Genomic DNA, 288,358 nt, shown 5'->3' with positions numbered 1-288,358 from the left:
AGCTGCTGCAGGAAAGTCTAGCTACCTCGAGACCACTAGCTATTTAGAAGCTGAGCCACATAAAGAAGCAAAGAGCAGGTGCACACTCTCCCTCACCTTTCTTTCCCTACAGGCATGCATCACCTAAACTCTCAGTATCCCCACGAGACTTGCAACTGGGGAGCAATGGGCAGCGGCAGCTTTTCCCAGGTGAAGCCCCTAAGCCTGACTCCAAGGCCCCCTTTTCTCTGACTTCCCAGGGAGCTAAGGCAGCCCTGCCTAGGCTCTCTCACGTTGCTTCTTCTATCCTAAGCCCTTCCTTGTTTCACTGTCTGCAGCTCAATAAACCTACTCTCAAAATTAAAAAAAAAAAAACAAAACAAAAACCAACAACACCAACTACAGGTGCTCCTGTCAGCCATCCTAGTCTTGACTAGCCCAGCCCAAGGGATGAGGCCTAAGACCTCAAAGAGGAGAGATTAACCATCCCTGCTCTGCCAGTCTGAATCCCTGACCCACAGAACTTGTGAGCACAAAATAATTGTTTCAAGATGAGAGATTTGGGTCAATGTATTATGTAGCAGTAGAAACTGCAATGAACTATGAGGATCAAAAACCTATCAACATGAATGGATAGATTCATTATTCAAAAATATTCCAATCATCTGCAGAATGGAAGTTTACAATATTTTTAGATTATATTTTATTAGTTATGCTATTATAGTTGTCCTGATCTTTCCTCCTTTGCCATTCTCCACCCAGCACCCTCCCTTCCCTCAGGCAATCCCCACACCTTTGTTTGTGTCATTGGTCATGGCTATTCTGTAACTACCAATTTGTACTTCTTAATCCCCTCACCTCTTCCCTCATTCCCCCAAACACCCCTCCCACCTGGCAACCATCAAAATGCTGTCTGTATCCATGATTCTGTCTCTGTTCTTCTTGTTTGCTTAGTTTGTTTTAGATTCAATTGTTGATAGATATGTATTTATTGCCATTTTATTGTTCATACTTTTGATCTTTTTCTTCAATAAGTCCCTTTAACATCTCTTATAATAATGGTTTGATGATGATTAACTCCTTTGTTTTTTTATCTGGGAAGCTCCTTATCTGCCCTTTGATTCTAAATGGTATCTTTGCTGGGTAGAGCAATCTTGGCTGTAGGTCCCTGCTTCTCATTACTTTAAATATTTCTTGCCAATCCCTTCTAGCCTGCAGTTTCTTTTGAGAAATCAGCTGATAGTTTTATGGAAACTCCCCTGTAGGTAACTAACTTCTTTTCTCTTGCCTTTAAGATTCTCTCTTAACCACTCACCTTTGGCATTTTAATTATGATGTGTCTTGGAGTGGGCCTTTTTGCATCCATGTTGTTTGGGACTCTTTGTGCTTCCTGGACTTGCATGTCTATTTCCTTCACCAAATTAGAGAAGTTTTCTCTCATTATTTTTTCAAATAGATTTCCAATTTCTTGCTTTTTCTTTTCTCCTTCTGACACCCATATGATGCAAATGTTGAAATGCTTGAAGTTGTCCCAGAGTCTGCTTCTACTATCTTCATTTTTTTAAATTATTTTTTCTTGTTGTTGTTCTGATTAGTTGTTTTTTGCTTCTTATGTTCCAAATCATTGATTTGATTCTCGGCTTCATCCACTCTATTGTTGTTTTCTTGTGAATTGTTCTTTATTTCAATTAGTGTATCCTTCATTTCTGACTACATCTTTTTTATGCTGTTGAGGTCCTCGCTAAGTTCATTGAGCATCCTTATAACCAGTGTTTTGAATTCTGCATCTGATAGATTGCTTATTTCCACTTTCTGGAGTTTATCTCTTTTTCTGGAGTTTTGATCTGTCCTTTCATTTCGGCCATATTTTTTTGCCTCCTAATTTTGGCAGCCTCCCTGTGTTTGTTTCTATGTATTAGGTAGAGCTGCAATGACTCCTTGTTTTAGTAGTGTGGTCTAATGTAGTAAGTGTCCTTTAGTAGTGTAGGTCACAGTGGCACAGCCTCCCCTATCACCCAAGCTGGGTATTACCCATCCTTTGTGTAGGCTGAGTACATCCTCCTCTTGTGGTTGAGACTTGAGCTGTTGGCAGATCAATTGGAGGGATTTACCCAGGCCAGTCAGCTGTAAGGACTGGCTGTGACCACTGACCACGAAACTCCACCCTCCGTGAAGGATCAGCTGTGCAAAGGCAGGGTGGTGGTACTCGACAGGGTCTTAGCTGTCCACCGGGTGTGCAGGTTCTGGGGGTTCCTGGGTGGTGCCAGCCAGTATCAACCCCTACCTGTGTTCTGCCTGGGGCCACCCTGCATGAGCTTATAACAATCGGAGATGGCTGATACTTGTACTGGGCTTGGAAGTTCCCAGGAGAAGCCAAGCTGCAAACATAGGCTGCCTGCTGCTAGTGCTGTGGCCTGGGGCCAAGCAAGAGGTATGGGGGTTGGGGGCTTGCTGAGGAGGGGGCTTGCTGAGGAAAGCGCTTGCTTGTTTGAGAGAATTTAGGAAGTTGTGAAACATGAGCTAAGAATAGCCACTCATATTGGAAAGCCACAGTTAACAGCTAGGATGACTCACAAGTTGGGTGGGGCAGAGCCTCAGGGAATCTCCAGGATGGGACAAACAGTGTTAGTTAGCCAGGTTGATGGGTCAAAGATATGGCTCCCACCTTCCAGCTCTGTGGCTCTATGGGGGGAGGCTTCAGAAAAGGAACAGTGGTCTCTGCTCCTGGATCTATGTAAGAGAAAGCCATCCCGCAGCTCTCACCTTGATGCCAGATACTTCAGTTCCTCCCTATATGCCACTGGTGCCTTTCAAGCTGCTACTCTGGTGCTGGAGCTCAGAGGGAGTGAATGTGAGTAAGTCCATGTGCAAGCCCTTTCAGGCACTTCTTGGAAATGCCTTAAAGTAGGTCCTTTCACTGACTCAAACCCCACTGGTTTTTGTAGCCAGAAGTTATGGGGATTTATCTTCCTGGCACTGGAACCCTGGGCTAGGGGGCCTGGTGTGGAGGTGGGACCCCATTGCCAAGATATCCCTCCTGAATTTTTATCCACCACACATGGGTTTGCAACCAGCTTGTTCCACATCTCCACATCTTCACCCCTCCTACCAGTCTGGATGGATGTGCTTTCTTTAATTCCACAGTTGTCAGACTTCCATTCCACTCGATTTCTGAAGGTTGTGAGTGATGGCTGATCTATAGCTTAGTTGCAACTTTGATGTGGTTGTGTGAGGAGGGGAGCTGTGTTTACTTACACCTCCATCTAGACCAGAAGTCCTCCACAGTGTTTTGGAATAAAAGTTTTTCCAAATAATCTGAACTAATCTTTGCAGTCGTGTATTGTCCCACTTGAGGTTTTGTGTTATAGCTTCAGAGCAGTGAAACATATAAAGCCTGTTAACTAGCCTTGCTAATTCTTTCCATTCAAATTGCTTAATTGTGAGAGCCTCCAGAGTTATTTTAAGATAGAAGAGTTAAAGTTAGCAAACATTGCTTTTTGAGCCTCCATTGCAAATTTTATCCCATGAATGCACGTGTTAGTAAAATGTATTTTTAAGCTTCCCAACAAGAGAACTGATTAGCACAACTTTTCTGGTGGTGACTTTATGTCATGTCTATGTGTTTAGCAGTTCTAGCAGTAAAAATGTCAACATGATTGCTGACATTTTAAAGACTAACAAAATCATTATTTTTGTTTTTATTATAAAGCCACAAAAATAATACTAACTCCCACAATGCTTCTGTTTTTGTTTTGTGTAATTTGTCCTCAAAACACTGTATATGGTAAGGATAATAATAAAATCCGATAAATAGACAAAATGCTCCTCAGACTATGCAAACTTTGTGTTTTACCACACAGGGGATCCAGGTTCTCAACTTTATGATAAGATGTAATATACCCGTATATATATATTTTTTCTTTTCTTCCTTTTTTCTTCTCTCTTTTTTTTCTTAGATGTTTCCTCCATGGTTTATCTCCTCAGTCATTGTTCATGAGCTTCTGAGAAGCTGTAGGAATATGCAGGTGCAGACTCAAGGCCTGCTTTCTCTCCAGTGTTGTAGATAGGCCAGAGCTCTAAGCTCCCCTACGCCCCCTGGACTGAGCCTGGGGAGAGTGGAGTAAGGTATAAAATGTAAAAGTCAATCACTAGCATTTTTTTGAAAGGTAGAAGGCAGAATTTTTTGGAAAAAAAAAAAAGAATGTTATAGAATCACTGCTTCTGTGAATTGTAGACTTCATGGTAGACTTATAACATCACAACATTACACAAACATTATCAGAATGATTCACCCTAACATAAATGTTTGGATTGAAGATCATACAGTGTACCATTTTTTTCTGTTTTTACTATCCAGCTGTCAAATGTCATTAAAATGAACAATTTGCCCTGGCTGAGTGGCTTGGTTGGAGTGTCGTCCCAATGCACCACGGTTGTGGGTTCAGTCCCAGGTCAGGGCACATACAAGAATCAGCCGATGAATGCATAAATAAGTAGAACAATACATTAACCTCTCTTTCTCTCCCCACTCCCTTCCTCTCTTTCTAAAAAAATCAATAAATTTAAAAAAATGTAATTGAAGTTAAATGAACAATTTTTTTCTTTTTTCCTCCAGCTTTACTGAGATATAGTTGGCATATAACATAAGTTTAAAGTGCACTGTGTGATTATTTAACATGCATATTCTACAAAACATTTACCACATTAAGGGTAGTTAACACATCCCTTACATAACTACCATCTTATTGTTGGTGTTATGTTGAAAACATTTAAGCTCTCTTTTTGGGAAAGCTGGATAGCCACATGCAGAAAAATGTTACAGCACTCACAAAAATGAGCTGGAGATGGATTAAGACTTAAACCCTTGACACTGTAGGACTCCTAGAAAAAAAACATGGCACAGAAGCTCCTTGATATTGGTCTTGGAAGCAATTTTCTGGATAGAACAACAAACCACAGGCAACAAAAGCAAAAATCAGTAAGCAGAACTACATCAAATGAAAAAGCTTCTACACAGCAAAGAAACAATCAACAAAATTAAAAGGCAACCTATGAAATGGGAGAAAATATTTGCAAATCATATATCTGAAAAGGGGTTAACTTCCAAATATATAAAGAACTCCTACAACTCAGTGGCAAACTAAATAAATAAATAAAGTCAAAAATGATCAGAGGACCTGAATAGATATTTTTCCAAACAGGGCATACAAATGGCCTACAGGCACATGAAAAGGTGCTTCACATCACCAGTCAACAAGAAAATGTAAATCAAAACCACAGTAAAATATCACCAAAAATACAAGGAATTAAGTGTTTGTGGGGTATGAATAAAAGCCAACACCTGTGCACTACTGGTGGTAATGCAAATTGACACAAGCTACTATGGAAAACAGTGTAGAGGTTCCTCAGAACAATTAGAAACATAACTACCATATGATCCAACAATCCCAATTTGGGGTATAATCCAAAGAAATTGAAATCAGGCTCTCACAGAGATATCTGCACCCCCGTGTTCTTTGCAGCATTATTCACAGCAGCCAAGACATGGGAACAACCTACGTGTCCATCGAAGGACAAACAGATAAAGTGTGACATATACATCCATACCCCCAATCCCCAAAGAAGGGAATTCTGCAGTTTTTGACAACTTAGATGAAACTTGGGGGTATTATGCTAAGTGAAGTCAGTCAGACAGAGAAAGACCATACTCAATTATCTCACTTACATGTGGAATGTAAAAACCCCAAACTCAGAGAAACAGACAATAGAGTGGAGGTTGCCAGGAGCCGGGGGAGGTGGAGGAAATGGGGAGTTACTTGTCAAAGAGTACAAACTTCCAGTTATAGGATTAACAAATTCTGGGGGTCTGATGTTCAGTGTGGTGACTGTAGCTAGTAATGCTGTATTATATATTTGAATACTGCTACGAGAGTAGATCTTAAATGTTCCCACTACAAAAAAGAAATGGTAATCATGTGACAGGTTGGAGGTGGCACCTAATGCTATGGTGGTAATTATTTTGCCATATATGTGTCTCAAATCAGCACCCTTACGCTCATACATTGTGATTTGTTATTACATCTCAAGAAACCTGTAGGGAAAAAAGCAACTGTCAAGTATACAATACAGTATTGTTATCTACAGTCGCCACACTGTGCATTAGATCCCCGGAACTTATTCGTCTTAGAACTAAGTTTGTACCGTTTAACCAACCTCCCGCACCCCACCCCATCCCCTGGTAATCCCTATTCTACTATCTGGGCCTGTGAGTTTGGTTTTTTCCAGATTCCACATATAAGTCAGATTACAGAGTATTTGTCTTTGTCTTATTTCACTTAATGTAATGCCCTCAAGTTTCCAGTTATTTTTAAATTATGAAATTCAGAACAGTGTATCGTCTTTCAAAATCAGGAATTACAACATAAACCAAACTTCAAGAGTACCTTCAAACACTTTAGCAAAATACCAAACATATTCCAAGTCAATTTCTGCAAGTTACTGTTTACCAAGCAGCATAAGAAACACAAAAGGGATGAAGTGGTGTAAAGAGAGCATACTTCGGTCAGTTGGTATTAGTATGTTTTAGTGAATTCTGTTATCCATTTAAAATTAGACATTAACTTATTATTACTAAACATGTTCACTCAGACACTGGGGAATTGGAAATAGAAGCAGAATCTCTGCCTCCTTGGAGGTTTCTGTTAGGCAACTGACTTATGTTCTGTGCTTTATGTCCCCAAGTGCAACAAGAATAACATCCAGTGGCAGAACTGGCAACCGGTGCCACCACATTGAGAAGCTTACGGGGTAGCTTTATAGCTTGGAAACACTGATATTTTATTATTTCACAGATAGAATCCCTGCAATTACTTCTTGTTGCAGCTCCAGATTTATTGCATGAAAGACCAATATCATCTGAGGAAATGATGTAGGTTCTTGAGTTTTATAGAACCAACAGCTATGCTGTTATTTTGAATTGTTTTGCATCAGAGTTTATAAATATTTTTTCCATTCTAAACAGTTCACCACACACTCTTCTACCTCTCCTTATCTTCACTATTCACTCACACACACACACACACACACACACGCACACACACACGTGCTTTCACTGAGCAACTATGTAAGCAGAAAGCAGCTTTCACTAGAGGAAATTTTGTATCTATCACTATGAACACCCCCTCCCAACAAACCTTAAAAAAAACAAAAAACAAAAACTATTATGGAAAATAAACTTTTAAAATTACTCTATTTCCCTTTATGGTCATTTGTGGGAGAGACATTTAAAGGAAAGGAAGTTTCGACTGGTTCAACTATCAAGAAAACACAAAGTTAAAGAAACAGATAAAGTAAGGGGGAGGGGCAGGCACGACAAGTAGAGAACTCAGGAAGGGAACCAAAATCACGGAAATGGGGAGCGGAGGGGAAGGGAGGGAGGAACCAGGACGGGAGCAACACATGCCCAGGCCCAGGCCCAGGCCCAGCCTGCTCCAAAGACCGCCTTAGTCAAGCTCGCCCGGCTGAAGCACTGGCAAGGGGGATGGGGTGGCCTGCGCTCCACCCCTCTTGGGCAAGTCACAGCAATCTTTGAAACTATTTCATTATCTGTAAAGCGTAAACAAAACCTTCGCCCTTTGTTAGTGTAATTCTTATTTCTAATACACCTTGATTTTCATCTGGGCTTGAAATAGCTTAAAAAACGATCGCTCCTCGAAGCTCTTTAAGTGCTTTCAATAGGCATCCTTTCAAGACGCCTCTCCTGGACAATTCAAACAAAAACTACATTTAAATTAAATTAAAAATTACATTAATTTCGTGGAGCCAGAGTAGATACTGCTTATCCCAGCCTTCACATACAAAGTTGCCATTTTATGGATGCCGCTCTTCCAGTTTGCACACTAAGAGAACACATAAAAACAAGCACAAGCTTTCAAATAATACTGAGTAATGACACATTTTGCAATGTACTTTGAACAAAACTCTCAGCTTGGAAGGAAATGAGCTAGGGGAGGGTTGCCCTCGTTTTCACCCTTATTTGGAAATGGGCAGAGTTCAAAGCCTTCAGTTTAAGTCTTAGGAAATTACAAAAAGGCGTTTCCTTTACAAAGGACGTTTAGACAGCCAGGAGGCAGAAAACTCGCCCATCCTGTCCGCCCCATGATAAGTATCAGAGCGGGACTAGGTGGGAGGGTCCCGTTGTGATGTCACAGAGGCTGGCACCGCGGGACAGAGGGAGTGAGCTGGCAACGTCACCGGCGGCGCCAAGTCTGTGGGTCGGAGACCGAGAAAGCCCGCGAGGTAGATCCGGCCGCTGGCGGAGGGAGCCGCTCGACCTCAGCCACTAGCCGGCCAGCGCACTGCGCGTGCGCGAATGGCCTTGACTGGCAGCTCCTCTGGCTTGTGAGCGGCTCTTCCCGGCAGCCCCTGCGTCCTGGTAGGCTCGAGGCTTTCCGGAAATGTCGAAGACTCGGTGCTCCTCCCTTTTGGCCATTGCGCAATCATTTCGACCCCTACAGACCAGGGCTTCCCAGCCGCCTCTGGCCGACGTTCTCTGGCAGAGAGGAAGGTCATTGCCCCCCGGCCCAGTTTCGTGGGGCTTGGCGGGGTCACCCGGGCCTGGGGAGTACACGCAGGTGACTTTGACTGGGTGTGGGCGCCAGCCTGTCGCCGGCGAGGTGGTTGAAAGGGGAAAAGGACTCCCCCGCTGACCAGCCCCCGCAGTCACTCCCCCCGCAGTGTGGCTAGCCTTCGGGGAAGCCTGCCTCTGAATCTGTGATGGCCCTGTGGCGGCTTGGGTGACTGAGGTCTCGCCAGAGTCCTTATGTAAAAGTTGTAAATGTCATAATACCTGTTTAACTAAACCGCACAAAGCAAGCACAATGTTCACGAGGTGAGTTATTGAGAAGGTGCGGGGCGAACAAAATACCAAAGACACTGCGGCCTTAACATTTAAAAGTAGTTTCTGAAACTACCGAGAGGGTAAAACTCAGCTTCTCCAGCTTTTGTCTTCCCTGCAACCATTCATTTCTCCCTGAATTTGCTCGGCCCAGGGAAGAAACCAGGTTGGGCTTCAAGTGTCAACAGATCAAAAGAAATCACGATTCACCCAAATGATGCCCCAAATAGCTCACCTGCAGACCCAGCTTTTAATTTTGAAGCTGTGATAGTCCCGCTAGGACACAATGAATATAAACTGAATTTATATTAGATGTAGGGCTGTTCGCCTTATTTTTCTACTCTGAAAATTAGGTATACACTAGATACTAAATCTAAAGGCAAAAAAATTAGTAATCCAGCTGACACCTCTTACTTAAGGAGAAACTGGACTGTTTTTGAGACTCAGGTGAGGCATACAAAAACATTGTACACTATAAAGGGATTAGTATCCTGCAAGTAGGTTACTCTCGGGAAGTAGGAGTTAAGATACCTCTGGAATGTTTCTGTATTTGTGAATAGAAAATCTTGTCCCGGGGTAGCTTTAAGGTGTGGCAGATGAGTAATATCCGGTTATGTAGTGTGTGTCACCAGCACTGTGAGGACACCTTTCCCTGGGGCAAAAGTGACTAGATTGGATCTCCAGTGAGTTTAATGTCACAATGTACATAGTTTAAATCAATCCAAGTAAAATTTCCTCTAAAGTACCTTATGGTGGGGCTGGAAAAGTTTGTTCTTTTAGAGACATAGTGAGATACTATGGATTGTTTCCACCAGTGACAGATGTTACACTGTATCCTGGAGAACCAGCATTGCCTTTCCATACTGTCATGGAAGGAATACTGGACTGGGCATCAGAAAGAGTCCTGATCTCACCCCTGCTGCTCCAAAATCTTGGTCAGGTCATTTCATATCTCTCAACTTCCCTTTCCTAACATTTAGTGTGGTTTTTGTGACTCTCCTGAATTCTCCTGTGATATTTTGCCCTTTGTTTTAGCATTTGACGTACTCTGTTTGCAGGTCCATCTTCATCACTTTGGTCTTTTTTTTCTTCTTTTCAGATGTTTCTTTCTAATGGATTGACCATTACATTTCCTAAGTTCTGAAATGGCCAACAGACCACCAAAAGACTTTTCTTTAGGCTCCTATCACTTTCATTTTAACACCTAGCATGACACTGTTTAGTGGATACCGACCTCGAGGTTTGTTTAAACACCTCCTCCCTTCTCTGTGGACATTCATTATGAACGATTTTTCTTCTTTGAAACAATGTGTGTAAGATGCTGGGCCAGGTCCCCAGTTGTGTGCTTAGGAGAGGCAATGGCTCACACATCAATGTTTCTCTCCCTCTCTCTCTCCCTCCCTCCCCTCCCCTCTCTCTCTAAAAATAACTAAAATCTTTAAAAAAGAAAAAAAGCTATTTATTGTCAAAGTCATCCCACAGATTACTTATTAGTTAGAGGGGTAAAGGGAGCTTTACAATAGATAAATCTGGTGGGCCCCACAGTAACCAAATAATCAAAATTTACCAAAAATTGGACAATAATTGGACATCATGTGCCCCTTGAAGGTTGGAGAAGGATAAAACATCGTCCATGGAGTATTCCTAAAAATGTTTAAACTGAATCTAATTGTAATGACACAACCAGACAAATCCAAATTAGGGAACATGCTGCCAAACAGTTGGCCAGAAATCATGAAAAATATCATAAAAGACAAAAACCCTAGAGAATTGTTGTAGATTGAAGAGACATGACAACTCTATGCAGGGACTTTGTTTCATAATGTTCAAAATGGCTAATGTGATCCTAAGATTCCCTGAGTTACTTCCTGTTCCCACTGAGAAAACTAATTAAATGTGTAGGGAGCTTCAGAAAAGCTGATTCTTACTATTCCTTCCGTTTCTGCACTGAAAATCTGCTTGCATTGAATTTTTATTGTAAATGAAAAGAGTACTAAGCAGGGTCAGCTCTTCATTATTCTAAATGAAGTTAACTTTGAATCCTTAAAAGGAAAATGGAATCATTTTTTTAAATGTTATTTTCAGGAACCTGCTCATCTTTCTACTTTTAATTGCCTAGAGGGAAACAAAGAATAACAAAAATGAAACCACTAGAAAAGCCTGAGGAAGTTAATGTTCTTAATATTAGAGTTTCTGATTTATAGCTCTTGATTTTTTTGTTGAGGTAATCATTGCTTTACACCCTCCAGAGCTCCTGGGAGCCTCCAGAAATGAGGGCCTGTTTCTCAGCCGTTCATATTCTAGCCCCTGCCCACTTCTACAGCCTCATTGCACACTCAATATTTTATCACATCATAATATTCCTTATGTAAGTCTTTCAGTTAAGTGGGTTTAAGAGTAAATGAATAAACAGGAAGTTATTGGGTTTGCCAAAAAATTTCATTTAGTTTTTTCCATAAAATAAAAATCACATTTTTCATTTCACCAATAACTTTATTTGATTTGGATATTTTGAGTATGTTGGCAGTCTGCGTGGTATAACATTGATTGTTCTCGATTAATGTCTCGATTTGATCCCTATCAACTGCAACTGGTCTACCTGACTGTGAAGCATCGTTGTCCAGCAGAAATCTCCTGCACGAAACTTCTCAAACCACTTCTGACATGTTTGGTCAGTCACAGCACCTGTTCCACACACTGCCCAAATCTTTTTATGTGGCTAGTTGCATTTTTACCTTTCTTGAAATAATAGAGTATAATACGCTGAACATGCTTTTTCCATTTTTAATATTAAAATGGCTGCACAAAAATTCACCAATTTTGATACTTTTTAAAAATGCATGCTGATATGACGAGTGTCACAATACAATCTAAAAAAATGTTTTGAATGCAGTTAAAGACATCTAAGCACTACTAGGGCCATTTTATGGAGAGAACGAAATGAACTTTTTGACCAATCCTGTATTTGTTTATGAAACTGAAAATCCCAGGGATAGAATGTAGGGTGTGGCCACATGCAGGGCCATAAATGAAGTCACCGGACAGGGTTTCCATCTCTGGTCTCTGCTTTTCTTCTCTCCTGGCTCCCTTCTCAAACCGCTCCTCTCCTCCAGTGTTAAGAGGGCAGTGTGTAACCCAGAGCTTACATCCTCCACTCAGTAATTACGGCGGCAGCAAGCACTTCCCTACCCCTGGCCAAGGTTCCAGCAAAAGTCCTGGACTTGATTGCCCTTCTGAACTAATTAATCACTGGAAGGAAGTGAAGGGGGATGGGAGGTGCTGATTAGTTCCTGAGCTGGGGAAGAGGTCAGCCCCGCCCAAACCACCTACACAGAGAATAGGGAAGTTAAGGGTCACCAAGGTAAACCCGGAGGGCGATGGAATACTGAGCAAGCTAAAACAACAGCTGTCTTCCCTGCCCTGGCTCCTGTTTCCACATGCCTAAAGTGCCCTTCCACATCTTCTGACAAACGCCTGCAGAGCCTTTAAAACCCAGATCACATTATCACCTCCTTTTTGCCACCTTGTTTGCTTGCTTGTAAATTAACCCATCCTAGAAACCACTTTTGAACCTTGAATCTATTTCTATTATCATCAGTGAATTGGAAATTTAAAAAAATAATTGCAGTTGTACAACTAATATATGATCATTATAAAAAAATTCTAGGAGTAATACCACTCAGAGTGGCCCACAGACTAGCTCCCAACTCTGAACTGTTTGTTATGGGTCCTCAGTGAGGTAAGTACAGAGATTGAGAGTAAATATCGAGAAATTGTTATGGCAATTTGACACTATAACTTTGTTAAATCTAATACTAAGCAATTTAGGCTTGCATTTGCAATGTATTTGACATTTTCATTTCAGCAACAATTTATCTTTATTGGATTTTATAAAAGTACCATTCTACACCATGTTGGATATGTATAGGGCGCTCCCTTTATATGAAATTAATAATTTGTATATATTATATAGAGATAAGTGTATATCTGAAGGATGGACATCATGCTATTACCTCTGGGGAAGGTAATTAGATCATTTTGATGAAAGATTGGGGCTTTTACCTTTTATTATGTGTAGTTCTCCACTGTTCTCTTCTCAAACTAGTTGGTTAATTTCTGATATTCAATATCGTAGAGAATGAATCCATCCAAGGACTGGCTTGACTGGATCATTTGCAATCAGCTAATATTGAGTATCTACTATTTGCAGCCTCCTCTTTGGACTTTAGTCTCCTTCTATGAGAAAGAAGAGGGGAATAGATACTAACTTTAAGCTAGTTTCCAAAGCAAACCTGTGGTTTTGTTGGTTTTATAGTTTAGCTTACTAAATTGACACTGGTCTTAACTCTTAGTCACACATGCCCAATTTCTGGACACACCTCCAAAAACTGTCCTAGAGCCTACATCCACATTTAGACACCCAACTACTTCATGGTATGGCTTTTTGTGAACTCCCATTCCCCTACAACTCTCTACTTAGTAGCAATTCCCACAGACCTCCTGTTCTACAAAACAGACATTGTGGGCTATTTACTTAAATTAACCCACTGTAAGAAGGATACAGAATAGTGCAGAAATGGATACATGGCTGATCTGCTACGGAGTGCTGCAAAGAGAACAGGCTAAATGGGGACCTGGAGCTCTCTATTAGGGAGAGAGGGCTGTGGTGGTAGGACAGACACAGGATGAACTGGCTCCTGGACAGAAAGGAAAAGGCAACACCAGGCTGCCTATGCAAGACGAGAGGAGAAAAACATGCAATTCAGTGCACAAGTTTTGATTAAGTACCATATACATAGTGTCTACCAGATTCTGGGGAGAACAGACACAAAAAATGATACTGTTTTTAAAAAGTCAAGACACACCCAAGAAGTGCTTAAATAACAATGCATAATAGTATGGAATCATGTGTCAAAATGTATACTAGAAGTCATAAGCACTCTGAGAAAATCCAAAGGTGAGGGAAAATAATGAAAGCTAGATTGGGTGGGGAAGGCTTCTGGAAAGAGGTAGAACTTCATCTGGATCTCAAAAAATGGTAGGATTTGATTAGTAGAGAGTAGAAGAACGTTGCAGGCTTGAGACATAGAATGAGGGGAAGTCCGGAAGTAAATGGCATGCTAGTGAGGAGACAGGTCTGGCTGGTCTTGGTTCAGGCAGACACCTGAGGGGGAGGGAGCAGGATAAGGCAAGGTGGTAATGAAATAAGGAAAAGGATGACAAGGTAAATCTGGATTGTGGAAAGCCTCAACTGTCAATAGGTGTTTGAGCTTTATCTTTTATCTCCAGAGTTTTTAATTTGAGTGAGGTAAAGAAATTGATATTTCAGTATTTATGGGTTTCCCCAAATGAGGGAGGGATGGGAGAGAAGGGAAGCAAGATCATTTAGGAAACTACTGCAACAGCCCAGGCATGAGGTAATAGCAGATGTGGCAGAACAGACAGAACAGACAGATTCAAGAAAAATTCCCTTGGTAACTAAAATAGAATAAAGAAGAAATAAGAACCAAAGATTCAAGATATCTGGCTGACCAGAATCCAAGAATTTTAGACCCACGAGGGGTCGAGTAAGACTCCCTCACTTCGAGAAATGGTGAAACTGGTTGTTTCCAGTCTCAGAACTAGCTCTCAGCAGAGCCAGCAGCAGGATGCCCAGGCCAGTGCAATCATGTGACTTTTCCAAGCAGTATATGCCAAGTACTAATTACATGTAATCATTTTTAGAATGACTAGTTCTAATGACAAGAGGAATCAGACCAGAATGTGATGTCATAATAACTGCCAAAGGACATGAAAAAAAAAGTCATGTAACCACATGAATAGTTCATGAAAAAGTCAGCTACTGTATGATTTCTGCTGTAAACAGACTAGCAGTTTCTCAGGGCTGTAAACTCTCCCCGATGACATTAACCATGACGACTTATCCCTTTCTACCTGTTCTTTTGCACTTACCACCAGTCACCTTGACGTTCACCTTTGTGTGTGTCATTCTCTTTATTAATTTGAGGACTTACACTTCATTGCCCTTAGTCAAGTTTATGGTGTTATTAAATGCTGCTGGTCTACTGATGAATAACTGATTGCTAAGAAATTAATGAAATTATATTGATTGTGAGTTTACTTAATCTGAAAGTTTAAGTAATGTTAAACATGCTTTCCAGAGAGGCTACAGAGACTAATGGAGTGAGAATTGATTTAAACATCAGGAATCTGATTCTTTAGTAGTCCCAGTGAGGTCACTGATAATTCTGTTTGCCTCTTGAGCCATTATCTGAAGCCTGCAGGTCTTAAAATAGTAGAAACACAACTTTAGCTGTCATCACTGATTTCCTTTTAGACTTGGGTCAACTAAGGGCCTATTAGCAGGACCTGTTTGTTGAGAAAGACTATATAAAACATAGACTGATCATTTCACTTTTTCTTTGAGTGACAAAGAATTCAATCACTCACCTTCTTACTGGAAGAGTCTCACTTGCCTGAACTCATTTCTACTAATGTTTTTATAAAATTAAAATATATGCTTAACTCTTACCAGTTTTGGATCCTTTGTAACTCTGAATAGGTCTTGGTATTTATTTCCCCATTTTAAAGTTGATGTTTAGAAGTAGGTACATGGAAAAACAACTTCCTTCATAACTTAGAGACAATGTAATGACTCTTCCAAAGAATGATTTTCTTTAAAAAAAAATTTAAGCCTGAAAAGGATGAGATACAGTAACACAAAAAAATTTAACCCCTGTACTTAAGCAACCTTGTGAAGTGGAGCCACTACACCCATTGCTTCCCATCCTCTGGATTAGTCATAGGTTTTTTTTTTTTTAAAGATATTCAAATTAGAAGTAACAGTTAATGCTTAGCACTAACTCATCAAACAAAATGTTTTTTTTACCTCCTCCACCACGTATGTTGAAGCTGAAAGGAGAAACAGTGAAAAGAGTCCTATCTATTGGATATAATTTGGGGTGCACTCAGAAGGGAGTCAGGAATGGACACAAACTTGTATAATAGTCTAGGTGGTTCTGCTCTTCTAAAATGATTGCCAGACACTGGAGGTGGAGGAAAACAACCTCTCCCCTTTCTAGAAATTCACTCTGTGAGCTTTTGGGGATTAACTATGGACCTAAAAGGTAAAAATATATTATATATCAAGACATCACCAAAGTCAATTTATTGGAGAGTCATGGTGGACGACCCTCTAAACAGGAGAAATTTTCCATTAAAATAGTCTTAAAAATAAGTTAAATTACTCTCAAACCTTTACAAATATAGGCAGTGATTTCAATGAAACTCAGTGTTCAATGAAGCATATTAACTATTAGTTTTTTGGCCTTGGCTGGGTGGCTCAGTTGGTCAGAGCATCGTCTAGATGCACCAAGGTCACGGGTTTGATCCCTGGTCAGGGCACATACAAGAAGCAACCAATGAATGCATAAATAAGCGCAACAATAAATCGATGTTTCTCTCTTCCCACTCTTCTCTAAAATCGATCAATACATTTTAAAAAGAAAAAAAGCATTTTTTTTTTACTTATTTTAAAATAATTAAAGACTCACAAGAAGTCACAAAAGTAGCACAGAGTTCCTGTGTACCATTCACCCAGCTTTCTCCAAGGATACTATCTTATACAACCAAAGCAGTTTATCAGAACCAGGAAAAAAGCATATTATCAATTGGTCTTTAAAGATTTCAACAGTTGTTATAGTATTTTAAATCTCTTCTGAATATTGGGGATGGACATTTCCTCAGCAGCAGCCTAGGAGAAAGAGGAAGGAAGTGACATGCAGAGATTAAGTGCTTTGGCTAGTACCAAAATTACACTCTCTGGAAGTAATGTTTCTCAGCCCTGGATGAACCCTGGGATCACTGGAGGATGGACAAAATCACCAGCTGGGGCCCACCCCAAATCAGTCCCATCAGCCTCTTTAGGTAAGGCTCAGCCATCGGTATGCTTTAAAGACTCCTCAGAAATTCTAATGGGCAGCCAGGGATCAGAACTACTGATGTCAGTCTTTACTAAATAGGGTAGATTTAATGCTTTTCAAAAGTGAAGTTTTTGAGTATGTTTTGCCTTAGTGATGTTTGTGGAAAGGGGACCTGGCCCTGAGTCGGTCTGCCTAGAGCTGGCTGGTAGTGTGTAGGTTCTTGACGTTGTACAAGAAAGATTTCACATGAGTCCAGGTGATGTGGAAAGTGTATTTATTACAGCTGGGGACAGTGAAACATGAAGGGCCTAGGATAGAAGAAGCAGGTGGGGGCCAAGGCAGGGCTGTTTTGGCTCACTGGGAAGTCAGAGGAGAGAAGAAACAGGATGACGTGGCCAGGTATCTCAGCTAGTTAGAGCATCATCCAGACACTCCACGGTTGCAGGCTCAATCCCTGGTCAGGGGGCATACAGAAAGCAACCAGTGAATGCATAAATAATAGGAAAAACAAACCGATGTTTCTCTCAGTAAAGTGAATAAATACAAATAAATACAAATTTTTTTAAAAAAGAAGCAACAGGAGAGGGCCTAGGTGGGGCTGCTTTGGCTCATGGAGAAGTCAGTGGAAAGAGTGCCTTGGAGACAGGTTCAGGGGGTTAGCCAAGGAAAAGCTGCTGCCGCCCATTGCTCACCTGGTTCCAAGTCTCCAGGGAATGTGTGCAGCCTGTGGGGGGAGAGGGGAAAGGGAAAGGAGCAGTGTGCTTCTGGGAAGGACGGCATGCGCTGGGGCCTTCGTTTTGACAGTTTTTAAAGTCTGGGAGGTCTTAGGGGGAGATCTCAATAGAACATTCATCAGCTTTTCCAGGTGTGAACTTTCAGGGTCATGGTCGTCACTTATTAGTCAATGCCAGGGCAGGGGGTCATTAGTCATTGCAGCTGGCCTTGGCATCGCCCACCTGGTTTTGCCGCTTTTCTGGGCCTGCAGCTGACATACACCTGAGGCCTAGACGTTATCTCCAGGGAGGGTACCTTCTGTATCTGGTGGTAAATTGCTGGGTCAGTTTGTTTACTGTCTGTTTCATTTTCCCCATGCCACTGACCAAAGAATCTTCCTAGCTTACTACCCTGTCTCAGTGACATCACTGCCCAAAAAGAAATGTATTCAAACTCCCTTTACCCCACAGATCAAAGTTTCAATGCTCTTTTCAGAATTAAACAAATTAAGCCTTACAAAGGAACTATGTAATAGAAAAGTAATGGGGCATCTCATCACCGGACAATCTCTAAGAAACTCAAGGGTGGGATAGAAAGATGGTTAAAGTAAACCAAGATAGTTGAAGTCTTTTTTCTCTAACTGTGGACTCCAGTAGTTTCAGTCAGTATCATTGTTTTTACTTCACATTTCAGGAAATTTTGGGAATTGGTAGCTAATATCACAGGGAAAAATGTAAATCAGATCGATTTCTCCTATTTGCACTAACCACGACTCTTGGGCATAATCAGATTACCTCTGTAAGGTTCTTATCCTAAAGCTATTTTTAGAAACTAGGGATTTTCCAGATTACTGGAAACTCTGGCACTGTCAGTGTTGCAAGCCAAGCAGTGAGAACCGTCCTCCCACTCATTAGATCTTGCCCTTGTTAGAAAACGCTCATCCACAAGATTTTTAGAGAACATTCCTGTTCTCTAAAAATACAGTGAAACAGTCCTTTCCAGATTCCGAGTGGGTCACTTTAAGTTACAAGTTCGTCCGTCCATACACGGCAGCAGGGTTACTGCTTACACCCGTCAAAGGGGGCGAAGGTCAGCCCTGGGCTTCCCTGTGCACACATTGAACCTGCGCCTCCTAAATTCGAAAAGTTAGGAGAGGGCGAAAGAAGGGAGCAAAAGGATACACATTCTAGACAAATTAACAAAATCGCGCAGGGGTTACAGCAAATTTTGCCAACTCTTAACATCGGGAGAAGTTACCTCGTAAAACTCCCTGATTATTCTTGTGACTAAAAAATATTACAAAGCGGCTTGGGTCTATTTTAGCTAAAAAGATCTTAGGGCCTCCTAGACCACTCTGGGGCCCCAGCAGGTCACCAGGTCACCCGAGGGTCCCACACACCAGCTACAGCTCCCAACACTACCAGAGGAGGCACCGTGGGCGGCGGCAAGGCTCGATGGGACTAGTTGGCGCCGGCCGGCAAAGCGTGGTGACGTCAGAGCGGAAGCGTACGCTGCGTGAAGCGGTCCAGAACGCGGCAGTCACGGGAATATCCGTCGCGCCGAGGACGCTGCTTAGTTTCGCTCCGGGTTCCGGCTGCGTTGGGCGTGCGTGCAGCTCGCTGAGACCATGGCGTCCGGGCCTCACCCGACAGCTACCGCTGCCACCGCAGCCTCATCGGCCGCCCCGAGCGCGGGCGGCTCCAGCTCCGGGACGACGACCACGACTACAACTACATCGGGAGGGATTTTGATCGGAGACCGCCTCTACTCGGAAGTTTCGCTCACCATCGACCACTCGCTGATTCCGGAGGAGCGGCTCTCACCCACCCCGTCCATGCAGGACGGGCTCGATCTGCCCAGCGAGACGGACTTACGCATCCTGGGCTGCGAGCTCATCCAATCCGCTGGCATTCTTCTCCGGCTGCCGCAGGTCAGTGCTTCGGTCCCGGGCCGCCGGGCGCGCCTCTACTCCCCGCCATACCCCCTTCTCCACTGTATTTCCATACCGCCCTGTCCCAGTAGGGTGGAAGGTCTCCTCTGGCTTTCCAGCCGCGGGTCCCAGCCGGAGCCGGAGCATACCGTGGGTGGGAGCGCGGGAGGCGAAGCTCACTAGCTGTTCGTGGTGGGGAAGGAAGGGGAGCGAGTGGCGGCACAAAATGGCGGCGACGCCTGGTGCGGGCCCGCCTGACCCTGCGCTTCCGTTCTTCTCTTGTCTGCAGGTGGCGATGGCAACGGGGCAGGTGTTGTTTCATCGTTTTTTCTACTCCAAGTCTTTCGTCAAACACAGTTTCGAGGTAAGCAGAGCGGGGGCGGGTGTAAAAGGATTTCTTCATCCGGAAATAGGAAGGAGGGGGGTAGTGTTAGCAGCCAGCTTTTCCAGAAAGGAAGCGGTTAGTTTAGGCCTTTGTACCTACTTTTCACCCACCAGGAAGTGCGGGCTTTTGGAATTGCGTGCTGTTTTAGAAACTAGAAAATGGATCCAGACACCTCAAGTCAGTAATTAGAATTTTTAGCCAAATGAGAAATTCCTTTGAGACAGCTTGACTCTGGATTCAGAGTTGAGGAATTAAGCAATAAAAATAAGTCATAGCACTTACATAGCTGGTAAGCTTATGGTTTGAAAGTGTCGATTGTAATTTTATTTCACCAAAGGGTGTTCCAGTTGCGTGCTAAAGTTGCTTAGTCAAATTTAAGTTCATCGGGTTTTGAGAGGGGCACTTTTTCCTAACTACATATGATAGTGCTGAAATATTGTTTTTATTGGATCATTGATTCTTTCAGATTGTTGCCATGGCTTGTATTAATCTTGCATCAAAAATCGAAGAAGCGCCTAGAAGAATAAGAGACGTGATTAATGTATTTCACCACCTACGCCAGTTAAGAGGAAAAAGGTAAGATTGGCATTAATGAACACAGCATCTCTTGATACTACTGTACTGTGCACCAATCATCAAAACATTCTTTTTTCTCAAGTTAAAACCCATGCACAGGAAAACTTACTTAGGTGTTGAAAATCACATAGGAGCACACTGATAACTCAATGAAAGAAACCACAATTAACCAGCTATCTAAAGTTTATAGAGGCAGTTGCATTTATGGACAATCCTAACAGTGCTGGGAAGCAGTCCTGTGGCTTAAGATTAAACAAGGGAATGCGTTTGGCTCAAGTGTGAGTGTATTCTGTAAGTTGTTTTTCCCCACCCCTCTCTGGAAAACTGAAGGCTGGAAGTTTAAACGCTGCAGTTCAAGTTCATATTGTGGCAAAGTTTTGTGTAGATTGTTTCTCTACTTGGAAGTTCCAGTTAACTCTTTATCAATTGAGGTTGGCTGTTGTTAGAGTACCTCTCAACATTGAACTACGATATATCGCATAATACCGGATCTGAAAGGACTGCAGGATGATAAAGTTTGAAGTCAAAGGGATTAAACAGGTATTTTGTTTTGGTCAGATACAGTCTCAGTGAATGGGTTAGAAAAATAATCAATTGGGTTCCGTTTAGATAAGGCCTGTTTTTTAGAGAGCAAAATAGTGTCTTACAGGTGTTGTGGCTATGTCATAATACTTTATGTGGACTTACGTGTTCAAGTGAGGCTGTACCAAAAATTCTAGTTGCAGCACCTCTGTGTCTGCAGGTGACTTACAGTATGTGCTGCAGAAGTTGGTATAGACTAGTTCTTTTCACTTATTAAGTAATTGCGATGACGATGACGTTAGACAAATCTGTACTGAGTTTGACAGGAAGTTATAAAAGGATTTTAAGTTGTTTGGGGGTTGGGTGTTGGTTAGTGCCAATTTAGTATCTATCCTACATGAGTGGTTTTTATAGGCTGAATCTGTAAGTTGGCATAATAGAACTATTCAGTGACAAGCAAATAGTAAAGTAACCTTGAAAAGATTAATCTAGTTATAAAGCCTGAAACATTGCTACTCAGATAGCTGTCACAACACTTTTCAGTTTTCTTACATATTTTTTTTCTGCCATCTCTTCTCACTCATCCTAACCATATCCAGGGATAGACTAATTTTTTATTTCACTTTAAAATACCTTTTAGCTGCTTGGTGAGGAATTCCTGGAAATTGGGAAGATTTCAATTTGGTATTTAGTGTTGTCTGAGCTAAAATTTATTTAGGTAACTAGCTGATTCTTTAGGGTGTTTAAAACAAAATGATGAAAAAGCTCTAGTCAAAGGATTCTGTGTTTGCTTAAAGGAAGTAGTTTTCTATTTGAACCATTGAGCTAACTCTTCTTACATTATCACTTACAATGATTATCTACTTTGAAATTTCTCTGAGAGAGTATTCTTCCTTGATGTTAGAGTAGGTCTTAACTGTAAAAACCTTGAGATTTAAAAACATCTCACCTGACAGTTGTGTCTGATTAACAGTCTTTTTTGGGGGGTTCATTACAGAGAGACTGATTTTTGTCTCAATCTTAGAAGTGACTAGCATGAAATTTAAAAGGAGTTGTTAATTGCATGGAAGCCGCTTTTTAAAAAGCAGGATGTAAAAGTGTTTCTGTGCATATAACAAGTTTACTCAGACACGTAACTTGTATATGTTATTAACTTCAACTCTTTTTTCCCTTGCAACCGACTATACAGCGACCAGCTACATTTACCAAAGCCTGGGTGATGTGGAGTGGTACATAGAGATGAAGCTGTCGTCATGGCAACAGTGAGTGAAGTATGGAAAATCCCCAAGGAGAAGCCAGTGCTCTGAGAATAGGTCACTGGAATCGGGGACTAACAGGTTGGCCACTGCTGAACCATTTAGAAAAACTCCTGTTTCTTGTTATAAGCTTTAGTCTTTGCTGTCCAAGTTATTAGAATTGTAATTTAGCATTTTCTTTGTATAATGTCATTAGAAAGTATTAGTAGTAGTATACTTTAGTTAGGTACAACATCAGTTTATTAAAAATTTCTTTACTGATTGACTTTAAAAAGAGAGAGGAGGTGGGGGAGAGAGAGAAACATCAATTTGTTGTCCATTTATTTATACATTCATTAGTTGATTGTCATATGTGCCCTGACCAGGGAGGGATCAAACCCACAACCTTGGTGTATTGATTGGGATGACGCTGAAATTCACTGAACTCTGGCCAGGGCTTACCAGTTTATTTTAATGTTACTTATTTTAATGTAGTTTAAATCTTTAAATTATAGTGTGAACTTGGAAAATTGCAAAGGAGGCATCATTTTTTAGTGTTCAGGTTATTGTTCTGTCCTGCCTACATTAGTACCAATGCTCAAGCGACATCTTGGATTTTTCGACTTATTTCCCCTTTGTTTTGTTTTGTATTTTTGGTAGTTTGGTAATTCTTCTAAGCTCAGAATAAAGAATAAATGGCTGAATTTAAAGGGAGGTTACTTTTCCATTTTAATAGTTTCCAATTACTTGCTTTTGGGATGCAACACATTCCCAGCAAATAAAGGGTTTTCTGTAGTTTTAAGGAGCCCACATTCATACTGTAAGACTTGTTTTTCTGAAGAAGAAAAGTTTTCAGACTGGTGTAACCACTCATTGGTACACATGGCGAGGTATTTTCACCATGTACATAGATCACGGGTGAAAGTTGGAAAAGTCTTATGTGATCTTGTCATTTAGTTAAATCTCCCTTTGGAGCTTATTTTGGTGCCTCTTAAGGTGGCCCTCAGTTTGTTTGATACCGCTTTAAAAAAAAAAAAAGTCCTTTGAAAGTAGCATTGCAAATTTCTGGGTATTGAGCAGCAATCTGCCTCCCTCTAAAGGACTCATCTCATTTTAGTATAGTTCCTTGAAGAACTAGTTCCAAATTTTCTCAGTCTTTATACTCCATGAGTGAAATTTAACCATGTCTTGGCCTCCTAATCCTAATGTTTTTTTTTTCAAGGTGTATTTCAACTAAATCATGGTAAAGGAAAAAAGTAGCTTTTCCTACTTTTCCTTTACCATGATTTAGGGGCCGGATAATAAACCTTCCAATGGCCAAAGGCCAAGATTTCCTATTAAGACTGAAATTTGGGATTGTTGTTTTATATAAATTAATTTGAAAAATCTGACAAACTTAAAAACTGGGGAGATAGAGTCAGGTTTGGTTGTTTGTTGATAATGAATATTTTTTCTCTCCAAATAGATGGTTTCTTTTTAAGTTGAGATTTAAAACACCACCTCTTCAAACTTTTATTGGAAAGGAAAGTATACCTAATTGGAAAGGAAGACATTCTAGCAAACCTTAATTCAATTTAATGTGCTTATTGCTACGGAAAGTACTAACTGATACATTGTTAATATAAATAAACCACTTGACTTAGGCAGTTTTCCTGAACCTTTTCTTGCTGATTTATCTGGACAATGTGTTTTTCTTCTACAGAATCTTTATAAGGTACATTACATGTTCATTGAGCCTTCCTTGATTTGTGAGGTGAAACCTACTCTGAACAAATGAAGGTCTTAGATTATGCCCTCATAAAGTTAATTCCAAAAACTGCATTTAGTAGTAGGCCTAAACAAGAAGTTGAGTATGTAGTTGAATTAATCGTGGATAATGGGTTTGGTTTTCTTAATCATTTGATGTTAATGGGATGTTGAAACAAAAAAAGGTTTAGTAAAGATAGTGGCCGAGTAAATGGAAAATATCAATTCGTTTAAGCAGGGTTAATGAATAATTAAGCCTGATTGGGCACCAGGTAGTAGTCGTAATTCAAATGTGTAGCTGGTTGATTACAAGAAAAATGAATTTTAACAGTTTGCAGGCAGCTCTTAAAGCAAGCTTGCTCTGTCTTAATGGGGTAAATGGGGTAAAAATGAGACAAAACTGCTTTTATAAGATTTTATTTTTATACAGATTCTAATGGTGCCGTTTTGCTGTCTGAATTGCAGTGGGTTAAGAGTTAAAGTGGTGTGCACCAAGGGTGTTCCTCTACTAACACCTGGTGAAGGAGGACATTGGGTAGCTAATCATCAGTAAGAGTCTGAGGTGGACTTATTTCCAAATTTCCTGTTGTGATGAAACCTGAAAACTCATAAACCTTAATATCTTTGGGATATGTTTTTATATATACATTTATTGCTCTCATGTGAGTTAAATTTGATTTTTCCCTCCAAAGAGCAGTTAACTTCTGGCTTATTGTCCTGATAAAAATGGGTTCATTGTGATACTATACTAGAAATCAACCTCCTCTCCAATTGGTGGCCTCATTTCTCACACCCTTTCGTATCTGTAATAGGAATTGATCTGAGTGAAGGCCATTTTCAGCATTGTTAACCTAAGTGACAACTATTTTCCATTTTGTCAACTTTTGTTTAATATAATTTTATAAAAAAATAGAATAACTTGAAATAGTCTAGTAAGCATTCTAGTTTTCATTTAAATGTGAGAAAATAAGGAAATGATTTGTACTTTGATAACATGTCAGTACAGGAGTAGTTAATTCAGCTTATTTCAGATTGTGTGTTCTAATCTTCAAGTGGATGTATTTAAATTGGTTTTTGATTTTGAAGTATGAGCTTACATTTTTCTGAATTGCTGTGAACGGTAAAAGGAGTTGTGAGTTGGGGTAATATTAGAATGACTCTTAAAAATAGATGCTATGTTCTGCCCAGGGCAGAAATTCTTGAATCTTTTGACTGAAAATGAATTGAGTATGGGAAAGGTATTTAAATGTTCTATACATATACACACCATGTGTATATACATATATATCTTAACAAAAATGTATTTTTTGTTGGTTGGATCTGAAAATGTATCAAATGAAGGACATGAGAACATGTTATGGGCTTTTACATGAAAGTCCAAGTCCTGATCAAAATTCTCAGTGAGAAGCCACTTTTGAACATTAAAGTTCAAATAAAAGTAAGAAACCAGTTTTTAATTTCAAGATTTAAATAAGATAGCCTTTTAATTGAATGTGCTATTTCTAAAGCATTGAACTTGAACCACTGATATAGCCTCTGCATAATAACTTTGGAAGCTGTCAAAATTTAATCTGTCACAGAGACCTTGAGTGTGGTTCTGGTGCCCTCTTTACGGTCTGGGCCGTGCATTGCGTGCTGAGCATACTGCCTGATAAGTGCAGCGCGACCGAATTCAGGCGTGCTTTCTATTGATCGCTTTGCGTTTTTGAATCTGACAGAAGTTTACAACTTGATAATTGGACTAAATCTTTAGTTTGCAGATTTTCTTAACAGAGATAGCTTCTTAGCTATCACAAATTGCCCATTTTGGGGGAATCCAGATTAACTACCCACCGTTTTTTCACCTAATTTTAATTTTGGACGTAAGTAACCAAGAGTTGATATTTTATACAACAAGTGAAATAATTTCAAGAGTTGATATTTTATACAAGTAAAATAATTTTTAATCTTATGAGGTCTTAGAGTAAATCTTTTCAAGAGCACATTTGTTTTTTGTCACTTGAAAGAGGAGACTAATGGGATTTGTGATAATCAAGCTGTCACTTAAGTTAAGCTGTGTACTCATATATATCTCCCCATAATATCCATATGAGAGCCCAACAAGGATAAATCCAAGAGAATTAAGAGTGAATTCTTTTCATTGCAGGGTGGAGTTAGTCTCTATAGGAATTTAGAAAGGAATGTAGTTAATTAGCATAACTTGGACAGCACAAGATTAATGCCTTAACTTGTTTGCAGGAGTTTAAAAAGCTGGTTTCTGTTGCCAATAGTTGGTTGGAAGGGAAAACGGAGATGCCACAAATAAAATTTTTTGGATGTGCAAAACATTTTTGATTTTATTTCTTACAAACTATAGGACTCCAAGCCCCCTGATCCTTGATCAGAACTACATTAACACCAAAAATCAAGTTATCAAGGCAGAGAGGAGGGTGCTAAAGGAGTTGGGATTTTGTGTTCATGTCAAGCATCCCCATAAGGTGAGTTGTAGGATACAGAAATTATATTCGTAAGTATTAGGGTTTTATTAAAATTTATTTTATATGAATTTACGTTTATATTTGAGAGTTTAACCATGACTTTTAAAAGCATCCTTTTGGATATTGAAATTTTTCAGAAAAATGGGAGTCAGAAAGATCTGGGTTCAAATCTTCACTCTATTGTGTAGGAATAGATAAGTTCTTTTTGCCTCTGGTTAACCCAGTTTTCCCTACCTAGAAACAGATGATGATAAATAACTAATTCCAAGGAACAGATTGCGTTTGTGTGTGTATGCACAAAAGAACCTGGCGTGCTACCTGTTGCGTACTAAAATGTTCAAAGCGTGGCTGCTCACTGTTACTGAATGTCCATAGGTTTCTCTGGCACCTCTCGGCTTGAATGTGGTCAACAAAGTAACAGCTCCCTCTGAGGGCGGGACTGTCTGCAACAGAAACTTGTCTCTGCCATTAGTGTGTGACTTTGGCAGATAACCCTGTTCTTAGATTTCACATCTCTAGTATTGTAAAATGGGCATGATGTAATGAGGTCCTGAAATACCTCATCTGAACTGTGGTAAAGCTAGTTGTATGTAGTGTGATGAGCTTCATTGTAGAAATAGTTAGTGTTTAATTACTAAAATAATGCCCACTCGGAGTTATTATATGATAGTTACCGTACCCATTGTATAACCCTAAAAACATACAGTCTCTAGGGTTGTGGGACATGCAGATTTGTACCTTGGGAAATTAAATGCTGGGATCTTTTAGCTTTAATTTGTTTGCAGGACACAGTGCCTACCACATAGCATTTATGAAAAAATAGGTATTTTCATTGTATTAACTAACTCAGTGTTTTCTGTACAATCTTGAAACATTTTTAAATAGTTTTTGTGAAACCTAGTAGCATAATAACCCACATTGACTCAGATACATTTTAGGTTGGTCTGTATTATTTATGCAGTTTATAGAAGAATTAAAGCTTGGACCTAACATTTTCAGTTACTTATATTCATTGAACTATGTACTCTGAAAGAACCAACGATGTGCTAAATTGAGGTTTTTTTCCCTCCTTGTCCTTCAGATCATTGTTATGTATTTACAAGTCTTAGAATGTGAACGTAATCAAACCCTGGTTCAAACTGCCTGGTAAGTTGCTTTATTTACATTTCTTTCTTAGCCAGGAAAACAGAAGCAGAAATAAAGTAAGTTTCATTTTCCCTTTCCAAAATAATGAGATGAGTTTCTTTTCATGCTTTTTGTTTTTTTGTTTTTTAATCAAAAGGTAAATAAAGCTTATTTCTGCTTCCTGTTTTCTTGGCTTGACTAATTACTTTTAATGGAGAACTCAATTTAACTTTGTTCTTTTTTCTACTCTTTAATTAAAGGGTAGTCCATGATGGTAAGTCATAGAACTCTGCCCTCTGCACTTCAGCCCATGACCTCAGGATGGCCTGATTGGCTGCCCTGCTCTCCAGCCAATCCAGTGCAAGCTCTCATCCGAGATTCACTGAAGTGGTCCATATCCATCTGGCAGCATCTTCTAGTTCTGTCGGGGTGTCAAAAGGATTTGTATATTTGCTTCTAGAAGTAACTATTCAACATGCCTATGTATTTAATATGTACCTGTAACTATCAAAATGAATAGCTCATTTTTTGATAGATTTGTTATCCAGCCTTTATGAATTAAGTAAATTTTTTGTGAAGAGTTTGACTAGATTTCTATTTTCAGTATGTATAGCATGATTTTACCAAAGGAAACTACAGCTTGTAGCTTAAAATGGGCACCATTTCCATATTGGTTGAATTTATAGCTGCTGGGCTATTGCAGACAATAACAGAATTAAGAAGTGCTTTTATATTTTTAAGATTTTACTTATTTACTTTTAGAGGGGAAGGTGGGGAAAAAGGGAGAAAAACATCACTGTGGTTGCTTCTCATGCACCCCCTACTGGGGACCTGGCCCACAACCCAGGCCTGTGCCCTCACTGGGAATCGAACTGGGGAATGTTTGATTCACAGGCTGGCACTCGGTCCATTGAGCCACACCAGCCAGAGCAGGAGTACTTGATTTTTAAAAGAGCTATTAACGTAAGCTCTTTAGAACTTGGACTTCAGAGATGCAGATGTGCGATTTGGAATGCCGGCTTATTTAAAGGTAAAGTAAAACAAGGAGTTTGTGGTCCAGGCACAACTATTATCTCAAGACAGATGTTCTGCAGGACTTAATTTTTATGCTCTGGACATATGACTGCCATGCTTCTTTTGGATTCAGTAAATATTATTAATAGAAAAGTCGTTTTTATAAAATGCATGACATTTTTAATATATGTTCTATAAAACAGATTGTAGCTTTTAAGAAACAGTCCTTTAACCTTTTAAACAATTTGTAAATTTTCTTCAATACTTCAGGAATGTTGTGGGGAGGGTTCACCACTTTAAAAGTTGAGCAGTTTATTAACTGAAGTAGTTTATTGCTTTTATTTTTACTTAGTCACATGGTTGTTTTATATATTGATTGCTCTTCACATCCCTATGTAGATTTTTTGAAGTAGCTTAGCTTTCTTAATGTAACTCAGTGAGTGCTTACCTTTTTACCCCTGTCACAGTACTTTTGAGTTTTTTAAAGAACTTGGTTGACAATTGATTTTCATTGTGGATAAAGGAGAGATGGTCAATAATGAATGGCTTGAAGTATTGTTGGAGTGGTTTATCATTTCTGAAACCAGTCATTTCAGAATTTACTTTCAAAGCATTGCTTTTCAGAGAAATATATTCTTAAAACTTTAGAAGTAAGTTCTATGTGGAATAATAACAATTACTTTGGTCATTATATTGGAAAGCTGAGAATTGTTCTAGTGTCAAATTCTTATCTCATTGACTTTTGAGTTAAGAATTGTTATATGCTAGAATGTGACGATATGAATATAACTATGAGAAGAAAAAAGAATAAAGTAGATTGAGTCTCCAATTTTATGTAAACATTAGAACTGGTTTATGTGCAGAGCTTATGATTAAAATATTTTTCAGGAATTACATGAATGACAGTCTTCGAACCAATGTCTTTGTTCGATTTCAACCAGAGACCATAGCATGTGCTTGCATCTACCTTGCAGCTAGAGCTCTTCAGGTAGGTATATATAGCCTGTTTTGTCCTACAGATAAATCAGGCATCCTAATGAACAGGGAAAATTTAATTAAACCATTCTGTTTTTATGGTTAGATTCCATTGCCGACGCGTCCCCACTGGTTCCTTCTTTTCGGCACTACAGAAGAGGAGATCCAGGATATCTGCATAGAAACCCTTAGGCTTTATACTAGAAAAAAGGTAATTCCGTTTGTTCGAGTTTGCGCTAATACTTTTCTCAGGGTTAAGACTGTAAACTGCTGTGAAAGTAACCTTATTTTCCTCCAACAGCCAAACTATGAATTGTTGGAAAAAGAAGTAGAAAAAAGAAAAGTAGCCTTACAGGAAGCCAAATTAAAAGCAAAGGGATTGAATCCTGATGGAACTCCAGCCCTTTCAACCCTTGGTGGATTTTCTCCAGCCTCTAAACCATGTAAGATTTATTCAGAATTGAAATGAGTTTGACACTGAAGGTGTGTGGTTATTAAAAAGCTTTAGCATGTAACAGTTGCAAGGAAACAATAACGTTAAGCTGTTACTGTTTACTCTTCACAGTCAACTACTAAAGACATACTTAAAAGCATGATAAGTTGAGTTATATTTACAAACAACTTTTGATCCTCTGTTAAATCCAGTAATCAGCATGTCTTTATTATGGGTTTTTTTGTTTGTTTCTTAAGCATCACCAAGAGAAGTAAAAGCTGAAGAGAAGTCACCAGTCTCGGTTAATGTGAAGATGGTCAAAAAAGAACCTGAGGACAGACAGCAGGCTTCCAAAAGCCCCTACAATGGGTGAGTGTACTTGAGTTAGAAAACTGGTCTGAGGAGTCTGTTACGTGGTTAATTTATAAAACACTAACTAAAATACTAAGGGTATTTTCTTGTTTTTGAAGTGTAAGAAAAGATAGCAAGAGGAGTAGAAATAGCAGAAGTGCAAGTCGATCAAGGTCAAGAACACGATCACATTCTAGATCACATACTCCAAGGAGACAGTAAGTATAAGTAAAGATTCTCTTAGGAAAACAATCCTAAGTTACTGTTTTAAAATTTTATTTATTGATCCTAGAGAAAGAAAGAGGAAGGGGGAGAAACATCGGTTTGTTGTTCTACTTATTTATGCATTCATTGGTTGATTTTGTATCAAACTCACAATGCAACCTTGACATAGGGGAACAGCTCTTTAACCAACTGAGCTACCCAGCCAGGGCTAAAAGTTACCCTTTTTAAAATAAACAATTGAACAAGTTAGGCTAGATTTAGGCATTTCACATAAGGGTAGCTATGAAAAATGAGTTTTGTAGTATGATCTGCATGTCTGGGGCTCTGTTTGTTTTGTATATCTTATTGGCATTGTTTTTGCCAAAAAAAAAAAAAAAAAAAAGGGTGGGATGGGGGGATTTTGAGAAGTATAGGGACTGGCCAAAGTGCTATGGAGGTGCATGATGTGAAAACATTGTCTTTCTGTCTGGTTTCAGTTAGAGTATGTGACCGTTTCATTAACCACTTACTAACCAATAAGTTGACCGTAGCCAAAGAATCTTCTGATTAACTTCTGATTAATTAGATTGCTAGCTATTTGTGGCTATTTTGAGCATATGGGAGATACTCAGTAAAAAGCGTAGCTATCTACAACATTCTGTAAAACTTACTAATTACTCTTCTTGGAATACAGATTTATAGTACACTTGTTTTAAGATTTGTGTAATACAGGCTGGAGGGGAGGGAGTGAGGGGGAGAAATTTAGTAAGTCTTCTGTCTTGCCTGTTGTCAACAGGCCTGATAGTAGTTTTGTTTTGAACCTGTTATGAACACCACCGCAGTAAATCTGTCCAGTAGAAATCAAATCTAAACCTCAAATTTTTTATTATCTAAGTTACAATAATAGGCGGAGTCGATCTGGAACATACAGCTCAAGATCAAGAAGCAGGTCCCACAGTCACAGTGAAAGCCCAAGAAGACATCATAATCATGGTTCTCCTCACCTTAAGGCCAAGCATACCAGAGATGACTTAAAAAGTTCAAATAGACATGGTCACAAAAGGAAAAAGTCTCGTTCTCGATCTCAGAGCAAGTCTCGGGATCACTCAGATGCTGCCAAGAAACACAGGCATGAAAGGGGACATCATAGGGACAGGCGCGAAAGATCTCGCTCCTTTGAGAGGTCCCATAAAGGCAAGCACCATGGTGGCAGCCGCTCAGGACATGGCAGACACAGGCGCTGACTTTCTTCTGTTGAGCCTGCATCGATTCCTGGTTTTGCCTATCTTCAGTGTGATGTATGGACTCATAATCAGAACATTAAAGACAAACTGATTAGGATTTGATTTCTTAAAACCCTCTAGGTCTCTAGAAACACTGAGGACATTTTCTCTTGAAAAGAAGTATGTTAATTTTTTTTTTTTTTTTTTTTTTGCACATTAAAATGCCCTAGCAGTATCTAATTGAAAACCATGGTCAGGTTCAATTGTACTTATAGTTGTGTATTGTTTATTGCTATAAGAACTGGAGTGTGAATTCTATAAAAATGTATCTTATTTTTATACAGAAAAAATTGCAGACACTGTTATATTTAAGTGGTTATTTGTTTAAATGATGGTGAATACTTTCTTAACACTGGTTTGTCTGCATGTGTAAAGATTTTTACAAGGAAATAAAATACAAATCTTGTTTTTCTAAACTGCTTCTCCAAAATACCTTATTTAAATAAATTATTAAAAGGAGCAAAATTTTAATAGTAAAATGGCTGTGCTGATTTTCTGACAAATTTATTCTTTCCTCTATTAGCTAGAGTTTGAGATGATTGAAGTAACAATTCTAACCTGCAGTGGGAGCTATTGTAAAAGTCTTCCCTATATACGAGGGGGAACCCTCAAAAAACAATTTATTAAAAATTGTGTTTTCTGGTATGTTTAAATTCAGTCACCTTCAGATACTCTCCATTCTATGCAATACATCTATCGAGACATTTTTTTCCACTGCTCATAACAGTCTTTGAACTAGTCAATTTTGTTGCTTTTAGTGCAATTATGATGCCTTTTAGTGCTTCTGCTGTTTTTTGTTTCACCTCTTCCCCATCAGCAAAATGTTTCCCTTTGAGGACTTTTTTCATCAGGGGAGACAAAGTTTTTGCTTAGGGCAAAATCAGGTGAATAGGGAGGTTGGGGCATGTAGTGGGGGGAGCTGTGTTTTCTTGGCGAAAAACTGCTGAACAGTGTGGTATGGGCAGGTGCACTTGTAAATCACTCATTTTGAGGTGGGCAAATGCTGCATTGAAAGAATTCAAAGAAAATTCAGGGAAGCCAAGCACAGCCTCTCACAGCAACACCATCTGGCGCACTGGCACACATGGGTTCCTGGAACACTCACCTAGTGGGGGGAGGCTGCACTGCAGCCGCAGAGCCCAGTAGTGTAACAAACGTTAAGTCAGTTTCGAGTGCTATTTTTAAAGTAAGCCACCCACACGAACAAAGCAGAACTTTTAAATTAACATGATGGTAAATCAGATCCAACTATGGAGCTTTAAAATTTTTAAATTTAGATAGGTAGTGACTTTTTAAATCTAGGTTAGAACTCAGTAATGAGGTGAGGTTCCTGGAACCTGGATGACTGATAGGTAAAATCTGGCCACAAGGAAAATGAAGTTTTATTTAAAAAGCTATTGTGCATCCAAATGAACATTTTTCTTACTGAGTTATTTTCCCAATATTTTGTAAGTGAACTGAGAGATTTTAAAAAGTCATAATAAAATATTTTAGTACTTTATAGTTACATTAAGTTTTCCATTTAATCTTTTCACCCACCTTGTCTACTACTAGACTTGGCTCCAATTTGTTGCTGTTTCAAAAAGTCAAATACTCCCAGTTGTTTCTATATGTTCTCTCATATCTCTGTTTTAATGATTCTTCATACAATTCCTTTTTATGTTATGGAAGAAGATAATTCTGGGGTATGTTTTTTCGTGTGTGTCCCCTTGTGTATGGGGAAAGGAAATGTGAGCAGAGCCCAATAGTGTAACATTAAATGATGGGTCAGTTTTAAGTACAATTTCTAAAGTAAGCTGCCCACATGAACAAACCAGAACTTGCAACATGATGGTAAATCGGATCCATCTATTGAGCAAAGATAACAAACAACCTTTGTCCTTTTCAGTTGGTATCCTAATCCTGTAGAAAGACCAGTGAAATTCTTAACATGCCTCCTGATTGAGGTTCTAAGTTTTGCTTCGTAATTCTAAATGTCACTGTTACCATCAGGTATTAACCCCATTTAATGCCCACAACCTGCACAGAACGTGTTGTTTAACAATTTAAAGTTAGCTTTCAGGAAAGTTCTCAAAATAAGGTAATATAATAACAAATATTTGTTGTCCTAAGAGCTATTTCTTAATTCATCTTGGGCTGTAAAAGATAACTGAAGGTTGAGGACTTTTTTTTAAACCAGGTTTTTAAGAATCATGTTAAATGCCTAGGCATGTTGGAAGCATAGTTTAGCTGGAGAAACAGCGTATGTGGGGTTTGGTAAGGAAAATCATCACTTATCCCACTGGGAAAACTGGAAGGAGAATCAGCATTCATTGTGTGGGCCTTGATCCCTTAGATTCCCTGCAGAGTACCTGTGTGTGGCTGGAAGTCACATCTTGACTTCATTTGTAACCATTTGAACTTGGTCTGTTTCTGGGATTAAAAAAAATAATGGACTTTCATGTCACTTGAGGTCCTTCCTCTAAGGTAATTTAGCAAGTCTAATTAATCTCTTGGCTGCAGACTGACCCTTACCTCACAGCAGTTTGTATAGTACATGTGTTAGACAAGTACAAGGGGGTTCTATTTTTACTCCTGCAATCCAAACCCTATTAGAAAACATCCAGCTACTTAAATTGTTTCCTATGGACACAATTCTAAATACAGCTGTTTCACAATGCTGCTTCCCTGAGATTGGATATGATTTCTGAACAGCACGAGATTTTCATGAAGTCTGACGACACTGGGCACTTTGATTCCAGGTGTCCTCTTGACCTTGTGCTTCTGTCACCTCTGCTCTGCATAATTCTAACCCACTTCTAACTACAGAAGAATTCCTACCCTGCCTGGAGTCCTTTGCCACAATTCTTCAAACAGTAGCTAATGATCTCTTAAAGCATTGATCACATGTTGTTCTAATACATAAACCTAATGGTTTCCCATGTCATTGCATAAAATACAAACCCCTGACTGCTGTATGTGAGCTTACCCTTGCCAGCGTCTTCCATGAGCCAACCTCTCCTCTCTCCCTCAGGTACACACATCTCTTCCTGAGCACTGGCTGTCCTCCCTGGTTGGGATGCTCTCCTCCTGGAATAGTGATAGGCTTTGCATTCTTACGCATTAGAGTAGCTTTCAAGAGAACAGCAGGAATGCAGTTTATGCGTTACGCACGCCCCTCACCTGATCTCACAACAGTGCTTTGGCTGTTTGAGGGTATGCAATAAATACTGAGGAGTGAATTTTACATACCACTAATTTTTTGAAACTTTGAAGCCCTTTCAAGTGGGAACGTGTGTTCTTTATCTGACCGCCATTCTAGGTACCTGGAGCTCACAGCCTGAGGGGGTAGATAGACACGTAAACAACAGCCCAGCACGAATAAACCGGTGAGCTGTGGGCCACATCCTCTCTTGCATACGTATTTGGTTTGTGCAATGTTTGTTCTAAATGGACTGGCTAACATTCTTTTTCTTTTTAATTGGAAGTAGTCATGAGATCTACAATCAGTCAGTCCCTCAAGGCAGCAACGGACTGACAGCAGGTAGCCCACGGGTTGGGGTGTGCATGCTCCAGTGCGTTACGCTCCCTTGTACTCCCTCTCAATCGACACCCTGAAGGCAAGTGTCCATTGGCATTTATCAGTGTGCTGGCAATGGTATTGTTCTAGAGTAGTGCTCCTTTTGCTCATTGATGTTCCCTGCCTGCCCGGCCCTCGCAGCAGACCCCTGACATCTCCGAGAACAATCTAAAACTTCCACAAACACCTCGCCTGTGAATGCAGCACTGTCTGTGTAGCCTCCTGGGTCCGTTGATAATCGAACTGTTTACTGCACTCCGCATCTCCTAGTTCACCACAGTGCAATACAGTTAACCTTTTCAAACCAGCATTTCTCCCTTGAGCAGCTCTTGCGTGGCCAGGGCACTTGTAGGAAAATTCCACAAACGGATTTTTCCTGTTTTTCTATAGAGCATATGACATGCCAGATCTTTGTATGGAGACCAAGGCACATCATAAATCTAAGCCACTGTGAAGTTCAATATTTTACTCTAAGCTACAAAACTAATTTTCTGCTCCAAATGTGTTATTTTCTTGGATTGTATCAGACAAAACAGGTTTTACTCACTTGGTAATTACTGCAACATAGAGTACAATGACATGGTGAAATTGGTTTGCCAGTCTCTCAGTTCTTAGTTGACCATGTTTTATACACAATTCATATTAAGAGTCAGCAAATTAACTTTTGACTTACTCAAAAGTAGTTAAATTGCCGATGTTGGTTAAGTGTCTGCTATCATTGCACGTAAGCTGATGTGGGCTGTCAGGTATCTGCCTAGAGAAAATAAGGGTAGGGAGAGTCTCGCCGTCTAGATATGTATGTGGTAAATACCTACGTATAACTAATACCTGCTTGCAGGATACTTGCTATTTAGTTGGAGGCAAACATATTTTTTTAAAGCCAAATAACATCCAAAGTAATCCTGAGGTTATTTTATCACCAAGCAAGCAGTACAATGAGGGCTGAGTTTAGAGAAGGAAGAGGGACTGCTGGGGCCGGGTGGGTGTGGGGGTGACCTGAAAAGTCTCCCTAGAGGGTAGGGAGCAGAGCCTGGGCCCAGGATGGGAAGGATTTGAAAGCACAAGAGGGAAGAATTTATGTAATATTGAGGCCGGGTTTGAGGTGTGGATTCAGGGCAGCTGGGGTGTGTGCTGGGAGACACTGGCCTGTTTGCTTTGGTCAGGGGAGCTTGTGTGTGGACTAGCGAACTAATAGCGGAGCAGAGATGGTGTAGCTCAGGATTCAGACTGCCTGGAATCAATGCTTAGCTTCTCAGGTTATTTGCTATTCAATCTCGTACATGCTTCTTAACCACTCTAAGCTTCCCTTTCCCATCTGTAGAATTAGCCATTGAACCTGCTATATTCAGATGTTAGAAGATTAAAAGAAACAACGTATATAATGCACTTAGTGCAGTGTTAGTCCTATAGTAAATGTTCGGTAAATGGTATTATCATCATTAGCATCATCAGAGGCTTGTGGGTGTGGGACTAAGGTGTTTTGTAGACCAGAGTGCCGTTGTTGTAAGCAGGTGGGTGACTGCTTACAACACATTTTTCTGTCACAGTTCTTGAAGCCAGAAGTCTGAAAGCATGGTGTTGGCAGGACCCTGCTCCCTTTGAATGTTCTAGGAAAGAATTCTTTCTTCATTGTTCCTAGCTTCTGGTGGCTTCCAGCAATCCTTGGCGTTCCTTGGCTTGTAGCGGTGACACTGCCTTCTCTATTTCCGTCTTCATGTGCCCTTTTCCTCTGTGTGTGTGTCTCCTTATAAGGCCACCAGTCATTGGATTTAGGGACTACCCTAGTCTGCTGTGACCTCATCTTAATTACATCTGCAAAGACACTATGTCCAGATAAGGTCACATTCTGAGGTTCTATGTGGACATGAATTTTGGAGGGACACTACTCAACTCACTAGAGTGACATAAAAATAACGTTGAAAGACACTGGAGTGATTGTTTTTAAAAAACTTGAGATAATTTCAGACATAAAAAAGTTGCAAAAGTAGTGCAAAGAATTCCTATATATTCTACACCCAGATTCCCCAAATGCAATCATCTGACCACACCTGCTTCATCGCCCTCTCTCTCCATCTGCCTGTGTAGGTGTGCCTAATGGTTCTCTGATAATGTTCGAGAGTACGCTGTCGTCCTGACGTCCTGTTACCTATAAGTATGTCAGTGAACACCCAAAAACAAAGACATTTGTGTTACAGACCCACAATGTCATCATCAAAGTCAGGGAATGAGCATAATGGCCAAAACTGTGGATCTTTTTCAAGTACCGCCAATTTTCCTGCTCATACCACTTTTCTGGCTCAGGATTCGATCTAGAATCGCATGTTGCGTTTAGTTTCCTTTCATCCGAAATAGTTCTTCAGTCTGTCTTTGACATTTTTGTTTTGGGGAAATTTATCTTTTCGATATTATAGTTTGGTAAATTTCAAATCTAATGAAATTGCAAGACTAGCACAACCAATATCCTTATATTCATTACCTAAGATTCATTTACAGTTAATATTTTGCTTCATATCTCCCTCTCTCTATATATATATACACACACACATATATATGGACACATTTTTATTTTTGTTTCTTTTTTGAACCATTTGAGTTACTTTCCCCTAAATACTTAGCATGTATCACCAAAGATCAAATACATTTGCCTAAGAGCTGCAATACAATTGTCATCACATGCAAGAAATTGTACATAGATAGTTACGTAATCAGTGTTACATATCACAGCGTATATTTGAATTTCCAGGCTGTTGTAGGGGGATATTCTTTATAACTGTGGATTGATTGTTCGATCTAGGATTCAGCCAAAGATTATGCATTGGATTTAGTCGAATATCTCTCAGGCCTTGTTAAACTTCCCTATGATTAGAGTCACGTGAAGCATTTTTGGTAGGCATGGATGATATGTTCTCAGCGTATCCCAAAGAGGGCACATATCAAATTTTCCCCTTATCAGTGACATTAAGTTTGATAATTTGACTAAAATAGTGTTCAACTGATTTCTCCATTGTAAAGGTATCTTTTTAAAAAAATTAACTTTATTGGGGTGATAAATTCATTGGGGTTACTAAAATTATATAGATTTCAGGTGTACAGTTCTGTAATCATTGTATTGTGTGCTCACCAAAGGCATCTTTAATCTGTACTCTGAGGGGTTGGACATGAAAACTGAATGCAGTTCCTTTACTTGTCACCAGTTGCTTTACCGTCCATTAGTGGTTTTGCCTGAATCAAGTTTTATTATTTTTAAATAGTAGTTAGAAAATGGTGGGTTTTTTTCTATTTCTAGCTGGCTTAAACATTTATTGGTTGACATTTTTCTGTAAAGAAGAACTTTCCCTTCTCTAGCAGTTTTTATTTTTTTTTTAAAAGTATCTATGGACTCATAGATTTTTAAAAATTCGATGTGATAACTCATTCCTTTTTTTTTTTTTCATTATGATGCTTAAATCATTTCAAATTAGGCCAGCAGAAGCTCCTGTAAGCCAGCTCCCTTGACCTTTCAATATGTCCCCATTAGTTGGGGGGCATTATGTTACTTTCTTGTACAACGAGATAATCCAGGCTTACCTTGTGCTGTCTCAGCTTCAACTCTGGAACAAGCCATTCCTCCAAGTACATGCTCCTTTTAGTGAGGGATCAAGTTCTGGCATTGTGTCAGCTCAATGGTACTGGGTGTCATTCATTCCTTTCATTTGAAACCTCTGATGCCGATCCATCACTACGAGGTTCTTTCCCTCCTGTCCCACAGTGTAAGCTGGTGGTTTTGTAGAATGTGCCTTAACTGGGATTTATCCAATTTGTCCTCGTGATCAGATTCAGGTTTTGTGTTTTTGGTTGGGTCCTAAGTGTATCATAATAGGAGGCACATGATTTATCCCATTACTGATGGTGTTACTTTGATCTTAACTTTGGATAAGGTGGTGTCTGCGGGTGTTCTCTACTTAAATGTTGCTATTTTTACCTTTGCGACTAAGTATTTCATGGGGGAGATACTTTTAGATAGTGTTTTTTTTTTTAAATTATAATTCTAGCAATAATTTTGGCATCCATGGATGATTTTTGCCTGAAACACTTACTGAAAATGATTTTCTAATTCTAACATTCCTTCTATATTTATTAGTTGGAATCCCACTGTAAGGAAGAGCTTCCCTTTCTTCATTTGTTCATTTGTTCATTTGTTTATGTATATCAGTAGGGACTCATTTCATGGTTTATAACCCATTGCTATCATTTACTTTGTTGCTCAAATTATGCCAGATGGAGCCAATGGGAATCCCTTTAAGCTATGTCCTATCTCCTTTGAGATGAACATTTTTGAGGCTCTTCCTCTTCCCATGGCTGTAGTTTCTTTTTGGTCCAGGACAATGAGTTATCGGTTCCCATGCTCCTACTATCTGTTCTTTCCTAACAATAGGCTTTTAGTTTGCAGTACAAGATTGTAATAAGTATTAGTGCCACTAGAGGTCACTGTTCAGCTACATGTGATAGAAGATCTCTCACTAAATTGTGCATCACCTGACCTGCAAGCCTAATTCACAATAAGGATTTATCCAAAGGACCACTAGCATCTTTAGACATGTCCGCTTAAGCCTCATTTAGGTCCTTAATCCAGGCCTGAACCTTTGATAATAACTGTAGTCTGTTGACGGAAGACTACAGACAGCAACCCCACCATAACATAAGCACTATATTCCAGGTACCATTCTGTTTCATATATATTAACTCATTTAACATTTTTCAAAAATGCTATGGTGGGGGAATCCATGAGGAGGTGATTTCACACAGGTATGAAGTGGGGGAGCCGGGATTCAAACCCAGAGTCCACCTCCTGAACACAGTGTATCCACAAGCACGGCAGTGCTCAAGTCCCATTTGAAAGGCTTCCATATCCAAGCCTGGGATTCCTGGCATCTTTATAAATGTCCTCATGATGAGACTTGCAATCCTCTGAGGTCTTTGGAGCTTGGCAGTGGGTGCTGCTCAGCAGCTGTGTGCCATGGGGAGCTTGTCCGGTGGTCCTGCCGATGCCCCTCCTCCGCCCAGCCTGCCCACTGGGCTTGCATGCGGGCCAGGTCCGGGGATCCATCCCAGTAACCCCGCGACTCCACCGCTATCCTGGTCAGTGTTGTGCTCAGAGAACCTGCGTCCACCAGCTTTGCCCTGCTGGGCCCTTTCTTCCTAGAGACCTCTCCTCCTTGGTGAGGCCTGGTGCAAGAGGCATGGGTTCTGGCGTTACAGTGACCTGCTGTAGGAGCCTGGTCTTCCCGCTCAGTGCTGTGTGGCTCTGGGCAGAATTGCTTAACTCCTCTGAGCCCAAGTTTCCTCATCTGTGGGCAGACAATGATAACACTTCCCTGGCATGAGTGTTGTGATAACTAGTGATATCCATAAAGGGTAGGAGGTACGTGATAGAATTTATTATATATTGTTTCCTTAAAAGCACAACCCCATTTCCACCAATCAGAAAAGCTGGCCCTATGTCACATGCTCAGTGCTTCGATCCTTTTCCCCAAAAGCCAGTGCCTCTTACTGCCTGTGTTATTCCTGGAGCAATGAAAACACATCATTGTAGGCTGGCAAGTGTCCTCTCTTAGGCCTGGCCTAATTCTCTAGGCCCTGATCAGAACGGAGACTGTTCTTTATACAAACTCTTTGTATCCCTGTCTTAACCAGGGACCCAAAACTAAGTGCTCAGTGAATGACTGTTGATGACAAAAGACTTATCTGAATCCAGTTCACAAGTGTATTTACCAAGTGTCAAGCACTGGGCGAGGCTCTAAGAATAGCTAGGTGATTAAAACCCAGCTCCCCGCTTAAGGAGCTTCTCCTCCAGCTAAAAGTTTCTACAAAGGCCCGAACAGTCATGCTCCTTTCCAGGCATCCAGTTCCCAGGGCTGACTTCGGTGAGGCAGTCTGCTTCACTGTGTCTCAAACAGAAGACAAAGGCCAAGTCCACAGAGCCATTTCGCCCCAGAGAGACATAACAGGGCATTTAGTGCCCCCAGACCTGGGGCCATGCAGGCCCTCACAAGCTGTTCACACCACCTGCTCAAGACCAGCCTGGTAGACCCTCCTCTCGTAGGGGGGGAGAGATGGTGAGCATGGGAGCCGGCCCACGCTGTCCTTCCCACGAGGGGACAGCACAAGACTGCGGGTGACAGAACTCGGTCAGTGACAGATCCCTTGTGACTCACTTGAGTAGTGCAGTATCTGAATGATTTGTTCTTGGGTGGAGTGGATGAAAGAGGGGAGAACGGGTTGGAAAAAATGAAACCATCTGTTGAATTCACAAGTTGCCACAAGTCATGAGTTCAACCGATGTTCAAATGACTAAGTATTTTTAGTGCAAAGAAATAAGGTAATTTGAGGGTTTCAGAAAACTCTGCAAACCCAAATGACAACTGAAGAAATACTATACATTAGCAAAAGTTTTACTCTTTCATTTGCAAAAACAGCATGACTTTTTTTTTCAGGAAAAGGAAGGTTTTCAAAAGTTAAAAAAAAAAAAAAACCCTCAGTTTACAGACTAAGCCTCCTCTGAAACAGAATAAAGAAACTTTCCTCTTATCTGGGTTCAGAACTGGCAAGCAACTTGGGTGTGGGCACTTCATAAATATTCATTGTCGATGCAAATGTCGAAGATGCAAAGAAACCATTTTGTCATTTCCAGAACCCTTCAGAAATGAAGTAGGATCTTGACTGTCCTTTGCAGACCTTGAACAAGAAAAGCCCAGTCCGGCGTGTCACGTGGAATGGAACGAGAACAGTGGATTGATCTGTCCTGGAGTCTTGTGTGCTGACAGTGCTTACAAGGAACAGAGCGAACTGAGCAGTGGGTAGAATTTTTATTTTTAATTTTTATTTCTTTTCTTTTTAGGTTTTTTGTCTCTCTTTTCATTTCTCTCTCTCTCTTTCTTTCTTTCTTTCTTTCTTTTTTTTTTTTTTTTGTTATTCTGAGAAGGATTTTTAAGCCTCTACTCCCAAAAGATCTAAGCAATTGGGAATCAGAGACTTCCCTGTGCAGGGAAAGTGGGAAATGGCCGTGTCTCACCTTGCCTTGCATATGCAGGCTGTGCTGTAAACTGAAATGCAGTCAGAGCAGGAACAGCAGTCCATTTTACTCATCTCACTGTCCTGATCACGATGTATCAATTGAGCTGAGGGACATTCAGAAAGAACATGCTGAAACCAGTGCCTCAGTATGTTGCCCAGTCAAGGTCTGCTTGTTTTGGCCTGTGTACACCTGACCTTGGCCCGTATAGTCTCGATAAACATAAATGAATGGACCTTAGTAACCACTGCCCAGACAGCCTGTGTTGTCGAAGCTGGGTTCTGGCTGAAATGTGCCGGGTTGACTTGAGACTGTCCACCAAGGGAGCTGTGCTCTTCGTGTCCCTATGGAAACCTCTTTCTGGGTTCTAAGAAACACATTCCATTCGCCAGTGGCTGACTCTGGCCAGAGCAGGGATGGGACCTCCACCACTTGGGTATGGGCCTGGGCTATACCAGACCTGGAACAGGGCACCCCTATCTCCTCACACCGGCCCCCGCACCACACCCACCACCCCACACTGCCAGCCCCAGTGAGCAACCTCAGTCCTTTCTCAGCACTAGAGTGCTGGGGGCTGTAGGGGGGAGGTACCTCCTCCTCTCCAGTGGCTTCCCAGTCACCTGGGGCTCCCAGGCCTTTAGGTGAGCTCCGAGGCTAACTCTGATACAAGGGGCAGTAGCCACTGAAGTCCCTATCACAAAACCAGAGCCCCAGTCAGCAAAGTGGCTCCTGAGCATGCAGGGCTGGCTCCAGTGGTTCAGCCCTCCAACCTGGGCCTCGCATACACATCTCGATTCCTAGTGCGCCCCTCCCTCCTGCCCCCCAGCTTACCACAATCTGCCCTTTCATCCATCCCTAAGATGCTGGCTGAGCAACTGTATGTACAACACAGACCTTGGCTGAGAGAGGTAGGCTGTGACTCTCTCCTCCTAAATGTAAAAGGCCAGGGAGGGAGAAGCATTAATTGAGTCCTCGCTTTGTGCCAGGAGCTTTAGATGGATGGCCTCTCTCAATCCTGCCCTCATACCTAAGAGGAAGGCTTCATTATCCCCCTAAGAACCAGAACAGTATAGAGGTCAAGAGCAGGGACATTGCCACCTGTCTGCTGAGTTCAAAGTTCAGCTTTGCTACTCATACTCTATACAGCCTTGGGCACGTGATTGACCTACATGCCCACCTCACTGGGAAAATGGGCATCGAGCTATTGTGGGCATTTAAATGAGTTAATTTATGTAAAAGGTGCATTGAGCAGCCCTACAGAACTGTCAGCTGTCCATGTATGCTATTATCTATTACTATATGTTAAAGATGAGGAAACAGAGGCCACGAGACCATGTGCAAAGCCTGGGTCCTAGAGGGCTCCACAAGGTGTTCTTCCCTATTGCACTCTGCTGCTTTCCAACGCTGTCGAGTGTTGTCCCCTCCCAGGGACGGTTACCTTTGGCTCATGGCCATGGCCTTCAAAGTGAGTTTTAGACCAGTGCGTGGGAGAGGATTGGGGGAATAGGAGCCACCTAAGTCTTGTTTGGGACCCTGAAAATGTGTCCCGTGAGCTGAGAGTTGCCAGTTATCAACAGCAGCCTGTTCCTCATCTCCGGGCAGGAAGGCGCTGGCCCTGGCCCCTGCCCTGCTCCACTCAGACGCAGGCCGAGACCACAGCATTCTGACTCGACCCTCCTCACCCCCATCCCCGTCCTAGAGTCTGGGTGGTTTTTCCTGAAACTATGGCAGAGCTGGGATTTAAACCCAAGCCCATGTTTTCTCCGTTCTTATCTTGGTCAATAGCCCCAGAGCTGCCCAGATGCCTGTGGCAGACAGACAAATGAGGCCACAGGGACTGACACAGTCATGACTTGGCCTTCCTGTGTGGTGGAGGAAGGGGACAGGAAACTGGGACGAAGGCCAACAGTGAGTGCAGGCACACGTATGCACAACCAAGTTATGCGATTACTCAATGTGTAAATCCAGTCAGTGGGAAGATCAGATGCGCTCGAGAGCAGAGAAGTATCCAGAGGTGTCTTGGGTCAGGTAAACTGCAGTCTCCGGGGTGCGGTGCTTTCTGGAACTCAGGGTTCCAGTTTATCATGCAGTGAATCGATACTCTCCTCGTTGGCTTTGTGATCTCGGCCAAATCTCTCAGCTCCTCTGAGCTTCAACTTACTAATATGTGAAGCAGGGCAAATAAGCCCAACCTCACTGGGTGCTCCCCGTGGTTAAACACGATGCCGTGTGCAAACATGCCAGGGGCTCGCACCCAGGGGATGTTGGTAAAATGCCAGTTTCCCCACTTGGTGTAAGAGCCCGAGCACAATCTCACTTAGCTCCGCCCCAGAGATGGAAGACCTGGGAGAAGGCTCTCCGCACACAGGCTGGCGTGTTCCAGCCGCACAGGGCGCGAGCCTGTGGGTCCCTTCACTTCCCCGTGGGTGTCAGGAGCCCTTCTCAGGAGCCACGCCCCTGGAACCAGCAGTGCCAGTGGTGGGTTATGGCCTGTCTTCCTGGGTCCTCGTAGGCCTCTGTGACACACTGTCCCCCTGCTCCTCCACTGCCGGACCCTCCAACCTTTTCAGTGTTGCACTCACTGGTTTCCTCAAGGCAGGGCGATTCCTGTCACCAAGAGGACAAAGTTTTTCTCAGTTCTGCAGTGGGTCTCCAGATGCCCACCATCCTGCCTGCCCAGGAAGGGCACAGCGAGGGCACAGAGCTTAGGAGGGGACATGCAGGGAAACTTCCCGAAGTCTGGCAACCTTTCATCCCAGGCCTAGCACCAGGAAGCCAAGTGTAAAAGGAAGCTCCTCAGCGCCGTGAGGGGAGCGAAGGGGGTGTCTGCAACGCCCAGTGCTCGGCAGGACTCCCTGTCAGATGGAAAGGGAAACGGAAAATGGCTGCCCGGGTCAAAGAGCAGGAGTTCGCAGCTGATTATTCATCATGACTAGAGATTGACTGGGGACTAGATTATTCATTTCACTGGAATGGAGGGACGGGCTTGTCAATTTTTTTTTTTTTTTAAAGTGTTTTCCTCCCCAGCACTCAGATTGTTATCATTCTGCGTTCTTAATCAGCAGGGTTGATGGCATTTCACTCCAAGCACTCTGGGACGAGAGGAGTGGTTCGAAGCCAGATTACCTGGGTGCAAGCTGTTCCCCTCTCACCAGCATGTGACCTCTTGACCCCCCAATTCCTCCTCTGAAAATAGGGACAGTTGCTGTGGCGAGCAGCCTGGAAGAACATGTATGTGTGAGGAGGCCTCTCATACAGAGGGAACTCAGCAGTTACGGGTCACTTGTTTTTAATAGGCAGGAACTCTAATTTCTCTCCAGGCCAACTGGCGCTGTCAGTACCAGCAAAGAGAAAGATAGCTCTTTGGCATTTTGTGATCTTTGGGAATCTTAAAAGGTTCTAGAAGGCTGAAGAAGAGCAGTTAAGTGCTTTGGTTTCTCACCTGTTCTTCCATCCTGTCCCCATCATCTCAGGGGAAATACCAGCCATTCTAGGGAAGCCTTAGCAAGTGCCACCCTCCGGCCGCAGACAGGCCGTCTGCAGGAGCAGCCTGAAGCAGGCTAGCTGGCTGGGGAAGGGCGGGCTGGGAGGCACTTCCCACTGTGGGTCCAGGACTGCATTATATACTTCTCCTTTTGTGGGCCACTTCCTCTATTAAAAATATATATTTAAAATTATAGTTTATGATTGTATTGCTATAAAAATAGATACAATCCAGGCTAAGTTCATTATTACATATTCATCATTATTCATTTTTCTTAGGGTTGTAATAGAAATGAATTATGAGGAGCTGTTTGGCCGCTAAGGGGCAGCACCAGCTCACTAAATGCTCACAGGAAATAGGTGGAGGGGTGGCGGGTGGTGGGTAGCTGGGTGGGAAAGAGCAACCGCTGACTCACAAAGGGCTTGTGCTTCTCACAGCATTTCCTCCGTGACTACTGTGTTTGCTCCTGACAACATCAGCCCCGCCCACCAGGCAGGCAGGGCAGCAGTTATTGCCCCACTCGGGGCAAGATGAGAGGCTCACCCTGGGAGGTACAGTGTCCTGTGGGTCTGGGTTACACAGTGGCAGGGGCGGGCCGACCAGAATGTCCTGGCTCTACCTGCTGTTCTCCTTCCTCCCTCAGAGCCTCAGCCTGGCTGGATCCTCCGAGCAGACAAGGTCAGGACCCTGTGGCCAGACCTGCCCTTGACACTGTGGGCGGCTCAGTCCTGCCTTGCAGCCTTCCACATCCTGAGAGAGGGGACCCTGCATTCCAGACTGGGCCCACCCCCAGCCTCCCTGGGGCCAGGCATGCCTTTGTTCACTTGCCTGCGAGACCCCGCCTGCAGGTGGGGGACATGTTCATCCCCTCCCTGGAGACCTGAGCAAGGACATCAAAGCCTCACAAAAGGCATTCACTGAGCAGGGCAAAAGGAAGTAAGTACTCCACCTGCGTGGAGTGCCTGGACAAGTGGATGCAGAGACGTGAGAAAGACCCGAAGCAACACAGAGCATGAGATGGTGCGTCTTGGAGGTGGCTTTTCTGGTCCCAAGGGGAACACCCAGCATGCTGCCTGGTATTCCCGGCGGGAACAATGGGCCTGTCTCTTCTTCTCCACGTGCTCAGGAGGAATGGTGCTTCTTAAGGAGACCAAGTCTGAGCTGGGCCTTATGGGCAGCTAGTACACACAGTTTCCTCCTGAAGCGATGAGAATGGTGCATAGACCCACGTGAGAAAGGAAAGGCAGGCTTGTCCTTGCTGGATGAGCAAAAAAAAAAAAGATTGTTCATTTTTTTAGGGAAAATGTGAGTTGTCAATTGACTCTGACGTGGATGTGGCAAAAAGCAATGCTCAGTGCTGGCTCTTTCAGAGAGCACCTTCGTGGTTCGAAGGAGCCAAGCAGCTCCTGGGAATAAGCAATCCTTGGCAAAGTACGGCCAGGCCCGAGAGAGAGCACGTTGTTACACAGAAGCCCTGGAGCAGTGGGATGGGTGGGCGGGGCCCTGGCTGCTCCAGACACTGTGGGGACAAAGGTGACATCCACCTACTGAGCAGCGTCTGTCCTCAGAGTCACCAACAGGCCAGAATATCTCTCCACTCACACACAGAGTGACCCAGGGCTGGTCTGGTTAGGCAGGCCCAACTGAAGGGGGAATGATAGGCCTGTCACATGGATGAAGAATCAGAGTCACAGTTCAGTTTCTGGGTCCCACCCCTGACCAGTCAGGAGACTGGTGAGCAGAGCTGACAGTCTAGTCTAGGTTGGGAGTGGAGGGACTGAGAAACCTGTTTTGGAAAGGAAAGGAGCCCTCAGCAGAATGCCTGGGCCTTCCTGAGGCTATGGATGCAGTGCCTTCCTGGGAGGACAGACATGGTGGTCGCAAGCCATAGGAAAAAGCTAATCCAGGGAAGGCTTTCCCCAGGCTGACCCAGAGCTACATATGCAGGAGGTCTGTGACAGAGGAAGATGATCCCTTCGTGTTGGCACTGGAAGGGAGTTTGGGGGAAATAGAGTCAAACCCCAGTGTTGCCCAAAGCATGGTGTGACTCGCCGAATGCCCCTAGCTGCTCAGAGGACAGGAACGGGAAGTCCTCACTGATGGTCGAGAGCTCTTGCTGGTAGATGATACCACCTCCAAAATGGAAGGAGAGAGCGACCTAGAGGAGTCCTGAGGAGCCAGGTGTTTCTCTTAGGCACAGGGGGCTGAGGGTGCAAAGTGTACCTTACTTCTAAAGCCAGACCAGAGAGGGAAGTAGGCCACCAAAGCAGTGCGATTTATCAGAATAGCTGGAAAAACAAAACACAACCAGCTCAAGATCACGTGATGATGGGAAGGACATCTGTGACATGGTGTCTGAGTTTCCTTCCATCTCGTGTTATGTGACCAGCTGTTCTAAGAGCCTGGTGCTCCAGGGAGGCCAGAGGGAGTCCACCCCGACCTGAGAAGAGCAGGCCCTGCAGGGAAGTTACTCATTCCACTGGGACTTCCTTGGACGCTGAAGCAGTGCTGAGTCAGTAGCAATTTCTGAGATTGGCAGCATCGCCCAAAGCCTTCAATTGTGATTCAGCAGAAAACAATAGGACAACGCATTGCCCTTGGGTGGAGAGACCTCTCACTTCGAACCACCCACCTGTGCCTTTGGGAGAGCAGAGGCTGCTTGCTTTCCCCTGACAGTGGGACAGTGTGGGCTGGCAGAGCCTCCTTGGCTCAGGGCTGGGCTGGGGGCTGGCCATGTGCACTGAAGCATCAGTTTGATTTCTTGAGTCAAGCAGCCAGATTTCTTCAAATGTTTGTTTTGCCAAAGAGAAAAAGAGCATAGGGTTTAGATTTGGAAGGCACTTTAGAGAACAGCTAATTCTATAATTTCACAGATGAAGAACCAAGTATGAATAGATTTCCCCAGGATTCTACAGAACCTCTTTCCTCAAGGCCTCCGTTACACCTGGCTAACCAGTGAGCAAGGGTGGGGGGTTCTCTGAGTGGCGAACACACATCTGGCAGGTAGAAATATGCCACACACACCCCTCCTGCTACCCTCCCCCTAATTCCCGGAACCCGTGAATGTATCACTGTACACGGCAAAGAGGACTCTGCAGATAAACTGAGGATTGTGAGGTTAAAAAGATTACTGTGGGTTATCTGGGTGAGGCTTATGCAGTCGCAGGGATCCTTGTAAGTGGAAGACAAGAGCAGGAGAGGCGGAGTCAGAGAGAGAGATTGGGAGATGCTCTGCCGCTGGCTTTGAACATGGGGAAGGGGCTTTGATCCAAGGGCCGCGGCAGGGCTGTAGCAGCTGGAAAAGAAGGAAACACATCTCTCCCTAGAGCCTCCAGAAGGAACAAAGCCCCACTGACACCGTGATTTTAGCCCAGTGAAACCCATTTCGAACTTCTGATCTCCAGAGCTGTAAGATAATAAACTTGTGTTGTTTTAAGCCAATAAATTTGTGGTAATTCATTATGGTAGCACTAGGTAACTAATACATGTCACCTCACCTCTCCATCCCACTGCTATGTAATTTGTGGTCGTAAAGTATGTGCTTGAAAACCAATTTGCCAGCCCTTGATTGACACTTAATGAGATATAAAAACAAATACTTTTGAAAGTCACAGTAAAAGTACCACGTCCCTTTCATCCAGTAATGGAAGCTGTAGATACTGAGCAAGGTGGATGCAGCTGGATATAAAAACTAAACAGCTCAATTTTTCTCTCATCAGCAACCTCTTAAGCCCCCTCTGTTGAATTATTCTTCCACTTTCATAGGTAAAGTGCTAGGCTATCCTACAACTTTTCTGGTCACTTTTGGGTATTAATAAGCATCTCATTTTTAGGTGTGGGAAGTCCAGTCTAGTCACACAGCAAAGCTTTAATCTCTTGTTGAATACAGAGCTTTCCCACCCTCGTTTGGGCCCGAATAGGGCTCTGAGCCGTGCAGAAGTGCAGAGGGTGTGCCGGGGAGAAAGATAGTCAGCTTCTTGACTAGTTTCCTGCGTGATTCCTCCACTCCTCCGCCACTCACTTTGAGGGCTTGGGCTCCTTCAAGGTGGGAAAGGAGGGGCAGGCGGGACCCACTCAGAGTGTGGCAGATGTCCCAATGATAGCTCCTGACTTGTGGAGGATTTGGGAGACCTCCAGACACACAGTTCTGTCCCAAGGTGTCCCAGCCACTGGCTGCCTCTGCAGAGCATTTCCCCCAGCTCCTCCACAACAGTGCATCCCGTGAAACCAACTTTCTGTTTGGAGCACCTCACTCTGTCTTCTTGGGTAGGGTCTCTTTCACGGTGACACCTTGCACAGCCTCTGTCTGAGCCGCAATGAAGGCACCTCTTTGCTTTGCAAAGCACTGCCCCCGCCCAGCCTCGTCTCTCACCGGTCCCAGGCAGCTCCAGCCAGAGTCCCACCTTTGGATTTTCCCAGGTAAGCTTCAGCGTTACAGACCATCGTAGTCCAATACTGCCATTGGATTGTTTGTGGGAGGCAATAGAAGCTGCCAATGTGTAGAAGCAGGTGAGTGTGTCCTTCACAACCCCTGGATCTGTCTTTGCACAAACAAGTCATCTGAGGGAAGCATTATAGCATCATAAACATAAGATTCAAATAAACTATATGGTTAGCATCAGACGACCAGGGTCCTTGGAGCCAATTGCTGGCTATGGGACCATTGAGGGCTCAAGCCTCTGGTATCTTAAAGGGTGCAGGCTACAGGGCCTTAGATCTATGTCTGCTCAAGTCTATCCAAGTGTGAGAGTCTCGAATATTTGGTCACATTTAATACCTGTCTGAGTAGCTCCTCAGCTTAGGTGTTCTAATCTCTGGATGGTCTGTCCTTCTGCCTCCTCCTCTCTCCCTCCCTGTGGCCCACTCTCTTCCCTCTTCTGCTTTCCTCCCCGTGCACTTGCTGCTGTTCTGTTGTTCTTTTCCCTTGCTTCGATGATTGCGTTCACTTGCTTAAAGCTGAGATGAAGTTATCGAGAAGTGAATGTATTGTTTTAAACAATTGTGAAGTTTTACTGTGCGCATCCCAGGGGATGGTTACATGAGGCATAAGGAAAGCATGAGTGCTTTTCTTGTGTGAAGTTACAATGCCAAATGCACACAGATGGCATCTGTTTCACTAGAAGTTACTGTGGTATTTCTCTTTAATCAGATCATGAAAGATAAAGTATATGACATTGGAGAAACAGCTGATCACAAGTTCCACAGAAGTGGGAGAAACATTGAACGCAGAAGTTTAAAGCAAACATTTCTTCTTTCCAGAAGAGACTAATGACGGCTAAAGGAGCAGGAACAAGACACAGTGCTGAAGAATTTCAGCGCTCTGGAGAGCTGCTCTATCAGAAAAAGAGGGAAACAGCCACCCATGTCTCTGAGAGTGTCAGAGTGTCCCATCAGGGCTCAGAGCCCAGTTAGGCAGTCCCTAGAAGGGACAGAGTGGCTCTGTGGCCTGTAAGATCCAACTAAAACGTCCTGGAAGTGCATCAACAAGAGCAAGACTGGCGATTATGGGACAGGGGGCAAGTTGGGGGAGCAGAAAAAGAGGAGAGTAACTAAGGCAACGCACAGTCGCATCCTCCCTGCGGTGCCTGGGAGAGGAGGGCAGGGGCAGTGCCCATGGGCCGGTGGCAGGGCCGCTCCAAGTGGAGAGATGCCGGTGGGCTGGCAGCCAAGGGGTCTGGGTAACATGGTCTCAGAGGCATTTAATACCAGTATTTTGGGTCGGTGGCTCTATGATCTGCATCATGAAATATACAAATTGGGCTATCTAAGCTTGATGTCCTTCTACGTTTGATACACAGACTTAGGAGGATCTGCCTTTCCTGGCCTGAGAGAGGATGGGCTAATGGAGTCACAACACACTATGGCCCGAGGAGGCTAGCACACTTGAGTTCACTGCTCAGCGTAGGCGAACAGATGAGTGCTCCAGTCAGCCTCCGTCATCCAGCCGTGTACTTAGGATGAGGCAGTGGTTGCTCTTAGAGCAATGGTTCTTAGACATCGTGGGCATCAGTTCACCCAGAGGATTTATTTTCCTGAGCTGTGTATCTGATTCAGCAGGGCCAGGTGGGGCAAGCTCTGTGGTTATGCTGAGATGTGGTCCAGGGACCACACCTTGAGATCTACTAAGAGTCCCTCCCCATCCTGCCTAAGCTACTCCCCAAGTCACTTGAATCAGAATCTCTATGGGTGGGACACAGGCATCGATATATTTTTTAAAAAAATTCCCTGGGAGGTTCCAAAGGTGACCCGACTCTCAGGTCTGCCATTCTAAGTGGTAGGCATTAAAATACTATCATCTGGGCAAGAAAGAAGCATTTCCTGTCCTGCAACCAAACAGCACTGGGGTATACCTGGAGAATGGTAGTTACCACTTGCCGTGTGCCGATATCATGCCAGGATGAACTAGTTTGCTCCTTACAGCTCTCCCCAGTGTATAGATGCACGGGACAGGCACCTAGTGAAGTTAAGTAAGGTCATAGACCTAGTGACAGGACTGGGGTTTGAATCCAGGAGCCCTGGTCTCCGAGTCTCTGCACGGGGCCTCCACTGTAGAGCCCTGTGCACTCAGTCTGTGGGAGTTTGGTAACAGCTTTGCCCTCGGTGAGCAGCATTTATAGTGGCCGTGCAATGAGTCCCACCCACCACCAAAGTGGGGTAGAATCCAGAATCCACCATTGCACAGTAATTTAACTTGAGCAAGTTAAATTGGGACTTTAGTCCTCCTGAGCCCATTTTCTCCTCTGGAAGATGGGTGTCAATGTGCCTACCCAGATGCCTGCTGGGAAGGCCTGAAAAAAATTAGGCAAGTACTTGGTCCAGTGCCTGACTCAAAGCTGAGGGTCAAGAAATATTCTGTCAGAGTGGGGGTGGTGGGTGGAGAAAGGAGAAAGAAAAAGAAAAAGAGAAAAAAATGCCCACTCTGTTCCCTTTCTCCCTCAACCTTTCCTCTCATGGTCCTCAGAACCCAAAAGAGTTTTCCCCAGTTGCTTCTTGAGTGACTTTGCAGACTCTCTTTTCCTCACAAGTGGCAGCCTCCTTGGACTACACAAATACATTCTGGGGAGACGAGAAAGTTTTCCTGCTCTGTGGCAGGAAGCACAGATGTTAAGCTTTGTTGAACAATGAGGTGAACATTCGGGACACTTGAAATGAAGGGCACCTGTGCTTCAGCTCGGGGGAAGCTCAGGCATGATTCACAGGCTGTGGTGTCCCAGCACATCCCAGAGCAGCTGCACAGCAGCAGGGGCGGGCTGCTGGGTGGGGCGCCCACAGCTGCAAGGCAGTTGTTGCTAATGAGACCAGTACTGAAGCGTGTGAGTGACTCACTCACCACAGTAAAACATTAGACTAGATGTGCTCTCATGAGGGGACCGAGCAGGGCAGAGTCCAGCTCACTGTGACCGTCCACAATTCTGGGGTAGGCCTCTGGGAGGCTTGCAAGGGAAAATCACCCAAACAGATTGCATATGCTGTTTAAGGCAGATTGAAAGGACATTTTTAGGGTATCTAGAATAACAAACTGTTATACCTACACACTTCTGGGAAGTTTTGAGGGGGATCATAAAAGAAGATGCAGGCTCCTTAAACAAAGATGGGATAAGTAAATCAGAGAGAGAGAAGTCTGGCGTGGCCAGGGGCAACAAGGGTTAAAGAATGAGAACTAACCCAGAGAATCTAGGCTGGGCAGGACGCCTGACACCCAGCAGAAAATTAGGCTTTGAGGCCCCTGGCAGGGAAGGCAAAAAGAACTGCACATGCATCCTGTGACTTGCTTTTCTTTTTCTTTCCACTGATTAAAATTTAAAAAAAAAGAAGAGAAAAGCGTAGCCAAACTTTGCCCAAGCACTGAAGTCCAAGTGCAAGTTATCAGCAAGGTTTTTGTTTTGGTTTGTTTTTTAAAATGATCAACATAATGAATGTCTATGGCACTTTTACAGAGAATTTAAAGTTGTTCTTCACCTAATTATTTCTTAAAATGACACAGGATAAATGATCTGAGAACACATCTTTATTGAATCCCGGAGTGAGCTTATCCTGAAGAGAATGTTGAGGTCCAGACAAGGGAAATTTAGTTCCTTGCAGGTTACCACTTCTGATTGTTTGGGCAACGTCTAACCGCCCCCCACTCCACACCAATGCGAAGATAAACATTATTTAATAGCTCTTTAATAAGAGTACATTTACAGGGAACAGTTTCCTGCGTATGCAGGCTATCTAAAATGCAGCCTGTGGAAGGAAAGAGAAATACGATTTTGTGCTTCTTTTTGGACCAGAGGGTTGAAGTGAAAGGCGGTGTGCAAATTCCAAGATTTTCAAATCTAGAAGAACAAAACCTCAATTGTGGATTAAGCTGTACTTCGAACAAAAGCTGGAATAGCCTGCTTTGCTTTCTGAAGTTAACAACAGCCGAAAGGGAACCTGTGTTTTGAATTTAAAAGAAGCAGGGTGAGATTAAAGTTAAGAACAGAGGAAGCAACATAGTCTTCCTAAATATATTATCTTCATTAAATGTATTAGCTTTTGGATGGTCAGAATTTACAACCTAGTCACTGAATTGTGGCCCAGTGCACCCTTTATTATCAAACTTGGCCTCAAGAAGCTTTAGGAGCCTTCAGCCCAAGTCACCGGCATGCTGGAGGGACTCCTGGATCTCCTGTCTTTCGAAATGCACAGCCTCCTACCCACCCACAGCCTGGAGACCACCTGCAATCTTCCCTTTGCTGTTCGGATCGTTGAGCAAACACTGTTGTTTGCAAAAGCACAAGGTTCAAGTTGTGAGAAAGACAGGGAACACCAAACACCCGAGCACAGGTGCACAGGCACTAGGCTGGCGCCTGCTGGGACTGTGGCGCTTAAGGTCTCTCTGCATGCACCAGGGTGGAGAGGCCCCATGCGACTCAAGGCAAAGGGAGGGAGGGCCTTGGCCACGGGCACAGAGGTCATCCAGCACCCAGTGGACCACAGACAAGGAACGGGAACGTGTCCCTGAAAGGAACTGCCACATGTGCTGCGACTGCTAAACACATATGTGCGCTGGTTCCTGGGTTGCAGGGTCCTGGACTGTGTGGTCTGCCCCCGGCATGGACGGTCTGCTAACCCCTAAGCACACCTGGCCAGCAGAGGCACCGCCTTGTCCCAAGCTGCCACCTCCAGTCTTGGCCCAGCAGTGTCAGGAAAGAAGGGGGCATTGGGCCTTGGCCACGCTCAGCTGCAGCCATTACGCAAGTCAGTCACGCCACCTGCCTGAGGCTCATTCCACACCTGCGAAACGGACTGATCCCAACACTGAGCTTCCTACCCACCTGCGAGTGTTATGAGGACCCTGTGAGGCAACGAATACGAAATACTTTGAAAACGGCAACCTTGCTTGCCATAAATTAATTCATTTGTGAATCCCATTTCCTTCTTGACGCCTTGCTGGACTGAAGTAGAGTTGATTTTGGCCATTGGGTTTTCTTCGTTTCTTTTTCTATATTTGACTCTAAAATTAAATTTGTCTTTGCCTCCAACACCTAAAACCTGTGGTTTCGTGTCTCTACTCTGCTGTTTGTAAGTCGTCTGTCTGTTCAGGCTCAGAGGCCCGGGGGCAGAGAGAAAATTCCTCTGGCTGGGGTCTGCTTCAGGACCACTTTTATATTCGGCTCTTCAAACATTTAGAATCAGGTTGATGGTAAAACTAATTTGTGATATTTTAATTTTTGCATACTAGTATTTTTATTCTTTTTTCTATGTATAAAAATAAGGACATGGCTGAGATTACTCAACTCTATGTCACTGAACTCATAGACTACTCTATGTCATTGTGTACCCTACACTTTTTCAGCATTATAACATGTGCTAATATTTTTCCACAGCATTTAAAAGTGTATGTAAGTATCATTTGTAATGGCCATTTCTCCATTTAGTAGGCTATACCATATTTTACTGAATCATTTCCCTACCTTTAAACATATGAGTGGTTTCCAATTTTCCACTACGATAAATAATAATGCAGTGAACTTTTTTTTTCAGAAAGCTTTTTCTGCTTTCTGTTTGCTTCCTTAGAATAAATTTCTGTAAGCAGAATTCTGGGTCAAAGGTTATAAAGATTTCAGAAGACTTTTTGATGTCATGATGTAGAGGGTAGCACTAGAATAGTTTGGAGCGGTGAGGATTTTACCTAAAAACTATGATTGACCTGAAAAGATGACAGAGAGAGAAAGATGGCATGGGGAATCTCTTAGAACTGGAGGGCCTTGTTCTAAATGTATATATTAATTTTCATAACTATATGAGACACTTGTCTGCTTCAGAGCCTTTCCCCTGCGCGTCTCACCAGGCTCACTGACAGCCTGCACTCAGGCAGAAGGTTGGGAGAGTATCTGGCAGTGGGGGTGACAACTGCTTCCTCCACATGCAGACTGGGGCTTCTCAAGTGGCCCCACACTACTGCCATGGTTCCGGTGACGACAGAAGTAGAAAGGACCTACTTTCTACTTCTTGAGGCCAAGAAGTAGAAGTAGAGACGTCCATCTAAACTCCTCACTTTGTCGTCAGCGGAAAATTGGACTCTTCCATGGGATTTCAAAGAAAGCATTGCACACGCACAGGGATTGGTGATGTGGCAGGGTTTATTTGGGAGGAAATCTGCCCCTTGGTTTCCAGTGTCTCATCTGCTTCCGTCCCACCATGGGAAAAGTCCTCAGCAAGGCCAAAACAAAGGCCAGTGTCCAGAGTTCTGTTTCATATTAAAGCTTAGTCCTTTGGAGCCCAAGCACTCTGCCACAGGCCCTGATTGCTGCTAGAGCCACACGGCTGCGTGCATTCCTGGGTGAGACAGCACATGGACAAATGGGGAGAGTGCAGGTCACTGAGAGGGCGGGCTTTTTTGTTCCCCTGGGATTAGATTAGCTTGGGTTTGGGACAGACCAAGTGCTTTTTCTTTTTTAAAGATTTTATTTATTTATTTTTAGAGAAAGGGGCAAGGAAGGAGAAAGAGAGGGAGAGAAACATCGATGTGTGGTTGCTTCTCATGCACCTCCCACTGGGAACTTGGCTGGCAACCCAGGCTTGTGCCCTGACTGGGAATCAAACCGGCGACCCTCTGGTTCGCAGGTCTGCGCTCAGTCCACTGAGCCACACCTGCCAGGGCCCAAGTGCTTTTTTCAAAATAACCAATCAACTAATCAACTTCCCAAGCTTTCATGGGCTTTTGATAGGTCCACCCCCTAGTTAGACTGACAGGCCTCTATGGTTAAGCACCTGCCCCTGCATCTCTTAGCATGTGCTCCTGGGGCATTTCCTGCGCTCCTAGGATTAAGTCCCCTCAGCCAGTCCCCGGGAGTGTGTGAATGAGTCTGTAAATGCTATAGCTTCCTGGCTAAGCAAGCAGGCTTATGCACCTCAGTTAATTAAACTCAATGTCTAATTCCCTCTTTTCTATTTCTTATTAGTAACTAGTTAACTGTCTGTGGCACAGGTGGCAAACACAAGGCCCATGGGCCGAATCCGGCCCTCCACCTTGTTTCTACCCAGCAGCAGTGCTGAGCTCCTTGCCTCTAGTTAAGGAGTAGTTACATTTATACAGTCCTAAAATTACATTTGGCCCTTTGAAAGCAACTGTGAGGTTGATGTGGCCCCCAGTGAAAATGAGTTTGACATCCTGATCTATGGTAACAATTTTTTAAAATTATTTTTTTAATTCTCACCTGAGGATGTGCTTATTGATTTTAGAGAGAGGGAAAGGGAGGGAGAAAGAAGGAGAAAAACATCCATGTGAGAGAGGAACATTGATTGGCTGCCTCTCCTAGGCACTCCAATCAGGGACCAAACCCACAACCTAGGCGTGTACCCTGACTGGGTATTGAACCTGCAACCTTCTGGTTTATAGGATGATGCTCAACCAACTCAGCCATACCAGCCAGGGCACTACAGTTGAAGAACCTGAAGCTTAGCTTTCCCAGGACAGTGGCTCTTCACCCTGGTTGATATTCTGATATTCTGATATCATTGGCCTGAGGAGGGGCCGAGGTCTCAGTATTATACAAAAGCTCTTTAGGTAATACTAACATGACCTAAGATCGAGAAGTTCTGGTATAGCAGGCAAAGTATGGACTTTAGAATCACTAATATCTGGGTCAAATACCAGCTTTGTCATTTATTAGCTGTGTGATTTTGAGTAGATTAAGAGTAGATTAAAAATGAGAGTCCTCATTTTTACACCATGAGATTGTCATGAGGATTAATGAAATTTCATGTGTAGAGTATATTTTGAGGTTCCTGGCACATGGTTGGCATTCAAAAATACCGGGTCCTTTAGCGGGTACCGAAGGTCCTCTAGCTAGTTAACGGCAGAACTACAAGACCAGTCAGAACCATGCTGTGTACCCAGTAGGCACTCAACGAATACTTGTTGGAGTTCTTTTTATAGGATGATCTTTGAACATGAATATGCATGTTACTGAGATGTTCGAATTGCATTTTGAGTTGATATTAGTCAGAACAATGAGAGATTTATCTTATTTGCTAGGCATCAATTTGCATCTTATTTTTAGTTCCTCAGCTACAAAGGAACCCAGTTTAATTCTGATAAAACAATTGATTTTGACTGAACTCTTGCTAGAAAAAAGTTATATTTTTATAATTCCATAAATGTAAGAGAATGTTTATGTAACTCGTGTAGTAAGCTAAGGACAGTTAAAATGTCCTAAAAAAATTGACATGAAAATTGTAAGAAAGACCCCTCAAGCGATGGTCTAATACTACCTCCTGTTTCACTGACGTCAGCCCATGGGTCTGTAGTATAATATTTTCTGTCTCCATTCTGGGCGGATGGATAGGTGGACAGGTAAGGCAGGATCTTGTTTGAAAAGACATGCAATTGAGGCCTGGCTCTGTCATTCATGGTGTGTAAACATTTGGTGTCATTTTTCTTTGCCCTTTTGCCTTTTCTTGAATAAAGTGAGGACTTTCATGCCACGACCTTTCGCACAAAGTGAGTCTAGAATTGTGGCGCTGATCAGTAGGACACAGTTATTAAACATTTATTAAGCACCTGCCATGTGCCCGCACTATGGTAGGAAGCCCTGTGGGAATGACAAAGCCCTGGGCCTTTATGGGGAGTCCAGCTAGTAGAGAAAAATCCCACAACTGCGGAACCAATTTCCACCTAAGAGCTATGATAAGTCCGGCCCAAGTGACTCATGCGAGAAATAAATGGGAACATTTAACAGATGACAATCACGGGAGACACGTAAAAGAGGCTGAAATTCAATTTCCTGCCTCTTAGCACTTTATTTTTCTTCAGTCTCTGACACAAAGTCCTGTATGGTAATAAGCTGAAACGAAACTGTTTTAAGCTGGTTGGAGCCAGGCATTTGCCTAAGAGCACATTCCCTTGGTCTGCATTCTACATCCCCGTTACTTTGCCTGGTCCCCAGCGGCCTTCGCGAGCCCGGGCTGGCCCCCGCCCCTGGGCAGAGCTCGGGCGCCTCCTGCAGCTCTGGACAGAGCCCGTACTGTGCAGAGGATACACAAAGGGGGCACAGAATGCAAAGAGCCGCGGAGGAGGGGTGGCAGAAGGAATGTTTGAGCTGTGCCATCTCACAGATGGCCACTGGGAGGGCAAGGCCCGAGCTGTGAGTCACCACCCTTTGGCAGGGCTGAGCGGCTGATGAGACGGGTGGGCATTTTTGCCTGACCCCATTCCAAGCAACTCCCCAAGTCCTTCAATTACCCATTTGTAACAGTCTCTTCCCGCAGCCAGGAGAAAACAACAGTGGCAGCCTATATATCGAACCTCAAAAGGAAAGCCGTCTGGATTATGAAGATAGAAGGGGAAGTTCGAGAGACTCACAATGAAAGGGTTTCACAAGAGCTGACTGTGCGAGTGTGGATTTGGGAACTCTCGGAGCATTGGAAATGATTTCCTTAACAACGGAAGGAAAATTGACCAGGGGCATGAGTGTTTCATTCATCTTTCAGATCAGCACTGCGGCATTGCCAACAGAAGAGAATATAGCCCGGGTTTTAGGCCTCCGTGCAGCCAGGGGCTCCCTGTGTGTTCCTGCGCAAACCCTGTCCTCTCCCCGGGTCTCATTTTATCCATCTGTAAAAACAACAGGCTGATCCAGGTTAAGTTGTACGGTCCTTCCTGACTGGAACATCCTGATTCAGTGCAAGCCATTTGAGGGTTGCTAAATTATTCATTGCTTCACGCAGAGAGATCTAACTTTGTGCAAGAGATGAATAAAGCATACTCATTGACTTTCTGACTAAGTGGGGCCGGCTGGGGCGCCTCGGAGCGGCTGTGCCTCCTATGCGTGCTGCGCTGCACAGGGATGACGAGCCTCCACCCGCCCTGGGGAAGAGAGCTATTTTGAGGCAGGGCTGGCTAGAGATAAGGTGTCTCCTTTCTTCACAGGGCTCTGGCCCTGACTCACCCGAAGTTCCTGGGTTTAAAGCTTAACCCTTGATGAATGGATGTAAGCTAACCCCTCTGCTTGCCTAAGTAAATGGCTCCCAGAACACTGTTTCCTGAGCCCCAGCTTTATCAGGGTGCCTAAAGAACATTCTTTGACCTCAGCTTGCTTAGAGAGCTTCTCTGAAGTCCAGTCCTAGCTTGTAACCTCTCTCCTTGACATCTCTTGTTTGCTCCTTCCTGTTACTCCCAGTCTTCTGGATTATATAAAGCGAACGGCTCAGTAATCCTTTTAACAGCAAAGAAATCTGGCCTCCTCGGTTAGGTTGGGGGATGGAAGTGTCTCAAGATTCTTGAAAGAGGCACTGGACAGAGCTGCAAATGTTTTGCATGAAAAAGCCCAGGATATGAACGACACAAGAGACCTTTCGAATTATGCTGCTTTGAGTGACAATGAAATTAAACTATAAGGCCCAGTGACTCTAACATTTTAATTTAAAAGCTTTTTATTAAACCAACAGATACTTAGTATTACAAGAGCTTGAGATATTTTTCCCTATTTATTTACACTCTTGGTGTGTTATTTTTAATTGATTTTTTTTGGCTTGGGAACGTTGAAAGCACCCTGTGGCACTTGACATGACAGGACTGGGGGCTGCGGCCTGGGCTGCGCCTGACTTTACTCAGTCACTTCGCTCCTGGCAAGCTGGATGCAGATGGAAATGTTAAAAAGTGACTCATATTTCAGAGACACTTGAAAGAGTTCGCCTCCTTGAAAAAAATGTGCACCAAAATCCTTTCTCATGAAAATAATCACTTTTCTGTTTGTTTTTAAAATTAAGGTGTTTGAATTTTAAGTTCTCTTGACATAAGGGAGATGACCCTGTGAGGAAAGCACTGTCCTGGAGAGAGCTGTGGAGTTGCAATGACCCATGGGAAAACCATAGTCACCGCTTCCAAATGCTCTTTCTTTACCTGGGGATGTGGGGTTGCGGGCACGTGTTGGACTCACAGACACAGAGTTGGGCGGTATACCGAAAAGAGGCCAGACCAGGCTCCAGAGCCCGCGTTCCTGCTTAGGTTCTGTCCCAAGTGGTGTGGCCTTGGAAAGGTCACGTTTCCTTCCTGTACCTTGGTTTCCTCTCTATAACATGAGAGGGTTGTACAAATTGGACTCAAAGTTCCTCTCAGTTTTGATATTTTAGGATTTGGACAATTTATTGTTTGGTAGCAGCGACAAAAAAAAGTTGGTAGTATTGATTTCAATGCAAGTTATGAAGCAGTCTGGGCGCCTGTGCCATCTTGGTGCTTTGCGTACGATAGGAGATAACATTCAAGCATTCCTTTGTTCAACAAACACTTATGCACACCTACTGTGTGCTAGGCACTGTGCTAAGGGACAGGGATACAGATGTGAATAAAAGCTAGCCCCTGTGGGGAGCTCTCAGTTACACAGAGGAAGTGGACATGGCAAAACTCACTTTAAAAAACAAATTATTTATATATTTAATCCATTAAACTCTCAGATTTTTTTTTTTACGTTTTTATTCAATTTATTGTGGTGCCATTGGTTAATAAAATTATACGGGTTTCAGGTACACAATTCTATAACACATCATCTGTGTATTGTATTATGTGTTCACCACCCCAAGTCAAGTCTCCTTCCACCACCATCTATCCCCCTTTCACCCTCTTCTACCTCTGCCGCCCCCTTCCCTCCTGGTAATCACCATGCTGTTCATACTGTCATCTGTGTCTGAGGTTGTTTTTCTCTTTTCTTCCCTTTACCTTCTCACTCAGCCCCACAAACCCCCTCCCCTCTGACAGCTGTCGGTCTGGTCTCTGTATCTGTGAGTCTGTTTCTATTTTGTTTGTTAGTTTATTTTGTTCCTTAGGTTCCCTATCTCAGTGAAATTATACAGTATCTGTCTTTTTCTGACTGACTTATTTCATTTAGCATAATACTCTCCAGGTCCACCCATGCTGTTGCAAAGGGTAAGATTTCCTTCTTTTTTACATCCAAGTAGTATTCCATTGTGTAAAGGGACCACAGCATTTTTACCCACTCATCTACTGATGGGCACCCGTGCTCCCGAATCTTGGTTATTGCAACACTGCAACAAACACATGGGTGTGCATATTTTTTTGAATTAGTCTTTGGGGTTTCTTCAGATATACACCCAGAAGTGGAATCACTGGGTCAGTTACAGTTTTAATGTTTTGAGAAACCTCCATACTGTTTTCCACAGTGGCTGCACCAGTCTGCATTCCCAGCAACAGTGTATGGGGGCTCCCTTTTCCCCACATCCTTGCCACCACTTATTGTTGGTCGATTTATTGCTGGTGGCCATTCTGACAGGTGTGAGGTGATATCTCATTGTGGTTTTAATTTACTTTTCTCTGATGATTAGTGACATTGAGCATCTTTTCATATGCTTATTGGCCTTCTATATGTCCTCTTTGGAGAAGTGTCTACTCAGGTCCTTTGCCCATTCTCAGATTCTTAATTACAAAATTATGTACCAAAGAAACATTTTCACCCTACCCTTCAGCTTTTACTTCATGCCTCAGAATCACTGGGTTGAGGTAAAGTCAGGGCTCTGTAGTGATTTTTTAAAAAAAATTTTATCATGGAAATTTTAAGTATGAGTCAGAGAGAGAGAGAGGGAGAGAGAGAGGGAAGAAATAAATAGAACCCTATGTAAGCATTACTCAGCTTCAATAATTATCAATTTGTGGACAGAATTGTTTAATGTGCATCTCAGCCCTTGTGCACTGTTGGTGGGAATGCAGATTGGTGCAGCCACTATGGAAAACAGTATGGAAGTTTCTCAAAAAATTAAATATGGAACTGCCTTATGACCCAGTGATTCCACTTCTGGATATATATCTGAAGAAACCTCAAACACTAGTTCAAAATAATATATACACCCCTATGTCCATTGCAGTGTTATTTATAATATCCGGGCTATGGAAGTAGCCCAAGTGCCCATCAATAGAGTGCATAAAAAAAAGCTGTGGTATATGTATAAGGGAATATTACTCGGCCATGAAAAAGAACAAAAACTTACCACCACTTACCGAAAGGGAGTGAGCGTGGCCTCAGAGGGTGCAGCCTGTGGTAAAGCTCTTAGACGTTTGCAACAGGGGAAGGTCCTTAGGACTAGCTAGGGACCCTACATGACTGGGTAGGAGAGGTGAAGGATTGTCCTGTCTGCCACAGAAGGGCTGGCCGGGGTGCCTAGCACCCTCAGAGCAGCTCTGAGGTGGCACCCTTTAGAGCCAGGCCCAGGCCACATGGGTGACTCCAAGCCCCCCAGTGCGCACAGCCTGTGCACACCGGTGGCCATCCTGAGTGATGAGTGAAGAGGCAAGAAAATGAATCTTTCTTTGTCACTGAGTCATTTTCCCTCAGATGCTTCTATGTGCTCTATAATTTTTGTCTGGAATCCTTGGAAAGGCTCTCTTCTTGTCTCAGAAGCTCTGTGTTTCTGAAACAGTCAAGTAACTTACACCTCCCCAGCCACCACCAACACCATCCCACCCTTGGATTTTACAGCCACTGCTCCTGCTCACAGGGTGGAGGCAGCTCCCTAAATCTCCTTTCCTCTCTGCTCTCCAAGAATCCCTCAAGGCCCACCACCTCTGCTTGGGGCTGCCCTGCGGCCCCACTCCGCAGCTGACCCTCTGGTATCAGCGCCCTCAATATGGCTGCTGTCGGGGCCAAACCAGTCCCCTCCCCCTCCAGGGTAGTCAAGAAGATCAATGGGGATGATAAAAGCAATTCACTTACTGCCTAAGCAAGCCTCAAACAGGGTATTCAACTTGCAAATTAAAAAAAAAAAATTCTGTTGCAGGAAATTTTAACATCTGCGAAGGAGAAGAGCATCATTGAGTTTCACGCATTCATCACACAGCTCCACCAGTTATCAACTCATGGCCATTCTTCTTTCACCTGCATCTCCCTCCTCTCCTCCTGCTCCTGCCCCCACCCACTCTCCTTCATCACCGGATTATTTTGAAGGTAATCTCAGGGCATGCATTTTAATTTTTAAAAGTTGAGTTCTTTCTGAATAGGTAATATTTACCCGATTCGAATGCAAAAAGTACAAAGGGCTAAAAAGAGAAAAAACTCTCCCTCCTGCCGCTGTCCTGCCATATGGCAGATGAAAACCAATGACCACTGTACACTGAAGCTCCTCCCATTAAAAACCGTAGCTTATTTCTCTACCTTGAATTTGCCCTTGCTAGTGTGAATTGCTTTGGCCAAAGGGACTTCACCAAACATCATGCAAGTGAAGGCTGAAAAGTGTGCATCCCTGGGTTTGTTATCCTGCTGCTGGGGACCTGACAAGACCATGTGAAAACCCCCCCGTCCATCCAGCCAAACCACAGAAACATGAGCTGGATAAAATGGTGCCTGTTTCAAACGACTAAGTTTGGGCCGGGGTGGTATATAGCACAAGTCAACTGATACCCACCCAGCTCCCACACCCAGCGAGTACATTCCCTCCCAGGGGAATACAATATTACCAGCTTGTGAATCCTTCCCAAGACAATCCTCCTTTCCCAACTCCTTGTTTTTTAAATGAATGACAACACACAATTCTGAACCTAGCTGTGTTTGATGCAACAATGTATTTTGGAGATCACTTCCTAGCAGTGTATGAAGAACTTCCTTCACAGAGTGCCATTGGACACACAAATGATTTAATAGTTTAAAATGATTTAATAGACACACAGACTGCAAATGATTTAATAGTGTTTTATTGACAGCACTTAGGCTGTCTGCAGGCTTCTGCTACTCCCAGCCACGCTGCTGCAGTGAACAAGCTCCAGCTCCGTCCGGATTTCTGCAGGGTGAATCCTGGCTGTGGCACACGGGGTAAGAGTGTGGTGACGTCACACACAGAATGAAACCAGTAGGGAAGGAAATGCTTCCTGTTCCTCAGGCTCTCCCTTTTCGCTGGGCCACGGTGGTCTCTTTTGTGGACAGGAGTGAAGCCACCGGTCCTGGCATGAGCCCCCTCAGGTTGGCCTTCACCACCCCAGGACCGGCCCAGAGCTCCGTGAGCTCCACAGGGGTGGGATGCTCCAACCCCTGCCTCCCTTCCAAGCCCTATGTGTATAAAAACACTGATGTGTGAAGCTTCTAGGATTTGCACACCTGTGATTCTGGGACAGTTCTAGTGAGTTATCATTCACTGACAGACACTCACAAGGCCAGTGAAGGCAAGAGTCCCTCCCATCTAGGGAGTGGCAGGAGCAGCAAGACAAAAGGGCCCGTGTGGCATGGGTCCTAACTGAACACACACCCACACCTTGTCCCGGACCATTCGCCCCAGGGATCACTCTGGCTGGCAAACCTGAACAGACCAAAACAGCAGCTGAAATGCAGTGTCTCCGCCCACTTATGGAAGAGGGGTTGACACACAGCAGCACCTGTGCCAGGTGCCCCGGAGCAAAGGCCAGGCCCCCTCCCCTGTTCCCAGCCAGCTCCCTCACAGTCTGTTTCAGTCAGTGCCAGACCCACTTCTCAAAAGACTGTGCTCTGCTAGATCTCTGGGCTCCGAGGGAGGAAAACAAGTTCCCAGGGGAGACCGAATCCTCATCGTGACCTGCTGTCCTTTGCTGTGTCCCCTGGAGGACCCAAGCTGGGGAGCTGCTGTCTTTCTCTGGCACTCTCCTCCCTCTCTCCTGCCTGGCCCAGATCAGCGTCTGCTCTGTTCCTCCTTAACACTTACGTAAACCTCTCGCTTCCTCCCTGATTCTGGGCCATATGGCTGCGCTTGCAGCCCCCCAGGCCTGTGGTCACTCCAGATTTGGCAGGTGACCGCCATGCTCAGTCCCAGAGGTGCCTGGCCCTCCTCCACCCGGGTATGGGGAGGATCCTGGGCTTGGAGCTCCCAGAGCAAGGAGACGATTCTGTCCACACCTGATAAGACTGACGCCGAGGTGAGGTCAGAGTCTGGTGAGGAGGCGGCCAGGCCCGGGGGACAGATAACCTGAGGATGCTCTGGGCCCTCGGTGACTCTCAGGACAGCAAATACCTGCATGAGCGAGAAAGCAAACTCATGGGAAGGGAGAGAAAAGAACAAGGTGTGGAGATGAAGCCTGTGACGGGGCCCTATAAGGTGGCCTTGGGGTCTTGGCCGGGGGTCTCTTCAGGGCCTCTGTCTGCCCACACTCATGGCCTTTATCTCCAAAGTGGCAGACACCAGGGGCATTTTATCTCTCACTCCCCGTATCTCGGATGCTTGAGCTGTTGGAGCGTTGCACAGTGCCGTGGAGTCTATTTACTCCCTGCCCAAGTCCTCATTCCTACAAGGGGCGGAAAAGGTTTCTCTCAATCTTCCTGCTTAAAAATAGATCTTTAATAACTATGCGTGAGTTCATGGCTTAAAAAATCACGACTCCACTGCTTGGGTGGAATTTAGTTTGGACAACGATAAATGGCTACTACGAACTGAACATCATTATACTTCTGTTACCCAGCTGAACCTCTCTGCAGGGTAGGGAAAACCTCCAGTTAGTGGGGGAGAAAATGAAGGCTTGGAGAGGCTTGCCTAAGCTCACACAGCTGGCAGGGGTTGGGTCAGGGTTTGAACCCAGTCTGGAGGACTCCAGAATTCTGGCTCCTTTCCCTCAGCACCCAAATGCTGCTTTGAGGTTGAGTGGGGAAAGGATAGAGGTCAGAAGCAAAACAGTGCCGGGGACCACAACTTGCTCTCCTCTCTTGGTAGTGGGTTGTGATGTGCATCCAGGGCCATCTCTAGGCGCTGTGCGGCCGGCAGGCACCTACAGACCACTAACAGCTAGTACAGAGTGGGGACCCGTTGACATTTGGTTTTGCACATACCAGCCTCCCCCCAGAGGCTCACTGGTGGGACAGTAAACGAGTGCAAACCTCTCTCCTACTCCCTTGATTTAAGCTGAAGCACCTAGCGCCTCCTGGACTTGTGTGCGACTGATGAATACTAGTGATTTTTTGAGGTAGTCTTTATAGTTAAGAATGAGGATGTACCTCATTTTTTAAAAAAAGCATTACCTCCACTTAAACTCCTGTTAAGAGAGCCCGCAATGTGCTGCAGGACCCGCAGGGACTTGTGGCATTGGAATTAATAATAACGATCTGTTAATTCTCTGCCTTTGCCCCGGCTGCCTTCCAAGACTTGATGTGGCATCCTGCTGTTTTGCTCCAGATAAATCAATGATAATCTTCCACCCAGCGAGGGGCAAGTCGTGGGGACGTACTCCAGTGTCAACGGTACTGCTAAAATCAGATTTCTTGGAACCCATTTATGAGAGGCTTTGCATTCGCCAGATTGCTTGCTGAGCCTAAAACCCTGCGCACATGTGGTGACCTTGACGTGGCTGTTTCCATGAATCCTCTTTTCCCTTAAGCCATGGCCGTGTGACATTTCCAAGTCACACGGCAGGGATCCGGCTTCAGTCTCTGTCTTTCCACTAAGGACCACTGTCCAGGTCTGGCCCATGCTCTGTGCCCCCCTCTCTCGCTGGCATTGATTGTGCTCTGAGGAGAGCAGAGGGGGCTGAGCAGGGGAGGAGGAAGTAGGCCGAGCGTGCCTGCCTCTGAGGGCTGATGCTTTCGCTTCTCTACTTGGCTCCTCCTGTAGGGCAAGCTTGGGGTAGGAGAACTTTTTCTCCGCCTCTGTCCACTCATCCATTTGTTTATTCCTTTGTTTATTCATCCACTTATTGGCAATACGGGAACTGAGTCCTTGAGAATGGGAAGCATTGTGTGGCTGAGAGAATCCACAGAGAGGAGGTGAGATTTGGATTCGGCCTTTGAACAGCCAAATGCCGGCAGAGGAAAGAGAACCCCCCAATGCCAACAGTGATTATTGCCAGGTGGCAGAGTTAAGAGTGGTTTTTATTTTCTTCTCTGTGGGTGTTTGTTTCTAATTTTTTCTTCAGTGGGCATCTATTAGTGTTTGTGTAATAAAAGTTATTTAGAAGAGGAATACACGGTTAAACAGTAGCTGGGTGCACAAGGGAGATGCGGGTGAGAACACGTGGAGAGCAGAGAGGAGGGAAGTGTTTTCTGCCATCACTCAGAAGGTCACTGCTGAGCTGGACCCTGCAGTGGGAGGGAGGCCTGCCAGGGGACGTGTCTGTGGGATGGTCGGCCCAGCGCTCCTCGCCTCTCTCAGACTCCCTCTCCTGTCTTCGGCCGCAAGGAGCCTCCTGGGGATCTTGTTGCTCCTTAAGAAAGGTCCTCATCTGAAAGCTTGGAAGGGCTCATCTTGGAAGGGAGCAGGAAAGCTACAGGCACAGATTTCAGAGGTGAGGTGAGAGCCCCCTGCCCCTGCCCCTCTCTCCCTTTCATTCTGTAGATGCCCCAAGTAATACAAGGAGCCGCAGCCAGAACCCAGGCTTTTGACAATGTCAGCCTTGTCACATACTGACACTTGGCACATGCAGGTAATTTCCATCCCTCATCCTTTGCTCCGTTCATCCCACCCCGCCTTCAACATCATATCTGCCTGGGAAGGGTGTTCAGAGAATACTGACTGCCACACAGCTCAGGCATTTCTCCTCAGGGGGCCCTGACCCCACAACACACACTCAGCCAGAATCAATCAGCCTGGCTATGGCTCTCCGGCAGAGATGGGGATTGTCTGGCCATGTGGGTAGAGACAGCAAGACCACGTGGGCTGTTTCTGTTTTATGCTCATGCAGTTACCTTAGCAACAGAAAACAAGGGGAGGCAAAGCACCACCTAAACACAGGCTCGATCCATCCAGAGGCAGAGGCATGGGGAGTGGCCTGAGGAAGCACCAGTCTGGAAGTCAGGAGGCCAGGCTCCTGCCTGGGTTCTGCTGGCCCCTGGCTGGCTGCTCCCCACAGGTTGCCCCCTCCCTGGGCCTGCTCTAGACAGAAGGGCAGCTGAGGGCTCTCTGGACCTTTGAAGGACGGTGTGGAGGAGCCCAGTCCTTGGGGAGAAGACCCTACTGTTTCTGCTCTCGGAGCAACTGTTTGCCAGCCAGTCTCCTGGGACTTAACTTGTCCCTCGCCACTTGTGATGCAGAAATGTTTGAGGACTAAGCAGATGGTTGAGCTCCAAGGAGGCTGGCACTTGGCAGGTGTGCCTGGACGGGTATTCCTTTAGCTGGGGTAGGAGGTAAACCTGGCACATGAGCGTGTAGAGAAAGAGAGATTGAGGACGTCAAACATAAATATGAGCAGTTCAGCTCTACAAGTATCTGTAATAGTAAAAATAATACCCAAAATACCTTCAGCATGACCTTTAAAATTTCCAGTGACCTTTCACACCCATTTGCACGCCATGTTCCCACAGCCATCCAGTGAGGCGGGCAGAGTGGGCAGCATGGCCTTCCCGTCGCCAGGAAGACACAGAGGCGCAGGGAGGTTGAAGATCCTGGGGTCTCGGGCTGTGGTGGAGCTGGGCCCGGACCTCTGTCCTCTGCCTCTTGGCCTTGGAACTGATGGACAGGACTGATGAGAGCTATTATAAAGCAGAAGAATTTGCCAGCCTTATTTGTGGCCATGATTCTTGGACTTAACACATGTCAGACACCTTTCTGAAAAAGAAAGAAAACCAAACTTTATTCATTTAACCAATAATTTTATTGAGCACCTACTATTTGCCAAGCTTTGGGTGGGGCACCGAGGATTCAAAAGTGAAGGATGTGGTCTCTACTCCTGAGCAGCTCCATCTCTTAGACACTTACTCTTGCTTAATTATATTTCCCAGGTTGACTTTAGATAGAATCACCAACCATGAGTTCCCCAAAGTGACACCCTCCTCCCTGCAACCATTTTTGTATCCCAACAGAATTCCACCAGGCTGCATCCATGGTAGGAAAAGATATACTTCTAAAATTCGTGAGGGAATAATCAGAAACAGGGAGCAAAGACGAAAAGACTTAAGCAAGTGTTAAAGCCTGGGTTGCAGGGAGACAAGCGAGGCCCCCTTGGCTTGATGCAAAAGTGCTTCCAGGAAAGCAGCTGGGGGCAGCCTTCCAGATAAAGGCTGGGGCCTGACAGGAGAGTCAGAGGGGCAGCCTTGAGTGTGGCAGCTGCAAATGGATGTTGAAAGACAACCTGAAGCTCCTTCTGTGAACACACACAGCCATTAAGTTCCCCTTTCCACAGATGGGGACTTGGGGGCCACACCCCATCTGCAGCAAATCATTTTCTGAATTGATGTACAGAATCTGAAAGCCAGAGGCCTAAAGGTCCAATCCAGCTTGACAATTGAGAATCCGTGACTAAAGCCCCAGGAAAATATTTCAGCATTTTACCTCTTTCCCTACACTGGCCCAACTGTGCCTTGTTCTATGAACAGAAAAAGTATTCAGCAGCCTTTTAGATTCTCTTAAAGCAGCTCTTATCTGCTCAGTGAAATGACAGCAAGGGGACAAATTTCCACTTGAAGAACCTAAACTTTCCAGGCCCAAATAAGGTTCCAGGGATACACTCTTAACTCATAGCAAATAGCTTCTCACTTAGATTTCTGCCTTTCTCTGCAGAATTTGTAGCCCAAACATGTACTGTGGGCTAAACTCAGCAGACCTGAAGACTCAAGTGGAAGGGCCCCAACACTGCTCCCCTCACCCCCCGCCCCCGCCGGTGATGGAGGTCATGATACAAACGGGAACATCAGAAGGCCAATTAAGGCCCACATGGTTTTAGTTTTAACATACAGGGACACTGCCCACAACACAGGAAAGGAAGTTTCTTGCTTTATTTTGTTTTGCTGATTAAGACCACTTTCACATGAGCTCATCTTTAAAACAGCAAAGAAATGCTTTAAGAGCTAGACCGTGGGTGCAAGTGACAAGCGGAGTTGAATTATCCTTATGTTATAAACATGGAATATTAGGCTTGGAAATTGGAAGAGGCCTTAGAAATCATCTAATTCACTGAGTTTATTTTTCCAGGAAGAATCTGAATTCTCTGTTATAAAGATAATATATACAGTTAGCTAGCATTCCGAGTGTCCCACGTGGGATCTGGTACGTGTGGAGGGAACTTGCATTCGTTTGCTAGGGTGGCGGTAGACGTTTGTCTCCTCATTCTGAGGTCAGAAGCTCAAGATAAAGGTGTGGTCAGGGTTGGTTCCTTCTGAAGGCTGGGCGAGAGGACCGGTTCTGGGCCCCTCTCCTAACTCCTGGTGCTTTGCCGGCCATCTGGGTGTCCCCTGGCTCGTAGGTGCTGCACCTGTTCTCTGCCTTCATCTCCACGTGGCGCTCTCCCCAGGTGCATGTTTGTCCCTGTGTCCAAACTTCTTTCTTCAATAAGGACACTAGTAATCATATTGAATTAGGGCCCATCCTAATGAGCTCATCTTAATCTAACTAATTGAATGTGCAATGACCCTATTTCCATATAAAGTTGTATTCTGAGGTGCTGGGTACTTCAACATATGAACGGGTCGGGCAGCACACAATTCAACCCTTAACAGAACTCTAACTACACTGCACCGGGTCCTAGCAAGGCTGCAAGCTTTGTGTGATTCACATTCTATGGCTGGGTCAGGGCCCAAGAGGGGGGCAGTACAGAGGGGCCTCCCCAGGTGGATGTGAAGTCTCCAGAGCCAGGCTGCCTGGCTTGGTAGCCCTGCCCCCTCATCTATGAGTGAATGAATGTGAGTACATTGTTTAACCTCCCTGTGCCTCAGTTTCTTCATCTGTAAAACAGGGTAAGTGTAGGTCTACAATTTTAAAATCTTAAAAGCTCAAAATACCAAAACATTGTATTTATAACTCATCTGGTTGCACAAGCCGACCTGAAATAAACTCATTTGGTACAAAAGCTGTCTTGAGTCGACACAGGCTGCTACGGTCTTCACTGTGCCACGGCCACACCGTGACTGGAGGGCACAGTTGCGACACTGCAGGGCGTTGTGCAGTCTGCAGGACATGCTCTGTATCATCGCTGATAAAATCCCCCAGTTCCAACACGCCAACCACGGCTGGCCCCAAAGGTCTTCATTGGGGGAGATGGACCTGCGGCAGAGAAATATCACATGTTGTAATGAGGTCGTGCAGTGGTTAGAATATTACCTGGCACACAGTAAGCACTATGAAGATATTTGCTAAGTAAAATAATAATAATAATAATAATAATAATTGTCTTGTCTAAAGTCACTCAGGTGGTAAGCCAGGAAAGAACGTTCTGGTCTCTTCATGCAGGCATGTCTGCGGTCTGACGTGCAAGCCGTGTTTTGAGTAGGCTGAGCCACCTCCGAGACTCCAGGGCTGAGGGTCATGTCCTTTGCTTCGTAACCCAGCCTTGTTTATACAATCTATTGAAACCGTCTCCACCTCCTGAGATGGTTATCGAGCGAAATCAGGTTCCTATTTGTAGTAATCTGCGAGGGCTGTCATAATAAAGTATCACAGACTGGGGGGCTTAAACAACAGGAATTTATTTGCTCCAAGTTCTTGAGGTTGAAAGTCCAAGATCAAGGTGTCTGCATGTTGTTTTCTGCGGCCCCTGTCGTTGGCTTGCAGACGGCTGTCTTCTCACTGTGTCTTCACGTGGTCGTCCCTCTGTGCGTGTCTGTGTCCTAGTCTCCTCTTCTTATAAGGACACCAGTCAGGTAGGATTAGGGCCCACCCTGATGACCTTATTTTCACTTAGTTATCTCTTTAAAGGCTCTATCTCCAAATGTAGTCACATCTGGAGGTGCTGGCAGTTGGGACTTCCACATATGAGTTTGGGGTGTAGGACACAATTCAGCCCATAAGAAACTACTTCAAGAAACAAAATGAATTACTACTCATACCAGATGTATCCCATACGATTACCAGCTAATTTCTGACCCAGTAGTTCTCAAAGTGTGATCCAGGGTCCTCCGCAACTGATTCTCCTGGAACCTTTAAAGAACAAGCCTGCCCAAGCCTCTGAGTCAGAATCTGGGGGAGGAGCCACAGGGCCCAAGCATGGAGCTTGGTTGTTTTTTATATTAACTTGCAGGTGTAGCTTGGTTAAGGGGATTTAGGCAGATAGCAAAGTAACCTCCTCAACCCCCTCACCGCTGACACAACCCTGTAGCTACTACAGCCCCCCAGGCGAGGGCCGGGGAAGGAGGAGCAGGAAAGTGGAAGAGGGCCCTGCGGGAAGTCCGAGCAGGAAGGGAGCTCGGGGCATCCCACAGCTCCTCCAGGGTGTTTTCCTCTGGGGGTGGCAGTGGACAGTACTTTCCTGCTTGGAGCCAGCGTCCTGGCAGCGCTGAGTGCCCTGCTTCAGTGCAGATACGCAGAGTTCTGCAGCGTAGACACCAGCCGAGGAGGCTGTCCTCCCAGGCAATGCCAGGCTGCAGAAGGCAGCCTGGAACAATGGGTTCCAGTCATTTCCCAGGGGCAGCCTACCGGCCTCCCTCCCCAGCTTCTGGCAGACCTTGATGTTCCCCTGCCTCTTAGAATGGCATAAGACCCCAGCCTTGAATCATGATTAAGAGACTGGTGATGGGGGCATTTTCCATGGCCAGATGCTGAACCAGGGAGCAGAGGTTGAGGCGGTTCTGGAAGTGATGGCTCTGCTCCAAAACTTCCAGTGACGTCATGGCAGGTGGGTGACTGGCAGGGTCAGGCCGGCTCCCTGCAAGCTGATCTAGAGCGAACAGGTCTGCCATCCACATGAGTTAACAGCCTTTTAGCCACCACCCAAACCATCAACGGGAGCCCTCTAGGGTGGGTGTCTGTGTGTGCCACACCTGCATCGGGGCGGCCACTGGCCTCCCGGTCAAAAACTCGAGCAAAGCACTGCAGATGACTTTCCCGGCACTGCGACAACAGGCACCATCAAAGCTGCTGTCAATAACCCATCCTTCACCTTTCTCTGCCTGTTCTGGCTTAGATTTCTCCTGTCTTAAAATATTTTCCTGGCTGACAATGTGGTGACTCACCTGGACTGGCACTGAACAGAACAGGCAGGAGGTGCTGCCTTCGGAAGAACTGTCAAAACCCAGCACAGCACCTGTTTGTGGCGCCCATTGCTCCTGTCAAGGGAGGCACGTATTTCTTGCTCTCTTGTCAAAACCGGGGTTGCCAGAGAAAGGAAAGCACACAGGATGTGTCCCACGTGGGCGCTTGTACTGAACGGAGCTTGAGGGAATCAGCCAGGTTCGCCTGGGAATGTCCTCCACCTCCCCTTTACAGTGCAGGATGGGCTCCGTATTCGATGGGGCAAGTCCGTGGGCAGAATCACTCGGCTCCACGCTGGGTCCTCTGGCAGCACCTCGGTGGAAATCCAGTGGTCACTGTCAGGACCCCATGGGTCCTGACTGCGGCAAAGGTCCAAGAGCTCCTTTGAGGCTGGTAACTTGGAAACTGCATGGTTTGTAAACTTGAATCAGTAAAAATTGGAGCCAATCATTTTGCTGTCAATTAAACTATGTTTATTGGTCCTCTCAATTTCATCTGAATTCCACAAATTATAAATAGTGCACTATGACATCAGACCTGGGTTCAAATCCTAAGTTTGCTAATTATTCCTTGCGTGGGTTTGACCAAGTTACTTTACCTCTCTGAACGTCTCTTTCCTGACCTGCCAACGTGGAACTGATATCATCTTCCATGTTCCAGTGTAGTGGGTGTCCAAAGAGATCATGGATGTGAAAAGTGCCGGCATAGAATGTCACCCATAAAAGTTCATTTCTTTTCCTGTCTTTTCTGGTTTTTCTTCCCTCTGCAATTTGAAATGAGCACCGTTCCTGGCTAACAAATGTTGGCACATTTCAGTATGTGGCTGTGTGTACTTTCAGAATGTCATAAATAATTCTCCAAGAGGAATTAGAAATGACTGGGACACAGACCCTGAGACCAGTGGTCACCGAAGTCAGGAGCCGGAACAGGTACGGCCTAAAAGGCAATAGGAGCAAAGCCTCTGTTGTGACTTTCAGATGCTGGGGGGAAGTGAGTTGCATTTTCTTTTCAAAGGGCCCACAAATATGCTCTGAAATGTGACAAGCCTGGGCAGCTCCAGGGGCACAGGCAAGAGACCTGGGAAGCTCGCCATCCCCACGTGTTGCCTCCTTTCTGCCACCCTGGCACCAGCTCCCCATCCTCTGGTTAGATTCAGCTGCAGGCCCAGATGACCTCTCCCGGCCGTCTTCTTCTCTGGCTCTTCTCGCCGGAAACTCAGGTTTCAGAATTTGTTGGGGTCCCCCTCACTCTTTCATTTGTCTGGTCGTAGCTTCCCACCAATGACAGAGAACAAGTTTGCGTCCAGCTTCAGCCTTATTGGTTGCAATATTACGGATAAGTTGTTTAACCACTTTGAAACTCAATCTTCTCATCTATAAATGGGTCCTCCACATTTATTAGGTTTTGTAAAGCTAATGTGAATAAAATGAATATCAAAGTATTTGTAAACTATAAAGTACTGAGAAAGAAAATAATTCAAATCTCTCTTAGCACATACACCTTACTAACAGATAGTAAGGGTGCAAAGACATGTGTCAGGCTATTTTTGGATTAAAAATCTTTGCCATGAGGATGCTGTTCAATCCCCAAAACACACCAGGGCATGTCCTGAACAGTCCTGCAGGGGCTCCAGTGGGTTCCCCAGTTGGCTTCTGAGGGGAATCAGACACTTACCAGGTACTTGCTACGTCCAGGCTCGTGCCTGGGACATCTCGTCTGATCCCATTGGACTGGCATTGACCAAAATTCCATGACTTGTGAGGAGCAAATGAAGCCATGTCAAAACTAATCACCCAAATGTTACTTTGTTACCATCATCTCTCCAGAGAACTTAATCCTAGCAAAGCACCTCTCCCTCTGCACTTTTGGGGAGCCCTGGGGTGTCTTACATGAATTCACCCAAACCACTGCCAAGGCGCCAGCCACTGCCCCTCTCCCTGCTCCGCCATCTTGCACTGGCAAAGCTGCCCTGTGCAGAATGAGCCTTTCTCTCCTGTTATGCTCATTTATGGTGACCCTGTAACAAAGTGTCTTATTGAGTATTTTGGCAAACAACCCTGTTAGCTTTCAGTGACAGCCCTGCCCGGGAATGGATCCAACATGGGGGAGGGCCAAGGACAGATTAGCCACAGTGTACTCGGAACAACTCCTTTCTCTGACACAGACACTTTGCCACTTGGTGAGCTCACTGTGCTTGGCTGCTTGCAGATCCTCAGGCAAGGCAGGTTCCCCGCCCCTGGGGGTTCCCCGCTAGCTCACCAGACATGACTGCATCCCAGCCCCGACTCCAGCTTGTGCCCTCCCACTATACGGATGAAGAAATGAAGGCACAGAGGATCAAGTAGCTTACCCAAGGTCACACAGCCAACAGGTGGCAGAGACAAGAGCCAAGCCCAGAGCGAAGTCCAAAACCCAAGTTCTTTCTGATCCAAATCCCATGATCAAAGCGGTAACATGACATGTTGTTCTGACCCTGGCGTTCACACAGAAGGGCACACTGTGCTGGTCACTGTTTACCGTGTGTACTTTCCTCCTCCCCAGCAGCTTAAGTTACTTTCTGCTCGGATTCCACTGGGAATTATGCTGTAGCCATAAAAAACTGGGGATTCTTTGCCATTTCACCATCCCTAGCTGCCCTCCCAAGAGACCTACACTTTACTCAGTGTCATCTGGCTCATGGTTAAAAGCACCATGGTGCTTATACAGATGACACAACAAGCAAGTCTTCGCTACAGCACAAAGCCAAGAGCCACCTTAGCCAATGTTAGTAGACCAGTTCCCAAAGCCCCTACAACCTGATCACCCTACACCAACCCTCTGCTCCAGCCTAAAGATCCTGACCCTGAGTTCTTTTCTGTCCTCCCCACCCCATCTGTAGCCTGGTGCCCAGTAGGGTGGGGTCTGTGCCCCCATGTACCCACCCTGATACAGCTGTCTCTCCCAGCCCACTTCAGTGACCTGGCCTCTGCTCCCTTCCTGATTGATATTCTAGTTTCCAGGGGGGCCCACACCCAGTCCTGGACCCCGCTCTCCTGACCAAGGCCTTGACCTTCTATCTTGGCCTTGACAAAGCTCTCCATGGTGACCTGAATAGCCTTCTCTCCCAGATGCTGCCAGGAGACCTGACTATATCTAAACAAACCTTCCCCTCACCTCCAGAATAAATGACCCCATTTTCTCCCCAGGCACGAGCTCCCAGGCTCTGGCTGTACTAGCTTCACTCAGCAGATGACAAAACTCTCTAGGGAGGGGGAAGGCACACCAGCCTGCCTTGGCCTCAGCCAACCGTGTCCCAGGAACCCTGGGGTCAGATGCCCTGTGCTTTCTTTGGCAGGCTCCTAATACCAGTTCCTGCACCAGCTGAGATTCCCAGGTGCTCAGGAACTGGGGAAGGTGAATCTTCAAGCTGGATTTCTTAAAGACCCTATTTTATGCCATATAACCCACCCCCAACTCCATATTACCTGTCTTCTCATTTTTTGCTTTCTTTTTTTCCATAGCACTTATTGCCACTTTGATATAGTGATACAGTCCCCAAGAGTTTAGTCTGCTTTGCTGGAGCGGCGTCTGGCCCATGGTTGGTGCTCAATAACTATCTGTTCCATGAATGACTGGAAGGCCCAGGGCCTTGGCAGGCAGTGCCAGAGCATACACACCGAGGTGCCGGGAAAACCAGGAGTTCTCATTTCCCAGCTGTTGCAGAGCCCAGTTGCCTCAGGGCTGCCAAAGAGGGTTTCCAAACTCTTCTTCTTAGCCAGGGCAATAAAATGTCTACAAGTGCTTCCCCAGCACAGCTCTGGGCACTGTGAGAAGTGCCAAGCCTGCAGGCAGCTTATTATTCTGGCTCGTCTCTGAGCCATCCACCCCACTGAGAAATTGCCAGTTCCTGCTGCAAGCCCCCAGCATGCCCGCACCCCTCAGTGCCTCTCTGCCACCCACCTGCCTCCTTCCTTCCCAGACAGGAGTCTGCCTTACTCACCTTCACGTCCCCGGTGCCCAGCACAGTGCAGAGAAGCTACACAGTGTGTGAAAAATACGTGGTGACTGAATGAATGCCTGGATTCCACATGCAGAGAAAACCAGCCCTTGCTGAATGACTGTGTGACTCAAGCTCCAGGGTGTGATGAGTTTATTTCTTATTGTGACTAATGACTTTTTTCTTCCAAAGAGTCTTTCAATTCTGAGATTCAAGTTTTATATACTATAAATTTCAAGGTATCCTTATGGAATGATACTATTTACAAAAATACACAGCATAACACTTAGAGTAAAACTGATGATTATGTCTCCTTTCCCAAGACCTTAAATATCTGTTTTTACAGAAGGGCTGACTTAAAAATAAAAGTTATGTGGAGTGTTTTATGACATTGAAAATAAAAGTCTATGAAGAAAAGCTGATGCTGCCTTTACCATTTCTCCTGCAATAAACTTTTTACTTATTACAAAAAGGTGTTTTTACAGGCAAAAACTGATTACCCAGTTTCTCTTGGATTTTGGGGAGGGTGGTTTACTTTTAAAAAAGGAAATAATACACAGAGAAAAAGTAAAACATTTGTCTTCACACTCACAAGAGCAGAGACCGAGCATTTTCTAAATGAAAGTATTTGTGGGTTGCACTAAGCTGTAAACCGGACTGGACATGAAGTTGAGCATATTCCTCAGATTCAATTATTAACATTAATTTAATCACTGTGATGAGACCATTAAAAAGGAGAAAAATTCTGCTTTGATTTATGATTTTAAAACATTGTTTATCTATACCGATTGACTTATGGATAAATGCTCAGGTGCAAGTTCACTTTAGGCAGATGAACACCTTGAGGAGACTAAACTCACATACTTTGAAAGGTAAAAGAGAAAAACACATTGAAAATTCTGGCTTCTGCTCAAGATGGCAGAGTAAGTAAACATGGTTCTTGCCTCTTCCCACAACCACATCAAAATTACAACTAAACTACAGAAAAACCATCATTTAAAACTGCCTGAATCTGGCTGAAAGGAAGTCCGACAACTAGGGAATTAAAGAAGAAGCGACACTGAGACTGGTAGGAAGGGTGGAGATGCGGAACAGGCTGGTCCCACAGCCACTGGTGGAGGTAAAAATCAGGAGGGATATCTCAGCTGCAGAGGTTGAGAAGTAAGGGGTCTCAGCCTCAAACCAGGCTTTCCAGACCAGGGTTCCAGTGCAAAGAAGAGAAGTCCCTATAACTTCTTGCTATAAAAACCAGTGGGGATTGAGACGGAAGCTTCTGGAGGCCTAGGCATTTCCTCTTAAAGGGTTTGCACACAATTACTCAGACTCACTTCTTCTGAGCTCCATCACTGGGGCAGTAGCTTGAAAGTCATCAAAAATATATGGGGAGTCTGGTATCAGGGCATGAGCTGGAAAGACAGCTTTCTCCCAGACAGAAGTGCTGGCAGAGACCATTATTCCTTTGATGAGCCCTCCCCCAACAGAGCCAGCAGGCAGACACCATATTTAAGACTCCATCAATCTGGCTTACATTGTTTGCCCTGCCCTTGTGATTCCGTGAGGTCCCCCACCCCCAACCTGCAGTGCCAAACAAGTTGTTTCCAGTGACTTTTCCATACAAATAGCCTGTCTTGGCTCATGCTTCAGATTTTCCTAAATTCTCTCAAACAAGTAGTATCTGGCCTTAGTGTTCACCATACCTTTCACAAAGTGGCCCAGACCTGGCACTAGCAGCAGCTGACCTTGGTTCACAGCTTGGCCTTGCCTGGGTACCTCCAACCCCAGCACAAGCATTAGCAATCAACAGTTCATTTTGTAGCTCATGCCAGCTAGACCCATGCAGAACACAGGTGGTGGCTGACCTTGGCCTGTACCTCCCTGGAGGCCCCAGAGCCAGTTCACCCAGTGGGCAGCTTCAGAACATGTTGAAGCACCACCACCCAACGACCTGCACAAGTGATACACTTAAGGAGTGGACTCAGTGGGCAACGGAGCCCCAATGAATATAAGTCCTGCTCTGTGGGGCAGACCCCTCCACAGCTGATTCTCCTCCGTGGTGTCCAGAGGTAAGTGGTTCGTGACTGGAGACAGTCCTTGAAGCTGATTGGCCTGGGGGTAAATACCTCCCATTGATGTGCCAACAGCAATCAAGTCTCAAGTGCAATGGAATGGTGTACACAGCCCACATTGGGGTGCACCTTGAGTACCCAAGCTTGGGTGATCAGAGAGGCTGTGCCATTGGACCCTACAGAACACCTACTACATAAGGTCACTTTACCATGCCCGTGAGCTATAGTAGTTCTATCTAATACATAGGAACAAACACAGGGACGCTGCCAAAATGAGGACACAAAGAAACATGCCCCAAATGAAAGAACAGAACAAAACTCCAGAAAAAGAACTAAACAAAATGGAGACAAGCAATCTACTAGATGCAGAGTGGAAAACACTGGTTATAAGGATGCTCAGTGAACTGAGGGGCAGAGTAGATGAACTTAGTGAGAACTTTAACAAAGAGATAGGAAACATAAAAACAGAACTACAAAACATAAAAAAGAACCAGCCAGAAATGAAGACTACATTAACTGAAATGAAGAATACATTACAGGGAATCAACAGTGGAGTACATGAAGCAGAGGATCAATTCAGAGATTGGGAAGATAAGGAAGTAGAAAATGCCCAATCAGAACAGCAAAAATAAAAAAGAATCCAAAAAAAAAGGAATCAGTGTAAGAGTCCGCTGGGATAACTTCAAGCATACCAACATTTGCATCATGGGGATGCCAGAAGGAGAAGAGAGTGAGCAAGAAATTGAAACCATGTATTAAAATATAATGACAGAACACTTACCTAACTTGGTGAAGGAAATATACATACAAGTTCAAAAAATACATAAAGTCCCAAATAGGATGAGCCCAAAGAGGCCTACAACAAGACACATCATAATTAAAATACCAAAGCTTAAAGACAAAGAATCTTAAAAAAAAAAAAAAGATTTTATTTATTTATTTTTAGAGAGAGAGGAAGGGAGATAAAAAGAGAGTGAGAGAAATATCAATGTGTGGTTGCCTCTTACATGCCCTCTACTGGGGACTTGGCCCACAACCCAGGCATGTGCCCTGACTGGGAATCAAACCAGCGACCCTTTGCTTTGCAGGCTGACACTCAGTCCACTGAGCCACACCAGCCAGGGCAAGACAAAGAATCTTAAGAGTAACAAGAGAAAAGCAGTTACTTACCTGCAAGGGAGTAGCCATAACACTATCTATCAGCTGATTTCTCAACAGAAACTTTGCAGGCCAGAAAGGATTAGCAAGAAATATTCAAAGTGATGAAAAGGAGAGACCTACAGCCAAGGTTATTTTACCCAGCAAAGCTATCGTTGGTAATAGAAGCATTAAGATCTTCCCAAATAAGAAAAAACTAAAGGAGTTAATCACCACCAAACCAGTATTACATGAAATGTTAAAAGGTCTTCTTTAAGAAGAAGAAAAAAATATATAAACAACAAAATGGAACCAAGTACCTATCTGTCAACAATTGAATCTAAAGAAACAAAATGAGTGAACAGACAGAAACAGCCTCATAGATAAAGAGAACAATTTGATGATTGCCAGATGGGAAGGGGTTTGGGAGGACGAGTGGAAAGGTGAAGGGATTAAGAAGTATAAATTGGTTGTTACAGAATAGTCATAGGGATGTAAAGTACAGCACAGGGAATATAGTCAGTAATAGTCTAATAACTTTGTATGGTGTCAGATGGGTGCAAGATTTATCAGGACGATCGTTTACTAAGTTACGTAATGTCTAATCACTGGGGTGTACACCTGAAACTAATACAATAATGTATGTCAACTGTAATTGAAAAATATAAATTAAAAAAAGAAATGTCAAAATATTATCCCTATTATTCCCGACAACATCTTTTAAGTGTCTGAAATCTAACCGTGCCTAAAGCCAGTCTACCCAGTTTAGCAAACCAGTGGATTCTATTTTTGGTTTGGCTGGTTACAGCTGGCTTTTAGTGACTTGCTATGTGGAGTCCAGACTGACATGACAATGACAACATCTATTTTATGTTATTTGTGTGGCATGGGCACAGCTCCACATGCAAATGGGGCTGATTAAAGGTATGTGATGGGCAGACTGCTGCGGTGGCTAGATCCCGACACCAGTTGCAAAGCTTGTTTTGGAGAGCTTCCCAAGTCCACTGCTAAACCTTAAAGTGCATTGCCTCCTCTCACATGGTAGAAGTTAAAAGAAGGAAGGAAGAATCTTTCCTTAAGGTTATCTGGAGTCAGAATGCCCTCTCTTTCCATTCACCCCTTTGGAGATTATACTGAGACCCCACCTTATTTCTCCCTGTTAACCCTTCCTGCTTCTCTTTAAGTACGTTTCAGTTTCCCATCGTAAAAGAGACTGAGAAAAAACCAGCCTCTCAGCTGTAACTTCCCCTTCCCTGCCCAACCAACTCTTCTGAAGCAGTGGCCTATGCCCTCTACCCCTGCTGCTCATCTTCCTGAACTCTATTTACTTCTAATCCAGTGTGACTTGGTTTCTGCTCTCATGTCCCCATCGAAACTGGGGTTACAGGAGTCATCAATAACTTCCTTATTGTCAAATTCAATGGGCACATTCCAGTGCTGGTTTGCTGGACATTTCTGTGGCATTTTTCACTCCCAACCACTTCCTTACCCTAGAGATCTCTTCATTTGGATTGCTTCACGCCACTTCTTTTTTCCTGGTTTTCTTCCCACTTCTGTGCCCACTCCTTAAGATCCCTATTTGATCCTTAGAGCTGGTCTCTATTGGGGTTAGGTTCTCATCCATTCCATGATCTTCTCACTCTGCCTGCTCTCTCTGGGCCATCTCAGCCCACCCCAGCTTCAGTGATTACCTCTATTTTGACCATTCCCCAAGGGCACCTCCAGGCCTTTCTCCCACCCTTAGCACCCATGTTCCTAACTGCCTCCTGGAGCTCTTCCCTGGAAGTCCCACAGGCACATAAAGGATTTGTTCAAACATGCCATCTCCCTCTCAGACCAGTTTCTATTCCTTGAATTGCTCTCACAGTAGATGTTATCATCATCCATGAACCTGCACAAAGAACCTGGGAGTCCTCCTGGATTCCCATTTTCCTTTCCCCACTCCCTGCTTACTGACACAGAACCTTGTACCTGGCGGTACGTAATGTATCACCCAAGGCAGTGTGAGTGGATGGATGGATGAAACATGGGAACACACAAAACCGGGGCTTTAACTTGAGTCTAACTAACACTTGATGACATTTTACCTTTTGCAGTTTTTCACTTCTTCATTAACATGAGGGATCATCTTCGTCCCAGATGATCTTCAGCTCTGATGATCTGTGATTCCAGACTACTCCAGCCTGACACCTTAAGCATTTAACCCCCATTCCTTCTGATCGACTGAAACCTGTCGCTCCCTTTTTGAGCCTGTCCTGCCTAGAAAAAAAGGCAAGAGGACCCAGTGATAACATAGGCAATAAAACATAAATTATACCACCTTGCAGAACACATTTCACCCTGATAAGAAGTCCCCATGTATCTTTGCAGCCACCATGAGTCACAGTGAGAGTTGGGAGGGGAGGAAGGGGAGAGGGAGGGGAAAGGGTGGGAGCAGCTGAAGAAAAGATAAACAGAGGCCATTTCCTCCTTTCCCTGTCTTGCCAGGTCATGCAACCCCGTGTGAGTATCTCCAAGTGCTGCACACGGGAAAGTACCTTCCCTCTCCTTCCGCATGACTTCTGTCTGGTAATGAGTACCGTGATTGTCTCATGAACGGCTATGTGCTTAGCACTTTCTACTTCTCAAAACATTGAATGAATATTTGAGTGACCTCCACCTGCAGGCATCGTGTTAAAGCAATGTGCACTTTACCTCATTTAAGCCCAGAGACCCGAGCAAGTAGGTCTTATTTTTATTTTCTGCTTGCAGATCAGGAAATAGGGTGTAGGTTAGTTGCCTCATTAAGCCATCCAGCTAGTAGTGTAGTGCGGAAAATCATCCAATCAAACCTAGGTCCGTCTCGGCGGCCATCGTTACACGACTGATGTATTCGTGGTTATCTTTCGTGCCCTACATAACATTTGGTACATAGTATCCAGGTGCTTGATAAATGTGTACTGAAGGAGTGGCTGAACCATGCTAATACAAGCCACATCTGATCCTATGCCAGAATCCAGAAATGCAGCATTGGTTATTTCCTATTGCTTTTTTTGGACCTCCGTTTCCTCATCTGTAAAATGGAGGGATAAAGCAGGAATCCTCTGATGAGTCGACACCTTTAGCATTCTGTGACCCTCTTCCAATAGTGCAGTGTCCCCAACGCGCTGCTAGGAAACCAAACAGAGAGGAGAGCTAAGAGCCTAGGTCCTCAGCTGGCAGCCCCACAGCTTCAGGGCTGACGCATGCGCAATGACTGCAGCCCAGCGAGGAAGCCCGGAGCGGCCGCGGCCCCTCTCTGCGCTTGCGCAAGTCTGCTCCCTGGAATGCCTGCGCTGGGTGGGGATGGGACTCCCTACCCCGACTCTGGGGATATCAGTACCGCTGCTAGGGATGTGGTAATCATGCCACAAACGAAACGGGCCCCACGCGGGAGGAGCCTGGGCCTCTCTGGGAAAGGCCAGAGTCTTTCCCAAGGTCCCTGGGAAAAGCTGTTCCCAGTGCGGTAGCGCGTGTTCCAGCCTCGCAGTGCGCGGGACGTGCGGGGGAGCACGGCGGGCAGTGCCTTCCCAGCACAGGGGAGGGAACCGCGCCCCGGGCGCTGCGGCCTGCAGGGGGGCGGGGAGGGGGGCCCGCCCCGCGACCCTGGCTCGGAAAGCCGGGATTTTCCTCTCAGAACGATACTGATGATTAAAGTAAAAACTTCTGAGGTCACTGGGGGCATTTGACCCACGAGTGGAGGGGAATGCGAGGTCTGAGGCGTCACCTGATAGTGTGAGCTGCTAAAAAGCAGTGAGCACTGCAGGGAGGCCCACGCTTCACTGCTGCTTCGGCAGAAATAAAACCTGGGCAGCTATTTTTACCCTGGGTGAAACACGGAGTGCCTGTGTGTTGGGGAGGGGGTCACGGGGAGGGGTCACGGGGAGAGAGCACGTGCAGCCTTTTCCCTACTCATCCTATGATCTTACTCCTCTTCCCGCTGTGGAGTCCCTCCCCAGATCTCAAGGTTAATTTTTTCGTAAATCAGGGAAGGAAAAAGGATGTTAATCAAAAAGTTTCCTAAATGATAAAAATAACTGAGATATGGGCATTCTGATCTGCCCGTTGATCGCCTCAGTCCTTTGCCATCTGCTGAATGTCCCAGTCAGAGGTTAGTGATCTGAGTTCTCTGTGCCCTACTCAGGGAACCTGGAACACCCTCCAGGAAGTGCGGATCAGGGGCCTGGAGGAGACGGGGGAAGGGAAATTCCTTCTACCAAGGTGCCATTCGGGTTATTACTTTTGGTCGTTTGACCCTGTCCTGTGAGGCCCTCAAGTCCTGATTCTGCAAACGGGTTTGTTTCTGCCCCAGGAGGCGGTGAGAAGGCAGAAAGCTGTCCAGAAAGGGTGGTGGTTTTGAGTTTTTAGCTGACCTGGGCCAACCAGAGCCTGTGCCAGTCCTTCCCCCTGTCGGAATAAAGGTAGCGCCAAACTCCCCACTCCCAGGAGATGGGGCATGAGAGACAGCTGCTCCAGGAATCGTTGCTGACAGCAATTCATTTCAGATCACTCAATTTTCTTTGATTTCACTTAACTTTATTTCCTTTTCTTCTCAAGCCCTAAGAAGTCTGGAAAAGGTGACAATGAAAATAATTTTAAAAATTAAAGAAGGCATGAAGTAACCCCTAAAATTAAAGAGAAGTTGTAGAGATTCACCATTTTAAGTATTTGCTTAGATGGCCTTTTAGCAGTTTCCCTTTTGAACTAAGATTCACCAGATCAGAGTAAGGATATAGGGTGGGAATGTGTGGGATGGGGGCGGGGGGCAGGGGGGCGGAGAGGTTAAAAGTGCTGCTTCTCTGACTAAAGTCTCCAACACTGAGAAGAAAGTAAGCTCTGCCGTCTGCAAAGGGCAGTTGGAAATTGGAGTTGTGGTGGAGCATCCTGTCCCAGAAGCCACCACAACCTCCTAGGGCTCTGGTACAGCTGGACTCTTAGGTATTCATCCACTTCTCCCCAAGGCAAGCCAAAGAAGATGGTGTTTTAATGAGGAGATAACAATTCAGGGGCACTTTCATAGAAGAAAACCCCCGAACATCCTCATTTCTGTATGCCAGTTCCTTCTTAGCCAAGTTTGAGGTGAGGCCCCACCAAATTATCCTTACTGTTTTTTGTTTTCACATGTTTGTTTTGCTTTTAAAAACATAGCAGAACTTCTGTGTCTCAATGGATGCCGACTCTGATCACTTTCCGACCACTAAAAAGGGTGGGAGCAGAGCCATCCACGTACATCCTGGAGGACAGTTCTGTGCCAGCCACCTTTCTGTCACCCCCAACAGATCAGATGATCGGTCCACAGGGCACACTTCAAATGTAGGCAAGTGGCCCTCCCCACCCCAGCTGCAGTCACTTTTACCAGCCTGTCACTCTACATCCATAGCAACTAACCCAAGTCTGAAAGTCAGAAAGACAGGTCCCTGAAGAGATTAGATCTCACAAGATATTAGCATCGACAAGCTGCCCTTGTGGATCTATCAGAGATCACATTTATTCATAAGAAAAGAAGTCTAAACTTTAAGAGTTCAAAAATCACTTTCCTTTTTGTAATATAGTACAAGAGAAAAGGGTTCCGGAAGTGGTAACTTCATTTGTATCCAATTTCGGAAAAATAATTGCAGACTGCTTCCAGCTTGAATGAGCAGCATGGTATAGCTCCCAGTAGTTGCTTATTTTAGTAGCTCCCCCTCAGGATGAATGCTAGCTATTTTCAGTTGCACGTGGGAAAACCAAGGGCACTGCCTAGCTGTGGCAAGTTGGCATCGCGTGTATGAGCTGTCAACCGTGATGCTTAGTTCCACTCAGATTCGTTTCTCATTTTTAGTTAGCGTGTGACCTTTTTCTTTATTCAGTTTGGGGTCCTGATTACTTCCTTTCTCTGCCTCCCTACCTTCCTACCTATGTCTACCCACACAAGGAGCTTCTTGCTGAATCCATCTAAAAATAATAGCATGAGTGCCAAGTGGGTTGTATAAAATCTTTTGGGAGAGATGTGAAATGAAGCACACTGTTCTGCAGGACTCTTAGGGACCAGAGTGTACCTGTCCACAAAAACAAACTAATACGCAGTGAAATTATACGTCTTTCTATATAATTTATGCAGAATGGGATAATGCCAAGATTGTGACTTAAATAGCTCTGGTATTTGTGGTAAGCCATCTTTAAAGTGACCCCAGTGGTCTCCATCTGCTAGTATCACACCCTGTGTAAACCCCCTTTACATGTGGGCTGAACCTAGTGACTCTCTTATCAAATAGAATGTAACACAAGTGATGGGTGTCACTTCTGGTGTTCAGTTACAAAAGACTAGGCCATTCTCATTCATGTTTCTCTCCCTCTCTCCCCCTTTTTCTCTCACTCTTTCCTTTCTGTCTCTGCCACATGCCATTTTGTGAGCTGCCCTATGGAGAGCCCCATGTGAAAAGGAACTGACTTCAGAAACCTGCCAACAGCCACATGAGTGAGCATGGAGGTGACCTGCCCTCAGCAACCCTGGTGATGAGGGCCCCGGCTGAACTGTGCTGCCAGCCTGTGAGACCCTGAGCCAGAGGACCACTCAGTGAGTTCCGGGGTCACGATCCACAGAAACCATGAGAGAATAGTTGTTTTACACACCTAAGCTTTAGGGTAATTTTTTATACTGCAAAAGAAGTACTAATTAATACTAATATTCCCTGAAGCAGGGTGTTGAGAACCTCCAGTGACCCCGCCAGAGCTCCGGCTATGGCCCCACCGTCTCCCCTGGGGCTACTTTCTGAGCACACCGTGCTCCTGTGTATCTTTGTGTCTTTGTATGTGCTGTTCCTCCTGCCTGAAACAACCAGTCTCCTGTTCTCCAGATAAATTCCTGCTTTCCCCTTGACACCTGCCTCAGATGGGCCCTCTGGAAAGCCTCCCAACTCAGCCGGGCACAGCTCCTGTCCCCTGCCCTGAGGTCCCCACAGCACTTCGCCTCCGCCTGTGCTGCAGCAGGTCACACTGTGCTGTCCTGACTGGTGAGGCTGCAGTTCCTGGAGGGCAGGAAACTTTTCTTCATCTTCCAAACCCTAGCGCCCAGCAGTAGAACACCATTCCTGGAATGGATCGATGACCTTTGTAGAAGTAAGGGCCGTAGGCAGGAGAAGGCATGTGGTAGCTGGTGTCAAGCCCAGCTGATGCAGGAATCCTACCACGGTATCCTCTAAACATGTGGTAGGAGAGTGCTTGTATTAATAGGACAATGCATGGATTTTTGAGCACTCGATCAGCAGATCCCACGTGGTAGCAGCCGGTAGTTTTGTGAAGCTCTGGTCCCCATTCCTCAGGCCTTCAGCTAAAGGTCATGGGAGCTTGGAAGTTGACAGTCTTGTCATTTGAGTCGTTATCATTACAACCCATGACCTTTGGCTTGATATGTTCCAGTCATCAAGACATTCTTTCCTTTCACTTTTAGAGAAAGCCAGAAAGAAGCCAAGAGGGCATCCTTTGGGACATCCCGAATGAGGGGAAAGTTTTCTTTGTATCTCAGATGGGACTCTAGCCCATGGAGGGAGGGACTCCTTTCAGGGGAGGTTGTTCGAAGGTCATGCGGGTGTGGAGTACATTGTGGGCCTACCTACTCATCACTGCGTACTGGTAACTGTCCCTCCTAGATAGGATCCCCCCCTTTCTCTCCTACACTGCTCTTCTTCTAGTCTCAAACTTGTCTGTAACGGCTTCCTAACCGGTCTCATGACATCCACTGTGACCCTTTCCAAGCTTCTGTCTACAGGGAGGCTGGAGCAATCTTTCTGAAATGCACATTTGATCATGTCGCCTATCTATTTAAACACGCCAGTGACTCTCTGTGCATGGGCTGCCCTGAGACCAGCCTTGCTGTGCCTCCTGCCCCTGTAGCTGCCTTAGCTTTCGTTGCACTTGCGTCTTCCACGGTCTTGAATGCACAGGCACCATCCCACCTCATTGATGCAAGGGCTGGCCTGCATCTTAATCCCCCTGTTCCTTCCGTTTTCATTTCACTCATCATTTCGTCAGAGATTTCCCTGACAGCCCTTATTAAATGAAATTAACATAACATTGCAGTCTTATGTTAATTTGTGTGGGTATTTGGTCAAGCCCATCTCCTTCTCTATTGTATAAGTTCCATGAAGGCAGAGGCCATGTTTGTTTTTGCTGACATTGTATTCTAGCTACATAATATGACCCTACAAAGAGCAGGCAGTCAATCCATATTTGCTGAGTGAATGAATGAACGAACAGCGGGTGCCACTGAGGGTGCATGGGGGAAAAACAAATACAGGAAGAATGAGAGTTTAATGGAACCCAAAGCTGGGACACAGGGAGATAATTTGAATGTACACTATTCTAAAATAAGATCTTGGAGTTCCCTAAGACTAATTACAGAATTTGCAGAGTGCTCATCATTTATAGTGATATGTAACTCCCCTTCCCCCCAGGCCACAAGAGCCTCAGGGAAAACCGAGGAGTTTGGATCAATTCCCAGAAGTTTTTGGCTCTGCCTTCCCACCCTTTCCACCCTATCCTCCCTCAGGCCAGCTCTCCTCTGTAGAGGGGGACTGGACGAGTGGGGGAAGAGCCTCCCAGGGTCTTTCTCAGGGGCTCTGTGTGTCTGTGTTGCTGCCACCGCAGCAGGGCCCTGCAGCCTTAGTCAGGCACTTTCTGGCACTTTCTACTTTCTCCCCCCTCTTCTGACACACCACTGTGGCAGCCCCTGCTCGTACCTCTGCCCCCCGCGGATTTGGAGTGACGAACCATGCACCGCTCCTCTCCCTTAGGTGATTCCCACTCTTCCTTAACCATCATCTTCTCTCAGTAGTTCTGTAGGCAGCAAATCATTTCCCCTTATTTGTTCAAGCATGTCAGGACGAGGGGTCTAGTGCCTGCCATTTGGTTTCATTTCCCAATCCCTGTTTCTCCCAGAGCTCAGGGGCCTGATGGGATTTGAGGTGGGAACCATTCATCCCGCAAACATCAGCTGCATCAGGGAGATAGATGAGCAGGATGCTGCCCTCACCCCAGGAACATAACATCTTCTGGGGTTCTTTCCGGGGACTTTCACCTTGGGAGGAGGTATTCAGCTGTCAAGCCAGATCTCAGAATGTGTCTTCCCTGCAGTAATTTTTGCCAAGAGCCAAGGAGTTTAGAAAAACATTAATCTGACTTTTTCAGCTTTTCCTACACAGATGACAACATTATTACCCTCAGCTTTTAATGTGCAAGTCTGTACACAAATCACAGCGACCAGGAGGGCTCCTGAGTCATTTGAGATAACTCCTTGTTTTTTCTTTCTTTCTAGGTCTTCCGTCCCTCTGAATCAGCGACGTGGAAAGCGGGGGCTTCAGAGAAATTAAGGGAGGCGTGAAATGAGCAAAGCAGAGCATAGTGTTGGCAGGAGCCGAGGGTGCCACACTGGGAAAATCATGCAGTGCGTCATCAAAGGGAGCGTGCAGTGATGTCTGGCTGCCCCCTCCGAGCAGCATGCGCACAGGCTGGGGCAGCCAGATCACTGTGACTTGGGCGGGGATGAAAATACCCAGCACAGCCAGGGTATTCTAGAGGCCTGTACTGTCAGGACGGCCTGTGCAAGCCTCGTTTAGTCTTCTGAGTCACAGCTGCTGAGCCAACCTCGTGGTGTCGGGAATCCACAGCAAATCCAACCGCCTCTTTCCGCATTGCGCTCGTTCCTGCAGCACAGCATTGGCTGATGTCTTCTGAACACCCTGGACCTCATCATATGGCAACTGATGGATGATTTGTCCCTTCTCTGGACTGGGAGCTCCTCCAGGTGGAACTGTTTCTTCTGCCTCTCCAGGATCTGGCATCTAGTAGGTTTCTGTGAATAAGTGGACAGTATAGGGACATACAGGAGGCAAAAGACTACTCCCATATGGAAATGTGCTCCATAGCGTAGTACTCTGTTGGTTCTCTACAGTTATAGGACCCAAAGAAGGAATAATTTGTCCTTTCCAGGAAAAGTATGCCTTGTGCAGGGAACTACACAAGGGAAGGTGCCTGAAAATTGGGAATCAGGGAAAGCAGGTAGACGAAGGCCCCAGAAAAATGACACAGGAAATGGAGGTGTTCATCCCCAGTAGACCCTACAGCATCTCAGGCAAAGCCCTAATTCTCCAGGAAATCCACAGACAGTGCCTAGGAACAGGGCGAGGGGAGGCCCACTCAAATCAGTCCCTTCAAAGACACCCCTCCCTTCCCCACCCCCCCACCCCCGGCCGACTCCCATGCTTTCCCGTAGCAGTCCACTAGGGGGCAGACGGAGGCAGGAGAAGAGGTGAGGCGGCAGGGAGCGCCCGGTACACCCAGGCTCGCATCCAGCACACTGGGTTGTTTGTATTAATCAGACAAGGCCAGGCCTCTCTTCCTGCCAGTCGTGGCCTCTTGTGATTTTATGTGGTGTGGCCTGTGACATCAGATACCACACGACCATGGTAACCAAACTAAAAGCTCAATGTGAATGTTAATAAACAGGGAAACATATGATCCCTGTTTTTCTTTACTTTACTCACCATTGTGGTTTTTCTTACTTTTTAAAATTTTTTTAAAAATTATTTTTCAATTACAGTTCACATTCGATATTATTTTATATTAGTCTCAAGTGTACAACAGAGTGGTTAGATAATCACATACTTTACACAGTGTTCCCCTGGTATTTCCGGCACCCAGCTGGCACCATACTATGGTTGCTCTATTTGTGCTCCATGGAACCTTTATTATCCCGAACAATCAAGGTGCACTTGAGTTCCACCACTTTTTAAATGAAAAGACAAATGGGAAAAATGTGCACTGGTCTCCTGTTCATCTAGCCTTGAAAATAGCAACTCATTTCCTCATGTTCAAGTTACCACCACTTCCTCTTGATATCCTGCCCACACATCATTTCAAGGGAAAATTATTTTCTTGATAATTCCCACACCTCTTGAAAAGTCATTTCCTCTTCAGAAACTCCAGCTGATGGGACCATGCAATTGGTTTAAATTTGTTCTAATCCTCAAGGATTCACAAAAACCAGCCCACTGCCCTCCTATACACATCACCCCTATGCAAATCATCGAGCCCGTAGGCCTGGGCCTAAAATGTACCAGACTGAGCATGAAGGAATAAACACTGTACCAGGCCAGACCACAGAAAGGAAAGTCTCTGTGTAGAAATGAGAGTTGCTTCCTACAAAATCAGAGAGTTTGAAAGTAGAGTTCTCTGGCTTGCTGAGAATGTCCAATTAGAAACCCATAAATGTTAGATAACATTAATAGAAAGCTTTGTCTGAATGAAGTTAAAGACTCTTTAATGAATTGCATCTTTAATTGGAATGAAAACAAACCAACCATATTACATCAACCAATGGGGAATGGCAAAGCCATCCTACAAGAAATAGGTTTCTAGTGGAATCAGACTACTTATGCAAACCTTTTCACGCTGCAGACTTTTTTGAATGCTACCCTTGATTTCATTGCAACAGCTGAGAAATATCTTTTAAAGGTACAGTATGATGTCAAGTTCCTTTAGTGGTTTGCAAAATGCTCTCAAGAGTTACCTAAAAATAAGCACTTTCAATGATACCCTGGATGAGTTCATCTAAAACGGTTTGATTTTCAATTAAAAACATAAACAGGCTTGGATATATTTGGACACAGATGTTGCTGGAGTTTCCAGATTCCTTTGTTTCAAGGTATCCCATAATATGACAAAAAGTGTTGAGAAGACATCCATCTGATTGGGTATTCAGGCTTACAAAGAAAGTAATTACAGGGCCAGAGACGGGGAGTCAGCCCTCATTCATCTAAATTCCCTTTCGCATATCAACACAGATTGACCTTGATTTTTTAGATGCAAGTAAAGGACATTGATGTAATTTGAATAAACCAGTTTTTCAAATACCCTGAGGAGTCTGGAATCAGAAATGACAGACTTGACAGAAGTTTGAAGGAGTAAGCAACTCTTAGGTAATTACAGTAGTTCTAAAAACAGTGTCTTTCCTTTTTATTGAACTAAATTTTCATCTCCTTTCTAGGGAATATTTGTCGGGTCCTTTGGAAAATACCCAAATGCCGGCCTCCCCCGCCACCCGCCCCTGCCCTTCTGCTTTTGAGCCTCTCCACCAGGCAGGCGGGCTGGCGGGCCCTCGGTGCCTCTTCTGTGGTCAGCGGCAACGGATCTGTGCTGCTAACGTGACCTCCAACCTTCCCTGCCTTTCTCTGAGGGCAGGGGCCTCGCTTCTCTTCCTGACAAAGCACTTTCAGTCAACTCTTGGATTTCTTCATGGCTGATTAAACTGTCTGTGTTTATTCAGGACCCTTCTCCTCTTTCTGTGTCCGGCCGCTGACCTTTCTGTGAGTTCACTGGAGGGGAGAAAGCTCACGGGGCCGTGCATCTGACTGCTTGCTCGCAGCTCTGGTGAAGATTTTTGTCCTGGTAAATGTTTAGGCTGTTAAAATATTAGCACATCTTCAAAGCACATGACTTTTTGCCTGGTTAGTTTTCTGAGTAGCTGTTACTGGGTGAGGCCAGAGGCACACGGAAGACGACAAGGCTAGATGGCCTGTAGTGACAGCCACTGGCCTGTCCCGTGAACTCACCGATGTCGATCATCTCGCCATGAAGCTTCACATAATCTGTGGACCTTTTTTTTCTTTTTCAACTCCAGTCGACATTCAGTGTTATTTTATATTAGTTTCAGGTGCACAGCATAGTGGTTAGACATTTATATTATTTACGAAGTAATATCCTCCCCCCCCCTTAAACCCAGGGCCCAGCTGGCACCACACATAGTTGTCACAATATTATTAACTCTAGTCCCTGTGCTGTGCTTCACCTCCCTGGGACTATTCTGTTACTACCAGTTCGTACTTTTCAATCTTTTTCCAATCTTTTACACCCAGTGCTCCCAAACCCCTCCCCTCTGGCAATTGTCAGCTTGTTCTCTATATTTCTGGGTCTGTTTCTGTTTTGTTTATTTTGTTCTTTAGATTCCACATATATGTGAAATCATATGGACCTTGTATTTCTCTTTCTTATTTCACTTAACATAGTACCTTCTATGTCCATCCATGTTGTTGGAAAAGGTAACATTTCACTCTTTTGTATGGCCTAGTAATATTCCATTGCATACGGGTACCACATCTTCCTTACCCGCTTGTCTACGGATGGGCTCTTGGGTTGTTTCCATACCTTGGCTATTGTAAATAATGCTGCAATAAACATAGGGGCACATAGATCATTTCAAACTACTGATTTGGATTTCTTCAGATACCCGGAAATAGAATTGCTGGATCATAAGGTAGTTCTATTTTTAATTTTTTGAGGAACCTCCACACTGTTTTCCACAGTGGCTGCACACAGTCCATGGGTCTTCATAAGAGTAGGTCTGGTCTCACTACTTGGAAAGGGGAAGGAGAGAAAAAATGAAGCACAGAAAGTTTTGCTGAGTGACCAAAAGACAAGCCAAGACAAATGCCTTAGACCAGAGCCCCCTTTACTGAGATTCCTGTTAGCCGACAGCTCACCTCTTGCCTGTAACATGGCCTGGGGCTTTTAGGCAAGCTCAGCTCCCCTCACAAGGTCCAGATAAAATGCAAGTTCCACCCCGCGCAGGCAATCATTCCTTTCACTGAACACTGTAACAAGTACTTGCTGTACCTCTCAAAATGACATTTTTGTAGTTTGCTTATTTGTGTATGAATCTTATCAGTCTGACTTGACTGTAAGTGCTTGGACCCGGGGACGGTGCCTTCCGTATCTTTGCATGCCTGGAAGCACGCAGCGCATATTTTAGTGAAAGTATGGATAAATGAGGTGCAGATGGACGCTCTCTCCAGGCCTCCTCTAACATTCCTTTAATGCCACCGTACTCACCTGTGACGACGCGATCCTCCCGCGATCCTCCCGCGCCCCCCTCAGAATATCTGCTGCTCCCACTTGCACAATTGGAATGGCCTTATGTTGCAGCTTTCTTATTTGTTCACCTCACCTTTATATCCCTGCTTCATCGTTGCTGACCATCTCATGTTGTAAACTCTCGGGGGGGCTGGGTTTCCACTGGGCTCCCTTTGCTTGTCATGCTCCACAGACTTCAGATGGTGGAGGGATGGGGAGAAAATGCAGACAACTGTAATTGAATAACAATAAACATTTTTTAAAAAATAAAAAAGCAAAAAAAAAAAAAAAGAATCTGATGCCATTGCCAGGGAAGTAAATCGCTGGAGCCGATCGATCGCCAGTCCTCGCACGATGCCTACGGACTGGCCCGGGACTTTGCGTGTGTGCTCAGTCAATACCGTGCCCTGTCGAATCCCCCATACGCGCCTCGTCTGGTTTAGCTGCAAGTGAGTTGGAGAGAGAGGAGGAGGGTCATTCTCCAAAGGCAAGGTTTTCAACAGCGTCACTTGGAGAGTGGGGGCTGCCCTGTGTGTTGTGGGATGTTTGTCAGCGTCCCTCATCTCTGCCCCACTAGATGCCATTGCTGTTGTTGTTGCTGCTGTTTTTCCTGTTACCAGCATGGTGTTCTGTCTTAGCCTGTCTGGGGACAGTCTCTCAAAATGCACTTAAACTGCATAGTGCTTCACCACTTGGCCCCTTTCCCCATAAGGGGCCATTTTTCTCGGCCATCACCAACAGACAGTGCTGTTTTCTATGGCTTGATCCCATGTTGTTTTAGGAACCCACTGGTTCTCAGGAAACTTGGAGGGGCACCCAACGAACCCATGGGAGAGGCATGTGGCCGGAGGCACCGGGCAGGGCTGCCTGTTGTCCCCAGGCCTAGACACTGTGTTGTGAGGACACTGTGTTTGGGGATCTGCTCCTCCACTTTGTGTATCCAGGAATGAGATTTCTCTCTCTTTTCTGCACATTAATAAACCATTGTGAGCCATAAGTCATACAAACTGGACTCACCAGAAACTAAGCTACAAACCAGAATGTGACAATATTGCTTTAAAACGTGTATGTCTGCACGGCTCTAAGCAGGGTTTGGAAGGCAGGGCGGGCAGCATGAAGTGTGCCCCAGAGTGCACGCAGGGCCCCAGGCCCGTGGGCTCCAGGCCTTGGCTGGGTGTCTGGCTCCGTCTGTCTGTCTCAGTGGCCAAGGGAGGGAGTGGCCCTTGTGGGGTGAAGGGAGAGAGAGGGGAGGCTGGGCTATGAGAGGCCAGTATGAGCGGAAAGATGTGCACAGTCTTTAGAAATCGTTCCCAGTTTCTGCTTCATGTAAATGTCAGTGTCCTGACGCCGAGTGCTGGCTGCCCCGCCCGAGGGGACACCTTCCCAGCATGGCCTTCCACCCTCGGGAAGCCTGGGAAAATGCCATAGCTGAGGCAGATGAGAAACCAGGTCAGAGGGAGTCAGGGACGCATGAGACACTCTCTCCAGGCTGTGGAAAAGCCTGACGAAACAGCCCTGCTTCTCAGGAAAGCTCACATCCCCAGGGATGGGAGCAGTCATGCAGCCCCGGGGAGATGCCCTCCCGGGAGGGGCCGAGCACCCCCGGCAGGCTGTGGTTCTCCCTCCCCTGTAGACCGCTCTCCCCTGCCATCACATGCTGGGCTCGAGGGTCTGGTCACCCACGTTCACTAACACCAAATCTCACAGGAGTGACCTTTGGCATTCTAGGCGCAGCTTGGAGAACCCAGCTGTCAGTAGGGATTTCTCCTGGAGCCGCAGCCTCAGGGTGGCCCTGAGCAGTAACCCCGGGTCAGATGTGTTCTCAGGCTTGTCACTTGGCCAGACCCCATGGGACGCCCTTTCTTAGGAGATGTCTTCTTGACTGTAGTCTCACTTTGATAGACAGTGAATGCCTTTGTCAAGTTTGTATTTTTCCTAATAGAGAGGCAGGGAAAAGGAAGGGACGCTGTGGCCTCCACATTTTCAAGCGATGAAGGCAGAAAGCCATCTCTCTTTCCATGCCGGCAGGGTGCCTGCCCTGCCTTCCAAGCCCTGCTCATCAGAGGCTGCCACCGGCTCAGGCCCTGGCTGGGACTTGCTGGGCCGGTGGCAGGCCCTCAGGGTGGGAGACGCATGGGCCCCACCTGCTTTCCTGTCACGAATCAAGTGGGTGCAATAAGCTAACCACACTGAGAAGGCCTTTTTGCCACTTGAGTCATTCTCATTCCCATTGCTGGGCCTTTGTCAGAGAGTCCTTTGTCACTTTTGAAAATGTTATTTCTGGGAAATAAAAGAACAGTATGGCCATGGTTAGAGTCACTGGTAAGTTCTATTACTTGAGGCACATTTACTGTAACAGAAAAATATGAATCTGATGAGCGTGTTACAAAGCCTATTACTACCACAACCATCATCTCTGTCCCCAAACACCACGGCACCTGCACTTCAAAAGCATGTTCTAAGAGCTTTTGTGTTGGGGAAATAGGATGAACAGTGCTTGTATGATGCTGGTTTCCTTTGAAAAGGAAAGAGAGGGGAGAAGGAAAAAGAGACACACAGTCCCTACAGGGGTCTCGGCAAGTGCTGCACCCACACCGGTCCGGTGCGTTGCCGATTGGGTGAGGCTTGCTCTGTGTTTTGTGTGTATTCCATTTGCATGGCTTCTTGTTCAGCCCTAAGTCAATGTCCTTCATGCTTGCTGAGGTTAAACATGACTTTTCCTCCTTGTGGGTGTCTCTGCATCTCGAGGCTTGCACACTGGGTGTGAAGAGCCTCCAAGGGCATGTGGGCAGAGGCTTGGCCTTGGGGTCCTGGGTGCTTAGCATCAACACAGAGCTGCTTTCTGAATCTCTAATTTTGCTCACACACTTTTGGGAAGTGTTTTTTTTTTATATTAAATAGTGATGTACCCATGGAGTTGAGTGCTCAATTGGCAGGACTTTTAAAGATAATGCACAAGGCTTCAAAAAACATCTTATGTTTATAGCAGATACCAGAAACCACCCCCTCAGACTCCTGAAGTGGGAGGCACTATGGGTCGGACTGTTTCCCCCCAAATAAGTGCAAGTCCTGACTGACCCTTGCACCTCAGATGTGAACTTGTTTGGAAATGGAGTCACTGCAGACATAATTAGTTTTGATGAAGCCATAGTGGAGTAGAGTGGGACTTGTAAAAAGAGAATACTTGGACACAGACATGCACAAAACAAGAATGCCATGTGATCACGTAGGCAGAGATGAGAGCGATGTGTCTACTAGCCATGAATGCCAAGGATCGCCAGCAAACCACTGGGAGCTGGGAGAGGCTGGGACAGACTCTCCCCCACTGCCTCAGAGGGAACCAACCCTGCTGATGCCTTGATCTCAGACTTCCGGCCTCCAGAACTGGGAGACAATACATTTCTGTTCTGTAAGCCACACAGTGAGTGGTACTTTGTTAGGTGAGCTCTGAGCAAAATCATCCTAGGAGTCAGTCTTTGTTCTTGCTGGTTTCACTGACAGAGTTGGAGAAGCACTTAACTGTGTCATGGAAAGAGCTCAATTTTAAGTCTGACAGACCAAGCTTTGGATTCTGGCCTTGCCACCTACAATGAGTCCGGCCCTGGGCACGGGTCCAGAGGATCCAATCCACTGTAAGGACCAAATGAGAGAGTGGGACCAGGCAACCTGGGGGTCCTCAGTAAGATGTTATTCATGTTTTCCCTTTGCCTTCTGACCTTCCTGTCCCCAGAGGCCTTTCTGTCTGAGGGATAAGGAGCTCAGGACCTGGAGAGGTGGGATGACTTGTCCTCAGTCACAGCATGAGCAGGTGCAAGGCTGGATATCAAATCCAGGCCACCCAACTCCACACCTGTGCTGTGATTCCCCTCAATGTTGTCTTGCCTGGCACTCCCCCTTTGCAAGAATCCTTAACACACTGTCTCCCACAAACAGTTGTAAAGGCAAATAAATGACCTTGTGAGAAGGGCCTGCTATGGCAACCTTCTTGCACTACCCAGAAATTGCTTACTTCATTCTTCTTTTTACATATTCTTAACATGTAATTGTTAGCATGAGGTAATTACTGCCTCATGAAAAGGTTGTATTTTATTCAAAAGTGTTTTGCCATCATCATTACACAGAAAAGAAGGCTTTCTTTTTTGGGCCTTTTCTGAAGGATCTAATTGGAGTCTGAGGGCCCAGTGAGGCTGGAACCGCAGCGGAGGCCTGTCCCGCGGGAGCGCAGACTGGTCCATGGTGATGAGGACTTGAGAAGGAAGGGATTAGAGCAACTTAGATGGTGGTGACTAATTCCTGGTGCAAAATGGCCCAAGTTCTTCCTGGTAGAACAAAGGCATTGGGGAGAAATCATGTTGCAGATTTAGGAAGGCTGCCTAAGTTTTGATTCAGGATCAGTGAAGATCAAGGGCTGAAGTCAAAACCACACAGGTCTGACGCACCCCAGTAAAGTCAGACACTCCTGGAGAAAGCTTCAGGTCGCTTCCCGTAATATGCCCCAATGCACCTTTTCACACGGAGTTGCTAATAATCACAGGGCTGCAGTTTCCTGTCTCCCATTCACTCTGCGGTCCCCCATCCCCAGGTTAAGAGCCAGTACCTTCTGCTTCAATGGCCCCTTAAAGGAAGGTGGACCACTTCTTTTCTAGTTAATGGCTAGAGCTCCCTTGAAAGAAATGATCTGTCCTGGAGTGAAGAATACCAACTGGTGCGTTGGTATTGGTGGGCGAAACGGAAAATCAAAGCTTACCGAGTGAAAAGCACAGTCAGAGTCGGGAAACCTGGTTGGGTTTTAAGCTGTCAGTGCACAGTCATGTGGCTTCGAGTCAGTCACTGAGACTGTGTCAGCCCCCTGTTTCCTGTGAGCCCCCGGCGGAAAGGACAGTGCTGCCCTCACAGGCCCCTGTGAGCGGTCAACAGTACAATATGCTGGATCTCAAATCCCTATGCAAGCTGTCACCTGACCAGAGAGTGCTGTTAACATAAAAAGTAAATGTAGTGACAAAAATACCTAAGTATTTATACGTTTACAAGTTTGTTTTGAATTTAAGGAATTTTAATACATGATAATAGAAAGTCATTCCATGGGAAAAAAAGGGGGGGATCCTGTTCTATCCTTTGTGTGAATTTTTATATCTAGTGGAAAACCTAACCTAGAAGTTGCAGACCAGCCCATAGACTTGTGCTATTTTGCCTGCAGTGTATTAAATAAGTTTTGTTTTCTTTGTTTTTTTAATCAATTACTAACATTTAAAACTAGAAGATTTCTGGGAGCGGGGTAGAGTGGAAGAGGGTATAAGGGGGATAAATGGTAATGGAAAAAAATACAATAAAAATAAATGGAAAACTAGAGCCTTGACTGGCGTGGCTCAGTGGGTTGGGTGTTGTCCTACAAACCCAAAGGTTGCGGGTTCAATTCCTGGTCAGGGCACAAACCTGGGTTGTGGGCCAGATCCCTGGTTGGAGACGTGTAAGAGGTGGCGATGTTTCTCTCCCTCTATTTCTCATTACCTTCCCTCTCTCTGAAAGTAAATAAATAAAATCTTTAAAAAAAAACCTAGAAGATTTCCCATAAACAACAACAAAAATCCCCCACCAAAACCTACATTTCAGCTTCTCTTGGGAAACTAGAAACAGAACTGCTTCTGCTGGCAGAGCTGGTTGGGATTTCTCCACTGCTCCCCATTCCTGGGTAGTTGCTCCCCCACGACAGCCACACCCAAGGCGCCCCAAGGTGTCACATTTCCACTGGGAGGCCTAGAGTTTCAAATAACAACTTTAGAGTTTCAGATAGCAACTTCCTTGATGGATGTTTAAACAGGGGTGTCTGGTCTCTTATCTGCAGCTGAGTCTGCCTGGTCCAGGTGTGGTGAATATGAAATTTTTTCTAATAAAATTAGCACAGGATCCTTGTGAGTTTTGAATTAGATGATATAAATATACACACACACGTATATAGACACATACATATGCAATATATATACATGTATATATATATGTGTGTGTATATATACATATGTGTATATATATAAACACCTTGCAAGAATCAGCCCTTGGTTGCAAACACATGGTAGCTCTCGACAGGAGCATTCCAGACCACTCAGGGCATCACAAAGATTCTGATGAATAATCCACAGTTCAAACTCTAGGAGTGATGGCCACATCACTGAGCTCCTCAGAGGATCAGGCTGAGGAAGAAGGTTCTCCCTGAGATCATGGTTTCTGAGAACAAGTTTGCAGCCCCCCAGACTCCCCCAAGAAGACCTGGAACCCAGGGTGGAAAGTGACCTTTAACATAACACAGATGCCCTTTGCCTTTGGTGAATCACTCCTCTGTCACCAGGAGTGTTAGGAAACTTGGCCCTTTGTTTTAAAAAGGTCACACATAGCAGATTTGATAAGTATCTGCATCTGCTCCAAAGAAACATTGCCGTGGGGCAGCCTGGCGCAAGTGCTTCAAGAGCTGGGCTCTGGTGCGAACACTCGCAGACTTCCTGCAGGCAGCCAGTGGCCAGGCACCTGAAGACCTGTAGGGCAGCCTTGACTTCTCTGGGCTGAGAGGGAGTCAGCTGCCGGGCATTGCTGTGACCCTGACGGGCATTATCTCCAAGGATATCACCAATCCCTAGAAGCCAAGCCCAGGAATAATCTCACCGCTTTCTTCTCCCTGCCAAGGATTCCACCCAAGACTGTTTTATAGGAAGTTGCCTTTCTTCTGAGCAGAAATGGACTGTCCTTGGGTCCAGTAAAAGATGAGTAAATGATTACTGGCTGCCGTTAAAGGATCTCATAAAACATGTATTTCGACCCACAAAAGCATCTGATTTTTACACATCTGTGTCTAGTTTATTTGTTGCAGGTAGAAGGTTGCCAAAGTCACTTAATGATTTCAGGGTAAGGCTTGCCTTAGGAACCGGGCTAGCGAAGGACTTGGGATTTCCCCACAGTTTCCTCTTTCATCTCATGACCTGAAAGAAGAAACTCTCCCAAGTCACAGGCACCCGGGCTTGTATTGAGGAAATAATCCACTTGCTATTAGAAACTAGGAAGGTCCCTTAAAAAGAAAACCAGGGCTCTTTCAGGGGTGGGCCCTGCTCTGGAGTGGGGCAAATGATGCAGTGATGAGCCCCATGCCGGGCACATTGAAATGAGAAGGGGTGTGTTTTTGCCAGGGAACTCGAGGTCATCTCAGTTCAAGCCAGAGCCAAGGCAGAGACTCTGAACCAGGGTGGGAGGGTCCCCAGGAAGCCTGGGTTCAGACATGTCTGGGTGGAGCACGTGAAAGTCTTGGTGACCACAGGCAGCCAGGGTCCCCGAGAGAGATCCCCACCACTCCCACCAAAGGGAAGCTGTCTGCTTTGCCAGGAGGCCCGAATTTCCTAAAATGGCTCCAATCTTCAAAGAGCCCCTGGACAGACACTCTATCCAGATGGACTTTGGTTTCTATTAACAGTCTTGACTTCGGTCCACATCTGCTTCTAGGAAATCTCACTGGCTCTGATCCCTCAATTAGTACAGAAATGAGGACATCCCACCCCATGAATCTTGAGCTTGGATGGCTTCCTATTTCCCTTTAGGCCTGCTCACACACACACACACACACACACAGAGCTAAGATTATCCCCTTTTTCTCTGGGCAATCAACTCTGGGAAGAACCACTTGGGCAATGGTTACTCACCCACCCCCAAATTTGGAGAACTGTACCCCTTAGCAAATGCCTTGATAAGAAGCATTCTGCCACTTAATACTGGCTCTTCTCTGCCTGAAATGTACAGAAATATGATTGTCTCATGTGCAAAATGGTGATAAGCAGAGCTTATCTGGCAAGACTAGACAAAAACTGAACCTAAGCATTTCTTGAAGTCTCCTCCATGCCTAGAATCCACGATTCTGAGATCCTTCCAAATATACAAAATGTGGCTCACACAAAATTACTATTGACTGAACTGAGTACAGAATCTTATTAAGTTCTGGCCCCAGGAGGAAAGTTATAATTTACTTTTTAGGTGAAAACTCTTTTCCCCCTTAAACACTGCATAAAAATGGCAAGATTCTCTACTGAATGTGAATGTTACCATGGCAAACAAAGGGGGAGACTGTGAGAATCTGAAATGAAAATATGTGGCCTGATATTTAAAGAAAGTCAGTGCAAGAAAAAGAAAAAGTCGGCCTCATCCTCCATTCTGATACAGTATGCAGCCCAAGGCCGGCCACTTAGCAAAGCCCTTCTGTGGTCCTTGGACCCTGGGCAGCCCTTGCCTGTGCTCAGTCCTCCCCAAGCGTCAGAACTCCCCCTACTCCCCACTACATACACTCTTTGCCAGCTGAGGTTTCCTCATCCAGAAAGTCTCCACAGTGCAAATCCTCCTTCTGGGAAACTCTTGGCAGCCAGAAAACTCCTTCTCTTCCTCTCAGGCTCCCAGCCCTTCCTATGCTGAGACAGCTCTCTGGCTTGTATTACACTGTGCAGTTTGTAATGCATCTGTCTCCACCGCTGGACTTACGCTTCTGGAAGGCAGAGATGCTCTCCTATCTGTCATCATTCCCCCATGGGCACTTACACAGGCTGGACACATCCTATACATTATTATGAGGTTTAAATGCATTGAAGAAGGGTGACAATTCCCCCAGTCCAGAAGTGTGGGTGTATGCCACAGATCACTTGGAATGTCGTATGATAGTGGGAGTGCCCTATTTGATGTCATCGGGGTTTCTCAACCTCGGCAGTGTTGACATTTGGGCTGGATCATTCCTGGTTGTGTGGGTCTGCCCTGTGCATTGTAAAATGTGGAACAGCATCCTACAGTGGATGCCGGTAGCATTCCCCACCTCCCAAGTTGTGACAACCAAAAATGTCACCTGACATTGTCAATGTCCCCTGAGGGCAGAACTGGCCCCAGTTGAGAACCACTGCTGTAGGTGAGACACTGAGAGGAAGCATCAGACACCTTGCCCAGTGAGGATCCTGCACAGACTTGCTCCTTACTCCAATAATCATTGTGCTAATGCATCAGTTTGCAGCAGCTACTTACACCTTCTGGCCAGATAGTTTGCCCTGACAGGCTGTTACAGTGCTGGTCAAACACTGGAATTTTCTGAAGTGTGGTGGGGGAAGACAGAACTGGGTAAGGCTCATCTCTTGGCAAATATGAATATCTTTTTGGGGGAGGTCATAGTGTTGGAGACAGCATAACAGCTACTAGGAGGTGTCTGAGGTCACACCAGAGAGACTACAAAGGCAAAAAAACAAAAACAACAGCTGAAATAAAAGACATATTTTTTCTTAGCAGGTTGTGGGGGACCATCACTGCTTAACAAATGAACACATACAAACCCAAGGAAGGTGCACCCCGATTTTGGCACAAGCCCTGGAGCTGTGGTGGTAGACGGTTTGAACATTTTGGTGTGCACGGAGGTAACCCCCATGTACTGTCACCAGCCTCTGGGGCCAGGGCCATCTGTCAGCTGTAGAGCAGCCTTCAGGCAGGCGGAGCTATCAAGAAGGGCATTTACTCAAACGTGGGAATTGGTGTTTGAACAAACCACTACCCCTGCTTTTCTTTGCAGCTATTACACTCTGTCATGTCAGCAAGCTGAGTCGAAGTGATGCCCAAGTGGCCGAAATAGACTCATGGTCCAGGGCCTGGGGGAGATTGGGATTGCTTTTTTCCTCATTGAGGCAGTAAAGATTGATTTTTGAGGCCGTGACTGAGGCATTACGCATTAATGACCACACAGGGACTTTCATTTCACGTATTGCGCACTGACGGTGGAAACTGGGCCTGTTATGTAAGGCGTTGGCTCCATGCCCTTCCATGCATGACTCCTTCCTCATCACATCATTTACCTGCCCAGAGGCCGAGGCTGTGGAGTCGTGGGAACGGCTGAGTCAGGGCCCGTGGTTTGGTGCAGAGCGTCTCAGGCTGAGATATGAAACGGACATGCAGCTGCCGAGATGAGGAGGCCTGCCTGCCTGCCGTGGCAACGGCCACCTGGCTGCTCTCACGTCTGACTCTGTGTTGGCTGCGTTGGGGAACCAGCTGGGGGCCTCTGATGAGAAAAATCAAAGATCAGAGCCAATAAGCAGGTTGTTGATACCCCATTCTCCTCTCTGACACCAGGAGAGAAACTCACTTAAGTCCTGGAAAGAGATGCAGCTGGGCCGTACAAAGCACTGTTTCATCAGAAGCTAAATGTCTCAGCAAGGGCGAGAATGACGAGAACGACAGTTTCTGCTCTGACGCACAGGTATTAACAGAGAAGGTATTTCCTGTGTTGATTTTGCAAGTCTGAGGCCAAATCTGCAAAATAGTTATCAAAATAGATAGGGGACCTGGGCAAGAAGCCACAGCAATCTGTCACTCAGAGAAGCCTGGAGGAGTCCCTCCTGACCAAGGTCTCCATCACCATAGCTGTGGCAGCTGCCTGGCAGCACGGTTGAAAGGACCAGTTTTAACAGCAGCGCTTAGCTCAGAGGCAATGTCTGGGCAGCTTTCCTGCCAGCTCTCAGGCCCCAGAATTAGCATGAGCTTTTGGTCTGCACGCGCTTACCTGCGTCTTTCCGGGGAGAGGGTCAGAGCTTTCACTGTGTTCTCAAAGAATACAGTTAAGAATACAGTTACTCTTCAAAGATTAAGAGCCACTGCTTTAGATAATGTGTGAGCGTGACAGATAACTAACTGTAAACACCCCCAAGTTAAGCTATTAGCAGCAAAGATTTCAGGGGGGGAAGGGGACAGAGGAGCACACTCCTCTGAGCACACTATCAGCCTACTCTATGTTCCAGGCTGCGCAGGACTCACGGAGACGCAGGAACACAGGATTCTTGGCCTCCTGGAGCATATGACAGACTTTTGGACATGAGACCAAGACAGGTCAAAAGTTGGAAGGAGAAGGGAACTATAGACAACATGGGGGGAGAGGCCAGAAGAATTCACATGCCCTCACCCCTTGAATTCAGACGTGGGGAACGGACTTCCATCAGTGAAGGCGGTGGGATTTAGGGCTGGGCTGGGCCCTCTGAGTGGGACTAAGGGTCCCCGGAGGAGAAGGAGGTTCCCAGAGTGATGGTCCATCCCGGGTGCCCCTTTAGACACTTCTTGGTCCTTCAGTTGTTGTCCCCCACAGGGGGCTGAGGGTTCCCCTGGGAAGCCCTGTGGGGGAAAGAGAGCCTGCCCAGGAAAGGATGACGCGCTTTTTCTGGTGAATACACCCCGGCCAGTGACTCCCAAGTTCAAGGCCGAAAGCCCTCGGCCTCTGGACTTAATTCTGCCTGTGACGTGACCCCAGGCTGCTTCCGCGCAGTTAGCGAAGTTCGTTTGTTCGGCCCTCATCCCAAAGCACACTAAGCAGACAAAACACTGGAAATCTGGAAATAATTTGATACTTCAGAAGAAATGATTGACGTGTTCATCATGGGGCAAGTCAGAACATTTTTATGCCTCTGCACTTACCCTGTGGCTGCAGTTTCCAAATTCTGCGTGGGGTGGCGCCACTGTAACCCATACTGCTCCGGATCCGCGCCCTGCTGTGGCCCTGGCCCCACTGACGACAGGGCCACCCTTCAGCACAGCAGGGTCCTCAAACAGTCGCCTCCCCATGCCTCTTCCAGGTGCTGGAAAGCCTTTCTCGGGAACTCTTGGGGTCTTGCCGCGGCCTGCAGAGGTAAAGATACCGTAGATTGTATCTATAATGTGCCCTTGATGGCAGCAGGCGCTAGTGCAGAACCACTTCTCCCCACCTTGTGCCCCAACACCTGCTTCCCAGCGGAGCAAACCTACCGTCCTGATCCACCTCTGGAAGGAATATTTTAATCAGTGCAATCCACCACGCCCTAAGATGATGCTCCAAGTATGGGAAGCAAGGGGATCTGAGACCCGGGCTGCTGGGCCCCTTTCCAGAGAGACCAGATTCTGCCATTCCCTCTTGTCCTCATGGACACTCGTCCTCTTTGTGACACCCTCCCACCCTAGGAACGCCTCCCTGACCCTGTGGTCTGTCATGTCCCCCAAGTGTAGTGAGGCTTGTGTGACCTTGCTTCTGTCCATGACATTTACCTGCCCCCCTTTTCATGGCGTCACTGCTTGGCTGAATGATGGTCCTATCAGAGGGGGGAATCTGGTCTCTTCTTCCTGTTCCTAAGTACCAGAGGGAACTTCAGGGCCCATGGCCTCATTTTCGTCCCCAGGATGAGGAGTGACTCCTATCAGCTGGCAGGGAAAGACAAGGCCGAGAGACCCCTAGGGAAAGCCAGCCTCCTGAACTCACCCCATGTCCTGACCTGTGTGCATTACCCCCTCAAATGAAACCAGGTGAGGAGAGTTTTTGGCTTCCGTCTACTGTATCATGCTCCCCAGGTGGAGGAGGGGACTCCAGCAGATCAGAAGGTGGCTGGTGGGGCCTGGCTCTGGATCTGCATCACCATGCTCCCTGGTTGCTTTTAATGAGTCAAGGCCAGAGTTGTAGATGAAAAAGAAAGGGAGAGGGAAAGAGGCTAAGACTCAGTTCAAGTTAAAGCAGAATTATCTATTTTAGTTATTCATACCTACTTCCAGCATGGTACCTCATCATTGGGGCTCATACTTAGTTTCTCATTCATCTCTCACCACAGCCTAAGAGTCCCTGGCTCTGGTATCATTTCCGCAGCAGCCTGCTCTGGTGGGGTGAGGTCGGGAGGCAGGGGCTTGGTGTGGCAAATGAACCTGGGCTCGGGTTAACAACAGTGGAGTAGTGGTGTACCTCCCCTGACAGGTAACATGTTGTGGTGTGGCAGACAGCTCTCGATTTGAGCTGGCTGTGCCCCGAGTTCCCCTAACACACGTGGGAAGCTGTTACAGTGCCTGCCTGACCCTGGCCCAAGGGCAGGCGTGCAGACCCCTCGAGGTCAGGCAGCTCCATCTTCCCTGCAATCTGAAATTGAGCAGAGTCATCCAAGGGCAGAACCCAACTGAGCTCGTTTGTTCACTTTTCTCAGTGATGTATCCAGGTGACCCTGGTGAAGAGCCCTGTCATAGACCCTCTATCTGTGCTGCTTCCTGTCCATGGACTTCCAGTTTCTGCCCGTTCTGTCCTGGTTTCCAAGCCTGGCGCCCAAGCCATTGAGAAATCAGCTGTTTTTCCAGTCAATTCCTTTTTGGTCTAGATTAGCCAGGGTTGGTTTCTGTTGCCTATCACCCAAGGAGCCCTAACTCACATCCACAAAGAACCTGTGTTTCTGAGTGTCCCTTAAGTGACACTTTGTTTCAGAATGTTGCCCAAAAGCTGTTCTAGAAGTCATCGAAGTCTTTCATTTACCCTGACTCTGTAGTAATTATTTCCTCGAATCCACCTCTTTGGTTGCCAAGCCCATGCTGGTCATTAGTTGATTGTGGTTTATAACTTGCCTTTTGGCTTCTTTCAGTATTTTTTAGTTCAATTCAGACTGGGCCAATTCTCTCCACCCTGTACCTGGGGAACAGGCTGGCTTCCCAAGTGCCCTGCACCTTGATGCTCCTGTGGAGATGCAAACTGGGACAGCATTTTTGCAAACCAAATTGGAAAACTATAATCAAGAGCTTCTAAAATGTTGTCTTTTTTCTGAATTGGTAACTCAACTAATTCAGGAATTTATCCTAAGAAAATTGTCAGACAAGTTTAAAGATGAGTAAGCATATTCTTACAGTATTATGTTGTGGCAGCAAAAATGTCGAGCAACTGGGAAACGATTGAATAATCGTCCTGTAGGGTCCAGTGGCATGGCCTCCCCTATCATCCAAGCTGAGTATTCAAGGTGCACCCTTCACGTCAGCTAAGTACACTCTCTTCTTATGGTTGAGTTTTGGTTGCTGTTGGCAGATCAATGGGAGGGATTTACTCAGGCCGGTCAGCTGCAAGGATTGGCTGTGACCACTTACCACAAACCTTTGCCTTCCATGGAGATTCGGCTGTGCAGGGACAGGGCGGTGGTGCTCCAGTGTTGTCTGTAGCTGTCCACTGGGTGTGCTGGTCCTGGGGTTTTCCGGGTGGTGTGGGACAAGGTCAACCCCGACCTGTGTTTTTCCCGGGGCACCCTGCCTGAGCTATAAAGGAATCTGAGATGGTTGCTCCTTGTGCTGGGCTTGGAGATTCCCAAGTGAAGCCAAGCTGTGAACCTAGGATGGTTGTGTTAGTGCCAGGCCTGGGGATCACTGAGGCCAGCTGTTGGTTGTTTGAAAGGACTTAGGAAGTTTTTCAGCATCAGCCATTCATATGGAAAAGCAGCTTGGGTGGGCTCATAAGTTGGTGGGGCAGAGGTTCTGGAGATATCCAAGGTGGCTCAGTGTTAGCTGGGTTGATGGATTCTTAAATATGGCACCAACTTGCCAGCTCTGTGACTCTGTATGGGGAGGGTTTAGAAAAGGGACAATGGCCTCTGCTTGCCTTGATGCCAGACACTTCAGTTTCTCCTTGGATGCCACTCGTGCCTTTCAAGATGCTACCATGGTTCTGGAGCTCAGTGGGAGTGCATCTGAGTAGGTGAATCCATGTGTGGGTTCTTTAAGAACTGCTGGGGGCTCCAGCAGTTTCTTCCACTGCCTCAATATCCACTGGTTTTTGTAGCCAGAAGTTGTGGGGACTTATCTTCCTGGCACTGGGTTCCTGGGCTGGGGTGCCTGGTATGGAGCTGGGACTCCTTGCTCCCAAAATAACCCTCCAAAATTTTTATCCACCACACATGAGTGTGGGATCAGCCTGTTCTGTGCCTGCACCCCTCTTACCAGTCTGGATGGATGTGGTTTCTTTAATTCTGTAGTTGTCAGACTTCCATTTAACTGGATTTCTGATGGTTTGAGTGATGGTATTTCTATACTTTAGCTGTAATTTTGATGTGGTTGTGTTAGGAGGCAAGCCATGTCTGCCTACACCACCATCTTGACTGGAAATCCATCCTCTCCTTTTAAATGGGACTGCTTCCACGAATTAGCATAGTGGAAATGATGCTATGTGATTTCTGAGGCTAGGTCATAGAAGGCTATGTGGTTTTCACTTCCTTTGCCAGGAGCATTGATATGGAAGCCCCGACATCCTTGTAGGAAGTCAACCACCCTGAGGCTGCTGTGCTGGAGAGGCCATCTGGAGGTGCTCAGGTTGACATTCCAGCTGAGCCTGTCCTTCACCCCACGTGTATGGCACATGAATGAAGAAGCCATCCGGAAGTGAATGCTTTCAGCCCCTTGCCCTTTGTTTCACTCCCAGCCACCTGGGGTTCAGACAGCATGGAGCAGAGACAAGCTGTCCTCAATGTGTCCCACCCAAATTCCTGATGCACAGACTCCCAGAGCAGTATAAATGGTGGTGACTCCATGCCACTGAGATGGGAGTGGTTTGTAGATGGCAGTAGTGACCCAAACAGTCTCACTTGAATTTCTCCTACTTTGTGAAACCTTCCCTGATCCTTCCTGTCCTTCCCACAACCCTAATCCCCAAATTAAAATTAGTCAATCTTATACCTATATCAGAGTCCTGACTAATTTTGTCTTTTTCCAGAAGATGACATTTCCTCAAGGGAAGCAACTCCATGAGTCATTTTTGCGTTCTCAGGGCACCAAGCACAGTAACCAGCACACTGAATCTAATCAATGGTCCTTCTTCCTTTTGCTATTAGCATAACACACAAGAGAGAAGAAAATTGACAGAGAAGGCAAATTTGGTGTGAACATCGCCTTTCATGGGGTTCTGGCTATCCATGTTCCTGGGCTGCAACTGAAGATCACAAAGGGATGGTTTCATACCTAAAAACCATCTGAATGCCTTAGTCTGCTTGAGCTGCCATAACGAGTTTAAGGTGTTGGCAGATTTGATTTCTCCTGAGGCTTCTCTCCTTGGCTTGCAGTAGGCAAGGCAAGTCTTGTCACTGTGTCTTCACAGGTTCTTTCCTCTGTGCACTCACATCTCTTGTGTCTCTTTCTTTTCTTACGCAGAGTGGCCTGGCCACAGTATCATTTCTTCTTCTCTCTCTCTCTCTCTTTCTTTTCTTTCTTTTCCTTTCCTCCCTCCCTCCCTCCCTCCCTTCCTCCCTCCCTCCCTCCCTTCCTTCCTTCCTTCTAATCCTCACCTGAGGATATATTTATTGATTTTTAGAGAGAAAGAAAGGTAGAGAGAAATATTGATGTGAGAGAGAAACATCAATCAGTTGCTTCCTGTACATGCCCCAACCGGGAATTGAAACCACACACTAGGTATACGCCCTGACTGGAAATCGAACACACAACGTTTTGGTGTATAGGACGATGCCCCCAACTAACTGAGCCACCCGGCCAGGGCTCTTCCTTTGCTTAGAAGGACACCAATCCTATTGGATTAGGGTCTCACCCTGAGGACCTCATTTATCTCTTTAAAGGTTGGCTCTCCAAACAGTGTCATATTAGGGATTAGGACTTGAACATTTGATTCTATGCCGTGGGAGACACAATTCAGTCCATAGCACCAAGGGACACAGTGAATTCTTAGTGATATTTACTCTCCCTGTACTTGTAGATGTCAGTAAAAAAACAAAAACAAAACAAACTAATGAATTCAGTGATCCAAATTGTATCTGAAACACTTTCCCAATTGTTAGTTCTGGGCTTCTGCTATTCTTGTTCTCATGCTTCTTTAAATAATGGTCTGCTTAAGTACCAGAAGTCTGTGGCAACTTGTCCTTCTCTACAGCCAATGACAAGATCTAATTTCAGGTAGGTTTTGTTTGCTTGCTTGCTTGCTTGCTTGCTTTTTGTTTGGTGCTCAAGGAAACCTCAAACAAATCTTCTTCAGTATCATTGTCAGCCACAACACAGCGATGATTGCAAAGTGACGCATGACACATTGCCGTGTACAGGCAGGCATTCATCCATCGCAACTGTCAGTTTCCTGAAGCTGAATAAAGTGCGTCGGTAAAGGAGCCTGGGAGAAAAATTGCTGTAAGCAGTCGGAGGATGATTTAAGAATATGCAGGAGTGCCGGGAGCCAGGGTGACTAGTAACTGCTCTTTATAATTTTCTTATCAAATTAATTCCTAGCAATTTCCTTTTCATCAATGTCTATTTTTATCATCTTATATCGTATACCAAACAATGAGGGAGAGAAAGAGAGAGAGAGAATCTTCTACTGAGTTGAATTGGACTGGGGGCTATTTTATGCCCATATCTGTGACCTCTAAGTGCTGAATAGGACATGGAGCAAATATTCAAGGTCACACGTTTACTCTTTGCAATTCAAACTGAAGTGCCCCTGTCTTACCCTTTTTGTGCCTTGTATTCAGCCGGTCATTGTATGCTACCTTATTGTCAAACCAGCCCCCTCCTCCCCCCTTTCCCCACCTTACCTTCACTACTTAAGGAATGAGAAGACATTTCTCGTTCTGATTCATGTGACACTAATGTGCACCCTGCACATCAGCCCTCATTTTCACATGACGTAGCACCATTACCACCGGCCTGTACGGAGTCCACCACGGAAAGTTCTTCAGGGGAAAATCCGTTCTGCGATACATTTTATCTGCCAGTTGAAACTGGTAAGAATTTTGTTCCAATCTGTAGGAAGGCTTTATCCCTGCTCAACTTTGTAAAGCCCTTAAGATTTCATCTTTCTCGAGTTGTCTAAAGGTAGGGAGAGATTCAGTTTGCTAGGAGTCCCTGTTTTTGACACAAAGACAAATACCCTCTCCTGGGCTGTACTTCACAAAGCAATGATTCACGTTAGAAACCTGTCGGGATCGTGAATTCTCCAGATAAAACGAATCCAAGTCTTGCTTTCTTCATTAATTTTCGTATGTTCTCTCTCTGCTGCTTCACTTCAGAAAAGAGGTATAATTACTATCTTCATGAGTCAGACTCATTGCCTTGCACCTGTTAGGAAATTAAAAAATATTTTCCCCACATCACATTTCAAAGGGAGGCCCATTGTTGTCGTGCCGGTGTTCCCTCATTTGACAAAGCGACTAGAGTGGAGGCTTTAAAAGCCAGAGTGATAATGAAGAACAATGACTAGAGACATTTCCAAATGCCGATACATAAAGATAGTAACTTGAACTTGATAAACCCTGATTTTTATTCTTTTTGAATTGTTCATAGATTAATAAAAGAGAGTCTGCTTCTCCCAGGCATGACAAAGCAGAAGAGGGAAGCAGTTTAGAATTGTTCTCTCAACACAGGCCCCAGGTAGTTACTTCGGCATCAGGCATGGAATTCAGCCAATGTCCATTACAGACGGAGATTCAATGTGTTTGAATATGTTATTGATATAAAGACTGAAGAATAATTGTAAGTATAACTGATGCCATGACTTAAAAACTATCCAGCTGAGGAAGGGGCATGGGAGATAAAAGTCTTTACCAAGTAATTTCTTGCCTAAATACTGTGTAAAGAGATAAAGGTCACCATACCACTGCTGTGCCAATGACAGATGCAGGGTTTGATCCTGATGCCAAACACAGGCAGCCTCAGAATGTCGGCTCTCTCAACCTTGCCATACTTTCCCAGTGACTTCAAAGGATGTTTCTGTACGAGACTTGGAATTCAATCTGAATTAGAAATACATGCTGCACAGTCACAGACTGTTTGGGGTACAGCAGGGAGAGTTCTGCTAACACTCACACCCAGTCCGGCTTACAGGTAACACTTACAGGCCTTCCATGTGCTCCAGGGGGACAGGCAAACAGAGTGGAGAGGTGGTACTTGCCCTTGGCCAATGGTGGCGGTATAAGTGAAACAGAGTGTGGAAATGCCTAGAAAATGAGGGATACTGATACAAGTTTTATCCTTTTAATCTGGGATTGTTTTTTAGCGAAGTTGTTTTTTCAATATTCTTCTCCTTTTCTAGAAGCCATGAATAGTACCGAATGAATTGTTGCAGAATTGACTCAACAGGCAAGATGTAACTTACATTCTTCATCTCTTATGGAAATGTTTGATTTCATTCAGTTCTTTGTGAAATGGTCATGAGTTCAACAGTTCATTGATGACATGGTCACTGGAGCTCCTGAGTTCATTTGAATGTGCTGGAGAATTGTTTAGGAAGGATTTGAAACCAGGCCTGCCAATGCTTTGTGGTCAAACAATGAATTTGTTATCTACACAAAAGCAGGGTTCTAGTATTTCTATCTAGAAATTTTCAAAGTATTTAATGCCAGGAATTATTTGGTAAGATGTTCCTTAAATTATTACCTCAGCGTGATAATTGGCACAGAGTACTTAATGTTTGTTGAATGAATAAGTGAATGAAGAGACAATGATATAAAGTTAAAAAGTATGGACAATCATTTTACTTAAAAATTACTTTTCAAGATTAAATTCTTTTATTTATTGACTTTTATGGCGAGAGAGGAAAGGATAGAGAGATATCGACGTGTTGTTCCACTTATTTATGCATTCATTGTCTCTCTCCACTATCCATTCTAAATTTCCCCGCCCTCCCTTATCACCTCTGCTGGTCTCGGTGGTTGCCAGTGTGGCAGCTCCTTTTCTCACCTACTGGTACCTGGGCACAGATAATACAAAGTGCCCTGGTCTCATTTGTAGCTTGTAATTCAGTGGGACTCTTGATGTGCTTCGGGTTAGATGCACCTACTCTGAGGACTGGGACTTCTTAAAAGGACACATTTTAACTCTGCAGAGCCCAGAGTTGTAGGGACAGGACTGAAAACGTACGCCAGTGGGTCACTGGAATCATGGTAAGTGGGGCTACTCCTGCTGTCTCCAATTGGCTCCCAGGCTTCTCCATTCTTCGGACACAGTGCTTATTGACGCCTGCGATTCAGTGCACACGCTGCATCCGAGAGGCTGGCATCCCATCTCCACGGAGTACTGCCCTCGGTTCGTTCAACTAGTAGGCTAAAAGAGTTACCCAAGGCAAACACCAAAAGGCTGGACAAAATAACAAAGAAAGCACTTGCAAAAGGCATCACTGAGATGACACAAAAGAAAAGAAATATGCAGAAATCAAAAACAAGACAAAAGTAGCAACTTTGGGAGAGAACCAAAGCCGGCTTTCTTAGTGTTTCTGCCCAAACCTGGAAACCTTGAACTTTGAAAAGCTTTTTTTGATAGTGGAGGACCGGGGACAAGACCTTGGGCCCACGCAAAATTGGAAGTCTTGTAGGAGACTCCCACATAAAGCTGGCCTCTCAAAGAACTTTACCTTCAGTTAGGTGAGTAAAACATAGACTGCTCCGCACAAGGGGACCCACCTGACTTGATCTTGACGCAGTGGTGGGAAATCTCACTGGAGAATTTGTAACAACCACCTGGTCCTCACGTGGCTTTTTGCATGAATTTATATCACCTTTACTTGAAAACTGGAAAGAGGAGAATCTTAAATACAGTGCCCCGAGAATGTTTTTGTCATCAACTGGGGGAAGCAAATGCAAATCTTTTCTGGGAAATGCAATCTCCACCCAGGTCTCAAAGAATTCCTGTAAAGATGTAAAAGTTCCAAGGAACATGAGTTCACATAAAAACACACATTGGCACACTCCACTCCCCCACCCCTTGCCACACACACACACACACACACACATACACACACGGAAATAAAGCTGAGTAAGGGCTGGCAAAAACAACAGGCAACAAAATCGGATCCATAAAGATGGTCAGACACAGAATATAAAATAAGCACGGTTGGTATAGTAAATAAATAAAAGCTTATGAGCAAGGAATGAGAAATTTAAAAAAGAACAAATCAAGCAGGCTGAAGACAAGTTGAATGGAACTTTTAGAAATAAAAAACTGCTTTATGCAGAAAGAGTATGAGGTCAAGTGGAGGAAGATTGGAGATGCAAGAAGACAGGGCGAGCAAAGAAACTGAAAAGTATGTTGGGTAAATCTAAATAAATGCTGACTACAAAATAATAATGATGTCTAATTCGTGAGGTCAAATAAGCAAGATACAATTCAAATACTGGTCACAATACAATATAAATTGGCATGGGGTGAAAATGGTGGTTAAAATGTTTTAAGCTTCTTGCATCATTTGGGTGGAGCATTAAGAAATTAAGCAAGCATGTGACAATGTCTAGGGTAACCCCTAAAAATAGGCATAGAGATCATTACTTCCAAAGGAGCAGAAATAAGGGGTGGGGAAGGAATAAGCAAAAGAAGAAAATAAAAAAGAACATTCGTTCAAAAGATGCCAAGAAAGTGGGGGAGGGGAGAGAAGCTAGAGAAATGGAAAGCACATAATAGGAAGGTGGAAATAAATCAAAGGAAGAGCAAAGGCAACCTTAGATCCTCTGTGCTCCCCAAACCAATGGGAGTTTGCCCACGCTCTAAAATGACCGGTGTTACTTTCATACTGATATGAAGAATGAAAAATGAGCATAATGACCTTTGAGAATAAAAGGCTTTATTCCACAAAAACAACTTTAGCTTTTGAAGACCAATGTTTCACAAATGAACTTTTATAAGGCAATTTCTAGGAGCACCCTTATGATTACTAAATTTAGAGCAGGTTTTTATTCTTGTAAATTTTGACCTTTGACTTTATCTGGAGAGCAGCATCATTTGTTATTTCTTTCTTCTTTTGTACCAGTCTTAATACCCCTTTTCTCCTTTGTCTGTATTTAGAAGGACCTGCTTTTTTAAGGCTACAGCTAGGGCACCATATTCTAGAAATATATCAGAAAGCGCAGGACCTAGAGACTTAATATAGAAAATGACACATTTTAGAAAAGGAATATGACACCTGTAATATTCTGCTTCTACAGGATGCCACACAGCTTCCTAAAATGTCCTTTTAAGATTCTGTAGTCAGTCCTTCACTTAGGTCTGTCTTGTTCTCCTGCGTGCTTTCTTTCCTTTGTTCTATCATGCTTCCCCATAGGTTCTAAGCTTGTGTTGTTGTTGTTCTTTATTTCCTTTTCCTTCATGGCTCATCCTCAAGTGAGGCCAGATCTTCCTGTCAGCTGACAGGATATAGGGACGTCTCTCAAGTTCGTTCTGGGGTGAGGGTCATATCCTTTCTCAGAGAGAAAACTGGGGAGCAAGGTGATGTGCCTGGTCCTCGGTCCGATTCCCAGCTAACAGTGTCTATTTGCTAATCCAGGCTTTGCCATTTATTACTTTACCACTTGATACTTTAAGCATCAAGTGTGACATTGGGTGAGTTGCTTAACCTCTCTGTTCCTCAGGTTTCTCACCTGTAAAACAAAAATAATAAATACACCAGTGTCACAGTTTCTTGGGAGGAGTAAATGAAACACTTTTAAAGCCCTCGGCACTGTGCGTTGCCTATCATCGTTCTTACTACTGCTACGTGATTGCTGTTACTGCTGTTATTACTATCAGTACCACTAGTACGCAGTGCACTTGCACCCTCTGGACAGGGCACACTGCGCTGCTGGCGCTGCCTGGGCACTGGAACGCACACTGCTGTACTTGAGAAAATTCCTCTTGCCAGAACATAACCCCCACTGCCCCGCTCTCCCTCCCCACCACCCCTCGCACAGCTCCTTCTTCAGCCTTTTTTTAGGGCCTGCCCCATCAGAATGTTCCCAGTAAAATGGCCTGGGTCTCCTGAAGGGCAGCACCCAAGTTACACAGCACTGGGGGGCCGGGTTATGGTTGTGACTTTGTTCCCCAAGTGCTACTACATGTGTGTGACTTCTCTTCCATCACGGGGTTTTTAATGGGGCATTGGAAGGGCCTGCACCAAGGCCTGTTAGCTGGATGCCAGGCCATTTTGCACCGGAAATCTAGTTCCTTCTCTTAAACTGGGCACACAAAGTGAGGGCATAAGCCCGGTGTCTATGAGGACCGCACACCCACCAGGCAAAGAGGATCCTCCCTTTGTCACCCACGCCTGTTTGGTAATAAAGGGATATCCCTCAGTCTGACACACAGTGAGACCCTGAGCCTACCCTGAGTTGGCTCAGGGAGTTATAAAGTCCCATTTTCACACACATTTAGATAAGTTAGAAGGTCTGAGGCTAAATTATCCCCTTAGGAGTGCTAAGACTAAATCCAAAGATGGTCAAGGAAAACTGCTGAGACAATACCTTTATCACGTTTCCAGGAAAATTCAGAACCTTTCTGAGAAGAACTGTGTACTGAAACCCATGGTATTACATTTGGACTAAGGTTTGTATTTAACCTTTAATGACTGAATTTCAATAGTGTGTGAATGCTTGGTTTCTTCATTAACACTTTGTCGGCTTTTATACTAAGGTAGGCCCCAAGAGGCATAAAGAATAAAAATAAACAAATGAATAGTTCATAAAGATTTTGTGGGTGAAAGTCATATGTCCTCGGACCCAGCTGCGCCCCTCCAAGTCCTGCGTTGCTCTAGGGGTGGGGATGGTCGCCGAGACTACGAGTGTCTGAGGGCCATGGGTAAGTAAGAGGGCACCTGTGAAGTCAGCGCTGGAAACGTTAGGGCATCAGTGACTGAAGGAAGCACAGTAGCATGGACTCCATACACACATGCTCCTGAAATGCATCACGACCGATTTAAAGTGTCAAATTAAAAATGGTTGACGAACATTTCCAAGAGCTTTAAATGCATGAGCAACACAAACTCTAATACCGGTTGTGTGGCCAGTACATTGGCAGGGAGAGATGGCCTGAGATACCGGAAAGAGTTATCTCAGTATTAATGGTATTATTAATGGTATTTTTAATGATATTAAAAATTTTTAATGGTATTATTTAATGACTCATGTATGGTCAGCAAAATCATCATCTCATTTCATTTCAAAATGGGTAACGTCTTCTACCTCCCGCTAATAAAAATTAAATAAGATCTCATGTACAGACCAATTATTTTTATTGTATCTACTTCTTTTTCACTAAGTGTAAAAAGAAACATTAAATATTGATTCATCTTATTAAGACATGCAATGTCAGTACAATTTTACTTTTATGCTTAATAATTATCAAATTTTATATTTGTTATAAATAGTATATTAATAATAACTAATAATAACCAAATACAGAAAAACTTTATAAAGTTATATACGTTTTTGTAGTAATTTAAAATAATAAGAGGAAGAATTCAAAGAAAGACCTGTAAACAGGATTTTGAACCATAGGTAAACAGGAAGAGGGTAGTCCAGAACCAGGGATGTGTGTGTGGAAGGAATATGAACAGACTGGAAGAGACCATCCTGGAAGGGCTTGTATTCCGTGCTGTGGAGGCCAGATCTTTATCCTTCGTAAATGGCAGCAAATGATATCCTGCTTAATTGAGTAGATACTCTCAGTTTGCATTTCCCTTCTATTTGTCACATTACTGTAATGAATAATTAAATAAAAGAGACCTATAAAAAGTCTACAATCATATAAATATCTTAAAGGAACAGTTTTATTTTTAAATATCCATCATTTATAATATACAGGTTATCTTCACAACATCCTTTGCAACTATTTACTTTACGATGAAATGTTTTAGTTGTCAACCTATGGATATGCAAGAAGTACGGAAAACTTCTTTTCAGGGTACATTGGCAAAAATATGACTTACAGTGCTGGAGGGAACACGTGGACCAAGTCCTTACCTAACAACTTATGAAATAAGGCAGAGAATTCTTTCCTCCCTAACCCCACTTGCTCTCACTAACCTCAGTTCCATTCTGAGTGCTGTGTACCCTTGGGAAAAATAAAAAAGAATCTAGTTTTGAGATCCTATGAAATCCCAGCTTAAACCCCAACCATTTTAAAAGTCCAGTAACAGAAATGTAGTAATAGAGAATGGAACCTTGGCTGCCCTGGTTTTTAAGAAATCCTCCTTTAAATCCCTGAAAACGGAGAAGCAAGATGGCGGCGTAGGTAGACACACTGCGCCTCCTCGCACAACCAGAACTGACAGAGAATCGAACAGCAAGGGGGACCAACACCAAGGAAATAGAAAATAAACATTCATCCAGACTGGTAGGAGGGGCGGAGACGGGCACCAGGGTGGAGAGGACTCGCTTGGCTGTGGCAGGACTGAGACTGGCGGAGTGTGGGACAAATGGCGCAGGCAGTCTGAGCACTAGCAGACCCTGCCTTCCCACATTTGCACAGATAAACCCAGAGGGCCGGACTCAGAGTGGCGGAGAACGGGGCAGGCAGAGCAGCGGGTAGCACCCCGCGGCACCACATTCGCCCACAGATAAACCGGAGGAACGGCGGGGAGCGAAGCAGACTGCAGACCGAGCAACCCAGGGCTCTAGCTCAGGGAAATAAAGCCTCAAACCTCTGATTGAAAGCGCCCCTGGGGGTTGGGGCGGCAGCAGGAGAGACTCCCAGCCTCACAGGAGAGGTCGTTGGAGAGACCCACAGGGGCCTAGAGTGTGCACAGGCCCACTTACTCCGGAACCAGCACCAGAGTGGCCCAGTTTGATTGTGGGTAGAGGAGTGAAAAATTGAAAGCCGGAGGAGAGTGAGGCGGGCGCCATTGCTCCCACTCGGCCCCTCCCCCACGTACAGCGTCACAGCACAGCGACCAGCGTTACCCCGCCCCGGTGAACACCTAAGGCTCCGCCCCTTAAAGTAACAGACGCGCCAAGACAAACAAACAACAAAAAAAATGGCCCAAATGACAGAACACTTCAAAGCTCCAGAAAAAATACAACTAAGCGAGGAAGAGATAGCCAACCTATCAGATGCACAGTTCAAAGCACTGGTTATCAATATGCTCACAGACTTGGTTGAATCTATTCGAAAAACAGATGAAAAAATGAAGCCTATGCTAAGAGAAACAAAGGAAAATGTACAGGGAACCAATAGTGATGAGAAGGAAACTGGGACTCAAATCAATGGTGTGGACCAGAAGGAAGAAACAAACATCCAACCAGAAAAGAATGAAGAAACAAGAACTTGGAAAAATGAGGAGAGGCTTAGGAACCTCCAGGACGCCTTGAAACATTCCAACATCCGAATTATAGGGGTGCCAGAAGGAGAAGAGGAAGAACAAAAAATTGAAAACTTATTTGAACAAATAATCAAGGAGAACTTCCCTCATCTGGCAAAGGAAATAGACTTCCGGGAAGTCCAGGAAACTCAGAGAGTCCCAAAGAAGCTGGACCCAAGGAGGAACATACCAAGGCACATCATAATTACATTACCCAAGACTAAACGCAAGGACCTACATCCAAGATTACTGTATCCAGCAAAGCTATCACTTAGAATGGAAGGGAAGACAAAGTGCTTCTCAGATAAGGTCAAGTTAAAGAAGTTCATCATCACCAAGCCCTTATTATATGAAATGTTAAAGGGAGTTACCTAAGAAAAAGAAGATCAAAAATAGGAACAGTAAAAATGACAGCAAACTCACAGTTATTAACGGCCACACATAAAACAAAAATGAGAGCAAACTAGGCGAACAACTAGAACATGAGGGTTGTCATTAAGGGAGTGGGAGGGGGAGAGGGGGCGAAAGGTACAGAGAATAAGTAGCATAGATGATAGGTGGAAAATAGACAGGGGGAGGGTAAAAATAGTGTAGGAAATGTAGACGCCAAAGAACTTATAAGTATGAACTATGGACATGAACTATAGGGGGGGAATGTGGGAGGGAGGGGGGTGGGCAGGATGGAGTTGAGTTGGGGGGGAAATGGGACAACTGTAATAGCATAATCAATAAATATATTAAACCCCCCCCCCCAAAAAAAAAAAAATCCCTGAAAACAAGAAGTCTCTTGAATCTTGGCAGTAACCTTAATTCCTTACATCTTTAAGGTTCCAGATAAAAATTTACAACTGTAGACTTTATTCACTTTCAAAAGACAGGAGGTGCTCTTTAGATTAATGTGTTAGACCATGCCAAGCTCGCTTGAAGAAAGGTGTGTATTACGGGCAATGGCATACAATGCAAAGCTAGATGTTCATATTTTTCAGGAAACAAACATATTTCCTGTATTAAATCTTATGAAAGCCTCTATTTAAAAATGTTTCAATATTCTAAATTATATCTCTAATTTGGGGGTTTAAATGATTATCTATGAGAAAAATTAATAGTTATGACAAATAACCATAGAAGCTAATTATCAGCAGTATGTTAATAAAAGGTATATGCAAAACCTTTTTAGTGACAAATGAATCAATTCCTTTAATAATTTTCTGACTCCAAAAAGTTTAAAGAATGTGGCCACCCTGTGGTATAATGAGATGAGCTGACTTGATGCTCATAGGCAAGTGAGCATAATGCCTCATTGTGTTAAATAAAGATTTTGAAATAGAGAAACCGAATCAAATTCTCATTCAATTGCTGTTGGTTCCACCTTTGAAAAAAATAAATCAATCTAGATGTAATACTGCAAGTTACAGTTTTGTATTTAAGTAATTAAGAACTACTTTTAGGAGAACTAATGGTACTCTAATATTTCCTTTATAATTCTAATAAGTTATCTAATTTTCTAAGTTTCACGGGCCTCAAAAGACAACCAGCATGATCAAATTTTCTCTAGGGAATCATATACCCAAAGATATACTATTATGAGATTAAAAGTTAAGATTATTCAATGAGGTGCAAATGATTGAAATGGATTTTAAAAAGAACAACAAATCTCCAATTCTTTGCAAGTTCAGAACCTTGGGTGAAAAATATAAGATATCATGAATATTAATTGAATATAGATTTCCTTGAATTCACTGGTTTCCTGGAGAACTGCCGGTTCACAATCAATAGGTGAAGAGACAGAGTCTGAGAGCATTGGAAGCTGAGGCATTGTGTGGGTCTGTGTGAGGGGGCGGGGCTGGCCTCAGAGCACCACCTTGCAGTTAGGCCCGAGAGAGGCTACTTCTATTCAACACCAGCGTGTAGCTCTTATCGGTGGAATACGCCAGGCCCAATGGCACTACTGTGAGCAGCGATGCGCATACTTTATTGTACACACAAATCACCTGTGGATCTCATTAAACTCGGATTTTATTCATCAGGTTTGGGTGTGAGGCCTGATATTCTGCATTTCTAACAAGCTCCTAGGAGACACTGATCCTGCTGGACCACTTGGAGTAGCGAAAATTTAGAGCACTGATACCGTTCTTCCAGTGTTGAAATGAGATGCATGACCAAGGGTTGGAGGCCCAGGCTCTCTCATTGAGTCTACTGTTAAGCAGCTATAAGAAGAGAAAATTACCCTCTAAGAGACCTATTATCGCCTGCAAAATTACAGGTCTGTACCAGGTAGTGTGTTAGGTCCCTTCAGAACTATATAGGATTCCTTTTTTTCATCTTAGCTGTTATCTTCTATATTTTCCCTCATAAATGGTTAGCAAAAATCCAAGTTTTATTGCATTGTATTACTCCCAAAGGTCACAGTTGTGCTTTGCATTCTTTGAGCTAAGATCATAGCTATTTTTATGTCACTTTCCACATTCTTTCTCCATAATTTTTAAATCAATATTCAGATTTGTATTTTTGTTTGACTTTAAGGAGACTTCTTATGAATACTGAGCCTGTAGGGTTAGTTATCTGTTGCCTGAATTAAAATGTCGTCCTTCTTATTTCGCATTTTTCAGAGAAGCTGTAATATTCTTAGAGGGTGATCCTTAATTGGAGCCAATCTCAGACACTGCTCCCCTGCTAAGGGCAATGGCTGGTAATGGTTTCAAACTGCATTTAACAAGGAACAAATTCTTTCCTTTCTCCAAATAGAATTTGAGTCAGCTGCTTCCTGTTTATTCCCATTATCAACACTTTATTCAGAATTTGATTAACTCTTGTCTGGACTACTGTTCTAATCTACCAACCGGTGTTTCTCCTCCAGCCTTTCAACTCTATAATGATTTCAACGAAATTTGGATTCCTGCCAGATCCACATTTCAACAAAGTGCATGCCACTTCCAGATCAAATCTTACACCGGGCCTATTCAACACCTTTATGCTATGGGGTCCTACCTTTCTTTCCCAGTTTCCCACTGCTTCCCATAACCATGTATTTTCTACACTTCCCATATCCATGACTGTTTACACACCTCCTCTCCCTGGTATACCTTCTTCTATAAAAACTTACTCCGCTCTTCAAGACCTATTATAAATTCCAATTCTTGCTTAAAGTGTTCCCTGATCCTTCCAGCAAGAAGATGAACTCATATGACACCGAGCTTTTGATTCTCTTCTCTACTCAACACTGACTTCCTATATTATAATCTCTTCACATCCTTCTTTGCTGCCATCCACTACACAATTCTTAGGCATCTGTAGTATGTTTTAATTATCTCTGTAGCTCTCACAGTGCTTTTTAAATTTGCATGTCTGTTGAAGAAATGAGTGAATGTATAATGTAGCTTCAGTATCAACCTAGAAATCAAATGTTTAGAAACTACAGAAGTTTAAAATTTATTTCTTAGTCTTATCTAGTATTTATTTGAGGCAAAATACTTAATCTCTGCGATCCATTATTCTCTCTCTATACATGTATTTTAGGGGGAGTTAGGGATATCTAGTAAAATGTTTTTACTCATTTAATGAATAATGCACTGTGCTGTATAAGTGCTGGAGAAGAGAGAAATCTTTTGACATTCTGGATCATGTAAATATTGTCATAGAATAAGTGTGTTTCAGATTCAACTACTGTGCTGTTAGGAAAATTTTGTATGTGAGTTCAGAATATATAAACATGATGTATTCATACTTAAGATTCTAAAGATTAAACACAATTACATTGGCTTTACGATTTATTACTATGCAGTGTTAATATTTCAAAAGGAAAAGTAGAATTTCTTCCTTAAGATAACATAGACACCACTTTAGGAATTGCCTATTATCGTCTCTCATGGTACGGGGACTACTAAAGGTGTCCTGTGCAAGGTACGGTGTACGATAATTATCTTCTTAAAACATGAAAGTAGAAAGGTTTTAAAAATCCATAATCATTAAATCACTTTAGGATTTGTGAGCCTTGAGCACACACCAGACTCACTTCCTGTGCTCCGGACACAACATGGTGACTAGGGATTTTCAGCTGCAGTGCGTTAACCTGCGTATTAGGATACTAGGTTGTTCTATCAGAGCAACACTGTAACAATCACAAGAACTTTAAAACTGAACCTTGAGAAAACCTGTTCCATAATCAAAGAAATCAGCTATAATTTAACTGTAATATTACAAAAACTTGTGGGACTAATGGAACCTTAAAAGATCTTAGTCTGTGATGGTTGCCGGAGGGGAGAGGGATTGGGGGGCTGGGTGAAAAAGGTAAAGGGATTGAAAAAGTACAAATGGGTTGTTATAAAATAGTCATGGGGATGTGAAGTACAGCATAGGGAATATAGTTAATAATATTGTAATTGCTACTTATGGTGCCTGGCGAGTACTGGAAATTTTGGAGGGATCACTTTGTAAAGTATATGATTGTCTAACCACTAGGCTGTATACCTGAAACTAACACAAAATAATACTGAAAGTAAACTGTAATTGAAAAATAAAATTTAAGTAACAAAAAGCTACTTGCAAAGCGAAAAGACAGAAGAGCAGAGAGCGGTGGGTATGGGAACCTATGAATCTGAACATTGTGTTACATCTTCGAGCAGCAAGCGAATCATTCACCAGCTTCGCTCCCAACGATGTAAACTACTGTACTTTCTTTTCAGTCTTGGTGTATCATTTTATTTGCTGCCAAAAGACTTGATTTCTTCCACCCACTTCTCTTTAGAGTGGCACTAGTTCTCAGTAATGACTGAAAAAAGAATTGCAGGAAATATATAGCCTTCACAACTCTGTCTTAGTAAACTACTTTAAATTGAACTGTGTAAGAAATAATGGAATTAACAAAAGAGACATTTCAAAGCATTGAAAAGTACAAAAATAATCTTAGTCTGACAAAATTTTTAATATTAATGTCTCTTCTAGTCAATTCCATTGCCTGAAAAAATAACTTTAAAGCAGTTCTGACTAACTATAAATATAGTAAGTCTATATTCAAGACTTTAAAAAATTGCTTGAGAAATCTGTAAGATTCTCCCATCTTTGCCCACCAATATCAGTTTAAGAGGAAAAACAAATAGGGTTATAAGTCTAAGAAATATTTTCTATGACATTCTTTGCCTTTGACCTATAAATCCTCCCACTGAGATCATTGAAAACATATGTCTATAGAGGAATTAAAACTATTAGACTTAATATCCATTATATGTATTTGAGAACCTTATTTTGCCATAATCACTACTTTCTTGATATTCTGATACTATTTCATGCCAGGAGTTTGTTCATCATGATGAGAAAACCAAGGAAAATTCTAATGTGTTCTTAACCCCCAGCTTACTTACTCTGACGCTCTTCAGTTTTCTATGAGTGTCTTTCTTTGGAAGATATACATATAGCTTAGACTGTACCATTGAAACTGCTAAGTTGAAATAAATGTAAATCTTGTCTCTGTTTATCTATGGAATTATCTCTCTGATGTACTCATGAAATATAACACAGTCTTACCTACTGCGATCATCTCTGCATTCTCAGAATGATTAGTTACAGAATCACTCGTGGTAAAAGCAAGCGAGTAACAACCAACCAACCAGGTTTCACACTTCTTTACCTTACTTTAGAAAAGCTTATGTGTGACCTTCTTTACAAATTTAAGTAAGTTAAAAATTTAGGGAAAATGTATCCTTATGGTTCCTGAAAAGAGAGCTATGATTGCAAACTGGAAAATCACGTATAATTGGATAACAAAGAGTGTGGTCCCAAATATTCTCTTACGCTTTTGCCAAAGCTCTCACCAGCTTTTGCCTTTTCCCCCGTGATGAGTAGTTGTAATGTAAACACACAAACAGCGGATCAGAAGCATTGAGGTTTAGTGCAGTGGTCTCCAGAATTGGCATGATTACTGCTGACATTATACAAGGTAATTTTAAAGGTATATTAATATATAGTATTTTAATAGATACACACTTATTTGAAGTATATTAGGGAAAAATCTAACTAGAAAATCAACCTCATTATTTTAAAGACATTCTTCCTTGGGTTTCCTTTTGACATAACTTTAAGTTAAAAATATGAGTGCAACTTCCAGTCAAGATGGAGGCATAGGTAGACATGCTTTCCCTCCGTGTGCAACCACAGAGGTAATTACAACTAAACCTCAAAACAAATAACACCCAGAACTGTCAGAAAATTGAACTGTACGGAAGTCCTACAACCAAGGATTTAAAGTAGCCATATCCATCCAGATAGGTAAGAGGGCAGAGATACAAGATGGGCGACGTGGTGAGGCACAGGAGGCGGCAGCAGAGGTGGAATGGATGATCCCACTTTCACATGTGGTAGATAAAAACCAAGAGGGTCACCTGGGGAGTGAGTGATCCCAGCCCCAGGCCAGACAGCATAGTCCAGGTTTCCAGCACCAGGAAGATAAATCCCCGTAAATTCTGGCTGTAAAAATCAGTGGGGGTTAGGGCAGTAGAAGAAACTGCCAGGTTTTCTAGAGACTCCACTTAAAGAGTTCTCGTGATCTTAGAAAATACACAAATCTATCCACTCTGGGATTCAGCACCAGGGCAACAGCTGGGAGGGTGCCAATTGCATACTGGGAGTGGGTGAAGTGACTGGAAACGAGGTGAGTGGCCAGCAAACCCCCAGAAGCCAGGCAGCAGCACTGTCCCCTCTCCAAGCCCTCCCGCCACACAGAGTCACAAAGTGGTGAAGTGGGTTGCTGCACCCTGGCGATTACCTAAGGCTCCACCACACACAATTTACAAGTGCTTTTTCTACTTGGGCCATGCTACTAAGACAGGGAGTCAAAGCAGCTTGACCTCATACACAGAAACAAACACAGGGAGGCTGCCAAATTGAGGATACAAAGAAATATGGCCCAAATAAAAGGACCAACAAAACCCCAGAAAAAGTACTAAACAAAACGGAGATAACCAACCTATAAGATGCAGAGTTCCAGAACACTGGTGATCAGGATGCTCAAAGAACTCACTGAGTACAGAAAAAAAATAAAGGAAGAAATGAAGGTTATAATAAGTGGAATAAAGAAAAATCTACAGGGAACCAATAGTGAAAGAGAAGAAGCTGGGATTTAAATCGATGATTTAGAACATAAAGAAGTAATAAGCATTCAATCAGACCAACAAGAAGAAACAGGAATTCAAAAAAATCTAGGATAGTGTAAGAGGCCGTTGGGACATCTGCAAATGTACCAACATCCAAATCATAGGGGTGCCAGAAGGAGAAGAGGAAGAGCAAGAAACAGAAAACTTATTTGAAAAAATAATGAGAAAAACTTCCCTAATTTGGCAAAGGAAATAGACATGCAAGTCCAGGAAGCACAGAGGCCCAAGAAAGTTGAATCCAAAGAGGACCACACCAAGACACATCATAATTACATTATCCAAGACTAAAGATAGGGAGAGAATCTTAAAACCAGCAAGACAAAAGGAGACAGTTACTTAAAAGGAGTTCCCAGGAGACTATCAGCTGATTTCTTAAAAGAAATCTTGCAGGCAAGAAGGGGCTGGGAAGAAGTATTCCAAGTCATGAAAGGCAAGGACCTACATCCAAGAATACTCTATCCAGCAAAGCTATCATTTAAAATGGGAGGGCAGATAAAGTGCTTCCCAGATAAGGTAAAGGTAAAGGAATTCATCATCACCAAGCTCTTATTATATGAAATGTTAAAGGGACTTATCTACGAAAAAGAAGATCAAAAATATGAACAGTAAAATGACAACAAACTCACAACTATCAACAACCGAACCTAAAAAACAAAAACAAAAACGAGCTAAGCAAACAACTAGAACAGGAACAGAATTACAGAAATGGAGATCACATGGAGGGTTATTAGTGGGGAGGGGGAGGGGACAGAAGGGGGGAAAAGGTACAGGGAATAAGAAGCATAAACGGTAGGTACAAAACAGACAGGTGAAGGTTAAGAATAGTATGGGAAATGGAGAAGCCATAGAATTTATATGTATGGATAATGGACATGAACTAAGGTGGGAGAATGGTGGTGGGAGGTGGGGTATAGGGAAGAAGGGAATAAAGAGGAGAAAAAAATAGGACAACTATAATAGTATAATCAATAAAATATATTTTAAAAAACTATGAACATTAAAATGGTAACAAATTCACAACTCTCAACAACTGAATCTAAAAAAAACAACTAAGCATACAACCATAACAGGAACAGAATTATAGCTATGGAGATCATTTGGAGGGTTATCAGGGGGGAGGGGAGGGTGGATAATGGGGGAAAAGGTACAGGGAATAAGAAGCATAAATGGTAGGTACAAAAACAGACAGGGGTATGTTAAGAATAGTATAGGAAATGGAGATGCCCAAGAAGTTATATGCATGACCCATGGACATGAACTGAGGTGGGGAGAACTGCAGGAAGGAAGGTGGGTACCAGGTGGAGGGGGGGAAAGGGAGAAAACTTGGGACAACTGTAATAGCATAATCAACAAAATATATTTTTAAAATGTGAATGCATTTAAAGAAAATATTAGGTAAATTTAGTGTAGGTGTTTCTGACAAAAGTCATGATGGAGGCCGGGGACTCTCTGGTGACTGGAAAAGTGAGGTGGGGAGGTTGGGATCAGGTAACAGTGGTTCTGGTTCCGGCTCGGTCACTGATAAGCAGGCCTCTCTGGGGTGTTCCTTACTGTAGAGAGGTTGTTCGGGTGGCCTCTAAGGTCTACCCCGGCACCATTATTCTATGATGTTAGGTTCTCTTGTCAAATGCCATTATAAGGAACACCAATCTCTGTAAAACAAAAATCAGCATTTAAGCCTTAACACAAGATGTGCTCATTTATACTAGTCAGGAAAATTAGTGGATCTAATGTGGAATTTTTCTGAGATTAAAATAAAAAAATATCTACTACTGGTCAATTTTGCTTAGTAACTTTAGTTTTTTTTGCCCAGGGGAGGGATTTCAAGTATGTTTGTGTTATCTTCTCAATATGATAGCCCAGTAACAGAGAGTTTTACCTGCCGTATTTCACATGTCTTATGTCATTCTAACTGGGGACTAAGAAGCCTGGATGTCCATGATGTAGTCAGAGGAAGGTTTAAGTAAAGCCAGTCTTGGAAGGAAAATGCACTTCTCTTAGATGGAGAAAAAGATAGATGAACACTAGCTTAAGACAAAGAGGTGTTTTTAGAAACAGGCAGAGCCTGAAACTTCATGATAACTTAAAATAGCTTGTCTGGTTTCTGGTTTTAATTTTTCACACTGGAAATAGAAAACATATTAACCGGTTGCCCATTTTCAGGTGTAATAAAATTGGAACCCCAAATTAGTGCTGTGTGTCTCTACTAAACTCTTGAATTAGTTCCTTTCTCAATGGCATGAGAATACAAGTTCAAGTCAAAACCTAACTCTGAGTGCCAAAAAGCATTCAATGTAGAAAATCTCTATGGAGTAATAATCTCAGGGCCAGCTTTCAGCTTTAGAAAGTTTTCAGCTTTCTAACACAATCTCTATAGTTTGAAAAGTAAACTACCTGTTTCTTGAATTGGAGTTGCTGGTCTCTTTTTGTTAGAAGATCCCCAGCCTCCCAGGGAAGAATGCCTTCCTAAAGGTTACCTATCATTTCTTCTGATCTAGCCTAAAGGGAAATCAGATTCGTCAGCTAGATTGTGAGGTGAAGAGGAGGTGATGCTGCTGCTGGTGGTGGTGGTAGTAATAAACTCTGAAAATCTGAACTAAGCAGGGTGGAAATTATCTAATTAAAGAGTAATGTACTTTTATTATCTATTTGGAATACTAATTACATCTATTTAACCTATTCAACTTAACAAACCAATGAAAAACACCAATGAAACCACTACAATCTATTTTTTGTGGAGTTATCTCTGCGTGTTAAAAAATATAGGAAAGATGTCATGGGTGAAAAATTTTACCTATGATCTCTGAAGGGGTATATTTAATAGAACATATCTAAACAGACGATCCATAAATATAGAAAGTGGAATCCCAATAATTCCATTATTTGTTGCAATTTGAAAGGCCTCTTGAAAATGTGGCTTCCCAATTTCCTAGCTTTTTCAACTCTTTTGTTAAATATCTATAGACATGCATTCGTGATCTGTGATACTAATTTGATTTCTGTCCTCCTCAGTTACAGCGAGTCTCTAGCACTGTGGGGACGACCAGGCACGCCGTGTGGATAAGCTCCGGACTTCGGGCCAATCACTGATGATTCAGTCTCCACAGAAGGGCAGCCAGTCTTTGTCTGGTCTTACTTACTGAAGATGCCCGGCCCCTGGGAGGGTGTGGTTGGAGAACAGTGGGCAAACCTGAGCTGTTGGCCCTCTTAGGCTGAGCTGATGGTGGAGAAAGGGTGGGTTTTGACACTGCGCGAAGGCTGGGGATTTTGATTCCTTTTTCGGAGTTCAGTCTCGAAGTGCTTCTCTCTCCCTGATTACTGACTGCTGCAGCAGAGGAGGTTAGGCTGCCCTGCCTGGGGAAACACGGTGACAATGGTACACTTCCACTGTGCTTCCTGAGCTCCAGGAGCTGTTCTCTGGCTTGACTCAAAGCCTCTGTCAGTTCAAAGCGTTCTTCACACTCTCTGCGCACTGTTTCCTGAAGAAAAGTGTTCTGAAATGAGAAAAGGGGTGGGGAAAGCACCCCTAGCTTTAACAGTGGATAGTTCTTGGCAATATAAATTGAGAACTGAACTGGAAATCGTAGGTCTGTGTTTTTTGACTTTGTGACTACTCTACCACGTGGGACAGAAAAGTCAAAACCACAAATGATTTGTAAAGCTAGAGAGGACAAGAGGACATTTGATTCAACCCTTGCAGTTTGCAGATGAGGAACCAAGAGCCAAGGTCACTTAGACGGGAGTCGTGGGGCTGGGACTGGACCCCAGAATTTCTAGTGCCTACTTCAATGGGGTCTCAACTTCTCTGTGCCTTGTGTCTCAGACACTATGTCCCACACATGTGATGTCTATGAGTTAATATCTATAGTGTCACTGAATATCTTATTTTATAATGAGGGTAAGCTGCAATCCATAAGACAAACGGGTAACAGTGTTGAATTTTAAGACTGAAAGAATAAAATATATCAGCTATGGCATTTAAACAATAAAATCAGTTACTTTGTATGATGCCTTCTCAATAGAACTTAAATATATTCATCATTTTCTATTCTGTAAGATATATATCAAAATAAAGAATAACATTTCCTGCTTTCAACTCCATCCAGCAATCATTTATAAAGTTACTAGAAGCTATAGTGGATGCAGTTCCTGTCCTCAAGAAGTTTGAAGCCTCATAATTGTGAGCAGAGTTGCTTTTATGTCCCCAAGAGAATTTGGAGCCAAGGGTGGAAGCTATGGGGTTTAAGTTAAGGAAGAACTTTTTAATAGCTTGAGCTCTCCAGAAGATACTCTGAAAGGCTGCATATCACTTGACTGGGAAGTATCAGAGTAAATTTAAGTTTCAGATGTGTGACTGGACTAGAGATCATTAAGGCCCCTTCAAATTCTGAGACTACATTTCTAGCTTAAGAGTTACCCATCTTTCATCTAGGCAATTCATCAAAATTACTTCAAGGTCCATGGTAAGAATTAGGTCTTGGATCTGCCTAATGTCCTGAATTATGTTTGTGGGTAGTCAAAAAGAGTCTGAAAAATAATAATTCAAAGTGGTATCTGAATAAGTAAACACAGTTAAAATGATGGGGAAGAAGATTCTTTGCGTAAAAATGAACTTCCATCAGGTTAGCTTGTTTGTAAAAACAGCTAAGACACGCCCAAGTCTAACTCTCAGGTAGAAAGCATCCTCCAAAGGGTTTACTTATTAATCTTCTGCCAGTGGAACAAAAAACAAAGCATCAGGGAAAGTAAGATCTTCCTGTATTTGAGTTTCTTGTGATTATGGTCAGAGCTCCCTTCAATTCCAAATTTAGTAATCAATATTGAGGAATGTGGAGGATTTCCAGATTAACAGTTGCACAGTCTTTTTCTATACAATCAGTGGCATGTCTGGGTCACACAAAGCCACATTGTTTACATATAGTATTAACATACATAGATGATTCATATATCCACATGTTTTTTAAAAATCATGAGGGTTAATAACTTGCTTATAGTTAATTTCTTTTTATTTTGTATTTATTTATTTATTTATTTATTTGAGAAACAAGAGACCAAGGATTGTGTTTGTGGCTTTATCATCTGGATCTCATTAACTCTAACTGAAATACTTGTTTAAAAAGCAAGGGAAGGAGGGTTAGAGAAGAAGATCAACAAGCTGCTACATTGGATGTCATCTCCTTCCCTGCTCCCAACAACTATATTTGACAAAAAAAGACAATAAAGCTCAGACCTGTTATGTACCTTGCCTCAAGTAACCCAGCTCTAAAGTGGTGGGGCCCTGCCTGCTTCCAAGCTGCATTTGCCTAAATTAATTGTCAAATTAATTATATCAAGCATGCATAAGCCATTTTCAACCAGGACACTGAAGCAATAAAAAACAGTAAGACATTTAATTTGGTTTTGCCCAAGTTTTCTAAACTTAATATAAACTTTCTTTTAAAAGGAAAAAATATTCATGCATTATATTTCCTGTCTGGAGTAGAGTAAGCTGCCAAAATGTGAAGTGATTAGATTTGCAAGGCATTCAATAAATTAGTATAACCTTGATTAAGAAAGCTATGAGAGACTTCCAGCCAAGATGGAGGTGTAGGTAGATACACTTTGCCTCCTCGCATAACAAAAAGAAGAACAACAAATTTAAAAACAAAAAACAACCAGAACTGCCAAAAAATCAAACTGTATGGAACTCTGACAACCAAGGAGTTAAAGAAGAAACACTCATCCAGACCTGTAGGAGGGGCGGAGACTGGCAGTTGGGCAGAGAGAACTCACGGCAAGGCAGCAGCAGGAAGACCAGAGCAGGTGAGGCAGCAGCTGGCAGAGCAGGTGGTACCACATTTGCATGTGGATAAACCGGGAGGAACAACTAGGGAGCGAGATAGACCGTGCAACACAGGGTTCCAGCATGGGGAAATGAAGCCTAAAAACCTCTGACTGAAAAAACGTGGGGGTTGAGGCAGTGGGAGAAACTCCCACCCTCACAGGAGAGTTTGTTGGAGTGACCCACAGCATCCTGGAATATACACAAAACCACCCACTTGGGAATCAGCACCAGAAGGGCCCAGTTTGCTTGTGGGTAGCAGAGGAAGTGACTGAAAGCAACCGAGAGCTCAGCAAGCGGCACTGTTCCCTCTCTGACCTCTTCCCCACATACAGTGCCACAATGCCGCAATGTGTGGTTACCCTGCCCTGGTAAAAAGCTGTCACCCCTTACTACATAACAGGTGCACTGAGACAAAAAAAATAGGGCCCAAATGAAAAAAACAGATCAAAGTTCCAGCAAAAATACAACTAAGCCATGAAGACATAACCAACATATCAGATGCACAGTTCAAAACACTGGTAATCAGGATGCTAACAGAAATGGTTGAGTATGGTTGCAAAATAGAGGAAAAAATGAAGGCTATGAAAAGTGAAATAAAGGAAAATGTACAGGGTACCATTGGTGACAGGAAGGAAACCAGGACTCAAATCAATGATTTGGAGCAAGAGGAAGAAATAAACATTCAACTAGAACAGAATGAAGAAACAAGAATTCAAAAAAATGAGGGGAGGTTTAGGAACCTCTGGAACAACTTTAAGTGCTTCAACATTTGAATCATAGAATGCCAGAAGGAGAAGAGGAAGAGCAAGAAACAGAAAACTTATTTGAAAAAATAATGAAAAAATATTCCCTAATTTGGCAAAGGAAATAGACATGCAAGTCCAGGAAGCACAGAGGCCCAAGAAAGTTGAATCCAAAGAGGACCACACCAAGACACATCATAATTACATTATCCAAGACTAAAGATAGGGAGAGAATCTTAAAACCAGCAAGACAAAAGGAGACAGTTACTTAAAAGGAGTTCCCAGGAGACTATCAGCTGATTTCTTAAAAGAAACCTTGCAGGCAAGAAGGGGCTGGGAAGAAGTATTCCAAGTCATGAAAGGCAAGGACCTACATCCAAGAATACTCTATCCAGCAAAGCTATCATTTAAAATGGGAGGGCAGATAAAGTGCTTCCCAGATAAGGTAAAGGTAAAGGAATTCATCATCACCAAGCTCTTATTATATGAAATGTTAAAGGGACTTATCTACGAAAAAGAAGAAGATCAAAAATATGAACAGTAAAATGACAACAAACTCACAACTATCAACAACCGAACCTAAAAAACAAAAACAAAAATGAGCTAAGCAAACAACTAGAACAGGAACAGAATCACAGAAATGGAGATCACATGGAGGGTTATTAGTGGGGAGGGGGAGGGGACAGAAGGGGGGAAAAGGTACAGGAAGTAAGAAGCATAAATGGTAGGTACAAAACAGACAGGGGGAGGTTAAGAATAGTATGGGAAATGGAGAAGCCATAGAATTTATTTGTATGAATCATGGACATGAACTAAGGTGGGGGAGGTACAGGGTGGAAGGGAATAAAGGGTAGAAAAGAATAGGACAACTGTAATAGCATAGTCAATAATATATATTAAAAAGTAAAGCTATGAGAAAGAGTTAACAAAGGGTCCAGTCAAAGAACATGTATAAAGGACCCATAGACATAGACAAAAGGGTGGGGATTGACTGAGGGAGTGGGGTTGGGCAGGGCAGGGGAGAGCAATGGAGGAAATATTGGGACAACTATAACTGAACAACAATTTAAAAAAAAAGAAAAAATTGAGTTAAAGATGGCGGCCAAGTAAGTGGAAGCTGAGTCTACTTGCTTTTGCCCCCAACTTGGACACTTAGCTGATCATCTGAAAAATAAACTGAACATTCAACAGAAGCTTAGCTGATTTGCAGTTTGGAAGCCAAGGAGTACAGAAGATGCTTCGCAACAGGCAGTAAGAAGATTTGATAGGTTGAAAGGGAAATACCCCATGCATGGTGCCTGCAGCCATGGAGAGCCTGGTCAGAGATGGAAGCTTTGCGGCTTCCTACCCTCACAGGGCAGGGAACCCTAGATCTTGGCTGGGAGTGACTTGGGTACACAAAGTCGGGTAGATCCAGGCCACACACACATAGCAAACAGCACACCAATAGCTGCAGTGGCAAATGCCAATCAGGAGAGTGCCAGAGAGAGGGAGGGATTCTATCTGCACCTGAGTCAGGCACAGACAGGCCATGGCCAGCTATGACTGTGAAAGACTCTTGGCTTTTTGGAGACATGTTGTGTATGGAAAGCTGGACAATAACTCAGTGCTGCAGCAGGAGTGCCCAGAGGAACTTTTTTTTAAAAGGGAAGCTGAGGCATGCTGGGCAGGCACCCCATGCACAGCTGCCCTGCCAGCAAGGGGAGAGGATGGAGGGTGCAGTTTGCTCCCACTCAGTGAAGCTGGGCAGAGAGATCAGAAAGGTGCACAACAAGGAGATTTCTCAGCCCCACCCCGGCGCAGCTGGCAGGGCAGAGGCTGTGCAGAATAGAGAGTTCAGGACTCTATCTGCTTTGAGGGCAGTGGGCTGGGAACTGAAGGGTGGGAGTTGAGCACCTGAGGTTATTTACAGCCAGACAGAGCCCCCTACCCTGGTGGAGATCAAACCTCTGGGAAAAGAAGGAGGCACCCAGGCCCCCAACTCCTGCAGGACAGAAAGCACCATCAACAGGGAAGATGGGCAAAACAGACAGGTCAGGCTCAAGAACTCCCTGCAGGGTGCATATCCACAAGAGAAAGACAGAAAGAAGAATGCCTAAAGGGCCCATTTTGAACTTCCCTCAGGAAGAAAAAATACACTGGTTCCTAGAGTCCTATTTCACTGAGGCCAGCAAAGCAGGGAGATCAGAAATCAGTGCAGAAAAGAGGGAATCAGGGCCCACCCAGGCTCAGCTCACACACAGAGCTGAGATGAACACCAAGCAGGAAAGAGCTCTTACACAGATTGGCCCCTCCCTTGAAATGGCAGTTGATTCATCAGAAGTTATATATTCTTGGAAATAAGCTGTGACAGACCAAGACGGGTGGTGTAGGAGCAGGGGAAACACAACCACAATTTTCCCAGAAGACTGAACAGTGCTTCCCTGGGGATACCCAGGGGTCCCACCCTCCCAATCACAACAGAAGCTCCCTCTAGAGGCAGGCGAAGGTGATAAAGGTATTGCTGCTGGAAGATGGATGCCCAAACCCAGGACCTTAAACTGATAAAAACCAGAGGTGGATCCAGAAAGAGAAGTCAGAAGGCAAACACAAAACTGCTGAGACAAATCACCTCGTTCTTCTTCAGAATTTGTGTTTTTATTTCATTTTGCATAGCCTTTTAATATTTGTTCTTTTGTTTCCATTGTATTCCAACTCATTCACTATTCTTTGTCTTTTATTTTTTATGCTTTTCATTAGATTTTATATTATTTTTCATTTTATTGTTATTTCAAATCTCGCATTGTACCCTTCTCCTGTCTTACTCCATTTTGACTTCTTCCTGCCCTTTCTTATTTATGCTGTAAATTTTATTTTCCCCCACACTACTCCTGTTCCTATTCCTTGCTCTTACTATTTCCCTTCCCTCTATCCTCTTAAAAGCATTCTTCCTTCCTGTAGTCACCTCATATTCTTTTGTCCCTTCTTATAACATTCTTATTTCCTTTCCACTTTTATAAATCGTGGCTTGTTTGGTGTGGATATTACAGTTATTGCTGTTCTTCTTCAACTGTATTTGTATTTGTTCACTATTTTTTAAATTTCAAATCTCATAGGTTATTCTCCCCCATTTTACTTCATATTGCCTTCTTCCTGTTGTTGCCTATTTGAGTTTGGAATTTTATTTTTTTTCTCTTTCTGACCTGAATTCTATTCCTTACTCTTATTATTTTTCCTCCCCCTATCCTCTAAATCATTTCTCTTTACTATAGACATCTCATGTTCTCTTTTCTCTTCTGTAGAGTATCCTTATTCTCTTTCCACTTTTATTCATCTTTGCTCAGCTGTCATTGTTATTGACCCCGCTGTGGTTTTGTTCCCTCTGGGTCACTACCTTTTTAATTTTACTTCAAACCTTGTTATACTCTTCCCTTTTCTTACACCATTTTGCCATCACCCTTCCCTGTTTTACTTATGTTTTAAATATTATTTTCTCCCTTTCTTTGCCTTGTTTCTATTCCTTACTCTTATTATTTCTCCTCCCTCTTCCCACTCAAAATCATTTTTTTATCTCCTTTAGTCATCTCATATTTCCTTTTTCCAATCTTGTAATATTCTCTCCCTCTCTCCATCTTTATTAACCTTTGCTCAGTTGCTGCTGCTATTGCTGATGTGGTAGGGGGATATTTTTGCTGGCATGAGTTTGGTTTTCTGAGTAGTATTGCTTTGTTAACCAGCACCTGTACTAAAATTTACTAAAATTAAATTCAGATCTCAAAGGAAAGAACGAGTGCTCTACAGAAAATATGCATAAAGCAATCACTTAAAAGCTATTTCAGGCATGTGACACTCCACAAAAGGAGGAAGTAAAAAGGTGATATGAACCCAAAGATGTCCCCATAGCAGGTATAATGAAAGTAAAGTGCCCACCAATTCCACATTGAACTTTGGAAGGGCTGCCGACCATCTTGGTCTGGGGCCCACTGCTCTGGAACTCATCTTTCTTGAAGGCTATTAGCTTCCAGAAAAAAAGGATGAATTCTCTTTTTTAAATTATTTCCCAAGCCAGAAGGACCTTGGAACTGAAACCAGGGTCCAAAGTCAGGACTTTTATTTTTGTCTGTTCTGCAAACACTATGAAATCTCAGGTGAATCCTATAATATGTGCCTGTCCTCTGCCACCATTATCTCCTCCTTTAAAATTGAGATTATAATTCAGTTTTGTTCAAGAGGCAGTTCAAATATTATCATTTATTCAGTTATGGAGTAAAAAATGGAAATAGAACACATCAAGTTTAGGGGACTGCTATTTTAGGAATGGAGGGTATGTGATGGGCATGACCAGAATACTCATGGGTATGGCCAGAATCAGGAAGACACATTAGTGGAAAATTCCATCATATGTGGAAAAGAATCATTCACTCGTGGCTAGATTGCATTCAGCAATTTAGGCAAAATGTTTGTCTTTTTTAGTTGTCTTTTTGGAAGGTTGTATTGTCGCAGAATTTTAATATGTTTTTACTGAACAACTTGGGAAAATGTGTAAAATGAAATGTGCCCAGTAAGCTTGAAAATCATGGACAAGCATGAGAATAACCAGTGAAGCCATAGTATTCTAAATGTTTTAGTCAAAGTTATCATTGGCCATATTTTAGTATGGTAAAATAGTATCACTGGATTGCAATGAAACTAAGTCAAGAAGAAAAGGGAGGCATGAGGCAGGTAAACGACGAGCAGTAGGGTTTCCCAGGCAGAGTGGGCAGTGAGTGCAAACACCTGGCAGTGTGAGAGGGAGAGGCACATCTTGAGATGACACGTGGCTTAGAATGACTCAAGTGCAAGTACGCAAGGGGAGACGAGAACAGGACAGGCAGGGAGGAGTGAGCAGGGTCAGCTCAAGGATGGCTTTCATAACATGCTAATACTAGAGTTTTAACTTAATTCTGAGGGCCATACGGAATCATCAAAAGGTTGATTTTAAGCAGAGGGCTGGCATCGGCCAATTTAGATGTTTTTGCCAGCTCTGTGGAAAATGGCATTGACTGGGGCAAGATGGGAGGAAGGGAGGATAGTAAGAGGTCAAAATTGCTAGGAAGAAGGTTTCTATCCTAAGTGGCCCTTGGTTAGGTTGATCTAGGGGAGGGAAAACTAGTGTTCCTGGGTCCTTAAGCTGTGCCGATTGGTGGAGAGCATTCTCGATACGTATGTCTACAACATTTTCGGATGAAGGTTACTTTGAGTGGGCTTAAAAATATGGCTCAATTATACTCCCACTGGGTAAGTAAATGTCAAAATAAAAATATAAACTGGCTCACCATCTGTTTGAAATTTTTAATATGGCCAATTTTCTCCACTCTTTAAAATGTAAGGGTGGTTTATTTTTATGTTTGTTTTCATTTTCATCCTTAGAGACAGCTGGATTGCTTTCAACAGTGGAAGAAGCAAGAGAAAGCTCTGCTGGGTAACTTGATGATTCTGAAGGTGAGAATCTTGTTTGTGATGGAAATCAGCTATATTTGGCATAATTGGGGGGGAATATACTAGGAGAGCAAGTCCTCAGGGAAGAATAAGCACAGATGGGTGTCTCTGTGCTGTGTACCCGGAGAGGTCTCAACCAGTCGCATTACAGTTTCCCCCAACCCAAACTTGATATATCCGGGGGTGACTGGGTGGTCAGCCAGCTGGCCGGGGAGCTGCGGCAAAAGGAAACTCCATGGAGAAGGTGTGGAAACCAGAAAGATGAGTTGGGGTTAGCAAAGGATATGCCCAAACTTCCACTCAAAGCTTCTGCTTAACTAATCTGACCAGCCCAAAACACTGCAGAAAAACAGTGGAAATTGCCCTTGGAAGGCATAAATAGGAATCTGAATAGATTTCCAGGAAAGAAGTACAAAGGCTGTCAAGCAACTTATTCTTAACACTGTATTTCTATGCTTGCGAACACAGAACACTGTGAAACAACTATGGCGGTTGTACCAGGACATAGGTAGGAACAGGGGAATCATCCTCGGGCCGAGTTCTCTCAAGAGCTCATTTTCAGAATGGGGAGGAGGAGCCCATGGAGACATCATGTTCACGACTGACCTTCCTAAGTCAATAACCTAACACTTACTAAGATTTGATTAGTACTAAAGAAACAACAAAAAACCATTTCTCTATGCTTTTTCTCCTGTCAATTTTCTGGCACCTGTGCTGTGTCAGGATAGACCGTCTCCAACACGTAAAAGACAGTCTTGCCTGGATCTCTCTCTCTGGCTGGAGAGTCAGTCTGAGCCTCCTACCCCAAGGCTAAGGTTCTCAGATTGGCAGTTCAACCATCCTCCCTGTGAACCAGCCTTAGGAATTGTTCCTGCCCCCTAAAAGCTTCCCTGATGTCCCCCTGCTCCCTATGGGGCCAGAGATTAGAGAATCTCCATTTACCCCATACTCCATTTTTCTTTGGTCCCAAAGTTGAGAAACACTAATTTGTTAATTTACTAACTGCTGCTCTGGTTTCTCAGAAATGGAATTACCAGAGAGATGTATGCCATTTTCTCTATATCAATTAAGCATGCAAATGCAGTAAATGCATAGCCTAAAACTAAGCAAATCCCTCTTGCAAAAAAGCTATTTGTGTTTGCAACTGCCATGAATTCCTGAAATTTAGTCTTAGCATTTACATAAGTTCATCCTTGCCAGGTTTGGAAACTTTCCTAAATAATTGGGTTTTCCTTGTTTTTTAAAAGAGTAGATTTTACATTTGGAAACTATTCAAAAACCCTAAGCAGTTTTAAAGTCATCCATGACCCCCAAATTTTGGAAGGTGCGTAAGAAGTGAAACCTGAGGGCGGCGCCCACTGTGCATAGTTGGGAAAACTCCTCCCTCACTTTTTCCTGTCACCTCTTTGTGTCTAACCCTACAGAGAAACATACGCACTCTCTTTCCTTGACTTTGAAACAAGAACAGAGCGAAGATGTCAAGAGACGGTCAGGTGAACCAACAAAAATAGCTGTTGTGAAGAGAGCAAATACACATCTACAATCCATTAGCCACAGTTTTGGCATTCAAAGAGCTCTGAAAAGAAACATTTGTGTAACTCATAACATTTGGTACTGTTGGTAAAATCTGGCTGGACTGATAATCTTTCTTTCACTTAGTGGGGCCACCTCTATGCTTCATTGCAGAAAAACTAATGTTGCTGCCTGGAAGGGGCTGCCCTAGATCTCTGGGGCATATGCGCTTTACTAACTTTCTAAAATTCAATACAATTTGAATGGCAAAACCTACCTGAAGCTAAAGTTTTTGTAGAAAGGATTGTGGCCCTGTATAAGTCTTAGGCTCCCTTTTAAAAATACTTTCTTTCTCTAGGGTCCTTGCTAGTATTCCCCTCCAGGTTTCCTCCTACCTCGATAGATGTTCCTTCTCTGTCACCATTGCTGGCTTCTCTTTCTCCCAGCCTCGAAAAGTTGGAATGCCTGTTCTCAACCTTTTTCTCTATTGTCTCGTTCCCTGGGTGATCTCATTCAGTCCCAAAGCTTAAATATCAGCCACATGTGGACGTCTCCAAAATCAATGTCTCCATTCAGCCTTCGCCCTACCCATTCAACACCTAAATTTGGACGTGGAATAGGCATATTAACATTAACATGTTCCAAATCAAATTCTTGATATTCTCCCCACTTCTATTCCTTTACTAGTGTTTCCCGTTTCAGTAAACAGCAGTGTGACTCAGTTTCTGAGATTCCAAACTTTGGAGTTATCCTTGACTCCTCTTATGCTTTCCCCTCATCCAACCCAACAGCAATTTCCGTTGCCTCTACCTTGAAAATGTATTCCAGATCGGGCTACTCTCTCCTGCTTCACCACTATGACCATCCGTGCTTTTCTAGACCTTTTCAAGAGTCTTGTAACAAACAGGTCTCCTTACCTTCATTTTTGCCCTCCCTCAACCCATTTTCCATACAACAGTCAGTTGTACTCTAAAAATAAGTTATATCATGTCACTCCCTTGTTCAAAATTCCCAAGTGGCTTTTTATCACACTTAGAGAACAATCTGAAATCCTTACCACAGCCTACAAAGACTCCCGTGAATTGACCCCTCCAACTTCACTTTCTACCTCTGTCCCTGCTCACTAAGCTCCAGCAACGCCTCCTGACTTTTGTATGGTTTCTCCAAGGTTCCCAGGATGTCCCTTGCCACAGGGCCTTTGCACTTCCTATTCCCTCTGCCTGGAACGTTCTTTCCCTCACTTCAGTTCTGCTTGAATATTACCTCCTTAGAGAGTCCTCTGGCCACACGATGTAATATAGCACCTCTCCTCCAGAAAGTATCCATTTACCCTGCTTTATTCTCCTTGTTAGCATCTATTTAAAAAAAACTGTTTGCATGTTAAGTGAATGCACACACACATGCAATGGGCGCATAGATGGGTAAGCAAGCTCGTCTCTGGGATTTTGTGGGTTCATGGAGGAACTATGCTTTTGTTCAGACTTGAAGACTAAACAGAAGTAGGCCAGGCACATGTTATTAAAGTTTAAGCTAGAATCTGCTTTGTCTTTATTCTTTTATTTCTCATAGTCTTAAAAAGATCTCAAAGTTTGTAGTTTGTTGTTTGTTTTTACTTATAATTTCCAGGGTTTTCTTTTTTAACCTTGCTCTTTATCCTTGTCTTTGCCACCCTTTCTATCGGGTTTTCTTTTTATAATTTACTCCTTTCTGTTATTTTTAAAAAGATTTTATATATTTCTTTTTAGAGAGAGGGGAAAGGAAGGAGAAAGAGAGGGAAGAGAAACATCAATGTGTGGTTGCCTCTTGCATGCCCCCTAACTGGGGACCTGGCCCGCAACCCAGGCAGGTGTCCTGACTGGGAATAGAACCGGTAACGCTTTGGTTCACAGGCCTGCGCTCAATCTACTGAGCTACACCAGCCAGGGATCCTTTCCCTTAATTTAAATTATTTCTTAAAATTAAAGTAATATAGTAAACATAGTTAAAATAAAACAATGCTATCAAACTATCATGAAAAAAAAGCATTCCTTCACACTTCCAATCCTGCCTCCCAGAAACAACCATTTTGAGGTTTTTAAGTTGTCTTCTAATATTTTTCTCTGAATTCCTAAATAATATTACGACATAGCTATCTCATGATTTTTAATGTTGAAATCATTACCTACTGACTTCATAGAACAGAAGATGAGGATTTAGCTTCCTATTGAAACTCCCAACAGATGTTTCTCCTTCCTCATGACATGTTTCACCTGCCCCATTATATTTCTATCACCATTTTTAGTTAAATATATGCATATATTTTTCTTTCTATGATTATACATACAAATATTATGTACCCCTGGGCTATGTAGGGTACTGTGATTACATTTTCTTTCTTGCTCAGATTCCTTCCAGAGTTAATTACTGTCTCATTATTTATCTGCTTAGTTGTCTAGGTATCGATTACTAATTTTCCACCAATACCACTAACAGAAGTTTTGAATGTCTGTTTAACATGTCCAAGCACTCCCTCTAATCTATCAGCCTCTCTTTGTTCTTGGTGATATACTTCTTTTTAAAAAATACTTTAATGTTTATGCCATTACAGTTGTCCCCATTTTTCCCCGTTTGCACCCCTCCACCCAGCCCACCCGCCACTCCCACAGTCAACCACCACACTGTCGTCCATGGCCATGGGTCGTTCTTACATGTTCTTTGACTAGTCCCTTCCCCTTCTTTCAACCAGTCCCCACCTCCTCCCTCCTCTCATGCAGATGTCAGTCTGTTCCATATTTCTGTGCCTCTGGTTCTATTTTGTTTTTTAGTTTATTTCATTCATTAGATTCCAGTTATAAGTGAGATCATATGGTATTTGTCTTTCACTAACTGGCTTATTTCACTTAGTATAATAGTTTCCAGTTTTATCCATGCTGTTGAAAAAGGTAAGAATTCCTTCTTTTTTACTGCTGCTTCGTATCCCATTGTGTGGATGTACCACAGGTTTTTTATCCTGTGCACTCATCTACTGATGCACACTTAGGCAGTTTCCAAATCTTGGCTATTGAAAATAATGCTGCTATGAATATAGGGGTGCATATATTCTTTTGAATTTGTGTTTTGGGGATTCTTAGGAGAAATTCCCAGAAGTGGGATCACTGGGTCAGAAGGCAGCTTCATTTTTAATTTTTTGAGGAAATTCCACACTTTTTTCCACAGTGGCTGCACCAGTCTGCATTCCCACCAACAGTGCACTGGGGTTCCCTTTTCTCCACATTCTCACCAGCACTTGTTGTTTGTTGATTTATTAATGATGGCCATTCTGACAGGTGTGAAGTGATATCTCATTGTGGTTTTAATATACATCTCTTGCATGGCTAGTGATGTTGAGCATCTTTTCATATGTCTCTGGGCCATCTCCACGTCCTCCTTGGAGAAGTGTCTATTCAGGTCCTTGGCCCATTTTTTAATTGGATTGTTTTTCTTCTGGGTGTTGAGTCATATAAGTTCTTTGTATATTTTGGAGATGAAAATATGTTCTCCCATACAGTGGGTTCCCTTTTCATTCTGATGATGGTTTCTTTAGCCATGCAGAAGACTCAGCATTTGATGTAGTCCCATTTGTTTTTTTCCTTTATTTCCCTTGCCCTAGGAGATACATCAGCAAAAAGAGTGTTATGCAATATATCTGAAATTTTACTGCCTATATTTTCCTCTAGGACTTTTATGGTATTGGGACTTATATTTAAGTCATTTATCTGTTTTGAGTTTACTCTGGTGTATAGTGTAAATTGGCAGTCTAATTTAATTTTTTTTGCATGTACCAGTCCAGTTTTCCCAACACCATTTATTGAAGAGACTGTTTTTACTCCATTGACCATAAAGGCGTGGGTGTATTTCTGGGTTCTCTATTCTTTTCCATTAATCTATGTGTCTGTTGTTATGCCAGTTCCAGACTGTTCAGATTACAGCGGCCTTCTAGTATAGTTTGAAATCAGGTACTATGATCTGTCCGAATGTGTTGTTCTTTCTCAAGATTGCCAAAGCTATTCAGGGTCTTTTTTGGTTCCCTATAAATTTTTGGAATATTTGTGTTAGATCTGTGAACTATATGCCATTGGTATTTTAATAGAAATTGCTTTGAATCTAAAGATTGCTTTGGGTTGTATGAACATTTTAATGTTAATTCTTCCAATTCATGAACATGGATATACTTCCACTTGTTTGTATTTCCTCTGTTTTTTTCTTCAGTGTCCTATACTTTTCTGAGTACAGGTTCTTTACCTCCTTGGTTAAATTTACTCCTAGGTACCTTATTTTTTATTGCAATAGTACATGGAATTGTTTTCTTAGTTTCTCTTTCTAATAGTTCATTATTGGTGTCTAAAAATGCCATTGATTTCTAAGTATTGATTTTGTATCCCGCTACTTTGCCAAATTCAACTCATTAGGTCTAGTAGTTTCTTTGGTGGAGCCTATAGGGTTTTCTATGTACAATATCATGTTGTCTTCAAATAATGAGTTTTACTTTCTCCTTTCCAATATGGATGCCTTTATTTCTTCTTTTTGTCTGATCTCTGTGGCTAGGTCCTCCAGGATTATGTTGAATAAGAGTGCTGAAAGCAGATATCCCTGTCTTGTTCCTGATCTAAAAGGAAACACTTTTAGTTTTTACCCATTAAGTATAATGTTGGCTGTAGGTTTTTCATATATAGCCTTTATTATGTTGAGGTATGATCCCTCTATTTCCACTTGGCTGAGAGTTTTTATCATAAATGGGTACTTGATTTTACCAAATGCTTTTTCTGCATCTATTAATATGACCATGTGATTTTTATCTTTCATTTCGTTTATCTGATGTATCGCATTTATTGTTTTGTGAATATTGTACCAATCTTGCTTCCCTTGGATAAATCTCACTTGATTGTGGTGTATGATCTTTTTAATGTATTGCTGGATCCAGTTAGCTAATATTTTGTTAAGGATTTTAGCATCTATGTTCATCAGGGGTATGGGCCTATATCTTTCTTTCTGTGCTATGTCTTTATCTGGTTTTGGAATTAGGATAATACTGGCCTCATAAAAAGAGCTTGGAAGTCTTCCCTTTTCTTGAATTTCTGGGAATATATTGAGAAGGATACACATTAGTTCTTCTTTGAATGATTGATGAGATTTGCCTGTGAAGCCATCTGGTCCAGGACTTTGTTTGCTGGGAGTTTTCTGATTAGTGCCTCAATTCCACTGGTTGTTATTGGTCTATTCTGGTTTTCTGCTTCTTCCTGATTCAGTTTTGGAAGATTGTATGTTTCTAGAAATTTATCCATTTTGCCCAGGTTGTACAATATCTTGGGATATAGTTTTCATAGTATTTCCTTATAATCCTTTGTATTTCTGTGGTATCAGTTGTTACTTCTCCTCTTTCATTTTTGATTTTATTTATTTGAGTCCTCTCTTTTTTTTTCTTCTTGATGAGTCTGGTTAAAGTTTCATCAATTTTGTTTATTTTTTCAAAGAACCAGCTCCTGGATTCATTGATCTTTTGGATTTTTTTAGTCTTTATGTCATTTATTTCTGCTCTGATCTTGATTATTTCCTTCCTTCAACTCTGGGCTTTATTTGTTGTTGTTTTCCTAGTTCTTTTAGGTGTAGGGTTAGATTGTTTATTTGAGATTTTTCTATCTTCTTGATGTAGACCTGTAATGCTCTAAACTCCCCTCTCGGGACTGCTTTTGCTGTGTCCCATAGGTTTTGGGTTGTTGTGTGTTCATTTTCATTTGTTCCCAGATACTTTTTGCTTTCTTTCTTGATCCTATTGATAACCCATTCATTATTTAACAACATGCTATTTAGCCTCCATGTATTTGAATGTTTTTGAGATTTTTATTGAGGCTGACTTCTAGTTTCATGACATTGTGATCTGAGAAAATGCTTGATATGATTTCAATTTTCTTGAATTTGTTAAGGCTTGTTTTTCTCCTAACATGTGGTCTATCTTTGAGAATGATCCATATGCACTTGAGAAGAATGTGTATTCTGCTGCTTGGGGACAAAATGTTCTGTAAATATCAGTTATATCCATTTGTGGTATGTCGTTTATGGTTGCCATTTACTTGTTGATTTTTTTGTCTGATTTACCCAATGGTGACAATGGGGTGTTAAAATCTCCTACAATGACTGTATTGCTGTTGTTCTCATCCCTAAAGTCCACCAAGATTTTCTTTATATATTTAGGTGCTCCTATATTGGGTGCATAAATGTTTACAAGAGTTATGTCCTCTTGTTGGACAGACCCCTTTAGTATTCTGTAGTGACCTTCTTTGTCTCTTCTTACTGTCTTTGTTTTGAAGTCTATTTTGTCAGATGTAAGTTTTGCTACCCCAGCGTTTTTTTCCCTTGGAAACATACTTCTGAAGGCCCTCATTCTTCTGCTGAACCCGGCCTGGTTGTTGTCTAAATCTGTTGCACTGCTATAATCCTTGGACTTCTTCCTACCATGGGCCTGGGGATTCCCTCCACCTCTCTCCTGTGTTGGAACTCATTTCCTGATTCCTATCTCTTCTCCTTTCTGAGTTTACCCTCATTGTGGTGTCATATATCCCCTCACAGCTTCCTCAGTAAGGCCTCAAGGGAAGTATCATTTTTGAGAACTCTAATGTCTGAAAATATCCTTACTTGACCCTTGTACTTGACCATTTGGCAGGACATGGAATTCTAGGTTGCAAATAATTTTCCTTCAGAATATGGAAGCCATTATCTTCTAGTTTCTCCTGCTGCTGTAAAGAATTCTGATACCATTGATTACTATTCCTTTTCAGGTGACTGTTTTTTTGTTTGTTTGTTTGTTTATGGAAGCTTTTAAGTAATTACATTTATCCTTAAGGTGCTGACATCTCATGCTGATGTGCTTTGATGTGTTTGTTTTGCTACCCGTTATGCTGGGTGGGCCCTTTCAAAATAGAACTACAGGTCCCTTCAGTAGTTGGAAATGTTCTTGAACTAGATCCTGGATAGTTTCCTCCCTTCCATTTCCTGTTCTCTCCTTCTGGAAATCCTATTTAGGGGGGTATTATATATCCTGGCTTGATCCTCTAATTTTCTTTGCTCCTCTTCATCTCTTTGCTTTTTCTTCTACATTCTGGGAGATTTTTTCATCTTAATTATCTACCCCAAATATTAATTTTTTTGCTTCAGCCCTTATAGTTTAATACTCATGCTTGTTCTTTTTCATAGCCTCCTGTTCACGTCTCATCTATGCAATATCTTCTCTTTTCTTGTAAAGACATTAATTGGGCTCTTTTTTGAAGTTCATTTTTGCTTCCCACATTGTTTTGTATCTGTTTCTTCTAAGTTATTTTTTTTTCTTTTTAAAGATTTTAATTATTTATTTTTATAAAGGGAAGGGAGGGAGAAAGAGAGGGAGAGAAACATCAGTGTGTGGTTGCCTCTTTAGCCCCCCGCACCAGGGACCTGGTCTGCAACCGAGGCATATGCCCTGACTGGGAATCGAACCTGCGACCCTTTGGTTTGCAGGCCAGCACTCAATCCACTGAGCCACACCAGCCAGGGCAAAGTTCTTTTTTCCTTATTTGTTTGATCCTGGTTTCTCTCTTTCATGTTAGAGGTGATTCTCAAATGTTTGGTGATTCTTGTTTTTCGAATCTCCCAAATGTTACTGGAAGTTGTGTGTGTATTTGTAAGGGCTTATTGACTAGAACACTTCTCAGTGGGTAGACTAGGCAGGGTATAGCCATTTCATTGGGAGACCCCAATTCTTACCATCCAAAATTCTTTTTTTTTTAATTTCCTGGATATTTATATATATGGTAAGCCTGGTCGTCTATTCTGGGAAGTGACTGAATGAAGTGGACTGGAAGGTTTCAGCCTTACATATACATACTTTCATTCTAGCCTTATCCCATACTCTGCTGATGTGTATCCTTAATCCAAAGCCTCTCACACGTCATTTTTCTAGAGTATAAACCTTTGATATCCTGCCAGGATGGTGGGTGGGGCAGCTTGGGGTTTAAGGAGGGCATCTGAGCACCTATCTGATCCTTTTACAATCATTCAAACAGCCCTGTTTTCAAATCCGCTTTTCCCTCCCTCTGTCAGAGGTATCTGGTGTCTCTAATTCCTGAGCCTTTCCAGTGTCATGGCCCATAACTGGGTTTGCTCCTTTTAGGATTTCACCCTGCTGCCCTGCTCCCCAGAGGCCTTGGGTTTCACTGTCTGTAGTCTGCTAATTGCTTCTCACCCCCACGATGCTTTCCGTTTTCCAAAATTTAGTTGACATCTTTTTCATCTAGTGACAACTCCTCTCTTGTTTTCTTTTCCTTATGAATTTATTCACTTTTTATTAATTGACTGTCATTTTAGTGGTGTTTTGGGATGAAGGAGAGATAAATATATGTATTCAATTCTCCCTGTTTAACAAAAGTATTCCTTTCTATTTTTGAATAGCTTTCATTTTTATTAGGTGGCTTATAGGAACTGGTAGAATTTAAAACTTCTGCCCCTTTGTTTTCTTTATCTATAGCCTTAAGACAAAAATATTGAACTCTCTGTACTGGTTTTCCTTTGGTAGTTATACATGAACTGTGTGTGTGTTAATTTGCTACATTCTTTTTCTGGATGACAAGGCCCACAGCAGCAGGGCCATGCTGTCCTGACAGGACTCACATGGAGCTAATAGGAAGGAAAACTGGCCACAAAAAGCATGCAATATTTTAACCTGGTTTTAAAGGATAATGTCCTATTCTCTAACATACTATGTTTCTTTTCTGACTTCCCTCTTTTTTTCCCTAATGTTGCAATGTTTTATGTGTGTGTCTGCTCTGTCTGAGGAGTTTTCAGGGGGCCCCTTGTTCACATTTACATTTTCCATAGTTTTATTTTCCATTTTCTCTCTTATTGACCTGTGCCTTTTGTTGCTTCACCTCTGACCCTTGTTTCTGTGGCTGCTCTCCAATAATCCCCACTCCACACAGGAATGCCCATTTTGCCCTTTAGAGGCTAGGGCCTTCCTCCCATCCTTGAGAACTTTCCTCATACAATAAAAAACAAAGTCCACCCATTCTCTGCTCTCTTGAACGAGAGCTGGACTTTCCTCTCCTTAATTAGCTTTCTTATTAGACCATTAATTTATCTTCATTCTAATGGGAATTTGTTCTCTGCTTAACTGTGGCTTTTCTTCTCCAGAACCTGAGAAATGTCGAGTGTCTGGAATGCACAGCCAAAATAGTAATGCTTTTCACTTTAAATGCTGCGAACTCTATTCTTTCTGACCTGTAACTCCTATGCTTTTATGGGCTCATTTCCTACTTTTATAAGAAATTCTGGACTTTGGCATGCTTAAACAGAGAAGCAGCCTTAACTATTACTCCTACCATTTAGTTATAATTATTTAACTTCTAATGGAAAATCTAGCCAACCCTCCCCTCTCCTCACCCCAGCAAAAGGAAATCTGTCCCCTGGCATATCCTTGGGTAACTTTCCCTGTGAGATGGTCCCTTTCTAGTCCCCAGTAATGATCCATAATTATTTGTATGCCATCCTGGTGTCCTGTACCTTTCAAAAGCCTACTTTAAAAAAACAAAAATGTCATCTTTATGTGGCTTCCTTTTACAACTAAGGAACAGGAAGAGCTCCAAAAGCAGCTCCCTTTGTCTGAAAATGACATTCGCTCTTCACTTTCAGGCTGGTTTTGCTTGCCAAATTTACCTCCAGAGGCCCTGAGACTGGCAGGCCCCAAACGGCCCTGTATCCCTACCCTCTTGCTCTTCACACTCACGCGCAGTCCCTCACTTTGACTGTGGGGGACTCAGGCTCATTTATGATGAGCAGAATACAGCAGAAGCAATGGGATGTCACCTCCAAGATGAGATTACAGAAAGACTGTGGCTTCTCGTTTAGGCATTCTCTTTTCACTTTCATTCTTGCTTATTTGCCTGCTCTGAGGGAAGCCAGGGCCATGCGGCGGGCTGTTCTATGGAGAGGTCCACGCTGTACGGAACTGAGGAAGGCCGCTGACCTCCAGCAAGGTGCTGAGGCTCTGAGCCCAAGAGCCCATGAGGAAGTAAATCCTGCTAGCAACCACAAAGTGAGCCTGGAAGCCAATCCTCCCCCAGTGGAGCCTTTGGATCAGACCGCAGCCCCTGGCAACCTGACAACAACCTCATGAAAGGCCTTGAGCCAGAAGCGCCCACCTAAGCCACATTCAGATCCTTGACCCACAGAGATGATGAGGTAATAAATGTTTGTTGTCTGAAGCCACTGGATTTGAGGACAATTTATTGTGCAACAATGGAAAACTAATACAGGCCCTTAAGGCCAATTTTTCAGCTTCTGTCTATGCTTTATATATGACGGGTTTCTGTTTAAGTCATTCTTTCCTCTTGATGTCAATTTAATTACTCTCATAAAACTTTCTTTAAATTCTCCTTTGAGAGCAGAGAATGGCAGTTGTCAGTTATACTCATACTGCGTATCTAGTGCCCAGCACAGGGCCTGGCGCCTGCATAGATGCCCAACATACATTTTCGGAATTTGACCCTTCTGTCTTTTTCTACATGTCCTAGTTTATAAGTTACTCCTCATTTTCCATATCGTCATTTCTCTGGGGATTTAAAAGTTAGAAAACCTGCTGGTCTCATTGCCTTGACCTTTCCCACCTTTAGCCTCCTGTTCCCCCTCTAGAACATCAACATTGCTGTCTCACTTGAAGCGAAACTGCATCACCTCTGTCCTTCTCAGGATCTCTGGGCAGAGCAGAGCGCAGGTGTGCTGTCCCCTCCCACTCCTGCCCACACTGACGAGGCGGCCCCCTTTAGCAGGGACACTGTGCCACTGTGCTCCAGCAGGAGACACTCAGTCATCTGACCCCCTAACCATCTGGCGGAACACACAGTATGTTTATCGTTAATTTAAAGTAAAAAATAAATAAATAAATAAATGAGGCCTAGAGATGAGTGCTAAGACTGGGGGTCACTGTGAAATTCGGAGTCACTAGAACTCAGGTTTCCTGAAAGAGGAAACATCGCTGTCATGGAGATGCAACTTTGAATCTTGGCTCCACCGTGCTGTGGGGCCTTCTGGAAGTTATTCAGCCTTCTAGAGTCAGTTCCTCATCTGTGACATGGAAGTAATTTCTACTTTATAGGGTTGTTAAGGCACGCTCTTGATCCAGTACTGTCCATTCCCATTTTAACTTAATTTATAACTCCTTTGCAATAATAGGTTTACTTCATAATTACAATGCTGGCATATACTTTTTATTCTGCTTCATAATTTAAATATAGCAAGAACATGGTATATTTAATTATTAATAATCAATGTTATGACTAGCACTTTCTTTTTATTCCTTTATTAAGATGCCCATAAAACCAACAAAATATGACTTGTCATTAACATTCAGAATCTTCCTCCACTTGCCTTTATTTGCTATTCTCTCATGAATGGGATCAAACATTCTAATGTGACATAACTTGGATAATTACAGAACAGATTAATTGCTCTACTGTCTTAGTTCAAGTTGCTATAACAAAGTACTATAGACTGGGTGGCTCAAACAACAAACAAATTTATTTCTCCCAGTTCTAGAGGCTGGGAAATCCATGATCAAGTCACAAGCAGATTGGATATCTGGTGAGGGCCTGCTTCCTGGTTTAGGGACATCCTCCCGCTTTGTCCTGATGTGGCAGAAAGGATGAGGGAGCTTTCTGGGATCTCTTTTATAAGGGCGCTAAGCCCATTCTTGAGGGCTCTGCCTTCATGATTAAATATCTCCCAGAGTCCCCACCTGACTTAAATACCTCCCAAAGTCCCCACGACTAAGTATCACCACACTGGGGATTAGGTTTCAGGACTTTTTAGAGGACACAAACAGTGCAGCACCCACCATTTCTACTCTGCTTAGCAGTTCAGAAATAAGACTTTGTTAGAGAGAAATTTTAAATCAAAATATGCCTACTCCAGTTCAAACGAAAACATTGCTAAAATAATCACACATACACAAGAAAGAAGACCAACACATGTAAATTACCTTATAAATTTAGGTTGACAGAAAGATAAATCCCTAAAGAAAAATGATATTTAAGATATGTTGTCCAAATATTATTTGAACTAAAGCAGCAAGTCCTCTAAAAGTTTTTTGGCAAAGATTTAATGTCAAAAAAAAAGCAAGACATATAAAGGTTACTAGTCTCAGAGGTTTCAAAAGGTCATTTGCAACACAGTAGAACTGGGTGCTGAGAAACCCTTAGAGATTATGTAGCTCAGTGTATTCATTTCACAGAAAAGGAAGCCAGGTCCAGAAAGGTTAAGTGACCGCCCAGTTAGAGACAAAACCAGGATATGATCCCAGGTCCTTGACTAGCAGTCCAGAACTTTTTGCATGACACCAAGCTACCTTTTATGCTTCTGTTCGTTTGCTTTCTGAGAGAGCATCTGCACGGTGCCACCTCTAACTGCAGTGGTGCCATGGTCGGCATCCTACCTCTTCCTGGGACTGCTGGAACTGCTGCATCAGCTGTGTTTGCGCCAGCAGGACTCTTTCCAGCTCATCTGACTTCTGTTTCATTTCCTTCCTCAAGTCCTCTGAAACAAAATCACTGTTGTCAATTTCCTTCTTCAGGCGAGATTCAAATTCTGCAACCAAATGTTTAAGGTTTTCAATTTCCTTCTCCTTTGACTCAGACTCTTCAGTATATTGGACATGGGATTCGTGCAGCTTTTTTTCAAGAGTGGCTACTTCCAGCCTTAAATCTCTAGTAGTGCCTGCGATTAAGTCAGATATCTGTAAGATAAATCTTGTGTTAGTTTTTAGGCAATATCTCTAGGTACCCACAGAGTTCTCATGGTTTTAAAAGGCTTATTCTAAATAATCAGTGTACTCTGCTGATCAGATGAAAACAAATCCTATGACATATGTAGGCCTCCAATATTTTCTTTTTAAAAGTTAAGACTAAAACTTTTGTTTTTACCACCTTAAATGGAATTGCATTAATCACTTGAGCATCCTTGGAAATACATAAATCTCTGTAACTGGGTTAAGTTACCAAGCATAGCTCAAGTTGTGAGTAGGTGCTGGCCTGGACTCACTACAGGGTAGGTTTGCGAGTTAAAATGCCTGAGGCTTGGGATGCACGTAGAGGAACACAGCAATTATATTTTACTCATACCATGCCCATAAGTTTTCCTTTGATATTTTTTCTTTCTAGTATATGAAGACTGGAGGGACCTCAGGTACTATACCTTATAGAGCAGTTTGCCCAACAGAACTTTCTGTGATTATCGATAGAGGTATTCTGTGGGGTCCAATATGGCAGTCAATAGCCACATGTGCTGGTACATGTTTAACAACTGACTCACAGACACATGCAAGCCAGGTCTGTATCTAATCCCCACGGCATGAATGCTCTCACCGTGGCCGACTCCAAGCCTCCAAGGTGACACCAGCGACCGCTGAATTGGGAAGGGATGTGCACAATAGCCTCCTGCTTGCCAGTACTGGCTAAGGAGCATTTGAAACGTGGCTAATGTGACTGAGGAACTGAATGTTCAATTTGATTTCACTTTAAGTAATTGAAATTTAAGTAGCTCCATGTGGCTACCATATTAGTGCAGTTGGAGAGGATGATACCAGAATACTTGAAAATATACTGCTTTTCAAGGTGGTACCTCTAGATAAAGAGAAGAGAGAATAACTTGGGGAAACTTTTCCTCATAATAATAAAAGTCTTTAGAAGGGAAAAGACTACTTTTTTCTCTCTCTTTAAAAAACAAAACAAAACAAAGAACAGAAAACGAAGCAGGAAGAGCAAAGCTGCTTCTGATGAAACACATCCTTATTATTTATGCTACGGATATTGTCATGTAACAAATATTAGTATAACAAGAAACCAACCCATGGAGAATCTGGAAAACATTCGGAGACCAAAGTTCTACGGATTTTGTGAACTATTACTTAAGAATTAAATATCCAAAATTTGTTCCAAATGTTAAATTTACATTAAGAATAACTTTTACAAGAAATCTATCTACCACACTTAGTAATTTTATAAATTAAATAAAGATTCCATTTCTTCAATTAATCCAGGAAGGAAGAAGTTTGCAGCTAGGCCTGGACAGTAGTTCCCATCACCCTAGGGAGACGTGACACTGAGATAGAGCAGGTTACCCTTGGGAGAGGAGGCTCACATAGTCACAAGTATGTTTGGGTTTTTTAAAAAAGGAGTCAACATTTAAAAATCAAGAGTTTTACTTACAAAACCTAGACTTATGACTTCTCTTGAAAAACTGTAACCCCTGGCAAGTTGGGCCTTGCCTTTTGACATTTTCCTGCAGATGGGGCACTGAGACAACCAGGATCCTTGTCCTGAGGTGAGGGGAGGACAGGAAAACACGCCAAGAGGAGCGGGGAGTGGTGTGGGGGGCGGGGCTAAGAGAGAACCTGCCCAGGATGGGCGGGACATGGGGTGAACTGAGGTTCCCTCATTCCCCCATGTGTTCGGTTGTCTCAACAGGATTCATTTATATTATAAAACAGAAATTGAAAGATAAAATTATTAAGAATTTCAAAACAGCATTTGCAGTGTATTAAGCCCGAAATATGAGGCCCTTCTGAGTGCGGGGCCCTGTGATACTGCATTTGCCATACGCTCATGTAGCTGGTCCTGCCTCGTGTTCACAGCGAACTGTCGAAAATGCTGGACCATGTCCCCGGTACCCCAAAGCAGAGGCCAGTAAGTCTCATTTGATACTTAATTTACACAGACTGTTAATGATTTTATTCAAAATGTGGGTTTCCCCACTGCACCTTGGTTAACACACACATCACACACACACGCACATGAACACACACATACTACCACACCCAGGCCTTATAAAAACAGGGGAACCTTAACAAAATCTTGTGTTTTGGACACAATTTTTCAGAAATTATGGAGGTGGTTATAGTTAAAAAATATTTTTAACAACTGTAACTGAACAATAATAAAAATAAATAACTATAATAAAAAAGCAAAAATATTTAGAATTGAAGATATAATTAAAGAAGATAGTCTTTAGTTGTTGGAAAATTTTTAATTATATAAAACACCTCATTATCTTTTGATGTTGCATATTTTATGTGTTGGACTATCTAATCATGCTAATTATTAGTTATATAATTTATGTTTTAAAAATAAACTTATTTTTATTAAAAATTCTATATACAGCTGGATTGCATGCTTGTCTAACTGATATCAGTTATTCATTCTGGAGAATATGCAAACCATCCTTCCTACGTGGCTAAGCCCAAGGCACAGAGACCGGAGTTGTAAATACTGTCGTGTTCTTAGGAGGAACAACCACCATCTGTAGTTTTAAACCCATTACACAATATCCATAATCATAACGACAGACCTTCATTTGTAGCTCCTCTTGTTCTTTCTTATACTTTTGGATTATTTCTTGGTGTTTTTCCTTTTCAATATCAAGTTCCAGTTTAGCTTCTTCTTTAAAGAGAAGAGCTTGCTCCTCAAATTCAAGTAAATGTTGGGCTCTTTCCTTGGTGAGTTCAGCTTCAATCTAGAAAATAGCATGTAACACACATATAAAGGCACTGTACCTTAGAATAAGTAAATTAGTTTTCAGACTCTAATATTTCTTAAAATTCTAATTCTAATAGTAATTTTAAAAATTAATCTAATTTTTAAATTCTAATATATTTATTTTTAATTTGACTGAGAACTTAGACCAGAAAAATTGACCTTGGGTCAAATATTTCAAGATCTTCTAAGACCTGAAAAATGAGTAGAGAAGTTAGGATAATATATTATAACAATTCTGAGAAATACTAAAAGCTTTGCCTTCTGTAAACTCAGTTCTTGCCACCCACCCCCAGAAAAAAAGATTTTGAGGCCCTTAGACTAAGTTCTGCTGGAAGCTCAAAGGGGATACGAAGTACAGAAGTTGGATTTTTAATGGTCCTTTCTTGATGGAGACCATAGGAAGTGTTGGAGCCACAGATGATCATTTTAAGGTTATTGAGGCCAGAAAGTTGATAAGGAAAACATATGGATGCCTGTATCCATATTTTGACTCAGATAGAATCACAGTGCTGGAAGGGCCCTTCGAAATCCCTTAGTTCAATATCTCAAGCTTCCATGAATTGTAGAAAGAATAAACAAGGACTTGGGATTTAGATGAAGTGGAATTTAAATCCTGGTTCCGACACTTTCTAGTTGTGTGATGTTAAACTGTGATCATGACTTCATTGGTGGGTTATAACTAGCTCCCTTGGGGGTCCTTATGCGGGTTAAATGGGGTGAAACATCTGTGTAAAGCTGTAGCACGAGCAGGGATTCAGTAGTCACTGGAGACCACTCCTATGCGCCGACCCTCAGTCTTTACCACAGAATCTGCACCAAATGATTGTCTGCTCTGTGCGTCTACACCGCCAGAAACTGTAAGTCACTCCTTCCCCAGCAGGCATTTCCATTTTCAGGCAGCATTAAGCATTAGGCACTTTTTCCTTTAGCTGGGCCAACATCTCTCTCCCTGTGGTTTTAAACCAATGGTTTTGGCTCTTCCTACTGGAGCAAGAAAGTCCCAGAGTCCTTCAGACCTGGGAGTTCATCTAGTGAGATTAGAGAAGGGATTCCAGTGACAGACTGGCTCTAGATTTACACTGTGCCATGACTGTAAATTCTAAGAGAGAGGTAATGCCTGACAACTTGGGAGAAAAACTGTCAAACCTGACTTAGTAGTGATTCTGTGGTTGATGTCACTATAAGAAGGGGAAAAACATCAATCTGAATTTCTCAAGGGAACACTGAAACCAGGGAACCAGGAAACAGTTTGCTAAGAATGTTTGTGGGCAGCCCTGTACATTTAATAAAATGCAGACAGAAGACCAGCTCCAGTGTGGAGTCACTGGGGTTAATGGGTTTATCTGAGCATTTGCCCCAAGGCAAAACAATTATATTTATACTCAACACAAGAAGTTATTTTGCTTCCCTCAAAATACATTTCTGGATTGTTTTGGGGAAAGGATGCTGATGATCACTTACAAACATGATAGAATTGTTCAGATGTGTTGCTATTGGACCTCTCAAGACAAGAGAGCCTTAGAGACACTCAGAAAAAAGGACAGATATTCTTCTGAATTCCAGGAACTTACATCCACCTGCCTCCTGGTAGCAATGTAGGAACTTCACATGTGTCTCAAATAAAGTGCCTGAACCAGAAATCTTAGTACAACCCTGTTTCCATCTGTTCCTCCCCAGCCCTCCACCCTCAGGACACAGAACCACCATCCACCTAGTTATGCAAGTCAGTAATTGGGGTACCATCTTTTATTCCCCTCTCTTCCTTACCCTCCACACCTAATCTAGCATCAAATCCTATTCATTTTTCCTCCAAAAGATGCCTTAAATCCATCCATTTCTCTATATTTGCACTCCATTGCCCTAGTTCTGGCCACAATACCTGCTGACTGGACTCCTTACTTCTATTCTGCCTCTCTCCAATCCATGACACACACAGCAGAGTGTTCTTTACAAAATGTAAGTTGAATGCTGTCATTCCTTCTTAGGGGTTCCTCAATGCATCAGTGTGAAGTCAATAGTCCTCTACACGATCTTCTATCTACCACCGGCCCATATGAAACCTTTGTGTGAATCAACAAAGCACCCCTTCCTTAGATGAATTCAGCCCCGTGCCAGGAACAGTACTTGGGGAGCAGAGCACAGGCTGGATTCCATCCCCGTTTTCTCCCTTGGCCTGTGCTACGTGCAGGGCACAACCCAAACACCGTCCACAGCAGCTCTGGACTTCTCCAACCTGACTTTCACCTCGCGCCCTGTTTGATCACTGGGCTCCAGCCACACTGGGATAAGTAAGTCAACAACACAAGAAAGAAGGACGTCAAATGTCAAACATTTGGAAAGATTGCAAGAAATAATTTTAAGAATTATATGGTCCACAAGATACCTTAAAAAAACCAACCAAATAACATTTTTTTAGAAGCTCAAGAAAAATGTGTTTTGAGCTACTAAAATGTCAATTTTGAGCTACTAAAAATGTCAAACATTTTTTGTGTGGTTAATTGATAGAGCCAAATAGTTATCTTAGGACAAAAAGGCATCATCAAAATATGGACTAATTTCTCCAATTAAGAAGGCACACAAATTAGGTAGCCTAAGGAAAATTGTAAATTAAAGACAGAAGGATTTTAGAAGGACTTTTTTAAAAAGTTCTTTTAATTTATTATGGGGAAGAGGCCATTTTGAAGATCCATAGAGCACCTTGATAAAGATGAAACAAAGGGCAAACATTCAGGGAAGGAAAGGGAGTGGCTGACTGCTTGAATGGGAAGAATGTTCGGTCTACCTGAATCGGGAAGCAAGGAGAACTTCTTACCCTTGAACTATCTCTGGAATGAACTATTGTAGGTAAAGAGAAATAGGTGGAAGGCGGGCAAGAAAAAGCACTGTAAATAGAAGGGAGAAGAGTGATTCACTATTACTGGTTTGCATTTTAATTTGCACAACCTGAGAAAGAGAAGCAAACGATGAGCTTCAGGTGGCATTTCTAACACTTCAGGAAGCGGCAATGAGATGCCAAGAACCATCTCTATGTGCTGACACTGTAGCAGAGAGAGACGACCCTGATGCTTCCTCCATGATCTGAATAATTTGAACAAAATGATGAACCCACAAACACAATGGTTTGCTTAAGCCGGTACACTATTTATCATTGAGAAGATAGATTCATGCCAAATTGTCATGTTTATGTATTTTTCACATGTTGACAGGGGCTATTTGTTTAAAATATCTTAGATAGCAGGACTTGTGTTTATGCCAAATAAATGAGCTTAGTGATGATCATATAGAAAAATATGAACTGCTTTATCCAATAATTAATGGTAATTTTGATAACCATGATGAAATTCTGATTTTTAAATAAAGAATAACATAAGCACTCGAGTTACACAAAGTAAAATTACTTATCTGTGTATATATTCCAGGTTTAACTTTTTTTAGCTTTTTATTTATCCATATTCTCCTCTAGCTGAAACTCTCTCTCCTTGGTGAATGCTTCCTGATGCTTCCAGAGCATTCTGAGGATGTTGATTTTTTAAGTCCGTTTTCATTTGAGGTTGAACTGCATAATTAGTGTTTTATAACATGTGTCTAATTCTGATATACAAAATAATGTCTTTTCACTAATTATTTTCCAAGTGAGATCTTTCTGGTTGATTTGAATATCATTTTCTAACTTTCCATGGAGTCAAATACCATATTATAATATAATCACTTATCACTTGATGAACCCTTTAAAACCAAGTGTATTTCAGATGTCAAAGTAGAAATAAAAGCATTTGCTTGATGTACATATACCATTTTAAAAATAAATTATACTATTTTTCAAATAAAAACAAATACTGGTTGAAAACTAATATTTAGGATCATTTCTGAATTAATTATTGAATAAATATATTATAAAAGTAGGTAATTATTCTAATACATAGAATTTCTAGGTGAGGAACCAAGATGGCGGCATAGGTAGACACACTGCGCCTCCTCGCACAACCAGAACTGACAGAGAATCGAACAGCAAGGGAGACTGACACCAAGGAAATAGAAAATAAACATTCATCCAGACTGGTAGGAGGGGCGGAGACGGGCACCGGGGTGGAGAGGACTTGCGTGGCTGTGGCAGGACTGAGACTGGAGGAGTGTGGGACAAATGGCACAGGCAGTCCGAGCACTAGCAGACCCTGAGGCCCCACATTTGCACAGATAAACCCAGAGGGCCGGACTCAGAGTGGCGGAGAGTGGGGCAGGCAGAGTGGCGGGTAGCACCCTGCGACCCCACATTTGCCCACAGATAAACCTGACGAACGGCGGGCAGCGAAGCAGACCGCACAACCCAGGGCTCCAGCTCGGGGAAATGAAGTCTCGAACCTCTGATTGAAAGCGCCCCTGGGGGTTGGGGCGGCAGCAGGAGAGACTCCCAGCCTCACAGGAGAGGTTGTTGGAGAGACCCACAGGGGCCTAGAGTGTGCACAGGCCCACTTACTCGGGAACCAGCACCAGAGGGGCCCAGTTTGATTGTGGGTATCGGAGTGAAAGATTGAAGTCCGGAGGAGAGTGAGGCGGGAGCCATTGCTCCCACTCGGCCCCTCCCCCACGTACAGCGTCACAGCGCAGCGACCAGCGTTACCCCGTCCTGGGGAACACCTAAGGCTCTGCCCCTTAAAGTAACAGACGTGCCAAGACAAACAAACAAACAAACAAACAAAAATGGCCCAAATGACAGAACACTTCAAAGCTCCAGAAAAAATACAACTAAGCGACGAAGAGATAGCCAACCTACCGGATGCACAGTACAAAGCACTGGTTATCAATATGCTCACAGACTTGGTTGAATCTGTTCGAAAAACAGATGAGAAAATGAAGCCTATGCTAAGAGAAACAAAGGAAAATGTACAGGGAACCAATAGTGATGAGAAGGAAACTGGGACTCAAATCAATGGTATGGACCAGAAGGAAGAAAGAAACATCCAACCAGAAAAGAATGAAGAAACAAGAACTTGGCAAAATGAGGAGAGGCTTAGGAACCTCTAGGACACCTTGAAACGTTCCAACATCCGAATTATAGGGGTGCCAGAAGGAGAAGAGGAAGAACAAAAAATTGAAAACTTATTTGAACAAATAATGGAGAACTTCCCCGATCTGGCAAAGGAAATAGACTTCCGGGAAGTCCAGGAAGCTCAGAGAGTCCCAAAGAAGCTGGACCCAAGGAGGAACACAACAAGGCACATCATAATTACATTACCCAAGATTAAACGCAAGGACCTACATCCAAGATTACTGTATCCAGCAAAGCTATCATTTAGAATGGAAGGGAAGATAAAGTGCTTCTTAGATAAGGTCAAGTTAAAGAAGCTCATCATCACCAAGCCCTTATTATATGAAATGTTAAAGGGAGTTACCTAAGAAAAAGAAGATCAAAAATAGGAACAGTAAAAATGATAGCAAACTCACAGTTATTAACGACCACACATAAAACAAAAACGAGAGCAAACTAGGCAAACAACTAGAACATGAGGGTTGTCAATAAGGGAGTGGGAGGGGGAGAGGGGGGTAAAGGTACAGAGAATAAGTAGCATAGATGATAGGTGGAAAATAGACAGGGGGAGGGTAAAAATAGTGTAGGAAATGTAGAAGCCAAAGAACTTATAAGTATGACCCATGGACATGAACTATGGGGGGGGAATGTAGGAGGGAGGGGGGGTGGGCAGGATGGAGTGGAGTGGCGGGGGAAATGGGACAACTGTAATAGCATAATCAATAAATATATTAAAAAAAAGAATTTCTAGTAAAAAGAGCTAAGGAATCAAGAATATATATTGAAGTCCTCCCACAAGCTGTGTAAACTTAGGACCAAAAGAGAGAATGTTCACTGTGTACCTCTGAGTATACAAGGTATGAAGTATCGTGTAGGACGTATTTCATACATTAACTCATTAAATTCTTACAACCCTGGGAAGAACATATAATTATTATTCCCACTGACTAGAAAAAAATAGTCTGAGAGAGCTTAAGTACTTTCACCAAGATCATAGAGCTAATATGAGGTAGAGAGGGTATACACACTCAGTGTTTCCGGCAGATCCGTAACTCGGGGTGTTTAGTTTTCCCATGTAGCCTGTCTCCTCACACATGTACATGGAATAGTGATTAAGGGCATGGACTAGGTATTTACTTAGTTTCAAAATATTTGGAGCTTCTGGTTATGATTGTGGAGTAGGTAACTGTAGTACTTACATCCTCCCACAACCACATCAAAATACCAACCAAACCACAGAACCACCATCATTCAGAACTGCCTGAAATCCAGCTGAACAGAGGTCCTTCAACTATGGATTTAAAGAAAAAGCCACATTGAGACTGGTAGGAGGAGTATGGATGTGGAATGGGCTGCTTCTACACTCGTGTGGCGAATAAAAATTGGGAGGGATATCTCAGCTGCAGAAGTCCCCTCTGAGGAGCAAGGGGTCCCAGCTCCCCACCAGGCTCCCCATCTCAGGGTTCCAGTGCCAGGAAGAGAAGTCCCCATAACTTCTGGCTCCGAAAACTAGCAGGGATTGTGGCTGAATGAGACAGAGGGTGGTTGGAGTCATAGGCATTCCTCTTAAAGGGCCCACTCTCAGACTTACTTGGACTCACTTGCTCTGAGCTCCAAGCCCTGGGACATTAGCTCAAAAGGCACCAGGGACATATGGGGAGAGACTGAATTGTCTGGCATCAGGCTGAGAGCTGGAGGGTGGCTTTCTCCCAGACAGAAGTGCTGGCAGAGGCTATTGTTTCTTTTCTGAGCCCTCCCCCCACAAAGCTGGCAGGCAGGTGCCATATCTGAGTCTCCATCAGCCTAACACAGTTTGCCCCACTCTGATGATTTCTTGAGACCTTGCCCCACCAACTCATGAGCTTAAACAAGCTGTGTTCTGTGGCTTTTTCATACAAATGGCCTCTCTTGTCTCATGCTTCACATTTTTCTAAAGTCTCTCAAACATGAACCCTCTGTCCTTGGTGTGCCCCATACCTCTTGCTAAGTGGCCCTAGGCTTGGCACTAGTGACAGCCAGACTTGCTCACAACTTGGCCTCTCTTGGGCACCCCCAAGTCCAACAAAAGTAGCAGCCATCTTCAGATTGCTTTGTAGGTCATGCTGGGTGGACTTAGGCAGAACACAGGTGACAGCTGACCTTGGCCTAACCTCCTGGGAGGCCCCAAAGCCAGTACACCCAGTGGACAGCTTCAGAACATGTCAAAGCACCATTCAACAACCTCCACAAGTGACACACTCAAGAGGCATACTCGGCAGGCACCAGAGACCTGCTTAAGTAAGTCATACTCTGTGGGGTGGCCCCTGCCAGCTGATCCTCCACAGCGGTTGCAGCCAGTCCTTGTAGCAAATTGGCCTGGGTATCAATCCCTCCCATTGACGTGCCAACAGCAATCAAGGCTCAACTGCAACTGGAGAGTGTACACCATCTATAAGTGGGTGTGGGAAGCACACCAGGAGTGCCCAGCTTGGGTGATCAGGGAGGGAGTTTGTGCCACAGGACCCTACAGAACACCTACCACATAAGGCCATTTCTACCAAGCCCAAGAGACATAGTAACTCTACCTAGCACAGAGAAACAAACACAAGGAGGCTGAAAAATGAGGAGGCTGCAAAGAGGCTGCAAAGAAACATGTGCCAAATGAAAGAACAGAGCAAAACTCCAGAAAAAAACTAAACAAGATCAAGGTAGAGGTGTAGGTAAACATATCTTGCCTCCTCACATAACCACATCAAAATTACAATTAAACTATAAGACAACTATCACTCAGAACTGTCAGAAATCAAGTTGAATGGAAGTCTGGCAAAAATGGAATTAAAGAAACCACATTTATCCAGACTGGTAGGAGGCGAAGACAGACATGTAGAATGGGCTGGTCCCATATCCACCTGTGGTGGATAAAAATATGGGAGGGATATCTTGGGAGCAAAGAGCCTCAGTCCCACACCCGGCCCCCCATCCCAGTGTTCCAGTGCCAGGAAGGTAAGTCCCCACAACATCTGGCTGTCAAAACCAGTGGGAAATGAGTTGGTGGAAGAAATTTCTGGAGTCCCAAGCAGTTCTTCTAAAAGAACCACACATGGACTCAGTGCCAGTCCCTCTGAGCTCCAGCATTGGGGTAGCAGCTTGAAAGGCATTAGTGGCATACAGGGAGGAAATGAAGTGTTGGCATCAAGGCAAGAGCTGGGAGACAGCTTTTTCACAGACAGAAAGGTGGGCAGAGGCCATTGTTCCTTTTCTGAACCCCCTCCCCCGACAAAGCCACAGAGCTGGCAGGCTGGTGCCATATCTAAAAGTCCATCAGTCTGGATAACACTGTTTGTCCCACCCTTGAGATCCCCTGAGGCTCCATCCCACTCAACTTACAGGTCTACCCAAGCTGTTAACACTGGCTTTTCAATATGAATGGCTGGTCTTGGCTCATGCTTCACAACTTCCTAAATCCACTCAAACAAGCAACAGCCAGCCTAGTGAGCCCCCATCCCCTGTACCTCTTGATAAGTGGCTCGAGGCCTGGCATTAAAAGCAGCCAGCCTAGGTTGACAGCTTGGCTTCTCCTAGAAATCTCCAAGCCTAGCACAAGTAGCAGCCATCTGTGGATTTCTTTAGAGCTCATGCAGGGTGGCCCCAGGCAAACGCAGGTCGGGGCTGACCAAGGCCTTCACCACCTGGGAAACTCCAGAGCCTACACACCCAGTGGGCAACTACAGACCACGTCGGAGCACCACCATTGTACCCCTACACAGCTGATCCTTCATGGAGAGTGGAGGATGGTGGTCAGTGGTCACAGCCACTCCTTGCAGCTTACTGGCCTGGGTAAATCCCCCCCATTGATCTGCCAACAGCAACCAAAACTCAACTATAAGAGGACAGTGTACTCAGCCCGCATGGAGGGCATGCCTCGAGTATCCAGCTTGGGTGATAGGGGAGGTTGAGCCACTGAAGCCTACAGGACGCCTATTACATTAAGCCACACTACCAAGACAGGGAGTCATAGCAACTCTACGTAGTACATAGAAACTAACACAGGGAGGCTGCCAAAAAAAGCAGACAAAGATACAAGGCCCAAAGGAAAGAACAGATCAAAACTCCAGAAAAATAACTAAACAAAATGGAGATAAGCGATCTAACAGAAGCAGAATTCAAAACAGTGGTTGTGAGGATGCTCAGGGAGCTTAGTGAGGATCTCAACAGCATAAAAAGATCTAGTCAGAAACAAAGGATACACTAATTGAAATAAAGAGCAATTTACAGGGAAACAACAGTAGAGTGGATGAAGCTGCAAATCAAATCAATGATTTGGAACATAAGGAAGCAAAAAAAAAAAAAAACCCAATCAGAACAAAAAGAGGAAAAAAGAATCCAAAAAAAGCAGAACAGTATAAGCAGCCTCTGGAACAACTTCAAGAAGTCCAACATTTACATCACAGGGGTGCCAGAAGGAGAAGAGAAAGAGCAAGAAATTGGAAATCTGTTTGAAAAAATAATGAAGGAAAACTTTCCTAATGTGATGAAGGAAATAGGCATGCAAGTGCAGGAAGCACAGAGAGTCCCAGGTAAGATGGATGCAAAGAAGCCCACTCCAAGAAGCCCACAGTTACCTACAGAGGGGTTCCCATAAGACTGTCAGCTGATTTCTCAAAAGAGACATTACAGGCAAGAAGGGACTGGCAAGAAGTATTCCAAGTCATGAAAGGCAAGGGCCTCCATCCAAGATTACTGTATCCAGCAAAGCTATCATTTAGAATGGAAGGGAAGATCAAGTGCTTCTCAGATAAGGTCAAGTTAAAGAAGCTCATCATCACCAAGCCATTATTATATGAAATGTTAAAGGGACTTATCTAAGAAAAAGAAGATAAAAAATATGAACAGTGAAAATGACAGCAAACTCACAGTGATTAACAACCGCACCTAAAACCAAAACAAAAGAAAACTAAGGAAACAACCAGAACAGAAACAGAACCACAGAAATGGAGATCACATGGAGGGTTATCAATAGGGGATTGGGAGGGGGAGAGAGGGGGGAAAGGTACAGAGAATAAATAGCATAAATGATAGGTGGAAAATAGGGGGAGGGTAAGAATAGTGTAGGAAATGTAGAAGCCAAAGAACTTATAAGTATGACCCGTGGACATGAACTATAGGGGGGCAATGTGGGAGGGAGGGGGTGGGTAGGATGGAGTTGAGTGAAGGGGCAGAAATGGGATAACTCTAATAGCATAATCAATAAATATATCAAAAAAAAGGAAGTACAAATAGGTAGCTTAGCCATGGAGGCATGAAGTATAGTCCTGGAAATAGAGTTGCCAAAGAACTTATATTCATGACCCAGGGACATGAACAATAGTGTGAGGATTGCCTGAGGGAGTGGGGCGAGGTGGGTGGAGGAGGGCAAAGGGGGAAAATTGGGACAACTGTAATAGCATAATCAATAAAATATAATTAAAAAATAAAAAAACTAAACAAAACTAAAGTAATCCATACATATTTACACTTACAGTATTTATTGAAAAAATCTGCGTATAAGTGGATCTATGTAATTCAAATTCGTGTTGTTCAAGGGTCAGCTGTGTTCTTATTTCTTTGCTGTGGAATCTACTTTCTCTTGTAGTAATAGAGTAACTCTGGCTTTCCGTTTATTTGTGTTAGCATATCTTTTTCCATCCTTTACTTTTAACTTATTTCTTTAAACATTTCTTTATATTAAAGTGCATTTCTCATAGGCCACATAGAGTCTTACAATTTTATCCAACATTACACTCTCTGTCTTTTAATGGGGATGTTTAGACCAGGCTTGTCAAAATAAGGTCCACGCGCTAAATTCAGCCATGCCCATTCATATGTCTATGGCTCCTTTTAAGCTACAATGGCAGAGTTGAGTGGTTGTAACAGAGACCAGATGCCCCTCAAACCAAAAATATTTACTAACTGAGCATTTATAGAAAAATTCTGCTGGCCCCTGGTTTAGAACACTTACATTTAATTTGATTGTTGATATGATTAGCTTTTAAGGTCAGCTTACTACATGTTTTCTATTTGGCCCATCTCATCATTTTCCCTTTTTTCTTTTTCTGTCTTCTTTTGGATTGAGTATTTTCTAATTCAATTTCATTTCCCTTGCTGGTTTAGTAGCTGTAATTTTCCTTTAATGTTCAGATTTGCTTTGGTGTTTACAGACCGTATCTGTAAGTTGATGCAGTCTGTCTTCTAGTAACGCACTACTGCATGTACAGTGTAGGGTCTTACAGCAGTTTGCTCTCAGTTCTCCCTTCCCAGTGCTGTTGCTGTCGTGTATTTTGTTTCTACGTTGTAAATCTCATAATATTTTTGTTTCAATAGTTAATTATATTTTAAGATATATAAATGCTAAGCAGCATGTATTTATCCACATTGTTACCATTTCGGGTGTTCTGTATTCCTTTGCATGGATCCATATTTTCATCTGGTATAATTTTCCTCCTGACTAAAGAACTTCTTTTAATATTTCTTATCATTGTGTATGTGCTGGAGATATATATATATATATTTCAGCTTTTTCAATTTCTGAACAAGTTCTCACTTCACCTCACATTTGGAGGATATTTTCACTTTGTACACAATTCTAGATCAGCAGCTCACCCCCACCCCCAACATTCTCTCAGTACTTTCAGTCCCACTGTGTCTCTGGTGCATTGTTTCTGATGAAAATCTGCTGGACCATTTATCTTTATATGTGCCTTTTCCTCTATATACATATATTCCTCTTTTATTTTCTGCTTGCTTTAAAGATTTAATTTTTATCACTGTTTTGAATAATTGGATTATAATGTTTCTTAGTGGGTTTAAGGTTTGTTGAGATTCTTATATCTGTGGGTTTATAGTTTTCATTAAAATTTTTTTCATTTATTATTTCTTCCAAAATTTTTCTGTCCCCTCTTCTCTCTCCCATCTTTTCATGATTACATATGTTAGTCTATTTGAATTTGTCTCACAGCTCAGTGATGCTCTTTGTTTGGTTTGAGGTTTTTTTCTATTTTATGTCATTTGAATAGTTTCTATTGCTGTATCTTCAAGTTCACTATCTTTCCTTTTGAAATGTCTAATCTGTCATTAATTTCACCCAGTGTACTTTTTCTCTCAGACATTGTAGTTTTCATCTCTAGAAGTTCAGATTAGATCTTTCTTTACCTTTCTTTGTATCTTCTACATCTCCACTTTACATTGTCATTTTTTCCTCTAGTTTTTAGACATATGGAATACAATTATCATAATTGTTTTAATGTTTTTGTCTGCTAATTCTAACATCTGTGCCATTCTGAGTCAACTTTTATCCTTGATTTTTCTTCTCATTATGAGTCCTATTTTCCTGTTTCTTGCCATGCATGGCAATTTTTTATTGGATGCCAGATATTGTGATTTTTACCTTGTTAAATGTCAAGTAATTCTGTATTATTATGAATATTTTTGAACTCTGTTTTGGGATGCAGTGAGTTTTCTTGGAATCAGCTGGATACTTTTAGGTCTTCCTTTAAAAATCTGTTAAGCAGGACCAGCTCAGCATTTAATCTAGAGCCAATTATCCCCCCCCCCCCACTGATGCAAGTGCATTCTGAGAACTCTACTCAGTTCCCTGTGAATTATAGGTTTTCACACTGGCTGGTGGAACAGGTACCATTATTGACATTGTAGAGCATTTGCTACTCTTATTTCTAATCCTTTCAGATGTGTCTTTCCCTGGCTTTGGGTAGTTTCCTCACAGATTTGCACTGATCATACCTGTATTTATTGGGACCCTTTGTAGATCTTTAGTGTTCTTTCTCTGTACAGGTCTCTTACGAGAACACTACCCTATAAATTCTAGCCACCTTGATCTTTCTGGACTCGCAGCAAGCTCTCCTCAACTCAGATAATCTGCCAAACTCCTGGACACTCACTCCCTGCACCACGGCCTCACATTTCTCTTAGGGCACTAAGTTGGGGTTATCACAAAGCTCATCTTATTTGTCTCCTATATCTAAGACTCACTGACCTCCATTGTCTGATGTACAATGCCTTAAAACTATTGTTTTCTTTTTTTTCTATTTAGTTGTTTTAGGGGTGTAAATCTCTTCTGTTACTCCATCTAAGCCAAATGCAGAGATTTTGGACTTTGCATTTAGCTATCTCTCTTCTCTCTTTCTCTCAGGTTTGTATCAGTTCTCACTTCCTGGCTATATAACTTTGGCAATTATCTAACTGCTCTGAGCCTTACCTTTTCCATGTGCAAATGGGAATAATAATGTTACAGTGATTAAAATTATAGTTATGGAAAGCATTCAAAACAAGACCTGGTTATAGTAAATATTCTAATAATGGAGACTGTATTTTTATTATCTAGATTAAAGGTTTAAATCTGATGATCTTTGCAAGTTATTTCAGACCTAAAATTTTATAATTAATTCAGTTTTGAAAATTACATAACATAATTTTAAAAATTAAAGCATGCCCTCAGTATTTTTTAGCCATACATTTATGCATAAATAAAAAATTAATATTTTATATATGACAACTTCATCCCTGTCGAATATTATTTTATTATTTTTTAAATTTTATTCATTCTTTTAAATTTTATTAATAGCACATTTAAATGCATTAGAACTTAATAGACCATTTTAAAGAAATATTTGAGTGGGTTTTGGGTTTTTTTTTGCCTTTCTTCCATGCTGGAATTGACTATTTCTTAAAGTAAAAATTTTCCCCTGCATTTTCACTGTCAATCCAATTGCTCAGTCAGGAAGTAAGGTTTTGTTTGTTTTAGCTATTGATTTTTAAAAGATCTATGTACTATTTAAAATGAGGTCCATAACGCAATTATAAAATGTTCCTAATTGTGATATCTTAGTGATAACCTAAGAAAATATGTGGTTGAATTTTTTTATGACCCGACGAAGTGATAGTCAATAAGTGACTCACTTATTGTAAGACTTCTGGCTATAGGAGATTTTTTAATTACAGAATTTTTACTGCATAGTAACACCATTGTGCATTTGGAACCAATTTTAAATGTTCAGTATGCACATTAATTTCCTTTCTTCACATCAAAGCAACACTTCAAATAAACAAAAATTCATGACAATTAGTAAACATGCAGTTATTTAAAAATGTGCCATCCTTGTTGCATAGCAACTATTTATTATGTGCTTTTCACATACTCTAAAATAATTAAGCACAGGCACACATTGCTATCTACATTCTTGAATGTTAAAAGCATTTAAGTTACAAAGTTTATTCTAATATGTGTACTATATATTTTTAAAGGGAACATTTCATTCCTACACAAAGGCACGGTGACCCAAGAAAGAGATGACAATGTCATATTAGCTATTCTTCTTTCTCATGAGAGGACTTTTATGGAACTTTTTATTCATAGTTTCAATAGCTAACATAGCCAAGACATAATTATCATACCTTAGCTTTACTGGTCTGGATCTTGATTTACTGCTAAGCTAAATGATAAGATTTATTAACAAGAAGTCATGCCTTCTCAACAAAATAAAATACCCATTTATATTCTAGAAAATTGTACCTACCAAAATACACCTGTGATATAGTTCTATTAGAAAGATAACATGGTCTTAGTAAGAACTTAAAGAATCCTATGTAGGTTTATTTTCATCATCAAGTTAATTGATCATAAAGCACCAACATAATGCTCTTGTATGATCAGATGCCACACTAACGAGGTCTGCTCGCTGTGGTAGCACATCAGGGGCAGGGCGAAATGAGCAGTACTAGAGTGGGTGATGAAAGCAGAGAGTTCTCCAGTAGGTTGTACCTGAAGTCCTTCGTGGGGTGTGGCTGAGAGATGAGAAACTTCTACACAAGCAAAGGCAGGAAAGTTCAGTCTGTCACTCTAGGGGGAGCTAAGAATTTTGAGGGAAGGGAAGGATCTATAAATCTCTATCCATATTACTTTTATCAGTGAAATTTCTGAGCCAAAGATGGGACATTTATAATATCTCTTCATGTAAATTGCCAAACTGCTCTCCAGAAGGTTGCTGTAATTTCCTGTCCCTTAAAGGGCGAGTGTGAAAGACTATCTCACTAGGCTTTCAGTACAGTGCAAAAACCACTCTACCAACTGGAGACGTGAAAAATAATCTCTTGTTGTTTTAATTTGCATTTTTTGGATTGTTAGTTGATCATCTTTTTGTGTTTTTAAATATGGATTGGTAAAGATGGGGGAAGTAAGACAGATTAGCCAATTGCATACACTGAGGCTAACAAAAATTCAAAAGAATTAAAGAAGTGTGATCTTTGGAGAAGGACAGGAAATAAGACAAAATAAGAATGAGACACTTAGAGCAACTTCGGTTCAGATTCTCCAATTTAACTGTTGCCCATATGAAACTGTTGTTAGAGTGATCATTTCTGTCACAGACTAGAAGTGCTATCTCTGAGGGACAAGGGAAAAAGCGTTGATTTACACTGGACCAGTACAGGCTGAGTATGGCCACCTGTGAAGACTAGAAATGAAAGTGACAAATTTACAATTGACCTGAGCCAGCAACAATACCTAAAAGGTTTCAATCTGGTAGATGGCCGAGTGGGAGATTCCAGATGTCAGTTTGAAAGTGCTGGTTGCTTGAGGTTACAGGTTGCAGTCACCAAAGAGAAGAAGCCGATAATAACCAAACAGTGGGTCAGGACTTCAGTCAAGCAGTCTGAACTTCAGTAGCCAGCTCTAGTTTTAGGCAAATTGAAGTCATACTCAAAAGCAAGGCAGAGGTGAGTGCTAGGGATAGGCGCCAGTTGGGTAAGAGAGAGAGTTTAGAAGGCTTCAGTGCGTTGCACGGGATCGGGCCCAGGACCAATCATGGAGCATCTGAAGTTTACGGCAGAGAGATGATGGCGGAGAAGGTAGGGGCTAACATTTTTTAAAACGTTACACACTTGTGTTCTTTAAAATGAACAAAGTAATACATATTCATTGTTGAAACTCTTAAAAACAGAGAAGTTCAAAGACAAAAATCAATGCAATTTTTAATACTCTAAGAACAAACACTTTCTTTGTAAATAGTGAGCTAAGTACTTATTCAGTTTATAAGAAAATAAACCGAAGTACTTATTAAGTTCATAAGAAAATAATTTTGTCATCTGCCATTCTCTTGTACCACCTTCTTAAAAGCAGAGAAATTGTTAGAATGAAGTAATATTACCCTGCTTGTAAAGATGTAGTCAAATGCAAATTCTGCCACTTTATGGGAGAGAAAAGTAAGTATTTAAAAATAGAACTTATGGTTTTACATGAGAACTATGGGCTATCTTAATCTTACAAGATTTCAAGTGCTGTTCTTACCTTTTTATTCCCATTATGTTATCTAATAAATTAGAAAAGACATATAACTTTTTTTGGCCTAGGAAATTCCAGAAGGAACCAAATGTGTGCATAGAAGCAAAGAAATCTATTTGTAATAGTCTTCTGGCAAACAGGCAGAACTTTTAAAAAGCAAATAAGACACATGCTGATGAAAGCTACATTATCATTACCTTCTCCCTCCAGTTATCATCATCCAGCAGCTTCTGTCTAAGTGTTTCCTGCAGCTGCTCAATGCTTTTCTGATGTGAAATCAGCATCAATTCCCTGAAAACCATAAACCCGACAAATGAGTCAAGACTCACCCCTAACACTCTTACTAAGTTGCACATCTTGGCTCAGAGAATATAATTTCACAACTTAGTCTGTTTATTCCCTTAAGCAATATATATACTGCTACTAGATATGACTTTAACTGTTAACAGTAATTTACAAACACTTCATATAAGGTAAGTATTTTCCCAGGCTTCATTTCTGTGTAATAAATAGTGTTATTTTTGCATGAAATAGTAATAACATATATGGAATCACAAATATAATAAAATGTTATACATTGCTGTTTTAAAGTTTATGACTAAATTGTAACACTAGACAATATTTTGGGGTTTTTTAAAGGAAAATATGTTGGGATATGCCATGAAATCAACATGTTTGTGGTTTCTGCTAGATTTACTTTTCTTTTACTTTTTTCAAATACAGGAACAAACCAAAGTAGAGGGTAATGTCTTAGATGTGGTATAGTATAATACAAAAAAAATCAGAACATTGAAAACACAAAGAACACTTTAATATTTTAATCTACATAACTGGATCTTAAAGCTTAGTTTGTGATCCTCCTAGTGTAGGTCGCGTGGGCCGTTCACGAGAACCTTTCATGGGGCACTGAGATTAAACCTTTGACTTATCACAAGCGGTGGCAAAAGCAGGCTTGTTGGTCAGGGCCCCTTCCCTTTTCTGTATTCTCCACGACTCTTGTCTATGTAGGTGATTTTTCTCCACGGCTCATTCCTCTTCTACGCCCTTTGTTTTCCATCACCAACCTCTTCCTTTGCTCTGATCCCTTTTCTCAAACTCATGACTCTCATTTATAATCACTGCTGGAAATCTCTAATGATCCATCAACACCAAAGATTTCATGCTCAAAAAAAAATTCATCATCATTTCCTGCGATCTTGCCTTTCCTTTTGACTTCTGAAAACCTTTAACAGTCAAAATCTTCGCTGGAAATCTGAGTCATCTCCAACTCTTCCTCCTAGTTCTACTATATCAAAACTTCTGGAATACAGCTACAGCAGAATGGATAAATAAATAATGGTATACTTTAGAATAAAATATAGATGAAGAAATGAATGATTCTCAGCCACATGCATTATTATGGACAAATCTCAGAAACATATCTTGAGCACAAGGAAAAAAATCATTGAGTAATATACATGATTTTATTTCTATAAAGATAAAATATATAGAAATCTAACATTTTTTAGGAATACAAACATTTGGTAAAATCATCGAGTGAAGCAAAGAAATCACAGGTATAAGTTACTGTGGTTTTTGTAGATGTTTTTTATTCCTAGTTTGCTGAGAACCACAAAATTCCCGTTGGTAGTTTCCTCTGGGAAAGAATGCAATGTGGTGGAACTGGGGAGAAGCACAAGGGGTTCAAAGCGAAAGGTAAGGTTCTTTTTCCTAAACCGAGTGATTGATACATAGATGTTCATTGTATTGTATTTTTTTATCCTTTACGCCTATGTAAACCTTCTATGTATATACTCAGTATTTACAAAAACAACTAAGGGTAAAGCCTGAGTACAGAGTAGAATGGGTATGTGGAGGAAAGAGAACAACAGGGAGACACCGAGGGGAGGGAATGAGCAGATGAGAGTACGGTGGGTTCACACTATAAACAAGGCAGAATCATCAGGCCTGGGAGGGACAGAGGTGAATCAGGAAGGCCGGGTCCCTGCCCAAATGGTGCTCAAATCCAGCAATGTAAAGAGAAGCTTTATCTTTTAAAGTGTGAGGCAGACCTAGCAGGTCCTGATGCTTGCTCAGCAGTCTGTAGGCCGGAGAAAAGGAAGTGAAGCAGAGGGAACAAAGAATGAGGAAAGCAAATGTAGGGTTACATAAAAAACCTCGCTTATGGCTTTCCTCCAAAGATGTGGCCACTCCTGTCTCCTTGGCGGACTTATCTTCCTCTACTTGTCAATTAACATTTGTGTTCTCAGCACTTTGTTCTGGACCTTTTTTCCCCTCTACTCTTTCTCTAGGTGATCTTATCTACTCTTATGGTTAAAATGCAATACAGATGCTGCCAGCTCCCAAATTTTATCTCCAGCTCATATCTGTTCCCTGCGTAGCTGACTCACGTATCCAACTCTCCACTGACTGTTCTAATTTTATATTTCAGAGACATCCGGAACATAACATGTCTGCAATCTCAAAGACTCACAATACTAAAGTTTATTTTGTTGCTCATTAGGTGTCATCTGCTGCTCTGTTCCCCGTTTTGTTCCAGGATGCAGCCCGAGGAGCAACTCTTACGTGAGAATTATAGCTTCTGCTTAGAATTGATGCATATCATTTCTCTCACATTTCAGTGGCAAGAATAAGTCAAATGGCCAAGTCTGGTGTCAACAAAGTGTGGGTAGCACAGTCCTCTCACTGGGAAGTACACAGTAAGTCAGCTGGCCCTAGGTGGAGTCCATCGCCACTCTGAAATCCCAGTGGAAGCCACTGTGAGGCTTCCTACCCTGGAGGTGGGAAACATTCTTTGCTTAGTCTATGGTTCTTCGCCATGGAAGTGATTTCTCAGTGCAGTTTTTGCCGCAGCTCCCAGTTTTCCTCTCTGATATGTACTTGTCTGCCCTGGTCACATTAGACGAGGGCATTGGAGATCTTGCCCTGTTGGGAAACAGCTTTCTCTACTTCCTTCCTTTCCATAGATGATTTACCAGATACAGCAAAAGGGACTTTGCAGATGAGATTAAGGGTCTTGGGATATGGAAATAAAGTAGCACTTTACCTGATTTTCAAAATTGTCATAGAATGGCTGTGGCTGGCCGTGTGCCTGTTAGAAATGGCCAGACTGCACAGTTCTGGCAATTTCATCTCCTTTATTTCTTAAGCCGGTTCTCCTATTTGAAAAGAGGTCTTTCTGATTAGGAAATTCCAGGGAGCATTTTCAGACAGGTGCCTGTGAGTACATTATGAATTACCTTTACTATAAAATGGATGATACTGAATATTTGAGATGCTCAAATTTCAGTCTCCCTGGAGACAATTGTAATTTTGATTGATACCAACAGAAGTAAAATCCATTCCATACACGTTCCTCCGATGAACCCAGTCCAAAACACCACTGTTCAGTGTACCCCTTTAGAACAAAACTGTGAAAGTTCAGTAGATTAGGGAAGCTAAAATATAAATCGCATTTCAAACAATTTTAGTGAAGTATAATTATTCACTGAATTTCAAAGAATTATGAAGTTCCTTATGAATTTGTGCAAAGTATAAGGTGTTTTGAGTAAACTGTTATAAAAATTATGAACTCGTGTCTGTGATGGTAAGTTTGCTTGATACTTATAACGACAGAAATTAGGATTTTCATATATCTTTGATTCCTGCTGAACCTCTGTTCCTGGCTCCAAAAACTCTTCACTGTGATTCCTTCATGGGACAAGGCAGAGAGAAAAATTATATGTGATATTACAAACACTTAACTGTCCTTGATTAGCATGGATTGTGCACTGAGTGATGCACGCAGAGATGATTATGTGTGTGAAAAAGGATAGTCCCGATTTAAAATAAAGACCACACTCACACAGCATGCTATAGGAGAGCCTGCACATTGCTTAGGAATACAAAACCATCTAAAGGAACTGACCAAGAAAAAACAATCTCGTGTTGAAGGGACCTCTAAAGAATCAACTTTGACTGTAAGGAGACTTTCTGCTAGAAATCTAGAGGAATGATAAGATATAAAACATAATTATTGGAGGCATATTCCTATTTTTCATGTTATAAAAAGCTGAAAATGTACAGCTGTTTTTGAATGTCATGCAGATACTCAATTTCCTCTTTAGAACCAAACCAGTTCTACAGAAATTGCTGCTTTAGATTGATAGGAAACAACACCAATTTAGGTCCTAAATTTGGATTTACTAAGAATCCGATAAAAAAGATTTTCACTAGAATACAGAATTGTAGTCCCAGCCCTGACTTCTGGCAAGTCAGAGCCCCTCTGAGCCTGAGAGAAACACTGGGAGCTCTGGTTTGACTGGGATTCAGTTCATTCCCACCCATACATCCATACGTTCAACAAATATTTATTGAGCACCTACTAGGTAACAGGCACTGTTTTAGTCTCTAGGAATACAGTGGTTTTTTCTTGCCAGTCTCTGGAAATACATTAATGCAACCCCCCCCAACTTTTAGAAGAAATGAAGATTTCTGAAGTGATACGATTCACAAGTGGCAAAGCTGCTCCAGCTCATACCAGCCCAGGACTCTCTGCGGCAGTTATGCTGCCTCTGCTTCTCCTACGTGAGAGGAGGGGTGGCTGCCTGTAGCCTTCTAGCCTGCAATCTCACCAGACAGAGATTTTTCAAAATAATGTTTTGGGGAGTTGGCACATTTGGAAAACTAGGATCAACTCACAATTAAGAGTGTTTATTTTTAAAACTTTAACTTTTAAGTTTTTAGACCCAAAAGAAAATGAGAATCTAATTTCTTATACACGCGCAAAAAATCAAGACTCCCTTAGCTGCAGTTAAAAATGTAACTGCAAACAAATGTCAAACCATAAATTTAAATGACAGCTTTCAATTGTCTTCACATTGTCAGTCAAACTGATGAGTTTGATTTTGCCACAACTTCTGCCTTCATTAAAAGCAGTAAGCCTGTGATATCATAAGAAGTCAGCCGCTTGTTCTGCGAACTATTATGGGTAAGAAATCAGAGACAGAAATAAGTCTTGTGGGGGAGGGGAGCCCAAAGTGGTTTGTTATTCCAGATTGATGTTACTTAGGCCACTTCATTTCACAATCCTTTAAACTAACAGGACAGCATCCAAATCGAAGCATTCCGTGGACTAATCTTTATAACTCTAAGAGTAAGGCAGATATCTTAAATTCAACAGACACTTACTGAATATCTACATCACCAGTACAGGGTATCAAAAGCAGTAAGGTATGATCTTCAAGGGGTTACAGTGTCAGGAAAGATGAGAGGGAGTGGACTAATGCCTTCTGAGCATCTGCAATCTGCCAGGCGCAGTGCTACTATAGATGTGTTGATCTTCACAACAAGACAGCTATTACTAATATGCCCATTTTACAGATAAGGAAGATGAACCGTAAAGTAGTTAAGTTGTCCACACTTGAGACTGGTCAAGTTGAAATTTAAACCTATGTTTGCCTAAATCTAAAGTCCATTTTTAAAAATACTAAGCCATACTACCTCAAGGTAACAGACCCTTAAAACATTGCTCCCAAATCCTTTTCTACATTGTATACTGCTTATTGCTCCTAGCCTTCATGAAAACAACACATGCCTCAATAAACACTAATCTCCTCTTCTTTAGAATGTGTTGTGAAATGTTTATTCTATTTTCATTCTGAAGACATGGCTCCACTTCTGATCTTGCGAAGACATCTGAGAGAAGAAGACAAAACGTACCCTGTGATATTTATATTAACCGCGAATGGGAGGACCCTGAAAGAGTGGAGGGGTGGGGGGTGAAAGAGAGGGGACACAAAGGAGACACTCTGGGTCCTTCTGCTTTATGCAGGGTTGGGGGTCCCCTGAAGACCGTGTTATAACCTGGTTGAGAAAGAGAAGTCACATGAACGGAAGCTGACCAAACAGAGCCTTTTAAGGCAGATGCTGAGGGAATTGTGCAAACTGTAATAGAGAGAACATGGGTTATAAAGGTTAGACACATGGAGCTTGGTTTCTGTCTTTGCCAATTATGTGACCCTGAGCAAGAAATGTAGCCTTGCTTAAGCTATTTCTTTGTGTGGAAAATGACACCTGCTTCACAGGTGAGGGCCACGGCTCTGCTAGCAGTGCTAGTCATTTGGAAATGACTTCCCCTCTGGGTTGGTGAATTAGACAAAGTGTTCCTTGTGGATAGGAGCAGACCTAGGGACTGAGGGCTTAGTAAGGAGTGAGGGAGAATGGCATACTTGTACAAGAAAAACGAGCCCCTTCCTCTGTGGCAAGTAGCGGGAAGAGCAGAGTCCAGGCTTCTTTTCAGCCCCTTGCTCCTCCCCCTGAGTGCCACGCAAAGACACAGGCATGTGCCCCAGGGAGGTGTGAGGACAAGATCCTGTCCACAGAAGTGCTGAGAGGGCTCTCCACACCGTGAAACTTGTGCATCGTGTGTAAGAGGGCCTAAGAGAGAGAAAGGAGAAGAGGCAGGAGAGAAGGAGAGTGGGAGGGAGGAGAGAGAACATGAGGATGCAGGCCTGTTCAATTACGGGGTCATGTCACACATAGGAAAACAGGAAACTCCCTGAACTTCTTGAAATAATTTGCTAGATGCTGTGTATATTTGCTAAGGTGAGGGTTATAGCTTTCAGTTAAAACAAACAAACAACAAAAATAAAGAGAGGAGAGAACCAGGGAATTAAAAAAGAACTTAATGTTATGTGTGTGGGGGAGGGAAGATAAAATCCTTCCCTAAAGCCTGAAAGATACATCTTTGCACTGACAGGGAACAATGAAGACAACTTCATTTAAGATAGCGAAATATCTAGATAGAGAGATATAGCCATATGTTATTTATTTACAAAATAATTTAACATAAGCAACTTGCGCCTAACTTTGGTTTCAACTAAGCTTTTCCTTCAAAAATGCTGTTGACAAATCTTGTTATTGACAAGTAAATCGCAGCAAGTACTTATCTATATTTTCCAGTGGAAATGGCCAAGATGGGGCTAATAAGAGTTCTTGGGAATGCACGGGGCACGAGAGCTGTTATAAACAGCTGAGTGGTCCGGCAGCATGGTTGTGGGCTACATGTCAGTGCATAAAGGACTGTCTCTAAGTGTTCTATGAGGGCAGTCTCCAAGCTCAAACACGCATGTCCTTATAAAATCTACTTGCAACTTGGTTGTAGGGGATTCAGGACATATTTTACCATCCAAATAATTTTCCATAAAAATGGAATTAGGCCCACAGGCCAGCCCACAGAACTCTATTTAATCCACAAAGTGGTATCATGCATTCAAGGTCTGAGCAGGATTCTGGCTCTGGTCGAAGAGCCCTTGTAGCCCAGAAGAATGAGCTCTGAGGACTCTCTTTACAAAGAATTTTGAAAACAGCCACGCTTTTCTCTGGCACTGTCCTCTGTGCCTTGCTGCATTCCTCCTGTCCACAAAGCAGACCCCTTCCTCCGGCCTCAGTGTGTCTGTGATCATGCTGGCCACAGACCTCCTTGGCCCCAGCATCCCCAGTCTCAAAGGACCAACTTCTCTTCCTTCCCCATGGAGCTTCTTCTAATCCAGCTTCCTCAGCTGAGTGTGAGGGAGAAAGCAATGCACCATTAATAGATTTGTACTAATATGTGAATTATTTCCCAGTCACTAACTCCTTTCTGGCTCCAAATTCAGGAAGTTCTGCCAGTATTCCCCCCCACCCCCCCAGGATCAGTTCTGGCTTTTTACATCTTTTTCTCTTTTTCTGAAACTATATAGCTTCTAAGTTGTATATTTTTTTCATTATGGTCCCAATGGAACTTCAGCAAAAGGGCTCTGCTGTTGGGAGGGGTTGGGGAGGAGGGGCAGCATGTAGATGAGGCTGCCTCATCTACATGCTTTCTTTTCAGAAAGGAAGTTTACTGAAGGAAAGAAAGGAAGAGAGAAAAGCCAAATTTATGCATGAACTGTAAGGAATGTCTACTGTCAGGTGATCACAGTGGGGAGGGGCAAAGAACCAAAACAGGGACAGGAAAGGGGCAGGAGAACAGGTTGCCCCTGCAGCCAGAGGAAGATAAAGTTTTAAAGCAACAACGTAGAGAGCAAGCCTCCCTCATTCACACTTGCTAGCCCTCCAGTCACACTGCCATTTCCGAGAACTCACCACGCTGGTTTTTGGCTTGGAAAGCCCTTCCCTTTTCATTTGGAAACTTGTATTTGTCTTCCTTTATGTATCATCTCCGAAGTCACTTTTATGAACACCCTTTCCACCCCTTCTAGCAGTCTCTATCTACAATACCTCTTTACTTATCTAGCACCACAATCTATAATATTCTAGTTAGTTCTCTACTTTTTACTGTTTGTTTCTCCCTTTAGAATGTAAGCCTCATGAGAGCAGGAAGTTTCAGATTCACCGTTGTATCCCCAGGATACCTACACTTGGCATATAGTAAATGCTCAACAAATAATTATTGACTGACTGAAGTACCCAAAGCCAAGTGCTTTGAGTGGATACATTTGCCAAACTCTGAAGATACAACTGAGGACAAGGCAGACAAAATCTGAAAGTGGTAGCCTAGGGCAAAGGAAAACGACCATCTTATGTCTAGGAATAACCCTATGATAATATGGTAAGTTACTGTTCCGCAAGTATATTTTAATTTTTTTTATGTGACAGATGTCTTGTCAGAAACTTAGTGCCACCAAATGACTTAAGTAATATCCACCTGCTTTTGGGTAGACTAAGTACAGAAAGCAAAGAAAGAAAAAGGGCAGGGATGTGAGAGTAAAAAAGGGAAAGAAGAGGAGAATGAGGTAGTTCAGTGATGCCCCGTTCTCTGAAAACTTAAAGAAATTATCCTTCGCATTGAACACATACAATAGAAGGTAAGATTAGAATCATACCAAATTTTTTGAAAAACATGACAAAACATATACACATCTGGGTGAGAATGCTATTTCAAAGCAATCCCTCAAGAAAACTCTGTATTTATTCTAATGATGTTATTAATTCTCAAACACTAATAAAACTGCCTTCTTCAAATTGCAGCCAGAGATAATTTATTAAGCATTAAAAGTAAATCATTTTATTTTATCACTGATCCTAAATGGTATTTCCCAGATCGATTTCCCATTCCCCTCCAGTCTGAGATCGGTCAGTCTGTTCCATGTACCCATGCCTCTGGTTTTATTTTGTTTGTCAGTTTATTTTGTTCACTAGATTCCATATATCAGTGAATCATGCGGTACTTGTCTTTCTCTGACTGGCTTATTTCACTTAGCCTAATACTCCCCAGGTCCATCCATGCAGTTGCAGAGGGTAAGGCTTCCTTCTTTTTTCCTGCCAAGTGGCATTCCACTGTGAAAATGAACCATGGCCGCAGTGTGTGGAAGGGGGGCCAGCTCTTTTCGAGTCTCTGCCCTTCCTACCATTCTCAATGTAGCTGCATCTCTAAATCCTTCTATAGCTGATTGTAATCTTTCTGATTCCAATCCTTCATCATTACGGCCTTCGATTACTAACCCATGTTACCAATATAGGGATGCTCAAGGTTATCGATGCGTGTATTGATGCATTTGTCTCTATTGTGTAATGGGCCAAACGGCAATACTTTTAAATTTTTTGTTTGCAATTATAGTTGTTATCTCAATGTTTCAGCTGCCATTCCTTCATGTTATTAGTAAACCTGGCTTTTGCAAATTTCCTGCTTATAATATTGCTGCTTCTAATATGCTACGTGCTGAGCAACTACATAATTGCAGAATGGCAGACAGAGGTCATGAGGTGGAAGGAAGAGTCATATAACTACAAGGTGTATCATCTTTGCAAAAAGCAGGTTATTGGTATGGCAGAAAAGGAAGAAATGGTGGGTGGTAATCAGCTCTGCAGTTGTTCATCTTATTTAATCAAACCGCAGTTAATGTATATCATCCGGGGATCAACCGGAGACAAGACTTGTCTCCCTGTGAACTAGACAGACGCCCTGCTGGCCTGGACTACAGACAGATATGACCCGGGGCAAAGTGTTAGGAGAAAATTCTGAGACAACAAACCTTATTCTAAGCTACATGGTACTCATTCCTGGGGCCCCACTACCAAACTCTTCCTCAGCAAATAGTTGCCCTTATAAAGAAGTAAAAAAAAAAAGATTATAATTCTTCTAAATCAGAAAGCAGCCAAGTACTCATAAGATGAAATGAAGATAATAAAAATAAGCTAAAAGATAAAAATGATAGGAAGACTGAAAAACCAAGGGCCTAATAGTGCTTTCTGTGCACAGAGAATTCTTCTTGCCCTTAAGGAAATTGTGTTCTTCTAGAATTTAATAATTATATCAATAAATGTAAATGGGATAACATCTCCTGTTAAAGACTCCCAGATTTAATAAAAACCAATAAAACAAACCAAAAATTTGTTTTATATATCCAATAACCATTTAAAGCAAAAGGACTTGGAAAGAATGAGCAAAGACAAGCCAGGCAAATGAAAACAGAAAGATAGAAAGTAGGGTTCAGATGCTAAGTTCAGAGATGGTTAATTTAATGACAAATTAACAGCAAATACATCTAGGATATATCTAGTAAATGTTCTTCTTAGTACCCTTGATACTTCCTCAACACCAGGGGTACCTGTATTATGGCAAATCCTCAGGAAGAGGTGCGACAAACAACAGAGAAAGGAAAAGAGAAACCAGGAAAAGGGAGAAGTGATAGAGAAATATTTTTCTCTATTGGGAAACAACAGACTCCACCAGTTAGTGGCCCGGGCAAAGTTCAGCAAAGTGCCACACATGGCCTTTCTGAGTCTTTTCAATAAAAATTGAACACCAGATGTAATGTGGGTTCCATCTCTATGTTCATTAACTAACTGTACGACTTTAAGCAAGAAATTTAACCAATTTGAGCTTCATTTGATCCTGGGACTTCATTGTTACTAAAATATGTAGGACCTTGACATTTCAAATATATATGGAATGCTGACACAGCATAAGACATTTTGGGGAGAAATTATTCTTGACTGTACCTTTCACGTGTCAGTGTTACAACCTTTTCCTTCGTCTGACTCAGAAGAGTTTTGGTTATCTCCAGTTCATTTTCTGCCAGGTTAAGTCTTCTTTTTATGTCTTCTTCTTGCCTTTCTTTTGCAGTCAGTTCTTCCTGTAAAGTTTTATATATTTGTTGACAAGCCACTAAAGAGTCTTCTTTCTCTTTAAGCAATCTGGTATGCCTAAAAAGGAATATAAAAAATCCATTAATATGCATTAGATACTATATTTCATATTTATCAAAGGTATATTAAAATCCCATTTGAGATAATAGACTATAACTTTAATTTACAAAAATTAAAAATGGTAGAAAATGAATAATTCTGTGATATTAAAATTTTCCCGTATAGGCAGATGCAAAAAATCAATAAATAGCTTCAACATATTATAAACTTCAATTAGGTAATGTATATGTAAATAATACAATACGAAAAACTAAACACATTTAAATAAAATGTTATTGAAAATATGGTTTCAAATTCAATTACTAAAAACTATTCATTCAAAAGTTTGCAATGTATACCTTGATTCAGAAATAATGGATTCAAACTTCAGTTTTCTAAGTTCTCTCTGACAGTCATCAGCTTCATTAGACTTATTCCTAAAACAATACACAAGTGGTTCAAATATTTTATTTCAAAATAGTTAAAGTACAATTGTTTTCCTTTTTTAAAACATGTTTTTTCTTTATTACTTTTCTTATCTTCATATTTTATTTGTGGTCTTATATGCAGATTTCCTTGAAATTACAAATATATAGTCAAAGGATTTTTCTTTGCCAAAAGAAATCTAATCTGTTAGTCTGACTATAGGTGTTTTTCTTTATCATTACTTTATTTAGACAAAAATTCTTGCCATATTCATCTACTTTTATAATGGCCAAGTTAGCTCTTATCAGACTGATCTCCAATCAAATGTAAAGTCTAAACTTTGGGTAACATTTTTGAAAAATAGAAAACCCCCTAAGTGAAGGTATTGGAAAGTGACCAAAAGCAAGCAGATTCTGGAGGGAAGCCAACACTTGGAGTGAGGTGACAGCATGATACCAGGTTTTCGTTTGCTTAATGGTTTTACACTTATCGCAGGCCCCAGGGGGCACCACGCAGGGAAAGCTAAAATTCTGGTAGAAAACTGGTTTCAAACTCACGGTCATTACGGCCTGAAGAGCTAGAGGACAGTGTGTGGGGAAACCACAGCTGCTGTAAAGTAACGGGGAACCCTGAAGAGGTGAGAGCCGGAGAGAGAGAGTCCCACGTACTGCACACCAACTCTGCCCACGTGTCTGGCTGAGCTCAGAACTACAGGAGCACAGGGCAGATCCCAACCAGCCCGGTGATAGTGGGGCTGCTGCCCCAGAGACATATTGTCATTCGAGGCCAAATAGATTATCTGCTTAAAGCAATGCTGCCCGCACCATTATTTGGAGAAATGTAACAGAATCCAGCATCTCCATAACATAAAATTCACAATGTCCAGAATAAGAATTGTTCAACATAGGAAGAAACAGAAAAGCATAACCCATTCTCGAGAAAAAAACAGTGAATAGAGACTGACTCTGAGATGAACCAAATATTGAATAAGCAGCCAAGGATTGTTAAAGGAGCAATTATAATTCTGCTCATAGAATCTAATTAATGAAAAGATTTAAAAATCTTAGTAGGAAAATAGAAACTATTGAAAAGAACCAAATGGAAATTCTAAATCTGAAATAAACATTTGTCCCATAAGTGGGTTTTGAAACAATACTCAAAAGGTGAATGTACGAAGATTAATATTCCAATAAAATATGATAAAATTGTGATATAGAAAATTACATTAAAATACATAATATTATAAATTACTATCAGGAAAACACTCTTGTAACTACCACCCAGGTCAGGAAATAAATTTTGCCAGCTGCCCTAGAAACTTCATGGTCATGCTCCCAACACAGCGAAGTCCCTTCGCCCTAAAAAAGAATTCTCTTGTATTTTATGGTAGTCACTTTGATTTTCTTTGGAGTTTTATGACCCAAGTTTTATCTCCGAACCCTATATTTTAGTCTTCCATTTTTTTGAAGAAAAAAATGCCTTTATAAAATGTGTTTTTCCTTTTTCTCATTTTTGTAAAATGGCTTTATTAAGGTACTGGGTTGTCATACAATGAACTGCATACAATTTGATAGTTTAGAATGAAACCCAACCTAATGAAACCAACGCCAGAATCAAGGAGCACAGGAGATACTTAGAGCACGGATCTTGGTCTGTAATACAGTTCCCCACTCGAGGGAAGCAGGACTGCTCAGAGAGACGGCTCACCCCAAGGGTGGGGCAGAGTAGGTGTATCTGAAACATCTTGTTAGGCCAGAAAGGGAGAAAATGCTTATAAAAGATGATGGGATCATGTTCCAATGTCACATGAGCCAGATTGAAGGGACTCACCAGCTAAGTCTAGGACGACCTGTGTACCAAAATAATTAAGTACAGTAATAAATTATAAAGCATTGAAAAAATAGGAATTCACGAGGCCATACCAATAATACATTTTTTAAAAATGGAAGGAAGGGAGGCTCTTGCTTACACTACATTGCTGAGGGCTGACTAATAAGTGGGGAGGGAGGGCTACAGTGGAAAGGGCAAAAATCACTAATGGTTGCTATAGCTAGGTATAAATTTTGATGAGAAGCAGAGTTTTGGAAAGTGTCTCCAAATAACATATTAGGAAAGAAGGAATCGGGAAAAGATTGGCATGTTGTTAGTAAAGTGAGCAAAGGCTCTGCTCAGGCACATCACAAAGGAAAGAATACAAAGAGCCAAATATGCGGGGATACAATTTTTAGCAATTCAAATAGTAACTTTTTTTCTTTTTTAGTTGTAATACTCAGTATTAGCTAGGAGAGATGGGCATTTCCATTTGCACTGAGTTTGAAAATCAGTATAATCTTATTGGAGGACAGTGAGTCATTATGCATTAAAAACCTTAAAATTAGGCAAGTTTGGTTCTAGCAAAAATCCTAAGAATATAATTGTGTGTGAGTAGAAAGATTTGTCTCTACGAATTTTTTTTAGAGCTTAGCTTCCCTTTTATTTCATTGTTTTCATGGCAGTAGACAATAATGACACAGTTTCCCAAAGCAAATGCACCCCCGATTTTAAAGGATTCATTTTATTTATCTTTATTGTATTTTTTCCATTACCATTTAGTTCCCTCATACCCCTCCACCCCAGCAATCAACAGACTGTTGTCCATGTCCACGAGTCCTTTTTCCTTTTTGCTGCAATTTCTCTACTCCCTAACCACCCCCACCCCCACCACTAGCTATAAAGTATTTTACTTATAAAAGTGAAAAATTTGGAAATTCTAAAGAAACAAAGGATTGGTAAATAAGTTATGGGTTATCCATAGACTGGAAGGCCATATAGCCATTAAATAACAATCAATAAATGTATCATGTAATGACTGGGAAGAGATCACTGCGTAAAGATCATAGATCACACATCACTAAGTAAAGACATTATGATCACAGATCACTAAGTAAAAACATTTAAAAATTACATTATTTAGAAAAATGAACTACAAGGATATATCATAATATAATAACTACAATGTCTTTTTAAATATATTCCTGTATTTTCCAAGTTTTTTATACACTTGCTTTGAAATCAAACGGAAATGTTACTTTAAAAAAATGCTTTGAGATTCAGCAGCTCCACCACTACTTTCAGTTTGTGTTCAGGCTCTTGTACACACTTTTCCAAACCTAGGGGCAAGGACAGTAGAACTCCCTTTAGTGGTTCCTTTAGTAACTACGTGGACAATTAATCTTGGCTGCATTTTTTTTTAAGCCTGCTCCCTCTCTATCATCCCAAGAACTCCCCTAACCACAGCCAACTCCCACCCCTCCTCCAGTTAAGCCACTCTCTACGGTCTACCCTTCACCACTCAATTGTTATCTTCACCTTCATTAGGATGGAAGAAATTGGGAGGAACAGAAAGAATGCCTATGTCTCTTTAAACACTGCATTCCTTCTTTTACTCCCTGCAAATAGTGTTAATCCTTTTTCTTCAACTGCTAAGCCTTCAGAAAGGCCCCTGGTGTTCCTGCCAATCAAAGCAAAAGAAATCTGATGAAATAATTGGATATTTTCCCCTAATTTGAAAGGCAAGGGTCAATACCATTCCACTCCTTTATATGAAACAGCTATTCTTAAACCACCTCCTTGATATTTCTACTTTGCTGTCCAAAGGCATCTCAAATTTAACTGATCAAAAGCATTTTTTATTTCCTTCACTCCCATATCCACTTCCCTTACAGATTTTCTCACTTCAATAAAAGGCACCAATACAGTAATGATACTAAAAGGTAATGCCTTATATATCTAAGCAACCCTCAAAGTAGCCCGTATTTCCTTTTTAAACCTGAGAAAACTGAGACCAGAGAGATAAGTAACGTGCCCAAGGTGGCATGACTACTACTAACGAGTAGCCCTGGGACTTGAAACCCAGCAGCTGGGTCCGGAGCCTAGGCTCTTAGCCACTATACTGCCTCCAGCTCTTTGTCCTGATGCTGAAAAACTCCAAACACAACCCTTTATTCTCTCCTTTCCTTTCCAGTTCCCTTCTTCCACAGTCACATCTACTCCATCAGTAAATCTTGTCAGGTTGGCCCCTGACATAATATTTCTCTTTGTCTCCACACTACAGCCTTAAGCTGAACCAGTCACTCCCCACTTGTATGAATGCACAGCTTCCCACCCAGCCTCCCTGATTGCTCTTGTATTCCCACTGCAGTCCAGGTAGCGGCCATGCTGACTGCTTAAAACACATCCGATCAGTTCACTCTCTCACCAAGATCCTCCGATAGTTTCCCACTGTCCTCTAAATAAACCCAAACTGCTCACTAGGCTCTGGACCTACTGGCATATTAATTTCTTACTGCTGCTGCAACAAATTACCACGAGCTTAGTGGTTTAAAATGATGCACGTGTACTATCTTACAGTTCAGAGGTTAGAAGTCCTAAAACCAGTAGTCACCAGGGCCATGTTCCTTCTGGTGGTTCCAAGGGGGGCGTCTGTTGCCTTGCCTTTCTAGCTTCTAGAGACCACCTATATTCCTTGGCTTGTGGCTCCTTCTCTCAACGAATTACATCACCAACCTCTGCTTCCATCCTCACATCTCCATTTGTGACTTTGACCCTCCTGCTTTCCTCTTATAAGAACCTTTTTCAAATAAACTTTTTGTCCTCATCCAAAGACATGCTAATTGATTTTAGAGAGGGAGGGAGGGAGGGAGAAAAAAAGGGAGAGAAACATCAATTGGTTGCTTTCATACACACCCAGACCAGGGACCAAACCTGCAACCTAGACACGTACCTGACAGAGATCAAACCCACAGCCTTTCAGTTTGCGGGACACACCCAATGGAGCCATTCCAGCCAGGGTTATAAGGACCTTTCTGATTACACTGGGCCAGCCCAACTAATTTAGGATAACCTCCCAATCTCAAAATCCTGAATTTAATCACATCTGCAAAGTCCTCTTTGCATATAAGGTAACGTACTCACAGATGCAGGGATTAGGTGATTAGTGTGTCTTTGGAAGCTGTTAGTGTGTCTGCCACAAGTGGCCTTCTTCATGTTTCTTGAATTTGTAAAACTCACTGCAAGAATTTAGGGCCTTTGATCTCTCTGCTTCCAGATGCAGCGTTTTAGTATTGCTGGCTCTTTTCTCTTACTCAGATCTTAACTCAAAGGCCATCTGCTCAGGGATACCTCTCTATCAAAAGTATACCACCCCTCCCCATTGCTCACATTCTATTATGTCTGTTTCATATTTTATTCAGCCCTTAACATTACCTGAAATTACCTAAACAACTCAATTGGAGCTTGTCAGTCTTGTTAGTCCAATATCTAGTGCCTGTCCAGAACAGTGATGGCACATAATCACTCAGCAAGCATTTTGTATCGAATGAATGAATGAAGTACACCTAGCCTGTTCGATCTAGGATCATGTGAAAAGCAGATCTGCACTCTGACACTGGAATGCCACCAGACCACCTACCTGCAAGGCAAAACATTCTCATGAATGACCAGAGAGGTAAGAGGAAAATTAGAACTTTATATCTCAGACGGCAGTAATAAAACAGCTCCAAGAACAGACTGGTCAACTGTGTCAGATGTTTCTGAGAAGTCAAACAACAGCTTTACAAATCAGTAATTTATGACAGTCATAAGCTGATCATTGCTCACATTATTGGTTAAATGAGACAGTTGGGGCTGCAAATAAAATTAAAGGTAAGTAGATTAAAAAGGCCCCTAAATTAGAAAGTATACGTTGTGTAACCACTCCAGACATATTCACTAGTAACTGATAAATTACGAATCATTTTACGTGAATTTTGCTCTTTTTATCACATACATAAACGTGAGTGCCTTCACAATGTAAGCTACTCAAGCAATGTGTAAGTAAATAGAGTCAAGCAAAAGTCTCTCTACGCCCCACCTGCACTTGCAGAGGCGACTGTTGTAATCCTACCACCACTTACTCAGTGCATTCAAATCCGTGTGTGTGTGCATTCATACGCATTTTTAACATGAACAGAATTATTTTTCTAATCATATTTTTAATCTCTCACAACAGCATATTCTTTTATGGTTACAAGCCTGGAATACATTGGAAGATATCTTAATTTTTTTAATTTATCTTAATACCCCTGTTTGCTATTTAATAATTTTCTTGGGTGTTACATTTTCCCTGTGTGAGTTCACAGCCATTGTGTTTTGGGAGGCAGGTGGTGGGAGGGAGGCTTTTCCTCAACCTGTGGTTGGGTGTCCATCCTCCGCCTTAGGATCCTCTGTTTACTTGTCTGCTTTGCTGTTTGTTTTTGCCCCAGGTTGTTTCTGGACGTTGTGATGAAGGGTCAGGTTGTGGTGGGGGAACTAAAGGTTTGTCTTGGGAAGTGGGGACCCCAGCTTGTCCTGGGATCAGTGGCTGCCAGGCTTCCCAGCTCCGGTCTCCACACTCATCGCTGTATCCTGCATGCAGATGACTCACTAACGCTGCTTGGCACAGTGCCTGCTGGTCAGAGGGTGGGTGGTGAGGGGCCAGTGGCTTCCATGTTCCCAGTATGACTCCTCAGAGTGGGCTTCATGGACCACCTGCATCAGGATCAAGTGGGGAGTGCATAAAAAATGCAGATCGCTCAGAGCCATCCCAGATCCAAACATAAAATCAGACTGTTTGTGGGAATGGAGCCCAGACACTGACCCTGGCATTGGGTCCAGGCGGAAGGTCATGGTCATACTGGAACGCACAGTTTCAATACACTCCGCAGAATTCTTCCGCAGACTGGAATTTGAGAAACACTGTTCTGGTGATTCTCCAGATCCTCCTCCCTGCTCTTTGTGTTAACTGATTCCAAGAGGGGTCCCCACCACACAACTGGTATTCCTCAGCTTTATTCCTCCATAGAGTTGACCTCTTTATAATCCTATGTATTCTCTTTCAGGAATTCCTACAAATTTCTCACCATCTATAGTGGTCTTTCTTGTTAGTCTTATTTATCTATGTTTATCCTGATACATATACATAAATATATATTTATGTTTATACTGATATATATACACATAAATATATATTTCTATTATAAATATATGTGTAAATAAGTATATATATTTATATATAAATATATGTGTAAATAAGTATATATATTTATATATAAATATATGTGTAAATAAGAATATATTTATATATGTAAATGTATTTACATATAAATATATATATTTAAAGGTAATAAAGTTGCATTTTTAGAGCATCTGTATTTTTCATTACTTCAGGGACGTCTTCCCTAATCTAGATATTATGATACTTACAAATGAAATTTATAGAAAATTTCATCAGCAACTTTTCAGTGCATCACGAACATTCTGCCTCTTTGGCAAACACTCACCACTGCTCACCTGCAGAGCAAGCAGCGCAGCTTCCTTCCTGGCCGCCAGAGCCCTTTGAGTACCTGCTCTCAGAACAACTCCTGCTTGGTCCAGGGGTGCCCAACCTGCAGCCCATGGCCACATGCAGCCCGGGACGGCTGGGAATGTGGCCCAACACAAAATCGTGAATTTACTTAAAATATAATGAGATATATTTGTGACTACATGTCGCAATGTATTGACTGTGGCCCAAGACAACTCTTCTTCCAGTGTGGCACAGAGATGTCAAAAGTTTGGACACACCTTGCTCATCGAATTGTGGTTGCCACCTTTTCTTTGCCAGGGATTCATTTAGAAGAGGGTGTAAAGAAGAAATGTAAAGAGGGCTGTTTGGTAGCTTTTGGGAGAATGTTTTTGTCACTTCTAAAGAGACACCATAAAAACAGGCCCTTCATGCCTCTGGGTTGGTTACTTTTGGATGCGGTTCCTGGAACTGCAGGTGTGTCATGGTCACAAGGGACGAGCAGTGGGGTGAAGCCAGTGCTGAGGACAGCAGGTGGGAGACAGGAGCCGGGAGATACCTCGGAGCTGCGGGATGGACTAAACCTGAAACCACTCCACCACTGTCACTGGTAGCCCAAAGCATCCTGACTGGTGAAATCTCTTTTCAAATACGTAACAAGTTCTCATAAACCTTGGAGAATATTTTCTCATAAACCTTAGGAAGAAAAGAGCCTCAAGTTCATCCATTTAAAAACTGCCTCTTCCCCTTAAGTAAAAATACACAAAGCATATCAAAACATTGAAAATCTTTAAACAACAAAACAGCAATCTTAAGTTGGATATGTGAAACCCATTCCCACCCCTACCCTTCAAAAAGGGTGAGAATTAAAAATTCAAATACACCTGATTTCACACCACTTTCCAATTTCTGTAAGTTCAAAAGGTTTGTGTGTGTGTGTGTGTGTGTATAAACTATCCAATTTATTAACAAACTGTATGTCAAACTTTTTGAGTGAATTATTTTAACTTCCAACTGAATTTATCATAAAACAATGGCTAAGTCACACATTTGGTTTTAATCTACAAATAAAATAGTGCTTACATATTACTGGGGACCTCCTGAGCTCTGAGTGCCCCGAGCAGTCCTAGGCTCTGACCCTAAATGCCCACCCTGCTGCACTGCATGCTAGCAGAGAAGAAGGCAGAGAGATGGCGTGGAGACGGAAATGCTGCCAACAGCCAGCACAGAGAAAGGTCTCCAGCAGTTGGGGCCATTTTAGTGGCTCTATCTCTGATAACTCAAATTTTCTAAAAATGGGTACTCTGCCTATTTTCCAATTTTAAGAAGTTCTTATACAGGCAGGGAGCACCAGTTTTATAAATGGAAACAACAGCATCGGCATGTGTGCAGTTGCATAGTGATTTCCTCCAAGTAATTCATTTGATGGGCATTAGTGAGATGGTATATTTCTCCCTTCCACTCTAATCTCCTCTGATTCTTACTGTTTCTCAGCACTCATAAGTTATGTCAGAAATACAACTAACAGAAAATACCACAAAGCACATGTGCATGTTAAGTGGGCAGGTTCCTTGTATAGAGAGAGAATTCTGTGCACACTCACAGAATCAATTCACATCACAACCAATAAGCTTTACTCCCTCTCCTCGGTGTGCGTATTTCTGCGTTTTGCTTCTCTGCTAATGTGTCAGGACTCTTCTCTATCTACTGAGTTTTGGTGTGTTCACAAGTTCCATCTTAGCTGGTAGGTACCAACCAGGCCTACCTCCCTATTCCTAGACTGTTCCCTCTTCATTTTTTGAGCTCCGAGAAGCCAAAGTCATACAGTAGCAGGGGCCTGACTAGGATGCTTCCACATGGGACATCTGCATAGCCAAAGCCCTTACCAGTGTTCTCAGAGGCCGGGGAACAATGATTATGTTCCTGGCAATCACTACCTTGTTTCTCTTTCTTGTGTTTCTTCTCACGCAGAAAATTACTTCCTGCACCTAGTGAGTCAAGAACCTCCCATCCACTCATTCCTTCAACCTTAGCCACCATATGCAGAAACTGAACTACTGTACTTACTCTACTATTAACCACAAAATTATAAAGCATGAATATTTGATTTTTCTTATTTTTCAAAAACAAATTATTTGATAAAAATAGTCCAGGTATACATTAATTTGATAGGGCATTTTTGAAATTTGTTCTGCCTGTGTTATTAAGAGTTTTATTAATGGATGGAACTGGAGAGCATTATGCTGAGTGAAATAAGCCAGGTGGTGAAAGACAAATACCATGTGATCTCATCTATAAGTGGAACCTAATCAACAAAACAAACATGTGAGCAAAATAGAAACAGAGACATGGAAATAAAGAACAAACTGACAGTGACCAGAGGGGAGGGGGAAGGGCGATAACCGGGGAAAGAAGGGGAAGGCTCACATCAAGGAACATGTATAAAGTTCCCGTGGACAAAGACAATGGTGGGGGGAGAATTGAATGTGGAAGGTGGGGGGTGGGTAGGGCAGGGGAGAGTAATGGGGGAAAATGGTTACAACTGTAATTTGTCAACAATAAAAATATTTTTAATTAAATTAAGAAATAAATGGCAAAAGGCATAGGAACTGACATATGGTAATAAAAGGTAAATAGCAAAAAAAATTTCTTAATGGGGATTGCATTAAATCTATATATTGCTTGGGGTGATATGACCATTTTAACTACATTGATTCTTTCAACCCATGAACATGGAATATCTTTCCATTTCATTGTGTCTTTTCCAATCTCTTTTAATAATGCTTTGTAGTTCCTGTATTAAGTTTATTCCTAGGTATTTTATTCTTTTTGTTGCAACTGCAAAAGAAATTGGGTTTATTTTCATTTCTATTTCTGACATTTCATTGTTAGTGTATAGGAATGCGCTGGATTTTATAGATTGATTTTGTATCCTGCAGCTTTACTGTATTTGTTTATTGTTTCTAACAGATTTTTGGTGGCGTCTTTAGGGTTTTTATATAAAGAATCATGCTATCTGCAAAAAGTGACACTTTTACTTCTTTATTCCCAATTTGGATGCCTTTTACTTCTTTGTTTCGCCTGATTGCTCCGGCTAGGACTTCCAGACCCATGTTGAGTAAGCGTGATGAACATGGACATCCCTGTCTTGTTCCTGATCTTAAGGAAAATGCTTTTAGTTTTTTCACCATTGAGTATATTAGCTGAGGGTTTGTCATATATGGAGTTTATTATGTTGAGGTACTTTCTTTCTAAACCCATTTTATTGAGTGTTTTAACACACTGTTCTTAGAAGTTGTCCATGGTCAACACAACCTTTGGTTGCTAAGCATTCTAAATATTTGTATTTCTTGTGAGCGCCATCCTTTTAAAATATAGGAACTGAAAACCAGATCTACCAGATTATATACCACAAAGTAAAAAAATTTACTTACTTTTAAAAGACTATATAAATTTATTTTAGTTATAATTATAAATTTGCTATATTTATACTGTAAAGTAATTTTTGCAATTTCTGAAATTCATTTTTCTGAAGATTTTTTAATTTATTGAACTTATTGGGGTGACATTGGTTAATAAAATTATATAGGTTTGGGGTGTACAATTCTATAACACATCATCTGTATATTGTACTGTGTGTTCACCACCCCAAGTCAAGTCTCCTTCTATCACCATTTATCCCCCCTTTACCTTCTTAGTCTGTTCTCTGTGTCTATGAATCTGTTTCTATTTTGTTTGTTAGTTTATTTTGTTAGTTCATTAGATTCCACACATGTATGAAACCCTATGGCATTTGTCTTTCTCCGACTGGCTTATTTCACTTAGCATAATGCTCTTCAGGTCCATTCACGATGTTGTAAGAGGTAAGATTTCCTTCTGTTTTACAGCTGCACAGTATCCCATTGTGTAAATGGACCACAGCTTTTTTACCCACTCATCTACTGCTGGACACTAAATCTTGGCTGTTGTAAATAATGCTGCAATGAACACAGGAGTGCCTATATTCTCTCATTTTTAAAAGGAATAGTGCTCTGCATGTTTTACAGGGCATTTTCTTATCATTTGTCAGTACTTTATTTATTACTTACATAAAACATACGTACTCCAGCATTTCAAAATCTTCCAGCTATCTTTTTGAACCTGAAATTGGTAATTTTAAGAACCAGCATCAATGCTGTCTATTCTGGGCAGATAATACAGAGACGATCATAAGAGAAAAAGTTCAGAGACTATTTCACATTATATTACTAATTTGAACGGCCAGGGAAAGTTCTAATACATGGATAGGTAAATTTCTTACTGAGGAAAAGAAAACATTTCATGTATTTAATAGTATTTGCAGATCCTTCAAGAAACAGTCTAGGCCAGGAAAAAAGCAGCAGTGGACCATGCCCACACAGCTGTGTCACCGCCAAAGCAGTCACAGAGAACACATCAGGGGTCTTGCTAAATTCTTACAGCATGTTTAATGTTCACCATCTTACCTGAGCTTTTCTTTACAGTTGTCCAGCTGGGTCACTGCCTTCTGAAGTTTTAGCCCAAGTGCCTCTACTTGAGATTGTAAATCTGAAATGATACAATATATTCATCTGATTAGGACATTTCAAGTGCCAAGATAGTTACATAGTATAAGCCACGTTGTTTTGGAATCCCCACTGCTTAGCTCCTGAAGAATATTGCAACTGTTTATTCCTCTTTGCCTGGATGATCATACATAGCTTGTCCTTCTCTGAAACCCCAGGGAACTAATAGGTTTGGACAGATCCAACTTATTAGCTTCTTTCCCCCCTCCCAACGTCATGCTAATTTTCAAACAGCTAATAGGCTAAGTTTTACTAATGTTTCCAGAGGAAGTTTATGTAGCTAGCATACATATGATTATGTGGTTCACTTGTGAAACACTTGACTGCCTAAGCTATCTGTTGGGGCCTGGAACTGAAAAGCGTTGCTGAGGTCTCCTGGTAGGACTGAAATAGACAAACCACGTGCAAGGCTCCAGGTAAAGAATTTGTTAACTCTGGGTAGCATCTAATAGACTTTCAAAGCCAAAAAAATGCAAGCAAGAAATTGGACTCCATAGAGTCTTAACTGTGGGATTCAAACAGCGTTTAAGGAAGATTATTCAAACAGCCATGGCTAACGTGTGTGGATGCAGAAGTGAAACCAAAGCAGAAAGAACTACTGCTGGAATTATCCGAGCCTGCCATTAGCCTGTGTGTGGGAACTGTGGTGGGAACCCCAGCCCGGAGACAGCCCTTCTTGGCACTCTCCTACAGAATAAGGTGAAAAGAAACCCTTACACAGAGGGACTGACTAACTGGTTTCTACAGACAAAATATTTAAAACACTAGAATTATAAATTCCTATTACATCTTTCAGATGTTTTAGTGACATATTTCTAATAATAAACTTTAACATCTTTATGCATGCATACACATACTATACATACTATACACACACACACACACATGCTCTTCAATCTGCCTTCTTAACTTTGTTTTATGAAGGACAGCCATCTTTTTAAATCAGGAAATAAATTCACTCTAAACAAATGTTTTAATTAGAATTTATCAGATAGTGGCATAAATTTTATGTTTATCTAGTACTTTCACACACATTATTTAATTTTATCCCTGAAACTGCCTTGTAAGTGCTAATAGTCCCATTTTTCAGATGAGGAAGACATAAGGCCCTCTCCAATTCTCTTGCCTGGTGTCTTATAATGAGTAACTGCATTATCCTGCAGTCAAGAAGATTTTACACTCTCCTGGAGCAATAAACTTGAGAGGACAGCCCCTTGAAATAAGATGAGTGGATAAAAAAGCTGTGGTACATTTACACAATGGGATACCACACAGCAGTAAAAAAAGAGAACCTCTTACATTTTGTGACAGCATGGATGGACCTGGAGAAAATTATGCTAAGTGAATTAAGCCAGTCAGTGATAAACAGATTTCATATGATTCCACTTATATGTGGAATCTGATGAACACAATAAGCTAATGAACAAAATAGTGACAGAGGCTTAAATACATAAAACGGACTGACAGACAGATGCCAGAAAGGGCGAGGGGGAATGAGATGAAAGATGAAGGGATTAATCAAAGAACATTTATGTATAACCCATGGTCAAGGACAACCATATGGGCACTGGCTTGGGGAGGGGAGAGGATAGGGCTGGGTAAAGGTGAGGAAAGGCAGAAAAAGCAGGACTGTAACAACATAAACAACAAAAATAAAATTTAAAAAAAGATTCATTATAGACCTACTTGGTAGATAATTTTGTGGGCTACATTGTTTTCATTTATCAAGTGATAACATCATATGAAAGAAAAGATAAAATAACATACACATAGAGAATTTATTTTTGAGTATAACCCCAATTTAGAAACAAGGCGATGTCATAAGTGTTGCATAATGTGATTCTTTGTTTTTAAGTTAAAAGATTTTGACCCATCCTCTGGAGGATACGCAGGGAAGGAAGTTGACATTGGTCGGTGCCCTGCCATGTCCAGGCACCGTGCAGAGTGCTTTCTCCTGTATCATTTCATGCACTGTCACAACTACCATAAAAACAGTCACAAGTGTTATTTTCACCAGTGAAAACCCGAAGGATCAGAGTGGTTAACTTATCGGAGGCCATACGGCTGGGTACCAGTGATCCCGCGGTTCAAACTCAGGTTGGCCTGATCTCGCAGCCCTTGGTTTCCCAGCTCTCTTACACCAACGCAAACACTGACAGCTGGGAGGGGACGCAACACTTGTCCACGAAGGTGTGGGCAGAGTGGGTACAGATTTACGTAGCACACCCCAGAAGCTTTAGAGAGGTGTATTTAAGACAAATGAAAAGTATTACTTTATATAAGATACACAGTAAATCAGTCAAATTTCTAACTCCAAGAGGTGGTTCAGATTTTCATTTTTGAAAGTATAAAAACTAACATGTTATAATTAACAGAAGATATTAAAACAAGATGGTGTAAAAAAAGACAAAACAGTGTCACGATGACCGACTTCACGAGACGAACGTCACAGAAAACATTCTGGCTTCCTACTACATGCCCTGCGGCGCTTCGGTCAGGACACAATCTTCAATCAGTTCGGTCTGAGCCCGCGTGACAGGCGTTCCGTGGTCACTCCTAAGTGCAGCTGTTGTTAACAGGGAGAAGTGACTACCTTCAAAATAAGTTCCAAAGAACTGACACTTGGTATGTGAATATTATGCAATTAATTCTTAATCACCTGATAATTAGAATATTAGTCAGTAAAAAATGGCAGCTAATCCCAAACCATTTTTATCGCATTGCAAGTATCATTAGGTTCATATTTGAATGCGCTTGTGCATCAGTTCCAAAATTTCCTGAGCTTAATGGAAAATAAACTACACAATCACACCCAACTCAAGGAAGAAAAAACTATTACCCTCCAGAGTTACTCTTTTTTCAAGCCCACCTGTATCTCCCTTTCTCCCTATTTCAAGATAAACAGAGATAGCTTAGTGTTTAATTCACAATAGCCAATGAGTAGAGAAGCCACTTCCTTCAGATGATTCACTACATTATTATAGCAACTCTGAGAGAAAATAAGGATAGAAAATACTGCAAGTGTTTTACTTCAAAACACAGAAAACTCTGAAGGCTGTCATGTGAGGCAAATAGAAACAGGAAATACAAATAATGCCAACAAATACATCACTTTATATATGCTGACAAGATATCACAGAGAACTGAGAAAAATTACTCATTATGAATAATCTGTAATGTAAACAATCCGCCAGTATATAATTATGAGTTGGTGAATATATTTTCACAGCTGTTATTTCACTTTTGGTTATATTTTCTCTAATAAGGGAGGACTAAGAATTGTTTTTAAAATACATAGGCCATATCTTAACTCTTCTGAATGAAGCATAAAAGTCCTATTGGTTTATAATTGGTTCTGGTAGACTAGTAGGGTCCTTTTGTTTTTGGAAGCGAGTGCCCAGTGCCTGTCCTTAGTAAATAAAGGAACAGTTAGGATAAGCAGTGGAGAGATTAAGCCACCTGCACCAGACAGCTCCTTCAGTTCCTGAGGCAAGGAGTTCTTAAATAAGTGTATTGTTCTGTGGAGTCCTTCCCTATAGTTAGATAAATTCAACTTCAATTTTCTGTCATTCAGCATGACATTGGATTATGAGGCAAAGGGCCCTGCATGCCTACAAAAAGAAAGGAAGCATTGGCTTTAAACACCGCGCAGATGTAAGGCGGAACCCATGGAAACAATCCAAAATTTACAACATCAAATTCTACTATGATGGGGCTGCGTTCTTTGAAGATATTAAATAAAAAGCAAATGATTTTAAATGAACAAGACAAAAAGAGCTCTTAGCCTCTCTTCATACAAAGCCAGCTGCTTGCTGAAGAGCATTTCGCAGGCATCAGATTTGGGGTAATTAGTCATTTAAGAGAATCCTGTCATTCTGAAAGGTTCTAGAAATACAAAAGGTATTTATGATCATTTTATAGAAGAATATATGACTTTACAGTCATTTGGAGGGTATATTAAGTTAGTATAAAGTTTTAAAAAACAAGAAATCAAATCATTACAGTGGAAAGATATTTCAAGCTTAAAACTTTCTGGATACTACAAATTTAAAATCTGGCTCAAAATGCTATATGAAGGAAAATGATTTCAGGTTTGAGCAGCAGAATGGAAGAATCAGCAAGCAGAAGAATTGGCACCTATAGGTCCACATCCAGGGGAATTTTTTCAATGAGTAATTGAAGGCTGTATAATAACATATATATTAAATGGTGGAACTCATTGAAGAAAAGGAAAAACAGAACTCCCTACTCTTTAACACTCCTAAGACAGGATAACACAGAGCTGTCACGCATGAACTTTAAAGCCAGAGTGCCTAATTTCAAATGCTGGCTCTGCTTCCTACCAGCCATGTAAATCTGGGCACTTTCGTGTCCTATCTATGAGCTGGGTATTATAGCAAAGGATTGTTCAGAGAATTAAGGGACTTGACGTATGTAAAGAGGAGGACAGTACTGGGCACATGCTGAGAAGCAGTGAGTGCCGGCTACCACCACTGCTGGTGGTGGTGACCACCCACCGCCAGCTTCTGCTCTCAACCTCATCACTTGTCACCTTGAGGAACTTGCTGGGACCAGTGTTCCCAAGGGGTGGCTTTGTATAGGGAAGAGTGAAAAATGAAGGTTTTAACTGTGTATTTTTCTTTAACAGTCTACAGAGTAAGTACGGCAAAGTGTTAAAACTAGTTAAATATGGACGATGTCACACACGATTGTTCTAGTATTGTCTATATGACATATTTTACAGATGTGTTGTTTAGAGGGGGTCTTGCCTGCACAAGTCAAGGATGATAGAATGTTCTGAACCGAGTCTAAGCAACTCAGTTCTGTGTGCCCAAGGTAGAAAAAAAAACAAGGGACGGAGAACTGGGAGGAGGTGAGGAATGAGCTTGAATCCGTAATTAAAGACAATTCATTTGATTCTTGAATAGGGAGCAGTGAAGCTCAATTGCAGCTAGAGGGGGTATGGTAACAAGGAGGGTTATTGATTCTGTTTTTGTTTTGAAACACTGGGCCATGTTTATTTGTGTTTGGGAATGATCCATTCTAGAGGGCACCCATGTTTGTGATGTATGCCTTTTAATATATGACTTTAATAAACAGTATTTTTCCCAGGTGTTCAAAAAACTGTACAAAAAAACAAATTGCATTTTAATTCTTACATTTTTTACTACACATTGTTTTTTGAGACCCATCCATGTGGCCATATAATAGATACGATTTACTCCTTTCTGACTGCTATATAACATTTAATCCTGGGCATATACCACATTTTACTGATCTACACCTACAGTGATGAACTAGGTTCTTGCTACTTTGTGTCACTACAAATGGTTCTGCAATAAAAGCTTTTTAATCATAGCTTACAGAGTGGTGTCTCATTGTTGGCTTAATTTGCAGCTTTTCCTGCTTAATATTGAAGCTGATCATCTCATTTTATACTTTTAAGTTGATCGGAGTGGGTAGAAAAGAGACCGTGGAAAGGCAGAACAGAAACTGAATCGTAGATTTGGAGAACAATGGGCTGGTGGTCAGTGGGGTGGGGGTGTGGAGGGATGGGGGAAAAGTGAAGGGATTAAGAAGTACAGATTGGTAGGTACAGAATAGGCAGGGGATGTTAAGAGCAAGTATAGGAAACGGAGTTGCCAAAGAACGTATGTGCATGACCCACGGACATGAACAAAGCAGGGAGGATGCCAGAGGGAGAGTGGGGTGCTGGGTGGAGGGGGGCAAAGGGGAAGAATTGGGATAACTGTAATAGTATAATCAATAAAAAAATAAAATTTAATTTAAAAAAGTATCAACCAATGAATGCATAAATAAGGGAAACAAACTGATGTTTCTCTCTCTCTCTCCCCACTTCCTCTCTTTCTAAAAATCAATAAAAAAATTGAGCATTAACAGAGGAAACCTTTGCAAATGTAAGAATATATACCAATAACAGATGAAAGTTCTTTAATGAGTATTCAACTATATCAATTGCAAATTAACATATTATAATTTCAGCCAACATTTTACAAAGCTCAGATGGTGATACAACCACTTGGAAAATTCATTTCATTTTAGGGTTTATATTTCAGAGGTTTAATTCACATCTATTTTGAAACAAGTATACTTGAAGCACATTAACATTTTCTGCATAATGCCAGAAGAGACTGAAATATCATTTGGCGATTTTTATAAATCAGATGCTAGAACAGGTGTGAATATATGGGCAGCTAAAAAGTTGCAATTCAGTCCAGATGTAGCTATATGAAAACCAGAAAATTAGTTAGCTGGATGTGTGTGAGGAGGAAAGTGAATTGAATCAAGCTAAGGAGATAGTCATATATTTACAATTTGGAAATAAATTATATTCTAATATTAAGGATCAAGATTTACTTCAGAAAAATGCTTCTATACCTCTATTGTATTTTTATCCTGAATATTAAACCAACCAAATATAAAAAGAAGATAACTGTAATTTATAGGGGCTTATAAAATATGATACACTATAGATAAATAAGATAGGAGGAGTCTTAAATTCTTTTTTTTTTTTACCCTGGTTAAGTCATTTAATCACTCTTCCCAACTGACAAAGTGAAGATAACACTTTTTCTATCTCATAGGAACAATCCTCATGGATTACAAACTTCTGAATACTTTAAACAGTTCTGACAAATATGTACAGTACATTCACATAACAATAGATTTCATAATAGAGGAAGTGGGGTAGAGATTATAAAACTCTATTAGTCCATTATATATATACATATATATATACATTTCATATATATGTATGTATGTATGTATAAAATGAGATTTTTCAAGACTGAAAAATACTAGTAATGGATGTGGACAGCCTAGAATTAACTAAGTAGAAGTGATAGTGACTTAAAATGAACAGAATATTAGCTAAAATCATTTATGGATAAAAACAAAAAAGACGGGTAATAATAAAGTAAATGAATAAATGGAAGACAGAGGAGTTTACATCTAAAAATATTTCCGACACTTTCAAGGAGAGGCACATAACCTGCACCTCTCTAATGAAGAAAGATGCGGTTTGCAATCAGAAGGCTTCCAGAGACCCCGCATGCAGGAGGAACTCTGTGCACAACTGTGTGGGGACAGAGTGCATCTCCCACCACACACAATGCTAATCCTTTCTCCCTGTGCTTGGATGGCAGGAAAATAAGCAAAGGGCAAGAATTTCTTTGTAAGAGTGTTTTCATGCTTGAAAACTCCTTTGTGCTAACTGCATTTCAAAAACTCTTACCACACAACTCCAAGGTTTAAAAGTAGTGAGTAAAAAACAAAAACACTTTATAATTTTAAGACTAAGGAGATCTGAAAGCTGCATGCAGAAATGAGAAAAGATTTGGCTGTCAGGATTTTTTCCTGAGGCTACAGTTTTCTTTATTTGGCAAGAGAAACTTTTTCACCATCAACGGGAGATGGGTGTGTGCAAGTGCACACACACACCAGGCTGCCCAGGCGCCCTGACTTCCCCACCCCCACCCCCAGCGTGGAAACCTCTCCCTCCAGAGGCTCCATAGGGCTGGCCCTGCCAGGGTCCTGGTGTGGAGGAGGATTTCCCACAGGTGGGTGGGGAACTGGCTTGTATCTGAGCCTCTCTGGAGGAGGGGACTTTTCAGGCTTCTCTGCCCCAAACTTCTTAAATTATCTGTCAGAGAGGTGAGCCCGTGCCACTGGCCTGGTTTAAATGCTACAAAAAGAGCCCAAGGATGCCTCCCCTGCCTCAGGCACGCAGCGAGAGCAGATGTGTGTACATGCGTGTGCATGTGCGTGCCTGCGCTCTTTCCCCCTTCACACACTGTGGCAGCCACCTGTCCTGGGACTGCCCAGGTCCACATTTGAGGACACTACGCTGCGCACTCCAAGGACGGTCCACAGGCTGTTCCAGTCTTCTGTTCCTGCAGAGCGGTGCTGAGGGTTTGTCCTCTCGGGACATCCCCAAACACAGGCCCAGGTGCTCTCAGGAGTGGCCCCACACGTGTCCCCAGCACGCGGGTCCAGCGACATGTGCCACACTAGCCATGAGGATGTTTACCGAAACACCACTTTAACAACAACGACAAAAAAAAGTGAAAACAACTGTCCAAAAATTGGGTACCACTAAATAAACCATAATTCACCCAAAGTCAGGATACTATGAATATTTTTGGCATGAAAAGATTTCATAACAGAGGACACGAAGGGGGGAGATTATAAAACTCTATTATTCCATTTTTATAAAAAGACATTCAAAACTGAAGGTCTTGGAGTATACACATCAAATGTGTATAACTCTGTATGAATGTTGGAATGTCCTAATCAATAGCAAACATGGTTTATTTTGGTAATAGGAAACAACTGAATCATAATAAAGTAGCCTAACACTGAACCATGTAACACATCCACACCCATCTTATAACTCATTTCATAACCTGTGGATGGTTTGTGAAACCCATCGCCAGGGGCCTACTGTGCTCGGGACCGCTTCTGCCTTCCCCTTAGAGAAACAGGTGTTTACTCCCAGTACTGGAAGTGGCCCAGTACAGCGGCTCTCTTTGAGGTATAAAGTACTGACAACGGTGTATGCTTTGATGCTCCCAGGCAATGGAATTCAGAGATTAAGAGCCCAAGTTTTGGCAGCACAGTTCTGGACTCAGGTTCCAATTCTGAAAATTAGTAGCTGTATGGCCTTGGGCAAATGACTTAATTCCTCTAAACCTTGTAATCCCATTTGTCAACTGAGATAATAAAAGCCTGAACCTAGGAGGGAGGTGAGTGATAAAAAGTGAGGCCTCACTGTGCCCGGCCTGGGGCCGGCCCTTTGTGAATGTTAGCTGCTTCTTAGACGATAGTAGGACAGTTATCTGAACTCATAAGAAAGATTTTTTTAAAATGTATTAGTGGTTAGCTAGAGGGGAGATATGCTGGTAAGAGTAGAGAAACATTGGACACGGGTGAGGTAGGAGTTTAAATGAGGGGGGTGGATCATATATTTCTCATTTAGACAGTGTCGCTGTTTCTCGTGTTATTGGCCCATAAATGCGGATGACCTTAAATGGCTATGAGCAGCAGGTGCGCTGTGTGCCTGGGTAAATCCGCGTATGAAAGAGTGACTGGCTGAGGGGGTAGGCGGCAGTGTGACCATGTGGGTTAGGAATGGGGCAGATGAAAGCTCCCTCTCCTTGCTGCTTGCCTGGAGCTGCACCTAAGGATGCAGCAGGCTTAGTGTAGAAGCCATGTATGACACAGGAGATACGTTCCTGATCAAGCCTAGACCTCATCATATGACAGGTGCCTCATTAATCCTGCTAAATAAACAAAATTGGTGACTGGTGCCTGAATGGGCAGAAGAAAACTCATGTTAAGGGGCAGGGAAGGGGGATGCAGTTATATTAATAAGGCCACATGTACAGAATGAGAGAAAGAATGAAAGGGCACATAAGTCCATAGGATTTTTAAAGAAAAAGGGAAAAAAAGGTGAAGTCTAAAACTCATCCAAAGTCCTGAAGGGGATGGTGCAAACAAAAGGCAGAGAAAGTGGCAAGGTTTACATTTAGCCTTAAAAAAGGAAAACCATGATGGAGAGGAAGAGTGAGGAGAGAAGGTTGTAATGGCATAGGTGAGAAATGACCAGAGGATAAACCAGAAGTACAGCTATCTCGGAGTAGGCAAAGGAGTCTCAGAGCTGAGACATCTGTCCTCAGTTGTGCATGCGTAAAATCGCTATAGAAAACTCCTCTAAGATTCCAGCATTTGTAAAATGGAGATAATATGTGGAATAGGAGCAACTCTATACGAAAACTCAAAGTTGGGAGCAAATGAAAAAGGAAACCAAGATAATCCTGTAAGACTCCACTGATCAATGACTGAGTCACTTCTACAGTAGACATTTTTATCAGACCCCATACTCCATTGGTGACCGGTCCTATTGAGAAAAACTCTCTGGGCTCCAGTTAAAACTATCTGTTGTGCAATTTGTCTACAGACCCTAGGAAAACCGTGTATTGTTTGTGTTCCCCTGCTTTTGGGTACAGAAGCAGCCTGCAGTGTTCCGATATCAAACTGGTTTCTTTCAAGGCTGCTGGATTTAGTAACTAAGAATCACTACAAACCTCCTTGGTTTTCTGTTTGAAAAATCAGCACTTCTCCCCTTTTCCTGGAAGCCAAAAGTTACATTATTCCTACTAGAGTCCAAAGGTTCACAGGAATCATAAAATCTGATCAATTCCCTGCAGTGAGCTCTGTCTGGAAGTCACGGCTTCCAGGAAAGGCCGCAGTGGAATCCTGTTCACAGAGATGCCTTTATCCACCATACAATAGATGGCTCCTGAATTAATTGTAGCCACTCCCTTCTTCAACAACCTGTTCTAAGAGCCGGCAAACGACGGATTGTTACAGCTAACCAAGGCTGACTGAAAGATGCATTAGTGGAAACAAACGGACCTTTGGACAAACAGGAATTAAAATTTACAGTTTTCCTTTGGTGTGATAGGAGAATTAAGGAAATTCTAATATTTTGATCCTAAATATAATAATTTGGTTTGCTATTACACCAAGAAAACTACTCTGAAATGCAGTATAATATCTGGATAGTTCCTTATGGGGGCCTCTATTTAATCTTGTTCATTCACTAATGCGTTGAGATAGGTAAGGAAGGCTGTTACATTTCCATTTTATCAATGAAGTAACTGAGTCAAAGAAATCAATAACTTGTCCAGAGGGACTGTACAAGGCATAAACAGGGCCAGAAAGCAGAAGTATTTGACTCCTAGATCAGCATTTTTTTCTACTGAACATTAGCCACTTTGATATTGTTCATTTTAATAAGGAAGTTACTAATTAAAGAATGTAGTACTTATACAAGCTAAACATAGATGAAACTCAGAAACATTACACTAAGTCAAAGAAGCCAGACACGGAAGATCACGTTTTGTATGGTTCTATTTACAGGAAATATCCAGAACAGGCAAATCTATAGAGACGGAAGGCAGATTAGTGATTGGTGTGTGTATGTGGCAGGGGGGAGATGAGTAAGCAGAGTGACTGCTAATGACCAAGAATTTTGCTCTTAGGTGATAGAGATGCTCTAAAATTAGATCGTGGTAAAATCTCAGACCTAACTAGCAATATTTTACCAGATATATCTCCCCATGCTAGGGAAACAAAAGAAAAGGTAACAAATGGGACTACATCAGACTAAAGGTTTTTGTGCAGCAAAGGAAAACATAAACGAAATAAAAAGACAAGCCACAGGATGGGAGAATATATTTGCCAATACATCTGATAAGGGGTTAGCATCCAAAATTTATAAAGAACTTATAAAACTCACCACCAAAGAAACAAACAACACAAAAAATGGGCAAAAGACCTGAATAGACACTTCTCCAAAGAGGACATGCAGACGGCCAATAGACACATGAAAAGACACTCAAAGCCACTAATCATCAGAGAGATGCAAATTAAAACCACAATGAGATATCATCTCACACCTGTGAGAATGGCTACCATCAATAAATCAACAAACAAGCGCTGGCGAGCATGTGGAGAAAGGGGAACACTTTCGCACTGTTGGTGCGAATGCAGACTGGTGCAGCACTGTGGAAAGCAGTATGGAGATAACTCAAAAAATTAAAAATGGATCTGTGCTTTGACCCAGCGATCCCACTTCTGGGAATTTATCCAAAGGAACCCCAAACACTAATGCAAAAGAACATAAGCACCCCTACGTTAACTGCTGCAATATTTACATTGCCAAGATATGGAAGCAGCCGGTGTCCATCAGTAGTTGAGTGGATAAAACAACTATGGGATGTTTACACAATGGAATACTACTTGGCTGTAAAAAAGAAGAAAATTTTACCCTTTGAGACAGTATTGATAGACCTGGAGAACATTATGCTAAGGGAAATAAGCCAATCAGAGAAAGACAAATATACGATTTTACTCATATGTGGAATCTAATGAAGAAACTGAACTAATAAGCAAAACAGAGACAGACTCATAGATGGAGAGCAGATGACAGCTAAAGGGAGGGGAGGGGAGAGGTAGAGGGATTGAGCAAAAAGGGAAAAGGACTCACAGACCTGGACAATAGTGAAGGAGCATAAAGGGACTAAATGGTAATGGAAAAAATACAATAAAAAAAATAAAAGGAATAAAATTAGATTGTGCTAATGGTTATATAACTATTAAGTATACTAAAATCATTGACACACTTAAAATGGGTGAATTTTATGATATTTAAATTATTTCTCATTAAGGCTATTTTAAAAATTCAATAAAGGTATTAAAATGTTATTGTACATGTAAAATAATTTTATTAAATATTTGTGTATTACTTACTATACAAAAGAGCATACTAAAAAAACACTGAAGTTTTTTCCCTTGGAATAAATTTGGAAGTAATTTATCTGAATTCTGTCTCTCAATATTTGAGACTACTGACAAAACTGAAGGACACTTTATTCTACAAGGTGGAAGGAAAATCATTTAAGTGGACTGAATTGTGGGTCACAATGACCTCTGAGAGGAATATTGTCAATTGAGGTAAATTGTGCAGTTTGCAGGTTATATTGGTGGGAACTAAACATAAAACTCAAAAATCATACAAATAAATCTTTTAAAAGGAATGCAGAATTTAGTGTTTAAAATTTTATATGTTTATTTTCCTGTGAAAAATTAAATTCTGGCATTAAGGGTTGTACTGCTATTGATGGCCTATTATTTACTCTTAAATTAGTATTAAACTATGTGCACCGGAGTTATCACTTGTATGTCTATTTCCTATTGCCTACATATCAAAGAATAAATAAAAGGAAAATGGGGGGAGACAAAGGTAAAGTTTTTATGGAGAAAAGTAATGATCATAAAGACTATGCACTTGAATCAAAGTTGAAATTGTTCAAGGTTGACTTAAAAGAAAAAAAATCAAAATGTAAAAATATGAACACTTATTTAGCTTTGGAAAGAAGTCCAGTGTATAGAATTAGAATCTGAATTACAATGCATTTGAGTCTGCAGGAGTCTCTGAGGTGTTACAGTCTAATGTACCCACTGCCCAGGTGAGAACAGATTACTAATCGGGGCTGAGTGGCATGGTAGTCATCTGGCTACTGCAGGTAGGGTCATCATCTTGGTCTAGAATGCTTTCAGTTAATACCACATTATTGGGGGCAGAGGCTGGAAGATAAAACAGAGATATAGTTATGTAACTTAAAATGGAGAAAGTTTATTCTAAAAGTGAATTCTAAAAGTACCAGATATGGGAATGTAAAATATTAGAACAACTTTAAAAATGTATTTATAAGAAAACATAATAATGATGTAATATTCAGCATCGGTTTAAAATTTCAGGGTATAAAGAAATGTATTTCTCCAAACTCATTTTACTAGGCCACCATTACCCTGATACCAACCAGATAAGGACACTACAAGAAAAGAAAATAATGGGCCAGTATCCCTGATGAACACAGATGCAAAGCCCTTAATAAAATACTAGCAAACCTAGGGATTTGTTCTAGGAATGTAAGGATGGTTCAACACCTGTAGATTAATCAATGGAATACACCACATTAACAAAATGAAGGATAAAAATCATATGATCATCTCAATAAATGTAGAAAAAGCAATTGACACAACACACCATCCATTTGTGATAAAAATTCTCACCAAAGTGCTTACAGAGAGAATGCATCTCAACATAATAAGCAGCACATATGACAAGCCCACAACTAACATCATACTCAATGGAAAAAAGCTGAAAGCCTTCCTCTAAGATCAGGAACAACAGAAGAATGCTCACTCTTGCCACTTGCATTTGACATAGTATTGAAAATCCTAGTCAGAACAATTAAACAAGAGAAAGAAATAAAATATCCAAATTGGAAAGGAAGAAGTAAAACTATCACTATATGCAGATGACATAAAATTATATATAGAAAACCCTAAAGACTCCACCCAAAACTGTTAAAACTAATAAATTCATTAAAGTTGCAGGATTCAAAATCAACATACAAAAATCTGTTGTGTTTCCCTCCCTCCCTCCCCCACCCTCTCTCTCTCCACATACAACACACACACATATATATACATACATATGTGTGTGTGTATATTTCTATTCTCTTATTAAGAGTGTGTGTATATATATATGTATACACACACACACACAAAATCCCATTTTAAATTGCATCAAAAAGAATAAAATACCTAGGAATAAACTTAACCAAGGAGGGAAAGGACTACACACTCAAAACTATAAGACATTAGGGAAGGAAATAGAAGAAGATGCAAATAAATAGAAAGATATTCTGTGTTTATGACTGGAAAAATTAATACTGTTAAAATGTCCATACTACCCAAAAGAATCTACAGATTCAATGCAATCTCTATCAAAATTCAATGATATTTTTCAAAGAAATAGAAAAATCTTAAAATTTGTATGCAACCATAAAAATCCCAAATAGCCAACGCAATCTTAAGAGAGCAAAGCTGGAGGCGTCATACTCCCTGATTTTAAACTATACTACAAAGCTACAGTAATCAAAACAGTGTGGTATTGGCATAAGAAAACAGACACACTAAATCAGTACAACAGAACTGAGAGTCCAGAAATAAACCCATGCACAGAAATATGGTCAATTAATTTAGGAAAAATGAGCCAGGTATACACAATGGTGAAAGGAAGTCTCTTCAATAAATGGTGCTGGGAAACTGGGCAGCCACATGAGAAAGAAAACAACTGGACTTCTATCTTAAACCATATATCACAATGAACCCAAAATGGGTTAAAGCCTTGAGTGTAATATCTGAAACCACAAATTCCTAGAATAAAATAGGCGGTAAGCTCCTTGACATGAATCTTTATAATTTTTTTGGATTTGACACCAAAAGCAAAGACAACAAAAGGGAAAGTAAACAAGTGGACCTATATCAAACTAAAAAAACAGCAAGGAAAACCATCAACAAATTGAAAAGGCTGCCTATGAAATGGGAGAAAATATTCACAAATCATACATCTGATAAAGGGTTATTATTCAAAATATACAAAGAACACAACAGCAAAACAATCCAATTAAAAATTGGGCAGAGGATCTGAATAGACATTTTTCCAAAAAGGACACACAGATGGCCAACAGGCATAAGAAAAGGTGCTCAACATCACCGGCCATCAAAGAAGTGCAATTCAAAACCACAGTGAGACAGCACATCACACATGTTAGAATGACTGTCGTCAAAAAGACAAAAAATAAGTGTTGGAGAGGATGTGGAGTAAAGCGAACCTTGTGTACTGTTAATGGGAATGTAAATTGGTGTAGCTACTATGGAAAACAGTACGGAGGCTTCTCAAAAATTAAAAAAAGAACTACCGTATGATCTATCAATACCATTTTTAAGCATTATACAAAAAAAATGAAAACACTAACTCAAAAAGATATGTGTACTTCCATGTTCATTGCAGCATTGTTTATAATAGCCAAGGTATGCAAGCAACCTAAGTGCCCACTGATGGACAAATGAATAAAGAAATTATATTCAATGGAATATTATTCAGCCGTCAAAAGAATAAAATCTTACCATTTGGGGTGCTATCTCAAGGATAAATCTTGAGAGCATTATGCTAAGTGAAATAAGTCAGACAAAGAAAGACAACACAGTATGATATAACATATGTGGAATCTAATATACATTTATTTTAACTAATATTACATAATCTAATATTACATTTATTATTTACTATATATTATAATACATTATGTACATGTAGAGTGTTGAAGTTTATGAAAACGATGAAAGTAAATACATGAGATACTAGAGAAAGTGAAACTAAAAAATAAGTTAAATGACAAAATTGGCACTAGAAAAATTTGGAGACTATTCTTAATATAGAGGACAACAAAAAATCTTCAAAAATGGCTAAAGTTAAGAGTACTGGCACATACAGCCAACCAGTGTGGAGCTAGGAGGTCAGGAGTCCCATGAAAACTGGCGAAGAGCTGGAGAACACCTGCACACAGAAGTCAAAGAGAAGACGACACCAGTCGGCTGGCACGCAATAGATGTCCAATAAATACTTGCTGGAAAAATGAAGGTATTCCCAAGTCCTGGTCAGCCCAGAGCCAACGGATGGGAACATAGGAGCTACAGCATGAGGCTCGTGTATAGGCTAATGGGTAACGGGCAGAGATAAAATCAGATTCTAACAAGTAGAACATAGGTAGTGAGAGGAAAGCAGAGGAGCAGGCTCGGACCCTCCAGGGTGGAAGACAGAGTACCAAATTCGGGAATGAACACCGCCAAAACCTAAAATTGAAACTTTGCTGTCTTCCCTGTACTTGTAGTTTTCTCAAATGACTGTAACCACTTGTGTAAAATTAATTGTTAAGAAACAATATGCTGATGCAATCAGTTCACCAGAAGGGTATTTGTGGATAAAGAAGAGGTACAGTTATTAACATTTTTCTAAATGAGCTGACAATTTTGAAGACCCTAACACAGGAATAAGGTTGTTATAGGTGAACAGAACAAGGACAAAACCCAGTGCTCCTCACAGACAGGTTACAGTAAGTGGTACGGTAGTCCCCCGCCAACTGTGGGGAACACATCCTGAGACACCAAGTGGATGCCTGAAACCATGGTTAGTTTTTTCCTATATACACATACCTGTATTGGGGGCACACTTTGTAAAGCATATAATTGTCTGACCACTATGCTGTACACCTGAAACTAATACAAAATAATATTAAATGGAAACCGTAACTGAAAAAAGTTAATATTTTCAGGTTTCAGTTTACCACAGTTAACTGAAAGTGCAGAAAGTAAAACCATGAATAAGGGGGGACTACTGGACTTGCCATCGCTAGTTGACATGAGGTTAGTTTTAATGATCTTTCCACTCTGATCTACCAATTTGAAAATGGTTTCTACCAAAAGAGATACAATAGACACCCTTTAAAAATGGTTTCTTTGTCTGTTAACGTAGTTCGAGTGTTATCCACAGAGTGAATCTATTCCACACCAGCCGCAAAAGTGGAACTAATTCAGTTTTGAAGTTATGTGCCACTTTGCTCTGCACTTACACTGTCCTTTAGAGGAGTCTGTATCACATCTAGACCTACCTGGCCTCCACCTGAAGCACATGCTGCACTTACCGCAAGGTGAGGATTTGAGTATAAAACCTGTGCTAATTAGTACTACATTGTTTTGGTGAAGGTTTTGTTTGTTTGTTTGTTTGTTGTAAAAGGTAAAATGTGAGCTACATCTCAAAAGATGTGTACAGATTTTTTTAAAGGTTTATTTATTGTTAAAAATAACATGAGAAAAACATTTCAAAGAGACACACTCATATTTCCATCACCCCAAAATGTGTTTTCATATCTTCATGTTCCCTTATTGTTTCCATTCACAAATGTACCTATTTTGACTTATTTCTAATTATAATATATATACAATTTTGTGGATATTTTTATTATGTAATATAATAATAGCATTTTTCCATATTGACACTCATTCACAAAGTCTGAATAATGTTCTAAGTGATGGTATTTGATAATTTATTATCCATTTCATTATGTTGGGGATAAATTATTTCTAACTACTGTTTAAAATGTGGTCTTTGTATATAAATAATTTTCTTCTTCTGTAGTTTCCTTAGCACAAATTCTCAAGATTACTTGATCACAAACATTTCTATGGGTTAGAAAAATATGATAATTTTTATCACCAAATAAAGGGAAACTTTATTATTAAAGTCATACCAATTTAAAAGGAGGTAAATGTTTTGTTTTTGTTTATTTAGTTATTAGTAATTGAACATTTTGTGCTTGTTTATTATATTTCCTGTGTTTATTGTCTGTTTTTGTTTTCCCCATTTGCCTGCTTGGGGTCTTGGAGTTTTCTTACATAGTTGCATAAATTCTCTATATGGTATGAGAATTAGCCCTTTGTATATATGATTCAAAAATATTCTGTCCATTTTCTATTGTTAGACTGTCTGGCAGTTTTTGAAGTCAGGGATTTTACATTTTTTTAGAGGCAAAATCTGTCAACCTTACCTTTTGCAGTTTTTAAGGTGCTGCTTTATCCGTCCATGATTAGGTGAAGTTCTGTATCTTTTTGGTGCTAGTTTTCCCTGTTATTTTTTCTTACTTAATTAGAGGCTTATTTTGGTGTGTTTGGTTTACTTTCTTTAGTTATCCCTATACCACTTATAACATAATTTTGTTTTTTCCATTTGTTAATGGAAATATATTAAAATTTGATTGGAAATATATTAAACTATGATTCTATTTCAGGATTTACTATTCTGTTCTAAAACTACATGTCGCCATTTTTACAGCTACAACACACTCCTATAGTGACATATTCTAAATATCTAGGGCTAGGTGGTCAAACATGGTTCTTATTTTCCAGACTAGTTTTTAAAATATTTTTCCCAAGATCTAACCAGGAAACGATTGACACCAAGCTGCAGAAGCAGTAGGGAGTTCGTTCTGAGATGAACAAGTGTTCAGGACCAGGGGAGGAGGTGGGGGATCAGGTAGGGTGTCCAGTGTTTTAGGGACACAGCAGCTGCACCCTTAACAGATGGTTCTTGGGGCATGATTTTGGCTGTGACCCTAGCCTCACTGGGTTCCTAAGCCTTTTTTGAGTGTGGTTCTTCCAACTGCTCAGAGATTCTGAATATCTAAATAATATCCTTTCGATACATTCCTTTGTTGATTACAGTCAGTTTCTCCTACTTGCAACTAAGAAACCTTACTATTGCACCATTTTCTAAAAATGAAGCCATTTCCAATTTTTTACCGTGTCACAATGAGAACATTCTTTTTCCTATTCATTATTTTACACTAATGAATTTGCCTCGTCATAGGAACCACCTGGCGCACTTATTAAAAGCAGAGTCTTAGAGTCTTGGAGATACTCAATATGCCCAAACTGACATGCAAGAATGTGCACTTTTAATAGGTCCCTTTATTACCTGCCCCCCCCCCACATATATCTATAGTCCCAGATGTTCTTGTGGTCAGGCAATTTTGGAAAACTCTGCCCTAGCTTAAATTCCTAGAAGACTTGGTAGGTCAATGGTCTATTTTTGTTAGAAGGGGAAAAATCTCAATCCCTCGCTCTCTCTCTCTCTCCCCCCCTTTCTTTAAGGAAAAGAGTTAGTGTTTTTATGTGCCTTTCTGGAATGAACTGAGATAATAAGCTAACAAAAACACTGGCCTACCACAGACCTACATTTGAATCTCAGCTGTGTGACCACAACCTACTTCTCTATTCTTGACAAAGGTAAAAAAAAAAAAAAGAGTTTCCACATTAGGACATTGGGAGAGTTCAATGAGGGAAAACTAATCAAATGCTTACTGCCAGTCAATAGACCCGTACAGAGAGTGTTCCCAGTTAGTGAAAACGTTCTTCCTTCTCTTCTTGTGTTTACTTCCATAAATCACTTTTCCAAATATGGAACAGATATTACTTAAGCCATAATACCTGTTATATGCAATATAAGATACCATGCTCTCTAATGTTTTACTGTTCTAAGAAACTAAAATATTCAAGAAAACTGCTTATCTTATAAGTCAGACTAAAAGAATGAAATAAAAGACAGTAATAATCATCTTTGATTTGGGAAAAGTTGCATTTTTGGGAAAGTTATTTTTTACTGTGAAATGCATATATCAGCAAATGTCCTAAATTTGTTTTCCTCTAATTAAGTCTAAAATAAATAGCATGGCATATTCAGAGTTTTATTTTATGTATAATTTTACTTAATTTTATAAATAGGTAAGTTCACTGCAGTGTTATTTACAATGGCCAAGATTTGGAAGCAGCCCAAGTGTCCAACAGTAGATGAGTGTATACAACTATGGGACATTTACACAGTGGAATACTAATCAGCTGTGAAAAAGAAAACTGTACCCTTCGCGACAGTGTGGATGGGCCTGGAGAACATTACGCTAAGTGAAATGAGCCACTCAGAGAAAGACAAATATCATATGATTTCAGTCATATGTGGAATCTAATAACACACTGAATGAACTGACAAGCCAAACAGAGACAGATGCACAGATTCAGAGCAGCATGACAGCTAAAGTGCAGGGGTTCGCTAGGGGGTGAAGGGATTGAGTGAAAAGGAAAAAGGACCATGGACATGGACAACAGTGCAGTGATTACAAGGGGGAAGCAGGTATAAGGGGACTAAAGGGTAATGGAAAAAATTCCAATAAAAAATCTTAAAAATACTGTTTAAAATACCAAATACATAGTTGAAAATTATTATATTAATATTCATCACATAAATAGGTCCATAATATTTCTTTCTTTTAATACTTTGATTTTGGTAACAGGGTTATCTTGGCATTGTAGAATAATTTGGGAAATATTTCTCAATTTTCTGCTGTTTAGAAAATGCTTTATAAAATTAGGATTCTCTATTCCTTGAATGTTGGTTGAACTTGCTTGTAAAACCATCTGGCCTTTTCTTTCCCTTAAGGAGGCATTGCTTCAATTTCTTTATAGTTATAAGGCCATTTAATTTTCTTGAGTAAGTCTTGATAGATATTTTTTTCTAATAATATGCCCACTGCAAATTTGTTGGCATAAGGTTGTTAACAAGACCCACTTCTTTTTACTCTTTATTTGTTGTCACTACTATTTTTTCACATATTTTCATTTGTGTCTTCTCTCTTTTCTTGATCAAACTTGCCAGAGGTTTGTCTATTTTGTTGGCTTAAAAATATCAAAGTTTTTTTGTTGCTATTTATTGTATCTTTGTTTTCTATGTCACTGACTGCAGCTCTTATTTTTATTATATATTTTTTCTATGTTCTTTGAGTTTATTCTTTCCTTCTTAAAAGTATGTAAGGCTATATATATCCTTCAAAGAATCACTTTGGCTGCATCCAACAAACTTTGTCATATGCCATTTTTAGTATCATTCAATTCTAGATATTTTACATTCATTATAATTTCTGCTTAAACTCAAAAGTTAAAGTGTGCTTTTGTAAAACTGTAAATTTTACAAGGATGCAACTATCACGATTCTACATTGTATACAGGTATAAAGTCATAGCCCACGCATACATGCCATAAACCAAGCACTATGAGTGATCCACCTGAACGTTCCTGAGGCCCAATAAAAATAGACAAAATAAAGCAAAACAAGAAATAGGCAAGTCTAACAAGCTTCCAGGTAAAAGAAAGAGTTACCTTTAAAAGAAAAAGAAATCAGATCTGCAGTAGACTTCTCATTCACAACACTAAAATCTAGAAATCAAAGCATCAGCATCTACAGTCCACTGAGAGGAAAAAAACCCCTAAGAATCCTACTCCCAGTTAAGATTCCATTACATCCATCAAGCTGAGAATTATATTTTATTTTGTATTTCTAAGAAATACTTACAAAACTTGTCAGGTATTCAACATAAAAAAAAGTTTACAGATTCAAAGACATATTATGTCACACTATTTAATCAGAATAACCCAAAGTTAGCCCTGGCTGGGTCGCTCAGTGGATTGAGCACCAGCCTGTGAACCAAAGGGTCACTGGCTCGATTTCCAGTCAGGGCACATGCCTGGGTTGCGGGCCAGGTCCCCAGTGGGGGCCACATGAGAGGCAACCACACATTGATGTTTCTCTTCCTCCCTCCCTTCCCCTCTTTCTAAAAATAAATAAATAAAATTTTAAAAAAACAAAGAAGAATAACCCAAAGGTAAATAAATATTAAAAATAAGTCCCTGACAAAACAATGAACTATCTTGAAATTAAGACATACACCTCTAGATAATCCTTCGATGAAAGAAAAATTAAAAAAAAATAAATTACAGAGTGTTTAGACAGCATTGAAAAAGAGAATACTTTATATTAAAAGATATAAGATATAGAGAAATTTGTACTCATAGGAAAATGTATATCCTTAAATGCCTCTATAATTTAAATTTAAAAGATGAGAAATAAAAGAACTAATTATTCCTTTCATAAGTCTAAAAAATAAAAACCCAAAAAAATCCAGAAAGAGGAAATTAATAAATATAGAAGTGAAAAGTAATGTTACGAAAAATAAAAGTAGCAGAAATCATAAAATATACAAAAGCTAGTTCTTTGAAAAGACCAAGAAATAAAGGCCTTGGAATTCTGGTAGAAAATAAAAGATAAAAACAAGATTAGACAAAACTAAAATTCAGAAATCATGTGTAACCACAGATAGAGGAGCTACTGTATTTTGTCATGTATAATGCGCACCCATGTTTTATAGTGCTGCCAATGCATAATGCATATTCTTAGTACTACCCATGTATAATGTGCACCCCTTCCTTTCTCACCTAGATTTGGGCAAAAAGTGCACATTAAAAATAAGAGTATTATATGCCATACTATAGGTACAAATTTGAAATCTTTGAAAATAAATGATCTTTTGTCAAAATATAAATAATCTAACATGATCCAAGAAGAATTAAAATTTTAAATAGTCTAATTTCCACAGAAAATTCAAAACTATTAAATAACCTCATTGAAAGACACTAGAATCAGATGAGTTCATAACTGAATTTCACCTAATGATACTGGGTTCAGTCAAGTTTCCTAACTTTTAAAAACATATAATCCAATGTCATGAAACTTATTTATTAGTGAAGTTCACTTAGTTTTAACATAAAATTCTGATAAAATTAGTGCCCGTGACAAAGAAAAATCTTTAGACCAACCTCACTTATGAATATATGTACTAAACTTATAAGTAAACTTATAAGTAAACATGTAGAAAATAATATATTAAAAAGTAAATGATGCAGGGTTTATCCATGAAAGCAAAGGTGCTTTATTATTAGGAAATTTAGTAATACTAATCCATTTACCAGTTGGTTAAAGATGGAAAAAAATCATACTATCATATCAATAGATGCTCTAAAGGCATTTAGCGAAACTCAAAGGCATTTCTAATAAAACATCCAAGTAAAATTGGGATAGAAGGAAAATATTCAATTAAAACTAATGACTATTTACTAAAACCCAAACATTGGATATAATTCCAAGTGGAAAAACATCAAATTATTTTCACTAAAATCAGGAAGTAGACACAGAGGCTCATTGGCACAATTATTGTTTAACACAGTCTCAGAGATTCAAATGAACTTAATTAAGACATGAACAAGACAAGAAAAATAACAGATATAAACATTGGAAAAGAATGGATAAACTCTTTTTTGGAGGGAATGGGGGCTGGTGATATAACTGTATAACTAGAAAATCCTAGACACACTTAATAAAAAACTATTAGAATTAATATGAGAATTTTATAAAGTTTATGTGTATAAGACAAATATACAAAAATTAATAGCCTTTCTCTATCCTATTAACAAATATCAAGAAAACAAAAGAGAAAATAATCCTTTCACAGTAGCTGAAAAATGATAGTCATAAATTTAACAAGAATGATAAACATTTAAATAAAACTATAAAATGCATTAAAGAACATAAAGCACAACAGTTTCAAAAAGTGAAGATACTATTCTTCAATGAAAAGGCTTTTATAATATTAGGACTTAATGTCACTAAAAATGTCAATTCTCCAAAAGTTAGTATATAAATACAATGCAAGTCAAATTAGAATCCTTATTGGAAATAAATAAAATTATCTTAAAGCTTATGTGGAAACATAACTGCCTGTAAATATGTAAAAACAGTGTAAAGACTGGAGGAGAAAAACTTTACTATCAGAGCCCTTGGATTAGAGGTAAATAAAGGACCATAAAGTTCAAATAGAAGATATCCCCAAATATATATTTTCAAAGTAAGAAAACCAGAGAGAGAAAAGACTTAATCAGCTAGGACAACATGCCATTAAGTCATTATATTCAAATGAATGATATTAATTACTTCAAATAAATTAGTGGAAAGAAGAGAGAACATGGTAATAGATAGTAGTATATATAAAATTTTAACATATGACAGGTAGTAGTTCTATTTAGTGGGAACAGCGTAAGTATTTAATACATAATACTGATACAACTCTGACTATCCATACTAAAAGAGTAAAACTGAACCTCCATATCTCACACCATATAAAAAATAAATTCCATATATATTGGTGAATCAAAGGAAAGAAAATCCAGAAGACTGTATGTACAATCTAGGGAAGAGAGGGACTGTTTTAACTAAGACAAGCCAGAAACAATAGAAGATAGTAATTTGATCATACCAAAATTAAAATCTTTGATATGGTGAAATTTACCATAAAAATCAATGACAAATTATGCATTAGGAAAAAGTTAATATAGAAGATAAATACTCTACAGTACAAATTGCTCTAAAAAGTTATCAAGGAAAATTCCAATCATGCAACTAAAAATTGACAAAATATGAAAAGCTAATTCAAGAAGGAGAAAATTTTAAAATATGTGATTTAAAAATGTATACCTGGTTTCACACTGCTTCCAGACTCATGTAATGACTCCTTATCTTCTCTTCTTATACTAGTTTCTCTCTAAACTTCCCTAGTCTGTGGTATGTTCTTATCATTAAAGACTCCCGAGCAAAGAGGGCCGCAGCCCCCTGTGACTTCCCTCTCTCCCTTCCACTCAGCAGGGCGTTCTCCTCCCTATTCCTGGGTAGTCCTCTCAACCCTGATTCTACCTTAACCGTTCCACTGTGGCTGGAGAGGGTCAAGGGGATGAGCACGATCTTTGGTTTGCATTCACTCCCTGCCATTTACCAGCTGTGTGGGAATAGGCATGTTACCTCTCTGGGTCTTGATTCTCTCTTCTGTAAGATGGGATACTTACACTTGCTTCCCATGGTCACAGTGAGAACTGACAGAAATAACTTATATACAGTGCTAGCATGGTGTCCAATATACATTAGGTCCTTAAAACTGTTAGTACCCCTTCCTACTTCAGTATCTTATGGTTAGTCTATGGGCTGGGTTACCAGTAAAAATATTTTCATAGTATCTGGTTCTAAATACTTGATGTCTGGCTCCAAACATCAAGTGTTTGGAGTACCTCCATTCATTACTAACAACTTAATTTTGCTAAAACACTGTTTTTATTGTATCATTTTCATGATTATTAATTTTCAGTGATTCCATACCACCTTCAGGAAAACATGCACACTTCATAGCCTTACTGCCAAGACATTTATTCTCTGAGGTAGAGAGAAACAAGGTACCTAAAACACAGTTTTAATCTTTTCATTTGGGAAAATGAAAGAGTGCATGAAAATTGGGATTCACTTTACTAACAGCACATGCTATATTTTCCTTCAGTACACAAAACCACCAATCCACTGGGATAACAGTGTACTAAAGCAAATTTCACTTTGTTTTCCTGAAATCTTATTTTGTACTTAAAATATCTTTAATATCTCCACTTGTCTTACTACTCTAAATGGCAGAATAGGAAGGGATGATAGTGAATTGATCACAGTTATTGACGGTTACTAATAATTAGGCATACCTGCAACACAAGGTAATCAAGAGATTGTTGTGATTTTAAAAGAAATAAAAATTTATACACTTATTATGGCTAGTTGCTAACAATCACAAAAGAAAAAAATCTTTTACCTAGTACTTCTTTTTGCAAGTCATGGCATCTGGCTTGCAAGTTTACTTCCTGTTCTTTAGATGTCTGAATCTGCTGAGACCTCAGTATGGCTGCATCTGACAACAACTTCAGATTTTTCATTTCCTCTTCAAGGCATACCTTATTTCTCTGGGACATGGCCAAACTTTTATTTAGTATCTCTATTTCTGTGAAGAAAATTCAAAGTTTACTAAGCAGACAACATCCAACCATAAAACAATTTTCAAAAACTGATTATTTTCTTTTAGAAAATTAATAGTTGAAAGCCAAGATGAATTTTCTGAGAGTGTGACGCCAAACCAAAAGGTTAAATTTAAATTTAGTGGTTATTCTGTGAACGAAGTGAGAAAAAGAATTGTATTGCTAAACTGCATGATACCTTTTAGGGGTTCTTTTTGTTTACATTTTTGCCTTTAAATTGTATTAAATGGCAATCGGGCCTGTTTTTTAAATACTCACATAAATGAATAGCATATCTCTGTAACATTCTGGGTTGTTACAGAAATTAAATTGTTTTCTTGGTAACATAATTCAGGAAAGTAAATTTAAATATAAATATATGAATTTATAAATTCATATCTAAATTATGAAAAAAGGTAGTAGGGGTAGAGAAGAATAAAAGGAGGCAGTGTCTAAAACTAATGAATTTATGGACATAAAGTATTAGTTAACATAGCTTAATGTTTTTAACAATATTCTGTCCCCTCAAAATGAAACCAGAATTTCATCAGAGCAATCATTTGTCATTATTCTATCTACTTAGACAAAGTTGAATTTAAAAAAATGCCTTCACAGCATTATGTAGGTTTACATGTACTAATTTTACATAATTTCATGAAAAATGCATGGAGCATGTTATCCTTCAGAAGGATAATTATCAAGCTCTCCCTTCCTCAGCCTTCTGAGTACTGCTGCCTTAAACCACAGCGTTAAAATATACAAACGCACACAGTAAGGATAAAGTACTACAAAATTTGTACAACCACAATTAATCAAAATGATGAGCACATGAAAATCTGGCCAGCCTGCTTGTCCAGAGGGTTCACTTGGCATTCCTTTCCTTGCTCGGGTCACTCTGGGCCACGTGAAGGGTGTAGCATGTGATTAGATGGTAAAGGAGGCTGGCTTGGTTTATTGGTCTTAGAGCCACTATGGCAAAAATAGCAGCCACATGGGCCAGTGAAGACCAGAAACAGAGATTAGGAGGACAGACATGGCAGGAAATATGGCCGGCAAATTAAGGAGAAGGAGAGCAGTGTGCTAGAATAGGGCACAGGGACGAGCGCATGTCTTAGAGGGTGGGTTTGAGTAGAATCAAGAACATGGTCCGAGGAGAGAAAAGCAAAAAGTCTTTCTCTGGGGAAAAACGTTTGTCTGGAAGAAAAAGTGGCATGTGAGACAGACCTCGGTCGTGAGCACAAAGGGTCCGTCACCTTCTTCACTTTTAATTCCTGCCCAAATTAGAAAATCTGGTGAAATAAGTCAACAGGAACCAAATCAATTTGGGTCTACCGTACTCCAACAATTACACAGAAATTTTTCCTAAGATTAGTTATATGCTTCTAAAGACTTATGGATACACACTCATTTGTGTGAGGAAAACTAACACACTAGTACATAAAAAGCTTTAAAAAGAAAAACAGTATAATTTCTGTTCAGACCTAAAAAGTCTTCCTGGGTATTTTTGTAGCCATAAAGGTGGCGTCCTGTGAGTGGATAAACTGTGCTGCACTCTCCGAATCTATCTTCGGCTAAGTCAGAGCGACACGGCAGAGCAGCACATGCTGTCGCCTATTTACCGTTTGTCAGAATGCCACCGCTTAGGTTAGCAGGCTGACTCTGTTAGTGTGCCCGGCTGACTGTCTCTAAAATAACTGTTCGTGTCAACATGACTTTCTATCTGGCATTAAAAGAATAAGAATCTGCAATACAGATTCATTTGTCAAATATATTCAAACACATGGAAAAGTACAGCAAGATTTCGAAACTAACAGGAGCTTCAATGTTCCTAATGTGAAATTAAGAGAGTTTACTCAAGGGGGTAAATTAACTCACCCATGGCAAACTACACATGCCTATGGCAATCCTGGTGTCAAATACTCAATCCTATCTTCGTCATTGACACAGTTTCATGCTTGTCAGTCATGTGTCCCAATTCGGGGTTCAGAAAGTATGATCTCCGTGGGACCAACCTACTCCGGTCATGTTCCCACTTGTATTCTCTGTTTCAGCATGACCCATGAAGAGAGGTCTCCTAACCTCAAACACTAGGATGACCACAGCTCACACGCTACCTGCCTGGAAATCTCTTCTGATGGATTTGGAAGTGGCCTTGGTCTTCCTGGAACTCACGCCAATTTACGCCGTTTATCATATGCAGACATGTACTCTCCTATTGGACTATGTTATTTTAAGTCAGTAGCAGCACCTTATTCATTTTTTATTAACTCTGGTGGCATAACCAACAGAAATTTATTTTCGCACAGTTCTGAAGGCTAGAGTCTGAGATCACAGTGTTAGCTGGGTTGGTTTTTTCTGAGGGCCGTAGAGATGGACCTGTTCCAAGCCTCTTTACATGGCTTATAGATAGTCATTTTCCCCCCCTCTTCTTCATCATCTTCCCTCTGTACGTGTCTGTTTCCAGACCAGATTTCCTCTTCTTACAAGGACACTAGTCATACGGGGTTAAAGCCCACTCATTTAAATTTAATAACTACTTTAAGGACCTTAACTCCAATAAGGTTGTATTGTAAGGGACTAGAAGTTAGGACTTCAACATATGAATTTGAGGGGCACAATTCAGCCAATAACAATATATTTTAGAATATTCACTGAAATTTATATTGTAATTACAAATATGTAAAAATAGATGAGCATGTGGAAGACCAGAAGATAAAAGGGAAACATAAAAAACAATTGTATGAGGATAGAGGAATTCGTAGTTTAATTTACTTCTTATAAAAATGTTTCAAGTTTTGTTTTACATCAACTTTTCAACTGAAGCACTATGCCATGCAGCATCAGCTCACAACATAAGGATATAATCCATACAGATCAAACAAAAGCTGGCATTTTTAAAGAAAGTATCTGTTATTTAAAATTTTTGTAATATTGGCAAAATTTATTGCCAGGCTAGTAGTTTTTAGAATGTGTTATATAACTTGCTAGCCAACACAAGTACAACTGTTAATATTAACCTCAAATAATCAATTTCTTTGCCTGGATAAGATATTTTCTGTTGTTCTTAGTCCTATTAGCTTACTCAAATGAACTTAAAATTATTTTAGGTGATTATGTTTTTAGGAAACCTCTGTAACCTTATTGCCAAGGCACACTGATGTTACAAAGAGTGAGTGACCGTAAATTCAATGACTTCATATAGTTTCATTACACTAATATTAAAAAAGCCTCAGAGACTAAGTTTATTTAATAAAAAGGGATTATAAAACACTATGTAGATTTTTTAAAACTTTGTATTTTCAAATACTTATAGATTTATAAGAAGTTGCAAAGAAATGTGTAGGGAAGTCCTGTGACACTTTCACTCCACCCATCCCCATGGTGACATTATGTGTAACCATCAAAGCTAGGGAACTGATGTTGGTACAATTCACAGAGCTGATCCACATTTTACCAGTTATACACACCCTCATTTGTGTGTGTGCTTGCCATTCTATCACATATGTAGCTTCCTGCAACTACCAACACAATCAAAATACAGGATTGTCCTACCACCACAAAGCCGCCTCTTGCTACCCTCTCAGAGCCACACCTACTCTTATCCATACCATCCTGAATCCTTGGCAACCACTAATCTGTTCTCCATCTCTATAATTCTGTCACTTCAAGAATGCTATATAAATAGACTTGTATAGTAGTACATCATTTTCTTGAGACTGGCTTTTTTTCACCAAGCATAATTCCCTTGGGCATGTATTAATAATTTGTCTCTCTTTATTGTTGAATAGTATTCCATAGCACAGTACCTACAAATTTCCTTCATCCATTGAAAAATTTGGGTTGTTTCCACTTCGGGCCATTTTGAATAAAGTTGCCATGAACGTTTATGTATAGGTCTTTGCATGAACATAGGTTTTCATATTTCTGGGATACATGCCCGAGATACAATTAATGGGCCATTTGCTAAGTGCATAATCAGTGTTAACAGAAATTACAAAATCATTTTCTAGAATGGCTACACTATTTTACATTCTTACTAGCAATGTTAAGTGATCCAGTTTCTCCAATCCTTGCTAATACTTGGTATGGTCAATTAAAATTTTAGACATTCTAATAGATATGTAGTAGTATTCCATTATGGTCATAATTTGCATTTCCCTAATTAGCTAATTATATTAAACATTTTTGTGTGCTTATCGGCCATCTCTATATCTCTTCAGTTAATCATAAGTCCCACCACATAAAATGAAATATCATTATTTTATTACTTATGATGTACTATTTACAAAGAAAAAAGATGATTGTGTTCTATGTACTTATAACAAACCTGTCAAGGCTGTTTCACTTATGGATTTAATTTGAAGACAAACTTCTTCTTTCAGTGAAGTCCAGTTTTGAAAATGATCATAAACTTCATTTTTGATACTAGTTATCTCCCTTTTAGTAAAAGTAAGTAATGAAAGAGTCTTATTCCAGAAATATTTGTACTCCATCAATCTCTGACTGTAAGGTAGTAAAAAAATAGGATTTTAAAAAAATAGCAAGCATAATAACAAATATTTCTTTGAAAAAAATGGTTTTAGACTGACCATGTAATCTATTGTCTAAATGAAGACAATTTGGAAAGTGAAAGAGGTGCTATTTCTGCTTTGTTGAGATGACAGACATAAACTGGAAATATTGTAGAAAGACTACGGTATATGTTATGCTAATTTCCATTCTGTTATCATTTTAACTATAAACAAAATAGCTATTTTATACATATTTTTCTATTAATTTTTCAAAATTAATTTAACAGCAAAGATTTAGTGAAGAAAATTAGGTCAAAAGTGGCTTAGTCACAGAGCCTAAATGAGAATCTCAGATTCTTAGATAGCATTCTTCCTGCATACCGTAATTTTACAGGCAGGTTAAACCTTGGGGCAATAATAAACAAAACCTTGAAAAGTTACTGATCCAGTACTCTTGCTTCATGAGATGCCACAGCTCAAAGTAATCGCAGTGATTTTTTTTAACTTTCAGATAGATGTTCTGGCTATAATTTACCCAGTAATCAAGCAAGATGCAGACATAAATCTGTGAGTTATCACCAAAAAGATGCTGAATGAAGCCGTAGGACTGTAATTATTTGGTTAATATTTATCTCTCTGAATAGACTAAGATCTACGATGCAGACACTACATATGTCTTCTTCATCACAGTTTTCCTAGCACTGAGCATAGCGCCTATCACACAGGGGTGTCCAACCCACAGCCTGTGGGCTGCAAATGGCCCAGGACGGCTATGAATTCGGCCCAACACAAAATCATAAATTTACTTAAAAACGATTTTTTGCTCATCAGTTTTCATTAGTGTTTATGTATTTAATATGTGGCCCCAGACAACTCTTCTTCCAGTGGAACCCAGAGACACTAAAGGTTGGACACCCCAATTTTTTGTGTTCAATAAATATTGACAAGTGAATAAACAAAAAAATAGATCACTCAATTGGAGGAATGAAGAAGTGAGAAGTGCTAAGGATAAAACACTGGAGAACGCTAACATTTGTGGGACTAAAACAGAAAAGAATCCCTCAAAGGGGACTAGAGAGCCACAACCAGTGAGTTAGAAGAAAAACCAAAATACAATAATACTATCAGAATAGCCAGAGGATAAGAGGATTTAAAGAAGTATTTAAGGTCAGTGTTTAAGGCCTCAGATAAAGGCTGAACAAAGTGCATTGTATCTGGTATTAAGGGAGCATTTGGTGATCTCAGAGAGAGGCATTAGGAAGGAAAGAACTGAACAGCAAAGCACAAGTAAGTAAACAGGAGTTATGCAGTACTAACACTCAAGATCACTGACTGAGGTGGCAAGAAGAGAAAGAGGAAGATACAGAGTAGAATAGTCTGTAAGGATGGGAGACACCCAGACGTGTGTATACAGCTGGACACAGTATGAATGCAGTCACAGAGGCTAAAAGCACAGACAAGAGATGTGCTCATTGCTTGTGCAAAGTACTAGAAAGAATGGCTGTAGGCTAAAAGATTAGCCTTTGCCAGAAAGAAGTGTGGTGTCATTCTGGGTGGCAATTAAGGGCCACCTGAGTGATCAGAAGCCACAGGGAATGCCTCAGTCAGTCTTCTAGGGAGCTAGCTAGGAGAGATGTTGATTTCAAAAAGCAGAGAAAGAATCCAAAGAGATCACTAACTGAAGAAGGCCAAAGGTGAGGATGGAAAGTCTGAATGTGGAGCCAGAAACTGGCAATACAGGGAGACAAGAGCTATGAACCAGGTCAAGGTTAAGGGGCTAATGGCCGGGTGTTAGGCAGCTGCTGGAAGCAAGCCAGGGGTAAAGTGATGTTCAACAGAACAGACTGGATGAGGATGCAGGTCCCTCTCTGTAGGGAGAAAGGCAAGAAACAGAAAATACAAGCTTGTTAGTTAAGAGCAGATCCATTTTTGTAAGGCCTATATCTTACATGATTGGTGGTAGGCAGGAGAAAGGCTTTCTTGAAAAAAGAATACAAAAATGGTGACTTAAAAAATTATGTTTAAAAGTGTGTGATTATTTGCCCTGGTTGGTGTGGTTCAGTGGATTGAGCACCAGCCTGCGAAATTGAAAGGTCACTGGTTCGATTCCAGGTCAGGGCACTTGCGTGGGTTGCAGGCCAGGTCCCCAGTTGGGGGTGTGCGAGAGGCAACAGATTGATTTCTCTCACACATCAGTGGGGCCCAGAATAGCCAAAGCAATCTTGAAAACAAAGAAATTTGGAGTCCCTATATTCCTTAATTTCAAAATTTACTAAAAATGACAGTATTCAAGAGAGAGTGGTACTGACATAAGAATAGACATATGGATTAATAGAATAGAAGAGAGCCCAGAAATAATTCTCTACATTCATGGTGCCTTGGTTTTAGGTAAAGGCACCAAGACAATTCAATAAGGAAAGAACAGTCCTCTTAACAAATGAGGCTGGAGCAGTTGAACATCCACACAAAAGATAAATTTAGATCCTCACCACACATCATTCATAAAAGTTAACTCAAAATGGATCACAGACCTAAATGTAAGAGCTAAAACTATAGAACTTTTAGAGGAAACTACAGGAGGAAATCCTTGTGACCTTTGCTTAGTCAGAGTTCTTAATACATTATCAAAAGCATAATCCATTAATGAAAACATTGATAAATTTTATTTCATTAAAAATAACAACTCTTGCTCACCAAAAGAAACTGTTACAAAAATGAAAACATAACCCATAGACTGGGAGAAAATATTTGCAAATCATACTTAAAATAAAGGACTTTACCCAAAACAGAGAAGGAACTTTTACAATTCTATAATAAAAAATAAATAAATAGGCAAAATATTTTAATGGATATTTCATCAAATAACCATGCAAATGGTTAATAAGCACATGAAAAGGTGCACAACATCATTGGTTATTCGGGAAACACAAATGACATGAGACACCATATCACACCTACTAGAATGGCTATAATAAAAAAGGGACAATAAGAAGTGCTGTCAAGAATTTGGAGAACCTATAACCCTCATTCCTTGTAGCAATATAAAATGGTGCAGCCACATGTAAAATAGTTTGGCAGTTTCTTAGAACCTTAAATTAAATTTACCTTATGATTTGGTAAATGCCACACTTAGGGATTTACTCAAAAGAATTGAAACATACATCCACACAAGGACATGTAAATGGATGTTTAGAGTAGCATTATTCTTAAGTGTGAAGTGGACAATCCAAAAGTCCATCAACTGGTAAATGAATGAGTAAAACGTGGTGCATCCACGCAATGGAAACTACTCAGCAATAAGAAGAAACGAAGTGCTGATGTGTGATACAACAGAAATGAACCTCAAAAACACAATGGTAGCAACCTGATGTAAAAGACCACAGACCACATGATTCCATATATCTGAAATGTCCAGAAAAATGCAAATTTATAAAACAGAAAGAAGGTTGCCCAGGACTGGTGCTAAGTGGGGAGAGTAAATGCAAATGGCATGAAGATCTTTGTGGATGACAAAGGTTCTAATGTTGGCTGAGGTGGTAAAGGCTGCACCACTCAGTAAGTTTACTAAAAATTGTTAAATTGCCACTTAAAATGGGTGGATTTTATAGTATGTAATTATGTCTCAATGAAGCTGGGGTTTTTTTGTTTTTGTTTTTTTAATGTCAGGCAATTTAACTATGGGATCAAGGCTAGAAAACAAAGTAAAGCCAGGAACTGGTTGGGAAAAATCAGAGAAAATTTTGGAAGCTTTATTGAGACTGAAGAGTTGAAGTAAATGTAAGAGAGCCAGGAGGAGAAATTTTGAGGAGTTGGCATGGAAAATTTCAGAGATGACAGAGTGTAGATAGATTTACAAATAAGAAAAATTAAAGGGTAAGCTCTTTATATTTCAAACATGTATGAATGATTCACACTAAGAGACTTCTAAAAGTGAATACAGACTACTTGGCAGACTTGGGCCAAAGCTGTGACAGCAGCCACTCTTGCACCCAGATCACCATGACTAAGACGGGACCTGGGCTCACCTGGTGGTACCCTGCTGGTTCAATACCAGATTTCCAGGAAACAGCAGAGATTTCTGAAGACCAAGCTGGTCATCTGTTTTGTGAGTAGACTCATTCATTTATTCAAAGATTATTTATTGCCCTGGCTGGTGTGGCTCAGTGGATTGAGCATTGGCCTGCAAACTGAAACTCAATTCCCTTTTTAGATTTATAAAAGAAAAATGTACTTTCCAGTTTCTTTAGAACATTGGGTCTTACCTTTAGGTATTATAAACTCTCCAAAAGTTATATAAAAGCAGAATTAACACCATTTATGCTGGAGATTTCTAAATTTAGAAGTTTAATTACTATATTTAGAAAGTTTCCCTATTCAATTATGTTTTTTTTGTGCCAGGGGATCCAAATACACCAAGAAATACCGGTCAAGAGGAAAATGTATTAGTTACTATTGTTTTCAATCCAAATGTCACTGCAAAATAAGAACAATACATTTGCCTGATTTAAATTTTATTGGTAAAACTATTCCATTGTGATAATGGTTTTAAAAAGTGCAGTTATTTCCATACTTTTCAACCACACCAAATATAGAAACTCTACTACATTGTGTTTGAATATTTATAAAGCTACTATTAAATGTATCTTTTCAAGCTTTATAATTTCCAATTATTTAAACATAATCTTACCTGCAGACTTGTGATTGTCTCTGTTTAATTTTTAACTGCTGTTGCAAATGACTCAATTCTTTCTGTACTCTTTGAAATTCATTTTGCTGACTTTTTAACTGCATGCTTTCAGCTTGAATTCTAAAAATATAAATAAATAACATCCATTACAAACCTAAATATTCTCTCATGAGTACTCTTTTAAATTAATATTTAAATAAACTTTTAATAAAAAATAAATAAAAGATGAAAACTATGCATCTCTATATCTGCTGAATGAGCATATAGAAAAAGTATGGAGAGACACGTGCCGAACGTCCATCACCCTTGGGGAGGACAGCAGAACTGATGGGCAGGGAAAGGCAAAGAACTGATGGGAGGCAAGACTTTTACTTTCTACCTTCTGTACTGTTTGAATTTTTACAATGAACACATATTTTTACTTGAAATACTAATTTAACAGTAACTACAAATATATCAATTTATTTATTAGAGTAAGATATGTACATAATTTGAAATGTCAAATATTATTGGATTAAGAGTTACAAGAAAAAATAGTTAATCATTTACCTTTACCTCATTCCCGCTGCCCAAACCTACTATACTTTCAATTTTTTTCTGTTTATAGTATTTACCTCTATATTAGTAAATTACATGCTTGTACTATTATTATTTCATTTGAGATATTATCTTGTGAATTACAAGTCAGTTCAGATCTGGTCATGTTACATATAACTGAGACCTGAATACAATGGCTTAAGACAGAAGGGTATATTGCGTAAAACAAATGTACTGGTAGCCAGTCTAATGTTGATATGATAGCTTTATAGTGTCATCAGGGCCTCAGGATTCCTCCAATTCCATGTTCTACATTTCTGGTGTGCATTTTCTCTTCACAGACCATGATAATGGCAGAAACACCATCAATTACTTCTCCACTCCAGACTAGCAGCAGGAAGAGAATAATGGCTCACTCTGTGCCTTTTAAGGAGATTTCTTGGAAGTACCATTGAATACTTCTGCTAAACTGAGACACAGGTCAATACCTAGTTGCAAATGAAGCTGGGAAATGTAGTCTTTTAACTGGAAAGATTAGTCCCCAGACATTCACGTATTTCCACATTTCTATTACTAAGGAGGGAGGGAGAATGAACATTAGGGTAGGCAGCCAGCAGTCTCTGCCACAATCCTAAAAAAGGCTGACATTCCTACACATGTCCATATACCTATACACACACACAGCATTCTCCCCTCACCCTCCCAATATAAATCAATCTTTTAATTCAGTAATTACATTATTCTTCACTAATGCGCCACATGTTATACCATAATCACATTTCTATTCTTGTATAACTATTTTTGTTGTCCCTGGATTTAAAACCATCTCCTTTCTTCTTTCTTAGTTTTCTGTGTACCTACCACTGATACTTCTGAATCTGACAGGTGTAGTGCTCCTCTCTCAGTACCTTCCGACACAGCAGATAACCCTTCCTTATCATTTCTTTTCCAGGAGACGGCTTTCTTGGAGCGCTCCATTCCCCTGCTCCAGTCTTGGTTATTCTCAGGTTTGACTCTGCAACTCTCATCCCGGAACTTCCCTTCCTTATCATTTCAGGTAGTGTCCTCAGCTCTTCCCTGTGAGACCTGTACTCTGGTTCTAAAGTCGTTCTTGGTTTACTCCTTTGAGTGGAATAAGTCCTCCAGGATGTTTTTGTGCATGGGAAATAAATCTGAGACCCTGAATATCTGAAATTGTCTTTATTTTATCTCAGACTGGACACTTTGGTTGGATTTAGAATCACAAGTGAGAAAAGTATTCTTCAGTAGAAAATTAGGGCACTGTTCTACTGTTTTCCTAACTTCCAGTGGGGCTTGAGAAGTCCAATGTCATTTTAATTCAGGCTTCTCCGTATGATATATGGTAGGCCCTCCCCACATCATGGCCCACCTCAATTTAGAAGCTTTAAAAATGTTTCTATTTCACTTTGTATCATAAATTTGATCACAATACATCATCATGTTAGTCTTTTGTCATTCTCTGTGCTGGACACATGGTACTCAGTTTGAAAACTGATGCTCTTTAGTTTCAAGAATTCTCCCCTAAGGAAATAATTCCTTCCCCTTCCATTTTCTCTGCTTTCTTTTTGCAATACTTTTCTACTGTTTTGGGTGTGAGACCGCCTAAAGATACTTCTGATTTTCTTAAACTTTCTTTGCCATCTTATCAATTTTAACATTTTGTTCCACTTGCATTATCTTCCATCCTGCCTAAAATGCTTAATTTCAGCTATCATATTTTAATTAGAATTCTTAGCAATTGAAGGTAAATTTTTTACTGCCCCTTTTTCTTGTTTCATGGATACAATTTCTTATCTTTTTGAGGATATCAAGCTTAGTGTATTTTTAAAGTTTCCTTCACCTTACTGCATTTTTTCCTTTGTTTTTCTTTTTCTCTTTCACATTTGAGGCTTCCCTTAAAAATCTTAAGGTCCTTATTTAAATGTAAGACTCAAAACCATAAAACTCCCAGACAAAAAAATAGGCAGTAAACTCTCTGACCTTCCTCTTAGCAATATTGTTTTCTGATATATCAAAAAGAAAAAGAAAAAACAAAGGAACTACATCAAACTAAAAAGTTTTTACCCAGCAAAGGAAACCAACAACAAAATGAAAAGACAACCTAGTACATGGGAGAAGATAGTCACAGGTGATATATCTGATAAGGGGTGAACATCCAAAATTTATAAAGGATTCATATAACTCCATACACACAAAAGCAATCTAGTTTAAACATGGACAGAGGACCGAATGGGCACCTCTCCAAAGAGGACATACAGATGGCCAAAATACATATGAAAAGATGGCCAATGTCACTAATCATCAGAGAAGTGCAAATTAAAACCACACAAGATATTACCTCACATCTGTCCAAGGGGCTGTCATCAATACATCAACAAACAAGGGTTGGTGAGGATGCGGAGAAAAAGAAACCCTTGTGCCTTGTTGGGGGGAATGCAGACTGGTGCAGCCGCTGTGGGAAACACTTTGTAGTTTCCTCAAAAAATTAAAAGTGGAACTGCCTTACAACCAGGAATTCCACTTCTGGGTATATATCCGAAGAGACCCAAAACCCTAATTTGAAAAAACATAAGCACCCCTATGTTCATTGCAGTGTAATTTATAGTAGCCAATATATGGGGGTGACCCAAATGCCCACCAATAGACGAGTGGATAAAAAAGTGGTGGTACATATATACGAGGAAATATTACTCAGCCATAAAAAAAAGAATAAAATCTTACCATTTGCAACAATATGGGTAGACCTAAAGGTGAAATTAGTCAGACATAAAAAGAAAAATACCACATAATTTCACTTATATGCAGAATCTAAAGAACAAAACAAACTAAACAGAAACAGACTCACAGATGTAAGAGAACAAACTGACGATTGCCAGAGGGGAGGGTATTGGTGGGCCAGGTAAAAAAATCTGAAGAGATTAAGAGGTACAGATTGGTAGTTACGAAAGAGTCACAGGGATGTAAAGTACAGCACAGGAATATAGTCAATAATATTGCGGTAACTATGTGTGGTGCCAGGTGGGTACTTGAACTATTGGAGGATCACTTGGTAAATTACATGGTCGTCTAACCACTATGCTGTACAGCTGAAACTAATATAAAATAATATTAATGGCAACTGTAATTGAAAAAGAAAATTTTAAAATTTAAAATAAAATAAAATCATAGCCATGAAAAGAGTCTGAAGATTCTTTGTTGTCTATTCATACTCACAAATGAAGCATTTAAAGGACAAGTGGTCCAGTTTCTACAACAAGTTAATGATGACAAAGGGAGAAAGGGCATTCATTGGTTCCAGATAAAAGAGAAGCAAGAAAAGTGACAATCAAATGTGACACGTGGACCTCGTATAGAACCAGATTCAAACAAGTAAACTGTAAAAATAAATTTAAGAATTGAGAGCTCTGGCAGGTGTGGCTCAGTTGGCTGGAGAATCATCCGTAAGTCAAAGGGTTTCAGGTTCAGTTCCTGGTCAGGGCACATGCCTAGGTGGTAGGTATGGATCCCAGTAGGGGTGCATATGGGAGGCAGCTGATCCATGTTTCTCTCTCACGTGTATGTTTCCTCCTTCTCTCCCTCCCTTCCCCTGTCTCTAAAAATCAATAAGCACGTCCTCAGATGAGAATTTTAAAAATTCAGAAAATCGAATTATGAACTGGGAATTAGATTAAACCATGGAGATAATGCTGATTTGGACACAATAATAATATTATTACATAAGAAAATGGCACTTCACACTGAAGTAAATAGGGATGAAAAGAACAAACAAAAAAGAAAAGGACATGTGACAAAATCTTGGTAATTTTTGAATTTATGTTAATGGGTATTTATTATACTGTTTTCTCTTAATAAAAAACCCTAATGAATGAGTCACTGAAACGCTATCTATAAGTTTCTTGGTGTGTGTGGGAATTAATAAATGATGGGCTTCACTGTGGAATAATCAGGTGGGGAACTAGCTGTACCTAAGCCACCGGCCACAGTCGGAAGGTAATTATAGGTCTTTCGGGAGGTAGCGTAGAGACAGATCCCAGAAGCCTAAACATACCTATAAAATATTTTTAATGAATACTCCTATTTTCAGCCCTACTTTGTAACCTGACAAGTACTTGTCTTAGCATACTAAGAAAAAAAAACAGTCAAATGTTATTTTCAAGAGTCACATTTAAAAAAAAGAATAGAGAAATGTATAAATTAAAAGGTTAGTAAAATATATATAAGACAGATGCTTTAAACTGATAAAATACATATTAACAACTAGCAAAACATTAAATGGATCAACCCTTTCATTTTGATAAAAATTCCTATCCACCAAGAAAAATGATAATGATGAACTTTTATATACCCAAAACATACTTAAAAATATGTAAAGAAAAATCTGTTAAAAATCCAATGTGAACAAGTTAATAATGACAGTATAAGGTATTAACACATTTCTCAGAGAAATGGCATGGTCATGATGACATGAAAAATAGATGAAGATACTCACTATTGGAATAACGATTAACAAGCTTGATGTATGGATATAATTAGAATTAGATTTAATAATCATTTTTCTAAACACATGGTATAATCATAAAAATTGATATGTAATCAGTGACAATTGAAATTTTAATATGGTCTCAAAAAGAAAAAAAATCCTACATTTATTGACCACAATAAAATTACATTAAAAATTTAAAACATAAAGGCAGTCAAAAATCTATATACACTGAAACTTACACAATTATCTAATAAACCGTAAGCCAGAGAGGAAATAAAAATTGAAAATATAAGCTATTTAGAAATAAATGATAATGAAAATATTATATATTAAAGTATTCAGGGGAAAACTTATAGCCCTAAAAGCATTTATTTTTTAAAAAAAATGAATGGATATTCTGAATGTCATGATCCAGGAGAAAGGTACAAGTGGCAAAAACAATGAATATTCACTCAGAAGCAAGGCCACCCCAGTAGCTATGAGCACATTCAATGCCTATCCTGGTTTCTAAACACCATTCTCCAATAAAAGAAACCAAGCCAGATTCGTCTTATTATAGTGTTGGGGCGGAGAAAATTTAAGATGGGCCTAGAACATTTTGTGGGGCCAGAAAGTAAAGAAGACCTCAAAGGAAGACAGGGGCATGCTGAAAGACCGCAGGTGTCACGCAAGAGAGCTACTAATGACCAAAACTCGAAGAACTGAGCAATAAAATAACTAACTATAACTATAGTATTGGATCGTAGCCCACAAAATGAAAGTGAATGAGTCCATTCAGATATAAATAAATATCTGAGTAGATAAGTAAATGGGAGAGAAGGAACTGCTCTTCCTCACAGAGAAATTCCAATTAAAAAATGTACAGCAAATATGGAAACAAGAAAACCATCATTAGAAGAGCACAATAATAGCTATTGCAGGCAAAATCAGATGGTTACTTTAAAAGTGGGCGAAAGTTTCAGGAGAAACAAAATATTGGAATACTCTCAAAGTACCCCTAAGATATTTATTAACTGAAAAGAGGAAATAATAACGGTACTGTGGAAGAACGTGGCAAACACTACGGTAGCCAAGTGGTCAAAGTTAACACCACCTGCACTCTGACAGGGTACACAGAGAAGGGCACATCGCTTCTGAGGTATTCTCGCCAAAAGGGAATGGTCTCAACACAATTTTGAGTAAATAACAGGCAAACTCAGATTGAGGGGTGTTCTACAAAACAACTGACCAGTACTCTTCAAAAACCCCAGGTCACGCGGGACAAAGACAGAGTGAGGAACTGGCGCAGATCAAAGACGACTAAGAACATACGAGCTCTAAATGCAATGTATGACTCCAGGCTGGATCTCGGACTGGAAAAAAAAGATGTTAGTGGCAAAACTGATAAAATCAAATGACGTATGTGTGTTAGTTAATAGTATCCGACCAGTGTTACTATGTTAGTGTTTTTAATTATACCATAATTATGTAAGGTGTTACCATTAGGGGAAGTTGAATATATGGAAACTCTGTGCTATTTTTCTAATTTTCTATATGTCTAAAATTATTCTAAAGTAAAAAGTTAAAAAAGGAATCGAATCACTTGTACAATTACAATGAGTGATATATATATCTCAAATGTATCTGTAATATAAATTCTGATTTAAAAAGGTGGGTGCATTTTTAATTTTGAAAGCTATACAATATTTTAATAGCAAAAAATAAGGAAATAACCTTCATTATAGTGCAGTGACATTTAAAAATGCCCAATTTTTTTGACAAGCTATTATATGCTCTTCATTTCACCATTCAAAAATAATAAGGAAAGGTAATATAGTAGTATTTATTCAAAATTCAACTTATTGCCAGCCATATCCCAGAAAATGAAGTTATCAAATATTTCAACTACAAGTTACTATATCATATAAAAATATAATCATCAAAATACTCTTACAGTTAAGAAACCTTCTTCACTTTTGACCAGTTTTTCTGCTATCAGTATTTTACTAAATATTTTATAACTCAATTCTGCACTGCCATTAGGAAATGTAATGTGACTTTATTTAGATCATCAAATAATGGTACTGTGGTCTCAAATACATTTTAAGCACATGCTTACAAGGTTCATAAAGACACCTCAGTTTCGGGGTTGGCTAGGAACATCGCTACACTAGTTCCTTTGTAAAGCATCCAGTGACAGGTAGAACCCAGAGCGGAGCTGCTATGAAGACTTCCCTGGGTTCCGCTGTATGCGGTCTCACAGTCACCTAGTTCAGAAGTTACAAACTGGTCCCTGAACTTGTTTTATTTGATTTGCAGCCTGGTTTTGTTTTTCTTTTAAACAAGCAGCAACATTTAAAATTTGAGAGATTCTACATAAAGATCCAGATCCCCTGCTTTACTTTAAAAATTGAGAAATTAAAAAACAATAGCTCCACAATCCCCACCAAAATAATCTCCTGGAGCAGCTGCTTCCATTAATGAGCATGCATTTTCAGTTCACACCAGCCAGTCTCACTCAAGATTCCGGGTATGTGCCTCACCCCACAGGCATCTGTGTTTGCCATCCCATTAATTCTAAAATTTGATAGCTGGAATTCAGATTTTTTTTTTTAATAAGCTATTTAAAACCCATCTGAATGAATCTGGCTACCTCAAATATTTTTTTTCTCTGAAATTTATACAGGGTGGCTGCCTGCTATTCCCTTGAGAAATTCTTTAGAATAAACGAATTCTTTTATTTTGCATTATAAATTTAAAATATAGAATATATTTTATTGGCCTAGCACCAACTTTGCAAAAGACCCAATGTAAAATGCTTCACAGATGTTTTCTCATTTAAACTTTTTGGAGAATCCTAGCTCCAGCATCTCAATTTCCGTTTGGTTCCAGTCAAGGGATTTTTGTCTGATTTTTAGCAGTTTCTTCACCACGTCAAATGTTAATCCTTACCTACAGCAAGCCCCACACCATACCCCCCAAAATGGTTTCACAGTAAACTAAGATTGGAAGTAACAGGTTTCTTTACAATTAAAACTTCTCAGAGCTTCTACTATACTAATGTGTAGAGTGAATCACAGAGGGATGATGAATGTGGAATATTTTGACCATAGAATACTTTCTCGGTGACATTTCTTAAGACATCCTTGAAATATACTTTGAGGAGCAATGTTCTATCTTTAGAATTAATTTAATAATTACCCCATATGACTACTTTTATTTAAAGTGGTGTTCATTTAAATAGGGTATGAGAAAGCATCAGCAACAGGAAAGTTGACCAGCAGCAGGCACTCCCAACAAGAACAGAGATTTCTCTTTTTAGTGAGTTCTGCAGAGCTTTATCTGGCCACATGAGTTGTCCCCTTCAGAGGGACTCCTGCCCAGGACAGAGTCTGCTCCATCGAAGTCTTCCTCCTTCTACACACTGTTTCAGGCTTGTCTCAGGTTGCCTACAAACTCTCTTGATCATGAAATAGGTTTCCAGCTGCTGACCCTTCATTTCTGCCTCTGAATTCACACGTGGCCCATTGCTTCAGACCTGAAAGACTCCTTGGCCAGACTGATGCACTCCATCCTATTCCCAACTCACATTGAGAGGTTGGGGTATATTCAGTACCCCAAAACCAATTTTCTACCCTAGATTTAGAAAGCTTTTTTGCTTATGAAAGAACATTGACAATTCCACATCTAAAGATGCTATTCCTATCTTTCTGGTGAAGTTGAATGTTAATATTTTTCTTGTTAAACATCAGTAAGCCCAAGCCAAAAGACACGTGAAGAGAGCTGCTAAACAATGTGTTCTCATAGTAACAACTCGGCACATTGTCAAATCCACAGAGTCTGATCTGTCTCATCGTCAGATATCTATCAAGTAGCCCCGCCACAGCCTTCAACAGCCATGGATAAAAATTAAAGCTAGGGAAGGTCTTCCTACTGCCATTCCTCCACCAGGGTCTGGAAGTCAGAAACTACATTATTTCTTTGAGATTTCTCCACTCTCCAAAATATAGAACCTGAAACCTGACAGCAAAGGCATGACTAGGAGTCCAGAGCCTCTGAGTAACAGAGATTCTCCTATGCATCCTGACTTTATGAGGCTCCAGTTTCCCACAAAGGGCTCCATTGAGAAACAGAAGTCAGCTAAGGAAGATGACTTGGAAGTTTTTGGATGGCTGCTTCACTGCAAACAGGAAGCTATCATTACTAGGCTTGAGGCTCTTCAAACAAGCTGACCATCAAACCAGGCTAAATCTTGGCCGTAATTCTCTCCACTCAGGGTCTCATCTGAGTCATGCATTTATTCATTCATCGAAGAACTTCAGTTAATACTAAAAACTGGTTGGTTGGTCAACTGGTATGCACGGAATTTTATGAGCGTGCAAAGGAGGACTTAGTCAAGGAAGATGAATGGTAAAGGATGACTTAGGGTCAGTGGGAAGCAGAAGGAATTCTAGAAGGGCATTAGCTAAAGCACAGAAGCTTGAGAAAAGACAGCATTTTTCTGGTTAATTCTTAATGGTTCATGCAAAGTGACAAGAATTGAAGGCAAAGGAGATCATGTGAGCCATGTTGTGGAATCTTCACTTTTCTCCCAGTGCAATGGAGCCTCTGGAGGGTTTGAAGCAGGAATCGGATTTGTATTTTAGAAAGATTGCTTTACCAGAAATCACCTAAGAAACTTCCACCGAGACTTGGGCCTACCAACATTTGTGTCCCTGAGACCCCTTTCCCATCAATCTGTCCTCCCACTGACTGCTCTCCCTCCCAAGGCTCGCCTTGTGGATGCTGTCATTGGTTGAGAGCGTCAGTGATCTCCCCTTAGTAATGCAGTGCTTCTACCTCACAGTGATGGCCACACGACTGCCCCACTTAGAGACTCAGCCTCCTGCCTTCATGTCTTCATCCTTCTCCCCTCTGCACAATTCTGACTTCAGGCCTTCAATAACTCCTGTCCAACTCCCTGCAACAATTCATTCTTGTCGACTGTTTCACCCTCCTTTAATAAAATAGGCTTATGTCTTGGTTTCTTATAATCTTGTTTCCTATTGGTAACCCCATCTAAGACTAGACCCCTTAACATTCTCTTTCCAGACTAGTATCACAGCCTTGCAATTCAGCTTCTCTAATTGTCACTGAGTAATAAAACTTTTGGAGTTCCAATATGAGCTCTGCTCTCTGTTGGGGATAATTATTAGTACTTTGCCTTGAACTTCTCCTGTTAAAAACTTTCTCCAGACATAACAACCCTCTTTAAAATTCAAAGGATGTGTGCATGGTGGGGTGGGAGGGCTGGGCGGAGGAGATAGTAAAAGACTATACCAATGCAGGACATAAGGTTGAGGCTGTTTTCTTTAGCATCTGTTCTAGCCAATAGATGGGTATAATTCCAGGTGTCTGACCCTTCTAGTAAGTTCTGTACTTGTCCTAAGAAACCAAGCCATGTTCAGTTGAGTTCAGGGAGGTGATGAGTACAATTTATTCTAACTATTCTCTGATGATAGCCTGGTCCCTCGAATTGAGCCTCTCTGACACCTAACCCTATGTTGCATGCCATAAAACAACCACCTTTTGCTTCTCTCTTAATAATCTTTAAGAATTTCCTTCCTTTATTCAGATTAAAAAGATTCATAAACCTTCAATTTTTCCTTTAGAAACAAAACAGTGTTGAGCCTGTCTTGTAGTATTAATAATTTATTAAGTATGGTATTGTGTAGTCCCAAAAGGTAAATGCGTATACTTTTTGCTTACCCTTAGGTAATCTTGGGTTGTATTTCCCAAAATGAAAATTTTCCTAGAGTGAATAGTGTAAAAAACACAAAGATGCTTATCTAGCTTCCCATAAATACTTCAGTCCTATTTGTTGAAAAGAAACATGGCTTTTAGAAAATAACTGCCCATATCTAAGGTTGCTGCCTCTTTTCTCATCCACACTTCTGTCAAATGAATGCTGGTACAGCAAGACTTGGGAGCAGGCTGATCATGCTGATCTCAACGGTACAAAGAGGCCTCAGAGTTGCTTGGGAAATAGAATGCTACGTTACAATTGGACTGATTGCAAATTTCTTATACAGCTACAGGTTGACCTAAAGTTTGTCTACATTATTTATGACAGCAATATTAATATAATACCTGTTTACAAACTTCCAAAAAAATACTTAAGTATGCATTATTTGTATTTAAAAATAATTAAAAATTATAATATTAGCTTTAGGGGTTTATTAAAGCAAATTCATTAAGTATTAAATCACACAATACTTTGCTGTCCTGGCGTATTAATTATATACACTTAAATGAATTAAAACTGAGCATTTATAAAATATTCTATCATTTAGATATTTACTAATTTAGATTGCTTTTGGCAAACAATGCTGAATTGCTACATCATACTGTATATATTGGATCAACTATGTTATAACTTCTCAGATTTTGGCATTTAAATAAATGAATTAAGTCACCATGCTATATGTTGGTATTTTATTGATATTACAATGTTAATTTTTTAAGATCATATTGGATTGACCAAAAAGTCTGTTTAGTTTTTTCTGTAAAATAAAAGTCATATTTTTCATTTTCACCAATAACTTTATTGATTTGGATATTTTGAGTATGTTGGCAATCTCCCACGTGGAATGTTGATTGTTCTCAATTAATGTTTCAATTTGATCACTTCAACTGGTCCACCTGACTGTGGAACATAGAGAAGTCTGTCCAGCAAGAAATCTCCAGCACAAGACTTCACAAACCACTTCTGACACATTCGATTAGTCACAGCACCTTTTCCATACACTGCACAAATCTTTTTTTGTGTGTTTCAGTTGTGTTTTTACCTTTTTTGAAATAATAAAACATAATATGCCAAAAATGTTGTGTATTTTCTTCTATCTTCAAATATTAAAACGGCTACACAAAAATTCACCAATTTTGATGTTTTTTTAATTGCACACTGATATGACAGCTGCCACAATACAATCTAAGAAAATTGTTTCAAATGAAGTTCAAGACAACTAAGCGCTACTAGAGTCATGTTACAGAAAAAAACAAGTGAAATTTTTGGCCACCCCAATATTTTCCTATGGGTAAGCAAACTTTTATAACAATGATATCAGTAACAACAAAAATAATAATGAACTCTGCTGAGTATTTATCAAATGCCAGACACTGTTTAATTATTTACATGACCTGTAATATTGAAACATAACAGTATTCCAATGACGTAGATCAATTGTCAGCCCCGTTTGACAGATGAGGGAATAGAGAAGCAGAGAGCTAAGCAAGGTGAATGAGGCTATGCAACCAGGAGGTGGCACAGCTGGGATTTGAACCCAGGCACCCTGAGTGTTATCCTGCTACTAATGTATAGTTCACTGTACTTTCCTCTGATTTTGTACTTTTGATTTTTTCTTTGCACATAACTTTAGAAGATGGATTTTTATTTGCATTTTGAATTCTGCCTTGATTAAATTGATATTTAACAGGGGTTGACAGGAAGTGAAGAGTGTAGAATGTCATTACCAAGAAAGGGAATTGAGCAGCAGTTAAAAACCACAAATGTTACATACTGAAGAAACAGTAAGCAGAAGATTAACCTTACTCATATTTCCAGGTATCTTTTTTTTAATCCCCTCGTAAAACTCAGAGGTTCGCAGAGGGAGAGAGTTCAGTGGTAATTTTCACAAACCTTTGTTTTCATGAGCTTAAAATGTTTTCAGAATCAACCCCAGTTAGTCTCTGTCTTTCAGCGTGGTAAGAATTTGGCATGCTGCTCCTTTCCTCCTGAGAAAGAAATCCAAACGCTTGCCAGAGCACTTAATATTCTAGCTTCCACAGCAAATTGCTTTCATCTCCTTCTAACTGCCTCCAAACTGACTGCAGATTTGGGCAAGAGGGAGAAAGGCACTGAAGGGGAGAAGCACAGGGGTGAATGTTGGTGTTTTTTCACTGAGACAAACAAAACATAATTTTCCTTATAATTTATGTGACACATAATTTTTTTAGTATAATTCTTGCTATCAACCCTAGAAAGATCCCTTGTTGTCTTCCCTCCCACAGCAGCATAAAATACCAGGCTGACATTATAGTGTAAGTGAGGTACTCATTGACAATTTTGAGTTTTATTTCAATAGCCAACTTTTTTTCTTTAAAAGATGATAGGGAATGGAGAAAATTATAACATAATCTTCTAGATAAAAAGATATGAGTGAATAAAATATCTGGCCAAAGAAAACAAGATTAATAAAGTCTGTAATTTTGCACTTATAAGAAAATAAATTTTTCAGAAAATAAGAGCTATAAGATGGGTTGTGCTAACATGAATTTTTCGAAGGTATAAATGTAATAGGTTGTGTTTTTCCACTCATCTTAATTACTTTTCATTACATGAAAAAACATTTAAAAAAAGAAGGAAAGACAGGCTTGTGTTTGGAGAAAGATGCCGATGAGAAAGACCTAGAAGACTGGAAGAACAATAGTGACAAATATTCCTGCTTTTAACAGATGCAACTTAAAAAAATAAAGGCAGGCTAAAACAAAAGGTTAGAGGAGAAATAAATAAACTTAAACAAAAGAAAAGGAGCAACAGAACACAGAACGTTTAATTAGATATCTCTTTCCTCGGATTAGCAGCCCCCCAAATATGCTGGACACTCTTAGTAAGCATTTCAATTCTTTTATTTTTTTTTTCTCTCTGTGTGCCTCTCCAAAATATTGTGGCTTAATATTAGAGAAAGTCATTAGCTTAATTTTACAAAATTACGTATTTTGCAAAAACAAAATTATTAACAAAAGGATAAGGAAAACTTAAGTCACCAGTGTATGTATGGCTCAGTGAGAGACTATTGTGGACTTGGCACTGGATCTTTTACTTGGCAATGTTCTGCTTCTAGTCTAAGCTTCAGTCTGAAATATTCTGCTGTTAAAATTGGCCATAAATACTATCAATTCTCTCAAACGTACATTTGCGTTTTAACAGAAGTGTTGACCAACTGCTTTGTTTTACTTTTTTCCCCCTTCTGTATCTCAGTCCTCTTTCCACTCCTAACTCTCCTAACTTCTTTGACCATCTCTTAGGCAGTCTCATTCAACTGGACAGTTTCATGAACTGGGACCACATGCTAGATGAAATTACACATGGAAAAACATAGACATTCTTTCCCTTCCCTAATTATATCATTATGTTCACTGTTACCATTATTTTATTTACATGTTTAATGGCAGAATATGGACTGAACAACTCTCTTGTTTGTCAAAATAATAACACAATGATATGAAATATATATATAATGAATATTCAAAAATCTCAAGATACACATAGTTAGAAAATATCATTCGTGAATAAATGAATGAATGAATGAATGAGTTAGCTTAAATCTTCACCTAGAGAATTTTTTCAAATGACAGTGGAGGACCAGAAGAATTACTCTGATCCCAGCACCTTAATATAATAATTATGTCCCCATCTTTCCGTGCCTAGAGCAGCCATGGTATCCAAAGCATTAGATTCTGGATAAACTGGCCAATGTGTTTGCTCCTCAGCCATCTACCTACCAGTCCCCACAAGCTCAGAGAATGTCTCCTTGTCATCATTTTCTTAATGAACGGACTTAAGTATAGCCTAACAGGAAATGAAGTAAAAAGAAGATTTGCGTGCAGTTTATTAAGATTGATGGCAAGGTCCAAACTAATAAAATCTACCCTGCTGGTTTTACTCATGTCATCAGTGTTGACAAGACCAGAGAGAATTCTGTCTGATCTATGACACCAATGGTCGCTTTGCTGTTCACCTTATTACACCTGATGAGGCCAAGTACAAGTTGTGCAAAGTGATAAGAATCTTTGTGAGCACAAAAGGAATCCCTCACCTGGTAACCTATGATGCTCTCACCATCTGCTACCCTGATTCCCTCATAAAGGTGAATGACAGCATTCAGATTGATTTGGGACTGGAAAAATTACTGATTGGACACTGGTAACCTGTGTATGGTGACCAGAGGTGCTAACCTGGGAAGAACTGGCATAATAACCAACAGCGACGCCCTGGTTCTTTGCACGTAGTTCATGTGAAAGATGCCAATGGCACAGCTTTGCCACCTGCTCTCCAACATTTTTGATATTGGCCAAGGCAACAAACCATAGATTTCCCTTCCCTGTGGAAAGGGATCTGCCTCACCATTGTTGAGGAGAGAGACAAGAGGCTGGCAGCCAAACAGAGCAGTGGGTGAAATGAGCTCTCGGTGACATGACTGGAAGAGTCTTTGTACTTGATTAAAGATAACAGAGCATGATTAATTGCCTTTTTGGTATATGGGTGGGGGGAGTTTGTTTAGTTTACAGTTTCCTGCTATTCTACTTTGTAACATGTAAAGCAGATTGAATTTTTCAGGCAATAATAATAACAACAACAACAACAAATTATGTCCTATTTTTATTTTTAAAATTTCTTATAGATAAAAATGACTCTATATTAGATCAACAATAGGATTAAAACTCATATGATTCCATGAGTTATTGTGTGACTGTTTTCCCCTGAACAATTACCAGGGGACGTTCATCAGTACACCAATAAAGCAGAATGTATAAATTAATCATTTGAATATTTTTCAAAAGAGAATTCAGAATTCAAAGCTACCATTTTCACGGCCACTCAAAATATCTTAAAAAATCCATAATATTTATGAATAGATGGTACTAAATATGAACTCTTGTTCTTTGTTTTTATCAAAATCAATCTATTCTTTACTAACATAAAATTTGTGAAAAAATGTTCTCTATGAAAATACATGTGATTTTCTTTTACCTTTATCTCATGTATAGCATGTGTTTTTTGAACATAAAGGGTCCTGAAGGGAAAAAAATCTTTTAAAAAATGTTTGTTAAACTCATCTACATAATTATTGACACAGCAAAGATGTATAATTATTACAAAGTAAATTTTTTCCTTCTTCTCTGAGCTTTATCTAAAAGCTAACATCACACTTGAAATGCATCTCCCTCCTTCCCAGCCTCATTGCCACACTGCCCCTCCAACTAGGGCAAGGAAAAGGTTACAAACCATTTTCCATTTTCCCTCTCTCTTTCTTTGCTCCCCTCAGGCACAGCATGCTCAGGTATACTGCCTGCTGGCTGGCAGCAGGTGAGACACATCCTTCCTCTTCTGAGAGCACGATTACGAAGCCCAGGAGTAAGCATCCACAATGACAAAAATCAATATAAAAACTCATGTCTGATAATGGAAAGATGGAATATAAATTCTAGGAAATTATTATGATTCAATATTTTAAATTATACTTCAATGATATACTTTCCAATGTGTCTTTGACATTCATCTGAAACGATATAGAAGCCAAAATATCTTTCACAGCTCTCTAAGCATTTATCTGCATACAAATATTAGAGGATTCAGCATGAGTGAGGTTGCCTGCTGAGAACAGAAACTGAAATGCCAGGAGGCATATTAAAAACCAGTGTAAATGATGCAATTCATGGCAGACAGCCATCTCTAGGTCTACATGCATTTATTGTTAATAGAAAACAGAGGTGGCAGCAAGAGATATACCATTGCATTTCACCACTCCTGACATAGATATCATTTATAACACAGAACAATACATAAGTTTGAGTACCTTCCAGGAGGTATGTAGACATCCCTCTGTTAGGTACAGCGGTAAAATCAAAATGAAATGTCATAAGAAAACCTCAGCTTCAAAATTCATTTCATACGTTTCAAACACTCAGTATATTAGCAAGCACCCACCATGTACCCATCACTGTGTGAGGTCCTATCAGTAATATAGGGAAAATAAAAACAGTTCTTGTTCTCTACGAGTTTGACATATTAAAAGGCAAGACTTCAGAACAAACACCAATAAAAACACAAAATAAGACAGTACATATTCAACTGTTAAATGGTTTCTATAAAAATATAAGTGTTACATGATATCAAAAAGAGATATTATGGACTAGAGTAACCAGAGGTAACATCATAAAAAAGAAGGATCTTAAAGAATCAAAACAATCTAACCATAAAGGAAGAAATTAAATGGGTAGCTCAGTTTGGCTAATGGGAAAAAAAAACTTACAACCACAATGAAGTGAGAATAGTCTCAGAGAGTTTCCTACTGACTCAAATCTATATCAAAATTATCTGGGGTGAAGAACACACAATACAATATATAGATGATGTATTATAGAACTATACACCTGAAACCTACACAATTTTATTAGCCAATGTCACTCCAATAAGTTCAATAAAAAAGTAATAAATAAATAAATAAATAAAAATCAAGCCAAAGGAAAAATGTTGCTGGGATGAATAAATAAGATAATAAAAGGAAGCTCACAGACCTACAGCAACAGAAAAAATGTTAAATATGACCAACAAATTTTTTTAACCATGAAACATTTTTGTAATTTATTGCTAAAAAGAATTTGAGGAAAAACTTTAAATGTAATTAATTATCTGTCTATGAAGACGTTGTATAGAGAAAAGAATACTCTCAGAAGACAACAAAAGGTTTTACATGGTAAGAGGCACTACACACGCACAGCAGCAGGCTAAGGAGGAGAACCAGGACAGCCTGCACAGGAAGTGACCAGAAGGGGAGAGGACACCAGCCAGGATTGTTCCAACAATGTTTTAGGGGATATAGGTTACTGAAAACTAGCACGAGCCTTTAAAATCTGTTTATCTGCCCATGAAATCACAAACTGCTAAAAAAAAAAAAAAAGAGGCACTCCCACCCAAAACAATGCAATAAAAGGAAAAAGACTTTGTTAAAAAATTGTAGACTTTTTTTACATGTATAAGTTATTTTATTCAGATTAGTCATAAGTCCTAAGACAGTTCGTTTACTTTTATTGTTTAAGAACAATTATCAGGGGTAGGAAAGCATGAACTGTAGTTTACAAATTGCTGGAAGCGCACTGTGGACAGCTTTAAGAGTGAAAATCTTCAGGGAACCCAGTTATAGTATGGCCTCAACAATATTGGGAGATTTGTCTCCAGGAACTCGACCAAGTTCCCATAGTAAATATCAAAGAAAAATCTCCTTGTGACTGTAGCAGGGGAGGGGGGAAAGGAATATACCAGAGCCTTTGTTCTTTTTTTTAAATCTTCTGGATATCAGATGTAATGGTGCCCTTGGTGGATGTACAGAAATATTTTTGCTTTAAAATGAATCAACACAAGTAACTAACATTGCAATACACATCTAATTTGATAGAGCTTTCATGCAAAGTCACTCTTAACTGTGAGTGAAGCTGAGAAAGTATCTGGCCTTTTCAGCATCTACAGGTAAAGGTTAGCTCTCCTGCTTAAAAGAATCAGAGTAGAGCATTTCTCTAACATAGGAAGCCACCATACACTTTTCATATCTACTCATAAATTAATCAATTTCAACAAACATTTTGGACATTACTATGTGCCACAAACTTTGTTACATGCTAGGGATAGATAAACCAAAGAATCTGACTAGTTTTCATAGCTCTTACACTATAGCCAAAAATGCAAACATTAGACAAATAATTCTAAGTATGAAAAACACTAAAAAACGAAAAACAAAGAATGTCATGGGACTCCTTCAACGGTCAGGAAATGCCTTCCAGAACCCCCGACATTAAAGCTAAAACTTGAAAAGGGAGGTAGAGAAAAGATGGTGGAAGGGCAAAGAGTTCTCAGACAAGGTCCAGTACATTCAAAGGGTCAGGATTGAGAGTATAGCATCTTTTAGGAACTGAAAAACGTCTCAGATGACTAGCACAAAGAGAGTGAGGCTAATCAAGGGCCAGATATCATACAAACTCTCAAATCATAAAGAGGATTTTGGAGTATTCTAAGGACAATGCAAACCTGTGGCAGGTAAACTAGTGGAACATAATGATCAGATATGTATTTTGACACAGTCACCTGGGTTGTATAGTAAAGAATGGATTAGAAGTGGGCAACAGGTCATGTAGTATAGATGTCCAAACAGAGAATGGACCAGGATGATGTCTGGATTGAGAGACATAGGGACAGATTCAAAAGATATTGGGGAGGAAGCTGATAAAATAGGAAGAATCAAGAACAATGCCCAGGATAGATGATGGTGTCATAATTAGTTTGTTTTATAAGTAATTCATATATTTTATTCAATTTACTTACATATGTATGTATATACATATACATATATACATATATATAATAAACCTCACAACAACCCTACATAGTACTCAGAATAACCAACTGATGTAGGTAGTATTATCCCCATTTTATAGTCCAGGAAACTGAGACAAAGAGTATTTAGAAATTTGCACAAGTCCACACCACTTGTGGAGCTAAGATTCAAACTGAGGCAGTCTGGTCGCAGAACCCAGACTTTCAACACTACCTTAATGCTGCATGGTGACGCTGGGGATAACACCTCCTGAAGATAAGAACATAAGAGTAGCAGGTGTGGGAGGAGGATGACCAGTTCACCTTGGGGCATTATTGAAGCCTGTGATGCAGCAGGTGGAGATATTGAAAGGATTAGCCTGGAGGTCAGTGGATAAATTAGAAGGGGAAGTGGAAATTCACAGGCCTACAACACAAAGAGGGTAACTGAAGCCTTGGGATTGGGTCAGATCAACTGGAAACTGAAGAATGTAGAATGAAAATAAAAAGAGAGCTATGAACAGTGCCCTGAGAGGCTCCAGCATTTACAGAGCAGCAGGAAATGGGGAAAGCAGGAAGGGATAATGAGAAGGAATAGGCATCATGAGGGCCCACACAAAACCAGAAGAATATGATACCACAGAAGTAAAAGATGAGTATTTGCGGTAGAAGGGGTAAAATACTGTGTCAATACTAGTAAGAAGTCAAGAAAAATAAAGAACAAGCACACTTTTTAGATTTAGTAACATGGAAGTAACTGGTAACCTGAATTGGAACATTTTGAAATGATGCTGAGGGAGCAGATTAAATGAGCCACAATGTATTTGGAAGCGAGAAAATGGAGATAGTAAGTCCAGATAATTTATTTGATAAGACTAGCATGAAAAGGGAGAGCTAAGGCAATAGTGAGAAGAAACCTTAGATTAAGTGAAGGTTTCATTTGTTTGTTTGGAGAGTCTTGAGGAAATGCTGTTGCAAAGGAAGGAGTATGTAGAGAAAGAGAAAGCAGAAATACTATAGAAAGAGGAATGACAGTATCAGGTTCCTGGAAGCTGTAGTGCCAGTATGAAGAGTGTTTAGTGGAGTTACCCATATCAGGGGTTTTCCAGCTGATATGATGGAAGGGGCATCATATGAGGATAATGAGACAGGGGACTTTAAGATACTGTCAAGGGAATGATTAACATCACAGACCACGGGAACTAATTTGGACTTAAAAAGAAAGTGATAACAGAGAGAGAAGGCAGAGGCACCAACAGATTTCAGGCCTCAATGAAACTGATCCAGTTGGAAGGCGAGAAGTGTATGGACAAAGAATGGACATCCAAATCAGCAATTTCAGATATGGAGTCACTTGACTAATGGGAAAAATTTTTCATTCTCACCACTTCTTTAGTTTACTTTAAAATCAGGCTAGTAATACGTGAAAAAGATTTCTTGTTGAGTTCTTCACACTGTTTCCTACTATTCCCTAACAGTTCTGTGAACTCAACCAACCTGCCTCTTATTAATACTGGGTGGTTTTTTTGCACGATTGGGTTTCTTTAGTTCAGCAAGACAAGAGCCAAGATCAGGTGTGCCCTGTCCTTTCAAACACAGGTCTCCAATGACAGTGTCTTCGTGTCATCACTTGCCATATCCACATTTGCTTGGTTGCTTCAACTAATCCAAATAGTGACATTACAGAAAAGATAAAAATAAAAAAACTTAAGGCCTTGGCCAGGTAGCTCGGTTGGTTAGAGAGTCGTCCTGATACACCAGTGTTGTGGGTTCAATCCCCAGTCAGGGCATATATAAAAAACAACCATTGAATAAATAAATAAATAAATAAGTGGAACAACAAATCTCTCTCTCTCTCACTCTTGAATAAGAAAAAGGATTTAATAAGCTGTGTGAGCACTATTGTTTAATCTTTTTGTTTGTTTAGCATCTATAAGATGGATATAACAGGAGTTGCTGATCACACCTCACCCAATGAGTTAATTCATTTCCCCACAATTTGAAACTGTTCCCATTTAGAAATATATAAATAACATATACAGAATCTGAGAAGAAACCAAATTGCACACTTTTTTGAAGATGTAGTAATTCAAGTCTGCAACAAATTAAAACCATCCAATTCCTAAACCAAAATAAAATGATCTGACTTGTTTGTTCAAGCCTGCGGGCAAATGAAGCAGAAAGGAGGTGGGCGGAGAGAAGAGGATGGAGAGAAAGGGAATAGAGAGGCAAGCTGAGGCTGTGTTCTTCAGAACAGTTTTGCTGCCTTCTCAATGAACAGCAGCATGGAGCCCAGCATTAGAGAGGCAGCCGTCTACTGCCTATTAAGATTCGCTGCAGATACACAGACAGTACAGGTTCTCACTACTGTCTGACTGCCCTCCCAGTTATCTCTTATAGACCTCTTGTAGATTTCTAGAGCTAAATCAGCCATGCTTAAATAAATACATAAACAAATTAAATCAATAAAACCCACCTTCCCAACCCCCACTCCTTTCCTGCTCCTATAAAAAGAATAAGAGTACAGAAATGCCTGTAGCTCAGGTAAAAGGAATTGCAGGAAAGCTGCACTTAACTGTTGACCCTGAGGGTTGACATATTTAGTTTCCGGAGTGTTTTTTCCCAACACTTCCCTCTCCCTTTTTTCCCCATGTTGTTAATTTTATTATGTTCCTTTAAAACATCTCATGTCCTTTGGGGGAAAGGAGGTCATAATAAATAAAAAGTAACAAGTTCTAAATTCATGCTCTCTATAAAATCTCTATTCCACTGAGCAGAAAAACAGGGTGTGGACCTAATCAAAGTTGGGCTAGGCATTTTACAACCCCAATTAAATTGGAATTAATTATCATGGTAGTACTGAGATCGGGACATTTCTTAGACCCCAAAATTTCCCTTGTGATATTAGACAATATTTAGAGACACCAAGGTACGTGGGCAATATTTAGAGATCAAGGTAGGTGAAAATGTGATGATATCTATGGAGGGAAAACACCATATTAGCCTTAGTTAACAAGCATGGAAAGGAGAACAAAAAGTGAGACATCACTGAATTCCTGCCAGGCACAGATTAATGTGAATATCATTCCTGTAGTTGCTTCTCTGACCATTTTATAGACGAAGGAACAAAAGTACCAAAAGCTTATGGGACAAGGTCATGGGGCTAGGTAACAGCAGAGCCTCCAGTGTTTATACTACATCATACACCACTTCCTTCTTTCATTCTTGCAATCCCCACTAGGGTTTAGTGCAATAAAAACTGTATTTTGTGTTATAATAATAACTAACTAATTATAAGTAAGGAAAATTCAAGGGTAAAAGATAAATAGAAAGACTACTGAATGTCTGGGGACTACAATGTCTGGAAACTCTGAAATGCTGATTTAAAACCTTGTGGGGGAAAGGCCTCCTTTAAAAAGACAAAGTAGAAAAAAATGTACCTTATTTTGGTAACCATGTTGCTATAGCAACAACATAATGATACACAGAAGGGCTTTCAAAGTTATACTGGTAATAAAAGATATACATGTGTACATAGGTCTATCAATGTTGTTGAATAAATATCAATCTCCATAACCTTGCCTGGTCTTGTAACAAGGAAACTCATGTAAACATTATTTATATCAATAGTAAAAACACCTGTCAACTTCTATTTACTGTTTGCATGTGTCTACAGAGGGAAGAAATAAAGGAAAACAGGCCTTATACCTAAGAACTTTGGTCTGTAATGTAATCTAGTGGTGGTGTGAGAGAAAAATGAAAAGATGATAGATAAAAGGATTAGCTGGTCTTAGAACTACATGGTGTGAATAAAACTTGCTTAGGTTTCTAAAAGTTTAAGTAGTGCATAACACAAATATCAATATTTATATATCTAGACTAAGTAAAACATGATATGAACTTCTAGGTTTAATGTATTTGTTAACAACCCTGGATCCACTGGAGGCATTTTTCAGTGGCCTGAAAAAGAATAAATGCTTTTCCAAATGGTAGTCAGCATTTTCTCCTGCCTTCCCCATGTGCGCAATCACACTCAATCACACTCGTATGAATAACAGTTCTCATTTCACTGTAGAGATTCTCATTCTCCCACAAACAGGACGAATCACAATTTTGGAAGAGAAATGAGGGTTTGAAAAGTCCCCAGAGTTGAAATGATCCCCTAAGAAGTATGCCCCTACCCCATAAGAACTGCACTTCTACATCAATTCTTTGTTCTTTAAAGTCTTGAATATTCAAAATTCAGTTGTCCCAAACATTTTTAACATGTTTGCCTCTCACACTGCCTCCGTGCCACCCAGAGCACAGCAAAAGCAGAAAAAGTGCAGCCTGCAAAAAGACACGTACAGAAGGCAAGGTCTTCTGCAGATGAGGCCATGATATATTTCTTTCTTGAGATACTATTTTTCTCCTTCTCAAGGAATTCCAGTAAGCACGTGCATGTTATCTTCTGGAGGAAAATGTGATGGTCAAGTGAGGCAGGTCCTGCCAGTGTCCTCTTCCTTAAACAGAACCCGGTATCATTTCAGGAAGCAACGAGCCAACTCCCTGCAGTCTGTTCCCCTGACCCCCCAGCAGTTGTGGGAAAGCTTTTGACTTCCTCATACAGGCATTTCCCCTGACTGCTTCTCCCTCCCTATTCCTACCTTCCGGTGGTGTATAAGCCCTCCTGGGATCAGGAGAAAAAACGAGTGTGCGGCTGAAGGCGCACTCCCTGAGAAATGTGGTGAGAGATGGAAAGAGGCTGGGTCCCTGGTGACATGGCTCAGCTGCCTATACCCCTTCTTCTTTCAAGAAACAAATAAACCATTGTCCATTTAAGCCTCTTTCTGCAGACTGCATTCCTAACTGATATAACTGGTCTACCTGGGAAGTAAGTTTGCAGGGGAAGATAATGATTAACAAAATTTACCTCGTTTGCCCCACCACCCTCTGCTCCAGCCAGGTACAGCTATTTCCTCTAACTCTTCCTTTATGAACTCAGAGAAAATTAAACTTTGTATTAATTTTACCCCAAACTGTGTACTCAATATCATTCTCTGAATCCTTAGTACCTACCTATGCCCTTCCAAGGGCCGACTGCTCTTCACTTGACTTATGTACAGCCCGCCTGATTTGTGAGAACATCTAACTGTGACCAACAGAACTCGTAAGTCTGGCTCCTCACGGACAGATGTACCCTACTGCTGCTCAGATCTCCGTGCGCAGTCCCAGTTTGGCATGAGCATAAGAGGAGTCAGAGAGGAAGTGTTTAGAAGGCACGTGGAGATGCACTTATGTAACTGCTGACTTTTGTGAGCTACCTACTGACATCTGTCAAAATTTAATCAATTATTTTTTAAATGTTCTTATTCAAAGCAATATTTAATTTTCCAAAATTTAACCCAAGGTCACAACCAAAACAGAGTAGCCCCATTACTCCCAGGTCCTCACTCTTACAACTAAAAAATCCTGATCATAATACAATACAAGCAAAGGAAGACTGAAGGATGCAAAGAAAGCAGATGGCCTCATAATCTTGGAACCTGAAAAACATCATGGCAATGAGATCCCTGCGTTTCCTCATTGTCTCCCATATGTCTCAGACCAGGTGCTTCAGAAGTCTCCAACCTAGAACTACAATACCATATTAAACAAACAAAAAAAAAACCTCCAGAAAAAGTCTGATCTGCATTGCTGATCACGGAAAAGGTGGCTAAACAACAAAAAACATCCTTGGCAATATCCTCTCCAGCCAAATATCAACTGTACAACAGTACCTCCCTATCCCACAGTTTCATCAGGGTTGCAGTTGAGCTAAGAGCTGATCTTCCGCCCCATGCCACCCCTGCCCCACAGAAACAGGTGGTACACTCCAGTTCACCTGGCTGGTATGTCAGTGCAGTGAGCTGGGAGCTGATTTTTCATTCTCCTATTGCAGAAGCAAGATACTCTCCAACCCCCAACCAGGATACTGTCAGCGAGGCCTCCACTATCTAGTGGGGAGTGAAGCCTCCACTCCAAGCCTGAACCAATGGGTCTAAACAAAGGAGTACAAGTTGGTAGAAGTAGGTACTCCGCATTCCTTCTATTCCTCATGTCAGTGAGGTCCAGTGGGGAACTAAACCTCCACACCCTACTGGCAGCAAAGAGGTCAAATGAAGCAGTGGATGGACTAGCAGCACTCCAAATACTGCTCCCCAACCATATTCTATGTGAGAGGGTCTCAGTAGAGAGCTTCCAGCCTCATCCTGCATCAGTGAGGTAGAATAAGGTGCTGTTAGATAAAGGAGTCAACACTCTGCCTCCCTATCCCTGGTGCCAGGGGGACTAGCAGAGAGCTGAGCCTCAACTCACAGCTGGCATCAACAAGGCAGAATCAAGTGGTGGTAGGCAGTGCTGGCTGGCACTCTCCCATCCCTTGGTGTCAGCTGGGCACAGACAGGAGCCAAGCTTCTGCTCCCACCCTGCTGCAACAAAGCAGTGTGAGTCAGTCCTCTGATTCCCCACTTCCCTGGTGAAGGCGAGTTCAGTAGCAGGGAGCTGATCTTACATACCCGGGCAGAGACACAAAGCAGTGTAAGTTAGTGATCCACTTTTGCTGGAAAGGAGTGGATGGGGAGATAAGTGAAGTTCACCCCACCACTCTGATACAAGGCAGTGTGAGTTAAACCCCCACTTTGGCTGGAGTAGTGTCAGTAGGATGGTGGGTTGCTCAACAAACATACCCATCTAGCTTTCTTGCTATTACCTCAATAGAGGGAGTACCTGCTAAAAAGATGTTAAATAGGATCCAAAGTCTCATAGTACAACCTTCAAAATAAACAGGATTCAATGGAAAAATCACTCACCAAGCCAGAACCAAGAAAACCATAACTTTAAGGAGAGAAGAAAATCAACAGGCCCTACTCTGAGATGAATCAGATGTTGGAATTATTGGACAATAATTTTAAGGCAGCCATCACAAACATTCTTTTAAAAGCAATTTAAAATTCTCTTGAAACAAAAGAAAATCTCAAAAACACAAGACTTACAAAAAAGAACCAAAAAGAAACTATGTAACTGAAAAACACAGTAACTGATAAAAACAAAAAATAAAAAACACCTCACTGAATGGGCTCAGCAGCAGAGTATGATGATGGAGGAGAGAATCACTGAACTTTAGGACAGATCAACAGAACTCACCCAATCTGAACAACAGGGAGAAAACAAACAGAAAAACAACAAACAGAGCCTCAGAGACCTGCGGGATAACAACAAAAGAGCCAACATTCATATGTCCAGAATCTGAGAAAAAGAGAGAGAAGAAGTAGGTCTAAATAACATTCAAAGAGAAAATAGCTGAAAACTCCCTAAATATGGCAAGAGATATAAACCTACACCTTCAACAAGCTGTAGAAAAGATCTTATTCTATCCAAAAAGAATAAACCCAAAGAAATCCATGCCAAGACACATCATAATTAAACTATGATATTATGTACCTGTATTGCAATACCTAGAGCAACCTCTAAGAAACCTACATGCAAAGTGATATACTTAAAATCACTGTCAAGAAATCAAGATACAATCCTAAAAATGTTCAAGAAACCAACATAAAGGTAAAAAAAAGAGAGAGAGAGAGAGAGAAACAGAGGACGAGAACCAGAGGAAACAAACTAAACCCAAACTGTAAAATAGTATACTTAAACCCTAATATATCAATAATTACCTTAACAGTGAATGATCCAAAGACACCACTTAAAAGAGACTGGCAAAGTGGATTTTAAAAATCTATGATTCAACAATATGCTATCTACAAGACTCACTTCAAATTCAATGACATAGGTAAGTTGAGAGTAAAAGAATGGAAAAAATATACAGTGTTTTTGTTTACATGTAGGCAGTGTTTTTTTTTAAGCAGTAGTGGCTTTATTAATATCAGATAGACTTCAGAGCAAAGGAAAATAGTAGAGACAAAGAAGGACATTATATAATGATAAAAGGATCAATCCACCAGGAAGGCGTAACAATCCTAAATGTGTTCCAACCAAAAACAGAACAACAAAATTTGTGAAGCAAAAATTATAGAACTCAAAGAGAAATAGACAAATCCACAATGAGAGCTGGGGACTTCTGATACTCTACTCTTAGCAACTGATAGAACCCTTAGACAGAAAATCAGTAAGGACATATTTCAGTTCAACAGCATCATCAATCAACTAATATAATTGACATCTATGGACTTCTTCATCCAACAATAGCAGCATATACATTCTTTTCAAGCTCACATGGAACAGTCACCAAGACAGACCACATTCTGGACCATAAGACACATCTTAACAAATTTTTAAAAATTAAAATTATACAATATCTGTGCTCAGACCACAAAATATTAAACTAGAAATCAAACAGAGAGCTAGGAAATTCCAAAATACTTGGAGATTAAACAACAAACTTTTGAATAACAAAAGTGTCAAAGAAGAAGTGGCAAGAGAAATCTTTAAACCTTTTAACTAAATGAAAATGAATTGAAATTTTCAACTTATTAGAACTTGTAGGATGCAGCAAAAGCAGTGCTTAGAGGGAAATGAATAGCATTGAATATTAGAAAAAAGATACAAAATCAATAATCTAAGCTTCCACCTTAGGAAACTAGAAAATGAAGAGCAAATTAAATCAAAGCGAGCAAAGGAAAAGAAATAGTAATAATTAGAGCAGAAATCAATGAAACTGAAACAGGAAATCAATAGACAACAGTTTGGTGATTTCTTAAAAAACTATACCACATGATCCAGTAATCATATCCTTTAGGATTTACCCAAAGGAGTTGAAAATGCATTATCTACACAAATAGTTGCACGTGGCTATTTATAACAGTTTTATTCATAATGGCCAAACTTAGAAGCAACCAAGATGTCGTTCAGTAGGTGAGTGAACAAACTGTGGTACATTCAGACAATAGAATATTATTCAATGTTAAAAAGAAATGAGCCATCAAGCTATGAAAAGACATGGAGGAAACTCAAATGTACAGGGCAGGGCAAATGAAAGTTTATAGTTCTGAGTATGCAAAACAGAGTTTATTCTTGTATGATTGTTTATTACAATATTTTCCATACAAACAACTATAAGTCTACTTTTGCTCCACCCTGTATGTTGTTTTTTCAACTTGCCTGAATCTACCACGAGGTCAGTGTTAGCCAGAGTAAGTTTCTGTTGTTCATAATAAAAAAAACCAAACAAACAAATTTGATATAGAACTCTGACCACAATTTGGCAACGGATATTAAAAATCAATACAGAAAAAAATAAAGATAAATAACCCTGAGAAAATATTAGCAACATATATAAACAAATTACAATGTTCATACTATATTAAAAACTCACATAAGTAAACAAAAATAAATAACCCAATAGAAATTTGAACAACATATATGAACAGGTAATTAATAGAAGTAAAATGTGTCTAGTGAACATGAAAAATGTTCAATTTCATTAGCAATAAAACACAAATTAAATAATAATGAAGTAATATTTTTCCACTTAAGAAAAAAGTGAAAATTTGAAAAAAATTTAAGAAGATACCAATATTAACAAGATATAAGAAAATAACCACCTTATAAACTATTGGTCAAAAAAAAAAAGGTAACATTATTTTCTCAAAGGACAATATGGTATAATATCCATCCAAATTTTAAATTAGTATTTTCTCTTTTTAGCAATTTAACTTCTAGAAATGTATCCTATGGAAAACATGTATACACAAATATAAATTTAAAAACTACATGTAATAATAAATATTGAAAATAATCTAAATGTTGAAAAGAGAAATGGTTAAGTAATTTTGGCATAACCTTTGTAAGGAAAATGTTGCAGCAGTTAAGAACAGGTAGATTTATTGGTGGGAATGCAGACTGGTGAGGCCACTGTGGAAAACAATATGGAATTTCCTCAGAAAATTAAAAATGGAACTACCCTTTGACCCAGCAATTCTGCTGCTGGGATTATACCCTAAGAACTTTGAAACACCAATCCAAAAGAACCTATGCACCCCAATGTTCAAAGCAGCACAATTTACAATAGCCAAGTACTGGAAGCAACCTAAGTGCCCATCAGCAAATGAGTGGATCAAAAAACTATGGTATATTTACACAATGGAATTCTATGCAGCAGAGAGAAAGAAGGAGCTTATACCCTTTGCAACAGCATGGATGGAACTGGAAAGCATTATACTAAGTCAAATAAGCCAGACAGTGAGGGACAAATACCATATGATCTCACCTGTAACTGGAACATAATCAACAGAAGAAAAAAGAAAACAAAATATAACCAGAGACACTGAAGTTAAGAACAATCTAACAATAGCCAGGGGGAAGTGGGGAGGGGACAGTGGGGAGAGGGGATTACAGGAACTACTATAAAGGACACATGGACAAAATCAAGGGGGAGGGTGGAGGTGGGGGAGGGAGGTGGGATTGGCTGGGGTGGGGTGGAGGGATGGGGAGAAAAGGCATGCAACTGTAACTGAATAACAATAAAATTAAAAAAAAAAAAGAACAGGTAGATTTACATGCATTAATATGGAACAATTTCCAAAATATGCAGATAAGTGGCAAAAGTCACAAAATGATAAATTTAATATATTGATAATGTGTTAAAAAACTAGTCTATTAAAAGATAAACATTTTTAAAACTACATGGCTTGTATATAATACATTACATATATTAAAGAAATATATCTATAATAAAGGTAAAAACACAAAGAATATACACCAAACCATTAAAAGTGGTTTTATCTCCAGTAAGAAGAAAACAATCTACAGGATAAAAAAGGGACTTTCTTGCCTTTTCTTCTATATACTTCTTTTATTTCATGTGTTTATGTACTTACATATATAATATTTTATTAAAGAAAGTAAAGTGTAAATAACACCAAACAAAAAGAATCTCTGACAGGCAAAAACCCTCCAAATTTAAAATTTGAAACTGAGTACTTCAAATTTCTTCTTTTTCCACTCAAATAGTGTGAAATACTTTTATTATTTAGACTTGAAATTTAAAAATCTATAACAAAATTTCCTCGATAAAGAACTATAAAATGTTAGACTCAACTGACATTTAATGTAATTATTAAAATTTGTAATAAAATTTAGTAGAAGTACTTAATAGTAAGAGATTTAAGTAAATTTCTGTTTTCGTAAAGACACAGTGATATTCGTTGCACTCATTAATTCAAGTTTACTAACATCAACTGTTGGTATTTTAAATGGAGAAATATTCATTCATGGGTAAGGCCATAAAACTTCAGCAAAAAACCCTTCCGTAGAAGTGTTTATATACGCTCATTGAAGTGTCTTTAGGAAGACTAAACTGTTGGTTAGATTTGCTAGAATTACAAACCCATTATTTAACTTTATTCCAATTTCAGTGATTTGGAATCATGTGACAATTTAAATGTTTAGGCACCCTTTCCAAACACGAAAACCTTATCTTATAAATCTAAATATTCAACTTAATATTTAGATTTAAATCTAAATCTCATTTATAGATTTAGATTAGATTTATAAGATATAAGAAAATCTTATAAATAAATCTAAATGTTATAAGATTTAGATTAGATTTATAAGATATAAGATAAGAAAGCCTTATCTTATAAATCTAAGTATTCAACTTAAAACAAATGTTAGGTATCACAAACTATCAAAGTTCAACTGATTTTTTTGACAGACAAATCTTCCTAATGATAAAATTAAGATATCTGGGGAAAAATAAAACTTAACCTATTTCAACTTCAAGTTACTGAATTAATTGGTTTCTAATTATTCAGAGAGTAAATATGTGTCTCAAAGAATGCTCAAACTATCATTAATAATTATACCTAGTAGTTATTAATAAATAACCTCAAATGTATTCAAATATAAATTCTACCTGATACAGATAGATTCTAGAAAAGCACTGAAAGTCTATTTATTTTCTGTACTTGTCTTTCGAACTAAATAAATAACAGAAAAGAATAACACACTCTAACCTTTCTGTTTTGGAGTCATTGTCAATTTTGTACTGTTCAAATTCTTGGCTAAGAGCATGTAACTTCTCTTGAAGTCTCTTTTCACGTTCTATACTTCCTTGATAAAATTTCATCTCTTTTTCCATTGCTTTCACTTTTTCTTCCATAGCTTTAAACTCATGGAGAATTAGATAGCTGACTCCACAGTACTTACAAACTTTTTCTTCAGGGGACATCTAGAAAATAGAATATACATTTACTGAGATGATTTTTTTTTAATTCTGAAAAACAAAGTTCAACTGAAGATGTTAAGTTCAAGATGTTATTGCAACTATGCCGGTCAAATGAAGTAAATGTATACCATACTATGTCATGGAGTAATAATTATGACATTGCTTACATCTGCATAAAATCATTTAAATTGGCATGATATTGACTCTGACACAAAATCTTGGAGTTAGAAAAGGATCTTTCAGAGTAATTATTTCTACATGGTATCTCTAAGAAAGATTTACTCTTGAAATACTTTCCATAAAATTAAACTAAAAATGATGAAAATATCTTTACAATTTTTGTTTTAAGATGAGTTTTCCATGAAGTGGGAAGAAAGCACTGGCCTTTCACTCAACTGCACTGTGATCCTGCAGACACCTTTTGGCATTTTCAGATCTTAGTTTGCTCATTTATAAAATTAGGACATTGAGCCAAATGAACTCTAATTTCTGTTCAATTTTAACATTCTATGATTTTTACAGAATTTAACATTCTATCATAAAACCACAAGTAGCGGAAACCCTTTGAACCTAATCTCTTCTTCCTCAATTAGTTCTTTTACCCTCAGGTAGTTATGGTTATACTCATTTTATAGATAAGGAAAAGAGACTATTGAAGTTAAATATCCAGCCGGTAGGTAGAGAAGCTAGGATTAAACCCAGGTCTATTGAAAACCAACACCCATGCCTGTAACCATTTGTATCATATTTATCTACAATGTGTATGTCAGCTAAATTCTCTTACTTTCTTCAGAAATAATGTTCACATATCTCTGGAAAACCCTGCAGCAGTAAAAAATAGAATTTTAGCAAAGTCAAGAGAGAATTAATTATTTTTTCTGTGTCAAGTACACAATATTCCTCAAGTAGCCTCCACTTGTCTTACTGTTCACAAAGGAAAAGAGGCGGCTTCACTAAATATTTGTTCTTGCTCCAGGGCACTAAAATGAAAACAACATGTGGTTTATTAGAGAAGCACTTACTCTTAATTTAACCTCCCTTAAACCTGCAGAAATGGCTCCTGTAACTAAGAGTGAGACTACCACACTGCCTATCAATGCTATTACACAAGAGTGGTTAAAATAAATTAAGAATAAATTTTTATACAGCAAAATTTTGCAGACTTAAACTTCAATAATAAAAATTTCAAATGTTAGAATGGCTATTATCAACTAATAACAAGTGTTGGAGAGGTTGTGCAGCAAAAGGAACACTCATTCACTGCTGGTGAGAAGCAAGGAGGTAGAACCACTATGGAAAACAATATGGACACTTCTCAAAAAATTAAGAATATAGTTACCATATGACCCAGCAACCCCTCTTTTGGGTATCTACCAGAAAAATTTGAAAACACTTCATTTGAAATAATTTTGCCAGATTGTATTATAACAGCTGTCGTATCAGCATGCACTAAAAAAACAATCAAACTGGTGAATTTTTGTATAGCCATTTTAATATTTTAGATGGATGAAAATATGTAACATTTTTGGCATATTATGCTTTATTATTTCAGGAAAGGTAAAAAACACAACTGAAATGCAAGGAAAGATCTGTGTAGTGTACAGAGAAGGTGCTGTGACTGATCATAATCAAAAGTGGTTCACAAAGTTTTGTGCCAGACAACGCTCCGTGGTCAGGTAGACCAGCTGAAGTTGACAGTTATCAAATTGAGACACTAATTGAGAACAATTAATACTGTGCCATGCAGGAGAGAGCTGACATACTCAAAATATCCAAATCAATAAAGTTATTGGTGAAAATGAAAAATGTGCCTTTTATTTTACAGAAAACACTAAACAGACTTTTTGGCCAGGCCCTTATATACAATGGAATACTACTCAGCTAATGGAACCAGAGGCATGGAAAAACGGAACAGCCTAACAGAGACCAGAGGGGAGTAAGGAGGGGGAGAATGGCGGAAAGAAGGGGAAGGAACTAGTCAAAGAACATGTATGAATGACCCATGGACATGGACAATGGAATGGGGATGGACTGTGGGAGTGGGGTGTGGGCTCGGCAGAGTAGGGCAAAGGGGAAAAAATTGGGACACTGTAATAGAATAACAATTAAAAAAAGGAAGGATGAATTACTGCCATTTGCAGTAACATACATGGATCCTCAGAATATCATGCTAAGCAAAGTCAGAAAACATTAAAAACCATATGATTTCACTCCATGTGGGATATAAAGTTAAAAGCAACAAATGGACAACAAGAAAACCAAACGAAAACTCATAGACACAAACAACAGTATGGTAGTTACCAGAGGGAAGGGAGCTGGGGGAGTAATAACGGTTAAGGGGGGTCAAATACAGGGTCTGGTAGAAGTAAGGCCTGCTTCAGTGTGGTTAGTAGGGTACTAATAGGGGTGTAACAATTTATAGTTTTAATTTGAACATTTCACCTAAAGTGTCATATGGTGTGCTTGAGTGTGATAATGTTATGTTACAGAATTACATGGTTATGATTCTGTAATAAAAGACTTTGTAATAAAAAACAGGGGCATTATTTGTGCCAGACCCCTGCATATGGTGATGAAGATGATTTGACTTTGGATGGTGGGCAAACAATGAAATATACAGAATTTTACACTTGAAGCCCATACGATCTTATTAACCAATGTCACCCCAATAAATTTAACTTTAAAAAATTTCAAATGCAGAACCAAAATATAATACTGTGGGAAACTAATTAATGACTACATCAATCATCTAACTGCCACTGATTCCAAAACTATAGATTTATAAAACAAGAATTTTGAAAGAAATCATAAAGGTAACCTGGCTCAAGCTCTGGATAGGTTCATTAAGTCTATTCCAACCTAGATAAGTTGTTATCCAGACTCTCTGAACACCCCAAATGATGGAAAACTACTTGGTACAACAATCTGTGGCATCTTCTGATGCCTGGTTTTGTAAGGGAACTTTTTTCCCACACTGACCCCAAATCTGCCTGCCTGGAACACTCACTGGTCCTAGATCTCCTAGGGACCATATCTTCTCGTCTCCAGGTCAACACTTTCAACTCCTTCTGCTGTTTCCGATATGACATGGTTTTGAATTTCTCCCTCATTCTAGATAATTTTCTCTGAACTTGTTTCTAGGCTCTACATGTATTTCAAAGCATGGTTGGTGCCCAGAACTGAATACCTCAGTGTGTCTGGTCTTACTAAAACAGAGTAAGAGTACACAAACTTCCCTCATTCTAATATCTCATTAGTATTTAGTATCATTAGTACTATCTTCTAATACAAACAGATAATAATAATCTATTTTTAGAAATTATGTTGCTAATATATATTATGTTAAATAAATCCCCTATTTAAAAATATTGCAGTGCAAAATCCTGTTTTATTATAATGAATATACCAATGCATTCCTTTCCATTTTTATTTTTTTATTTAATCTTCATTGTATTTTTTTCCATTACCATTTAGTCCCCTTATAACCCCCTCCCTCCAGTAATCACCACACTGTTGTCCATGTCCATGAGTCCTTTTTCCTTTTTGCCCAATCCCTCCACCCCCTTACTTCCCCCTCCCTTAGTTGTCATCCTGCTCTCTACCTATGAGTCTGTCCCCATTTTCCTTGTTAGTTCAATTTGTTCTTTAGATTCCACATATGAGTGAAATCGTATGGCATTTGTCTTTCTCTGATTGGCTTATTTCATTTAGTATAATGTTCTTCAGGTCCATCCATCCACAAAGGGTAAAATTTCTTTTTTTATGGCCAAGTAGTATTCCATTGTGTAAATGTCCCATAGTTGTTTTATCCACTCATCTACCGATGGACACTTGGGCTGCTTCCATATGTTGGCCATTGTAAATAATGCTTCAATGAACAGAGAGGGGTGCTTATGTTCTTTCAGATTAGTGTTTTGGGTTCCTTTGGATAAATTCCCAGAAGTGGGGTCTCTGGGTCAAAGCACAGATCCATTTTTAATTTTTTGAGTTATCTCCATACTGCTTTCCACAGTGCTGCACCAGTCTGCATTCGCACCAACAGTGCGAAAGTGTTCCCCTCTCTCCACATCCTCGCCAGCACTTGTTTGTTGATTTATTGATGGTGGCCATTCTGATATTTGTAAGATGATATCTCATTGTGGTTTTAATTTGCATTTCTCTGATGATTAGTGATATTGAGCATCTTCTCATTTGTCTATTGGCCATCTGTATGTCCTCTTTGGAGAAGTGTCTATTCGGGTCCTTTGCCCATTTTTTACTTGTATTTGTTTTTTTGGTGTTGAGTTTTGTAAGTTTTTTATAAATTTTGGATATTAACCCCTTGTCATATGTATCTGTGAACATGTTCTCCAATTCCATGGGTTATCTTTTTATTTTGTTGATGGTTTCCCTTGTTGTGCAAAAACTTTGATGTAGTCCCATTCAGTTATTTTTTCTTTTGGTTTCCTTGCACAGGGAGATAAAATATTGCTATGAGCAATGTCCGAGACTTTGCTGGCTATGTTTTCTTCTACAGTTTTTATGATTTTAGATCTAACATTTAAGACTTTAATCCATTTTGTATTTATTCTTGTGTGTGGTGCAAGAAGGTGGTCTAATCTCAATTTTCTGCAAGTATCTGTCCAATTTTCCCCACACCATTTGTTGAATAAACTATCTTTAGCCCACTGTATGTGCTTACTTTCTCCGTGGAATATTAATTGTCTATAAAGTTTATTTCTGATCTCTCTATTCTGTTCCATTGATCTATGTCTGTTTTTATGCCAGTACCAGGCTGTTTTGATTACCATAGCCTTGTAGTATAGTTTGATATATTGCTTACTCCAACTTTGTTGTTCTTACTCAAGATTTCTGTTGCTATGCAGGACCTTTGGTGGTTCCATATAAATTTTTGAAATATTTGCTCTAGTTCTGTGAAATACGTCATTGGAATCTTGGGAATTGCATTGAATCTATAGATTGCTTTGGGTAGTATGGACATTTTAATGATGTTAATTTTTTCTATGCATGAATACAGTATGTGCTTCCTCTTACTTGTATCTTTTTCTATTTCTTTCTTCAGTGTTTTATAATTTTCTCAGAACAGGTGTTTTACATCCTTGGTTAGGTTTATTCCTAGATATTTTATTCTTTTTGAGTCAATTGTGAATAGGATTCTTTACTTAATTTCCCTGTTAGTTCGTTATTGGCATGTAAAAATGCAACTGATTTCTGGATATTAACTTTGTATCCTGCTACTTTGCTGAATTTGTTTACCAGTTCTAATTGTTTCTTGGTGGAATCTCTGGGGTATTACATCATCTGCAAATAATGACAGTTTTACTTTTTCCTTTCCAATTTGAGTGTCTTTTATCTTTTTCTTCTTGTCTGATTGTTGTGGCTAGGACTAAAAATATGGAATGCTTCACAAATATGCATGTCATCCTTGTGCAGGGGCCATGCTAATCTTCTCTGTGTCATCCCAATTTTAGTAATTGTGCTGCCAAAGCAGGCACCTTTCCACCTTTTGTAGAGATCTAGCTTTCATAGTCCTGGCTCTTGTACAGGGTAGGGTGACTAAAACCCTCTCTACCCATCCACCCTACCCACGGCTGACTGGTGGAAAAGGACCAGACATGGCACCCAAGAGAATCAAGCCCTAATCTGGGAATGATCCAATGAGGTATATAAATGTTGAAGGCCCAGGAATTTAGGAAACCTTCAGGGCTAACTACCCAATGATCTTTGTAACCAACCTATATATGTACATATTATCTTCAGGAATATTATGAACAAAACTTGTCAAATGCCTTCATAAAGTCCATGTATTCTATGCATAGTATGGTTCCTGGATCTAGTAACTCTAGAATTCATGGATAAAAAATGTTGAATAGGACAAATTGAGGATAGAATTCCACAGCATGTTACATCTCCTTGGTTGATGCTGATCCATTACTTAGCACACTTCAGGTATAATTCTTCAACTTGTTATTAAACCACCCAATTATCTTTGTAACCAGCCTATATTTATTCATATTGTCTTCAGGAATATAATGACAAAATTTATCAAATGCCTTCATGAAGTCCATATATTCAATGCCTACTATCATTCCTGGATCTAGCAACTCCACCCAAAATGGAATAGCAAGGGAGACCTTCCTGCTGGTTCTCTTAACACAAAATTGGCCCAATTTTACTGGTTCTCTTAATATATCCTCACAAATCACCCTTTATAATACATTTTGGAATCTTGCCTGGCATTGAAATTGAGTTTATGGGTTGTAGTTTATGGTCATTTTTATACATGGGATGGCATTTGTATGGATCCTGCAGTCCCATTCAAAGGTACTGTCAGTCCCCAGGAATATAATTCATCCACGTCAAGAGACCTAAACTAATTCAGAGCAGATGGGTATTTTCTTGCCATCCCTTTACCCATTGTTAGTTTTGGTTCCTTCTCATCAATTTGAAAATTATATTGCTTACTCCAAGGCACTTTCATCCCTAACCTTTTACCTATTAATCATGGTTCTTGCCCCATTCCTGCCAGAGCACACTATCCTTAGTCTAAAGAAAACTCTTGCTGGGTAAGTTTTCTTGGTAGCCTGATGCACAAAACAGAAATAGCATAAACTTCACAGTTGTGAAACCTATTAGAATGTTATTCCACCCTAGCAATTATGGGGGAGGGAGCTAAAACAAGTGAAGTAAAACATTTTATAGAACAGGTCTTCTGGAAGTTCAGCAAAGAAAGCCAAAACATGGTACCATTATGATCTAGGAAACAAGACAATCAAATTATAAAATAATAAGTCCGTGTAAGTAGTCTCTAGACTTCAGCTAGTACAACCTGAATCACTGGGTAATTTACAGTAAATAAGTATACTGAACAAACATTTTCAATGCTATTAAATTGTAAATAACTTTCTGTAAGTAAAATTGCAACAGAGAAATGTAATAACACTTTCAAATTCTTAGTGTCTATAAAAGCTAATTACTTGGGACATTTCTGTGAAACTTGAAAAGGTATGAAATACTGTAATTATGTTCCCAAATGAAGTAACTAAAAGTTATCTGGGTTTTCTGTGAAATATTATGTATGCTTCATCCTTATAACTTGGTGTTATATTGTCTCCTTGTTTTGTAAGTAAAATAATGACATGCTGTCATTCTTGACAAAATGACTATTATTAGCAGGATGTCTTTGCTTTCTGGAAGATGTACTTTGGAGGAGGCATTAACAAATGCAGTATATTAAACAAATGCAGAACCATTTAAAAGGAAATTATAAAATAAACTTATCAACTGCAGCATTTACACTTCTTAAATTGGTTGTTTAATATAAAAATGATGTAAATTTTTAAAAAATCTTAAATTAGGCTTTGAATCCTTTTCAAAGTTTCTGTCAATGCTTCAATTAGAAAGGGTACTTAGTAACCCCCTGCTGCCCAATTGAGGCATTCTCTGCTCCAAAAATTGTCCCTCCTTTCTTGCCCCACCTGTCCCATACTTATTACACTTGGTTAAGCAGAAAAGAAACAGATACGCTCTTCCACAAAAGTAAGAGTAACAGCAGTGTAAACTGTTAACCCTTCCAAGAGGATCTGCATTAAAAAGATGACTTTACTCAAAAACAGTGAGTGTCTAGCTAGATAATTTTACTGAGACTGGGAGAAACATTTTGAGGCAGAACAATGGAATTTTTGAGCCACAGAGACCACCCTCCCATTTCATAAGGCCATCAGGACCCTTCCTCACCAGTGAGTTAACTTGCTGTGTCACCAATTTAAAAATCAATTTGGTAAAGAAGCATCTACAAAAAAACCCCCACACCTTCATTATATGTAGTGATGAAAGAGTGAGTGATTTTTTCCCCTAAGAAACGACGGAAGGATATTCACTCTCTCTGCTCTTATGTAACATAATGCTGGAAACTAGCCAGAGCAATAAGGCAAGAAGAAGAAATAAAGGGCATCCATTATTAGGAAGGAAAATACAAAACTGTTCCTATTTGAGATGACATGATGTCTACATAGAAAAATCCCAAGGAATCCACAGTAAAGCTTCTAGAACTAATAAGTGCAGCAAGGTTGATGATTCAAGATAAATATACAAAAAAAGTTGCATTTCTATATACTGTTAGTGAACACAATGAAATTAAAATTATAATACCCATTATAATTGCTCAAAAAGTGAAATACTTAGGTATAAATCCAACAAAACCTGTACGTGACTTGTATGCAGAAAACTACAAAACATGGATATAAAAATTAAAAAATCTAAATAAATTAAGAGACATACTGTATTTATTTACAGGTTGGAAGACTCAAAATACTAAATATATCAATTCTCTCTAAATTTATATATAGATTTAATGTAAGTCTTATCAAAATTCCAGACAGATGTTTTTTACATATAGAAAGGACTGTTCTCAAATTTATATGGAAAGGCAAAGAAACTACAAGAACTAAAACAATCCTGAAAAATAAGAATAAAGTGGGAGGAATCATTTAACTTGATTTCAAGACATACTGTAATGCGACGGTAATCAACACTGTGTGGCACTGGCAGAAGGACAGACACACTGAACAACAGAACAGACTGGAGAACCTGAAATCAATCTACATAAATATGCCAAACTGATTTTTTGGCAAAGGTGTCAAAGCAATTTAATGAAGAAATGAAAGCCTTTTCAATAAATGATGCTGGAACAACTGGATATCCGTAAGTTTTTTTTAAAAAGAACCCCAACCTAAACCTTACACCCTATACAAAAATTAACTGAAAATGAGCCATGAACTTAAGTGTAAAACATAAAAATATGATTGTTGAAGATAAAATATCTAGGATAAAATCTTCAAGAACTAAACTAGGTAGAGTTTTTATACTTGATACCAAAAGTATGAACCATAAATGGAAAAATTGACAACCTGAATTTCATCAAAATTTAACACTTTTTCTCTATAAAAACCCAGTGAAGAGAATGAAAGCATAAACCACAGACCAGGAAAAAATATTTGCAAACCACCTATCTAACAAAGGATTAGTATCTAGATTATATAAAGAACTCTCAAACTCAACAATATAAAAAAATTCTAATCAGAAAATAGTCAAAAGACATGAAGAAACATTTCACCTAAGAGGACATACAGATGCCAGATAAGCACATGAAAATATACTCAACATAATTAGTCATTAGGAAAATGCAAATTAAAACCACAATGAGATATAACTGCACACCTATCAGAAAGGCTAAAATAAAACCTAATGACAACATCCAATGCTGGTTAAGATACAGAGAAACTGGATCGCTCTCATACATTGCGGGTGAATGTAATGGGACAGCCTCTGGAAAAGTTTGGCAGTATCTTCAAGAACTAAACATGCAACTACCGTACAGCCTAGCAATTGTACTCTTGAGCATTCATCCCAGGAAAATGAAAACATATGTTCTCATAAAAACTTGTATGTGAATATTTACAGTAGTTTTATAAGTAATAGCCAAAAAAGTGGAAAAAAGCCAGATGTTCTTCAACAGGTTAAACAAACCATAGTACATTCATACCGTTTAATACCTTTCAGCAATGAAAAGAAATAAACTATTGATAACATGCAACAACCTGAATAAAGCTCCAGAGAATTACACTGAGTGATAAAACTAATCCCAAAAGGTTACCTATTGCATGACTTCATTTATATATTCTTGAAATGACAAAATTGTTGGAGATCAGATCAGTGGTTGCCAGGGGTCATGGATTAGGGGTCGGGGAGTGGTGGAGGTGTATGACCGGGGAGGTTGAGGTGACTGTGGCTGTAAAAGGTCTATAGGAGGAATCCCTGTTGTAACAGAACTGTTTTATGCCTTGACTGTACCCATGTTGACATCCTGGCTGTGATACTGTAGTATAGTTTTGCTGATGTTACCATTGGGAGCAGTTGGGGTAAGAGCATGTGAATCTATAATCCCAAAATAAGAAGTTTAATAAGAAAATAATAAAAATGAAAATAAATCAATCTGGGACTAAAATACCAAAGATTAATCTATAAACAAATTCTATTGAGCAACTTCAAGAAATGGTGGCTTCATGCATAAATTATATATGACATACCTATATCTGCATATGCTTCCAAAGTATATTTCCTCTAATACCTACTTTCCCACTGGGAAACCCCACCTTAGTAAACTCTATGACCCTCTATGGCTGGCCAGAAAAAGTATTTTGGACTAAAAATTCACAAATGCAGTTTTTTTCAAGATTCATAGTAATATTTTTTTTTAAAAATTGTTTTTCCTAACAAACTATCTTAGATCACAATATTAAGTGATTAGTCTCTCCAAGAATTGCATAGCTTACTACTTCCTCTGTCACTAGGTTTTAAAACTGCAATTACTTAAAAACACAACATAGCCACACACACACATACACATACCATTACTTTTCCAGGATAATAATGTTAACATTTCTATGACCCTTTTCTCATTCTTTCTTCTCTACTTTAACTCAACACAAAATCTGACCCTAGCCACAGTGGCCCAAAATGACCTGGAAAATTAAGTTTATTTTTTCTGGCAATGACAATCTGTGCTTGGAAATATAAAACTGTTATTCTGAATAAATTTCAAAGTTTCAAAGTACTAAAATTACTGTACTGAAACAGGACAAAATGAGCTGTTACTGCTAGAGAAAGGGACTGTTATCCCAGAAAGAACAGCGTGCTCTCCAGTCCTTGCACCACCACTTGTGTTTTATAAAATAAACAGCTCTGATCTCTTTATTTCACTTTGTGTCCTCTGGTAATAAATATCTTTCCTGAAGCTAAAATTCTATTACAAGTGCTCGTTTTGTCACCATTTAAAAAAGAGAGATCAGCTCTACTTTTGCAAAATAGCTGATTTCTTTCACTAATTTGTTGCAGTTGTTCTGATTTCTGTATATGTCCCCAAGCTAAAACAACAAAAGAGAAGTTGTTCATTGATTTTTTTTCTAAAAAGAGGGAGTCCATATGTCTCTGAAATGGGTTGACATTCCAGAGGGGAAGAAATATAGAATTATTACTTTGCTGAACTGTGTTTTAATTTTAAATTGTGGCAATAAACTCCTAAACACAGAACTGTACTGTCATTACAAGTGTATTCTGCCTTCAGAATGCTGGATGAAAATTCTAGCAAAGCTGCTGGTTATTGGAGGTGAGAGACAGGCATGAGTCAGCTCAATCTAGAGAGAAAACAGATTTTAAAATATGGTCTAAGTATGCAAGTAAACTGTAGAGTCTAGCAGCAGACCAAGGGGATGGGTGTGGTCCTGTCCGTCCCGTGGACCTGTTTTACATTTTGTGCCACTTGGGTAGGTGGAAGTCTGAGATGTATTTTATGCTCAGTCAGAAACTGTGATAAAAAGCAGAAAGACCTAGGAATGGGAGTCAAAAAATTATCCTTTTCTTGCTTCCCTAAGAGTCCCTTAAAAGATGAGACCAAGGGGTAGCAGATTTAACACTCTTAACCTACTAGTCAGGGAATGGATTCATTCTCTAATTATCACTTAGTATCATCAGCATTCTTCCCCATACTTTCTCCCTTGGTGGCCATCCCCCCACCACCTCTACTTTTTGTTGCAACTTTTCTACTACTACCTATTTTGTTATTAGTAACAGTGTAATACAGTCATTTTCATGTTTTTATCAAGTAACTTTCATGTCAGTTATCAACTATCCCATTTCCATATCACATAGCAGAAGTATGGCCAGAAATAAGAAGGAAGGGTTCCCCTCACCTTCTTCTCTGATTTGTACACTAACTTTTCTTGCCTACACAGAGGGAGGGAGGGAGGGAGGCAGGGAGGGAGGGAGGGAGGAAGGAAGGAAGGAAGGAAGGAAGGGAGGGAGGAAGGGAGGGAGGAAAGGACAGTCAAGGACTTCTCTAGAAAGAAGAATCAGCATAAAAACTAACACAAAACAGTTACCAGAAGAACAGGGGTGGGTGGGGAGAGACACTGATCCACCCACCTCATGTCCCTTTTTCCCCAATAAAGAAATGGAGACAATTTCCAAGCCATTATGAAAAGAAATGATTTTCTTCATTTTAATAATGAGGTATTATTAAATAATTCTAATCTGAAGTATTCCTATTACCATTATAAGCTATATACAGGGTGAGGCAAAAGTAGGTTTATAGTTCTGAGTATGCAAAACAGTTTATTCTTGCATTATTTGTTAATCATTGTATTATTTTCCATACAAACTGTAAACCTAGTTTTGCCCCGCCCTGTATCTGTTTGACATGATCCTGTACAGAATGATGTATGCAAGCTGACTAGGTAGATATACTGCCTGATCACTAAGCAATTTAACAAGTACATTATGGACAAACCAGATGAATCAAACATAGGTAAGAAGTTATGGAAAACAAATAATGCCTTATTTTTAGACTGCACTTGAATAGGCTGTGGGGTGCCTGTACACATTTTGGTTGCTTTATAATCAAGTGCCCAGAACAATGTCTGGCACATAATAGGCTCTGGATCTAACTTAGGTCTGAAACAGTGCAAAGCTGTACTTTATACTCTAAACATTCAGCGGGACGAAGGGCACAATGCGAATCCTTGTCCAGGGCCTTAGGCAGCAGCACTTCTCCTGGAGTCACCACTTCTCTACAATGTATGGACAGCTGCTTCCCATTCCTGCTTTGAGAACGTAACTGTAGATTTATGAAATGTTTGGTTTTAGCATTTTTTAATTATTTGCTTATAAAGTACCTTAAACATGAGAAAAAACATTCTACAACTCTCATAAAAACCTTGTCAAAATAAATACATACCTTTTCATATAGTCAAAACATGTACACTGTTAAACATTCTCTAGGTTGGCTAGCTTTTTCTCACCACTAAGCGTCTATTCCCTTGGCCTAGCAGGCCCTATTGCCAGGAGTCTATAGAAATACTCCGCCTTTAAGGGCCAGTCCTAGTTCTACCTCCTGCATAAAGCTTCTTCCTCAACCACCCCAAAACTTGGGGATGGCAGGGAGAGGTCCCTGCCTTCTCCTTTCTCAGAAAAGATACAATCTTGTATGACATTTAAATTAACACTGTCTTTTAGACATTTTTTTCTTGTGATTATATATCCTCTTCCTGACAAATGATTGGAATCTGAAGTATGGGTATTGTTTCTTGCAGATGGTTTGGTTTTGTTTCTTTCGATCTCTACCACACAGGGTAGTAATGGAAGGAATTCAGCTGAGGGAAAAAGGAAAGACACTCCATGTCTACAAATTGATAAAAGCAGCATTTCCCAGGTAAGCATTGCTTACATGGCTGAGCTCTCTCTGGGCTTACTATCTTGTACACCTAACTTAACAGGTGAAGCTAATTAAATGCAGTGCCTGAAAAGTCTGGTAATTGGCCTTCCCTTCCAGTTCCTTTTAGATTTCAGTTTACATAAATCTGAAGAACGTGCAGTAACAGTAAGTATCAAGTTAAATCAATGGCATGGTTAATGCTAACAGGAAGCCCAAAGTAACATGAACAAAGGATAAAAGCATATCTGAGAGCTGACTTTAATTTCTTTAATTAAAAAGTAACAGACTGGTGGTTAAGAGTTGATGGTAGATTTACTGAAAAACCTGAATGATTAATGATAGCTAAGGTCTGAAGTTTTAATTCACAATTTGTCGATCAGTTTCAAAGAGGAATTTTTAAAAATTATACCATTAACAATGTATGCATTGCCAAACTCAATGTGGGAGAAATGTGTTTGCCTGAGGACAGATATGAACTAACAGGGAGGAGATTAGCATAAAACTGTGAAGAATTGTTAAGCAGATTAAATGAGTTTATATATATATGAAAGGACTTTTAAAAGTGCCTGGTGCAAGAATTAAGGTGAAACTGAAATAGACTCTGAGAGAGAGAGAGAGAGAGAGAGAGAGACTAATTTTAATTTCTGTGGTGGTTTACCATTAATTACTTGTTTTGCAAATACAGAATAAGGATCACTTAAAATTTTAAACAGACCCATTTATTCCAGTTTCTTTTAAACTTTTTTTTCATGTAAATCCTCTAGAAAAGTATCTAAATATAGTATTGGGACATTCCTAGGGCCCTCTTTTCCCAAGGGCTCCACAAACACCTGGTCAAATACTGTGCTGGAATTGTATCTCTGTCTTGTTTTACAAGTCAAACACTTGGCACCGAATTGAATTCCAGTCAGGATTATTCCCTTCCCCACTCCATCAATTCATTACAGATGCCCTGACAAAAACAAATACAAAGCCTCTGAATTCACTCCCCCAGGTTTTAGAATTACCTACCTGTTAAAATGTTACTAATGCTATGCTGTAATAACATGATATAATATCATACCTTTTGGATTTCTTCAGGTAACGCATGCATGGGAATGTGACGATCCATAACTTCCCAAAATATACTGAAGGAATCCTGAAGAAAAATAATCTAAAAATATTGATGGCAATAATCAGAATTGAAATAATGTGAAAATTTTTCAAATTAAAAGATACAAATTCTTAGGGAGTATTTTAAGAACGGTGATAACTGTTTAAACAGATGTTTATTTCATCACTCAGAGTTAAATGTACAAGTGGGGTTTTCTCAGTTATTAAGCCAATAAAACAGAAAAGACCTATAGAGAGAGACTACTGATAATAGCTGCAAATATTTTCTTTCTTTAGAAATTAAAAGTCCACTTGTAATTTCAGTGGTGGTTTACTACTAATTATTTGCTTAGCAAATACAGAATAAAGATCACGAAATTTTAAACAGAACCATTTATTTGTTTTTTTTTTTGAAAAGCTACTAGAAAAATGCATGAATATGGCATTTTGGTTCAGCAGACAAGAAAAGCAATGTGACATGAACGCTGGTTTAAATGATGGTGTACAGAAGACATACTCAGTTATCGGGTTAAATAGGATATGCAGGCCTCCAACAGAAGAGTCATCAGAGCATGAGAAGCCAATTGCCAATTTCACCTATAAATGAACATTTTTATAATTTGTATGCAAATATTTTACTTTTAATAGATTTTCATTTTATAATAAAACAATGCAATATAAAACTCTATCACTACTTTTATAAAAAAACATACAGGATGAATGGACGAGCACTTTGATTTTGGGTTTCTTTTTTAAAATCTTCCCCAAATATGGAGACAGCATAGACAGTACAGACCTTGGCTGCACAGCTCGCTTGGTTAGAGAATCATCCCAATACACACGTTGCGGATTTGATCCCCAGTCAGAGCACATACAAGAATTAACCAATGAATGCATAAATACATGGAACAACAAATCGATGTTTTTCTCTCTCTCTTAAATCAATAAATAAAATTTTAAAAAAAGAATAGGCAGTCCAATTCATGAGTGAGGGATGTTTATAATCCAAGGAGTAAGGGACAGAAGCGGGGCAGCAGAGCAAGATGGTCTAGGCCCAATTCCATAGCAGGGGAGAAGACCTAAGGGCCAAAAGTTGTAGACAATGAAAAATTCAGGACTTGAGGAAAGAAAAATATCTTGGAGTATTAGTGAGGGCTTCCTGAGGCTGCTTGCTTTTGATCAGGGTCGGATTTTGACAGAGATGGGAGAAGCAGAGTACTCTATCAGAGATAGCAACCCCAGCCTTACCAAGGTAGCAAGGAAATTATAGGTGACAACAATTCTTAGACTAACAGTATTTTTAAAATTATGCAACCATTGGTAGAAGAGAGAATTCCCTCCCTAACCCATTAGCACAAAACTCCTTGTTTTAATGAGTTGCTGTTTACAGCAAATAGTTAAGGAGCTGTCTCCTCATATAAATGTAATGTGTGTGTGTGTGTGTGTGTGTGTGTGTTTGGTAAAGTTAACTGGAGCTAACTATGGGGGTAAAGTTAACTGACAGTTAACACAGGCCCACATGGCGAAGTACATAACAATCTGATGTTTGGCAGACTGTCACCGTGATGTGGCAAGAGCTCATTATTCACAGAAGGCTCGTTATTCTCATTTCTGCCATTTTACAATGGGCTCGCCAACAGTCACATAAGACGGCATCAGCTTAATTAAACTCTTATTGGGAGAACTTCTCCTAAACTACCAACTAAATCTCCTTTTAAAATTCCACCCACAAAATTATTTAAGAGCATGGACCTAGTGACAGTACAAACAAGGCACCAGTGGGACCGTTTTTACCTAGAACCTTCACTGTCTGTAAATCTATCCCAACTTTGTGGTCTTACTCCTACAAGGGGGAAGAATTGGCAGGTCCTAATTATTGATGAAAAATTAAAAGTAAAATATCTGTCAACCCAGAAAATCTCTCCATGGCAAAAAGATAGCAATTTTATTATTGAATATGCATTTAACTAGACTGTGAGGCACATCACAATCACCCTGCTAATGAGATTACAAAGACATAAAGAAATCCCACTGTTTCATACAGTCAGGCAGATACAGTTCATTGCATACATGTTCTCCAGGTACATGGTAACTTATCCTCAATACAGCTTTCCATACACTCTTTCATAGTTCATTTTAAATTCACCTGCTAATTGAAGTAGCCATCTACGCTGTGTTTGTTCTAAGGAATGCAAGTCCCTATATGACAAAACAGGCGGTTACTAGGCGCTGTCTAGACTAAAACGCCCGCTGAGATATGGAAATGGGAGCTATCTTCCTTGATATTTACATTTTAAAGAAATGGCTCCCAGGTCCTAAAGAAAAACATTCTGGGTCTTTGCATACATATTAAAGAAATAGTGGGGGGGTTCACAAATAAGAGGTTTCTCAAGAAAGGGAGGGTCTCTTTCCCTTTTGGCAACAGGGAAATTTTTTTACAATTTTAATTTACCTTTACAGTACTTTGCATGTTTTATCAAATGACTCCCTTTTATTCTTTCACATTACACACGTAAAGACTACCCTTCGGCAGGAGGTGTGGAGGAACCGGCAGCAGCTCCGTGGGTATTTCTGAACCGGCTCCAACAGGGTCACAAGGCAGATGTCAAAAACACAAAAATACCCTTGATTGCTCACTTCCCACTCCCTTCCTCACATCAGTGTCACGCTGGGCCGTGAACTCACGCTCCGTTTTCAGGCCCTTCCATAAAAGAACTACTCCCCTGGTGTGAAGACCCCACAGAGGAGCAGGTCAGGGTCTGGTGGGGCGGTGTTAAGTCCTAAGCCTTTCCTGAAGTGGCGGGATTTTCCAAACAGAAATCAACTGCAAGGCCAGCCAAAACTGCTGCAAGGGTTTTGAAATCTGTCCCTTTCTAACGCCATTCCCTCGGGGCTGCCGGGGCAGGAAGAAGCGGAGAGCGCGGCGGTGAGGGGCGGGGCAGAAGGGGGTGCTGGGCCGGCTGGGCTCGCGGGGGCCAGCCAGCGGACGCAGAAGGGGGCGGAGGCGAGGCGCGGGCCCCATCGCCTCCCGCAGCGCCGCGGCTCTCCTTCCGGCCCTCTCCCGGGCGCACTCGCCTCCGCTCCGGAACTGCGTCCCGGGCGGGTCCTCCCCGGCTCCGGGAAGCCCTTCCTAGCGTCTCAGTCTCTCACCTAGACCTGGACTCCGTGGGGAGGGAAACGGCTTTCCCAGTCTCCTGGGAGACCGTGCTGCACGTCGGTCTGACGTCAGGGCGCGATGGCGTCACGGCCCACGCCTGTCGCCGACGCAGAGCGGGGCTCCCCGCCTGCCCCGCCTTGGGCCCCCACGCGCAGAGCGGAAGCGGGAAAGCTCGTGGCGGGGTGGAGGGGCAGGGTTCGTGGAACGCAGAGTGCTGTGAGAGGCCGGGGGGCCGTAGGTGGGGGGCGGGGGGTGCGGGCTGGAGTCGTTGGGACGGAGGGAACTGGCCTCAGAGAGAGAGACGCTGCCTGGGTTGGAGGGCGGAGTTCATCTGCCTCTCACCCCAGGTCCCAGGGTCGGTGTGGAGGAGGCGGCAGCGGGCCGTTACTTTTATTGGGCGGAAAGAGGAGAGATGCCTGTAGAGGTCATGGGTGTCAAGGGAACCTCTGGCCTCAGTGGTTGCAGGGAAGGCAAGTTCATTGGGAAGGCGTTGGTAAAATTTTCATCCTAGTCGAGAAGAAGGGTTTAGTTCAAAAGGTGTCTTGAGACCCCCTCGTCCACAACTAATTTATTCATGGGAGACTGCGCACATGACTGACTTTCCTTCATTCACAAAGCAGGTATTTGTTGGTAGCCCACTGTGTGACAAGCACTGCATACCAGGATGGGGTGAAGCTCGCTGACTAACCCAGACAGAGGCAGCCTTTGGTATGATTTGCAGGTGACTCATTCACAATCCAGATCTCTCCTTTCTGAAGATTATATGAGATCCAAAATGCAGCTCTTCCAACAAAATATTCACTGCTCACTAATGGGGAAAGACATTACTATTGAATAAAATAAGGTGGAATAAATGCCAAGAAAATGAATTAAAACTTGTTGATTTAGAGAAGTAATCCAATGATGTAGAACATGCTAGAACAGTAGACTGCATAGCTATTATTAGTGGAAATGATAGCATGAAGTACTGAACACTTCTAAAAGCGTTGTTCCACAAAGCACTAAAAGTCTTAGAAATAGATGTACCCTGTACACTTTAACCTGACTGATGTTTTTGCCCCAATGCCTACCAGCAACTCTGTTTATACCCCTTCAAGGAGAGCACCTTTCCTCATCTGGGAAAGAAAAGCATAATTAGAAGACTGAACAAAGGATTAAGAAAGGCAAAGGACAGCCAATGAAGTGGTCAAGTGCCGGGTGCTCATTCGTTCTGTGGTTTAATTTCATCTGGCTCATTCATCTCTGCAAGAGCCTTGAGACCAATTTTCCTCCCACCGTAAATGTCCCTTAGACCCGCACCGTCCAATAAGATGGCCAGCCACATGTGACTATTTAATTTAGTTAAAATGAAGTACAATAAAAAATGTATATTCCTTTTTTACACTAGCCACATTTCAAGCGTTCAGTAATTACAAGCTGCTACCATGTGACATCACATATATTTAAAACATTTTCATCATCAAAGAAAGTTCCGTTAACAGTGGTAGGTACTCCAAGAATGTCAAAGATAAAGAGTTGATAAATTGTGAAGAATAGCCTTTGTTAAAGAGTAGCAGTGAAAAGTGTTACTCCTGAAGACCACAGCACAGATGAAGACTTGTGACACGGTGTTACAAAATAGGTTTTTTTAAAAAAAGTAATTCAATAAGCACATGTTGGTGTTTTTCTTGGTTCTCCATTGGTGTCAGTCTCTCCCTCTGTCCAGGTTTCCTTCCTTGTCCTTTTTCTTTTTCCACTTCTTTTTCTCACTTTAGTGGCCATACTAACTGAAGTAGAATTTAAAATATTCCCATCATTGGACATACTGAATAAAGTTTTGTTTTATCCTGTTCTTAAATTTTAAATCAGCAAAGTTTCACTTTTTACTATGACCTTTCAAAGTAATCCAGTGATAACCAAATTAAGTTCCTCTTAACCTCCTCTGTGACCCTTTATTATTCTTTTCCTCCTGTGGGTCAATGACCCCTGAGAAAAAATGCCCCATAGTTTGGGGAACAGAGTCCCTGTAAAGTGACTAAACTAGGGCTTTCCACATGGCCTGCAGACCCTAGTGTTGTAGTATTTATTTAAAAAGCGGTGGGGAAAAAAGGTTGCAGATGTTACATATATGATGCCAGGCTCTAAGTTCCTTCACAAGGTCCCATAAGCAAAATGTGTTGTTTGCTCAGATGTCTACAGAATTCAAATGTTTGTAGATTTGTAGATAAATCAGGTTTGGAGGACAAAACAAAAATATTAACACCAAGACAGTTGAATACAAAAACCACTCCAATCAACTGAAAGCTCGCAAAATTCCACATTAGTTTATTTTCTATTTATTTAAACTTTGATTTGGTTGATCTGTGCTCTTATTTCCCTATTTTTTATTATTACGCACAGGCCTATGATGCCTAGTTGCACACACACACATACACAATGTATTACACAAGTAGCACACCATTACTGAAGAGGGGGATTCTCCTGTGTTAGGATGCCTGCTGTAAACCACAAAATACACAGGTTCACTTCTCAGTTTATGTGGAAAAAGAGAGCAAGATTCACTGTTGAACTGTAAAATGTTTTCCCAGCTAACTCTGATTCTAAAGTATGTAGGAATGTTTGTCTAGCATTCTTTTCTTCTGGGACAGAACTGTCCCTCTTCTTTGGATTCCGCCCCTATGTTTCTACATATGTAATTAGAAAGGGAGGTCATCCTGTGTGGCCTTGCGTTCCTGGTCCCTACAATTGATCAGGAGGCCTGTACCTGACTCCTTCTGGCTTCAGGAATTTGGTCAAGGGGTTGATGTATAACCCAAGATATGCCAGTCATTTCCTGACATTTTTCTAACTGTGGGTTGGGAACAAAACTTCCTCTCTTCCTTTTGGTGGCAAAATTGGACTGTCAGCCACCACTGACCTGCCATGTGCAGAAACTAAAAAAGCACAGGACCAACATCCCTTAAGTGGTAGATTCAAAGAGCTGAGACTCTATGATTTTTAGAGTTCCAGAATTCATTATGTGAAGTTCTCAAAGCAGTCCAGTTTCCTGCTTTCTTGAAGCTTGGTTATTCAGCATTTCTGTTGATTCTGTGAGGTACACTGGTATCCTAATAAAATATATGTTGATAGAAATAATTAACAAAATGTATATGGTATTTAGAATGCTATTTGGATTACATGTAAAAATTAGAATGTTATTATTTAACTTGCTTTCTTTCACAGAGAAATCTATTTGGGACATTCATCACCAAAAGGACTTATATCATCATTTCTAATAACCACTCAATCTTGTTGTTTGATAAGTCAGTTTCACATTTTGCTGTTTCTAATTTTTAAACATTATAAACCAGACTGTGATGAACCTTAAATATATGTACTAGTTAGAACTTTCTCAAAAGCTTCCAGCAGCCTTCTTTTGAAGCAGGTTTAGTCAGAATTGGGTCATAGGCCCATTCCATTTAAATCACCAGTAAAGGGCAAGGGACTGGCAGAATTGACTTAATCTGAGCTCATTCCTGGAGCTGGGCTGATTTACATGTGCTTGGGTGGTAGGGGGAGGGGAGGGTGATGAGGCCTGGACTCCTTAAAACAAGGAAGAAAGAGGATCAGGTGCCCACTACAGGAGATTTGAGCATGTCAGAGTCTTAGAACATAATAAATGTATTAATTTTTGACCCTGAAAGCACTGTTTAAGAGAGTCAGTTGGTCTACACCCTTTCAAACCAGAGCTACTGTAATTAGTTTTTCACCATTTGACAGAGCCGATAATGTTTGACATTTTTTATCAGTAGTTTGTAAGAAAATATAAGATAACTCACAACTCCTTATTTAATGGTATTAAACATTTTACTAATAGAGACATAACAAAATGGCAGGATAATTGCTATAATTTGATTCCTATATACTCAATAGCTTCTGAAAATTGTAAGTACCAAGCATGAACTTCATCTCTATCAAAGTAGAGAATCACTTCTAATTATTTACTGAAACAAATGTGAGTTAGATTCTTAAAGGCTTCATTGGAATCCTATGGAAATCTCAGGAATAAGCAATAATTTTATTAAACTAGCAAATTCTACAAAAGTTTTTTTAAATGCATAAGGAAGTTATCAATTTTCAGTCTTTGAATTCATTAACATTTATTAAGTCTAGGTATCCAGTGCTAAGAGTTTAAAGAACTATCAGTGCCATATTTTAAAGCATCAAATTCATTACAAGAGCTTTTAAGTCAGTGCCATTAGTTTTATTCTTTTTGTTTTTAAATATATTCATGAAAATAAGTCCTGGGGATGTGAGCTACAGCACAACAGTTAATATAGTTAATAATAGTATAGTATAGTAATAGTATAGTTAATAATACTGAACTGTATATTTGAAAGTGTCTATCTTAAAGAAAGAGTATATCTTAAAAGCTCTCATCACAGGGAAAACTAATTTGTAATTGTGTGGTGATGGATGTTAACTAGACCTGTTATAATTATTTCATAATATATACAAATATTGAATCATTTTATTATACATCTGGAGCTAGTATCAATAAAAATATATTCATGTAACAAATATTAAACTATATTTGGCACATAGTACATATTTAGGTAAAGTTCTTATCAGTAGTGAACAGGCCACAAAAGAATACATTTATAATCATAAAAGGCTTCACTGTAGTGCTTGACTTACTTTTAATATCGGATAGATGTTTATCATTTAAAGGCCTGACTTGTGTCACTGGAAATTTACTTCAATAATCATATTCTCAGGGCTAAAAAGAAGTCAGTATACAAGTTACTCCTGCACAGATGACAGCACGTTTGAACTCCTAGAGAGAAGTGCTATTTAAACATCGTGACCTTCACTTTATTAAGTACTCAAGTTTACACGGACCACATGATGGATTCAAAAATACAAAGTATAATTCTGCAAGTAGTATTTTGTGGCCCAAGCCCATCAAGAACACCTTTTTGGTTTTCAAAATGTACAAAGTAGCTTTTCAAAGGAGTCTAAAATTTTAAATGTTGATTATCAGTTAAAAAAAAAAAGTGTTAGGAAAGAAAATCCAACCTACCTCTTGGTGGGAATAAAATGTGTTGGGGTGAGTACAACAAAGCAAGTGGTCACTTGCAGCCAACCAAATTTTTTGAAAATGGAAAGCTGTGTCTGAAAAATTATGAAGAAAGTAAGTCCAAGTCAAAGTTAAGTTTCCAGAATTAAATACACTTTGGGCAATTACATATGTTCCTAATCCACGTTTCGCTAATGCCCCTTGGGTACTGGTTGGCTGAAAGAGTCCACTAATACATGAGGCCCGGGTGCTTCTGCTTACACTCACAGTCAGTCTAAGTGCTCTTCAGTGCTCATGGGTTGGGCCATGCCCTCGGCCGCTTGCAATCTCTTGGATGAAAGTAAACAGTAAGTAGAATCTGACTGGGTTGTGTTTGGGAGTATTCTCAATAAATAAGACACGTATGAAGTACCTGGCAAGTAGAGCCTAATAAATGTTAGCTTTTTAAAAACTCTGCACTTGCATGGGATGGACCCCAGAAGTAGCGATGAAAGCTGTGGCTGCCACCCTGGGAGGCCTGTCTGCAACCATTTTAATCAAACTTTTGAGGGAATTCGGGATAGCGTGGTACTCTGTTCTGGTTCACAGGATAAAAAAATAAAAGTTGGCCTAACTGTAGTTTTCCTATGTTCCCTTTGTACAATTCTGAGCTTGTTTTGAAATTAGCAACGTTCGGTAGACGTCCTAATATTTTTAGCAGACTTGTGGACAAAGTACCTCATCTCCCACATGCTTTTTCATGGGGGTAAAGGGGAGAGCAGGGGAGGGGGCATACTACTCATGAAAATGAATGGGAGGTATGACAATGCCCTGGAGGATAAATATCTTAGGTAAATTCGTAACAGAAACAAAAATACAGACACTGTGTTCTCGTAAACATTCATAACAGCCATGGTGCTGTGCATGCTGTCATTCCTCCCAGAAGCGTGCTTTTCCGGGGTTGTTTGTTTTAATTTAAGAGAGAGAAGAGGAAGGGAGAGAGAAACATCTGACCGGGGATGCAACCCGCAGCCTTGGCTTGTCTGGACACGCTCTGACCAGTTGAGGTCCCCGGGAGGACCAGAGTGTTTTATTTTAAAATCAGAAGTGCCTCATTTCCCTGGCACACTAACTGGACAGACCTCTCTTACATGGCAACTCAAGAGTCCCAAGGGCATTTAGTCTTTGTGCAGAGTGAACACGACTTGCGTCCCTCCAGGCCAGCAGTCTTTGCTCTGGCTCCTTTCCGTGCGAGCACGTCCCACCAATTGCACCTGTGCGCCGTGCCTCAGTTTAAAGCTTGCCTTGGGAAGCTTCCCGGGCGTGACTGCTTATTGATAGAGCAGCGCTGGTTCCTAGTACGTTTCATACATCCTGTCTGAGCGAGTTTTATTACTGAATGTTACCTCCGTTCTGATAACAAGGAGACGCTGTGTCCTCCCCGGTGAACTCACGCCCTGTTCCAGAAGTATAGCGTGACTCCCCTCCCCGCTCGGGCTGTAAAGGTGGAAACCCCGGGCCGCCCTCCAGCACCTGCGCCTCCCGCCCCGCGGCGGCGCCTGCGGCCCGGGCTGGGGACGGCCTCCTGTGGCACGAAGTGCGTGCGACCGCCGGGCCGCCAGGTCACGCAACCCAGGGCGCCCCCGCCCCCGCCGCCTGCGCACGCGGCTGGCGTGCTCGCTCCGGCTTCCTGGCTGCCCGGAACCAGCCTCGCGTGCCGACCCGGCCGCCTAATCCGCCCGGAATCCCTGATTCCGCCCGCCCCACCGCCCCACCGCGGCGCGCCACGTCCTCCGCCAACTGTAGCCGGAGCTGACGGTGCCCCAACTTAACGCCCAAAGTTTCCACCTCCGTGGCTGCAAAGCCAACACCTCCGGAGGCGGAACGAAGGCGGGGCGGGGCGCGGGCGACCCCACTCAGCCCACGGCGGCCGTGGCGCCTGCAGCGCGATCGCTCCGTCGGGGCCCGGGCGGGCGGCCGCGGGAGCTCGGCCGTCTAGCGCCGGCTCTTTTGCGGAGAAGTTGGCTGGGGCGGCCCGCCCAGGGTAGGGACACCCGGGCAGGGGCCTCCCGCGGCGGCCCCCGAGGCCGGGCGCACGGAAGCCCGCTTGGGTTGCCAGGCGACTGACCCCGCGACCCGGCGTCTCCTCCCGCGCTCGGGGTCGGGAGGCCGCTGTGCGTCCGGGGCAGGGAGGGGCCGGGCCCGCTTCCCAGAGCGAGGCCGGCGCGTGGCAGGGCCCACTAGCTTTTGACGGCCGGGGGCCAGCGTGTGGACCACTGCGCACCGCGTGGCCACCCGCGGAACGCGCCGCCTCGCGTGCCTCCGCCGGCTGCTGCGAGCGGCTGGGGGCGGGCCGCCCGGCGCCTC

At 41.0% G+C, this 288,358-nt stretch overlaps 2 protein-coding genes, 2 long non-coding RNA genes, 1 other non-coding gene and 3 pseudogenes across 12 annotated transcripts; 2 read left to right on the top strand and 6 right to left on the bottom strand.

Annotated features, from left to right (window-relative positions):
* Positions 1 to 3,933: 3,933 nt before the first annotated feature.
* LOC128780350 (small nucleolar RNA SNORA73 family) lies at positions 3,934 to 4,089 on the bottom strand (annotated as a pseudogene).
* A 5,883-nt stretch (positions 4,090 to 9,972) lies between these two features.
* LOC112309543 (small nucleolar RNA SNORA2/SNORA34 family) lies at positions 9,973 to 10,082 on the bottom strand (annotated as a pseudogene).
* Positions 10,083 to 18,859: 8,777 nt separating this feature from the next.
* CCNL1 (cyclin L1) lies at positions 18,860 to 49,427 on the top strand. 7 transcript variants are annotated; one of them, XR_008426108.2, is made up of 12 exons: positions 18,860 to 19,441; positions 19,731 to 19,805; positions 20,293 to 20,402; positions 26,262 to 26,382; positions 27,464 to 27,528; positions 29,410 to 29,509; positions 29,603 to 29,707; positions 29,798 to 29,939; positions 30,187 to 30,298; positions 30,400 to 30,498; positions 42,039 to 42,158; positions 45,443 to 49,427. XR_008426108.2 is itself a non-coding variant. In XM_053918047.2 (11 exons), exons 1-11 carry the CDS (start codon positions 19,139 to 19,141, stop codon positions 42,043 to 42,045), a joined length of 1,239 nt encoding a protein of 412 aa, XP_053774022.1. In that variant the 5' UTR covers positions 18,860 to 19,138; the 3' UTR covers positions 42,046 to 42,262. The 7 variants fall into 7 exon arrangements, 3 of the variants coding, with proteins under 3 accessions (XP_053774022.1, XP_024418789.1, XP_071076663.1); XR_008426109.2 differs by having other exon boundaries at positions 46,505 to 49,419; XM_053918047.2 differs by lacking the exon at positions 45,443 to 49,427 and having other exon boundaries at positions 42,039 to 42,262.
* Positions 49,428 to 65,055: 15,628 nt separating this feature from the next.
* Positions 65,056 to 83,598, bottom strand: LOC128780189 (uncharacterized). Of its 2 annotated transcripts, none has more exons than XR_011650852.1 (4): positions 83,445 to 83,598; positions 72,036 to 72,255; positions 69,517 to 69,825; positions 65,056 to 66,309 (listed from the first exon to the last, which is right to left on the bottom strand). It is a non-coding gene; the product is annotated as an uncharacterized lncRNA (long non-coding RNA). The 2 variants fall into 2 exon arrangements; XR_008426106.1 differs by lacking the exon at positions 65,056 to 66,309 and adding an exon at positions 66,603 to 69,410.
* Positions 83,599 to 130,935: 47,337 nt separating this feature from the next.
* On the bottom strand, positions 130,936 to 280,999 carry LEKR1 (leucine, glutamate and lysine rich 1). Its single transcript, XM_053918039.1, has 13 exons — positions 280,270 to 280,999; positions 277,789 to 277,878; positions 263,244 to 263,458; positions 232,109 to 232,228; positions 227,238 to 227,413; positions 222,712 to 222,897; positions 197,063 to 197,144; positions 185,173 to 185,250; positions 184,628 to 184,831; positions 173,860 to 173,953; positions 157,138 to 157,302; positions 154,229 to 154,528; positions 130,936 to 131,717 (listed from the first exon to the last, which is right to left on the bottom strand). The coding sequence occupies exons 1-13, from the start codon at positions 280,285 to 280,287 to the stop codon at positions 131,307 to 131,309; spliced, it is 2,139 nt and encodes a 712-aa protein (XP_053774014.1). The 5' UTR covers positions 280,288 to 280,999; the 3' UTR covers positions 130,936 to 131,306.
* Positions 245,437 to 247,259, top strand: LOC112308523 (small ribosomal subunit protein eS4, X isoform-like; annotated as a pseudogene).
* Positions 268,844 to 268,950, bottom strand: LOC112309697 (U6 spliceosomal RNA). Its single transcript, XR_002975291.1, has one exon. It is a non-coding gene; the product is annotated as a U6 spliceosomal RNA (small nuclear RNA).
* A 1,545-nt stretch (positions 281,000 to 282,544) lies between the features above and the next one.
* On the bottom strand, positions 282,545 to 287,846 carry LOC128780188 (uncharacterized). The gene is made up of 3 exons (XR_008426105.1): positions 287,398 to 287,846; positions 286,016 to 286,107; positions 282,545 to 284,060 (listed from the first exon to the last, which is right to left on the bottom strand). It is a non-coding gene; the product is annotated as an uncharacterized lncRNA (long non-coding RNA).
* Positions 287,847 to 288,358: the final 512 nt, after the last annotated feature.

This window comes from Desmodus rotundus, chromosome 2 (genome assembly GCF_022682495.2).
Source record: "Desmodus rotundus isolate HL8 chromosome 2, HLdesRot8A.1, whole genome shotgun sequence".
Lineage (NCBI taxonomy): Eukaryota > Metazoa > Chordata > Mammalia > Chiroptera > Phyllostomidae > Desmodus > Desmodus rotundus.
This window is presented reverse-complemented; position numbering and strand designations above follow the sequence as displayed.

Excerpts from the sequence above, each read along its gene's own strand:
- LEKR1 (XM_053918039.1), bottom strand. Across the intron at positions 184,832-185,172 it reads TCCATTATTTCTGAATCAAG|GCATACCAGATTGCTTAAAG; the intron begins GTATACATTGCA and ends ATTCCTTTTTAG. Across the intron at positions 154,529-157,137 it reads AAGAGGAGCTACAAATGAAG|ATATCTGACTTAATCGCAGG; the intron begins GTCTGTCGTTAT and ends TTTATCTTACAG.
- CCNL1 (XM_024563021.4), top strand. The coding sequence starts at position 19,139 with ATGGCGTCCGGGCCTCACCCGACAGCTACCGCTGCCACCGCAGCCTCA. Across the intron at positions 19,806-20,292 it reads TCGTCAAACACAGTTTCGAG|ATTGTTGCCATGGCTTGTAT; the intron begins GTAAGCAGAGCG and ends TGATTCTTTCAG. Across the intron at positions 20,403-26,261 it reads CGCCAGTTAAGAGGAAAAAG|GACTCCAAGCCCCCTGATCC; the intron begins GTAAGATTGGCA and ends TACAAACTATAG.